Source organism: Sphaerodactylus townsendi, linkage group LG01 (assembly GCF_021028975.2).
Source record: "Sphaerodactylus townsendi isolate TG3544 linkage group LG01, MPM_Stown_v2.3, whole genome shotgun sequence".
Classification (NCBI taxonomy): domain Eukaryota; kingdom Metazoa; phylum Chordata; class Lepidosauria; order Squamata; family Sphaerodactylidae; genus Sphaerodactylus; species Sphaerodactylus townsendi.
The window spans coordinates 175722536-176010893 of NC_059425.1; the positions used below are offsets into that span (position 1 = coordinate 175722536).

Sequence of the window (288358 nt, forward strand, 5' to 3'; positions counted from 1 at the left end):
TTAATTGCTGATGCATCTATAAACGCTTGGGATTGGAGCCAGTGTAACTCCGCCATTTATTTCCTCCATTATGAAAGTTAACTGGTGTTTTGTAGCACCTTAATGGCAAATCTAAGTTTATACTGAAATGCGCTGCATGCGGCTTGAAGGGTCAGCCACTCAGTCTGGCACAGCTGCCACTCTGGACTTCTTTACTGTGATTCCAAATTCTTGTTCAATGGTAAACTCTCAGGTTGCATTTCAAATATAACAGAACTTGTAGGGGAAGCCATTCCCTGAGAATGCTTCTCAAATATCAGTTTGGATAAGAATAATGTTCAGCTGTATATTTCACTGGCTTTTATTCTGGAATGATTTCATAATATTTAGTTATGCTTGGGTTTGGGTAAACTAAAAACACTAGAAAGATGAAATAAAAATCCTGGCTTTTAAATACTCCTGAACTGTGTTCAAGTGTAGAGGTTTAAGAAAAGCTATAGTGGAAATAATAAAGTAAGCATGCAATCCACAGAATAGTTGTTCCAGATCTTTACAGCTAAATTGAATCAGTCTTCTTTGGAGGAAGAAAGTGTGACTTGTAGACAAAAGTGAGTTAAATAATGGCAGGCATTTATCGTTCTTCTGACTGAATTACAAAATCACAACCTAAACAGTAAAGCCTGGGACATTTCACATCTCATTTGGGCAAAGTCTGCAGAAGATTCCCACTAAGTTGATCTTTCCCGCTTCCCATTTTAGAATTGTTTTTACAAGTCATATTTATTATTATTATTATTTATTAGTTTTGTATACCGCCCTCCCCCAAAGGGCTCTGGGTGGTTAACATCACATAAGTAGAGCACAATTTAAAACATCAATAATTTAATTTAAAACATCAATAATTTAATTTAAAGCATCAATAATTTACAGTACAAACTTATGGCTCTATTAGTATTAAAATAACTAAAAACCCCTATAAAACACAGCGTTCCAAAATACAGTTCCTAGCGTCCAGTCACTAAACCCTCCCCCCAGAGGGGGGCGGTAGGTCCCTCAGATGTTATGGGGACTACGGAAGGGCGCCACATCAGCGGTTGGTCCCACCAAAGGCCCGGTGGAACAACTCAGTCTTACAGGCCCTGCGGAACTCACCGGGATGCCGGGGAGGGCAGGAGCCAGCTGGCAGGGAGGGGGGCAGGGCTCGGCAGCTCAGATTTACAAATGAGAAGCCAATGGAATTAAAATATATATTAAAAGTATACTTTGAAAGCATCTCATAATTCTCTGCAACAAATATGAAAACAAAATCACATGGAATATGATCCTGCAGGAAAGAGGGATATAAATCCAAACTCCTCCTCCTCCTCCCTCCTCCTCCTCCTCCTCCTCCTCCTTCTTCTTCTTCTTCTTCTTCCAAGGCCGAAATTATCTTTATTTCATTTCATTTTCATTTTAACCTTTAATGGCATACAAAATTATCTTTATTAAGTAAAACTGTGGAAACTGGAAGGATATGTTGATCTGCATTTTGATCTGCATCTACTTGTTTTTTTAATATACCCCAGATATTTCTTCCTTTATATGCAAATGAGATACGAAGGCTGAACCATCCCATAACATGTTTGTAATTTGCATGTGTGTACTTTCTCTGTCATGGCAGGTATCTTTGCATTTCTCAAAAATCACCTTATCACAGATTTTTGTATTTTAATGCTTAACTTTGTATTTTAATCATTACCATCGCACAATACGAATTAAATATTCATGTGAGTAACAGCAGTTTGTGCAAAAAGGAGTCAAAACAAAAACCAAAGAGTCACTGAGCCCAGAATGGAAGTGCTCCTTTAAAGAAGCAATGACCCAATGACGGGGATGTGACATATGGAGCGAGCATGAAGCGGGAGTGAAACAAAGATGGTGGTGGACTGGGACTGAGACGTAAGGCAAGCTCTGCCTCAGAGGCGTATCTAGGGAAAATGGAGCCTGGGACAAAATCTGTTTTTCTCACTGATTTTGTCCCTAGATCAGGGGTCTGCAACCTGTGGCTCCAGAGCTTGGGTTCTCTCAGCTTCCTTCAGAGAGTCGCCCTAAGGATTAATGGGAAAGAGTCCCCATACTAGAGAGGCACAGACCAAGACGGCTATCCCAAGTCACTTCCGGCTTCCCTGTCCCAGCTGCCAGGCTGGCTGATGCCGGTGATGACAGCACAGGGCAGGGGCAGAGCACTGCTGGTGGATCCTCTTGAACAGGTGAGTGGCGAAGGGCAGGAAATGGGAGGGAGTTGCAGGAGCGCAGATTTTCAGCACAATCCTTACCTCAGTCTGCTGCCTTGAATGGGGGTCAGGGGTCGACCCCCCATTTAGGTGGCCTCATTTCCCCCTCCCCCGGATCCTTCTTGGTGGGTGGGACCACATGGGGGACCCCAGCAGCATCACCTTGGGTTGCAGACTCCCCAGCAGCCCTGCTGAGCTCCAGGGGCTTTCCTGGCGGATGGCAGCCTGGCTGAGTCCAGGTGAGAAAGACAATGCCAGGTTTTAAAGGAGTTATTACCTGCAGCCCTGCAAGGTTGCACTCATCAGGGCTGTTTGATGGGGAGGAGGGGTGGGTGGGAATTGTTTGCTTCTGCATTGCCAAGGAGGGCAGGCGTGCATGGGGAAAGCCTTGCCCATGGATCTTGGAAGGTTTACTTCAGAGTAAACCAGTGGAGGGTAAGCTTGTAGATTGTGGAAGGGAGGAAGGCTGGGATCATCCTCAGCCATGGTTGTCGCGGGTTGCCTACTCCCGGTGGGCAAATCCCAGGACATTTGGAGGTAGATTCTCAGAAGCTGTGGCTTTTGGGATCAGGGCGGGGGCCATGCTCAGTGAGGAATATGGCTGTCGAGTCCAACCTCCATGGCAGACATGGAGGTCTGTTATTATTTTTTAAGAGTTCAAAATGTTCAAAATGTGTTTTTTACATAAATAAATATATTTTTTCTGTAGCACTTCATGGATTTCACAAGCAACACACTATAATTGTTTATACAAAGCATAAAGGTAAAAAAAACAATATATACAGGGTTATCTTCATTTTAAATGTCAAAAAGTATTTGCAGCTCCAAGTGTATTCTTTTCCGTGGAAAACGGGTCCAAATGGCTCTTTGGGTGTTAAATGTTGCTGACCCCTGCCCTAGATACTCCCCAGGCCCCTCCCTGCCCGGCTCCCCATGCCCCCCAGGCTCCCTGCACTCCCCCACACCCCACTTACCTCAGTCAGCAGGGATGCCGGGGAGGGCAGGAGCCAACTGGCAGGGAAGGGGGCAGGGCTTGGCAGCTTGGATGGGCACCACAGCAGCAGGCCAGCTCCGAACCACCCGCAGAGAAGTCCTGACCCCAGCCTCCCTGTTGGCTTACTCCTGTTGGCTTGCCCAGGGGCTGGGGGGGGGGGGCAGAAGCTGGCCTGCAGGGAGGCGGGGGGTGGGGCTCAGCCACGAGCGGTTCAGGCGGGCACCATAGAGGGCAACTCCTGCCTTCCCTGGGGAAGGAGGACCAGTTTGGGGGACAATTTTCTGCATCCACATGACCCAAATGGCCTCTGCCCAAGACATGTGGCCACACCTGTCCTTGTGGGCCCTACACCTCTACTCTGCCCCCTTACTCTTCCTTTTCCTCCTTATCGTCTTCTTGATGCACTCGCTTTTGGGCATAGGAGGGATGGGCGACGGCGGGCCAGACCAAATTATTTCACGGGCCTTATGCAGCCCGCGGGCTGGACGTTCCTCACCCCTGCTATATACCAGGCTGTCTTCCCTTCCATGAATCCTATAGTTGAAGGGAATTTTCTCTCCTTTATGTTTAAGATTCCTCTTCAAGTTTGAATAGTATCACTGTTTTTCTGAAATGTAACTTTAAAAACTTAGACTCCTAACTTAGACAGCAAGAATCAATTTGTTTAACCAGGCAACTTTCCCTATTGCTCCCGTTTTACAGACAGAAAATAAAGAACAATCAGTGACTTGCCTGAAGGCCTCCAAGTAAGTCCATTGCAGGGCCAGGATTTGTGTCCTGTGTCTTTCTTCAGTCACATGTGCCACGTTACTTGCTTGCTTGTCTCCTCCACAGAAGATACAAACGCACACAACAGGCTATGAGCAGTCCAAGAGAGAAAGAGCTACGTACCACGCTGGCAGCTGAATTAACTTTCCCCTGATACTAGTCCATGTGAGGCAGACAGTGACCATGTTCCGTTCATTCTCCACACAGAAAAAGCATAACTGAGCCTCTCATGAGCTCCGTAACTGGAGCCGGTTATCTTTGTGTCCGTCTCACCACTCTCCAGTACCTGGTAAAGGAAGTCTATGTACCTGGAAGCCAGTCGGAGAGTCTGGATTTTACTGAGTTTGTCAGAAGGCAGAGTTGGGATTATCTTCCTCAAGGCTGTGAAAGCCTCATTAAGAGACTGAGTCCTTTGCCTCTCTCGGATATTAGCAAGCATCCTTTGGTTTTGGAGTTCTTCGTGGGACGGGGCACTTGGGCTGGACTTTTTCCCCCTTTTTTCTGGACTTGGGCTTCCATTTTCACAGGACTTTTCCCTCTCTCTTCTCTTCCTTCTGGATCTTTTTGCCTGCCTCTCCTGTTTGTCTTCATTGGTCCCCAAGCTATTCACAGGAGAAACAGTCGAAAGAGAACTTTCTTCCATTCCTTCTGTAAACTGGGGAGGGAAATGGGCCTCCTTCTAACGGGGTGTGTGTGTCTCTTTGTGTTTTAAAATTCCTGAGCATGAGTCTTTGGAAAAACAGGAGGGTTTTGCTGAGTGAACGTTTTCTAGGTCTCTTGAAAGGATCTTATTTCAAGGACGGGGCTGTGTGAAAATTGAGGTCTTGGAAAGAGGAAGTTATTCTAACTTTTTTGGGGGAAACTTTAGCCGAGTTCAATTGCTAAATAGTCAGAAATGAGAAAGATGCAGGGGGGCTTTCTGATTGGACAAGCAGGCCAAGGGGAGGAAACAGTTTTTCTCAGCTAAACTTTTAATGGTTTTATGTTACACTTAACTAGAAAGCTTGGATATGCTCCTTCAGTGAAATATAACAGCAATGTTTTTCCCCCAAGTCCCCTGTGCAGTTCATAAATGTGAACAACAACTAAAGAGCCCCAAATTGAATACACCAGAAGGGGGATTGCTTGGTTTTGCTGATGGCAAAAGAAGGCAGGACTCCAGGCAGTAGAAGACTGGAGCACAAGGCTTAGTTTACTCGGATTAGAAAGGAACCCAGGGACCGGGGACTGCCCTCTTCTCCTTCTTATTGTCAAGATAGTTGACATTTCACTCTGTGCTCTTATTTTACAGGCATCAACATGGACGCAGTTGTCTGTTGGCCTGTGGGGAACATACCTGACCAGGGTTTCCAACCTCCAGGTGGGGCCTGGTCATCTCCCATTGTTACAATTGAGCTCCAGGCAACAGAAATCCATCCCAGAAATGTTGATCTCCAGGCAACAGAAACCAGGAGAAAATGGCTGTTTTGAGGGGTGGACTCTCTAGCATGGTGTCCTGCTGAAGTCCCTCCCTTCCCGCAAACTCCACTTTCCCAAGACTCCACTCCACCCCCTTCACTCCACTCCACCTGCAGCCCTTTCTCCTTTCCGCTGTTGGTATGTGTGGTATGAAAGGCAACTTTAACATGGGGCAGAGAGATCAGACAAGCTGCACTGAAAATGTAAAGAAGTTTAATAAGAAAATACAATCACCCATATAAAGTGGAAACTAGCCAGGATCAAAAGAAAAGGTGACCCTTTAAAAGGGGCTTGGATAGATTTATGGAGGAAAAGTCGATCTCTGGCTACCAATCTTGATCCTCCTTGATCTGAGATTGCAAATGCCTTAGCAGACCAGGTGCTCAGGAGCAGCAGCAGCAGAAGGCCATTACTTTCACACCCTGCATGTGAGCTCCCAAAGGCACTTGGCGGGCCACTGCGAGTAGCAGAGTGCTGGACTAGATGGACTCTGGTCTGATCCAACAGGCTAGTTCTTATGTTCTTATGACCCCATACAATCTTCTAAATATCTCTAACAATGGTAAGTAAGGGGAGGCTGTGAATTCTTGGATTGCAATCATCCTAAAATCATCCATTACCTTGATTTCAATAGTTGCGGTCTCCCCAAGTGGTTTCAGAATATGTGCTCAAGATGGATTCTGGGTACAATAAGGCTTGCAGTAAAATGGAGTCTTCTTAGTCCTTCATGGTTAATGGCTAAATGACCCTTTCTTCCTGATACTGAGGGGATTTAAGCCCCCCCTTTACCTCCTCTCACAAACCCTCTTTCTCTTTCTGTCTCAAATAGAATGTCTGTTTTTCCTTTTGGTCTCTTAAAGCTCTACAGATAAGTGATGTGAATCTTAGTGTGATAATTATATCACACTTCTTATACATGCAGAGTTTGCACAATAAAGAGGCAGAGGCAGTTACTCTAAATAAAGTTTACTAACTATAAAATAGGGTTAACTTGGATACAAAAACAAGTAAATATCTTTCTAATTGGCTAGATCCATTAGCTAGCTTCTGCTTGGCTATCACATGGCTAATAAACTGAGAGAGAGAGAGAGAGAGAGCGCATGTGCAGAAAGTGAACAAAGGATATATACCTACTGCCTACTTGCAGACCCACATGTAGATCTGCTGGACCAATAGGGGTCAATTACCTGGTCACTGACTTCTGACCTCACTAACTAATTAGCATGCACAACATTAACTCCTTCATTACTGGATTGTGTGACTGGCACTTGCCAAATACCAACAATAAGGAGCGACCAAGTCTTGGGTAAGACCTGGCAACTTACTGTCCTTCTCCTTTGGAAGTGAGGCATACCCACCTTCTTTCTCTTTTCTCCCTGCCAGCCAGCAGCAGAAGAAGAAGAGGAGGAGGAGGAGGAGGAGGAGGAGGAGAAGAGTTTGGATTTATATCCCCCCTTTCTCTCCTGCAGGAGACTCAAAGGGGCTTACAATCTCCTTGCCCTTCCTCCCTCACAACAAACACCCTGTGAGGTAGGTGGGGCTGAGAGAGCTACGAGAAGCTGTGACTAGCCCAAGGTCACCCAGCTGGCGTGTGTGGGAGTGCCCAGGCTAATCTGAATTTCCCAGATAAGCCTCCACAGCTCAGGCGGCAGAGCTGGGAATAAAACCCGGTTCCTCCAGATTAAATTACCGAGCTCTTAACCTCCTACGCCACTGCTGCTCCTTATAAAAGACGCTTTATAAACTCTGAGTGTGTACAGAGTATACATTACCACAGTCTGGGATTGTGAACTTTGGCATTACTCTTGGACTGTAAAGAATTTAACCAGTCTCCTCTACCTTGGCCATTCCAATACACTGCTCTTGTTGGGGGGACACAGCATATCCATTTTGCCAATACTTACCCATCCATTGTGGGGAGCAGCATTGGTAATAATTCTCAACTGTAAACACTCAAATATATTTCCCACCATTTAATTATGTGTCTTTTAATAATTGGTGGTGATAATGGCAACAAACACCCTGTGAGTATACAGAACTTATCATTACAACTGTTCAGATGGATAACCTTAGGATGGTGCAGTATTCCTACTAATTCCCAGTTTATGGTATTTAATGGGAAATTGCCCTATAATCATGTTAGAGATCATACTAGTTATTAAACTTTTAAAATTTCTGTTTATACAATGTTAGCTGCATAACAAGGAAACTGACAACTACCACAAAGAACAGATTTTTAAAATGTAATCAAAGACCAAGTACAGCATGCAGGTGTTATAAAAATGCTATGAAAATGGAAAGCAAAGGGAAGAAATAGCAGCAAGATGGTTTTATATAAGCATCCTAACTGTGTGCATAATTGCTTCCTAAAGTTTTATGCCGGCAATGGGGACAACTTAATAGCTGAGGATAGGCAGGTAGATCCTTTGAAGAATCCAGTCGTCTTTCTTGTTTGATGGATCTCTTAATCCCATTTTATCCAGGACAAGCGGGCTGTCAAATCTGCAGAGGGTTGAAAGTAAAAGGAAGAATGATCATAAGGATTAAGATGCACTCCGTAAGACATTAAGAAGTCAACCCCTCATCTCACCAAATCAATTTAAGCATTCACACTGTCCTTGAGCAAGACTATTAATGAGCTAAAACCTTTACAAACACATGCTTTTGAAGAAACTTAATGTAGTAAAATGGAAGACTTAAATTGTTCTCACAGTTATTTTGCCCCATCTGTTACCCTGTGTTGGAAGAAGCTATTGAGAAACATTTTGAAAAGGATTAGCTAACATAGAATGTTTTATCTTAGTGCTTAATTTGTCTCATTCTATTAGCAGCTTCTCAGTCAGGGTGCCATTTTATATATCAGTTCCTGGGATTTTCTAGTCTGTTTGTTTTCAGTGGGCTATTGGATGGGGATAATACAAATTATCTACATTATAAAGGTTTTTGTAAGGGTTGCTGAGATTAAAAATGCGAATCATTTTAAATGTAGTGCAAATATAAATATTTTAATAATGAACATAAGCTGTTTGGATATTAAAATTGGGCATATTTTACCGTGTTTCCCCGAATTTAAGACAGTGTCTTATATTAATTTTTGCTCCCAAAGATGTGCTATGTCTTATTTTCAGGGGATGTCTTATTTTTCTGTGTTCTGTTCGTTGGGCATGCTTCCAAACAAAAACTTTGCTACATCTTACTTTTGGGGGATGCCTTATATTTCGCACTTCAGCAAAACCTCTACTACGTCTTATTTTCCGGGGATGTCTTATATTCGGGGAAACAGGGTACTAACCCAAAGTTTAAACGTAGGTTCAGCAGTCCTACGAGGTGCTTCATTTCAGGTTTAAGCAGCCTAACCTGCAAAATAGCAGCTTTTGTTTTATTATTGAAATGCACAGTTAGTGTTAGCACTTTGCAAAGTCCCTTCTGAAACATTAGCATTATCGTGTCCCCCATGTTACTGAATATGACTTTAGTATCAACTTTTCCCTATTACTGTGCTGAGTACTACCTTGTACAATAGTTTAGTAGCACAGACAGGGCTGACCTGACCTGGATAGCACCTGATCTCATAAAATCTCAGAAGCTAAGCAGGGAGACTAAGCCCTGGGTAGTATTTGGATGAGAGACTTCCACAGAATAGCAGAGTCACGATACAGAGGCAGGCAGTGGCAAAGCACCTCTGAATGTCTGCTGCCTATAAAACCAGGTGAGACTTGACGGCAATACATCAATCAATAATAGACAGGACAGCAGTGGTGTGTAGTTGGAGGAAAGCTCCTTGGGCCAGAGGCAAAATTCAAACTTAGTTGAGCAGGGTGGCAAGCAACAGGCCGCTATTAATAAGCATCAATTAATAACACTGAGCATTTGGATTTCAAGGCTCTTAACATAATTTTTCTTGTAATCTTAATAGTAGCCAAGCAAGGTAGCTGAATTGTTATTCCCATAACATAGGGGAGGAGATGAAGCTGGAAGAATAGTTAGCTTAAGTCAGTGGCAGGATGTAAAATAGAGACTTCCTGTTTCAATAAAACATAAAATAACATGGAAAAAGGGGAAGTAGTACATGAAACATGGAATAGTAGAAGCAAGGGTGTAGGGATGCAAAACACTGTCCCAGGACTGAAGACAGGCTGAAGAAACCAGTACTAATTATTTTAAAACTACCCTATTGCTATGGTTTCCTCTTATGTGGGTTGTGTTATTCTTTTTTGGTAGTCTTCAGTGGCTATAAAACAGTGGTTCTCAACCTTCCTTTTTAAAAATAATTTTTATTGTATCATTTGAATATTACATTTTATATTAATGCTTTTCTTCATTCGTTTTCAAACAATACATTTTCCCCCTTTTCCCCTCCCCTCTATATTTTTTTCATAGTTTTATCAAACAAACAGGTTGTCTGCATGTTCATTCATCTATGGGCCCACTCTTTTTCTCCCCTTCTGGGAGAGTTTAACAGGGATTGTTGCGGGCATTGCTGTTATTAGTCGTTCTTAATTGCTGCATTTTAACTTAAATTATTTACAGTCTATTATGTAACTGTTATTTTATGTTGTTCACCGCCCAGAGCCCTTCGGGGGTTGGGCGGTCTATAAGACTGAGAAATAAATAAATAAAATAAATAAGTTCATTCTTTGTAATCTCTTCTCCCATTTCTCCTCATTGACTCCAGCTTCTTTCAGTTCTCAACCTTCCTAATGCCACAACCCTTTAATGCAGTTCCTCATGTTGTGGTGACCCCCCAACCCTAACATTTATCCATTTTACAGATGGAGAACGCTGATGCAGAGAGTCTTAGGCGACCCCTGTGAAAGGGACATTCGACTCCCAAAGGGGCCCCGACCCCCAGGTTGAGAACCACTGCTATAAAACAAAGAAAAGATTCAGTGTATTAATGACTAGTGGAAAACAAGATAATCTTTTGGTTAAGGAGGTTCTTCATCAGTTTAAAGCAGTGAAATATTGTATCTGGAGCAATTACAAAAAGCAAGATTTCCCAAGTCTAGTTGACAAAACTCTGATAGTTACAAAACAGTACTTTTCTAGGAAATGTCTACATGGGGATACACCAAGCAACACTGCATTTTTAAAGGGACCTCCTCAAAAACAGCCTCAAAACTATCTACCATTGTTTTGATTTCTTATTGACATTTTTAAATGTACCACCACATTAATGATCTTTCCAGGTAAATGAAAATGAGCCGTTGCTGTAGGAGGGAAAAGATTCTGCTATGTCCAGGGCGTTGATGTTGTTTATGTGACGGGTTTCATTCCCTTGTAAATCAAAGCCCACTCCGAGATAGGACTTTTTTTTTTTCAAATTAATTTTTGCCAACTTACCACTTGTGTTCCAGGGTGCATCCTGATGGCCTTTGTATCCATTTTTCAAACATTTCTGCACATAAGATTTGGGGTCCGATCCCGTAGCGAGAATATCACTGAGCAGTGCGATGTAAGCTGTGGCCAATCGGAGAGTGTCGACTTTGGAGAGACGCTTCTCATACGGGAAAGTCGGGACCCGGCCTCTAAGCGCATCGAAAGCAGAGTTGATACTGAGCATTCTCTTTCTTTCCCTCACGTTGGCCGCATATCTTTGTGTGCTGTGAGGGTGAGCAGCGACAAAGGCAAAGTCCTGATGGTCGTGCGCCAGAGTGTTATCATCAGATTGAACCAACAGGGAGCTGTCCAGTTCAGCACCCTCCTCCAGCTGTTGACTCTGCTCACCTAGGTCAGGAAGTGTTATCTCAGCATCAGGAAGGAAGGTCTGCCAAGTGATAGGTAGCCAAGAACAGTGCTTCCCTGCCAGAGGAGCATCACCAAGTTGAAAATCATCTTGCTGGCCAGTTGAATCCTTATCGACCCAAAATAGATACTCTGACATTGATTCATCTTCAAAATTTAAATACGAGGGTTCCATCATTTGTTCTGGAACAGTGTTTTGAATCCGTTGAATAAAACCAATTTGATGCACTCCTTGAAATTAGAGAAACGTTTTGGTCATCTCCCTGTAATTTTAAAGTCTTCTGAAACCCAATAGCCTTAATTTGGTATCGATCTTTAAAATTTTACTTCGAGTTGCAAAACTGGGTGACTCTTTGCCTTTAAATAGTTTCAGCCTTTATGAGTGTTTTCTTTTGTTCTATTATCTTTTGGTTACTAGAGATAATAAAAGCTGATTTTCTATTGACTTTCAGATTGAAAACCGATTGATGTCTTTACCAAGTTGGTCTGCAAGTTCATTCATTTCCCACACTGCCTTCTATTGATACTTCACACTCAACATAGGCTCGAGTAAAGAAAGAAGATTAAAGTGCCCCTTTTATCCTTTTGAAGACATTAATATAATGTTTTGCAGCTGACTTGAACAACAGAATTCACCCGGTTCTATGACGATGTCAGAAACACATGATCTTGCCTTTTCACGCAGAGGCCCACTTTGAGTCCCTGTATTTTTGTAAAATGACAACTGAAGAGGAGAAAGATGAATGCCAATCTGTTGTGTTAAAATGAAATACTAACATCTGAGGATGCTACTCTCTCATACTTATTGAAACCAATTTTGATTTATTTTGGTAGAACACAAAGAGGCTTGTGGCACCACAGGTTTACTGTGGCATGAGTTTACCAGCTGATGACAACCTTGCAAAGTCCTGCAGATGGCTGGATACATGCCACTTTTTTTTGTGGAATCAGTGTTCAGATGGCTATGTAAGCTGAGAAGTGTAAAATTTCTGATGGTGTTGAAACCATGGTGGTAGATTTTTTTCATTTAAAAGTCTCCAGAAATTCAGAAAGAAATTAAAATATATACAATAGTTTATCTGCCCTAGATTTATTTTACTGATTTATTGCCATAAAGCAGTATATGAGCCAGTGTGGTGTAGTGGTTAAGAGTAGGTGCACTCTAATCTGGAGAACTGGGTTTGACTCCCCGCTCTGCCACTTGAGCTGTGGAAGCTTATCTGGTGAACTAGATTAGCTTGCGCCTTCCAACACATGCCAGCTGGGTGACCTTGGGGTAGTCATAGAGCTCTCTCAGCCCCACCCACCTCACAGGGTGTTTGTTGTGGAGGGAAGGAACTGCTCTAGAGCCACCAACACAATCATATGAGGCTCTGGGACTCTGGTCCAATACCTGGAGAGTTTGAGGATAATTTGTGTTCTCTCAGCAGGTGGGTTTCATAGGCGGTCTGGTCCTAGCAGCTGTTCAATCAATCCCAACCAGGGTTCCGTGGTACCCTGGGGTACCGTGAGCATGACAATGCTACTGCACCCCCTCCTGCTGGAATCAAGTGGATTTGAGGGAGGGGGTTTGGGAGCCTCATGGGCTCCCTTTAAACGTTGAAAAGCAGCATTGTTTTATTTGCCTAAATTTGGCGTGGACTGGGGGAGATTTAAAGGGAGCTCTCCCTTTATCCCCCAATCCACACCAAATTTAGGCAAACAATGCGGCTGTCAATGCTGCTTTCCCTCCCCTTCCCCTGCTTGTCACTACCCCCACCTTCTTCTCCTGGTGTCCCTAATTGCCATCCCAAAATCACCATCACACCACAGCCTGAGCCCATAGCTACATGTCTGAACACAACAATCATGCATCCCACACTCTGTGGTGCCGCAGTGGTGCAAAAAAGGCAGTGGGAGGTGTGGAATGGGGTGATGCTTGCTGTTTTGCCCAGCTGGCTCTGTGGTAGAGATTTCAGTGGGAGGGGCTGTACTGGGGGTCTTGCTCAGGGTAGGGGCACCAAATTTTCTGCAGGACTGCTGGTGAGTCTCTTGAAAGGAACCAGCAAACTTTTTTGGGAGGGAAAAATGCTGAGGGCACCCAATTGAAGCGAGTGCCCAGCCATCCACAGAGCGAGTGCCCAGCCATCCAAACTTCAGCAAAGTTGACTGGTTCTTTTTAGGAGACTCGTCAGCATCCCTGTGGGAAATTTGGTGCCCCTACCCAGAACAAAAACCCCACCAGAGCCCCCAATATAATCTCCATCACAGAGCCAGCTGGGCATAACAGCAAGCCGCATTGAGGTCTATGGTGGGGAAAAAAACAATTATTTTTCCCACCATAGAACTTGCTGAAAGAGCCTGGCAGATTCTCTGCATTGAAGTGGCTCCATTTCAGCCAATGGGGAATTTCTGGGGTGCACGTTTTTCAATGTAGAGCCACCAAACTTTCAGGGTATCTTCAGGAGACTCTTGATGATACCACACTTTGGGGGGTCCATAATGTGGACCCCCTACACCAAACCTGGGGTGGCACCATCAGGAGAGTCTCCTGAAGATACCCTGAAATTGTGGTGCCGCTATCTTAATAATGCGCCCCCTACAGACTAAAAACAGAAAAAACCCTTTAAAATGCCCCCAAAATCAAACGAACCTCAAGGGTACCCTGAGATATGAAGAGCGAGGTCAAGGGTACCGCAATGTCGAAAAGGTTGGGAAATACTGCTCAGGTATCTGAACTCCAGTGGCCAGAAGCTCTAAGTCACAGGAAAGTCCTGGCAGACGGCTCGGCCCCTCCACTTCCTCCACCCCTACCTGCGTCTGAAGGGGCAAACCTACCTGTGGTCAGTTCAGGTGAGTTGAGTTTGTAACGAGTGGGCGGAATTCAGTTCTGGGGAAAGATGCCTGCTGGTCTTCACGGCAGGTGCATCCCTGAGCTTGGTGCCCTTTTGCATGTTTTTCCCCCCCATTTCCAGTATTGAGTTTGGGCGCATTGACTGGGGGAGATGGCAGAGATGGCCAAGCAAACTTCGTTTTTCAAAGAAAATAACTAGTTTGGGGGCAACTGGAAAGTCTTGATAGAGCATTTGGATAAAATAGAAGAAACCAAAAGGCCGATTAGTGGTTTTGAAGGTACTTAAGGATTGCTAAAATAAGAGTCAATAGTGAGACTATTATTAATAGCAGCTTAAAAGCATTGATGTATGTCTAATTTCCCTGGTTGAGGGCCATCCTCTGGCAACTTGAGTTGGAGCATCTGGTGTTAGGACACATCTGGCCAGTTAACCTGCAGAGAAATTTCCTGGTGGGGCACTGTCTTAGAGCACCACTTGCTTCATGGTCATTTCCATGCTCCTGCCTGGTTTCATTGTTTATTTTGTTTCTATCCTCACCTTTCTGCCAACAGGTACTCAAAGGTACTCACACAACAACCCAGTACGTGCATATTTTAAAATATATTTGAAGCAGGACATCAATCCAAGGGAGGGAAGTGAGGACAGTGGCGGAGAAAACATTGGGAGAGAGACATTTTTCTCTCTTTCTCACAACACTAGAACCAGGGGGCATCCATTGAAAATGCTGGGGGAAAGAATTAGGACTAATAAAAGGAAACATTTCTTCACGCGTGATGGGTGTTTGGAAGATGCTGCCACAGGAGGTGGTGATGGCCGCTAACCTGGATAGGGGCTTGGACAGATTTATGGAGGATAAATCAATCTACGGCTACCAATCTTGATCCTCCTTGATCTGAGATTGCAAATGCCTTAGCAGACCAGGTGCTCAGGAGCAGCAGCAGCAGAAGGCCATTGCTTTCACCTCCTGCACGTGAGCTCCCAAAGGCACCTGGTGGGCCACTGCGAGTAGCAGAGTGCTGGATGAGATGGATTCTGGTCTGATCCAGCAGGCTCTTTCTTACATTCTTATGTCTTACAATCCGACACTTTGAATACTTACAGAAAACTGCAACATGAAAAAACTGCAACATGAAAACAATTGTCCGGAGAAACTCAAGATGCAAATCAGGGCATGCTGAGGGCATGGCCTCCTTGACAGTGTGAAGGGTTTGGAGCAGGCAGGCAGCCTTGGGATAGAACAACATAAAATATATGTTCTGCTACAGCCAAAGAAGCCCTCCTTGGCATAGATGCCACTCAAGCTTGTGATCTCAGGCACAGAGGGAGGGAGGTCTCTTTGGAATGTCCACGTGGCAGGGAAATTCCCCCAAAGTCATACATGACCTTAAAGATTAACATCAGCACTTTGAAGTTGCCCTAGAACAGGGGTGGCCAACTGTAGAGAGAGTGGCTATGTTAGCTTAACCATCGCCATTTTGTATGCAGTTATTAATGTAACCGTTACTAGTGAACTTTGTAACAGTTCAACATATTACCACAGCCTTGTTGGCCCCTTTGTTGTGAGTCCAAGAAGTGGTTCTTGAAAATAATTGCCTATCTTTGGCTTCCCACCAGCTTTCCCATCCTGGTACCGAGTAACGGTCAATTGAAGGTCTTGGCCCAGCTGCACAAAGTTTTGCTAACGGTTGGAACTTCAATAAACTTTCAGCCACAACACCTGATAAGAATGAAGATTTACATCACCTGCTTTAGTTAATTGGCACCAAGTTATGATTGGCTCACTAAGATCACCTGATGCGCAATTCCCCTATATCTGCTTTTCCATATTGTAAGAGAGGCACCCCTTTTCCCTTGCTTTCCCCCTCCCTTTTCACTCCCAATATACGCAATGCTACCTCATGCTGGCTAGAGGCTGTCTATTGAAGTATGAGAACTGTTTGATCCTTTTCTTTTTGCCTGCTAAGCAATGGAGAAGTTTTACATTTTGATTTTAGTAGGTTCAGTTATTTTGTCTCTGTTTGCTCTTATTCAGCTAATTGTATGCATTATATGCCATCTGACTATCGTTTGTTGAACGATGCCGAGTTCAATAAACTTGAAGAACTTGTTTTAAAGAAACTGCCTTTTTTCTGAGTCGTGTGAAAGTTCAAAATCCAAACCCACGTTTAAGGAGAGTAGGTAACTCATCCTCTACACCAACCTATGGCGCTCCAGATGCTCATGGACTACAATTCCCATTGGCCCCTGCCAGCATTACACCTAAGTCCCTCCACCTCTATCTGTACCCACAAAGACCTATGAAGTACACAGGCCTCAGCTGGCAGTACGACACAACACACTTCGTCTTTATTAGGGCTGCTTAGTATAAAATGACACAACATGTCACAGTTCATCTTTATTAGGGCTACTTAGTAACAAGAGTCCTTTTGGACAAAGGGGTTGAGGCAAAAACAGAGTTCTACAGTACGTTAAACACTTGCATCAAAGCTTATTAAAAGCATACAGATCAATCTTGGCGAACACACTTTCTTACTGGAATGCAGCCAAACTGGTAGTTACAGTGAGGTCATCTATCTATCCATCTATCCATCTATCCATCTATCCATCTATCCATCTATCCCTCCCTCCCTCCCTCCCTCCCTCCCTCCATCCATCCATCCATCTATCTATCTATCTATCTATCTATCTATCTATCTATCTATCTATCTATCTATCTATCTATCTATCTATCTATCTATCTATCTATCTATCTATCTATCTATCTATCTATCTATCTATCTATCTATCTATCTATCTATCTATCTATCTATCTATCTATCTATCTATCTATCTATCTATCTATCTATCTAAAGAACTGCTCTACTGCTCCAAACATGAGGGGTACAGGAGCAGGCTCTTTGCTTTGTTCCCTGCAAAGTTTAATGAATGTACAGCAGCTGGGAAGGTTATATTCTTGTTAAACAACTCTTCTGCTTTGATTGTAACCTCTGTAGCCAAGTTTCTATCAGATATTCTAGAATAATTTATTCTGTACTAGCTCTCCATGCCTAGAATAATCTGACCTGCCAATGCTTGCTTTTTTATCTTTTGTGCTCAATGCCTAATAAAGGTTTTCTCTCTCTCTCTCTCTCACTCTCTCTCTCTCTCTCTCTCATTGGGCTCACTTACCGGAGTTTGATATCAGGACAGAGGCGAGAAAGAAACAACACAGAACAGCTCAACGTTATTATGGCTGTTCAGTCACAATAGCCCTTTTGGCCAAAGGTGCTGAGGCAAAAACAAACCTGTATAGCAAGTGCTTAGAGTTTTCCCCGACGCCTCCTCCAGCGAGCGGACTTCAGCCTCAAGCAGGCAGTCGGACCTTCCCCCCATGCACAAGCATTGTGTTGCAGACTGATGAGGAGTCTGTATATCACAAACCTGAGAAAACCTCTCCCTCCATCATGACTCCTCTCCGTTCCTCCCCTGGCAAAGGGGGAGGCTGCTGTGTCAGGCCTCAGACACCGACTCACGTCTGCCAGTTATGCCCCATGGACCGGACGCTCTGCAGACCCCGGGGCCTGTGATAGAAAGACACCAGTTTCAATTACCATATTATAACACCGCCAGGTAACTGCGTGCAAACACACAATTCATGTAGACAAGAACGTGCACCTCTCTCAGATGCGATTCGAAGGGGCTGGCTTTCACATCTGACCTCTTGCAAGGCCACTCCCCTGAATACATCTCTAATTGGGAACCATAAGCGAGTGGCTCACCCCCCGGAGTCACTTGGGCTCCCACAGATGTGTTGGGTGCTGTGTTTGCGACCTCATTTTACTCTATGGGGTAATCCAGCTGGCAAGCTCCGGGCCCTTTCAGGATTATGACGATCATCGTTATTCACTGACTTGACTTGCTATCCATTCCCATCAAGATGTGCTCAGGGAGAAAGAGACGTACAAAGAGCGGGAGAGAGACAGACAGACAGACATATACAGCAACATTAATATATTTGAGAGTTGCAACAGGCATTTCTCTCTCACAGCTGATGAGTCCCTGTTTCTGGGAATGCATTTCAGTCATGAAACACTTCTTCACGCAATGTGTGATTGGCGTTTGGAATATGCTGCCACAGGAGGTGGTGATGGCCACTAACCTGGATAGCTTTAAAAAGGGCTTGGACAGATTTATGGAGGAGAAGTCGATCTATGGCTACCAATCTGGATCCTCCTTGATCTGAGATTGCAAATGTCTTAGCAGACCAGGTGCTCAGGAGCAGCAGCAGCAGCAGCAGGCCATTGCTTTCACCTCCTGCATGTGAGCTCCCAAAGGCACCTGGTGGGCCATTGCGAGTAGCAGAATGCTGGACTAGATGGACTCTGGTCTGATCCAGCTGGCTTGTTCTTATGTTCTTAAGTTCTGCTGCCTTACGCTTTAGTGGCCTCTACACAACACTCAAAAGAAAAGATGGCTCTTTCACATTACCAATATTTAATGACCTTTCAGTTGGGAGCAATTACTTATAACCTATATAAAAGATAAAAAAGCAAGCATTGGCAGCCCCTCAGAATAAAGCCCACATTTTCTGGTTTAAAAAAATGGCTTATATTTGTTTTCAGCCAAAATAGCATTATTTTTGTCAGCTACAAGATACGTCCAGAAACCTCCTGGTCCTCTCAACCTTTGAGTTCCTAGCGGAGAACCCCCGTGCGACGCATCAAAAATACAGGAACACCATCACTTACCCCATTCTGTGCAGACGGGACACGGACAAAGCCAGATCTTCTTCTGTTTGCTGGGAATCTCTCTGGAATGGGTCTCAGCTGCAGAAGCCTCCTTTCCTTTTCCTCCTAAAAACACAAGGCCAAGGTGAAGGTGGCTACAGATACTCTGGAAACCTCCCCCGCCCCCCCACCACCAGCATGTCCTTCTCTGGTTCCTCTAGCACAGGGATCTGCAACCTGCGGCTCTCTCTCCAGATGTTCATGGACTATGATTCCCATCAGCCCCTGCCAGCATGGCCAATTGGTGCCACTGAACCCCCGCTCCCTCCGGCCCTGGAGAACAGGGCTGCTGCTTGGGGGGCTGGACTTGGGGACGGCACGTGCTTTTCTCCCCCAAAGGCCCCCCCACCTGTCCTGGCTCCCCTGGGACCCCCGCCCCCCCACGTCCCTCCACCAAACCAGGCCACCCTGAAGGCCGCCTTCGCACGAGACCGCAGGTGGATGTGATGGGGTGATTCCGCTAACTTCCCAAGCCTCGTTGAGCTGGCAGCCCGTTTTGACAATGGAGCCAAGAGCCCAGGGCGGGCTTCCCCAGGCACCACCTTCGCACGAGGCCACGCGTGTCGTCGGAGTCTCTTTGGCTGCTGCCCTCCGGTGGCCAAAGTCATGAGTGACAAGCACCGACCTCCCCCTCCCCTGCATTTCTCAGGTGATAATTCTCATGGTTCTAACCATTGTTATAAGGTTCTCAGACAGCTGATACTGTGCTGACACTGGCAGCAGCCGCCCCTTCCCCGGTCCCCCCAACACCACCCCCACGGCCCCTTGAGCCTGCCATGGTTAGAAGGGCTGTTGCCAGCGTTATAGCGATCGCTATATCGATCGGTATAACGATCGCTATATCGATCGGTATAACGATCGGTATAACGATTGCTATATCAGTAGCAACGGCCCTTCTAACCACGGCAGCCTCAGGGGGCCGTGGTCCGGGGGAGGGGCGCCGGGAAAGGGGTCGGGTGCTGGGCGCCCATTGGCCCACGCGCGGGGCGTGGCGCAGGAAGCCGGCCGCTGGTTGGCTGTGGCGCGCGGCGCCCTGCTCGGGGCCAGGGGGGCCGGCTGCTGGAGCTCAGAAGAGCGCGAGGTGAGCGGGGCTCCGGGCGCCCCTGCAGCGGGGCCGAGGGCAGAGGGGCTCGCGCGTGCGCGTTCGGTGGGGGAGGTGCGCGTGCCCGTGGGCTCCCGGGCAGAGCGGGAGGGAGGGAGGCCCGCGGCCGCGACGGCGCTGCGTCCTGGCCGAGCTAAACTTGAACTCTGGACCCGCCAGGGCAAGATCGCCGCCGCCGCCGCTAGGCTCGGGCTGGCGGGATCCCAGCGGCGCTGCAGCCTGGCAGGGGGAGAGCCCCCAGGAAGGCTTGCAGAACGCGAGGGAGGGGGGGCCGTGAATGGGGGCCAAGGTTGGCAGACGGGTGGTCACCGGGCAAGAGGGAGGGGTCGCCCGGCTTGCAGGAGGCGTGGGGTGAACTGGCCCCAGAGGGGGGCGGGAATGGGCCAAGGGGATGGAGGAGAACCCCTGCCAGCTGTGTGCAAGGGGGCAGCCAGACATCTGGCTTGGTGCAGCGGCTACTAGAGCGTCTGGCTAGCAAGGATCTGAGTTCAGATGCCCCACCCCACGTGGGGCTTGCAAGGGTGAGTCTGGGTCAGGCCTCCTCTCTCAGTCTAACCAGCCCCTCAGAATGAAACAGGAGTCCAGTGGCGCCCGAAAGGCTGACTGCATTTATTCCAGCATTAGCTGCTGCTGGCTTCCTGAGATGCACTGAATTAAAAAAAAAAAAGGGGGGGGGGTTAACTCTTTGGGGCCAGCCCAAAACAAGAGCTGATTGGGTCAGTCCTTAGATGTGAGACCCTCTCCGCTATCTACCGAGGTGTGCGTACAGATGAGCTGGGTGGACTTCCCCTCCGGTGCCTCTGCTGAACTGAAACTTCCTGATGGTTAGTCTCTAACAACTTTGTTTTGTTCTGCTGCTTGTCTCCAGCTGAGCCGCCTCGTAGGTTTGTTGTGAGGCTAAAAGGGGGGACGGAGCACCAGGTGTGCCTCTCCGAGCTCCTTGCAGCGAGGGTGCGCTACTCAAGGGGTGCCTGTTTGGCCCAAACAGCCAGGCTGGCATCCGGGCAATGGGGCGGAGACAGAAGACACTGGAGGCAGCCAGGACACCGAGGTCGATCAGGCTGGAAGCGCCGGTAGGGCAGGTGATGAGCAGGTGCCTGGTTCCCCTTTTCCACCGAGAGATGTCCACTTCAAGAGGACATGGGGACAACTGGGCCACTCCGGGGGCACGTGGTGGGCCCAGATGAAGCTGTTCTGGGGGGATGTGGGACAGGGAGGCCGTGCGGCCCTGCACACAGCACACCTTCCTTGGCAGACAAGTTCTCTGCCTTTCTCTTGGAGATACATCCACATCGGAATCAACATTGCAGAAGCTACACGCGTTTGTTAGCTTTTCGACTGCCTTCATCAGTGCTCCATTCCTAGTCTTCTTTCCTGAATCGCTTCTCTCCGGAGTCTCTCCTCTGCTGCGTTTGTTCTCTTTCTTATTTACAACACACGTCACCGGGGTCCCCAGTTTAAGCAACATTGAAAGTGATGCTATTTTGGGGTGGATTCTTCCCCACCCTGAAACAGCATCTCTTTCAATGTTAAAACTGGGGACCTCAGATTCTCCCTTTAAATCCATGCCGAAGGGGGTTGATTTAATAATAATAATAATAACAACAACAACAATAATAATAACAACCACCACCACCACTACCTTTATTAGGCATAGAGAGAATAAAAGAAAGAAAGAAAACAAGCATTGGCAGTGAGGGAGTGGATTTAAAAAGAGAATCTGGGGAAATTTAGGGGGTGCCTGTGGTCAGGGTGCAATGATTAAGATAGCAGCACCAAAATTTCAGAGTATCTTCAGGAGACTCTCCTGAAGAAGGAGGGTCCCTCACAGGCTCCCAACAAACATGTTAATATGCCTCCTCAATGTCAAAGAGTCACCTTTTGTCCTGGCACAGTGGTGAAGAGCAGGTGCTCTCTAACCTGGAGAACCGGGTTTGATTCCCTGCTCTGCCACCTGAGGTGTGGAGGCTTCTCTGGTGAACTAGATTAGCTTCTGTACTCCAACACATTACAGTTGGGTGACTTGGCCTTCTCACAGTTCTTTGAGGCTCTCTCAGCTCCACCCACCTCACAGTGTATGTGCTAGGCAGGTGGGAAGGGAAAGGAGATTGTCAGCCTCTTTGAGTCTCCTTACAGGAGAGAAAGGGGGGATGTAAATCCAACTCTTCTTCTAAGCTACTCCGACATCTATTCTCTTAAAAAGTGACCTATCCCTTTCAAGTCTAAACACTTCCCCTTCGCTTCTTTCCATCTCTTCCCTCTTACCCGTGGATTCAGAATGACTAACCCAGTTTGGGGGATTTGCAACATTCCTCCCTCTGACAGCTGGATTTATTTTGCAAACCTACAACTTCCTCTTTTTTTCCATTTTTGGGTGGACACGACAACACGCACTGGGATCTAACTTCAATGCAAGAGAAAGCATTGATACAATAAGAAATAAGTAATGTTCAAGACATTACTTAACATTAATATATGTTAGAGATGGAACAGGCATTTGGTGCACACAGTGGCATAGCTAGGGGAAATGGAGCCTGGGACAAAATCTGAGTTTTGCACCCCCCCCATGGGCAGCGTCCCTCCCCCACCACGACCAAACAACATTTTTTTGCACCAGGTCATCTCAAAGTCACCATCACATTACAGAACATGCCCTAACACACAAATCTGAACACACCCAGGGCTCCCTAGTTTAAACAACATTGAAAGTGATGCTATTTTTTGAAGGGGGGGAATCCACCCTGAAACAGCATCACTTTTAATATTGTTTAAACTAGAGAGCCCAGATTCTCCTTTTAAATCCACCTTAAAGAGAGACTCTGGGCTCTCTAGTTTAAACAACATTGAAAGTGAGGCTGTTTCAGGGTAGATTTCCCACCCATCTACCCCAAACATCATCATTGCCAATGTTGGTTGTTGTGGGTTTTCTGGGCTGCGTGGTTGTGGTCTGGTAGATCTTGTTCCTAATGTTTCACCTACATCTGTGGCTGGTATCTTCAGAGGTGTATCACAGAGAGAAGTCTGTTCTACACTGTGTCCAGACTTCTCTTATAACAGACTTCTCTCTGTGATACACCTCTGAAGATGCCAGCCACAGATGCAGGTGAAACGTTAGAAACAAGATCTACCAGACCACGGCCACACAGCCTGTAAAACCCACAACAACCAGTTGAATCTGGTTGTGAAAGCCTTCAACAATACTTTCAATGTTTTTTTTAATCTAGGGAGCCCAGATTCTCCCTTTAAATCCACTCCAAAGGGGGTGGATTTAAAGAGAGAACCCGGGGAAAATTTGAGGGTGCCTGTCAGGAGAGCAGTGTTTAAGCTAACATTACCAAAAATTTAGGCTATCTTTAGGAGACTATCCTGATTATAGCACCCAGGTTTAGTGAAGTTTGGTTCAGGGGGTCCAAACCTATGGACCTTCAAAAGGGTAGCCCCATCTACTATTAGCTCCCATTGGAAACAATGGGGGATGGAGCACGCCTTTTGGGGGTCCATAACTTTTAAAGTTTATACTGCGTGGTCAATCCGTTACTGGAGAGATGAGTGACGGGGTTGACAGTTACAGGAAGTGATGTGATTTTTAAGTCCTGCCTCCTAAGAACAGAGGAAAGGAAATGTTAAAGTCCTTGAAATGTTAAAGTCCTTTGGGGCTATGCTATCATCTCGCTGCTTCAAATTCCCTACAAACATCACCCACAAAACGGAAACAAGCTAGGAACTGACAGGTATTCAAAAAGGAAACTCGTTCTCAAAAACCAAAAAAAGCACATACACTTTATTTCACAGTGTCAAAGAATTACAATTGAAATGAGGTCACCTCACACTCCAATGGAAAACAAGTCCTATTGTAACTCAAATGCCGTTTTTACTTGAATATATCCACTTCCATCCACTATTAGACAGTTCAACAGTCAGAGTTGGTTTCACATATTCAATAAGACAAGTAACCGAGCACATTTCAACCCCAAAGGCCTCTTCTTCATCAGTAACTATAACACGCAGCAATCAAGCTCTTTCACATGAAGTACAATTTCTTCTGCAGCCCAGGAGGCTCACGTCTGCATCCTGCAATTCACAAAAATAGCCACAGTCAGCATTTAAGATACATCTAACCCATTCAGAAAATCTCGCCTTTATATACAAATAGGTTCATGTTCAGCGTCCAGTAGCCCAGCTCCACATTGACTGTTCCCCTTGCCCACACCTGGGAAAAGGGCACGCCTCCGCTCACCTGCTCCGCTCACCTGCTCAGGTGTCTCCGGCGGCTTGGCTACTGAGGCCGCCCAGAGGACCATGCAGGGGTCTCCCGGAGAGCAGCAACAGCAGCAACAGCGAGCCTTCCGCCGGTCCTCCTCCTCCTCCTCCTCCTGTGGAGTGAACCAAGGGGCGGACAAGATCAGCCCCATGCATGCCTCCCTATCCGGGGCCAGAACTCCCCGTCCTCCACCTCCCCCCCAGACCTCCCAGCCGAGCGCTGCTCCACTGCCAGCCCCTCGCCGCCCACCAGGGCTAGCGAGGGAGGGGGGAGGGAGGGCGGCCAGAGTCCCCCCCCCCACCGCGACGACGACAGACGAACCTCCAGCGGCAGCGGCAGCAGCACCTGCCGAAGGACCCCCCTCCTCCTTCTCCCCGCCGGCCGGCCCGTGGGATGCCCTCCCCCTCCGCCGTTTCCAAAACGGCACCGCCAGCAGCAGCCCCCTCAGCCCCACCCCCGAAGAACAGGGACGACACCCCCCACACACACACACAGATCTTCCTCTCAAGCACGCTGCTTTTCACCCCCAAACTGCCCTGGCAGGGGACCTCCCTCACGTCCTGAGCTGACCCCTTACCCGCACCCCCCCACCGCACCCTGATCCTCCATTGCCGTTACAACGATCGTTATACCGATCATTATATCAATCGTTATACCGATCGGTATAACGATCGCTATATCAATCGTTATAACGGCAATGGTGGCAGGCTCAGGGTGGCGTGGGGGTGGGTGGTGGGAAAGGGGTCTTAGCTGGGGCGAGAACGACAGACGAACCTCCAGCGGTAGCGGCAGCAGCACCTGCCGAAATGCCCCCCCTCCTCCTCCCCGCAGGCTGCTTCCGCCTCTAGGGCCCCACCAGCCAATCAAGCGTGAGGCAGAGAAGGAGGAAGGGCGCCGGCCCAATCGGCGCGCTGTGTTGGGCGAAAGGCGCGGCCATTGGGCAGGAGGCTCCGGGCAGGGTCTCCCCTCATTGGCTTGAGGGGGAGGCCAAACCCCGCCCCGTGGGATGCCCTCCCCCTCCCCTCCGCCGTTTCCAAAACGGCACCGGCGGCAGCAGGCCCTTTCCCGCTCCCCCCCTCCGACCACGCCCCCCTGACCCCTTGCCGTTATAACAACGTGAGCGTGTCATTATAACGACGTGGGGGTGTCTTTATAACGACAGGGTATGTCGTTTTAATGACACGGGGTGTCGTTATAATGGGGGGCGGGGCGGGAAAGGGTCTGCTGCCAGTGTCAGCACATCATCAGCTCTCTGAGAACGTTATGAATTAGAAGCTTGTAGTTCGCGCCTTTGGCCACCGGAGGCTTGATCAGCCATAGGGGAGGGTCAATGAATGTTAAACTCCAAACAGGTGATGTCTCCAGGAAAGGTTGAACGACAAACTTTGGGCTGAATAACATCGTTGCTACGCTGGAATACACCAGAAGAGGTGGAGCTTCAGGTATGCAGCAGGTCCTACTCGGCCATGATGGCTTTAAAGGTAAGAACTGACACCTTGAGCTGAACCCAGGAAGTGATCAGCAGCCAACAGAGCTATCTTAAGATAGCCGAAATACATCAGTAATGACTCACTCCTGACAACAAGCAAGCTGCCACTTTTCGACTAGCTGCAGTTTCTGGGTTCAGCTCAAGTCATATTCAAGGGCAGCCCCATGAAGAGGCTGTTCTAGTAGTCTAGTCTCAAGTTTACCATGGCATGGATCTATGTGGCCAAGTTTTCCAAATCCAAGAAGGGAGCTGGTTTTTGAAATGGGAAAAGCTGGAAACCCCCCCCCCTTTTCCAAGAGCAGAGAGAGACCCCCACCCCCAACTGCTCCTCCGCCTGGTCCCCTTTGCTGCTCCCCCAGCTGCTTTGTATAGTTGGTGGGGTCGGGGCAGTGCCCAGTCAGCCCCCAACAGCAGGACTTCCTTCCCAGTCTGGTCAGGTAAAGTGGCTCTGCCTGGAGTGTCCCTCTGTGATTACGTAACCTTCTCCCGTTCCTGTAAACTGATGGCCGTCTTCTCCAAGAAATATATCTGCCTGGCTGACCTGACAGGGCAGGCTACCATGGCTGCATTATTGCACTATTTTAATAAACACATGCTGACTGTTTATTGTGTTTGTGAAGATGTATTCCAGTTGTTGGTTTTCATGTGTGATTCTGCCCTCTGCTGGTGCTACTCAGTAAAGACTCCTCCTGGCACAGGTGAGCAAATGACAAAAATCGCATTAACCACACCCCTTCACCACCCCGAAAGATATTGTAGTTCACAGGCAAACTGGAATGTTCCGGGTTTGTTTAAACTGTTGCCCAGGCACAGTTTCTCTGGGTGGCCAGTAACACGTTTCTAAAAAGAGAATTGCTGGAAGACCGTCTGCACAAGCCTTGGCCAGGAAACTCTGCTTTATTGCCTTTGTTTTGGGAAATGAATTGGTAGAGGCAGAGGTAGGAACAGAGATACCCAGTCCGATCGCATTACCACTGGGGGCCCAATTTGCCAAACTAGAGAAGCACTCTCTGCAACACCACAAGCTTAGAGAGAGACTCTTGGATCAAAACAGCTAAGAGAGAAACACACCCCATAACACATGAGAATATTCTAGATCTTTGTTAAGGTTATTTTGGCTCTGTTTTAGCACCAACACCCGGTTGTCCTGCCTCATTCCCAGCCACAGAGAATCTGGTTGATCAGCCACTGAACCGTCATGCTGCTGCTTTTATTTGTCCTCTTCATTTTCATTTAATTCCTGGCAAGAAACACACCCACCCACCATGACAATACTCCACCTAACAGAGTCCCATACCCTGAAATGCTCCAAGGCATCAAACTGTCCCCATATCCACTCATGCCAGTACTATTATAGGCTCTATTAACATCGGTTGTGCCATTTTGGACTCATCCATATGATTCCGACCATCAGGTCATCAAGCCCAGTCTTGACTATTTGGACTGGCCGTGGCCCTCCAACATCCCAGATGGAAGCTGTCCCTTTCCACCTGGTCCTTTTTCTGAGCTGGAACTTCCAGGGCCTGGGCCTGTGACCTCAGATGCTCTGCCACTGAGCCACTGTCCCTTCCCACCAACTTGACGTGTGCCAACAATACTCTTCCGTCTCCACGCAGGGCAAGTCCTTCAGTCCCCTATATTTATGAAAATCCAGTCTGACAATATGATTGCAATTTTCAGAAGCCAGCTGGAGACCAATCTTTAGCGACACCCAGTGGGTTGTTGATATCACCATTCTCTAAGAAAACAATGTCCAAGGGTGGTTCCAATGTAAAACATCTGAATCGGAATTCATTAAAACAAAAAAAAAAGACCGAATTTCCAGAAGCCCGTCATACCCCTGGACAGTTCGACAATGAGACTTCGTGTTGAAAAGATTTCCTTTCTTGAAAACAGAAGCATTTAGACTCCCACTGACAGAACTAGAGTTTTCACGCCGAAGGAGCTTCCGTTATAAGAACACAAGAAAGAGACTGCTGGATCAGACCAGAGTCCATCTCGTCCATCTCTCTGCTACTTGCAGTGGCCCACTAGGTGCCTTTGGGAGCTCACGTGCAGGAGGTGAAAGCAGTGGCCTTTTGCTGCTGCTGCTCCTGAGCACCTGATCAAGGAGGATCGAGATTGGTTGCCATAGACTGACTTCTCCATAAATCTATCCAAGCCCCTTTTTAAAGCTATCCAGGTTAGTGGCCATCCCCATATCCTCGCCCCTGTTGCGCCGCCCTTTCCTCAACAACCAAGCCATCGGTGCCCGTTCCCAAGTGGGGAGCATCGTTCCCAAGGGAAGGCAGAAATATGACCTTCACTGAATCAAAGCGATCCATACTCCGCAGCACTTGGAAGCGCGAAGCAAGCAACCACATATCAAACTAATCAGCCCCGGCAGGAAAGCGCAAGTCACAAGCCGGTAAATGGAAGCATCCCCAATTTTAGGTTCCCACATCCCGGTAAGAAGAAATTACAGGATTGGGCCGGAACAAGGCCAGGTCGCGACAGAGTCTTAACAGGGACCCAAAGATTCCTTGGCCATTTCAGGTATTAATCAAGTTATTTTTATTGCCAGTTACTGCTGTCGTGAATCATCTCTACTTTAACCTGAATTTGACGTATTTGTATTATGACCTGTACTTCCTGCGTTCCATGGTTCTTTGGCCCTGCTTTTGACATCTTTTCCTTCATGGCTTCATTTGTATCTTCACTCTAGTACAGTGATTCCCAACCCACCCCTGATGCCAGCTATATGTTTAAGAAAGGGAGAGCAGCAGTGGCATAGTGGTTAAGAGCAGGTGCACTCTAATCTGGAGGAACCCGGTTTGATTCCCTGCTCTGCCACTTGAGTTGTGGAGGCTTATCAGATTAGCCCCTGTGCACTCCAACACACACCAGCTGGGTAACGGTGCTAGTCAAAGTTCTTCTGAGCTCTCTCAGCCCCACCTACCTCACAGGGTGTTTGTTGTGGGAGAGGGGAAGGGAAAGGAGATTCTCAGCCCCTTTGAGTCTCCTTACAGGAGAGAAAGGGGGGATATAAATCGTCTTTATTATTATTGTAGATTTCACAGTGGCCAGTTATTTAGCTGGTTGTTGGCCTTTCATTATAATTCGAGCCACACCCAGAGGCCTAGGAAGTGGTAATGTAACGGCATAGTATTCGTGCGGATCCCAGCAGGGCTGTATTATTATTATTATGGTAGATTTCACAGCTGCCAGATCTTTAGCTGGTTGTTGGCCTTCATTACAATTCGAGCCTCACCCAGAGGCCTAGGAAGTTGTAATGTATCGGCGTAGTATTCGTGCGGATCCCAGCAGGGCTGCCTTCTGAATTTGATAGATGTTAATTTTGTCAATTCGAAGATGTTTCAATTGCTGCCCTAGTGTTTTTGGGATGGCGCCCAGCGTGCCGATTACCACTGGGACGACCTCAGCTGGTTTGTGCCATAGACGCTGAAGCTTGATTTTCAAATCATGGTATCTAGTGACGTTCTCATGTTCTTTTTCAATGACCCTGCTGTCACCGGGGACTGCTATGTCGATGATGATGATGATGATTGGTATCGAGAAGATAAACCATGAAGATGAGTTTTCTTCAGTAAGGATATGCCATTGCTTCCATCTGCTAAGCCCAATGACAAAACAGAGGACATTCTATGATTGTTTGGCCGTTTCTGCATCTGAGAGATTATCATTGTGAATATCTGGATGGCAGGAGGCCAAACTCAACAGCATCCAAAAAAATCAGCACAAAATAGGTTGAAGTTTTAAATTACAGGTAGGTTAAACTGCAATGCAAGAGGGAAGGTGGTATGGAAAAGACCAATCCCAAGAGGTTTCAAAAGCTAAGCAGGGTCGATCCTCGGATGGAAGACCACCAAGAAAGGTTCTGGAGAGAGAGGCAACGGCAAACCATCTTGGCTTTCCTCTTGCCTTGAAAGGCCCTTACTGCGCTCACTGAAAGTCAGTTGCAACTTGATAGCACATACATAAATTACAATGAGTCCAATCTAGAACTGCAGCACTTCAAGATGCTGCCTTATGAGAAGTCCGGCAATATTGCTAGTTTCTTCTAGACTTTGGCTGATTACATTCAGCTGCTCATCAGGTTAAAACATGAAGGATGCTAACATCTGTTAATGCTCCATTTCAATTTTGTTTGGAATATAACCTTTAACAAAGTTGCAAGTTCAGAGGGCTCATGGTAGCACCTGACATGAATTGCTACCCCAAAAAAGAAATGTAAAATGATAGATTCTCTACTTTCTCTACAGGCTCTCTCAATAGTTTTCTTCCTAACTGGAAGAACATTGGTTTCAGGATTGACTTTGCCCTTTGTCCTATTCAGAAGCTTATAGGAAATTAAAAGGTCAACTATTGGATAGAGAGTTCTCTACCCTAATCACTGCAGCCAAGAAAACGTGCTCCCCCCTGTATTTTTCTCTCCCATTTGAACGGGGTCACTTGGCACACTACCTGTATTGCTTAATAAACCCTGTTCAAAGGAGAGCCATAATGCTCGCCAGGTTTAATGTTATGTCTTCTGCCTTGTTACATGGCAGATTTAATAAGCAAGAAAAGGCTAAAAGATTGTGCCCATGTAACGACGGCTCAGTTGAATCTCTGGCCCACCAATTACTTCATTGTCTCAGATTCTCGGAAATCAGATCCAAGTATGTGAATCTTACTCCTTTACATTTACCCGATCTCCCCGATTTAATTAGATTACACTACTTGTTGGACAACCCTGATCCTTCTCTCTGTATGATAGTGGCAGGCTTTCTCCTGGAAATTATTAAACGCCAGTAGATTTCCTTTGGCCTAACATGTATTTCCTGTATTCTATATGCTTTTTAATCCATTTTTTAATTATTGTTGTACTGCTGTCTATGTCAATAAAGGCTGGCTTCAAAGAATGACTTCTTTAATTTTCTTTTTGAAAAAATCTACAATAACCACAACAATTAGGGAAACTGACAGGCTGACAAGGTTGAAGAACAAAGCAAAAGTGGACCACTATCTGCTGCAGCAGAATACTGCCAGATGATGTTTCTGAATTTAACCAAAATTTGTTGAACTTGAAATGTTTTTTTTCAGGGTTACTTTTGGAACGGTCAAGACTTTTCAAAAGCAATGGACTCCTAATTTACTTCATCCTTGCTTAATTTCTTCTGTTATTTTCCATTTACTTCATTTATCTCTTGACACGTTTATGTAGGATTCACAGAACTGCTTAAATGGTAAGGGCAAGTCGTAAACAAGGTGTGAAGGTTTTGTGAAAATATGGCCTATTATGCATGGAGTGCTTACCCCGAGGCTCCTCGGTCCACAGTGGGGTTGCAGTGGGGTCTTCTCACATCTCTCCATTTGCATGCAAGGGGTACCTTTCGTTGCCTAAAAGGCTTGCCTAAAAGTCCTCCTGCCCCCATATGGTTGGAGACCTCCTCAACAAGGCGCACACAAATATGCACATACACACACAGGGAACAAACCTGGCCGGAGAAAGTGGAGAGGCATTTGCTTGTGATCAACGTTTCTCTTTGGTGTTCTCTTTCCCCCCTCACCCTTTCTAAAAACAAAAACTGGATGTGGCTTGGCCATAAAGCAACCCCGTCCAGGTTTGCACATTCCAGTGGGATTCCCATCCCCCTCCTTCAAAAAAAAACTTGCCTGAAGTAGGCGAAGAGAAATCAGGCAGAGGCTGGGTGAGTGTGGCCAAGGAGGGTGGGAAAGGCAAGTGGTTGGAACGTGTGAACCAAGAAGAAAGGAAGAAAGTGTGTGTGTATGTGGGGGGGAGGAGGTGAGATGAAAGTCTCAGATGACCCAAGTAAGAGCTGGCCAGATCTGACGGGGACCCCGTCTTCCTGGCTCAACCCTCTTCTCTCCAAAGCCTGCCAAGTTGGGAGGCAGAGGGCGACCCGATCGGCCACTCCAAGGCTCAGCTTCCCATATCTGATTCTGGCCACCACGATGGAGGGAGTTCCCTTGATCAAGCTCCTTCCACAGCCAACCCCCCAAATGTAACTCACAAGGTTGCTGCTGTTGTTTTTGTAAACCCTTTAATTTTAATATTGATATTCTTCCATAGCAGTATTGTGAGGGCTCATTATTTTTAATTTTTTTAAGCTGACTGTCTTTTCCAATGTCTGCAAGAAGTGGCGGGTGGATACTAGAAGGAGAACCCCCCCCCCCAAAAAAAAACACACACAACAACTTTGGGGTTTCCCTGCTCTCAGGAACAGTGGGGCTTCTGGAACCTACCATGCTGCAGGCCTGAAGATGTCTGCAATCAAAATGCTGGCCCAAAGGAGACATACTGTAAGGTTGTGGTGTGTGCGTATAGTCCGACCTTGGAAAGGTTCCCGCCGGAGGCTTTTGGCTTAACGCCCGGGAAGGGGAATTTCGCTGTTATGGTTATCTTTCACTTGCTTGCTTGGTGTGAAACTCTGTGTGAAATCCTGCCTTGTTTATACTCTTTTGGCGGGAGCCTGTCCGTTGCCCTGTATAAGCGTTTGATCGAGATCTGGGTTTCAGTTCTTGCATTGCCTATCTCTGACTAAGAATACCAGTTCAATAAAGAACTTAACACGGTTGCTTTTGTCTGGACTTTACTGGTTTGTTACACATACCCTCAGTGGGGGGAAGAGCAACAGTGTATAACTAGTCTATATCTGTTAGCTATTAATTTTTTTAAAAATTTTCCAGGCATTTAAAATGTAACTAGAGGCTTATAAATATTTTGGCTTGTAGAGTCTAACACACAGAATTTCAATTGGTGAGGCTGGATGACTTGGACAAGTTGCTTGGATTATTGTTGTTTATGTTTTTTTATTGTTTTATTTTATGCTATCAGTCAGCTCACATAAAATAATTTCATTCATCTGGAATTAATTACCACACTTTGCTTTTTCTCTCCCCACGTCCCTTATGAGCCTTTGTGAGTCCAAATGACTTTCCGTTGTGCAATACAGTAACTTGCGCTGCTAAGGAACTGCAAACTAGACGTTTAAAAATAAACAAAAATGAATAAATACAAGTCTACCCTAAATGACACAGCCACCTTTCTCCTGAAGTGATCAAGTTGTATCAGATTTGGCAGGACATAACGTTGCTGAGATCCACTGGGCAAACTGGAAGGATTAAGTAGCGAAGGTAACATGTGAATTAAATACTGTATACCAGGGGTCTTCAAACTCTGGCCCTCCAGATGTTCATGGACTACAATTCCCATCAGCCCCTGCCAACATGGCCTAGTGGCAGGGCTGATGGGAACTGTAGTCCATGAGCATCTGGAGGGCCACAGTTTGAAGATCCCTGCTGTATACTGTTGAACAGCACGAGAAAGCTTCCCAATTTCAGCAGATCACTTAACACATACAAATACAAAGGCAAAGAAAGGAAACAGTCCTCCCAAATGGAAATCTAGATCTCACTGTTGCTCATGAAGTAAAAATCTCTTAATAGGATCTGGAACAGGAAGAGCAGATATTAGATGCAGTCGGCATTTGCCAAGGTGTCTCCGCACCGCCACACGGCACATAGCCATCAATCTCCTGGGGCAACCTGAAATGAAACAAGCACCAGATAAATGTGACTATAAAAGAAAGAATTTAGCAGGACAGAAATCAAGTCTGCCCTATTCATACCATAGTGTTCTACACCTAGTAAACAACAGGCTAATCTGGATAAACAGGTTTGATTCCCCACTCTGCCACTTGAGCTGTGGAGGCTAACCTGGGGAACAAGATTAGCCTGTGCACTCCAACACACAGCAGTTGGGTGACCTTGGGCTAGTCACAGCTTTTCGGAGCTCTCACAAGGTATTTCTTTGGGGGTGGGGGAAGGGAAAGTAGATTGTAGGCCCCTTTGAGTCTCCTTACAGGAGAGAAGGGGGGTGTATAAATCCAAACTCTCTTCTTTATTCTGCTCAAATGTTAGCACAGACTTCCCTGGAGAATGTTTCCCTGATCCTAAGAGCTACTAGGGCAGTGATGGCGAACCTTTTCGAGGCCGAGTGCCCAAACTGCAACCCAAAACCCGCTTATTTATCGCAAAGTGCCAACATGCCCACCCACTCTTAAAAAGACCATCATTAGATCCTGGAGATCTGGCCAATTACCGCCCGTTGGCTAGAATCTTTACCGCATTTCTGGGGTAAGGTAGTGAGAGAAGTGGTGGCTTTGCTTTGGAGCAGCTTCAAGGTTTCGCTGGATGACACATCGTGCCGACCCCTTCCAGTCCGACGCTTCCCGTGCTGGAGCATGGACCGAGCAGACTGTTCTCGTCGCCCGTCTAGACACGCTCCGATATGCAGGCTTGACTCCCAGGTGCGGATCGGCGGTGTTGAGTATTGTTGGAATCAATTACCGCTTGGCAGTTTGATGTGAATGTACCTACGACCTTTGGCCCACCGCCTGGCTGCCTCTGGAGTGCGAGGGCACTGTCCTTCAATGGATTGCACTCGATTTCTCCGGGGCAGAACTCAGCTTAAGTGCAGCGTGCCAGGGGATGAAGCCTCCAGGAGAGTGCCAGCTTCATTGCGGTGTTATTGCCCCAGGGGGGCATTACTATCCCCGCTGTTATTGCTTAACATCTACATCGCGACCCCTTGCTCAGCTGGTGCGGAGTTTACCACCACTGGGCTGTCCTGTCATCCAGTACAGCTGATGACACTCCAGCCTCATTCTGTTGATGGAGGGAACAGCCGCTGCGCTTCTTGGCTCCTACAGCATTGTTTGGAGGCGGTTGCTGGTTGGTTGCGACAGAGCAGGTTAAAACTGAATCCATCGAAGACGGAGATCCTCTGGCTGGGCCGTGAGGGGGAGAGGGGGACGTTTCAGCCGCCGGTGTGGGAGGGGGTCTCATTGACCCGGGTTATATGGGCCACCTGGGTCTCCATTGATAGAGACGAATCCAGGTGGACCCCCAGGTTGCGTACGGAGGGGGTCGGAGCCAATGAGACATTGAATCCCCTCACCTCCCCAGGTAGACCCTGCCCTCCTGTCTCTACCCACAGCTCTCCAGGTAGTTCTCAACCCAAAGCTGGCAACCCTTTCATCCCATTCCCAGAACATACACTTTAACTGTTAAACGGCATAAAAGAGAGAGATTCTAATTTCGTGAGTTTGTACCTGTTAATTTGTTTGCTTAGCGGGTTTTTTTACTTACAAGTAAGCACCGAAGTGGAAACACAATAAATCAAAATTCAGTTCAGTAAATTTTATTTGGAATTTAACTAAATTCTAATTAAAGTGTGCACTGGATGGTATTCCATACTAACATTTCTCATTCCCCCAAGATTCATTAATGTTTAAAATATACTTGTTACATTCAGCCAATACATACTCTTGAGGCTGTTTAACAAACCTCAAGGCATCATATACTGTAAAATAAAATAATTATAACAGAGAACTAAAAACAATAACACTGTTTTTGGATAAGCAGAAACTTTTTTTAAAAAAGTACAGACTCAACCTAGTGTCTGGATAAATAAGTACCCATCCCTGAAAGTTTATACCAGGAAAATTTATGAAGGGATCATTAAAAGCCGTGGGGTTATATCAGATCCATCATTATTATTGAAGAAGCACGTTAATGCAGTTGCAAAAAAGTTTTCTTCCAGCTCTGTCTACCCTGTAAGATGACTCGCACCTTGATATAGCTGACCTGGCCACCTGGAGCCATGCCAAAATAACACTGGGACTAGACTACTGTAATGAATTGGTGTCCCCTCAAAATCACCTCAGAAACTCAAGCTGGTACAAAATGTTTTTCCACACAAGCATTTAAGACCAGTGGTGGGATCCAAAAATTTTAGTAACAGGTTCCCATGGTGGTGGGATTCAAACAGTGGCATAGCGCCAATGGGGCGGGGCTGGGCACGACGGGGGCGTGGCCAGGCATTCCGGGGGGGGGCATTAATAATTTATCTGTTACTGTAAAAAACTCTTACTGTAAAAAAAAAAGTTCCTAATTTCCAGCTGGTATCTTTCTGTCCATAATTTAAACTCATTATAGCAAGTCCTATCATCTTCTGCCAACAGAAACAACTACTTTTCCTCTAATTGACTGCCTGTCAAATACTTAATACTTTCAAATACTTAATTTTGTTTCTAGAAATCAAAAGAAGGATACTTTCCTTAAACAAGGAACTTTACCATATTTCTAAAACATGTTTTTAAAACAGCCCAACAGGGAGAATTATCCCGTTTTCTACCTTCGCTAACCAGCCACATAGGAAACAACAGGACTTTATGATTTTTGGACCTAATGGGATTTCTAATGGAAAAGCAGACCCAATTCGTAACCCCCTCTCGGCACACACAAATAATTAGTAACCCCCTCTCGGGAACTGGTGAGAACCTGCTGGATCCCACCTCTGCTCAGAAGCAAATGTCCCCAATGGTCCTTCCACTTACTTCTGGCTTCTTTGAACATCTGCATGCCTTCGGAGTTTACTCTGATTCTTCCTGGAGCTCCTTCTTCAAGGGTCTCCCATTTCACCAGATTCAGATTGGCCCCAAAATCAATCAAGAGGCTGACAAAGGCCTTGTCACAGCCGTGTCGTAAGACGGCATCCATGATGCACACTGCAGAGTCTCTGGAGAATTTCTTGATGTTCACTGGACCACAGCAGTTAAAATCTGGGTTGGCTCCTGCTTCCAGCAGCACCTTGAAGCACGGAAGGTTGTGATAGGCTGCACTAATATACAAAGGGCAAACCACCAGGGATGTCACTGGTCTGAATGAAGGGCTAGCGGACGCTGAGGTCACGTGGGGATTCGCATCCACATTGGCACCGAACCTGAGGAGGAAGGGAAAGCGATGTTCACTGGGAAACAGCTCTGGCGGCTCCCATGGAGTCCAGACAACTGCTGAGCTCTCTCCATCAGAGAAAGCAATCACACAATGCAATCTATAAGCCTCTCTATTTATTAAAAATATATGTAGTCTGCCTTTCCTTGTGGATCAATAACAATAACACTTAAAATTAATTTCTAGTTAGAACCAGAATAAAAGAACATCAAATCTCTCCTCTCTTTGTTTGTTTATTCGACTTTTATACCGCCCACCCCCGGAGGGCTCTGGGCAGTGTACAACAACTCATGTAATCTCAAAGAACAAGAAGAGCATATTCAATAAATACATACAATATAATAAAATTAGGGCTCTAAATTTCACACTAAAACCGTTTAAAACAGCACACAAAACGGAGGGGCCCCCCCGGATTTATAAGTATTTATAACCTGCCTCATACTAGTGTCTTAAAAGATGCCTGTCATTCAAATCTCCTCATCTCTTCAGGGAGCCCAATCCAGTGGTGGGATCCAAAAATTTTAGTAACAGGTTCCCATGGTGGTGGGATTCAAACTGTGGCGTAGCGCCAGTATATTAGGGCGTAGGCCGAGGGCGCGGCGAGGGCGGGCATTCGAGGGGTGGGGCATTCCTGGGCCGGGGCTGTGGCAAGGGCGTTATCCAGCTGCATGTCCCGGTCCTTGGGTAGGGGAAAGCAGAATGCTTTCGTAGGCACAGGCTGCCACGCGCCGCGCCGGTGCACCGGTTACCTCACTGCTGGGCAACTGCTTCAAGTTCTGCGCGCTACTGCTGAGAGGAGGGGCGTAACTAAGGCAAAAATCACGTGGCAAAATCACCAATTAGTAACCCCCTCTCGGCACACACAAATAATTAGTAACCTACTCTCGGGAACCTGTGAGAACCTGCTGGATCCCACCTCTGGCCCAATCCACAGAGCAGGAAGCCATGATGGAAAAGGGCTGGGCTCTGGTGGATGCTAGATGGGCCACGCAAAGTGGTGAGATAGCCAACAGATGGCTGCTTAAAGACTGTAGTTGACGCACAAGAACATCTGGAAAGAGACGGTCCTTCAAATATGATCAATTATACATCGGTTAATCTATCGGCTGTAACATGCAATCCCTCTTAAATCTAAATCTTATACTACAGCTAAGCTGGGAATTGAATCTGGGACCTTCTGTATAGAAAGCAGAAGCTCTTCCACTGAGCCACATTCCTCTACCTGCTTGGCCTCTTTTATCCCTCCACGCAGAGGTGGGATCCAGCAGGTTCTCACCAGTTCCCGAGAGTGGGTTACTGATTATTTGTGTGTGTCGAGAGGGGGTTACTAATTGGGTCCGCTTTTCCGTCTCCACGCCCTCGCCTCCCCGAGAGGCATACTGCCTTTGAACGTGAAGGTTCCATATAGCAATTGCGACTAATAATGTAACTCCCTGAACTGGGTGAATCCCTTTCAGGTACTGCAATTCATTGATTCTCAGCCTTTCGTACCTTTTATCTCACCAGTCTCTATCAAAGAACCTGTGTGTTTCACCATTGCTGTGTTCAGATTTGTGAGTTGGGGCATTTTCTATAATGTGATGATGATTTAGAAATGACCTGGTGCAAAAAAATTTTTTGGGGTCGTGGTGGGGTGGCTGCCCATGGGGGAGGGCATCCAACTCAGGTTTTGCCCAGGGCTCAGTTTGGCCTAGGTACGCCTCTGCCCCCTTTGCTGAGGGGGGGGCTGGCGAGGGAACCTGTTACTAAAATTTTTGGATCCCACCACTGCCTCCACGTCTTCATTTCTGCTCTGCCTGCCAATTGACAACTGTAGGTACCTGACAGATTCTTTCTGCCAAAAATGTACAACATCCTCTTGATAGGCTACTGGCTCCAGAACCAGCAAGTGACACCAATTTCGACTTTACCTGATTAGTTCTCTCAATATGTCATCTCTTCCCACACGGGCTGCATGGTAGACAGGTGTGCTACGGTGGTGATGGCTCCCATTAGGGTCAGCTCCCGCTTCCAGAAGGATGTGCACGCATTCGAGGTGGCCATGCACGACAGCGACATAGAGAGCAGTTTGTCCCTTCACATCTACAAGATCTATTTCGGCCCCTTTCTGAATGAGGAAGTTCACACAGTCTCCATGCCCTGCTGTAGCAGCAATCCGCAGGGGTGTACAAGGCAACCAGCCGCAAGACCACACAGATTTCTCATTGATGCGGCTGAAGAAGGCACAAAGGGAACACGGCAAAATCATTCATCAGTGTACCGAGATCCTGCTTTAAGTTTCAGTTGGTGAAGTTTAGGTCTGGATGGCATACACCCCATGGGCTCTGAAGGGACCCAAATATGAAATTGTTGAACTACTAGTAGAGAGTCAGTGTAGTATAGTGGTTAAGAGCAGGTGGGTTCTGATCTGGAGAACCAGGTTTTATTCTCCACTCCTCCACCTGAGTGACAGAGGCTTATCTGGTGAACCACTCCGCACTCCTACATTCATGCTGGGTGACCTTGGGCAAGTCACAGTTCTTCGGGTCTCTCTCAGCCCCACCTACCCCACAAGGTGTCTGTTATGGGGAGAGGAAGGGAAAGGAGCTTGTAAGCCACCTGAAGTGTCCTTACAGAAGAGAAAGGTGGGGTATAAATCCAAACTCTTCTATATGTAAGTTGTCACCAAGTCAATATTTATATTGGAGGGCTGGAAAGTAACAATTTTTAAAATAAAAGCAGTCCAGCCAGGATCCGGGGAATTTCTGGCCAGTTAGCCTAACCTCTGTTCCAGGTAAACTAATAAAAACTATTATTAAGCACACAGAAGAACAAAGACTAGTGCAGTGGTTCTCAACCTTCCTAATGCCGCAACCCTTTAATACAGTTCCTCATGTTGTGGTGACCCCCAACCCTAACATATATCCATTTTACAGATGGAGAACACTGATGCAGAGAGTCTTAGGCGACCCCTGTGAAAGGGTCGTTCGACCCCCAAAGGGGTCGCGACCCACAGGTTGAGAACCACTGGACTAGTGAGAGAAAATCAGCATGCCTTCTGCAAAGGGAGGTCCTGCCTCACCAACTGTTTACAGTTCTTCAATAAGGGGAATGTAGATAATGGTGAACTAGTGGGCATTATATACTTGATCTTCCAAATGTTTTTTGACATGGTACCTCACCAAAGACTCCTGAGGAAGCTTAGCAGTCAGGGGATAAGAAGACAGGTTTAAAAACTGGTTACATGACAGGAAACAAAGAGCAGGAATAAATGGCCAGTTCTCACAATGAAGGAAGGTGAGCTCAAGCCTTTTAAAGTGCACATTTCCTCTTGAATTAATGGTGTAACCTTGAGGCGAAGTTATACTCAATTAGGAAGCAGTGAAATTGACAAGAGAAGTTGCTTTTGCAGAAGGAAATTGACAAGGGACTGCTGCAGCGATCATGGTGTGTTACTGCAGGTCTAATTTGACCGAAAAATGTGGCTCTTTTTGTATGTGTGTGGGTAGGCTACAGGTTTCTATTCCTTCAGGTGATGGTGCCTGCTCTAGTAGGGTTTGAGGGAGGGTTTGCTTCCATTTTGTGGAAACACCAAACCCTTATCTACATCCCGTATACCGTGTTTCCCCGAATATAAGACAGTGTCTTATATTAATTTTTGCTCCCAAAGATGCGCTATGTCTTATTTTCAGGGGATGTCTTATTTTTCTGTGTTCTGTTCGTCAGGCATACTTCCAAACAAAAACTTTGCTATGTCTTACTTTCGGGGGATGCCTTGTATTTTGCACTTCAGCAAAACCTCTACTATGTCTTATTTTTTGGGGATGTCTTATATTCGGGGAAACAGGGTAGTCGCCCAACCACCCCTTCAGCCATTTTCTCCTTCTCCTTCTCCTCCATTTTCAAAAGGAATTAAAAACTAATGTAACTGAAGAGCTATTGAAAAGAATATTAGGAGTAATCACTGCATGTAATCAGGGCTACTGCAGTAAGGATTGTGCACTACTGTAGATCAAATCTGATAAAAAAAACATGGTTCTTTGTTAGAGGTCGGGGATAGGCTATGTGTTTCTGTCCCTTCGGGTAATGGCTTCTGTCCAGGAGTTGTTTTGACTTCCATTTGGGGCTTGTAGTTCTCAATAGTCGGAAAGGAGGCTGAGATATTTTTGAATTGCTGATGCAAATTGTAACTGCAAAGTAACACTGCAGCACCCGCACAAAAGAATACAAAAGGGGGAGGGGTGTTCTTCTGCTTTGGGAATGACATCCCCATACCATCAGGAATAGTATGTTTTCAGCAATAGCATGTGGAATAAATGCAACTGAAGGGATGAGGGGGAAAAGGATAGGGGGAATGGAGGTATGTGGAGCCATTTCACAGGAAACGTTTCCAAAACAGAAGGTTTGACCCCTGGGAAAATCTGTGGTAAACTGTGCATGTGGAAAAGGCCAGAAGGTACAGAACCATGAGTTATTGCACCGTTCTCAAGCCATGTCTTTAAATTATCTGCCAGTGGGGAAAGAGTGACAGTGAGACAGCCAGCACCTGCTAATCCCTGTTTAGGGATGAGAGTCAAGAAAATCAGGATTTACCTTTGAAAACTGTCTTCCTGCAGCAGCTTTTGGATGGTTGGCAGGTCCCCCACGTAGGCAGCGTCGTGCAACCGGGTGTCCTGACAAAGTTCGATTGGATTATCACAGAACTGTTCCTGCAGCCACTCCTTCAGATTACGACCTGTGCTAGAGAGAGCATTGCTGCCTTTAGTCCACAAGGGTCAGCTTTGGCCTCACCAGAGGCAAAAGTACGGCCCAGCAGGAGAAACGGGCCAAGTCCGACATTAACTAATAGCCAATCAGAAGCCCTACTGGGCAGCAACCCCACCTGGCTCAGGCACTTTCTAAAAATACCTGGTGGGCACCAGGAAAGATAAGGCTTGGCACCATGGCACCCATGTGCACTAGGGTATTTTCATTAATTATTTTTAAATTATTTAATTATCAGTTAATTATTATTTTCTAAGAAAGAAGCAATTCTGCAGCTTGAAAGAGACAATCGCATTTCCACCATAAGCTGGCAACTATTCACTGATCTGTTTAAGACAGGGGTAGGGAACCTGCGGCTCTCCAGATGTTCAGGAACTACAATTCCCATCAGCCTCTGTCAGCATGGCCAATTGGCCATGCTGGTAGAAACTTGATGATAGGAATTGTAGATTCCTGAAAACATCTGGATTCAGTTTATAGAACAACAGCGGTTCTTGTTCCTGACTTGAGTTTCCCAAGAGCACCTTCTCTTACTCCTTTAGAAATAAACACTTCCCACTCACTCCCATGGGTAACAGTGTGGCAGGACAAGTGAAGATCTATGCTTTCAGCGGACACTGAATTCCCTTGCAGCCCAGAGGGTGCGCAGTCAGAGCTTGCAATGCTCTCCCTGTATCTTTCCATTGCTTTCCAGAAATATCATTTTTGTTTGTAGATATTAAAGCACTTTCCCAAACAGCTAAAAATCACTGTCCCTATTTTCCAGAAACAAACAGCAAGGCAGAGAAGCATTTTCCCCAGATTCATCTGGCTCCGGCACATGACTCCGAGCATGCACCTGACCACACAACGGAGCTAAACATGGTGAGTGCTGACTCAGGCCTGGGTTTTAGCATCAGGTTCCTACCTGCCCCCTTATTAAACAGAGAACAGATCGGCAATATTGTGAAAAACCATATCAGCAGGGAAGGGATGCTCTCCAGACAACCTGAGTAACTGCGGCAGCTCACGAGTCTCAACAAACTATTGAATTGCCAAAAAAAAGAGACGATCAACAAGTTGCCAGTAACAAAGTGTAATTACATTGGTTATGTTGGTTAAGATTTATACATTGAACGACTTGCATCTCCCGGGAATCCTGGCCAGTCTTCTCATAGGATTTCGGTTTAAAGGTTTCTCAGTTTATTCTGTTTGCTGCCACCACTCTGGCCAAAAATGCAATTTAAAGCACTCCGACTTGATCCATAGCAGTTTTGATCTCTTCTGGAGAACGCTGCCTGCTGCACCCCCAGAGGAAAACATGGGGGCTTTCCTTTTCCAAACCAGTTTTCTCACCTTCCACGGGAACTTCGTAGATTTTTGCATAAGATCCCTTCGGGGATTGGGCGGTATATAAATTACATACATACATACATACATACATACATACATACATACATACATACATACAAAGGCCCCACCCACATCAAACCCACCAGCAACACAGAAATTAAAGGCTTGTTGCTTTTAAGAAGTTGTTCCCAGCCATGTTGATCCAAAAACCCATCGCCAAGAACCCAGCCAAGGTAACACCTTTTATTAAATCTTTTCTTGGGATCCATCCAGGGACACTGATTTCAAGGTCTCCAGATGTTGCAATTTGCAAAAACGTTTTTTAAAAACCCACAGGTTTTCCAGATCACTTTTCTTAAGACCTGACCTTGCCCACGTTTGGCACAGAGGAAGCCAACGGTTGGCTCCATTCTTAGTTTTCTTCCCCTGCCTCTTACATTACCTGCGTTTCCACTTGTGGGGCTGAGACTCTCGCCGGGTCCTGGAGCGCCCGGGGGCTCAGGCACGTCTGAACTGTTTGCATCCGCCATCTGCCAGGAGAAACACCGCAGGCATGCAAAACTACCCCTGGCGCAATAGCAGCCCCGGCGCTGACCCGGCCTTTTTGCGCCCTGATTGGTGGAAACGCCGCCCTGATTGGCCGGGGCGCTTCCTGCTTCCCAGTTAAGGTGGTTTGTCCAAGTCTGTATTGGCAGCCCAGCTGGAAGCTGAGAGCGCTTTCCCTAACAATTGTTATTGACTTTTTTTTTTTTAATCTCCTGCCATTCCGCCCTTGGAGGAATGGCTAAAACTCCTCACTTGCTGGGTGAGCTTGGACCAACCTGACCTACCTCACTAGGTTGTTGTGAGAGTGAAACAGAAGAGGAGAATGTTGTAAGTTGCTTTGGGTTCTCTCTGGGGGAGGGGAAAGGCAGGATAAAAATAAAGGAAATTGGTTTTTTTAACTGGTTCTGGTGGGTTTTCCGGGCTGTGTGGCCGTGGTCTGGTGGGTTTTGTTCCTAACGTTTTGCCTGCATCTGTGCCTGGCATCTTCAGAGGTGTATCACAGAGAAAAGTCTGTTTCACACTGTGTCTAGGTGAGAAGGGAAAGTTTAGTGTGGTCCCCATGCTGACAGGGGTTGATGGGAATTGTAGTTCATGAACATCTGGAGAGCCGCAGGTTGCAGACCCCTGCACTAGACACAGCGTGTAACAGACTTCCCTCTGTGATACACCTCTGAAGATGTCATCCACAGATGCAGGCGAAACGTTAGGAACAAGATCCATCAGACCACGGCCACACAGCCTGGAAAACCCACCGGAACCAGTTGAATCCGGCCGTGAAAGCCTTCGACAATACGATTTTTTTTTTACGTTTAAGGGCGAACGTGGCAGAAAGAGGTTTCTAACATTGGGCCATGGTCCTCCTTCCATAGTTATTATTTATTTATTGTATGGCATTCTTTTGTGTTTCGGAGCAATTCAGTCAATCAGTCCAGGTAAAAACCTCAGTGACTTACAACACGAATACCATTTTAAAATGCCGTATTAATACATAGTTTTTAATCATAAATCAGTTTCAAGCTTGTCCAAATATTGCAGTACTATTCCTGTTTTTTAAAAAAGCAAAATCTGACACTGGTGTTAAGGGCTTATATAAATCAAGGTCCGAGTCTGGTAGCCTTGTCTCCTCCAAACTACATGAGCTCTGCAGCCTTCTGCTGCTTTGAGTCTCCACCCCCTTCTGGGTCAACCCATTCTAAGCATGGGGGTTACATATGCACCTCTGTGGCTGGGGAGCAGTACTGCCTCCCTGCGCTGTTATTTGTGGCATCCAGGAAGTAGCTGGCTGACCACTGTTGGAAACAGGATCCTGGACTACATGAACCTTTTGACTAATCCAGCCCCATTTAAAGTATCTCTTTTTCTCTTCCTTTGGATTGCATTGACATACATCCTCTAAGTAGCCACATTTGACTGCTTCTCAGTATATGGAGAATTCTGACAAGGGGAAAGAAGTGCTTTTACAAGAATCCGCCGGCAAAAACTGATCTGTGCATACATAGAGAGACTTTCCTTTCTGATGGCCATAGTTCCTAGGGTGTGCTACGGAATGCATTGTCTCATAGTTTTAACCTGGGGTGGCAGTGGACATGGACAGCATTTGCTTTCTTACTGCTTTTCTAACCTCTGTGCCAGCAACCTGTGCCAGCAACCTGTGCCAGCAACACTGGAAAGTTTCAGAAGGTCAACTGAACTGATGATCCTGTACCAGTGGCTGATAGACCAATACATGTGCACACAGCCTTGTCAAGAGCATCTTGCAAACTGATGCCAGTCACATTCAGGTTGCCAACTCTGTGTTGGAAAACACCTGGAAATTTTGGAGATGAAGTCTGGGGAGGGCAGCGTTTGGAGAAGGGAGGGACCTCAGCAGGGTAGAATGCCGTAGAATCCAGCCTCCATGGTGGCCAGAGGGGCACTGATCTCTATTGTCTGGAGATCAGCTATCTCCAGGCTCTACCTGGAGGCTGGCAACCCTACCTGACCCTCTGAATAATTATGTGATTTATTTCATGCTTCAGAGAGTCTAAAGTTTTTCCCATTCAAAGTCATAATTGTTACAATGATCATGTTAATTGGGTCCGGGTTTGGGGAATGAAATTGGGAAGGTTAGGAGTGAGTCAAGCTAAGAACGTCCATATTTGTAACCAGAGACATCCAAAGAGAACTAGGGAATCCCAGTGGCATACATCACCCCGGGGGAGACAGGCAGGGTGCTTTTTCCTGGGGGAGGGAGCAAGCAGGGCTGTGCTAAGCAAGCATCTTGTGTGTATTCTTCCGGGGGTGGGCAAGTGTGGGAGAGAGGGAACCTTTGTCTGGGGTGCCACATGTGGCTCCCAGACGCACTGTTGAAATCTCAGTTTTTTAGTCCCCACTTTTGGCGCCAAATGTCTTGAGTGATGGAGATCCACGTGGAAACATGCTGTGGGCACACATGAGCATTAATAACACAAAGGTTGCCAGCCTCCAGGGGGTAGCTGGAGATTTTCTGGGTGGACTTCATGATATTTTTGTCAGAGCATTGATGTAACATGTGTCTGATCATGAAAATCTAACTGACAGGTAACACCTGACAGCCTCATTCTGGGATTGATTGGCAATGGACTGTGATAGGCCAGTAAACCAGATATAAGGCTGCAGTGTACTGAGGACTACGAGACACTTGTCTTTGCTTTGTCCTGCGAAGCACTTTGCTTGAGTGAGCTATACTTGTGAACTAATAAAAGTAGGACCGCTTCTGTGAAGCTGAGCTGCTGTGTGCGTCTGACTTCCTACTGTGTTCCAGTATATTGTGCTACTCTGCTATAGGGGTTTTACCCCATACCTTCACAATTTTACCCTATTGAGGTTTCTCCCCACCACAAACCCTCCTCTGGCTTCATCCCCCAATCTCCAGGTATTGGACAACTCAGAGCTGACATCTCTATTCATCACTCACTCAAATGCACAACCTTGAGGTTTGTGCTCTCGGAAGTATACGCACTAAGGGGGAAACTGATTTAGCTGGAATTACTCTGGTGTGTCAACAGTTGTATTTGTTGGATAAATTCACATTTCAAATAAAAGGCCAACCAGTAGAATTATATCTAGAAAAATGGCAATTATGGATAGATTATTTAAGTAAGGAAACTGGTGCGAAGTCTTACCCAGTCATGTATTAATTAGTTTTTTTTCTTCTTCTTCCTAACAATAGAAAATCATTTTATAATGTGTTACAACTATAGATAAGGAGGTAAATAGATATTTAAATGCAAGCAGAATCAGAATGTAACAACTTCAAAGTTAGCTATCTTATCAGAATGTAAACTATTTCTTTCTGTCAAAATTTTTGACTGATTATAGGTGAAGAAGTCTACTTTAGGATTTTGGAAAGAGAATGTAGAAGGGTGGCTTTACACCCACTATAGAGACTAATAGTTAGGTCAACGAGACCGCTATTGGTCTTATATGTTGGTGCATATGTTTTGTCTGATTTGTCCTGGTTTGTCTTCTAGTTTGTCTTTTGTATGTTTTTACTAATGTAAACCATACAGTTTGTTTATTGTAAATATACTATCCGAAACTTCAATAAAAATTTATTATACAAGGAATTACTCTGGTGTGGTTATGTTCCAATTTCAGCAGAGCAGTGATAGCAGATAGAGATCTCAGAACAGGATCAAAGCACTCGAAGTTGTTTTTGTGAAATTGCTGTAAAAAGAAAAGGTATAAAAACTCTGCCTAAAATAAGATGGGGCATTTCTCGAGACAGGGCATTTTCAGTGGTAGCACCTCAGCTGTGGAATTTCCTCCCTGACAAAGCTGGCCTGGTACCTATTTTACTGCATTTTAGGAGGTGGGGGTGGTGGGGTGGTGGTGGGGAAAGAGCTCTCTATTCTGGCTTTTAATTAAAATGTACCATTCTGTTAATGGCTTTATGATCCGCTTCTGTATTATGCATACTTGTAAAGTTGCTGAAAGTTTGTTCACCTGATAGGCAAATTGGTTTGCTTCATGTCTTGTTCAGTTTCATTTTTTACTTTGTCACCAGCAGGTCTCCGATATATTTTCTAAACTAATTACAAGCTTGTTTTCTGCTGCTCCAGAGACTAGGACCAGGAGTCGTGGGTTCAAGGTGAAGGAAGAGAGATTCCACTTAAACATCAGGAAAAACTTCCTGACATTAAAAGGCTGTTTGACAGTGGAATGCACTACCTTGGAGCGTGATGCAGTCTCCTTCTTTGGAGCTTTTTAAAGAGAGGCTGGATGGACATCTGTGGAGAAATTGCCTATGTTACTTTAATTACCTTTGTTAAGCATTGCACCTGGTGGCAACAATGTCTTTCCATTATGCTGATTTAGTAAATTTGTGTGAGAGTTTGATTGGTTCGTTTATGCCAATTAATCAGTAGTTTAGTATAATTACCCTCTAACGTTCTCACTCGGGACTGTTCTTACTTTACTTTAAATCCTTGTTACTCTGTACTGTATGAGCATATCTGTGTTTCCTGCCTGTTATTTTGGTTGTTTTGAAGTTTAAACTCTGCCGGCTGGTTTGGATTGTAATACTTTCATTTTTGCTCTTTGCTTGTTTTGCTCTATAGGCTATGCTACCATTGTTTTATTATGTTTTTTTAACCTTGATTATTCCCTCCCATTATTTGATTTATTGAGAAGGTGCGGCTCTCAATAAACCCCCCAAAATGTTTTTATTTAAAAGCCTTGCCTCTGAGTTGTTTGTTGTGTATTTTAAAATCCTAACCCATGTTTTGAGAAGTGGTAGGTCACCACTTTCTTTACACCATCTATCAGGAGTGCTTTGACTGAGTATTCCTGCATTTATTTATTTGGCTTATTTTATTTATTTATTATTTGTTAGATTTAATATACCGCCCTATCCCCGAAGGGGCTGGACTTGATGGGCCTTCGGGTCTCTTCCAACTCTATGATTCTATTATTCAACTCAATCATTTTGACACACCTTTTAAAATAACAGAAGTCAGCCCCCCACCCTCTGAATTCACTCTCCACAAGACCCTACCTGGAACCCAGAGACCTGCTGCCTGTCCAGGTAGTATGAAAGCGCTTTGTATGTTCCAATGAGTACTTCCATGATTATGGCTCCCTGTATTGTTGTCTATGTCAAATTTTTGTTCCACTTCTCCAGAGTTTGCTTCATCCCAGCAATTCACCGCCACACCTGCTATCAACCTAGGTCAGTGGTGGCGAACCTTTTCGAGACCGAGTGCCCAAATTGCAACCCAAACCCCACTTATTTATCGCAAAGTGCCAACCCGGCAATTTAACCTGAATGCTGAGGTTTTAGTTTAGAAAAAATCGGTTGGCTCCCTCTTCCTCCGGGCTCTCACTCTCGCTCGAGGCAGGGGCCAGCCTGCCTTCTAGCCTCCAGCAAGTCCACATCGCACTGCTCTTGTGCCTCTAGCATCTTCTTGCCTCCTCTGTGCCCCCCCCCTCGGGCAGACAGCCACCTAGAGCACAGGCACCAGGCTCCACTTCAGCCAGAATCTTCCCTGCTGCCACCATGGTGCTGACGTTGTGCTTCAGTGGCCCAGGGCAGCTCTTAGATGTGTATGTGTGTGTGTGTGTGGGGGTGGTGGTGTGATTTTCCGCCCCCCACATGACAAACTGTTTGCACGTGCCCACAGAGAGGGCTCCAAGTGCCATCTCTGGCACCCGTGCCATAGGTTCGCCATCACTGACCTAGGTCCTCAACTAGACCTTCATCTTAAAAGGATCCTCTTACTGTTCCAGTGCTATACTTTATTCTCATGTTTCAGTTTCTGCACTACACGGCAGCAATTCTCTGTATGGAATTGCTTACATCTTTGGCCAATTGCCAGGTTGGTCTGCAAAGAGATAGAGCGACCGGGTTAGGAGGCTCCACACAAGCTAAGAATTCAGTTTCTCATTTTAATGACCTTCTAAAACAACTGTACAATCCAAACACTGCTAAACTTTAGAAAATAAATAGATCATTTATTATTTTATATAAAAAGAATATATATTACAAATTACATTTTATGATGTACATTTTTGAAGAGGTGTATGTTTCTTTCTTCTAACGCAACCAGTCTCACCACGTACACAGATCGCTTCAGAAACATGACAAGCTATTTTAGACACTGAGTTAAGTCGCAGATGTCCGATTGTCCAAGCGCAGAAGCCACTGTATGAACCATGCATTTTGAAAAGAGCTTGCAGCATAGCCTAACATCTATGCTGATACCTCATGGCAGTTCCCCCCCAATTACCTTCTCGTACTCTTTTCTAGAATTGAAAATTGCTGTTTAGTCAGAAGGGGCTGATCAGAGCTTTGCCACAAGGCAAGGACAAACTTCTGAAAAGTGCTTCTTGGGGCAGGAGCTTAAGGTGGCATCCTCAGAGTCAGTGGGACCCTGTCAGTCAAAGGCAAGAACCAAGACTCCACCAGTCAGCACATACAGAAGCAAACACCATGTGCAGCTATCCCTAGACATTCTTCTGCCCTTCACGGTATATGCCAAGCAAATATGTTTATGTGGCTACCTGCAATAATGCAACACATTTCTCCACCTTCCAAAAGCTGTCCAAAATGTAGAAACATCAGGCTACGTTCTTCCTGCATAGTATCTAGTAAGTTATCAGGAAAGTCACTTTGGAAAAGAGAAATGGTCAATCGGGAAGTAGAAAGTCAGTGATGTCTGTAAAATCTCATTTGCTGAAAAAACGTTCAAAATGTAAGACATATTGACTGAGATACAGTGCAATCCTATGTAGAGATATTCCAGACTAAGCCAATTGAAATGAATGAGCTTTAGACCACTGTTACTCTGGAAATGGTGTAACTTCAGAAGTAGTAACATATACTTCCAAATTACACTCGGTGTGCAATGTCTGCACCCATAGCAGAGTATTATGTACTAGTAAGTATAACATGGATACTTCAAGTGTGTTGAGGGACATATGTGGGAAAGACAAATATATACAAAGATCTCCACCTGCCAGCAAACTGATTAATAATTCTCTCATAATCATTTAATGTAGAAACATACATGACTAAATTTAAGCAGGGAAAGGATGTTCAAATTAGTCCTTTTTCCAAGAAAATGAAGGCCATGCACATGGAACTCATGTTGATAAACTCATATGTTGATCTTCTGTGGTGATGTTTCACACAGCTTGTACTGAAATCTATGATGGTTAACAGTGAATGCAGGAAGCATCATTAAAGAGAATGTTGTTTCTTGATCAGCAAGGATTTCTTTGCAAGTTCACTCAACGGGTTTGCCAGCACAAGGAAACGTTTCCGGCCACTTCAACTGCAATCTTTCCGAAGTCAAATAAATAAAGTAGCAGAATAGTTTTTATTTGCTTAAAATGTCTCCAGTCCACCATAAATAAAAGGCCTACGCTTGATCAGCAGGTATGCAGGAAAGCGACTGCCGCAGATTCGAGAAAAAAACTACCTCACTAAGGCTAAAATGGATGTTTTTCACTTAAATTAAATGAAAGGCAAATTTCATCTACACAGTATCACTAACATAAATATATGAATCTGAAACTGTATAGATATTGTATGATACAGTTTTATTTGCACACAAGGCTATTTTGTTTGTTTCCCACTTATATTCTGCTTGTGGGGTGGGGAGGGGAAGGGTTCCAGCTCTTTATCCTAATCGCATTCACTTTCTCGAATTGATATTAAGAATCATCTTTCGAATTTTTTCATCGTTCCTCAAAACAGCAGCCCTTTTGGCACAAATCTTATCTTGTTCATCTCTGATCAACTGGTCCAGCTCTGCCAGTTTTGCTTTTAGTGGCTCCACCGCACTATCTGTGATACTGAAAAGGGACAGAAGCAGCAAATTACTCTTTGTAGAACTATTGAGAATCACATTTGAAGCCCTCGCGAATCACTCTATTTAATGTCCTGTTCAGAAGCGTTCAATACACTTAAAGACTGGCTTTTAGATCTGCACATTTATATCTAGCAGCCAAACGAACCTGCTCCCCTACACAATTCTTAATTCCATTCAAGCAGAACCGCACGGCTTATTACCTTTATGTTCTAACGAACCCCCCTGCAAGGAGAGCTCTTACCATTGCATGATTCAACGTTATGCCCTCTGCCCTATTAAAGGGTAGGTTTACTAACCTTCCAGAAAAAAAAATCTGTGGCTCAGTGCAGCTGCAAATCCAATGTGTGGTTGGAAACCCTGGCTCCACCAACTTTTGCACTGCACTTGTAGATTTGAAGTTAAAACTCAGATTCTAAATATGGCAATCAATTTATATTCTCTTTTCCAATTTGGGCTGCCAGATCTGATTAGGTTATCCCTATTGCTGAATAACTCGGACCCTAGTCTTTGTGAAGAGGTCGCCAATTTTATTATGGAGATCGCTGAGAGTACCCAATAGTATGTATCTGTTATGGCCCTTTTGGGGCCTTTTGTTTTTATTATCATTGTATTCATTGTGCTTTCCGATTATGCCAATAACATTTGAAGCAGAGACAAAGGAAGATGCTCCAAGACATAAGTACTCAAATAATTATCCTGAAGTTCTGTCTCTAGCATGAAGTCTGGAGAGAAACCTATTTTGAATTATGGGTGTACACTTTCAAAAATAACATTTTCATTTTGTTCTGTTTAAGGGTATAGTTTTCATTTATGGGGGTTGGCTGATATTATTTCAGGATTCTGTTTTGGGTAATTTTGGGCTGACAAGATAAAATTTGGTGGTAGTGGAGTTTTACAGATACTATGGACTGCCAGAAAGACAAGTAAGTGGGTTCTAGATCAAATCAAACCTGAATTTTCCCCAAGAAGCTAAAATGAACAATGATTCTTAGGGTCACCGTAAGTCAGCAGAAACTCAACAGCACTTAACACACAAATGCACAGTTTTTGGGTTTGGAAACATTGGCAATTCATATGCTGTGCTTTTGAATAGCAAAACTGTAAAAACAAAACAGAAAATAAGAATATTGGGGTGTTGGGTGGTTTCCAAGCTGTATGGCCGTTGTGTTCTAGTAGCATTTTCTCTGAAGTTGCCAGCCACAGATGCAGGTGAAACGTCAGGAGAAAATATTACTGGAACATGGCCATACAGCCCGGAGACCCCACAACACCCCAGTGATTCCGGCCGTGGAAGCCTTCGACAATACTCCTAATATTTATTCACATGATAAGGCTCCTGTAACAGAAACAGCACAGGAGGATCAGCAAAGCCAAGAGACCTCTTAAGAACTGACGCCAGTCTCGTTAAAACTCAACAGCAAAGTCTGCAAACCTTGAACGAAGTTTATATGGGTGATCACACTGTAATATCATCAGTTTGAAGCAGAAACATAAAACCACCTGTGGTGTTGGGAAGGGCTATCAAGTCACAGCTGACTGATGAAGACCCCGTAGGATTTTCAAGGCAAGAGATGTTCAGAGGTGGTTTGTCATAGCCTGCCTCTGCGTGGGCTGAGAGAGTTCTGAGAGAACTGTGACTGGCCCAAGGTCACCCAGCAGGCTTCATGAGGAAGAATTGGGAATCGAACCCAGATTTCCAAATTAGAGTCTGCAGCTCTTAACCACTACACAAGGTATCCATGGTTCCCCCATAAACTCTGAATTTTTTTAAAAAAACCCTGTTTTTTTAAAGCAGCAGCGGCGTAGGAGGTTAAGAGCTTGTGTATCTAATCTGGAGGAACTGGGTTTGATTCTCTGCTCTGCTACCTGAGCTGTGGAGGCTTATCTGGGGAATTCAGATTAGCCTGTACACTCCCACACACGCCAGCTGGGTGACCTTGGGCTAGTCACAGCTTCTTGAAGCTCTCTCAGCCCCACCTACCTCACAGGGTGTTTGTTGTGGGGGGAGGGCGGGAAGGGCAAGGAGATTGTAAGCCCCTTTGAGTCTCCTACAGGAGAGAAAGGGGGGATATAAATCCAAACTCTTCTTCTTCTTAATTCAAACTTGTCTTGTAAGATTGTAGATTCCTTTGGAATAACCAACGCTTCACATGGCATTTCTCAATATACTCACCTTTGTTCCTTCTGCAGGGCTTCTGCAAGTTGCTTGTTCTCATTCTTCCACATCTGGTACTCATTCTTAACGGCATCCATATCTTCCTGAATATAATCCATGAGTTTTCCAAGAGGCAGAGCACTGCGACAAAGAGCCTGAATGGATCCCCGGAATTTATCTACTTCTCTTGCTACAAGATCTTTCTCTTTTCGCCTGGCTGATTCATACAAAAGGGGCTTCTCCTAATTATTTTAAAAATGAAAAGGAAGGAACTCAACCTGAGGAATATTTTGGAAACAACATAATACAATTGAAATGGACACGTTCACAAAATGCCAGTGGAAGAGGGACCAAATGCCAAAATTTGAAAGATAAAAACTGTACAAAGACAAAGAAGTTTAATAGTAATTGATTGTTATTTCATTGGAAAACTGTGCAGTGCTCATCAATGAAACAGAAAGAACGCAATCCTAAGGGAAATCCTCTCAGACTCTGTCTTCTAAATGCATTTGCCGAATCTTTGAAATTGAAAATGGTTCTGAATGAACATGTCTGAGCTTCCATGTTTGATTCTCATTAGATTCAATTACCAGTTCATGAATTTTTTCTGGCAATCTGGTGCAACAGAAGACATAAGGGAGAAGAGAAACATGACAGGTGGAGGGAAGAACTCACAGGTGTGAGGAAGTCTGGTTGCCCTACTTCTCTATGACTCCTCCTCCACACCTTCTGCCTCCATTTCCTTGTTTACCCTCCCTTCCCCAAGTTGTTTCCTTCTCTTCTCCTCCCACTCTTGGCTTCCTGTAGCTTCCCCCTTTTCCACCTCAGACAGCCAGTGTGGTGTAGTGGTTAAGAGCGGTGGACTCTACTCTGGTGAAGTGGATTTGATTCCCCACTCCTCCATATGAGCAGTGGGCTCCAAACTGGTGAAATGGGTTTGTTCTCCACTTCTCCGCATGAAGTCTGCTGGGTGACCTTGGTCTAGTCACAGTTCTCTCAGAACTCTTAGTTTCACTTACCTTAGGAGGTGTCTGTTGGGGGTGGGGGAGAAGAAGAAGAGTTGGATTTATATCCCCCTTTCTCTGCTGTAAGGAGACTCAAAGGGGCTTACAATCTCCTTTCCCTTCCCCACTCACAACAAACACCCTGTGAGGTAGGTGGGGCTGAGAGAGCTGTGACGAGCCCAATGTCACTCAGCTGGCATGTGTTGGAGTGCACAAGCTAACCTAGTTCACCAGATAAGCCTCTGCGGCTCAAGTGATAGTGCAGTTCTCCAGATCAGAGCGCACCTGCTCTTGACTACTACACCACGATGGAAGAGTGGGCTCCCTTCTGCAAGGCAGGAAAAGTCTTTTGGAGGAATGGGGCACACGCCCCAACTGAAGGAGCTGCAGAACTTTCTGCAGCAAGCCTGGCTGTGTACAATTCCTGTGTGTGCAATGATCAAACACAGTCCTCTCCTTTATTTTACCATCAGGTAGAAGGCTGAATGAGAATGACTAGTCACGGGTCACCTAGTAGTCTCCATGGCTGAGGGGTTGTTCGAACCATCCTAGGCTGGGACTACACTACTCTTGTTTCTTTGGCCCTTTCTGCACGGGGCCAAAAACAGAGGCCCAGAGACGGAAAAACACTGGTCCCTGGGGAGCTGTTCACAAAGGCAGCGCTGTTGCAACGCAGCAGCGCTGTCCTGTGCGGCCCCGAGCGGCGTGAAGGTGCCACTTTCCATCTCCCTTCCCGAGGGAGGTTTTTGGAAAGTGCTGCCTTCCTATCAGCATGGTGCTGCTTTCCCGTCCCCCCCTCACTCACTTCGTCCTCCAGCGTCAGTCTGGAGGGGTGCTGAGACCCACCCATGCTGCCCTCTGACCCCTGGAGGTTGGAGGGCAGCATGGGCGGGTCCCTGCAGCCCTCCAGACCAACGCTGGAGGACAAAGTGAATGGGGGGGGACGCAGAAGAGGCGGCTCTGTGCAGAGCCGCCTCTTCTGTGCTGGCCACTGCAGGGGCCGCTCGCACGCTCCCGTGTGAACGGCCCCTTCCCCTCACCAGCATAATTTCTGTCGGTGGAGAGGCACCCTGTTCTCCAAGCAGAGCCTTGATCAGAACTCTATCATTCACAAAGGTTAGAAAACAAAACTTTGGAATGGATTTATCATGTATTTGTTTCATCCTCCCAAAAGCAGGGGGCCCCTTTTTACCCTGTAACAACTCTGGTTAGGTAAGTTAGGCCATTCATTCTCTCCTCAGCATAAGGTGACCCAGACAGCTTCATGGAAGGGGGAAGAGATGGAAGCTCAAGTCTCCCTAGTCTAAGTCTTACCACTAGCGGCTTCAGAAAGAGCTCTGGGAGTGCAGCAATTGACAATATTTTATGTATTTAATACATAAAACGAAAAGGACCTTTTTTGAATATAAAGAAAGAGATTGTGGGCTAAAGGATATGATGAAGGCAGGGCAAGAGGAAGACGCCAGCACCTATTTACAGAGGCACCTTGTGGCCGGCACTTTGAACTTATTTGTTAATTAAATTTTTAGACCACTCTTCCTGTCACAAGTGGTTTACAACAACTGAATTCCATAGATGTTAGAACCATAAAAGAGTAAAGGAAAGAGGGGGAAAAAAGGGGAAAGGGGGGAAGGGAGTAGAGATGAACAAACAACGTTGCTGCCCAACCTCTTAGGCCTGACGGAACCGCTTCATCTTACAGACCCTGTGGAACTGAGGTAAATTCTGCAGAAGTAAATTTAGCTGGGGCCAAAGCCGAAAATGCTCTAGCCTTGGTTGAGGAAAGCTGAACCATTTTCGGGCCAGGGACTATCAGTAAGTTGTTGTTTGCAGAACGTAATGCTTATTGGGGAGTATATTGGAAGTGGCGGTCCCACAGATGCAAAGATATCTGATAACAGGCTACTAAAAACATTGGCAAAACTGTGAACAAACAAGATTAGCTTTACTTTGCAGGATTTGTAACTATGCAACAACGGGAAAACAGCACTGAAAGGAAATTATGCTAAGTACAATCCTCCAAATTAGTGTATTACCTTCTCAGCAGATTTTGGAGCCTGTGACAGTTCATAATCTTTCTTTGTTTCCAATATTCTTTTGACAAGCCCACCTGTTGAAGATCGGAATTTAGATTACTGAAAAAAAGATCCAAAATCCTTAAACTAACATATTGGAACCATTTGGGAAATGAACAATTTTCCTCTGAATACCAAATGGAAGCAAAATATCCTTTCTGAAGCCAAGGGAAAAAACTCTTTCTGAAGTATTTATGATAGCGTTGTGGTTGCTAAAGAATAATAAAGGGAGGCAGAAAGAACCATTTGGATGACAGGGGACTGTAAAAAGGTAAAGGTGGTCTCCCCTGTGCAAGCAATGGGTTATTCCTGACCCACGGGGTGATGTCACATCACAATGTTTCCTAGGGAGACTAAGTTTACAGGGTGGTTTGCTACACTTTACACCCAACTGAGTACTCATTTTACCCACCTCGGAAGGATGGGAGGCTGAGTCAACGCTGACCAGACTACCTGAAACCGACTTCCCTCAGGATCAAACTCAGGCTGTGAGCTGAGCTTCAACTATAGCACTGGATCTTATCCCTCTGCACCACAGGACACTTATCTTAAACCTTTTATTATACTTTCACATTTATCAACCAAGTCTGTAATTCTGACAATTTCTGCGATACCTCATGTTTTAACAAGGCCAAATAATAACTGAGATGACTCCTATATTTTGCTACCAAACTTTAAGCAGTCTCCAATACATTCTATCTAGATTAACTGGTGCTGTTGCTTTCGGCCACCTCCAGGCAACAGAGCACATTATAACATGGAATTGGCTATGATGTATATTTAAGCCTGCCATCAGTTCAGCAGCAACACAATTTTCTCTACAAGGACAACCCCATCAAATGTGTATTAAATCTGCTTTCAGATGAGAGCATCTCCAGCTTCTAACATCCAAAACCTGATAAATTTTACTCGGCTGGCAAGGTATCAAAAGCTTAATACTTTATAAACAATTTCTTTTGTTTAGAAGAATAAAAGAAGAATAAAAAACCCCACAATGTTTCAGTTAGGGTTATTTATGAGCACTTTCCTCACTTTAAACATGCTTCCCAAATAATCATCACGAGAGAGGGAGGGAGGGAGAGGGAGAGAGATTGAAGTCTACAAAATTATGCATGGGGTAGAAAATGTTGACAGAGAGAATTTTTTCTCTCTTTCTCACAATACTAGAACCAGGGGGCATACATTGAAAATGCTGGGGGGAAGAATTAGGACTAATAAAAGGAAACACTTCTTCATGCAACGTGTGATTGGTGTTTGGAATATGCTACCACAGGAGGTGGTGATGGCCACTAACCTGGATAGCTTTAAAAGGGGCTTGGACAGATTTATGGAGGAGAAGTCGATTTAAGGCTACCAATCTTGATCCTCCTTGATCTGAGATTGCAAAGGCCTTAACAGACCAGGTGATCGGGAGCAACAGCCGCAGAAGGCCATTGCGTTCACATCCTACATGTGAGCTCCCAAAGGCACCTGGTGGGCCACTGCGAGTAGCAGAGAGCTAGAGTAGATGGATTTTGGTCTGATCCAGCTGGCTTGTTCTTATGTTCTTAGGGAGGGAGGGAGAGAGAGAGAAATTTTAGCCAAGACTCCCTTCCAAGTAAACAGGCTCCTTTCCATTATTTTACCTACGCAGAGTGTGCCAACTTTAATTAAGAACATAAAGCAAGCAGGAAAATAAAGAAATGTGCACATGCCAGGATTTTGATCAGGGCACAAGCAGGAAAAGGAAGCCAAAAAACCCCCAGGATCCACACTCAACAGAATGCTGCGAATGAGTCAGTGGATGGAACCAAATTAGAATGCAGACAACGACCCGGTTGAGGGTCATCTTGGAGGAAAAGGCAGGCAGGGAAGAAGAAAACACGAAGAGACGGCTGTGAATATTTCCTTCTGGAATTAGTCTGTATACTGACAATTGGCCAAAACCGGCCCCCTCAAAAAATCCTCACTTACCATGTTTCTCATCTCCTTCCAACTCTACCGCTGCCTCCTGTGTATCAACAAAGAAGATATAAAGAAGCTTTAAATTACTGTGACTAAAAAGTTTGCATGCTCCTAAGGCAGGAAATTCTCAATTAATGTGCTTGAACTAATGGAGCTGCCCCTTTCAAATATAAGCTGCCCCTTCCAACTCTACCGCTGCCTCCTGTGTATCAACAAAGAAGATATAAAGAAGCTTTAAATTACTGTGACTAAAAAGTTTGCATGTTCCTAAGGCAGGAAATTCTCAATTAACGTGCTTTAACTAATGGAGCTGCCTCTTTCAAATATAAGGTACGGGTGAACAACCCATCTGCAGTCATTCTCAGGAATGCTAGGCTACGTATTATGGCATGATTGGAAGGGGTGAGCTGTGAATTTGAAAGCAGAAGATTTTAGGCGGCCTTCAATCCTTCTCTAGCCTCACCTTTTCTATGGCAGTATATGCATCTTAGTTCCCCAAGTAAACAGAGGAAAGCTTCTATCTCCAGATGGCTGCCACCATTCACAGGCCTGCCTCCAATTAAACAATGTACTAGAATGCTCTTCGGAAGAAAAAGCAAAACAATGGATGCCATAAAGTTAACTTTCAGTCCTCATTTAAACAACGATGTTCCGCAACTAACCGTTGCTATTTCTGTCAGCTCAGGCACCTCTGATGATGCTTCCACAACAAACTGGTCGTCTTCTTCCTCTTCCTCCTCTTTATCTATAATGACATTTGAGACTATTCTGGCACTGCCATTTCTGAGGGAAAAAAGCCAAGACAGAGATATTTCAGGCAGAATGTTAAGACTCACCACCATCCAAGGCAGAAGCAAAGTCAAGCAACAAGGATCAAACTGAAATTCTTCCAAATCCCCCCACCCCCAAAACTGAAGTCTCAGGAAGCCATTTTTTCTTTTCAGATTCTGCTTCTTACTTGTGCTTCAAGCAGCCAAACTTTCCTTCTATTATGCAGGAACCTTCTCCTCTGTTCTGTCACTGAGAGAACCTTTTGGCTCTTTTGCAATAAAAGTAACAGTAAAGGCTATCACCGGCTCCAGTGTTTGCTTTGAAACCATTAAAAAAAATTTGGTGGTAAACTATGTAATAAACAATAATACATTGATTTCAACCCACTACATTCAATAATGCTTCACAAAAACATTTTAAAAAGTCAAATAAAAGGAGAAATAGCAATGAAAACAGATTAAAAATTTAGAAATGCTAAGAGCAGCACCACAATAAACCTTTCAATAGCCCTGAAAACATAAAAGCAGGTTTGTAATCATGAAACAGCTAAAAAACTCCACTATTATGGGAGGGATGCTGTTTCTAAAATGCTTGGGGGGGAAACCAGCAGGGCTGCAGCTGTTGCATCAGGGATTGTAAAAACAAAAGCTTATTAAATACATGACAGCAGTTCTGAAATTTTAGCAACCAGGGAAAACCCCACTTTGAACAGAGGAGTCACAGAAGAACTTTGAACAGAGGAGGCACAGAATAACTTTTCCTCACAGAAACAGTCACCAAAAAAGTCTGTAGCAGAATTTCAAGATTTAATTTTGACACATTTTGCATGACCTTAAGTACTTATAAGAATTATGATAATCCAGTTACTTTATTATGATACAATTCTCACTCTACTACCAAGTGTACAGAACTTATATAAAGTGCTGATTTTAACCTCTGAGTTGCAAACATTTGCAAATACCATACAGAGCGTAAGATGATTTTGATAACCCTTTTACTAGATTAACTTTTAAACAATATTTGAAATCAGAGAATAAATATCACCGATATTAGGAATAATTCTCATTCTGTTCATACCTCTCTGGCTGTAAAATCTCTGCACTTTCTTGACGTCTTATCCGGGGCGGAGCAGGCCTGGCACTGCTGGGTCGTGGCAATCTTCTAAAAGCAGGAAAATGCTTTCAGTTATCAACGAGAAGCAGCTCAAACCCAAGATCAGATAAAATATTTCTTTTTTCCCCCCTGAACTAAAACCAGGCCGGAATGTCTCTGCTGAACCTGCATTGCAACAGGACTGAATGTACCACAATCAGAATATTGGCTTAGAAGAGTGTTCTGACCAACAACATCTGACGGCCAGAATGATGTGGTGGTTAAGAACGGCAGACTCCAATCTGGAGAACTGGGTTTGTTTCCCCACTCCTCCACTTGAAGCCTGTTGGGTGACCTTGGGCCACAGTTCTCTGAGAACTCTCTCAGTCCCACCTACCTCAAGGGAGAGGAAGTAAATGTGATTGTAAAGCCACTTTGAGACTCCTTAAGGTGGAGTAATGAGAAGCATAAAAAATTACTTTTTCTACTCTTCTATATATTACAATTTATAGAATATGTTATATGGCTGTACTAGGATCAGAACAAAGCAGAAATAAAACCAGAAATGGTGGTTTGCCTCCCCTAGACACCTGTACCCAGTCCTCTTTAAATACTGGTTCTAGGCAGGGACTAACCTGGGTCGATTCCGCACTTGAGTTATCGACCTAAGTTCAAGTTGCGTTTGACCTAAGTGCTCCGCACAACCACTGGGATCGATGTGGTTTTGTACCAGCTTTGCCCTGTGTAACGGTCAAATTTCCGACTCCAGTTGGGAACTACTAGTTCGAACTCAGCTCGATTCCAGTAAAGTGCAGAATCTCTGGTGCCAGGAGTCCCCCATTCAGCCAATCACAGCTGAGTGTTTCGGGCATGCGTACAGCTGGCCAATCAAAAAACGCCACCTTCGTCCCTCCATTCCTGTGGCAGTTTTTTAATAACTTGTGTGGGGATAGACGGAACATGGCCGTAGAACAGTAGCCAATCGGAACGGAGCGGCGAAGAGGCACAGGATGATTCCGCCCTCTGAGCTGGGATCAAGCTGGTTGCTGTGGGGAACAACAATGGCTTCGACCTAGGTCAGTACCCTTCTCAGGGAACTGGGTCGAACCTATTTTACTCATGTGCAGAATCGCCCCTGGAGAACTTAATTTCTCTTTAAGGCAAAATCTACTGGAGGAAGACTGGGAAGAGAACGTTTCTGCTGTGCTGCTGAGCTGCTGAGCCAGCCTCCAATGTCACTCCAGGAATCTTTTTTTCTCCACCCTCTGACCTTTCGTTTCCCCTATTAACTTTGCATCTGTGCTAAGCTGGCCTTCAGGGCCTCAGGCAGAACCAAAGGTAGCAGCCTGACAGATTAATGTTAAGGCCCCAAGAATCAGTGAGGTAAGTGAGTGGGATCGCCTATCTGAAGCAAGGGAGAGTATGGTTTGAGGGGAAAAGATTTGTTGAAGAGCATGTTCCGCCTGAACTGACTTCAGGACTTCCTGCTCATTGCAAAAGCACATAAGGTGAACAAGGAGCAAAGAAAAAAGTTTAGTCTTTCCATTTACACAATGGAAGTATATGGGAAACGAAAAAAGAGGATGCTGTAATCCCAAACTGGTCATTGAACGATTGGAAAAATGACACACTGATGAAGGGCACCGAAAATGCAAACTAAACGCGTGTTGCTTCTGTGTTTACTGATATATTCCCTGAATATGTTCCTTTAATTGGTGGGGCTGATATTCTGCCGGGAAAGAACGTCAAACAGGTGGAGCCAATTTGTGGGTTGTGCGTCGTCCGGAAGCTTTCCGCTAACTGTTTATGCAGCATTAGAGATTCTGAGTTACTCTCGAACAATGGAACTGTTGGAAAGCTGACGATATGGTCTCGGACTAGCGATACGAATGGTTATAGCACAATGACTGCATTTCATTCTGTATTGGATATTTGAGACTGACCTCTAAGAAAATTGGGAAAGCATTGACACTATGGATTAATATGCTAGTTCCTTAAAGAATTGAACATCGGTTTTACTGCACTATATTGGTACTTATAAGTATAAGAATATTAATGCACATACACTTTGGTGGAGGAGATATTGAATTGTGTTATGTTTATTATTAAAGTTAGGATAAGTTCAAAATATATTTATGCCAATTTTGCAGCTTGAGTGTGCAACGTAATTTCTTCCAGTCGCCATAATCTGCTGTTCCATTGGCACACCGATTTCTTTGTCATTGAGTATCAAAGACACAACAGCATCAAAAATACGAGCTTTGCATCAGGGGCCACGACTGCACACCAGTTCAAGACCTGATGGTTACTCTGAAAACTATAAAACTGACCATTAAAACACAGCAATCTGAACAGTATGCTTAATGAGGTTACTGTCAGAAGACAGTCGATCAGTCAAAGTCGAAGGTTTGACAAATCATTTGAATTTGAACAGACTGCCATTATGCCAAAGGCCAATCAAAATGTATATATTCTCATGCTGATTCCACACAGTTCCATGACTCTCTACCACAGACACCTCTTAGGCTGGAGACGCCAGACAGATTTTTCCAGAGGACTTCAGAATGAATGTTGAAGGTTCCATGTCTGGGCTGGCTTAGGATTTCATGGCCTTCATGAGTCTAATCCAGGCAACAATGGGTTAAAAAAAAGACATACCAAATGTTTTACACAGAGCCTTTGGTGGTCTTGTTGGGCAGGTGGAAGCTCAATTTATGTTATGATCCAACCAGTACGTCCATAAGACATAGAGTCAGGGGTCTGCAACCTGCAGTTCTCCAGATGTTGATGACCTACAATTCCCAGCAGCCCCTGCCACCATGGCCCATCAGTGGTAAGCACTTTTATATTACAGTGATTTTGACAGATGAATTCAGCACACATGTAGATGTCTTCCATGAGAGAGCTCGAAAGGACTGAAGAGACTAACATAAGCTTAATCATATTCCAAACAGTCAGCTTAGCGTAATTAATATGCATCTAAAGGAAAGAAGGAATGAAGGATATATAAACAGACCTTAGATTGACTTGAGGAGGTGGTTCGCCATTTAATTCACCATTCTCAACTGTCACCATTGTCTCAGGAGCAGCGGTGCTCGGAGTGTCTCCTTCTGTTAAATGAAACAATCCTGTTTTGGAAGCTTCGCTTAGCATTTCACTTTTAACTCTACTGAAAGGCTCATTCCGCACATGCAGAATAATGCACTTTCAGACTGCTTTCAGTGCTCTTTGAAGCTGTGCGGAATGGCAAAATCCACTTGCAAACAGTTGTGAAAGTGGTTTGAAAACGCATTATTTTGCGTGTGCAGAAGGGGCCAAAGAGATGATCCTCCTCCCTTTTCCCCCAGTGATCCACCCATCACACTCTAAAAACTGTATGTGTTTGAATTCAGTAGGAAACCGAGGGCAACCAGAAAAAAAACTTCTCTCTTTTCTTTCTCATGGCCTTTACCATATTTTAATGTTAAGAGATATTAGCATTACATTCACACTGAACAACCAAGCTTAATACAAAACAACTTATTCCCAAGTCCGGCATTACCCTCGAAGACCCGCTGGTCAACTGTTCATGTTAAAATGAAATATTAATTTTACCTGCATCACTGGCTGATTCACCTGCAAAAGTAAACACACATTGATTACTCTTCAGATCTAGAAGAAATGCATAAATGGATTAGCTATCTCTGTATTTAAATGCTAGGTAGGGGCAGGAATATCTTGATTACTGATGGTGTCACAGCACTGCTAAAGGATAGACACACACCTTTATTGGGGGGGGGTCCCCACAATAAACACAGTGGGGAGTGGGAAAATGCAAGTGGTCACCCACACTGTAGCAGCATTGGGGGGGGGGCACCCATAGATTACTCCCAGAAGGGATTAAAATGGAGGAGGGGGAATGTAAGGATAAACTTCATGCTTCTGAACTGAGAACTGTCAGTTGAAAAGAAAAAGGTTACTAAAAAGTACAAACAGCATATGAATGAAAACTACCAAAGTGCCTGTTTCCCATTTCTACAATTTTCGGCCTGCCTTCCTAGGCAAATCAGTTGCCAATTTTTCATCCACAAATCAAGCTGCACTGCTTCTGGCTTCCATTATTCCTAATTTAAACAGCTCATATAGTAGGAAGCCACCAGTAGCGGTAGCAGGCTAGGTCTTGTGCCTTAGTGTGGTATCCGGGAAGCTGAAAAAAGATGGGAATGAGGAAGTCAGTCCCTTTTAAAGGGCTAGTAGAAGTGAGAGGAAGATTGTTCTTCAGGGCAAGGCCGTGATTGGGTAGTAGAGCATCAGTTTTTTATGCACAAGGTCCCATATTCAATTCCCATCATCTCTGGCTAACAGAATCAGGTATTAAGTGATGTGAAAGGCTGAGAGTCAGAGTAGACAATATAGACATCAAAAGACTAGTGGTCTGACTCAGAGGGAGGTTCATGAAATAATAAAAAGCTATCTTGTACACAGCAATTACATGTTGTACAAGCACCTTCCGCCCCTTGAAGATGAGACATGCTCAAACACATGTCTCAAAGATTCAGGGAATTAAAGAACCACAATGAAAATACCTGGTGGCAGGCTTACAGAGCTACCCTAAATATAGTCAATTAGCCCACTGACTTGGAAAAGTGTAATGTTGCTTATAATCCTACATGTTCTCTCCCTCCCTTATTAGAGATGGGAGCATAAATTCAGGAACAGAGCCAGAAACTTCCCAGCAAATCCATGGGCATCATGGTTCTCCAACACCAGACAGGAGAGAAGAACCCTTTCATTTTGGGAATCCTCATGGTTTGGCCCTGACAAGGCAGATGACTCCTGTGCCAGTAAAGATTATAATCATTTAATGTTTTTTAAGGGGCTCTGTGACTACCCTGAAAAGCATGGCATCACACTCAACGCGGATGGGGGCCTAAGGCAAAGAGGAGCTAACTTATCCGAGGGAGTTCATAATCCGGATGAGACTTAAACTCAGTACTTTCAATTGGTAGCTCAGCCGCTAACTACACCATACCAAAGGTGCACACCAAATTACAGAGGCATAGCTGAGCCAGAGTGCGCCCAGTGCACACTTTGTAAATTCCGCCCCTCCCCTCCCTTCGATAAACAGTGCAGGCTGGAGAAGCAGCCAGTTCCCTTCAGACTGAAAACGGCCTGATGGGAACTATACTTCCCATGAGACCTTGTGAGCCCCAAGGTCTCATGGGAAATGTAGTTCGCACCAGGCCATTTTCAGTCTGAAGGGAACAGGCTGCTTCTCCAGCCTGCACTGTTTATTGAAGGTAAGCGTATGGGGGCAGGGTGCTGCGGGGGATTCTCCGCCCCCCAGGTGCGCGCCCGGTGCAATGCGCACCCTCACCCCTGTAGCTACGCCTCTGCCAAATTATTGACTTCAGTGGGCTTAGAAAGGTGTAACTCCTTAGGATTGCATTCCAATCTTCCTGATTCTCAGATAAGAAGAGAACCCTTTGATTACTTTGATACTGAAAGGGCCTGAATATAAAACTGAAGTAGCAACAAAGCAGAGGGACTGTAGTGTATTTTTAAAAAATTGTTCCATTGGTTTCTTCATCATGTCTTGTAAACTACATTAAACTAAAATTGGAAAGACGGGATATATTCTTTTAAAAACAGTGGTTATATTGCTGATTATAAACAGGGTTGAAAATCTAAGGAAGAGGGCCCTGCTGTTTCTTACCTGGCTCTTGTACTCCAATAACTGGCTCAACTTCCTCTTTTAATATGCTAGGTGTCCTGTCAAATGCACCACTAGATACACTTTTACTAGCTTCCTTTCGTCCTGACATGAAAGAATTTACAGTCAGATGAGTCCTCCATGCTGCTTTAAGTCATTGAAACAGATTTACCCTTATAAATACTCAGGGAAAAACAAACAGAAAATCTCTTGGGTTACCTTCACTGCCGGTTTTGCCTCGCTGTCGTGCTCCTTTTGTTGAATGTTGCCTGGACAGTCTTGCTAAGCTTTCACTCTTGTAAAGACAAAGAAAAAGCAAGGGATAATGAAAAACAAAACCACACTGTCCTGGACTTCCCTGGATGATCATGGTAAGACTCAAGGGGCACGGGGCTGGATATGCTAAAAAAAGCAAATGCTGTCTTGGGCTGCATCACTGGAAACAGCATGCAGATCACGGGAAGCAATATCACAGAATCACAGAGTTGGAAGAGACCACAAGGGCCATGAAGTCCAACCCCCTGCCATGCAGCAATGCACAATCAAAGCACTCCCAACAGATGGCCATCCAGCCTCTGTATAAAAATCTGCAAAGATGGAGACTCTGCCACACTCAGAGGCAGTGTAATAGTTACACTCTGTTCTGCACCAACGAGGCCTCATCTGGAGTACTGTTGTTTAATTCTGGGAACCTTGTTCAAAGAAAGATGTTGACAAATTAGAGCATGTCCAGAAGAGGGTGACTAGGAGGCTGAGGGGCTACCAACTAAGTCCTGTGAAGAAAGAGTTAACCAAAACCCGATGTCATTCTAACCCTGGCAGAGAAGACGGTTCGGCAACCGTTCTGTTCCGTCTTCAAATATCTGGAGGGCTGCCACATAGAAAACTGAGCAGACTTATTCGGGAAACTGTTCTTAGGACCTTTGTTATCCCAGCAAGGTGGGCAGGAAGGAGATTTTGACTTAATATTAGGAGATGCTTCCTAATGTTAAGAGCTGTTCAAAACTTGGAAGAGGCTGTCTTAAGAGGCGGTGGCCTCTTCTTCACAGCCTGGATGGCCGTCTGTTGCAAATTCGACATTTGCAACAGAACTACACCATTTTTATGCATTCAACCTGTCAGGCAGTACCAAATCACGGCTTTAGGACTTCTCCGTCATGCCATTCTACGCTCCAGTTACATCAGTTTCAAAGGTAATTTCCTTAACTCTTTGAGGAGACAATCTTATTTTCCTGACCCTCATTACGGGGTTTGACTGTCTTGTGCAATAGTAATTGTGAATCATTCTTTACCACCCTAATTAGAATCCAGACCCTTTATGTTCACAGAGATGTAATATTTTAGGGACACAAACTTACTGATTCATGTTAACTGTCACTTCTTTGGCAAGTCTAACACCAAGAGATTCCCATTACAGCACTTGCAAAAAAGTATTTTCCTGTTACTTACTTCTTCATCTGGCTCAGCCTTTTCTTTTATCAATCTTTCTTCAGTTTTTCTCATTATATTGTCTTCAAGCCCTGTGGACTACAGAGAAGAAGAAAAACACTGCTTTATACTGGGACACTGAATTTTATGGTTCGTATTCAACATTTTCTAGGGAATCAACAATCCCTAGCCAACGCTATCTAATGCAGCTTATGCTGACCTTAAACCTGATGCAACGCCCACAATTTATCTCCTTCATTGCTAAAGGATAATGAGATAATTTCCACAGCTGTATCTAAATTAAGGTTCTTTGTATCTTTGGCCCCAGGGTTTGTTCCAACAGTCCTCCATCAAACATTGTGGCATCTTAGTTGATAGTTCCATGGGAATGTCAACTCAATGCATGGCAGCTGTGAAAAAGGCAAACTCTAATGTTCACCGCAAGATAATTAGGAAAGTGTTGAGCTCGATCAATAAAACTGCAAAGATTGTCATGCCCTTATATAAAGTCGTTACGTGACCGCACTTGGAGTACTGTGTTCAGTTCTGGTCGCCACATCTCAAAAAGGATATCGAAGAGATAGAAAAAGTGCAGAGAAGGGCAACGAGGATGATTGAGGGATCGGAGCACCTCCTTATGAGAAGAGGCTGCAGCATTTGGGACTTTTTAGTTTGGAGAGGAGACGTTTGAGAGGGGATATGATTGAATTCTATACAATTATGCATGGGATAGAAAGTGTTGACAGAGAGAAATTTTTCCCTCTTTCTTACAATGCTAAAACCAGGGGGCATACATTGAAAATGCTGGGGGGAAGAATTGGGACTAATAAAAGGAAACATTTATTCACACAACACGTGATTGGTGTTTGGAGTATGCTGCCACAGGCGGTGGTGATGGCCACTAAGCTGGATAGCTTTAAAAAGGGCTTGGACAGATTTATGGAGAAGTCGATGTATGACTACCAATCTTGACCCTCCTTGATCTGAGATTGCAAATGCCTTAGCAGACCAGGTGCTTGGGAGCAGCAGCAGCAGGCAACTGGTGGGCCAATGTGAGTAGCAGAGTGCTGGACTAGATGGACTCTGGTCTGATCCAGCAGGCTCTTTCTTATGTTCTTATTTATTTATTTATTTATTTTATTGAACTTATAGGCCGCCTTCTCCCCGAAGGGCTCAAGGCGGCTCACAATATGGCTGTTGAATCAAACAGCAAATCGACAGCATGTTCAAACACTAAAATCATTAAAACCTAAGCAGCAGTTTACAATGATAAAAACTATAAATTAAACAACCTGATTTATAAAACAAAGCTGTTTAAAACAGGCGCCCAGTCGCCTTATGGCATTCTCAGCAGCAGAGCATGAGGCCTTCATACAGTTCTCCCCATTTCCTCAATTCATAGCAAAACTCATGGTTTCATAATCTGCTGGGCAGTGGGTATTTGTATTATTAAGTCATTTCCATTCAAAGAATGCAAAAAGGGGATGGGCTTTTTTGTTGTTTTTGTCTGGAAAATATCTCAACAGTGCCTGGCACAATTTCAGATGGCAGAAGGTGCTAAGGAGCAGCCACAGCAGGTGAATTCAGTGCACTACCTCGCTTCACGGATGCAGAATACATTAGGAAAAATAACCCAGAAGAGGCAAATGCGGCTAACTCAATTTATTCAGGCAGATAATTTTGCATCGCAAAGCAGAATTCTCTCCTGGCAGAATACGCAGCTCCATTTCAGCTTTTACGTTACACTGCAATTTCAAATCACAACGATCGTAAAACAAAACTGCAGAAAACAGTTTGTCTAGCTGCTAAGTTTTTCCAGCTGCTAACTCCTGCAATCCTGTTTACCGTTGAGACAAATTGGTCAACTACAGTTGCCATTAACCCCCAGTTCAGAATGTTCCAAAACAAACCCTTTACCTTTTTTTCTCCTTTGTCCTTCCCGTGTTCTCGAGCCTGCTCTGCGTCTTTGCCTCTCTCCCTCCGTCTTTCTCTTTCCCTGTCTTTCCCCCTTTCTCTGTCCTTCTCATGTTCTTTCTCCCTGTTTTTGCCTCTCTCTTTGTCTTTTTCTTTGGATCTGTCTTTCTCTCTTCCTCCATCATGTCTCCTTTCTCTGTCTCGTCCTTTAGCGCGTTCTGGGTCTTTTTCTTGCTCTCCTTCCCCTTTTTCTTTGTCTCTGTTTTTTTCTGCCTCTCTTCCCGGTTTCGACATTCTGTTCTTGGTTCTCTCCTTTTCATGTCTTTCACCTTCTTTATGAGGGTCTTTATGGAGAGTTTTCTGCTTGTTCTCATTTTCTTTGGGCTTGTCACTTTCTTTTTCTTTGCTTTCTGCCTCTTTCACCTCTTCTTTGGCTATCTGGTCTTGATCTGTGTTTTTATCTTTTAGTTCAGAGAGACCTCTTCCCTAAAGAAGGGGGGGGGGGAGAGATAAAAGTATTAAATTTTCTGAAGCTTTCTCTCCTACTTGCTCCCTGGAAAACTGTACATTTCAAACTCTGTATGGCCCGGAGTCGACATATTTTAAGGACTGCCTTCTCCCATACAAAGCTGCCCATTCACTCAAGTAATCTTTTGAGACCCTGCTTTTTGGTTGCCTTGGTGAGCCTAGATGGGAGACAACACGAGAAAGGGCCTTCTGTAGTGGCGTAGGAAGTTAAGAGCTCATATATCTAATCTGGAGGAACCAGGTTTGATTCCCAGCTCTGCCGCCTGAGCTGTGGAGGCTTATCTGGGGAATACAGATTACCCTGTGCACTCCCACACACGCCAGCTGGGTGACCTTGGGCTAGTCACAACTTCTCGGAGCTCTCTCAGCCCCACCTATCTCACAGGGTGTTTGTTGTGAGGGGGGAAGGGCAAGGAGATTTTAAGCCCCTTTGAGTCTCCTGCAGAAGAGAAAGGGGGGATATAAATCCAAACTCTTCTTCTTCTTCTTCCTCTCTATTGGCATCTTCCGCCAGTGAATGAAGATCTTCTTGTCTCAGTGAGCACACCCACAGTAATAATTATTGGCCCTCTTCTCTAGTTCTGGTATTGCCTGTTTGTGTTTTTATTGAAATATTGTATACTTTTAAATGTTGTTTTTAATTGTTCAAATGATCAGGTGGAAAGGCAGCATACAAATATTTACGTAAACAAACAAAAAAAGAAGACATTTTATAGTCACATTTTCATAGAGGCAGTTCACAGCACCTCTTTGGGAGATCTCTGTTCTTCTCCCTTAGACTCCTTGATTTCTTTGTTTTGGGATTTAGAAGAAGATGGGGTTTTTCTTTTGACATCCGCTTTCTCCCCAGCAAGAACTTTTTGAACAGCATCATCACTGGATAGCTACGGAGAGGAAAAAATAAAGTCAAACTGACTTTTAAAATTTTAGTTGGGAACAGTAATTTCTATTTATTTAAAAGCAGAAACCTGTAAATAACTACACATTCCTTTCAGGTCTGCATAAACCGAAATGACACAAGGGGAAAGTCCTTTATTTCTGTTAAAATGTAAAGGATTTAGGTTGCTCATTTGTCAGATATATTTTCTTATCATTCTGGTGGTTTTGTTCTGTTGAAATATGCAATTTAAGGCACTAATACCAGTTTTCACTCATTAATATGCAGCTGCATATTAGGAAGAAAGGGAGAATCCAAGAGATCTTTCACATAAGGAACAGTCTAAAGTGCAGAAGCAAAAAGCAACAGAATAGAACAAAGATAAGAAAGGAAGAAAGGATAAAGATCATTTGTTTTACAACTTGATGAATCATTATTGCTGTCCAGAAGGAGCAGTGGCATAGTGGTTAAGAGCAGGTGTACTCTAATCTGGAGGAACTGGGATTGATTCCCCGCTCTGCCGCCTGAGCTGTGGAGGCTTATCTGGGGAATTCAGATTAGCCTGTACACTCCAACACATGCCAGCTGGGTGACCTTGGGCTAGTCACAGTTCTTCTGAGCTCTCTCAGCCCCACCTACCTCACAGGGTGTTTGTTGTGAGGGGGGAAGGGAAAGGAGTTTGTAAGCCCCTTTGAGTCTCCTATAGGAGAGAAAGGGGGGATATAAATCCAACTCTTCTTCTTCTTCTTATGAAAGTATATAGGTTGAATTACATCTTTCCACAGATGCTAAATTTGCAAGTTGAACACAGGTGTAAATGGGTTTCAAACAATACTGTAAGCATCAGTGCTTGCTTGATTTTCTGCTGATCTAATGAGGCAATGTTTCTAATAAAGTTATTTTCAAAGATGTTCCCATCACACGTGGATTGCAATTTTTGTTGTAGATTTCCACTGCAGAGATACAATGGACCATGCTGCTAGTGAAAGAACTGTTATTAAAGGTTTGTGTGCCAAATTGTCGAATTTCCTCTGTAAATCAATACATATCTAATTCTCAAAAAGAGAAAAGCTCCAAGTTCACAGAAAAACCAGAAATCTAAATGTATTTATTTGTGTGATTTTTATACTTCCCTTTAAGTCTCTGGGCGGTTTCCAACTTCTGATAAAACAATATAATACAGCAAAAATAGATTCAAACTTACAATTTAAAATATAAAGTTAAAACAACATTAGAAATCCAAGGGCAATTTACCACATCTGTATATAGGTCCCTTTAATATTTAATACATATCTCACAGAGGAAATTTCCAGACACAATAAGGAAGGTGGGAGGGGAAGAAATGAACAAACAGACAAGGAAAGGAGGGGAAGGGAGAGGAGAGGGAAAATGAAGGGGAGGGGAGAAAAATGGAGAAGAAAAGAAAAGGGAAAAGGGTGGGGAATGGGAGGGGCTAATTTTTTTTCTGTGAGTCTACTTACTCTCAAAAACCCAAGTAAGCTACGTGGCAAAAGCCTAGGCTGCTTCTTTGACACCAGGGATCACCAACAGATTTTCGTTTGCTGAACATATCAACTTTCAAGGGACACACTGCAAGAGGCAGTCCCTTAGATATGCAGTCCTCAGACCATTTAGGGCTCTAAAGGTTAGCATCAGAACCTTGAATCTGGCCCAGTACTCCACATGGAGCCAGTGCAGCAGGAGGAACACTGGTTGGGTATGTGCTCGTCATGTAAGGACCCGCGCTGCTGCATTTTGCCCCAGCTGGAGATCCTGGATCAGACCCAAGGGAAGCCCTGAATAGAATGAATTGTTGTAATCTAACCAATAGGTGACCGTTGCATAGATCACTGTGGCTAGATTGGTCTGGGACAGGTAAGGTGCCAGCTGCTTCACATGGTGTAGGTGATCAAAAGCCATGCGAGTGACATGTTACACCTGAGCCTCCATTGATAGGGAGGCATCAGGATACATACCCAGGCTGTTCATTATTTGCTCTGCATCAAATCTAGCAGGTGGGTCCTGGCAAAGTGATAGGAACTTATCCGCAAAAAAAGCTTGCAGATGCCTCATATCTAAGGAACAAATTACTACTGTTTTGAGACACCTGTGATAAGTCTGTCAAGTGAAGGCCAGGTCTACCACTGCTTCTAAATGGGTGCTCGACCATTACTGGTTTAGCAACTGGGCAACTGAGGGAGGGCCTGGGGGTAGATCACAGAGGGAGTGGAGCTGGGGTGGAATAGGCAGGGGACGAAGCCTGCCCAGGGCCCCGCTCGCCCCCTCCTGTCCAGAGCCCATTTTATTTGTACATATTTATTTTCAGACTTCTAGTCTGAAAATAAAGTAAACTTTAATCTTTGCTAACTTTTTTTTTAGTAAGTGTTAAAACAAATTAGATCTAGAATCAAATAAAAAGACCAGGAAAACTTAGTAAGCACCCTGAGGCATCTTTTAAGGTGGGGGGAAGGGAGAGAACTAGTACAAAAATTGCCAGACCCCATAATTACAGCACCTGTGAGCAACTTCAAAAGGTTCACTTGCATTCGAAGTGTCCAATGAAGGGGCAGGTGAGAGGAAGGGACGCCTCACTCTGCAGCTCCTGATACTTTTCCCTCACCTCCTCATAGGATTCCAGGCCACTGTAATAGAAACTTGGAAAAAAACAGAGCCGAAAGGCATCGCATACCTTACTGAGACAGCACTTGGCAATTGCTTGTAGAAACTCATTGGTTCTTTCAGGTTCGTGCCCAGCAACGATACGTCCCGGCTTGACTGCCAAGGATTCCCCTGTCACCATCATAACAACATCTATGGCTTTTTGAAGGAAGGCAATTTTTGAATCTTTGTCCTGCAACAACATGTTGTTAAAGTTCTCCAGATTTCAATGTGAATCATAGCGGTCTTACTGACACATCGTTCCTTCCCACAGGAAAGATGATGGTCCTGTGGCAGGCAGCAGGAAAACAAAGTGGAACCGCTGACAAGCATCTGGGTTCTCCCCACCCGATATAATTTGGGATGTTCTCCAGGTTTGCAGGAAAATACCAGTTTGAGGAAAGAAATGCCGAACAAATGGCCTGATATGAGAATGCTCGTTGCCCTCCACAAGCCATCAGAGACTCCTGAATAAGGACTCCCCCATAGCCGCTACCCCCTCCCTCACGCAAACCGAATGTTAGGAAAAATTTAGTTTGGGTACTGCTGCCATTTGAACTCTCACAGTTCTGTGTACAGCACATTGTTCCAGTAGCCCTCTATTAGACCAAATCTTCCCCCTTTCTGTTGTTTTCAAGCCTAAAAATAGCTTTTTAAAATTTTATTTCTGTGTTTCTTCAGCATTCCCTGTAATCAGAGCAAAATGTGTCATCCAAAGTGTGTGCCTCTGTCTTTTCTACTGAAGATTAGAGGTGTTCAAGCCCCTCACCTAGCCAATCACATTCAGCCTTGAACTGACCGAGAAGTGAAACGATTTGTTCCTCTTTCACAAGTGGAGACCCACTGAGGAAAATTTCGACCCCCTGTCCCAATATGAATGCATATTGTACAGATGCATTCCCGTTCATTGGCAATTATGAAGATTTCTTAGGATAATGATTAAATGATGACATTCCAAACGTACCTTAACGTTATCAGATTTCATCTCTGCTTCGTTGTACAGTCCTTTCATGAAACCGGTTGATCTAATTACCTTTGAAAATATTTTAAAATGTGTTTGTTCAGAATATGGAAGGCAACTTGGCTTTAAATACACTTTAAAAGTGAGATTTCTCAAGAAATCATTCTGTCGAAAAAAGTTTTTGATAATGCATATCTGCTTGAATGTAGAATCATACAATGCTACAGATGACAATGTCCTGAGAAATTCCGCTCCTGGTACTATTGTCAGGCTACATTTATAAAGATGTTGATTGTCTATCAAAACACCATTCTCTTTCAATTCATTAATGACTCCTCATGCACCATTTTACGATAACCATGCTGGCATTACAAATTAGCTGGCATTTTTAACTAACGCATCTGCCAGGCTGATACTAGCAATCCTACACATGAAGTGGGTAAGGCTAGCACCTTCAACAGATGCAAAGAAGGGGACTTTTGGCAGATGAAACTTTTCTGTGCCTTGTGCTCCGGATATGGGGAAACTGCACGTATCAACATTCCTCCCTAAATATATATATACTGTTGCAGTTGGGCCTTCTTCTACAAAAAAACTGTAGCATGGATATAAGGAAGCACTCAGAAATCTTGCACTTGTTTTCTTGAGCAACTAATAGTGAAAACTGCAACCCTAGATTTTACAGCTTGACACAAGGGTAAGAATTTTGATAAAGATCTAGGAGAGCTGGGTTCGAATCACCACTCTGCCATGGTAGCTCACTGAGTGATCCTGCATCTTACTCTTTCAGACAAGCCTATCTTACAGGATTGTTGTTGTTAGAATAAGATGGACAAAAATGTTGTTGTTAGCTATTTTTTTTGGTCTCCATTGGGGAGAAACACCAGATATAAATTGGCAAAAAAAAGAGAGAAATGTCAACATTTGGTACTGAATGGGAAAAAGATATGAACCATCAATTCAAAAACAGGGATGTCTTTTGCTAGACATCACAGGAACAAATGCAAGCACAGCTAAATCTTATTTTCCACACGAGAGTATTAGGCATATACTTAAATTTCTCTCAGTGAAATCAAGGGAAAGGGGCTTGGCCATGATTTGACTGATCCGTTTCTTACAACTGCACTTTTTCGAAAGGTCCTCCCAGAATTATAACTGATCTCCAGACAACAAAGATCAATTCCTCCAAAAGGAAAATGACAGCTTCAGAGGGGAGATGCTATGGTAAACCATAGATTCTAGATGAAACCCCTCCCCAAATCCCCCCTGTATTGTTTCCAAATTGTCAGGAATTTCCCAGGCCAGAGCTGACAACCCTACTTGCCCGTCTGAGGAACCAAAGCCCTAGAATAGTAGGGGTGATTCTCCTCCCTTGTGGTGTCCCCAGAGGTTTCAGCAGGAGGTCTCTCTAGAATGCCACTCATGAGCCTGATATGGGCCTCACTGAGTAAGCTTGCAGACTCCAAGTTGGGAAATACCTGGAGAATTGGGGGGTGCAGCCTGGGAAGAATGGGGTTTAGAGATGGACCTCGTTGACATAAGCCAGTGGTTCCCAAATCTGGGTACGCGGCACAGGGTTGGGAGGTACGTGAAAAAAAAATTCCATAATGGGTTTGCTAATGTGGGAAAAGTTAGGGAAATGGGCTGCACCAATCCCCCACTCTCCTTCAAATCATTAATGGCTCCCCACAAACCACTTGAGAATAGCCATGCTGGCGACGCGCATGAAAAAAAGGTCGGGAACCGCGGGCATGAGCCATTTCCTTCAGGGGAACGGGTCTTTGCAGTCTGGAGAGCCATGGGGATACAGGGAGGTCTCACGGCGCCACCGGGAAGTTGGCACGGTTATCCTCCCCCTCCCGCCCCCTCCTCCTCCTCCTCCCGCCGGTTCCGTCCAGGCTGACCTCTCCGATCACGTCGTGCAGGTAGCGGAAGGGGGGCTTGCTGAGGAGCCGCTCCGTCAGCGGCGGCTTCCGGATCACTCGGCCCAGCAACTCCTGCGTGCGCCGCACCATGGAGCCCTCCATGGCGGCCGCTCCACGGACGCGCGCCCGCGTTGCCACCCAACTGTGCGGCCCTAGCAACCGGCAGAAGAGGCCGCGGCCCGCCCTGTCTCCCTATTGGGCGGCGACGGTTGATGACGTTAAAGCTGCGCCGGTCTTCTCCAGCTCATTAAAAACGTAGGGAGGGGACGGGGCGTATCAATTTAAAGGGCTGTTATGAGGGTATGGTGGTGCGGGATTGCGCGGCCCGCCCCGTCTTTTTATTGGGCGGTGACGGTTGATGACCTATGAAGCCGCGCCAGCCTCCTCCCGCTCAATGAAAACGGAAAAAGGGGGGGTTATGGGTGGGGGCTTAACAACATACAGGGTCGTTATGAGGTGTCGAATTAAGCGCCTCGGGCAAGATTGTGGCTGCTATGATCCCAGTTCAACCCCAGTGTAATTGTGCTGTGCAAAAACGGCCTGGGTTACATTTCAGATCTTGTCACCCAAAGTCCTTAAAAATAGCCTTCCATATAGTCAGTTGATTCACCTGAAAAGAAATTCCTCCCAGGAGACTAACTTCAGAAGGGGAGCTGAGGGAATTTGTTGCAGAGGAGGCTACCCTAACTACATATTAAAGTCTGCTTTTAGAAAAGTAGAATCTATCACTAGGCAGGATCTTCTGCAGGAGAGAGCTCCATCTAAGAAAGAGAAGAGATTAGTGTATGCCCTGGATTATACACCAGGATCTCATACCATTCATGGAATCATTGATCAGCATTGGCAGATGGTTAGATCGCTTCCAGGTTGTAGACTGCCCCCCCCCCCCCAACTTGAAACAGAATCTGGTCAGAACTGATATTGAGCCTTCTAAGATGCAAATCCACTATGCTTGTGGCAATTGCAGAGCATGTGATTTAGTCATCTCTTCAAGAATTTGTCCATCCGTTTATTAAATTCAGTTTCTTTTTCAATCATTTTTTCCAACTGTAACACTAAGGATTGTGTATATTTAATCTCATGTGCCTGTCAAGAATTTTATGTTAGTTATACTTGCTGGCCAGTTAAAGAATTTTGGAACATCTTCTAACATCAGATTAAAGAAGGTTAATTAACCTATAGTTTAACATTATATGCATAAAAATCATACTGACAGAGACTTGAGGTTTTTGGTTTTGTATAAACATCATTCCAAACACATTCTGGAAAACGTGCCCCAAATTCTGCTTAGCGAAGAGGCTAAGTGGATATTTAAACGTAGAACTTTTCAAACAAGTTGGGGCTTGAATAAGAATTTGGATCTGAGATGTTATTTGTGATTTATTTCACTTTGTACTTATGTCCCTTTTACTCTCAAATCTTGGTATGTCTCTTTAAGTTCTGTCCATCTTGGGCTGTAACAACGGCAAACAGTATGAGATAGCTGGCATGTGGTCTGTCACGCTTGTGAAGTTATATTTTTGGGCTAGATGCCTTGGTAATTAGTGTATTTGATACAGTACTTTTTAATTATTTCTATTAAAGGTATAGTTTTAATGCTTTTCTTTGAGCCAGTCAGAGGTATTTTGACTGCTAGTAGCCCCCCGGCTCTAATTATGGCCTCCACAGCAAAATCTGGGAGTTTAGTGGCCCGTAAGGGAACCACTAAAGGTTCATTCTCATATGTTGATAATAATGTGCATCCTGGAAAAGCACCAGAATCCATGATCGATGGAACTAGACACTTCTGAAAGGGCTGATAGTGACCCAAGTTGGGGTGGTGGTGGTGCTGATGTCCCCTGCATGGAAGATCTCTCCTAACCAAAATTTACTGAAAAAATTATTACATTTACTGAAAAAATTCAGGTTAGTCCCAAATCTGGATGTAACCAATTTTTTTTTGCACACCCCTAGATTGAACAGTTTTCATGCCACCCACCAGCTACGTCTGCACAATGCAACAGTGTCCTCGAAACTTGGCAGAGTTGTTACTAATGATAGTTAATTCTTGGGTTTCCAAAATACCTTTTTCCTCTGTCCCAACGGAGGAAGGCACCAGTTAGTGGAAAGGAGTTATGGGATGCATTTGAAATCATGTTTTCTCATTCTAGTTTGTCATACCAATTGGAAACCGCACTTCCATAACCATGGTTTGGTATTTTGCCTGAATTAAGTCTAAGACTATCTTTTCTCTCAGCATATATTGTAGCACTTAGTAAATTCTAAAAATAACTTGATCCACTTTACTATTTGATTATTGTGTCCCAAGTTAGCTTCCTCTCTGGAGATCCAGCATGGTGCAGTGGTTAAGAGAAGGAGGACTCTAATCTGGAGCACTGGGTTTGATTCCCCACTCCTCCACATGAGCAGCAGACTCTTCTATAGTGAACTGGATTTGTTTCCCTGCTCCTACACATAAAGCCAGCTGACTGACCTTGGGCTAATCACAGTTCTCTCTGAACTCTCTCAGCCTCACCTACCTCACAAGGTGTCTGTTGTGGGGAGAGGAAGGGAAAGGAGTTTGTAAACCACTTTGAGTCTCCTTGCAGGAGAGAAAGATGGGGTATAATCCAAACCCCTCCTCTCCTCTCTGTTTGCTGAACAACTCTAGTTAGGGCCTGTAGTTGGTTCACCAATTCATTCTCATACTGTCTAACCACAAGTCATTCTTCTTTCAGTGCTTGCTGTTTCAGCTGACGCAACCTTTACAGGGCAAATATTCTCACAGAACTATTTTGTCATACAGTGCCCACAGATTGGGATAAGCTAATAATTAACAGGTTCTGGGTACATAGAAGCCTGAAGTTTATATTTCTTTCTCAACCCTGAACTTCCAAACCGGGTAAAAGGTTCCTTTCTCTGAAAACTTTTTCAAAGCAGAGAGATGACTTTTCTCGTTCTCCAGCCTAACAGCTTGGCTAGCTGTCTTTTGTGTTTACTAACAGCCTTCAACTTAATTGAAAGTGAGAAGCTGCTAGTGATACCTCAAGATGGAAGCCACTGGCTCAGCATGCGTAGCGTGGCAGAGAAACTTCACGAAAGAAGACATGAAATAGTGGTGGTGGCACCAGAAACAAATCTGCTGTTGAGAGAATCAGAGTATTACGAGAGGAAAACATACCCAGTGCCATATTCAGAAGAGGTACTCAAGAAGGGATTTCAAAAATTTTCTGAAAACTTGTTCCGTAAGGTTCCTTTTCCTTATTCGATTCTTCAAGAATACCGGAACAACATGTATGTAATAAACCTGTTTTTCTACAACTGCGATAGTCTTCTGAAGAACAGAGAAGTCATACGATACCTGGAACAGAGTCATTTCGATGCATTGTTGACAGATCCAGCTCTGCCATGCGGAGTCATCCTAGCCGAGCATCTCTCTATCCCGTCTGTGTACTTCTTCCGTGGGTTCCCATGCAGTCTAGAGCATGCCATTTGTAAATCTTCGAACCCAGTTTCCTACATCCCAAGATGCTATACCAGGTACACAGACCGAATGACTTTCCCCCAACGTGTGGTTAATCTATTGGTCAATTCTTTAGAGACAACACTTTTTAAGACTCTTTATACCAAGTATCAAGATATTGCCTCAGAATTTCTTCAGAGACGTTCACTTGCCAACACTTTACAGAAACAGTTCCATCTGGCTTTTGCGCTATGACTTTGTGTTTGAGTTTCCCCGGCCTCTTATGCCTAACATGGCCTTCATAGGTGGTATCAACTGTGAGGAAAGAAAACTCCTGCCACAGGTATGTCACCTTCTTGTGATCCAATTCTGTACAGAATGCCTGTTCTGTATTCAAGCAGGAAAGGATGTATGAGTGTCACGTTATGTGGAAGATTACAAACAAGAATTAATGCTGACATAGTGCATATGAATCAGGAGTGTGCTTTACCAGCGTAACAAACATTGTGTGTAGCTTAAATACCTTATATTTGTTTTGCCAGAATCTCTGCTTCTTTTTGTGCACCCCATTTGGACAAGGCTTCCAGCTGTTAAAGGAAGCCTTTTTGCCTTTTCTGAATTGCTTGGCTTGAGTTATTTAGCAGGCAGGCATCCTTTCAGATGTTGGTAGAACCCTGACTGAAGGCATCCATTACACCTGGGTCCCAATTAGTACAGATTCAGTCATTTCTAAACATCCCGGAGAGATTTTACTCTTTTCTTTCTCCCTTTCCTTCAGACGACTCTCTCTCTCTCTCTTCTTTTTTGCAAAGTTCCCTCTTTTGAAGTCATCTGTGACAGTTTTGGACTCTGGGGACAGATTTCCAGAGCCTGATTAGTGGCCAGCCCATAGCTCTTCCAGGCATCCTTTGAATTGCCACAGCTGCTGCCAAATCTATCCAGTAGGTCAGTTGCAACTTGGCGGCACTGTCTATCCAAGAGTCAGAAATTAGCTCCTGCACTGCAGAAGATGAGATTCACTAACCCTTTGGAATCTTTTGTTTGCTTTTTTGCAACTGAAAAGGGAGAGATCTTGGATCTCTAGATTGGACCCAAAGGAAGATGTCCCAAGCATACTGCACATTATGTTATTTTTATCCTAGGCACCCATGCCTGAAGAAGAACTTGTGAGAGGCAAAGGCAGTCAAATTTTACCTTCAGATCAAATATTCAATGGGGGCGGGGGGAGCAGGAGTTTCATGTCATTGTAACTTAATCAGCAACCTCCTCTTTAAAATATAATCATTAACACAGGCAGGGGACGGGAGGCAGAGGGAGCATTTAAGAAGAGAGGAGGGTGTGCTTTTCACTCCGATTTGAGGAAGCTTCACGTTGATGTGTCGTGTCCGTAGAGATGGATTCTACCTTTCCTCGTCTCAATGCCTGTGCCGTCTATTTTCTCTTTGCGCTTGCGACCGTCGGAGAAGGGGGAAAGTTGTTAGTGATCCCTCAAGATGGAAGCCACTGGCTCAGCATGCGTTCGGTAGTGGAGAAACTCAGTGAAAGGGGTCACGAAATAGTGGTAGTGGTTCCAGACGTCAACTTGCTTTTTAAAGAATCCAAGTATTACACCCTGATAACCCACGCAGTGCCCTACACGCGAGATGAACTTGCTCATCGTTTCCGCTTGTTTGGCAACCAGCCTTTCGATGAAGTATCTTTGCCTTCCATGGTTGTAGGAGCGTATAAGGTCATGATGTTTCTTGTTGAGTTGTTTTTCATGAATTGTGAGAGCCTTTTGAGGAACAGAGAAATTATGCAGTCCTTAAAAGAGAATGCATTTGACGTACTTTTGACAGATCCAGCTATGCCATGCGGGGTGATCCTTGCTGAATATCTCTCCATCCCATCTGTGTACTTCTTCCGTGGATTCCCAAAGTTAGAGTATGCTATCACTAAGTGTCCAGACCCAGTTTCGTACGTCCCCAGATGTTACAGCACCTTCACAGATCACATGACTTTTACCCAAAGACTGTTCAACTTTTTAATTAGCTTCTCAGAGACAGCACTTTTCAAGATTCTGTGGTATCACGCAGATACCAAAGAGAGATTGTTTTTCCTGTGAGCTTCTCAAGAGAGAAGTGCATTTACCAGCCCTTTACAGAAATGGCTCAGTGTGGCTGTTGCGATACGACTTTGTGTTTGAATATCCTAGACCAGTTATGCCCAATATGGTCCTCATTGGAGGGATAAATTGTGAAGAAGGAAAACTCCTGTCAAGGGTAAGTGGTATATGTCTATGTTTTAAGGTCAGCTTTTCAGTGAGGATGTGTTGCTTGCTATCAACAAAGTCTTACCTGTGAGATAAAGGGTTTGTAGAAGAAGTTTTTTGTCTCCCCAGTGAAAGGCAAGAGGTATGGAGAAGTTGTGCCCCACAGCTGGGCACTACCTGATTAAAGACATACGAATGCACTTTTCCTCTGTAATTTGTGGAGCTTAATGAAGTCAATTTATTCATCTGCAGATCTGGCAGTATTTGAGTTCTGGAGCTGTATGAATTTGTAGCTGTTTTCTGTTGCTTTTGTTTAATTGTTACTGTTTTTCTTTGTATTTGCTCACAGTAAAAAAAAAGTAGACCTATTTCATGTGGAGATAGTAGAGCAGTGATGGCGAACCTCATAGCGCGAGATTGCCAGAGGTGTTACCTGGCGAGAATAACCCTCTCTCTGTGGAGCACGCAGCCCACAGGATTCGCGATGCATGTAGAAGTGAGAAAATCCCCCCTCTCACACACACACATCTAGGCTGGCCCTGGGCCACTGAGCACCCATTACGTCTGCACCATGGTGAGCAGGAGGGACTCAGCTGGTGAACTCTGGGTGGTGGTGCCTGGGAGGCAGAGGAGGCAGAGATGCTAGAGAGGCACAGAGTGATGCGGACTTACTTTGGGCTAAGGCTAGCAGGCTGGCCCTTCTTTTCGAGCCAGGTGCCAGAAGCGGAGGAAGAGGGAGCCAACTGTTTTTTTTGTAAACTAAATCCTCAGCATTCAGGTTAAATTCCCGGGTTGGCACTTTGTGATAATTAAGTGGGGTTTGGGTTGCAATTTGGGCACTCGGTCTCAAAAAGGTTCGCCATCACTGTAGTAGAGCAATAGGATGAACTGACTCACCCTTACAATGTAATGTGCTAGTTAGTGTTGCTAGGTCCCCCTGGCCAGTGGTAGGGGTTCGGGATTAGGGTTACTATTTCCAGATTGGGAAACAGCTCCTGGGGATTTGGCCAAGATCCCTGTAGAGGCTATCAGTAGGTACCATGCCATAGAGTCCACCCCCAAAAGCATCTAGTTTCTCCAGGGGAAGTGATCTCTGTATTCTGGAGATGAGGCATAATCCTGGGAGATCCCCAGATTTCTTCAGGAGGCTGGCATCTCTAGTGAGATCTACCAGGATAGATGTGAAGCCAAGATGAAGGAAAGAGGTCAGGCGGGGAGAGGAAAAGATGCTCCTGGCTCTGGTGGGAGTACTAGCCCGCTGGTTGGAACAATCTCAAAGTGGACTTTCCCCTTCTTTGGAGACTAATTAAATTCAAAAGGTGCTTTTCTTGTTTAAGAAGATCTTAGTTGTTTGTCCTGGGACGAAGATACCGTGGCCACTTTCCTTCTGAGAGTGTAAACATCAGTGGTTGCTTGACAGAAATTCCCCTAATTCCTCATTACCAAATTTCTCCTTGAAACCCAACGATCTGTTTGTTTCCTTTGTTTTATAGGATTTTGAAGTCAGTTTCTAATCAATTCAATTTTGATCGAAGAGAAGCGTAGGAAGGGAGGTTCTGCAAAATTTCAGAATTGTACTCTGTAAATGCTCAGTGCACTCAGGAAGACTGAACCGAAAAAATTGCTTGTGCTTTAACAACTGCGATAAGAGTTTCACTGATCAGGCTCTTTCTCTCATAACCAAAACTGAATGGTGGTCCTTTGTTGAGGTGAAAATTCATGAACTAGGTCTATCATTGGACGCACTGGCCCTACCAAATACCAATGAGTTAAAGCTGACCATCAAAAAGAGACTATTTGATCTCGAGTATAGCTACCTGATGCAGCAGGCAAATAAACGTTGCTCTCCCTTGCACTTGGGCATACCATTAAAACCGCATACCATGGCCAGATATTTCCATTTGGTTTTAAAACCCAAACTGCGACGAGCTCTAACTCTTGCCAGGTGCAATATTCTCTCTTCAGCTACCACTCAGGGTAGAATACAGAAAGTGCCCTGTAACGAAAGACTTTGTCCCTGTAACTCAGCCTATGAAGATTCGATCCAACACGTGATATTATATTGCCCGTTACATAGCTTAGCTAGAAATAAATATCTAGACCTGTGGCTAAGAACCCACATTGATTATACTGATTTGTCAGTTGTGGTAACCATGTTGGATTGTGGATCTGCAAGAGTATTAGAAGCGTTGGCTAAATTTTTGTGCTCTGTTATTAGCAAACGGTCATAATTGTATTGGACATCGTATTTATCATACTGGTGTTGCCATTGTTGCTGTTATCTTACTGTTGTTTTAATTATGCCATTAAAGGTTTGTTTATATATATATATATATATACACACACACACATACAGAGAGAGAGAGAGAGAATATATATATATATATATATATATAGATAGATAGATAGATAGATAGATAGATAGATAGATAGATAGATAGATAGATATGTGTGTGTGTATAACTGTGTATATATATGTGTGTGTGTGTATATGTATGTATTTATGTGTGTGTGTGTGTGTGTGTATGTATAAGTATATGTATATAAGGTTTATACACACACACACACACCCCTCTATTAGGAAGGGTTTGCATGGAAGAAAATAAAGAACAGCTTTCTATTCTAAAACTCACTTGGTTACATAGCTTAGTAACATGTGATCCCACAAGGTGCCTACCTAGCAAGGCAAAGGTTCTGCCTTGCGTGGTGACCTGGTTGTGGATCACCTCATGAGTGTCACACAAAGAAACATACTTTACTTTATAACTTCTGTCTATGTGACTAGTCTCACATAGGAAATGCTGGGGTTAGCTGACCAATAGCTTAATCAATGGACTGACCATAAAACTCTGACCTCAGTAGCTAATTAGAATGCAGAAAGTTAACCCCTTCATGTCTGAATTGTGACAGACACTTGCAAATACCAACAACTTTCCCTCCTCTCCATGCTGCCCAAAGCCACTGTCCCTGTCACCATCCCCAGCCGCCGCCTCTCACCTCCTCTCCCCAAATCTGGACTGCGCTGTAAGATGTTTGAATAAATACTTTTCCTTTTGATGTTTTTATGATCGATCCCTCAAATCAGCTTTTTTGTGTCTTATGTTTGTTCTGCCAGAATCTGTACTCCTTTCTGCCCACCTCATTTGGACAAGGCTTTTAAAGGAAGCCCTTTTGTTTTTTTCTGAATTCCTTGGCTTGAGTTATTTAGCAGGCAGGCATCATTTCAGACTGAAGACATCCATTACACCTGGGTCCCAATTAGGGTAGCTTTCAACAGTATCTTGAGAGATTTTTACTCTCTTATTTCTCCCTTCAGACCAGTTCTCTCAATTTTTTCTTTTTGCAAAGCTCCCTCTTTTAAAGTCATCCGTGACAGCTTTGGTCTTGGGGATAGATTTCCAAAGCATGATCTGCGACCACCCTTAGCTCTCCCAGGCATCCTTTGAACTGCCAAAATTGCTGCAAAATCTATCCTGTAGGAGTTGGAAGATTTGGAAGACCTGAACGGGCCAGGCCAGCCCAGGTCACAGAATGTACTGATGAAGCAGGTGAATGTACCGATGGGAGACCACTAAGGTTTTTCAGGGTTGCTAAACAGAAGAGGCCAATGGCAAACTACTTCTGAACATCTCTTGCCTTGAAAACCCTACAGGGTTACCCTAAGTCGGTTGCAACTAGGTGGCACTTTCCATCCAAGAGTCAGAAATTAGCTTCTGCACTGCAGAAGATGAGATTCATTAATCCATTGGAATCTGTTGTTTGCTTTTTTGCAACTGAAAACTCTTGCAACTCTTGATTGGACCCAACATATGCTGCCCAAAGCATACTGCACATTATATTATCTTTGGCTGTTTTTGCATGGGACAATTACACTGGAGTTGAGCTGGAATCATATATACCTGGGCTATTGTATCCCGGTTTCTGCATACACGCAGTTCCCCGCTTCTGCCCAGGAGCAGAGTTAGTAATGCTCCAGTTTGCTCTGCACGACCCGGATTTCTATATTTGTTTCGGAAGCATTTCTGAGCATGCCCGGTGTCCCGCATTCTGATTGGCTGTTGCTTTTGAATGGCAGCTTGAATGGATGTCCGGCAGGGAGATCAGCTGGCTGGGGAGGCACAATACACTTGGTCTGCCCCCAAATGGTATTTTTGTGTATGGGAATGGAAGAAATTGATCTTTGTTTTTAATGGTTTGAAATAAGATTTTGCTGTCAGAGGGAGAAAACTAGTGAATAGGTCTGCTAATTGATTTAAAATAAAGCTTGTAGTGAGGAAAACAGACCAAGTGGTTGTTCTGATTGGCTGTTGCTTTTAAGTGGCAGCTGCAAGAACTTTTGAGCTTGCCTAGTATCCTAGTATTCTGATAGGCTGCAGTTTTTGAACGGCAGCTTGAATGAACATTAGGCAGGGAGATCAGGTGGCTGGGCAGGAAAAATAAACTGGTCCTGCTCCTGATTGGCTTTTGCATGGCACAGACACAAGCAGTGTCACACAGAGATATTAAAAAAAAACCCCTCCAAACTAGCGATTTTTGAAAATCCAGGGCTAAGGTAAATAATGCAGGAGGACACTGGGGCAGCGGGAGCAATGCGGAATTTTCAGCTGCACAGAGATATTTTTCAAACTCACCCTGGGATATTTTAGCCATTTAAAAATGGCCTTTGTCCTAGGCACCCATGCCTGAAGAAGAATCTGTGAGTTGCAAAGGCAGTCAAGTTTTACCTTCAGGTCAAATATTCCATTGGGGGGAGAGGGGAAACAGGAGTTTCAGGTCACTGTTACTTCATCAACAACCTCGTCTTTAAAATATAATCATTAACGCAGGCAGGGGATGGGAGGCAGAGGGAGCTTTTAAGAAGAGAGGAGGGTGTGCTTTTCACTCCGACTTGAGGAAGCTTCACGTTGATGTGTCGTGTCCTTAGAGATGGAGTCTACCTTTCCTCGCCTCGATGCCTGTGCCGTCTGTTTTCTCTTTGCACTTGCGACCGTTGGAGAAGGGGGAAAGTTGCTAGTGATACCTCTAGATGGAAGTCACTGGCTCATCATGCGTTCGGTAGTGGAGAAACTCAGTGAAAGGGGTCACGAAATAGTGGTAGTGGTTCCAGACGTCAACTTGCTTTTTAAAGAATCCAAGTATTACACCCTGATAACCCACGCAGTGCCCTACACGCGAGATGATTTTGTTCATCGTTTCCGCTTGTTTGGCAACCAGCCCTTCGATGAAGTATCTTTGCCTTCCATGGTTGTAGGAGCGTATAAGGTCACAATGTTTCTTGTTGAGATGTTTTTCATGAGCTGTGAGAGCCTTTTAAGGAACAGAGAAATTATGCAGTCCTTAGAAGAGAGTGCATTTGACACACTTTTGACAGATCCAGTTTCGCCGTGCGGGGTGATCCTTGCTGAATATCTCTCCATCCCATCTGTGTACTTCTTCCGTGGATTCCCATGCAACTTAGAGTATGCTATCACTAAGTGCCCAGACCCAGTTTCGTACGTCCCCAGATGTTATACCACCTTCACAGATCACATGACTTTTACCCAAAGATTGCTGAACTTATTCATTAGCTTCTTAGAGACACCACTTTTCAAGATTCTGTATACGAGATACCAAGAGATTGCTTCAGAGCTTCTCAAGAGAGAAGTGCATTTGCCAACACTTTACAGAAATGGCTCAGTGTGGCTGTTACGATACGACTTTGTGTTTGAATATCCTAGACCAGTTATGCCCAATATGGTCTTCATTGGAGGGATAAATTGTGAAGAAGGAAAACTCCTGTCAAGGGTAAGTGGTATATGTCAGTGTTTTAAGGTCAGCTTTTCAGTGAAGATGTGTGCCTTGCTACCAAGAAAGTCGTACCTGTGAGATAAAGGGTTTGTAGAAGAAGTTTTTTTGTCTCCCCAGTGAAAAAGCAAGAGGTGTGGAGAAGTTGTGCTCCACAGCTGGGCATTACCTGAGCAAAGACAAATGAATGCACTTTTTCTGTGTAATTTGTGGAACTTAATGAAGTCAATTTATTCATCTGCGAATCTGGCAGTATTTGAGTTCTGGAGCTGTATGAATTTGTGGCTGATGTTTTCTGTTGCTTTTGTTTAATTGTTACTGTTTTTCTTTGTATTTGCTCACAGTAAAAAAAAAAGTAGACCTATTTCATGTGGAGATAGTAGAGCAATACCCTTATTAGGATGAACCGACTCATTAGGATGAACCATTGCAATGTAATGTGCTATTTAGTGTTGCTAGTTTCCCCTGGCCAGTGGCAGGGGATGCGGAGTAGGGTTACCATTTCCAGATTGGGAAACATCTCCTGGGGATTTGGGTATGGTAGAAAGAATGTAGTGAGCTAACCAGCAATTTATCCAAATTTATATAAAGTTCCAAGCAACTATAAAAATCAAGCTTGCAGGGTTGTTGTTACTACAGTGTTGTAATATCCGGTATATAAGAAGTATATTATAAATCAGGGTGTGTTCATTCAAAATGACATAAATAACATCAGATTGTTAGAACATTATCCATACAAAGTATTTTCCAATGTCAAAACGCTGCAACATTTAAAGAAACAAATTCATCCGTGAATGTACATCTGTTTCAGGTATGTTCCTTTTAAGTGCCCCAGTTGTAGCTCCAAATGGTAAAGGAATAAATATATCTGAAGCACATGACACGGGGCCCCATGCCGTACTCACAGTTTTAAATAATGAATATCAAATCCTAAGCACAAGATGAGAATCAGTGTTTCAATGGAGAGATGATTGCTTAGAGCAGCAGAAAGCGTATTGTCTGGCAACTAGCCAAGCTGTGTCATGAAGAAATTGAATGGAATCCACATTCTTCGTAATGCAAATTGGATCATCTCCATCTGCTTTTTCCAGGTTGTGCTTGTTCTATATTGTTTGTGGTTTTTGTTTGATTTGGGTATGGTGCCTGAAGAGGATATCAGTGGGTACCATGCCATAGAGCATAGGTGTCAAATTCGCGGTCCTCCAGATGTTAAGGACTACAATTCCCTTCATCCCCTGTAGTCCATAACATCTGGAGGGCCACGAGTTTGACACCTGTGCCATAGAGTCTTCCCTCCAAAGTATCCAGTTTCTCCAGAGGAAGTGATCTCTGTATTCTGGGGATGAGGCGTAATCCTGGGAGATCCCCAGATTTATTCGGGAGGCTGGCATCTCTAGCACGATCTCCCAGGGTAGATGTGAAGCCAAGACAAAGGAAAGAGGTCAGGCGGGGAGAGGAAAAGATGCTCCTGGCTCTGGTGGGAGTAATAGCCCGCTGGTTGGAATAGTCTCAAAGTGGACTTTCCCCTGCTTTGGAGACTAATTAAATTCAAAAGGTGCTTTTCTTGTTTAAGAAGATCTTAGCCGTTTATACTGGAACGAAGATGCTGTGGCCGCTCTCCTCCTGAGAGCGTAAACATCAGTGGCTGCTTGACAGAAATTCCCTTAATTCCTCATTACCAAATTTCTCCTTGAAATCCAACTCTCTGATTGTTTCCCTTGTTTTATAGGATTTTGAAGTCAATTTCTAATCAATTCAATTTTGATTAAAGAGAAAGCCAGGAAGGGAGGTTGTGCAAAATTTCAGAATTTTATTCTGCAGACCGTCAGTGCATTCAGGATGGCTGAACCGAAAAAAATTGCGGAAAAATGCTGCACCGGTGACTTTTGCTTTAACAAATGGCAGTTTAAGCTGGAACGGGCAGTCTGAATTTTGACAAAGCTGAAAAAAAATCAACTTTTTTGTGATGATTTCAAAATTATGACATGCTACAGCAGTACAAATGGAAGAGAACACTTTTTAAAAATGCTTCAGTGCATTTGCAGTGGGTTCCTTAAAGGTTTAAAGTCTCCCCCCCACACACACACACATATACTTTGGCTCCATTATAATCATTGGAGAATCTCTGGCCCCTTCCGCACACGCAAAATAATGCGTTTTCAAACCACTTTCACAACTGTTTGCAAGTGGATTTTGCCATTCCGCACAGCTTCAAAGAGCATTGAAAGCAGTTTGAAAGTGCATTATTCTGCATGTGCGGAATGAGCCTCTCTGAGCTCTGACCGGGGCTTTTTTTAAATGGTGGAGGATTCAAATTTTCAACATAGCTGATGGTGACACTCCTTAAAATAACCTGCATGTTTAGTAATGATTGAGTTGGAGGTAAATTTTATGGGCCCCCAAAGCACGAACCCCCATCCATCCTCCATTTTTCATCCAGTGAAGGAAACAAACAGCCTTTTTTTCCTCCTGGGCAAAAGAAAAGAGTCATGCTCGTGATCAAGCACAGGTCAGTGCCTCTCACCCCAAGAACCAACGCAAAACCAATGATGTGTCTAGGAATTTACACCAGTTACATTCTCCTGAGCCCTGGCCCAATTAGGACTCAAGAGGCGAGAGGCAAGGTGAAATAAAAGAATTGTTTCTTGTGGCTGCAGCCCCAATTTTCATTGAGACAGAAGCTCTGAATACAAAAGGCGTCCAGGTTTTATGCTGTTTACGGAGTCATAAAGTCAGCATTAATACAGCATCAATGGTGTGGTCAAATAGACCTTCCCTTCACCTGCCAGCACATGTGAAGCTCTCTTTTTACAACCCGTGATCTAAAAAGATGCACCTTTGTACCTCCCGTGGGTGGAGATTTTACATTAAAATGTGGCAACAAGATAACTCAGGTGCCAGCTTGTCCCCATGTTTATTGTTTATTCTGGAATCCAGGAGATGTTTCGACAAAAGAATATCTGGTTCTCATCCTTTAAGTGCTGATCAAAGCAACACTGGCATTATTATACCACAGGAAAAATGCACTGAGCAACAAAATGTCTCTGTAGTTTACTTAGGAGGGCTTGAGTGTGAATTCTAACATCCATTTTTTAGATATCGCTAACAACAGCTTTTTTATTGATAGGATTTGGCAAGTGCCAGTCACACAATCCAGTAATGAAGGAGTTAATGTTGTGCATGCTAATTAGTTAGTGAGGTCAGAAATCAGTGACCAGATAATTGACCCCTTTTAGTCAATTGTACTCGGCATGAGTCTGCAAGTAGGATAGGTATATATCAGTGGTGTTCCTGCCTAGGGACAGGGGGTACCCTATGTCCCCGGGCGCCCCCATTTGGTCACGTGGGGGGCGCCAACATTTCAGGGTCGTTTGTGCGTTTAAAAATTTTTAAAGAGTTTTTTCACGTTTTGGCCTGCAGGGGGTTTTTAAGGCTAGCAGCACCAAAATTTCAGGGTACCATCCAGAGACTGTCCTGATGATACCACCCAAATTTGGTGATGTTTGGTTTAGAGTCAGCAAAGTTATGGACCCCCAAAGGGGGTGCCCCATCCCCATTTTTTTCAATGGGAGCTAACCTGAGATGGGGGCTACCCATTTGAGGGACCATAACTTTGGTCCCCCTGAACGTAACTTCACCAAAATTGGGTGGCATCATAAGAATAGTTAACAGATGATACCCGGAAAACTTGGTGTCACTAGCTTTAAAAATACACCCCTTCCAGGCACCCCAAGAAATTTGCCCAAGATTCTTTGTTTTGCAGTGACTTTGCTCCATTGTAACCAATGGGGAATTTCTGAGTGTGTAGGCAGGCTGCACATTTTTGAAGATCGAGGCACCAGACTTTCAGGGTAGCTCCAGGAGGGCCTCCTGGTAATAGGATCCAGGTTTGGAGACCTTTGCTTCTGGGGGTTCAATTTTATGGGCCCCCAAAAGGCTTATTTTGTTTCCCCGCTCCTGCACATGAAAGCTTGTGGGCTGAGTTCTCTCAGAACTCTCTCAACTCCCCCCCCCATTCCAGAAGCAAAGCTCACCAAGCTTGGATGCTATTACTCAAGGCCTCTTGGAGCCACCTTGAAAGTCTGGCGCCTCTATCTTCAAAAATGTGCAGCCTACCTCAGAAATTAAAAATACATCCCTTCCAGGCACCCAAAAAAATTTGCCCAAGGCCGTTTCCGCACGGCCTCCCTGTCGCCTCCACACCGGCAAGAATTCCACTGGTGTGGAGGCGAAGGCCGTTCGCATGCACGCATGCGGGCGGCCTCAGCAGAGGCCGGCAAATGGCAGGCGGCTCCGCACGGAGCCGCCTCTTCCCCCTGCCCCGCTGTCCTGCCTCCAGGGGTCGGAGGACAGCGTGGGCGGGGCTTCGACGGCCAGCAGGCGACGACGGGGACAAGGTGAGTGGGACGGGGCAGGGAGACAGCGTGTTCCCGGCGGCGCGGTTCGCCTGACGCCGCCCTGGGGGAGGGGGAGGGCAGTCAGGTCGGCGCTGCTGCGTTGCAGCAGCGCGCCCGCCCTGTTATAAGCAAACGGCAGCCTGGGAGGCGGGCGTTTTTTTACAGCTCCCCAGGCCGTCGTTTTTGGCCCATGCGGAAAGGGCCCAAGATTCTTTGTTTTGCAGTGACTTTGCTCCATTGTAGCTAATGAGGAATTTCTGAGGCAGGCTGCACATTTTTGAAGATAGAGGTGCCAGACTTTCAAGGTGGCTCCAAGAGGTCTGGGGCCTCTATCTTCAAAAATGTGCAGCCTGCCTACACACTCAGAAATTCCCCATTGGCTACAATGGAGCAAAGTCACTGCAGAAACTACAAAGAATCTTGGGCAAATTTCTAATGAGGGTGCCTGGAAGGGGTGCATTTTTAAAGCTAGTGACACCAAGTTTTCCGGGTATCATCTGTTAACTATTCTTATGATGCCACCCAATTTTGGTGAAGTTACGTTCAGGGGGACCAAAGTTATGGTCCCTCAAATGGGTAGCCCCCATCTCAGGTTAGTTCCCATTGAAAACAATGGGGATGGGGGCATTCCTTTTGGGGGTCCATAACTTTGCTGCCCCTGAACCAAACATCACCAAACTCAGAAGGTATCATCAGGGCAGTCTCTGGATGATGCCCTGAAATCATGGTGCCACTAGCTTTAAAAATGTGCTCCCTGCAGGCCGAGAAAACACAAAAAATGCCCCCCAAAAACCTTGAATTCGCATTTGTTCATTTTTGGGCAGGACATAATCGGACAATTTTTGTCCGAATGTGCCCAAATTTGCCCAGATTCCAGCCAAATCTGCTGTTTGTTTCATCTGAATCTTTAACCCTCAAAAGTGATGCTGTTTCAGGGTGGGGGAGAATCCACCCCCAAACAGCATCACTTTCAATTTTGTTTTAACCCGGGACCCCAGATTCTCCCTTTAAGGTAGATTTAAAAAAGAAGAATACTGAGCTCCCTAGTTTAAACACCCATTGAAAGTGATGCTGTTTGGGGAGGGTGGATTCCACTGGAGGTAAGCTTTTGTGAGAGATGTGATGCTGCTGACATTTGTTTGGATAAATGTTTTGCTTGGGGGTGATTTGTGAGATTTACATGCTTAATACCACCCCCCCCCCACTCTGCACTTGGCTTGGGAGTTGTTGTTCTCAGGCTAACAACCTACCTCATAGGGTTGTTGTGATTAGGAAATTAGGAAAAGAGTTGGTGGGGTATGTATGTTTTGATGGGAGTGGGAGGTGTTTTGTGAGCTGGTACAAAAAAATCATTGTTTGGTCATGGTGGGGGAGGGTGGCTGCCCATATGGCAGTGGGTAGCTTCAAACTCCAGGTTTTGGTCCCAGGGCACCATGCTCTGCCTAGGTACGCCCCTGGTATATATTGTTTGTTTTCTCTCTTCACATGCTCTCTAGAAGATTATTAGCCATGTGATAGCCAAAGCAGAGGCTGGTTAATGGAGCTAGCCAGTTAGAAATATACTTTCTTGTTTTGTATCCAAGTTTATCCTACCCTTCTTTTGTAGCTAGTAAACTTTACTTTCAGCAAGCAGCTGTCTCTGCCCCTTTATTGCACAAACTCTGCATGTATAAGAAGTGTGATATATCAGGATCACAACTAAGATTCACAACAGTTATGTTAACCAGACTTTCTTTGAACATCTTTGCAGTAATGGCCCAAGGTACCGCTAGCTGGATGAAAACCAGTGCACCTACATGACAAGAGAAACTTTGAACTATGCATCATCTTTTTATTTCCTAACATGTACTCCAGACAAAACTATAGTGTACATTTTTTCTTTTCTTTTTTCACATTTTATGAATGGCTGGAATTTTTAGCTGTAAACAATGCACTTATGGCTAGTAGCTAGCATTTCAACAAAACAGAAAAAAAACATTTTACATTTTGCACACATAGCAGAATACTAAAATGTTTGCAAAAGAGGGGCTATTGTTTATTCCGAGAAAAGCTGAAATCCATATTCTTAAAAGAAAAAAACAACAGTGCACCTGTAGTTATCATTTTCTTCTCAAAAGATGACACCACACCAACAGAACCAAACCAGAAATTGGGAATCCAGCAGAACCACAAGCCAATATGGCAAAGCCTAACTAAGCCAACCACAAACCAGAGAATCACATTGCAGAAAACTGCGCTTTTGGTAGCCCGGATGGGCCAAATGCAACATGCAGATGCCCATCGGAGCCCAGACCCACTCGGGCAGCACCAGTCCAGCAGAATCACTGTCATATCACAGAATGCCAGCATTTAAAACTTTTTTCCTTTCATTTCCTTTTCTTCATACTCAAGGGCAAGAAGCCCTGCACAGCAATCTACAACATAGCAGAGCAGGGGGAGGGGGGAGGGAGCAATTTGCTATCTCAGCAGCACCAACCCATTGCAGTGCGCAGAAGCCCTTCAGATGTCAGGCAGACGGAGGCAATGCAAGACCAGCAGCAGGATTATGTCAAAGTGGAGATTCTCTCCAGAACAAACTTCCCTCCTTCCCAGCCCTTCTCCCAAACCTCCTGGAATGTCCCAAGCCAGAGATGGCAGCCCAACATTTCGGCTACCTTTTTGAGGGTCCATAACTTTGGACCCTCTGAACCAAACTTCACCAAACCTGGCTGGTATCATCAGGAGAGTCTCTTTAGACTGAGGCAATACAAGACCAGCAGCAAAATTCAGCAAAATTGTGTCAAAGTGGAGATTCCCTCCAGAACAAACTTCCCTCCTTCCCAGCCCTTCTCCCAAACTTCCAGGAATGTCCCAAGCCAGAGATGGCAGCCCAACATTTCGGCTCTTCCTTCCTGAAGTCATAACATGGCAGAGGAGAACTCCTCCTTGTATGTCCGAGGGCCAGAACTATTGTTAGCCAAAGTACAATGTAAGCCTGTTTGTCCTATGGGGCGATTCGGGTGGCTGGAGGGGTTTAAACTTTCCCTCCTCTCCATGCTGCCCAAAGCCACTGTCCCTGTCACCATCCCCAGCCGCCTCCTCTCACCTCCTCTCCCCAAATCTGGACTGCACTGTAAGATGTTTGAATAAATACTTTTCCTTTTGATGTTTTAATGCCCGATTCCTCAAGCCAGTTTTTTGCGTGTCTTAAATTTGTTCTGCCAGAATCTGAACTCCTGAAGGCAATCAAGTTTTACCTTCAGATCACATATTCCATTTGGGTGGGGCGTGGGAAGCAGGAGTTTCAGGTTGTTGTAACTTTATCAGCAACCTCATCTTTAAAATATAATAATCAACACAGGCAGGGGACGGGAGGGAGCATTTAAGAGGGAGCATTTAAGAAGAGCGGAGGGCATGCTTTTCACTTGGGGTTTGAGGAAGCTTCATGTTTATGTATGAACTTGGTCCTTGTTTCCGCTTGTTTGGCAACCTGCCCCTTGATGAAGTTTCTTTCCTTTCCATGGTTGTAGGAGCATATAAGGCAATGATGCTTCTTGTTGAGATGTTTTTCATGAATTTTCAAAGCCTTTTGAGGAACAGAGAAATTATGCAATCCTTAGAAGAAAGTGCATTTGACGCACTTTTGACAGATCCAGCTTCGCCGTGCAGGGTGATCCTTGCTGAATATCTCTCCATCCCATCTGTGTACTTCTTCCGTGGATTCCCATGCAACTTAGAGTATGCTATCACTAAGTGCCCAGACCCAGTTTCGTACGTCCCCAGATGTTATAGCACCTTCACAGATCACATGACTTTTACCCAAAGATTGCTGAACTTTTTCATTAGCTTCCTAGAGACACCAATTTTAAATATTACCAACGCTCTGCAGAAATGGCTCTGTGTGGCTTTTACGATACGACTTTGTGTTTGAATATCCTAGACCAGTTAGGGTTTGTAGAAGAAGTTTTTTTTGTCTCCCCAGTGAAAAAGCAAGAGGTATGGAGAAATTGTGCTCCACAGCTCGGCACTACCTGATCAAAGCAAATGAATGCACTTGTTTTCTGTAATTTGTGGAGCTTAATGAAGTCAATTTATTCATCTGCGGATCTGGCAGTGTTTGATTTCTGGAGCTGTATGAATTTGTGGCTGATGCTTTCTGTTGCTTTTGTTTCATTGTTATTGTTTTTCTTTGTATTTGCTCACAGTAGAAAAAGTAGAAATATATTTATACCCTTATTAGGATGAACCGACTCATTAGGATGAACCATTACAATGTAATGTGCTAGTTAGTGTTGCTGGGTCCCCCTGGCCAGTGGCAGGGGATGGGGAGTAGGGTTACCATTTCCAGATTGGGAAACAGCTCCTGGGGATTTGGGCATGGTGCCTGAAGAGAATATCAGTGGGTACCATGACATAGAGTCTCCCCTCCAAAGCATCCGGGTTCTCCAGGCGAAGTGATCTTTGTATTCTGGAGATGAGGTGTAATTCTGGGAGATCCCCAGATTACTTCGGGAGGCTGGCATCTTTAGTGGGATCTACCAGGGGAGATGTGAAACCAAGAATATGAAAAGAGGTTAGGCAGGGAGAGGAAGAGATGCTCCTGGTTCTGGTGGGAGTACCAGCCTGCTGGTTGGGACAGTCTCAAAGTGGACTTTCAGGGATGCTTCTGAGACTAATTTAGTTCAAAAGGTGTTTTTCTTGTTTAAGAAGATCTTAGTCGTTTGAATAAATACTTTTCTTTTTGATGTTTTTACGCCCGATTCCTCAAATCAGTTTTTTGCGTGTCTTATATTTGTTCCGCCAGAATCTGAACTCCTGAAGGCAGTCACATTTTACCTTCAGATCACATGGGCGGGGGAAGCAGGAGTTTCAGGTCGTTGCAACTTCATCAGCAACTTCACTTTTACAATATAATCATAAATACAGGCAAGGGACGGGAGGCAGAGGGAGCATTTAAGAAGAGCAGAGGGTGTGCTTTTCACTTTGAAGCTTCACGTTGATGTCCGTAGAGATGGATTCTACCTTTCCTCGCCTCGATGCCTGTGCCGTCTGTTTTCTCTTTGTACTTGCGACCGTTGGAGAAGGGGGAATGTTGTTAGTGATCCCTCTAGATGGAAGTCACTGGCTCAGCATGCGTTCGGTAGTTGAGAAACTAAGTGAAAGGGGTCATGAAATAGTGGTAGTGGCTCCAGACGTCAACTTGCGTTTAAAAGAATCCAAGTATTACACCCTGATAACCTACACAGTGCCCTACACGCCAGATGATTTTGCTCATCGTTTCCGCTTGCTTGGTAACCAGCCCTTCGATGAAGTATCTTTGCCTTCCATGGTTGTAGGAGCGTATAAGGTCACGATGCTTCTTGTTGAGATGTTTTTCATGAGCTGTGAGAGCCTTTTAAGGAACAGAGAAATTATGCAGTCCTTAGAAGAGAGTGCATTTGACACACTTTTGACAGATCCAGTTTGTACACAGTATGGGTCGTGATCCTTGCTGAATATCTCTCCATCCCATCTGTGTACTTCTTCCGTGGATTCCTACGCAACTTAGAGTATGCTATCACTAGAGTGCCCAGACCCAGTTTCCTTCAGAGACGTCCCCAGATGTTATACCACCTTCACAGATCACATGACTTTTACCCAAAGATTGCTGAACTTATTCATTAGCTTCTTAGAGACACCACTTTTCAAGATTCTGTATACGAGATACCAAGAGATTGCTTCAGAGCTTCTCAAGAGAGAAGTGCATTTGCCAACGCTTTACAGAAATGGCTCCATGTGGCTTTTACAATACGACTTTGTGTTTGAATATCCTAGACCAGTTATGCCCAATATGGTCCTCATTGGAGGGATAAATTGTGAAGAAGGAAAACTCCTGTCACGGGTTGGTGGTAAATGTCAATGTTTTAAGCTCAGCTTTTCAGTGAGGATGTGTTGCTTGCTACCAACAAAGTCGTACCTGTGAGATAAAGGGTTTGTAGAAGTTTTTTTGTCGCCCCAGTGAAAAAGCAAGAGGTATGGAGAAGTTGTGCTCCACAGCTGGGCATTACCTGATCAAGACAAATGAATGCACTTTTTCTCTGTAATTTGTGGAGCTTAATGAAGTCAATTTATTCATCTGCGAATCTGGCAGTATTTGAGTTCTGGAGCTGTATGAATTTGTGGCTGATGTTTTCTGTTGCTTTTGTTTAATTGTTACTGTTTTTCTTTGTATTTGCTCACAGAAAAAAAAAGTAGACCTATTTCACGTGGAGATAGTAGAGCAATAAACTGATTCATTAGGATGAACCATTACAATGTAATGTGCTAGTTAGTGTTGCTGGGTCCCCCTGCCACAGGCCAGGGAGTAGGGTTACCATTTCCAGATTGGGAAACAGCTCCTGGGGATTTGGGTATGGTAGAAAGAATGTAGTGAGCTAACTAGCAATTTATCCAAATTTATATAAAGTTCCAAGCAACTATAAAAATCAACCTTGCAGGGTTGTTGTTACTATAGTATTGTAATGTCCAGTATATAACAAGTTTATTAGGGTGTGTTCATTCAAAATGACATAAATAGCATCAGATTGTTAGAAAATTATGCATACGAAGTATTTTCCAATATCAAAATGCTGCAACATCTAAAGAAACAAATTCATCCGTGAATGTACATCCGTTTCAGGTAAGTTCCTTTTAAGTGCACCAGTTGTAGGTCAAAATGGTAAAGGAATAAATATATCTGAAGCACATGACACGGGGCCTCATGCCGTACTCACAGTTTTAAATAATGAATATCAAATCCTAAGCACAAGATTAGAATCAGTGTTTCAATGGAGAGATGATTGCTTAGAGCAGCAGAAAGTGTATTGTCTGGCAACTAGCCAAGCTGTGTCATTTTTTATTTATTTATTTATTTATTTCAATTTATTATACCGCCCCATCCCCGTAGGGCTCTGGGCGGTGTACAATACAATGCACATATACAGATAAGGATGCACGTATACGAATAAATAACTAAAACCATTAAAAGCAGCAGTAAATTAAAACTAATATTAAGAATATCATGAAGAAATTGAATGGAATCTGCATTCTTCGTAATGCAAATTGGATCATCTCCATCTGCTTTTTCCAGGTTGTGCTTGTTGTCTATTGTTTGCAGTTTTTGTTTGATTTGGGTATGGTGCCTGAAGAGGATATCAGTGGGTACCATGCCATAGAGTCTCCCCTCCAAAGCATCCAGTTTCTCCAGGGGAAGTTATCTCTGTATTCTGGAGATGGTGTAATCCTGGGAGATCCTCAGATTTATTCGGGAGGCTGGCATCTCCAGCGCGATCTCCCAGGGTAGATGTGAAGCCAAGACGAAGAAAAGAGGTCAGGCGGGGAGAGGAAAAGATGCTCCTGTCTCTGGTGGGAGCACTAGCCCGCTGGTTGGACTAGTCTCAAAGTGGACTAACTAAATTCAAAAGGTGCTTTTCTTGTTTAAGAAGATCTTAGCCGTTTATACTGGAACGAAGATGCTGTGGCCGCTCTCCTTCTGAGAGCGTAAACATCAGTGGTTGTGTTACCGCGCTGCCTGGGTAACTTTTATTCTCCCAGATCAACCAGCTCTCAGCAGCGCAGAGGAACAGAAACAGGACCCAACACAGTGAGAATTATTGAAAATAAAGAATGAGTTTATTGAGATGCTGACCTACGTGTCAGCACCTCCACACCACGGCAACTGCAGCTGCCTAGCAGCTTTACAATAACTTTTATACACAGTGTCCTGCCCGGGAATCTGGGAGGGTACAGGACAACCTACAATAATTCATACACAAATATATAGGAACCAATTAGAGTCCAGAGGGCAGTCCCTTCTTGAATTTCGCGTCCAAAGCTGGGCGAGGCGATGACGTAGGCACAGGCGGGAAAAACACAAAAGAGTCCTTTGGGTGCTTGGGGTCAGGAAACGAAACGTAACGACGAAGGCACCCTTATCTGCCTGCTGGTGGGATTAGGCAGATGGAGGATCTTCTTCCAGGGTCTCTTTTGTCAGGCATTCATTCATGATTTTAGCACATGAAAAGGGATGTGCCCAGGTGGAGCAGGGGTGGACTCCTGCCTTGAGCCAGGGAGGTTCCACACAGATACAAACGCAAAACACAACTACAACTCCTACTTTCTATCTAGTACAACTTATTCCTATCTAACTTATAAAGAAAACACAACATAATTTCACCTCTATTAGCAATGTCAGATCAGAAATGGAATGATTCATTTCTGACTCCGCTATCAGTTGCTTGACAGAAATTCCCTTAATTCCCCATTACCAAATTCCTCCTTGAAATCCAACTCTCTGTTGGTTTCCCTTGTTTTATAGGATTTTGAAGTCAATTTCTAATCAATTCAATTTGGATCAAAGAGAAGGGCAGGAAGGGAGGTTGTGCAAAATTTCAGAATTTTATTCTGCAGATGGTCAGTGCATTCAGGAAGACTGAACCGAAAAAAATTGCGGAAAAATGATGCACCGGTGTCTTTTCGCTTTAACAAATGGCAGTTTCAACTGTAACGGGCAGTCTGAATTTTGACAAAGCTGAAAAAAAATCAGCTTTTTTGGGATGATTTCAAAATTATGACACGCTACAGCAGTCCAAATGGAAGAGAACGCTTTTAAAAAATGCTTCAGCGCATTTGCAGTGGGTTCCTTAGAGGTTTAAAGTCTCTCTCTCTCTCGCAATAAACAAATAATTGTTTATTGCGGCTGCAGCACCAATTGTCATTGAGACAGAAGCCCTGGATAGAAAAGGCATCCAGGTTTTATGCTGTTTACGGAGTCATAAAGTCAGCATTAATGCAGCATCGATGGTGTGGCCGAATAGACCTTCCCTTCACCTGCCAGCACATGTGAAGCCCTCTTTATACAACCCATGATCTAAAAAGACGCACCTTGGTACCTCCCTTGGGTGGAGACTTTACATTAAAATGAGGCGACAAGATCATTCTGGTGCCAGCTTGACCCCATGTGATACCTTGTTTATTCTGGAATCCAGGAGATGTTTTGACAAAAGAATATCTGGTTCTCATCCTTTAAGTGCTGATCAAAGCAACATTGGCATTATTATACCATGGGAGGAATGCACTGAGCAACAAAATGTCTCTGTAGTTCACTTAGGAGGGCTTGAGTGTGAATTCTAACACCCATTTGCCTGATATCTCTAACAATAGCTTTATGTTACCCAGACTTTTCTTTCAACATCTTTATAGTAATGGCCCAAGGTACCGCTAGCTGGATGAAAACCAGTGCACCTACATGACAAGAGAAACTTTGAACTATGCATCATCTTTTTATTTCCTAACTTGTACACCAGACAAAACTATAAGTGTACGTTTTTTCTTGTCTTTTTCACATTTTATGACTGGCTGGCATTTTTAGCTGTAAACAATGCACTTATAGCTAGTAGCTAGCATTTCAACAAAACAGAAAAAACATTTTACATTTTGCACACATAGCAGAATACCAAAATGTTTACAAAAGAGGGGCTATTGTTTATTCCGAGAAAAGCTGAAATCTATATTCTTAAAAGGAAAAAAAACAGTGCACTGGTATATTTTTTTCTCAAAAGATGACACCGCATCAACAGAACCAAACCAGAAACTTGGAATTCGGCAGAACCAGAAGCCAATATGGCAAAGCCTAACTAACCAACCACAAAGCAGAGAATCACATTGCAAAAAAACTGAGCTTTACCAGCCTAAATGGGTCAAATGCAGCCTGCAGAGGCAAGGATGTAGGTGGGGGGGGTTATCGGGTTCAACCCCCCCCCATAGGATGTCCGAAGCTCAGCCCCCCATTTGTAGGGTTTTTGTATTTTAAAAGCGTTTTTTCGTTTTTGGCCTGCAGGGGGCGCACTTTTTAGACTAGTGGCACCAAAATTTCAGGGTACCCTCAGAAGATTCTCCTGATGATACCAGCCAGGTTTGGTAAAGTTTGGTTCAGGGAGTCCAAAGTTATGGACCCCCAAAAGGGGTGCCCCTATCCCCCATTGTTTCCAATGGGAGCTAATAGTAGATGGGGCTACGCTTTTGAGGGTCCATATCTTTGGACCCCCTGCATAAAAATTCACTAAACCTACGTGGTATCATCAGGATAGTCTCCTGCTGACACCACCCAGGTTTGGTGAAGGTTGGTTCAGAGGGTCCAAAGTTATTGACCCCCCAAAGGGGTGCCCCCATTGTTACCCTATCTACTATAGATAGAGCGAATCTGGCAGTACTTGATTTCTGGAGCTGTATGAATTTGTGGCTGATGTTTTCTGTTGCTTTTGTTTCATTCATACTGTTTTCATTTGCACTTTAACAAGTAGATCTGCCGGTATATATTTTCATGTAGAGATAGTAAAGCAGTACCCCTAATGAACAATTCACCATTACAATGCAATGTGCTCACTCAGGTTGCTAGGTTCCCCAGGCCAGCGGCAGGGGATGAGGAGTAGGGTTACCATATTCAGATTGGGAAATAGCTCCTGGGTATTTGGGCATGGTGCCTGAAGAGGACGTCTGTGGGGTACTGTGCCGTAGAATCCACTCTCCAAAGCATCCATTTTCTCCAGGGAAACTGATCTCTGTATTCTGGAGATGAAGTGTAATCCTGGGAGATCCTCAGATTTATTTGGGAGGCTGGCATCTCTAGTGAGATCTACCAGGGTAGATGTGAAACCAAGAATACGAAAAGAGATCAGGCGGGGAGAGGAAAAGATACTCCTGTCCCTGGTGGGAGTACCAGCCCGCTGGTTGGAATAGTCTCAAAGCGGACAGTCAGGGATGCTTTGGAGACTTATTACATTCAAATGGTGCTTTTCTTGTTTAAGAAGATTTTAGTCATACTGGAACAAATATGCCGTGGCTACTTTCCTTCTGAGAGCATAAACATCAGTGATTGCTGACAGAAATTCCCTTAATTCTTCATTACCAAATTTCTCCTTGAAATCCAACTATCTGTTTTCTTCCTTGTTCTATAGGATTTTGAAGTCAATTTCTAATCAATTCAATTTTGATCGAAGAGAAGTGAAAGGGGAAGATGGGTAGGAAGGGAGGTTGTGCAAAATTTCAGAATTTTACTCCGTAGATGCTCAGTGCATTCAGGAAAACTGAACCAAAAACAACAACAACAACACATAACAACACAGCACAAGTGTCTGGAATTCATCTCTGAATATCGAGTCCTTCCCAAGGACCTAGGATATTAGAGGTATTTGCGTAGAATATGTGCACTTCCTAGAAGTGCTGCTTTCTGCAGCATGTGGACTGATGTTCTGTCCAAGTTTAGGCTTTCCAGATGTTTTTCAAGATTTCTTGGGATTCCTCCTAGAGCACCGACTACTAGTGGGATTACTGTTGTTCTTTTTTGCCACAATCGTTCAACTTCAATTTGTAGGTCCTTGTATTTTGTGATCTTTTCCAGCTCTTTGTCCCTCTACTCTCTGCTGTCAACTGGCACAGCAACATCGATGATCCAAACATGTTTTCTTCCTCTTATCACTGTTATGTCTGGGGTGTTGTGTGCCAGGGTGTCTGTCTGTCTGTATTCTAAAGTCCCAGAGTATATTTTGCTTCTCTCATTTTCTGTGTGGACTTCCTCTGGCTTGTGCTCGCAGCTCAGGTCTCTGCTACAGGGCAGGCCGTGCCACTTTTGCAAAGGTCTCCCAGTGCAACATTGCTGCTAGCCTATTGTGACGCCTCGAGGAATAGTCAGTTTGGGCCTAAATTTTCTTACAGCAGCAGATGAATAGTGCTCCACCCGGGGTTTCATCACACCTTTGCAGAGACTCTGCACTTCTAAGGGTCATTGTAGGATCCTTTTGGGTCATTTGCGGTTCTTTATTGCATTTGTCCGTAATGCTTTGCTCCTGGGCAGCAAAAAATTCAGGCCCCTTTCAGTTTCCTGCTTTAGAGTTCCCTCTGAGCCACTCTCCATGTTTGCTTGCTGTATCCAACCCTTCCACTTCAATGTTCTTAAGAGATACTGGCTCCATGGGGTGGCCTCTTGTTTAGCCACTTGCTCCTTTCGGTGTTTTAAAAAATGTTGGACTCCTATACTCTTCTTTTTGATTCTACATGACTTTCAGCATCTCTAAGCCTTGTGGACTCTCTTTTCAATGCTGGCTCTTGGACTTTCTTTGGATGTATTCTTTCAGAGGCCCCTCTTTCTCTTCCCTCTACTGGATTGCTTTGGACCTGGAGCAGTCCCTCTTCCCTCCCTTCTGACCCTACATTTGCCAGGTAGAGTCTTTGTCTACATCACTTCTTGGATGCAGTGCCCTGGATTGATGGTCTATCATAATTTTCCATATTGTTTTTCTGTCCAGGATGTCCAATCTAAGGCTTGTGTACAGCGTTAATTAATGCCAGCCAGTGTAGCGTCACTACAGGCACCATGCCACCAAGTATTAATTACCTTCTATTGTATTTCCTCCATTTAACTCTTGATTCTCCAAAATTTTTCTTGGACCCTTCTAAGATATTCCCTTCCTAATCTCATGCCTTTGACTTCTGCATGCTTTGATGTTCCTCTCTGCTCTTGCAGTATCCCCAAGTATTTGTAGCTTCTCTATTCACTTGGTAAGCTCTTTATTCTCTATGGCATTTGGTATATTCACACCTTACCGTGACAGTTTTTGCAAGTTTTATTATTACATATTATTATTATTATTCTTATTATTGTTATTATTATTATTCGTGTTATTATTATTATTATTATTATGGCTTATGTGTACTATTATTATATTATTATTATTATTATTATTATTATTATTATTATGTTTGAGGTTGATAGACCGCCCAACCCCCGAAGGGCTCTGGGCGGTGTACAATGAGACATAAAACAAATACAATATAAGATCTCATAAATACAATAGCGATAAAGCGTTACAATTCATTAAAATACATTATAGCAGCAATTCCAAAAATTACAGATAAAAATACATGCACAGATGCATGCACAGATGATGCCCAACCCAAAGGCCAGGAGGGCTAGCATTGCCCCAAAATAGATGGAATCAGCAATCAGCAATCAGGCAATGCTGAGGATAGCAAAACTTACTGGTATAGTTTGGCTTTTAAAAATGGCAGCATAATTGTAGCTGGCAGAATTAGTTCTGGAAAAAAACTGCTTTTTTGCGATTATTTCAAGATTATGAGCTGCAGCAGTAGAAAGGGATGAGAACCTTTTAAAAACAAAAATGCTTCTACACATTTGCAGTGGGTTCCAAATCCAAATCCAAATCCAAAAACCTTTATTAGGCATAAAACCAGTGCCAAGCAGTGGGTTCCTTAGAGCTTTAAAATTCCCTTTGGCTCCATTATAACCGTTGGGGAATCTTTCTGCGGCTGTGAGGCCGGCTGCTTTTCATGGTGGAGGCTCCAAATTTTTAGAATAGCTTATGGTGGCACTTTAAAAAATAACCTGCATGTTTGGTAATGAAAGTGGATGGTTACTTTTGCACCCACTGTACACACAGACATGACAAGGCTTGATATGCCTCTGAAGAAGAAAGACTGATGCTTGAACAAATGATAGCTTTATTGTTGTAACCAAGGTCGTTTTCCCACTTACCATCTGCTGCGCGCTACTGTCGCCAAGTAGCGCGGGGTCCTCTGGCACTCCCCACTACAGGGGCGGCGACAACGCAGCCGCCCCGACGCTGCCGCTCTCGCACCCCCTCAGCGCGCATCATTCCTGGTGCTCCTCAAAACGGCGCCTTTTGATGACCCCGCGCAGAGCAGAGCGCGGGGGTCGTGGGGAAGCAGAGGTTGTGGGGAAGCCCGGGAGCGCGCCAGAAATGACGTGCGCTGAGAGTAGTGTGCAGCAAAGGGTGGTCATGGTAAGTGGGGAAACGACCCAAGAAAGAGAGTAGCAAAAATACAGGAAAAAATAGTTTTCAATGAAAACTCAGTCCTAAGTAGCAAATACTGATAGGAGTTCTACAGTAAGTAAAATGTAATAACAATTGATTTACGGCAACTCAGCAGTAACATGTTCACTTGCAGGATATTCTAAGAAAAAACATCTAGGAACAGGTATGGGGTTGTTGCAATGTGAAAATGCAGCAGGCAGGTGGGGAAATGCTAATGAGATTTTTCTAGGTTTGTAACAGAGGGAAGGTAGCCAGAGCTCAAAGATAAGCAGGGTCAATATTTGGAAAGGAGACCACCAAGGAAGACTCTGCAGAGGAAGGCAACTGCCTCTGCTTCTCACTTGCCTAGAAAGCCCCTTGCTGGGGTTGCCATAAAGTGGTTCCAACTTGAAAGCACCAGAGGCGTATCTAGGCAAACTGGAGCCCGGGGACAAAACCTGAGCTTGGCGCCCCCCCCCCCCCCTCAAAAGCATAGGTGGCCACCTCTCCCTTCACCACTCTAATCAACAGTGATTTTTTTTTGCACTGAAGTCTCACAAAACACCCCCCACCCCCAACAAAACATACATGGTTCTCTCCCCACTACTTTTCTAATTGTGTCCTCACACCAACCCTGTGAGGTAGGCTGCTAGCCTGAGAAACAGCTCCAAACCAGTGCAAGGGGAATTAACTTTTAAGCATGTAAATCTCTCACAAGTCACCCCCCACCAGAAGGTTTTCTACTCAAACAAACGCCAGCATCATCTTCAGTTCTTCCTGCTGCTGCTGTTGGCTCCCCTGCCTCAGCTTGCCTCCACTCCCAGGCACCTCCGCTGGCTCGGGCTGCCGGGGAGAAGGCTTCTGAGTAATGCCACACTTAATTTAAGGCAAATAAGGCACGCTGGGTCAGAGGGATGGGAGGTGGAGCTCCCCAGTCCTGCTCCTGGGAGCCCAGTGGGATTTCTCCCTGCCCCCTGGACACTCCAGGCCACCGTACAGAGTGGGCGGGGCTACGACAGGCACTGGGAGCAGTCCTCTGGTTCAGTGCCTGCTTGCTAGGGCTTGCTCAATCACTCGCTGTGTAGGAGGATGTTTTGGTGCCTCCCACGTGACCTCAATCGATGCGCCCGGGGACAAAGGATACCCCATGTCCCTAGGCAAGTACGTCAGTGGAAAGCACTTATATGTGTACGTAGGTTCGTAACAAACCACGTCGAGCTGTTACATTCAGATTTGCAAACAATGGAATTCCAAGACGGGATAAACCACCACCAGGAATCCTTGTTTGTGCAGTAAGTGCAAGTTGTGGTTTGCTAGTGAGCTTGTGTGTGTGTGTGTGTGGGGGGGGATTGTGTAGTTGGAGGCTCCTGCAATACACATTCATGTAGCACCCACCATGGTTTGGGGGGCTCTGAAGCAAGTCAATGAAAAGCCCCTTGGCCTGCTGCTACCCAGGATGGGACTGTTACACATGCCACTGCTGCTGAGACACTGGCGGCAATTAACCACATTTCACACTTTTTACAGAATGAGAACCTCTGTTTAGCATAAGAACTTCTCCTGGTTTGAAAAAAGCCAGTGTGGTGTAGAGGTTAAGATTGGTGGCCTAGTATTTGGGAGACCCAAGTCCAAATCACCACTCATGATAATGGGTCAGTCACACTGTCTCAGCCCACCTACTTCACAGGGCTGTTGTGAGGATAAAATGGGGGGGGGGAGGTGAATGATAGAAGCTGCTTTGGCTCCCCATTGCGGAGAAAGGAGGAGTATAAATAAATAAATAAATAAAAAGCTTCTCCCCAGCTGCCCTGTCCAAGATGTTCTAGGAGCCCCTTTAGCTATTATTGCCCTGGCCTTGAGGGGGCAAAGGGTTACATAACAGAATTATTTATGAGGAAACCACTCCTTGTGGGTTCAAAAAAGCCTGGCCATGTTTCGGACACTCACAATGACTAGGCATTAAATCCCAGAAAGACATTGCGACATTCAGTAAGAACTCAGTCACATGAATTGAACTTTTACATCGAAATGCTGCCAATTTCTTGCACCGTATGATATAAAGTTTGAACTCCTGATTGAACTTTTAATGCACAGTTTGAACTCCCTGGGCTGATCGTGCTAAACGTGAACAGGGATGGCCGAAGTCACGCCAGGGAGGTGTTCAGAGTTAACAAAGGAAATCTGGCAGATATGACGGGTGGTTTTCTGTGTGGCAGAAAACATAAGCTGAGACGATTCCTCTATCCTTCCAGTACTGCTGCTTTTCTGTTCTTCGCAAGAATGTGTGTGTCAAGTGCCGTCAAGTCTCAGCTGGTTTACGTGACCCAGTAGGGTTTTCAAGGCAAGAGATTAGCAGAGGTGATTTGCCGTTGCCTCCCTCACCATAGCATCTCTGGTATTCTTAGGCGGTCTCCCATCCGAGTACTAGCCAGGACCAATCCTGCTTAGCTTCTGAGATCTGACGATATCAGGCTAGCCTGGCCATCCATGTCTGGGCTCTTCTCAGAATGTTCATAGATTATTTGAACTCAATAACTTTTATTCTACACTTCAAGAATATCTTTTTAAAAATCATTTAAGAAGGGCATTTAAGAAGGGCAGCGAGGATGATTGAAGGATTGGAGCACCTTTCTTATGAGGAGAGGCTGCAGCGTTTGGGACTCTTTAATTTGAAGAGGAGACGTCTGAGGGGGGATATGATTGAAGTCTATAAAATTATGCATGGGGTAGAAAATGTTGACAGAGAGAAATTTTTCTCTCTTTCTCACAATACTAGAACCAGGGGGCATTCATTGAAAATGCTGGGGGGAAGAATTAGGACTAATAAAAGGAAACACTTCTTCACACAACGTGTGATTGGTGTTTGGAATATGCTGCCACAGGAGGGGGTTATAGCCACTAAGCTGGATAGCTTTAAAAAGGGCTTGGACAGATTTATGGAGGAGAAGTCGATCTACGGCTACCAATCTTGATCCTCCTTGATCTGAGATTGCAAATGCCTTAGCAGACAGGTGCTCAAGAGCAGCAGCAGCAGCTGAAGGCCATTGCTTTCACATCCTGCATGTGAGCTCCCAAAGGCACCTGGCGGGCCACTGCGAGTAGCAGAGTGCTGGACTAGATGGACTCTGGTCTGATCCAGCTGGCTTGTTCTTATGTTCTTATGTTCTTATTTTAGTCTTTTAAAAAACAAACAAATTCCAGCTCTGTCTGAGTAATTCGATCAAAGATATTTTTAGCTGGGGGGAAAAACTGGAAACTTTACCACTGACTCTCCCAAGCTCTTGATGATGAAATGTGGCTATAACTAAGTCCAGATAAGATGGCAGTACCAACCACCAACATCATGTTGCCAATCAACAGCCGAAGATTTGTCGTGTTTGGGATGAAGTTGCCCTTCCCACAGCTTGGAGCTGACAGCAGCCTCCTGATGAAACACTTAAACTTAAATCTTAACAGCAGAAGAATTCTGATCAGCAGCAGGTTGTTCAAAGTGTGTGTTGGAAGTTAAAAGCTCTGTGCTGTCTCCTGCCTCAATGACAGAGGGTGTCATGCCCCCATAGAGGCTTTTGTTATTTTTCCATCAAGCTTTAGTTTCCCCATAGTTAGCATGGTTTTAGTTCATTGTTAAGTCTTCTACGGGAGGTATTTTAGTTAGCCCCTGCCCCTTTAAGACATTTCCAGTAGGCAGTTTCCTTTCTTTACCCAGCAATCTCTTGTTTTAGTTCTGGCCAGTCAGTCAGAGTGAGGTGCCAAGGGTAGTTGGAGACTGGAATATTTGTTGAGTACAGCAAGGCAGCATTCAAGGAGATGAGAGGGTTCGACTCCTTTCTCTTGCATATTCTGTTTTTTTAATTAAAAATAGATCTTCTTGTTTTCCTGCTTAAGAATCCTGGACAAGAAGGGCAAAGTCACACTTGAAGTATTTAGGGGTTGTTTGGCATCTGGCTGGGGGAAAGCCCACTATGCGTATGTAGCTGATGCTGGACAGAAATCTGCCTATAACATAATTAATTGTTTATGTACCAAGGGGTGTATGTGTTGGGGTGTCTTTTCATGCAGGCAAGAGAAATTGAGAGGGATTGATGTTCAGAAGGCAACAGTGTGAGTAGGTCTGGACCCAGATGAAGAATTCTACTACATGTGCCGTATGTCACCACTACATCATTGTGGCCCTGCACAAAAAATAGGAGAAGGGGAATGAATTTTATATAGAAACTAGCAGGGCCCGGCCACGCGTTGCTATGGCAATTGTCCTTCTCATCACAGTCTGCAACCCACACAGATGTCCATGCAGGTCCAATGATCCGCAGCATAGCCTTTTGGGGTGGTCAAATGGAATCCCTCTTTCCCTTTTCAATTCACATTGTTATATGGTGGTGTCTTGTTTTTTTAGTATAAGGTAACCCTTTCCATTCCACAACGGAACTGTCCAGAGTGTGAATACCGCTGCCAATGAGGCTGGTTGACACTCACAGTCCTGGCTTGGGTAAGGCAGAACTGGGGCAAGGAGGCTGTCCCAGTCAGGCAGCAGAGGCAGGGTGGTGAGGCGCTCAGATCGAGGCCAGCTCCCTGGGTTCTTAAAGGGCCATGTGCAAAAGAAGCGGAGCCAGTAGTGTTGGTTCACCCCCACGCCGTGGATTTTCTTAGAAGAAAAAAGGCAAACTCCAGCTCGCTTTTAGTAAAAGAGAGCTGTGGCGAATATGGGTGAGGAAGTGGGTACGTGGTGGTTGGGTGTGAGGGAGGGCAGAGTGAGGTGTGTGAGGATGAGCTGGATGTGTATGAGAGTATGTGTGTTATGTGGTAGCAGTGGGCAAGGCACAAAGAGTGAAAGTTACCTGCGTGGGGGGGAACCCACCTGGTGTCTCACATGGCAAAATGTGTATGTGTTTCACTTCCAGTCATATTACCTAACAGTGTTACCTATTTACTGTTTTCAATGCTCATCTCTGCCCATCTGCGCGAACATTCTAAGCCTTCATTCCAAGCCCTCAGGCCACAGACAGACAGGCTGCAGGAACATTCTAAGGGTGACAGTTAAACACAGGCAGCTTCATGGCCTGGTGCGCCAGGAAAAAGACGTTTTACCTGGCGCAGGTGTGGACTTTTGGCGATTTGAAGGTCCGATTACCTGCCCGCAACAGGGAGGAACGTCATGTGAAAATTTGGGGCAATCTGTCCAGCCGTTTCGGCGTCAGGGAGTGACTAACAAAGTCACTGTTAGCTTTTTATATATATAGATAAGGAGAGAAACTGCAAGGACTTGCGGGGTACTTTATTTCATCCTATATCGCACGTCCTATATTGTACACGATTTCCCTTTTATAGAAGCCCTCATATCCCTCCTTCCCTTCCTTTTCTCCTTTCCATCCACAGCCAGCATCCCTCATCCTTCTGATTTACATATTATTTATTTACTTTATTTCTACTCCACCTTTCTCCCCAGTGGGGGCCCCAAAGGGTTTACATTCTCCTCTATTTTAGCCTCACAACAACACTTGCTGGCCCAAGGACACCCAGCAAGCTTCCACGATAGAGTGGGAATTTGAACTTTTTTCTCCTAGATCCTAGTAGTCTGACACTCTAACCATGACATCACACCATCTCTCAGCTCCATTGGCGGCCTCTTTCTGGGAAAAGTTTTATGAAGTTACAAAAGTCACTAACCTGTTGTTCAGTTGAGTTGTGTGGGGGCCACCATCTGGTCTAGCCAAGTTGTGCAGTGGCTACTGCTTGGCCCAGTTGAGTTGTGTAATGTAGACCAAACATGTGTACATTACACAAATTGCCTGGTAGTGAGTGGCCTGGTGGTTGCTGTTGGGTCTTGCTTCCTTCCAGGAAGGGCGGGGAGGGGAGGAATGGGAGAAGGAGTACACTGGGTAGCCAAACTAGACCTGAAAAGAGCACTGCCCCCTGTACCTGCCTTTTACTAACAGAAAGAAAAGCTGGTAGGCTGGTGACATAGTTGTGGTTACTTAGCAACCACAAACAATATTGAGATTGCAGAGGGAATTCACTCCTTAAAGCTACAAACCCTAGTTATATTAGCGAGAGTGTGTATTTCTATGGCTATAAATAACAGAGTTGGAAAGGCTGCCTGCTAGGAAATACAGTCAGCAAGGATACAAAACAGGCAGAAAAATGGAGGGGAACTGGAATGGACTTTGTCTGGCTGATATAGCCATTGGGCCTGCCTGTTTCAGTTATACAATAAACCTACATTGGATCTCCATTTGTCCTCAGTTGCTTAATACATCACCGTAAAGATTTCAAGCTGATTTTTACTAGATCAAACCACTGATTCATCCACCCCAATTAACCTCAGGTTAAGACCTGAAATCTTTGAACTGCAGTTGCCAGAGACCAACTCGAAAAAGGTCACCATGCAACCCTTCTTAAAAGTTAATGTTCAACTCGCATACAATGACGTATGATATCCAAGGCTGCTCTAAAGCAAGCAGTTGTTAGTGGACTCTGAATTGTTGCAGAGAGACCGGGTGAGAGACATGCTTCCCACGTTCTGCTCTCAGAAGGGGTATGTTGCGGCACTGCTGCATTTCCTGCTTTTGGATGTTACCTTTGGTGGGAAGCTCCTCGTGGCACCTATGGATGGAAGTCACTGGCTGAGTATGCAGTCTGTCCTGAATAAGCTCAAACAGAATGGTCATGAGATAGTTGTTGTTGCACCTGAAGTAAATATACACATAAAACCATCAAATGATCTTTACACCTTGACAACGTATCCAGTGCCTTTCACGCAAGAAGAATTGGACGAACAGTTTCGAGGCAATGCAAATGGCATTTTTGATGACCTCTCTTTTATAGTTAGGTTTGTTACAACCTACAACAGGATGAAAACAGTGTCTGCTATGTTGTTTTCCACTTGCAAAAGCTTATTATACAATCAAGAACTGATGGAGTACCTTGAGCAGAGCAAATTTGATGCAGTTTTCACCGATCCCATGATGCCATGTGGCCAAATAGTTGCTGAGCACCTTGGTGTCCCTTCAGTATTTTTCTTGCGAGGGATTCCCTGTGGTTTAGACTCTGAGGCTCTTCTGTGCCCCAGTCCTCCTTCATATGTTCCAAGATTATTTACAACAAATACGGACCGTATGACATTTGCCCAACGTGTGAAGAACCTGCTGTTCCTCATATCGGAATCTTTCCTATGCGGTTTTGCTTACTCTCCTTATTCAAATCTTGCTGCAGAGTTTCTTCAAAAAGACATGACTCTCACAGAACTTTTGAGTCATGGATCAGTTTGGCTGATGAGAATGGACTTTTTATTTGATTATCCCAAACCGATCATGCCTAATATGATTGCAATTGGAGGGATCAACTGTGCTGGGAATAAATCCTTAACCCAGGTTGGTAACTCTTTCTATTTTCTTTAAAAAAAAAAAAACCTTAGAAAGGACTGTGAATTTTGTAGATATTTTTTCTGATACCATATGCCTGTATTAGATAAGATGATTTGAAGTGTTTCCAGCAATAGCCCTAGTCCAGCTCCAGGTTACTTGCATTTGAAGCCTACTGAGATCCACAGGTTTAATCCTATCTGACTCTACAATACATTGAAGAAATTATGTGTAAATGATTCAGCTTTACAGAACTTTACAGAACTAATACGTCAACATAAAGATTTTAAGCTGATTTTTACTGGATCAATCCACTGATTCATCTGCACCAGGGGTCTGCAACCTGCGGCTCCGGAGCCGCATGCGGCTCTTTTATCCTTGCACTGCGGCTCCCTGTGGCTTGGGTTCTCTTAGCCTCCTTCAGAGAGTCACCCTAAGGGTTAATGGGAAAGAGTCCCCGTTCCTAGAGAGGCATAGCCCAAGCTACTTCATGCTTCCCTGTCCCAGCTGCCTGGTTGGATGATGCTGGTGATGACGGCGCGGGGTGGGGGCGTGGGCGGAGCACCGTTGGTGGATCCTCTTGAATAGGTGAGTGGCGAAGGGTGGGAAACGGGAGGGAGCGCAGATTTTCAACGCAATCCTAATCTAAGTCTGCCCCTTGAATGGGGAGTCAGGGATAGACCCTGCTTTGAGTGGTCTCATTTCCCCTCCCCCGGGTCCCTCTTGGGGGGCGGGACCACATAGGGGACCCCAGCAGCCCCACCTTGGGTTGCAGACCCCCCAGCAGCCCCACTGAGCTTCAGAGGCTTTCCTGGCAGATGGCAGCCTGGCTGAGTCCAGGTGAGAAATACAATGTCAGGTTTTAAAGGAGTTATTTACTTGCAGCCCTGCAAGGTTGCACTCATTGGGGCTGTTTGATAAGGAGGGGCGGGTGGGTGGGAATTGTTTGCTTCTGCATTGCCCAGGAGGGTAGGAGCGCATGGGGAAAGCCTTGCACATGGACCTTGGAAGGTTTACCTCAGAGTAAGCCAGTGGAGGGTAAGCTTGTAGATCATGGAAGGGAGGAAGGCCGGGATCATTCTCAGCCATGGTTGTTGCGGGTTGCCAACTCCTAGCGGGCAAATCCCTGGACATTTGGAGGTAGATTCTCAGAAGCTGTGGCTTTTGGGACCAGGGCGGGGGCCATGCTCAGTGAGGAATATGGCTGTCGAGTCCACCCTCCATGGCAGACATTTTCTTGGGGGGGGGGGAGAAGTTCAGTCCCCCTCCCTGGAAGTTGACAACGCCATTAAAGGCACCAATTTTGATCCACCATCCAAGTGGAATTTGAGGGGGTTCTTTGGGGGGGGGCATAAAAGAGAAATGTGTGAAACAGGGGTTCTATTGATAAGGAGGGGCGGGTGGGTGGGTCATTTGAATCGTTTACAAAACAGGCTTCCCCCCTTTTTTTGCTTTGATGGGTAACATGGGGCCCAAAGAAGGGAACTTCTCCCTGCATGAGAATATATACAGTGTTATCTTCATTTTAGATGTCAAAAAGTATTTGCAGCTCCAAGCATTTTCTTTTCCGTGGAAAACGGGTCCGAATGGCTCTTTGGGTGTTAAAGGTTGCCGATCACTGATCTGCACCAATTAACCTCAGGTGAGGGCCTGAAATCTTTGAACTGCAATTGCCAGAGACCAATTCGAGAAAGTTCACTATACAGTCCTTGAAAGTTAATGTTCAACTAGCATACAATGACGTATGATGTACAAGGCTGCTCTAAAGCAAGTGGATGTTAGTAGACACTTAATTGTTGCAGAGAGATTGAGTTAGATGAGAGACATGCTTCCCACGTTCTGCTCTCAGAAGGGGTATGTTGCGGCACTGCTGCAGTTCCTGCTTTTGGATGTTACCTTTGGTGGGAAGCTCCTTGTGGCACCTATGGATGGAAGTCACTGGCTGAGTATGCAGTCTGTCCTGAATAAGCTCAAACAGAATGGTCATGAGATAGTTGTTGTTGCACCTGAAGTAAATATACACATAAAACCATCAAATGATCTTTACACCATGACAACGTATCCAGTGCCTTTCACAAAAGAAGAATTGGACCAACAGTTTCAAGGCGATGCAAATGGTTTGTTTGATGATTTCTCTTTTATAGTTAGGTTTGTTACAAACTTCAACAGGGTGAAAAAGACATTTGCTATGATGTTTTCCACTTGCCCAAGCTTATTATACAATCAAGAACTGATGGAGTACCTTGAGCAGAGCAAATTTGATGCAGTTTTCACTGATCCTATGATGCCATGTGGCCAAATAGTTGCTGAGCATCTTGCTGTCCCTTCTATATTTTTCTTGCGAGCGATTCCCTGTGGCTTAGACTCTGAGGCTCTTCTATGCCCCAGTCCTCCTTCATACGTACCAAGAATATTTACAAAAAATACGGACCGTATGACGTTTGCCCAGCGTATGAAGAACCTGCTGTTCCTCCTATCAGAATCCTTCCTATGTGGTTTTCTTTACATTCCTTATTCAAATCTTGCTGCAGAGTTTCTTCAAAAAGACATGACTCTCACTGAACTTTTGAGTCATGGATCAGTTTGGCTGATGAGAATGGACTTTGTATTTGATTACCCCAAACCGATCATGCCTAATATGATTGCAATTGGAGGGATCAACTGTGCTGGGAATAAATCCTTAACCCAGGTTTGTAACTTTTTCTATTTTCTAAAAAAAAATTAGAAAGGACTCTGAATTTTGTACATATTTTTCCGATACTGGCAATACTATTATGCCTGTATTCGACAGGATAATTTGAAGAGTTTCCAGCAATGGCCATAGTCCATCTTTTGGTTACTTGCATTTGAAGCCTCTGAGATACACAGGTTTAATCCTATCTACAATAGATTGATGACATTATGTATTCAGCTTTACAGTACTTTTGTTTGTGATCATTCAATGCTAGAAATACAGTTATGACTGGAATGTGTTCCTGGCATTTCATCATAGGGGATAATACACCAAAGTAGGCTGATTTTATTCAGACAGACATTCAATTTGGAAATTCTGTAATATATTCACGCCTCAGCCAGAACTAATATAGATGTAACCAAAGCACAAGAGAAACAACCAGGACGATGTGTCTTCACTAACCTGGCTATACTTAAAACCTTGATCTTTTCCCAATATGCCGAAGTCTCTTCTGAGCCAGAGCAACTGCCATCAACTGCCAACAGTCTTAACTGACACCAGCCGCCAACTGATTGGTGGAGAGCTGTACGTGGGAGGATTCCCCAAACTGTACCCGCCTCACTTTCAACCCCCAAAACCTCCAGGTATTTTTCAATCCAGACCTGGAAATTGTAACTTCATCCCTACTCCAAGTGCAGTACTTCAAGTGCAGTACAAAGAAGGCACTGTCATGAAACCCATTTTGGTTCTATCCAATGAAGCAAATCACACTCCTTCTCAGTGGTTCTTCAAATGAAGGGTTCGAGAGCTCTCTTCGCATTGAATTCACACCTAAAACAAAGTACTTGGCTATATGCTAAATCTCCAGAAATGAGAGGTTATGCTGATAAATTTAGAATTAACTGAAATCAATGAGAGCTGCTAGCTAACCTAGGTTAAACTTAGTATACAATCAGTTAAATACCTTGGTATCAACATAACCAAGAATATGGATCAGGTCTGTCTTTTGCACTTTATTTCTAAGAAGGTTTAAAGACATAATAGCAACCCGGGAATATTTGCGTGTCTTGTTTTTTTTGACAAAATTAATGCTCTTAAGATAGTGTTATTACCAAAATAAATATTTATTGTCCCTCTGCAGGGGTAAGTGTCCCAGGAAGGACATTTCCATCGGCAGAAGCAGCCCCCCCCCCTCCAGATGGGCCTCTAAGTGTTTAATAACAACAATTCATCCCCAAGAGATAGAAAGAAAAACAATATATTTCAAGTGGATTGTTACATTCATTAGTAAACCTTCTTTCCCCCATCTGTATGACCTGTTATGCATTTCTGTGTGTTTAAGAAAAAATGGCACAAGGGATTAGAATTTGAAGTGGATAATAAAATATGGACTTTTATGGTTCTCACATTTTCTTGGTAAGCCGATGTTTGAGGGGAAAATACCATTCAAGTGCTGAGTCCATGGCATTTTGTCCACTTGGATTAGCAAAAAATATGTCTGGGAGTCAATATTTGAGGCTGGCATTGCCATAAACCTCATGTACAGTTCATACCTATGTCATGAAAATGCCAAAGTGCAGTGAAATATTGCTATAATGATTTGCAGAGGAAATAGGTATAATATTAAAATGACAGTGAAATTATGGGACACACACATATATCTGGCTATAAATAACAGAGTGGGAAAGACTGTCCGCTGGGATTTGTAGTCAGCAAGGAACTGAAGGAGAAAGAAAGATGGAGGAGATTTGAAATACAACACACCTAGTTTGGATCTTAAATTGTCCTTAGTTGCTTGATATATAAACATAAAGATTTTAAACTGCTTTTTACTGGATCAAACCACTGATTCATCTACCCCAGGAAACCTCTGGATAAAGACTGAAGTCCTTTAACTGCAGATGCCTGGGTCCAACAATGGAAAGTTCAGTATACAACGCATGGTTTTTGCCCCAATGTACAACCCTTCTTGAAAATTAATGTTCAACTAGCACTGCAGCATACTCTGACCTATGATATAACAGGCTGCACGCAGATGGTAGTAGACGCCTAATTGTTGCAGAGAGAACCACCAAGAGAGACAAAAGAAATGCTTTATAGGTTCTGCTCCCAGATGGGGTACGTTGTGTCCCTGTTGCTTTTCCTGTGTTTGAATTTTACCTCTGGAGGGAAGCTACTGGTGGTTCCCATGGATGGAAGCCACTGGCTGAGTATGCAGTCTGTCCTGAATAAGCTCAAGCAGAATGGCCATGAGATAGTCGTTGTTGCCCCTGAAATAAATATGCACATAAAACCATTGGATGATGTTTATACAATGAAAACCTATCCTGTGCCTTTCACAAAAGAAGAGCTGGAGGAAGCGTTTCGGAGCGCTGTCATTGGCATGTTTGAAGAGCTCCCTTTTCTAGTTAGGTTTGTTAAGACCTACCGCAGGGTGAAAAATACATCTGCGTTGTTGTTTTCCACTTGCACAAGCTTATTATACAATCAAGAACTGATGGAGTACCTCAAGCAGAGCAAATTTGATGCTGTTTTTACTGATCCTATGATGCCATGTGGCCAAATAGTTGCGGAATATATTGGCAAAATCCCTTCTGTATTTTTCTTGCGAACGATTCCATGTGGTTTAGACTCTAAGGCTCTTCTGTGTCCCAGTCCTCCTTCTTATGTTCCAAGGCCACTGACAACAAATACAGACCGTATGACGTTTGCCCAACGAGTGAAAAACCTGCTGTTCCTCATGTCAGAATCCTTCCTTTGTGGCATTGTTTACTCTCCTTATTCATACCTTGCTGCAGAGTTTCTCCAAAAAGACATGACTCTCACAAAACTTGTGGGTCATGGATCAGTTTGGCTGATGAGAATGGACTTCGTATTTGATTATCCTAAACCGATCATGCCTAATATGATTGCAATTGGAGGGATCAACTGTGCTGGGAATAAATCCTTAATTCAGGTTGGTAACGCTTCCTATTTTCTTTAGAAGCATCAGACTAGGACTGTAGATTTTGTACATAATTTTTTCCCAATACTGGCAGTACCATTATACCTATATTAGAGAAGGTGATTTGAAGAGATTCCAGCAATGGCTGCCTTCCAGCTTCTTGTTTCTTGCATTCAGAGCCTACTGAGACTCACAGGGTTTAATGATACCTAATTCTCAATAGATTGATGACATTATGTATAAATGATTCGGCTTTACAGTGCTTTCGTTTGTGATAATTTAATACTGGGAATGCAATTATGACTGGGATGTGTTCTTGACATTTCGTCATGGAGATAATACATAGGCTTGCTTTGCTAATCATACAAAGGTTTGCTCGTAAAAAAAAAGTAGCACAGTAAGAATTCTGGCAGGTATAATAACTAGTTCATGTAATTTACATTATTTTATTTATTTCTGTTTATGTGTAGTTTGCTTTTCTCACTGAGACTCAAGGCGCATTACACAGTGTAGGACAAATAGAATCTGCAGGATGGGATGTGCATTTAAGAAAGCAATAAGGTTTGGATTGCAAAAATCTGAAAACAAGCAGTAACCTGAAAACGGAGCAAAAACAAAGCATGAACATTTGCATGTGAAACAATGCAAAATCATCTAGTAGAATCATATTTACGTAAATAGCAAGAATATGCTAGGCTGTTTCCGCATGGGCGGAATACAGCGACCCGGGGACGCTAAAAACAGGGTCCCTGGGGAGGGGTTCACACAGCTGCTGCCATTGCAGCGGCGGCGGCCTCGCAACCCCCGAGCGGTGCGAAGCCACTGTTTCCGAACTTTGCTTCCTGAGCGAGGTATTTCGGAAACAGCGGCTTCCAAACGCTGCAGTGTGAACAGCAGTGGCTGGAAGGTGCCATTTCCCCCCCCTTTCCCGAACGCCTACCTTGTCTCCTGGCTTCTGGCTTGTCACAGAGGCCAGGGGACATGCCCCCCTGGCCTGCGACTCCAGAGCCATCGCTCCAGGCTGCGGGGGCGTGTCCCCTGGTTTCTGCGATGAGCTGGAAGCCAGGAGACAAGGTAGGTGTTCGGCGATGGCGCAGCCTGTGCGAAGGCTGCGCTGCCGCCTGCCACCCTCCCGGGACCGTCCATGAGAACGGTCCCAGGGGGGGTGCGTCGGCATTGTTTATGCCGACACCCCCCGCACTGTTGCATTGTGGAAAGGCTAGACACAATGCGTACTCTAAAGTATATAGTATGTACTCGCTGTTGATGTAAGTATGGTGTTATACGGTTGTGTATGGTGATTTATAGTAGTGCATTGTACCAAAGCATTTTTCTGAAAAAAATTCATTACAGTATAATCTCATTTAAATAAAAGTAAAAACAGTCCCCTATGCAATCACTAGGTCATTACCAAGCCATGGAGTGATGTCGCAACCTCTTGTTTACAAGGCAGACTATGGCTGATTATGCATGTTTGGTCTCCTTTGCGTCCAGTGTAAATTCCCTTCAGGTTGGATTCTTGGCTATGCACGTTTTCCCCTCTTTAGAACTCACCACACTATCTGATCAGACTCCCCCCATAAAGTGCATAAAGTGGATGAAGTGCAACTTTTCACGGAAAAGCGAAGGAAAAGCAAGGGGAAGCAACATTTATTTCGCTTCCTTTTGGTTTCCTTGCTACTCCTAGCTTTCCGCGCCCATGCAACAGTAGTGGCTCTCGATTGGACAGAAAAAGGAAATGGGAGTTCAAGGGCCAAATGGTAGATTGCCTCAACTGCAGACACTTCACAGGGAGATAATCCTGTTCAAACAAACAATAAAATCCACTGCAAAGCACAGAACTGTGAGGTTAGCCCTTCATGCATCAAAGCACTAAGTTTATGGGGTGCTTTTGCCATTGCAAAACTCCTACTCAGTTAGAAGTTACTGAAATGGATGAGAGCTGCTGGCTAACAGAAACAAAACCTAGGTCGAATCCCCACTTGAAATTTGCATGCAGATCCAAACCTGTTTGTTGTGAAACCGTGTCCTCTTCATTGGAGTTTCTCCCTCCCCACTGCAGCGAGCAAACAGCAGACACACCAGGTTGCAGAACTCTTAGCAATCCCCACTACCAGGCAAGCTCGCTTCGCTGGTCTCCCCTGATTGGCTGGCGTGCCTTGATGGGGCGGGACCTTTTCCCACTGCGGAAACGTACATTGTAGGGGCGTGATAAAAAAACCCAGCATATAAAAGTTTAATGTTTGACTGTTTAACTGTGCAAACAGTTAATTGTTACCTGTGTAAACGATTAACGATTCAAAGTTACACGTTTGACTGTTTAACGTTTGCGTCCCCTTCTGCTGGCTGATCGCAAAAGCGGAAACGAAACCAAGGAAAGGCTGCGCGCGCATCGCAGTGCTGATTGGTTGCCCGAATTCCACGTCACACTCCAAGGCGAGAAACGAGTCAAGGTTTCAACCCTCATCCCTCCCCTAGGTTCAGCTCTGAACCGTGTTAATGGGGTCTATGCCACTTGCAACCAGGTTCTGCCAGAACGCGGATTAACGGAGAGAACGAGCACCAGAAACAGAATCTGCCATGCAAGCAATGGGGAGGTCGTCCCTCAAACCTGGTTAGTTTGTGTTCTGAAACCTGGCAAAGACGGTAGTGTGGATTCAACTCTTGTTCACGTTTGGTTAAATATCTTAGTATTTGTGCAATTGAGAATAAGGTTCAGGGATTTTCTTTGCACTTCACTATACTTCTCAGAAGGTTTAAAGACATCTGGGAACTCTGGTATATCTCCCCGCCCCCAAATATTAATTTTTAAAAATATTTAAAACACTTACAAAAAGTAAAGATAAAAAAGATTTTAAAAACAATTAAAGATACACAAAACATAAAAACTCCCAATTTCATCCAAGTTGCGTGTGAACAGTAAAAATTAATACTGCTTGCTCTTTAACCGCATACCTGTAATTTTAACTTAATAACTACTAATAAAAATTAAAATACTTTTCTCCGTTCAGTCTTACAACAACAATCCACCAATCTTCAAAACCACTAATCGTATTTTTTCTTTTTTTCTGTTTTACCCGAGTAATCCATCAACGGTTTCCAATTGTCCAAAAATTGCACTAAACTCCTTTCTTTAAATATCTCCCACTTTTTAAATGGAATTAACACTCTTATGGTAGGGTTAATATCGACATTAATATTCTTATTCCAGAATATACTGCTCTCAATATCAGAAGGAAAATTAAAAGAATGGTAAAACATTTGTAAGATGTTTATTTGGCAAAACAAGAGCCTGAGGTTAGCCTGGAAAATTGCCAAAAAAATGGAATCAAGATGGCATAGCTATTCCAAATATTACTTTATATTATTATGCAACTCGATTAAACTAGTTACTTATGTAATCTGATAGTATAAACAGAATGTGCTTGAGCAATCATTTGTAGGTATATCTTTGAGGACATAGTCTAACTTTAAAACCTCCCTGAGAGGTTCATCTACTATGAACAAAATAAAACTCTGTTGCTGATTCGTGGTCTAAGTACAACAATAAGTTATCCCCAGGTTTTCTGTAATGTCATCTGGGCCGTTTCCGCACGGCCACGATAAGGGTTGGGTACATAACGCCGACCCAACCCCAGTCCCGGTTGCAACGGGGAGGATGGCGCAGCATCCGCACAGGCTGCGCCGTCCCCCAAACACATCACCGTGTCCTCCGGCCTCCGGCGCATTGCACAGGCCAGGGGACACGCCCCCCCCGCCCTGCGTGACAGCTCGGAAGTCGCAGGGCAGGGGGGGGCGTGTCCCCTGGCCTGTGCAACGCGCTGGAGGCCGGAGGACACGGTGAGGCGTTTGGGAAAGGGGAGGGGGAATGGCGCCTTCCAGCCGCAGTTTCCCAAAAATCTCGCTGGGGAAGCGAGGTCAGGAAACAGCGGCTTTGCGCTGCTGGGGAGGCACGAGGGTGGCGTGGCTGCGACGCAGCTGCGCCCCCCATGCGAACAGCTCCCTGGGGACGGCGATTTTGCCGTCCCCAGGGTGCTGTTTATGGCCCATGCGGAAAGGGCCCTGGAGTAAGAGAGGTAGCGTCAAAGGCTGGCTGAAATACTAGAGGGGTTGCTAGATGGGAAACTGTATCAATTGATAGTTATTGTGACCCAGTAAAAGATAGGAGTATGATTGACTACCGTATCAATGAAAGAAGTAGTAGAGAAATTCCAGTTGTTCAGCATCTGCAGGTTAACTTCAAGAATTCATGAATGAGAGGTAGGAAGAAAAATGATACTTTTCAAGGGGATTGATCCATACTGTGTTTCTCCAAAAACAAGACAGTATCTTATATTAATTTTTGCTCCCAAAGATGCGCTATGTCTTATTTTCAGGGGGTGTCTTATTTTTCCGCTCCACAGTGCATGCTCTGGTGTTCTGTTCGATGGGCATGCTTCCAAACAAAAACTTTGCTACGTCTTACTTTCAGGGGATATTTTAAGTTTAGCACTTCAGCAAAACCTCTACTACGTCTTATTCTCAGGTGATGTCTTATTTTCGGAGAAACAGGATATTTTTCTAAACCCTCCCTCCCTAATTTATATAAGCTACTAGTGGGCCCAGCCACGCGTTGCTGTGGCAATTGTCCTTCTCATCACAGTCCGCAACCCATACAGATGTCCATGCAGCTCCAATGACCCCCAGCATAGCCGTTTGGGGTGATCAAATGGAATCCCTCTTTCCCTTTTCAATGCACATCGTTATATGGTGCTGTCTTGTTTTTTTAGTATAAGGTAACCTTTCCCATTCCACAACGGAACTGTCCAGGGTGCAAATCCCACTGTCCATGAGGCTGGTTGACCCGCACAGTCCTGGCTTGGGTAAGGCAGAACTGGGGCAAGCAGGCTGTCCCAGTCAGGCAGCAGAGGCAGGGTGGTGAGGCGCTCAGATAGAGGCCAGCTCCCTGGGTTCATAAAGGGCCATGTGCAAAAGAAGCGGAGCAGGTAGTGATGGTTCGTCCCCACCCTGCGGATTTTCTTAGAAGAAAAAGGCAAACTCCAGCTCGCTTTTAGTAAAAGAGAGCTGTGGTGAATAAGGGTGAGGAAGTGGGTAAGTGGTGGTTGGATGTGAGGGAGGGCAGAGTGAGGTGTGTGAGGATGAGCTGGATGTGTGTTGTGTGGTAGCAGTGGGTGAGGCACAGAGAGTGAAAGTTACCTGCGTGTAAGGGGGGGGACCCCACCTTACGTCTCACACGGCAAAGTGTGTATGTGTTTCACTTCCACTCGTATTACCTAACAGTATTACCTATTTACTGTTTCCACTGCTCATCTCTGCCCATCTGCACGAACATTGTAAGCCCTCTGGCCACAGACAGACAGGCTGCACGAACATTCTAAGGGTGACAGTTAAACAGAGGCAGCTTCATGGCCTGGTGCGCCAGGAAAAAGACGTTTTACCTGGCTCAGGTATGGACTTTCGGCGGTTTGAAGGTCTGAGTACCTGCCAGCAACAGAGAAGGACGTCATGTGAAAATTTGGGGGCGATCCGTCCAGCAGCTTCTGAGGGAGACCATCAGGGACAAACACAGTTAGATTTTTATATATATAGATTACGCATTTCCACATGGGGTTGACAAGAGTTAAAGAAAAAAGCGCAGGTCATTAGAATATGAGGTAAATAAATGGATGTGGACTTTTTTCTATTGCCCACAGACATTCTCCAAAAGCCTAAGTTTGAGGGAAAATTCCCTCAACATGCTGTGTCCTTGACATCTATCCCCAGCTGGACTGGCAAGCATATATACTGGAATCAGTATTTGAGGTTGGTACTGCCATAAACCTCATGCAGAGTTCCTGCCTATGTGGTGGAAATGCATTAGTGCAGGGAAACATTGGGACATGGGTACTGTAATGTTTTGTAGAGGAATTATGTGTAATATTGAAATTACAGTGGAATTATGGGACACATATATGTCTCTTGCTGTAAAAGAGTTGGAAAGCCATTGTACCTGCTTTAGTTATATAATAAACCTAGTTTGGACCTTAAATAGTCCTTAGTTGTTTGATATATGAACAGAAATATTTTAAACAGCTTTTTACTGGATCAAACCGTTGATTCATTTACCTCAGGAAACCTCTGGATAAAGACTGAAGTCCTTTAACTGCAGATGCCAGGGTCCAACACTGGAAAGTTCAGTACACAAAGCATGTTTTTTATCCTGATCTATGACCCTTCTTGAAAATTAATTATCAACCAGCAAATACTGACGTATGATATAACAGGCTGCGCACAGATGGTAGCAGATGCTTAATTGTTGCCCAGAGAGAGAGAGAGAGACCAAGTGAGACAGAAGAAATGCTTCATAGGTTCTGCTCCCAGAAGGGGTATGTTGTGGCCCTGTTGCTTTTCCTGTGTTTGAATTTTACCTCTGGAGGGAAGCTACTGGTGGTTCCCACAGATGGAAGCCACTGGCTGAGTATGCAGTCTGTCCTGAATAAGCTCAAGCAGAATGGCCATGAGATAGTCGTTGTTGCCCCTGAAATAAATGTGCACATAAAACCATTGGATGATGTTTATACAATGAAAACCTATCCTGTGCCTTTCACGAAAGAAGAGCTGGAGGAAGAGTTTCGAAGCTCTGTCATCGGCATGTTTGAAGAGCTGCCTTTTGTAGTTAGGTTTGTTAGAATGTTTAGCAGGGTGAAAAATGCATCTGCGTTGTTGTTTTCCACTTGCACAAGCTTAGTATACAATCAAGAACTGATGGAGTACCTTGAGCAGAGCAAATTTGATGCTGTTTTTACCAGTCCTATCCTGCCATGTGGCCAAATAGTTGCTGAATATCTTGATGTCCCTTCAGTATTTTTCTTGCGAGGGATTCCATGTGGTTTAGACTCTGGGGCACTCCAGTGTCCCAAACCTCTTTCTTATGTTCCAAGACCTTTTACAGCGTATACAGACCATATGACATTTGCTCAACGTGTGAAGAACCTGCTGTTTGTCATATTAGATTCCTTCCTTTGTAGTGTTGTTTATTCTCCTTATTCAAAGCTTGCTGCAGAGTTTCTCCAAAAAGACATAACTGTCACAGAACTTTTGAGTCATGGATCAGTTTGGCTAATGAAAGAAGACTTTGTATCTGATTATCCCAAACCGATCATGCCTAATATGATTGCAATTGGAGGGAGTAACTGTGATGGGAAAAAATCTTTAACCCAGGTTGGTAACTCTTTCTTTAGAAATATCAGACCAGGATTGTGAATTTTGTAGATAATTTTTATTGTATACAGGGAATAAAATTTTACCTGTATTAGTCAAGATGATTTGAAGAGTTTCCAGCAATGGCTGCCATCCAGCTTTTGATTTCTTGCATTCAGAGCCTACTGAGATTCACAGGGTTTAATCATACCTAATTCTCAATAGATTGATGACATTATGTATAAATGATTCGGCTGTACAGTGCTTTTGTTTGTAATAATTTAATGCAAGAAATACAATTATGACTGGAACTTGTTCCTGACCTTTCATCATGGAGATAATATACCGTATATACTCGTGTATAAGTTGACTTTTTCAGCACATTTTTTATGCTGAAAAAGCCTCCCTCGACTTATATGCGGGTCTTATACTCGAGTATATACTGTATTTGCTGTATGTGCTATTAGGGGGAGCTAAACAGCTCAGATTTTCCTCAGAAGGAAGTAAAGGCTCTATTTCCTTTGTTAAGAGGCCTGTATTTCAGGTATGAGAATGTTTGTATTAATTGTTGAGAAAGGGATATTGTGTTTATATTGATTGACTATTTTTCCTTAACCAGAACATCAAAAGATCTTCTGACTAATGGGTGCTGCCTGTAGCTGGAGCCAGTCAATTTCATAGAGTTCAGTTAAGAGGCCTGGAGTCTGTATACAGCTAGAGAGAATTGTAAAGGACTGACACCCTTCTAGTCTGTTTTGCATAGCAGGCCAGAACTATTATATGTTGATTATTTTTTCTGTATTGGTTTGCTATATTTAATGGTTTTACTGCACACTATTGTTTATGAAACAGAAAACAGATTTAAAGCTTCTTTTGTTGTAAGTCTGGTGAATGTTAAGGGTCACAAGGTGGGATCACACTGGCAAAGACTTGAACTCCTTTTCCATTTCTGATAATATCCCTCTTGAAATCTGAGTTAGGTTACATTTGGACATACAGATGATGATGAGGAATCCAGTTTTGAAGGATTTTACCCTTGTGTTTTAGCTTGGTTGCTGGTTGAGCTAAGGTTTTTGTAAAGTTATTGTTGAGACCATATTGTTTTTGTTGACCCTTTTTTCCACTTACAGAGCTAGTTTACTGTTTTTCTTTGAAATAAATATTCAAAAACATTTAACCTACTGATGCCTCAATTAATGTAATTTTATTGGTATCTATTTTTATTTTTGAAATTTACCAGTAGCTGCTATACTTCCCACCCTAGATTTATACATGAGTCAATAAGTTTCCCCAGTTTTTTGTGGTAAAATTAGGTGCCTCGACATACATGTGGGTTGACTTATACATAAGTATATACGGTATACGCTTGCTTTGCTAATCATACAAAGGTTTGCTCATTGGAAAGAAAATAAATGCTGCACTAAGAATTCTGGTAGGTCTAAGAACTAGTTCACATCATTATTAATTATTAATTAATTAATTAAACTTGATAGACCGCTCAACCCCCGAAGGGCTCTATACATTATTTTATTTCATTATTCATTATTTTATTTACATTATTTTATTTATTTCTGTTATGTATAGTTTGCTTTTCTCACTGAGACTCAAGGCAGATTACACAGTGTAGGACAAATAGAACCTATAGGATGTGATGTACATTTAAGAAAGCAATAAGGTTTGGATTGCAAAAATCTGAAAGCAAACAGTAACCTGAAAACAGAGCAGAAACAAAGCATGAGCTTTGACATGTGAAACAATGCAGAAACCACCTAGTGAGATCATACTTACATAAATAGTGAGTACATACTAGACACACTGTGTCCTGTGCAGTATATAGTTGGGACTGGCTGTTGATGTAGGTATGGTGCTACACAGTAGTGTGTAGTGATTTACAGTAGCGTATTGTACCAAAGTATCTTTCTGGAAAAAAATTCATTACAGTATAGTGCCATTTACGTATAGGTAAAAACAGTCCCCTAAGCAATCACTAGGGCATTACCGACCCATTGAGTGATGTTGCATCCTGTTGTTTACTAGGCAGACTATGGCTGGTTACGCATGTTTAGTCTCCTTTGTGTTCAGTATAAATTCCCTTCAGGTTCGATTCTTGGCTATGCACGTTTTCTTGTCTTCAGAACTCACCACACTATCTGGTCAGACTCCCCCCACTGTTTCCAACAACATGGGGAAGCAACATCTGTTTCATTTCCTTTTGGCTTCCTTACTTCTCCTGGTTTCAGCGCCCATGCAACAGCAGTTGCTCTCAACTGGGCCGTTTTTGCACGGCCAAAATGTCTTGGTGTGAGCATGAAAAATATCCCTGTGCAGTCAAAAATTCTGCATGGTCCCCGGAGTTGCAGCAGGTCTGCCCAGGCTCTGCCCCACGGTCCCCCCGCAATATTCCCTTTGCTGTTTGACTTTCAAAAATTGCAAACTTGGAGGTTCTTTTCAAATATCCCTATGTGACGCTGCGCCATGCAAACTCAGTGGGAGCAGTACAGGAACGTTTTCCCTGCCTTGCCGCTCTGACCTGTCCCACCAATCAACAAGCATTGGGAGCAACAAATGTTTGCATTGCCTTACGAAGTGCATGCGGTTGCTTGACAGAATCGCTGCCTTCCTGCTCTTTGGATGTGGACTTTTTTCTCTTGCCCACAGACTTTTTCCGTAAGCCTGTGTTTGAGGCATCTATCTCCAGCTGGACTGGCAAGCATATATACTGGAATCAGTATTTGAGGTTGGTACTGCCATAAACCTCATGCAAAGTTCCTGCCTATGCAGAGGCGTTCCTCCCATTGGGCAAAGTGGGCAGTTGCCCTGGGCGCCGCCTTGTGGGGGGGGCGCAAAAACTGCAGGTTCATTTCGGGGATTGTTTATATTTCTAGTGTTTTTCTGTTTTTGGCCTGCAGAGGGCGCAGCTTTTAGGCTAGCAGCACCAAAATTTCAGGGATCTTTTGGGAGACTGTCCTGATGATATCACCCAGGTTTGGTGAGGTTTGGTTGAGAGAGTCCAAAGTTATGGACTCCCAAAGGGAGTGCCCCATCCCCCATTGTTTCCAATGGGAGCTAATAGGAGATGGGGGCTGCACCTTTGAGGGTCCATAACTTTGGACCCCCTAAACCAAACTTCACCAAACCTGGGTGGTATCATCAGTAGTGTCTCACGAAAATTCTCTGAAATTTTGGTGCTGCTATCTTAATAATTGCACCCCTGACAGCAGGCACCCCCTGACAGCAGGCATTTCCCCAGATTTTTCTTTTAAATCCACCCCCTTCCTGCCAATGCTTGTTTTCTTTCTTTCTTTTATTCTCTCAATGCCTAATAAAGGTTGTTGTTGTTGTTGTTGTTGTTGTTGTTGTTTTTATTAAATCCACTCCCTTCGGCATGGATTTAAAGGGAGAATCTGAGGTCCCCAGTTTAAACATTGAAAGTGATGCTGTTTCAGGGTGGGAGATAATGTACCCCAAAACAGCATCACTTTCAATGTTGTTTAAACTGGGGACCCCAGATTCTCCCTTTAAGATGGATTTAAAAGGAGAATCTGGGCTCCCTAGTTTAAACACCATTGAAAATAATGCTGTTTGGGGGTGGATTCCAGCATCACTTGTTTAAACTAGGGAGCCCAGATTCTTCTTTTAAATCCACCTTAAAGGGAGAATCTGGGGTCCCCAGTTTAAATAACATTGAAAGTGATGCTGCCCCCCCTCCCAACTGGGGGACTGGATACAACACCATAAAATATTTTCATAGCAGTAATAAAACATTTTGAAAGCATTTTGAAAATGTTTTCAAAAAATATTTCTGCTGTGTTCAGATTTGTGAGTTGGGGGATGTTCTATAATATGATGGTGACTTTGAAACGACCTGGTGGAAAATCTTTGTTTGGTCACGGTGGGGGAGGGTGGCTGCCCATGGGGGGGCATCAAACTCAGGTTTTGCCCAGGGCTCCGGTTTGCCTAGGTTCGCCACTGTGCCTATGAGGTGGAAATGCATTAGGGCAGGAAACATTGGGATGTAGTTGCTATAATGTTCTGTAGAGGAATTATGTATAATATTGAAATGAAGTAGAATTATGGGACACAAATATGTCTCTTGCTGTAAAAGAGTTGGAAAGCCATTGTACCTGCTTCAGTTATATAATAAACCTAGTTTGGACCTTAAAATGTCCTTAGTTGCTTGATATAAAGATTTTAAACAGCTTTTTACTGGATCAAACCACTGATTCATCTACTCCAGCAAATCTCAGGATAAAAGTCTGAAGTCCTTTAACTGCAGATGCCAGGGTCCAACACGGGGAAGTTCAGTACTGTATGCAAGAGTTGCATTATAGTTTTAAACAACAACACTAGTTGAGACACTGCCTGTAAGAAACAATTATTTTCTCAGAATGAAAACACCTGAGGGTTGATTAATGGCAATGGTTGGTGCGACAGTGGTCACCTTGGGGTTAATTAAAGAAGTCAAGGGGTGGGTGGGTTGTTTTAACTTACTCCAGCCTGGGAGGTAGAGGATGAAATTGCCCCTGTTCTTTTTTTGGTATACTGACAAACTTGGTCTGTTAAGAATTGTTCACTCACTCTCAATTGTCGTAAAGGATATTATTTGTTTCCTGTTTTAACTGTGAATAAAAAGGCCATTGGATTTTCTCGCCGTCTTGCAGGCGAGAGAGTTTTCTTTTGTCTTAGTTTCACTTTTGCCTGAAGGAGGAAACTTCGAGGGAGGAGACTGTTTTGTTAAGGAAGTTTGGGGGGAGCTTGCTGAAGGAGTCTGTAGACTGCTTGTTATCCGGCCTGCTAAGCCACGGAAAGGCAAGAATGAGGGCACAAGCTCATGGAAGTATACAACATATGTTTTTTTTACTCCGAATTACAACCCTTCTTGAAAATTAATGTTCAACTAGCATACTCTGACCTATGATATAACAGGCTGCATACGGAACCGTTGAGGTGTGGGTGGGGAAAGGCGAGGAGCAGCAAGACAACTGAAAGAAAGGCTAATGCATATTGATCCCCTTCACTTTCACAGGGAAAGTGAAGTGTATGACGCTTAATTCTTGCAGAGAGAGAGAGACCAAGCGAGACAGAAGAAATGCTTCATAGGTTCTGCTCCCAGAAGGGGCATGTTGTGTCCCTGTTGCTTTTCCTATGTTTGAATTTTACCTCTGGAGGGAAGCTCCTCGTGGCATGTATGGATGGAAGTCCCTGGCTGAGTGCGCAGCCCATCCTGAATAAGCTCAAGCAAAATGGCCATGAGATAGTCGTTGTTGCCCCTGAAGCAAATATGCACATGAAACCATCAAATGATGTTTACACCATGACAACTTATCCAGTGCCTTTCACAAAAGAAGAATTCGACCAACACTTTCGAGGCAATGCAAATGAGATGTTGGATGAGCTCCCTTTTATAGTTAGGTTTGTTACAACCTACAACGGGATGAAAAAAGTAAATGCTATGATGTTTTCCACTTGCATGAGCTTATTATACAATCAAGAACTGATGGAGCACCTTGAGCAGAGCAAATTTGATGCAGTTCTTACCGATCCTTTGCTTCCATGTGGCCCAATAGTTGCTGAGCATCTTGGTGTCCCTTCGGTATTTTTCTTGCGAGGGATTCTCTGTGGTTTAGACTCTGAGGCTCTTCTGTGCCCTAGTCCTCTTTCATACGTTCCAAGAGCATTTACAACAAATATGGACCATATGACGTTTGTCCAACGTGTGAAGAACCTGCTGTTCCTCCTATCAGAATCCTTCCTATGTGGTTTTCTTTACTCTCCTTATTCAAATCTTGCTGCAGAGTTTCTTCAAAAAGACATGACTCTCACTGAACTTTTGAGTCATGGATCAGTTTGGCTAATGAGAATGGACTTCGTATTTGAATATCCCAGACCGATCATGCCTAATATGATTTTTGTTGGAGGGATCAACTGTGCTGGGAATAAATCCTTAACCCAGGTTGGTAACTCTATTTTTAAAAAAACAACAACCTTAGAAAGGACTGTGAATTTTGTAGATATTTTTTCTAATACTGGCTATACCATTATGCCTGTACTAGACAATATGATTTGAAGTGTTTCCAGCAATAGCCATAGTCCACTTCCTGGTTTTTTTTAATTTTGAGCCTACTGAGATTGACAGGTTTAATTCTACCCAACTCTACAATAGATTGATGACATTCTGTATAAATTATTCAGCTTTCCAGTACTTTTGTTTGTGATAACTGAATGCTAGAAATACAATAATGACTGGAATGTGTTCCTGACATTTCATCATGGGGATAATATATAGGCTTGCTAATCATACAAATGTTTGCTTATTGCAAAAAAAAATAATAATAATAGCACACTAATAATTCTGGTAGGTCTGCTGCTAAGAGGTTGGTTACATTATTTACATTATTTTACTTATTTCCATTGTTTATATTTGCTTTTCTCATCGAGACTCAGGGTGGATTACACAGTGTAGGACAAACAGAATCAACAGGATGGGACGTGCATTTAAAAAACAATTTAAAATAAGATTTGGATTGCAGAAATCTGAAAACAGAACTTAAAAATGATAATCATTTAACAAGCTGTTATGAGCATGAAACAGTGCAGAAGTTACTTAGTAGGATCGTACTTACATGAACAGCCAGTAATACCGTGTTTCTCCGAAAATAAGACAGTGTCTTATATTAATTTTTGCTCCCAAAGATGTGCTATGTCTTATTTTCAGTGGATGTCTTATTTTTCTGTGTTCTATTCATCAGGCATGCTTCCAAACAAAAAATTTGCCACGTCTTACTTTCGGGGGATGCCTTATATTTCTCACTTCAGCAAAACCTCTACTACGTCTTATTTTTTTGGGATGTCTTATATTCGGGGAAACAGGGTACTGTGCATAGTATGTACTGTGTACATACTGGTTGTTGATGTAACTAAGGTGATATTCAATAGTGTATGGTGATGTACAGTAGTGTATTGTACCAAAGCATTTTTCTGAAATGTTTCATTACTGTATAGTCCTAATTATGTAAAGGTAAAAATGAACAATCGCCAGCATAATTACCATCCCATGGGGTGACATCACATCCCAGTGTTTACTAGGCAGACTGTCTTTACGGGGCAGAGTCGTAAAGTATAGGTAGCAACTAGCTCACAGCAGGTGGAAGCGACTTGCCCTCGCAATAGCCCTGTTTCCCCTCAAAAACAGCTAAACTGTCCTAGCCAGAACACCCTTGATGCCTTTAATACAGCCGGCTGCTTCCAGCAGGGCCCTATTTTTTACCCAGAAGTGGCCGTGTATGCTTCTGGATAAGCAAGAGGGGGTGGCTGTCTTATGGCTGAGTTCACCCCTCCCACTAAGTAAATAAGATTTCCACTCTCCTTTTTATATCCACAAGTCCAAGATTGTGGATGCCTTGAGAAAGTGACTGCTTTCCCCACTAATGTTATTTTTTTTTTAAAGGGAACCGAAGTAGGCTGGTTTTATTCAGACAGACATTCAATTTGGAAATTCTGTAATATAGTCACTCCTCAGCCAGAACTAATATAAATAATAACCAAAGCACAAGAGAAACAACCAGGACGATGCATTCTTCACTAACCTGGCTGTACTTAAAACCCTGACCTTTCCCCAATATGCCGGAGTCTCTTCTCAGCCGGAGCAACTGCCGTCAACCGCCAATGGTCTTAACTGACACCAGCCGCCACCTGATTGGTGGAGAGCTGTAAGTGGGAGGATCCCCCAAAATCTACCCCCTCAACCCCCAAAACCTCCAGGTATTTTCCAATCAGAGTTGGAAATTGTATCTTTCTGGCAGTCTTGCAGGCAGGAGGGTTTTCTTTTGTCTTAGGCCCCTTCCGCACATGCAAAATAATGCGTTTTCAAACCACTTTCACAACTGTTTGCAAGTGGATTTTGCCATTCCGCACAGCTTTAAAGAGCACTGAAAGCAGTTTGAAAGTGCATTATTCTGCATGTGCGGAATGAGCTTTAGTTTCACTTTTGCCTGAAGGAGGAAACTTTGAGGGAGGAGATTGTTTTGTGTAGACAGTTTGGGGGGAGCTTGCTGGAGGAGTCTGTAAACTGCTTGTCATCCTGCCTGCGAAGCCACGGAGAGGCCAGAACGAGGGCACAAGCTCATGGAAGTATACAAAGCATGTTTTTTTTTACCCCGATGTACAACCCTTCTTGAAAATTAATGTTCAACTAGCTGCATACTCTGACCTGTGATATAACAGGCTGCGCACAGATGGTAGTAGACGCTTAATTGTCGCAGAGAGAACCACCAAGCGAGACAGAAGAAATGCTTCATAGGTTCTGCTCCCAGATGGGGTACGTTGTGTCCCTGTTGCTTTTCCTGTGTTTGAATTTTACCTCTGGAGGGAAGCTACTGGTGGTCCCCATGGATGGAAGCCACTGGCTGAGTATGCAGTCTGTCCTGAATCAGCTCAAGCAGAATGGCCATGAGATAGTCGTTGTTGCACCTGAAATAAGTATGCACATAAAACCATCGGATGATGTTTATACAATGAAAACCTATCCTGTGCCTTTCACGGAAGAAGAGCTGGAGGAAGAGTTTCGAAGCTCTGTCATCGGCATGTTTGAAGAGCTGCCTTTTGTAGTTAGGTTTGTTAAGACCTACAACAAGTTGAAAAGTACATCTGCTATGTTCTTTTCCACTTGCACAAGCTTATTATACAATCAAGAACTGATGGAGTACCTTGAGCAGAGCAAATTTGATGCTGTTTTTACCGATCCTTTGATTCCATGTGGCCAAATAGTTGCTGAGTATCTTGACGTCCCTTCGGTATTTTTCTTGAGAACGATGCCGTGTGGTTTAGACTCCGAAGCTCTTCACTGTCCCAGTCCTCCTTCCTACGTTCCAAGACCTCTTACAGCAAATACCGACCGCATGACATTTGCTCAACGTGTGAAGAACATGCTGGTCCTCCTATCAGAATCCTTCCTTTGTGGTGTTGTTTATTCTCCTTATTCAAAGCTTGCTGCAGAGTTTCTTCAGAAAGACATAACCCTCACAGAACTTTTGGGTCATGGATCAGTTTGGCTAATGAAAATAGACTTTGTATCTGATTATCCCAAACCGATCATGCCTAATATGATTGCAATTGGAGGGAGTAACTGTGATGGGAGAAAATCCTTAACCCAGGTTGGTAACTCTTCTTACTTTCTTAAAACAATACCAAATTAGGACTGTGAACTTTGTCGATAATTTTTATTGGATACCAGGAATACAATTATACCTATATTAGTCAAGATGATTCAAAGAGCTTCCAGCAATGGCTGCCATCCAGCTTCTGTTTTCTTGCATTCAGAGCCTACTGAGGTTGGCCCCTTCCGCACACGCAAAATAATGCGTTTTCAAACCACTTTCACAACTGTTTCAAAGTGGATTTTGCCATTCCGCACAGCTTCAAAGAGCGCTGAAAGCAGTTTGAAAGTGCATTATTCTGCATGTGCGGAATGAGCCATTCACAGGGTTTGATCATACCTAATTTTACAATAGATTGATGACATTATGTGCAGTACTTTTGTTTGTGATAATTTAATGCTAGAAATACAATTATGACTGGAATGTGTTCCTGACATTTTATCATGGGGGTAGTATATAGACTTGCTAATCATACAAATGTTTGCTTATTGGGGGGGGGGAGTAGCACACTAGTAATTCTGGTAGATCTGTTGCTAAGAGCTAGTTTACATTATTTACCTCATTTCATTTATTGCCATTATTTTTATTTGCTTTCCTCACCGAGACTTAAGATGGATTACACAGTGTAGGTCAAACAGAATCAACAGAATTAGAAGTGCATTAAAAAGAGCAATAAGGTTTGGATTGCAAAAATCTGAACCTCGAGCAGAAACAAAGGATAAGCATTTAACATGGCATATGAAACCATGCAGAAATCATGTAGCAGCATCACATTACATCAGCAGCCAGTGCACACTATATGCAGTAAACACTTTACCATATTGTTTACAGTATGTACTGTGTATAGCACGTGCTAGCTGTTGATGTAAGTGTGGTGCTATACAGTACCATATAATACTGAAGCATCTTTCCAAAACATTTCATTACCATATGTGTAAAAACATATGTGAGAGGTAGTGGTGAAATGCTTGTACTTTCACTACTTATCCCTTGGCTGTTTCCTTAACAGTGGGGGGTTTCCCATGGTTTTTTTGTTTGCACAGGATTTCCCTACACTTTTCTTTTTGTTTACCATCTTTGATCTAGTGCAGTGGTGGCAAACCTCTGGTACGGGTGCCAGAGGTGGTACTCAGAGCCCTCTCTGTGGGCACGTGCAAACAGAGTCGCACCCCCCACACACACACATCTAGGCTGGGCTGGGCCGCTGGGCTCGATTATTAGCATTAAACCTAAGACCTAGTTTGTGGGAAACCGTGTAGGTAACCCTGTTAAGCGCTGTTAAACCCTACTGATTTTCATGAGAAGAACTAAAGTGCGATCCTTTACCTGGGAGTAAGCTCAGTTGCTGGCAATGGGGCTTGCTTCTGAGTAAACCCTCCTAGGGTCGTGATTCACCCATTGGAAGAGTTGCACGGTTGCTTTAAAGCAAAGCCACCAACTACCACCAAGCTTACTCCCGAGTAACGCATGCCTCGGAGCCAACTGTTTTTTCTAAACTAAAATGTCAGTATGCAGGTTAAATTGCCGTGTTGGCACTTTGGAATAAATAAGTGGGTTTTGGGTTGCAATTTGAGCACTCGGTCTCGAAAAGGTTCGCCATCACTGATCTAGTGTCATTTCACTAGATCTGGTAAATTTCATGTCTATTTCACTGAGTTTATCAGTGCAGCCAATAGCATGAGCATAAAAAAAGCCCTTCTGATTGTTCTGAAATGGTGGCCCAAGGAGTGGGTGGAACTGTTGTGGTGTGAGTGGGGAAAGGAGAGGAGCAGCAAGACAACTGAAAGAAAGGCTAATGCATATGGATCTCCTTCACTTTCCCTGTGAAAGTCACACCTTAAGAGCTCTTGAAAACCATGGAGATTTTCTGATCTGATAGCATGGTGAGTTAGACATAGACAAGCCTTTATTGGCATTCCAAAATACAATAAAACAATTGTCCATAAAAGACAGATAGATACAGCAGCCATTCAGAGTCTTATCAATAGTTTAGTCCAAATGGACTCATCAAAAGTGCCATTCCTATACACCTCTCCACAAACCAGACTGAAAACCCACCAACAGAGCCCAGGCATCACAACAGCATACAGTATCAACACTCCACTATAAAACACAGAGTTTGTTAGAGTGGCACCTAACACAGAACAAGGGATAAGGGCAAGGAAATGGGCAAACAATTGATTTGACTTCCATAGGTTGCCACAGCCTTCAGTTGTCACTCCATCTGTCAATCAATAACAAAACTACGACATCTCTCAATGAATCACCCACAGGTTATTTGACTTTGGGTGACCGTGAACCCAAAGGTTGCTGGCAGAGGTAGGCACTATATACCAGTAGCAAATAGTTAATGTAAGCAACATTGTTGTTGTTATGATGATAGGCATGGTGAGTTCTGAAAAGGGGAAAAGTGCGTAACTAATAATCCAACCCAAAGAAAATATATGCTCAATGCAAAAGAGACCACAAGTGTGTAAAGGGCCTTTGTAACTATATTCCTAAACAGTATAATTTGTCTTATACTCTATTATAGCTGCTAGACAGACATTGGCTAAAATATGGAAACTGAAGAAACTTTCAACAAGGATTTTTTTCTTATATAAAATCAAGGTAGAGTTTGTACTGGTCAGATTTAGAATTTTACAAAAAAAAAGGAAGATGTACAGGAGTTAGATTCAGCATGGCATGAAGTTTTGTTTCAAACAGAACAGATTATATAATTTTTCTTTTAAACTAAAGTTTTGCTGAAGAAAAACAAAACAAACAAACAAAGGACTAGCTCCTTCACTGCTTAGAGATTTATATTGTCATATGTGCTTCATTGGTGCAGTTCCCACCCCAAAATATGTTTGTCTGGCTGTTTTGTTGGTTCTGGATTAACTAATTCATCTAGTTTCATGGTACAATTTCATTCATTTTATTTTGCAATCCGATTGCTCAAGCCAGCATAGTGTGTGGTTAAAAGCAGTGGATTCTAACCTGGAGAACTGGGCTTGATTTCCCACTCCTCCACATGAAGAGTGGATATTTGGTGAATTGGGTTTGTTTTCTCACTCCTCCACATAAAGCCTGCTGGGTGATCTTGGGCTAGTCACAGTTGTCTCAGAACTCTCTCAGCCTCACTTACCTCACAAGTTGTTGTTATGGATTGGGGAAGGGAGGGTGACTGTAAGCCACTTTGAGACTCTTTAGAGGTAAAGAAAAGCAGGGTATAAAAAGCAACTGTTCTTCTTCAGGGTGATAGATAGTAATAAAACAACAAACATCACATTTTAGCTTACACTTTTGCAAAGTCCTTTTGCAATATGTAAATACCAAGCATTTGTCACTCTCTATTTCTGTTGGAGTTGCTGTTCTACGACAGCAACTCCAACAGCATGAATCAACACATTTAAAATCCAGCAGCAATCATATACAATTTAAACAATAACAGTAAACCAATAAAACGGTAAAAACGGGCGCCCGATCCCAGGGCTAAAAGGGATTAATCTATTTGGCTTATGAGAGATGACTTGGTGTTCGGTTAACCGTTAACCCCAACAAGTAATGCCCAAGATGGTCTTTATTGGAGGATCAATTGTGGACAGAACAAAAGCGTATCATGGGTAATGTTGGATGAAATTTTTGTATTCATTGAACTAAGTTAATTAGGCTCAGAAATAGCTAACAACTTAACAGCACTGTCCTAAGTGGAATTAAGCTCTTCTAACTCAATTTAAATAAGTGAACTTCAAAGGGTGCAACTGTTCAGGATGGGACTATTAGGATCTCATCCCCTAGTTAGTATCTCTTTGTTGGATTAATTTGATGCAAACAGTCTAATCAAGAAAAACTGATGAAGACAGCCTTTGAGCCTTGGGATGTTAAACATTAACATTAACAGAATAAAGGGTAAAAAGACCAGGTCAAAGAACTACTCACATTTCAAGTGGCGTTCACAATGAAGTTTTAATACCCGTTTAACTTTGATGTAAAAAAGAGCACAACTACTATGAAGACTTCCCTAGGCCAAAGCATCTGCAAGATACCCATGTGGCTTTTACTTCCTCTCCTTTTCTGGAGCTCCTCAGATGCGGGGAAGGTTTTGGTAATCCCCTTCGACGGCAGCCATTGGCTCAGTATGCATCAGGTTGTGGAACGCCTTCACCAGAGAGGACATGAAATCGTAGTCATTGCTCCTGATGTAAGCTTGAGGATTAAGCCATCTGTACATTACACACTGAAAACATATCCTGCCCTCTATGGAGAAGAATTCCTGAAAGAAGAAATCCGAAAATTTGGCCATAAGGCTTTTTCACAGCAGGCTTCCCCGACTGAGACAATTGGAACAGTGAGGAATATTAGCACACTTTTCCTGGATGCCTGCAAGCAACTTTTGTACAACAAAGAGATCATTGCTTACCTTGAAGAAAACCAATTTGATGTTGTATTTATGGTTCCGGCATCACCTTGTGGACAGATAGTAGCTGAGCATTTATCCCTCCCTTCTGTTTACTATTCAGGGTGGACCCCATGTAGTTTAGAGGCAACCCGGTGTCCAAGCCCACCGTCTTATGTCCCAAAATACTTAACAGCCTACGCAGATCATATGGGCTTTAATCAGCGAGTGAAGAACTTTCTCATCAGCTCTTTGGAATTCTTGACTTGTTCTCTTATTTATTCACCATTCAACAATCTCATCACGGAGTTCCTGCAGCGAGAAGTGACAGTGTATGAGTTATACAGTCAGGCATCCGTTTGGCTTCTGCGCTATGACTTTGCATTTGAGTATCCCCGGCCTCTCATGCCAAACATGGTCCTCATTGGAGGTTTACACTGTGAAAAGAAGACTCCGCTGACTCAGGTTGGGTTTGCTCTAAAAGTTACACATATGGACTGTTAAGTTTGCAAAATGTGAGATTATCAGTGTAAATCTGAAAACGCTTTTTTGGGAGTACACCTGAGTAAGATAATAGCAGGGAGGAAACTGAGTAAGGTAATAGCAGGGAGGAAATTGTTTCCCACCCCGGTAGATTAGACTTCCCTATATCCTAAAATGTCTGCAGTAGGTTTAAACCACATCTTTTCAGGATGCCGCAAGTAGAGAAGCTATTGAGTTTGAACTCTCAAAGGCCGTTTCCGCACGGCCAAAAGCAGCGACGCTGGCTGACGCCGCGAAATTCATGGTAATGCGATCCCAAAAAAAAAGCGTGCCTACACGGTTGCATGAGCTGCGGGCGCCCGCATTCTCAAGCAGAAATGTGGACGGTTCGCACGGAAGCGCTGCGGAAGCGGCGTCTCGCGACGTTGCGCCTGCGCACTTGCGAAGCCGTGCAGGCCCGACGCCATTTTTGACGACAGCTCATGGCGGCTGTTCGCATCGAAAGCGGCGCCGGCGCGCTTCGCCATGGGGAAAAAGAGTGGTTTTAAGCCGCTTTCTGAATACACCGGGCTCGCTGTTTAGCTGCTACGCGACGGCGTCACCGCGCACCTCCGCCAGCTGCGCCGCGTTAACGCTTCCGGCCTGACGCTTCTTTTTCCGTTGCGACGACGTCATATTTTGCCCGTGCGGAAACGGCCAAAGTCACCCATTTCATTGTGGAAAAAATAGGTGAGAAATCCAGGGATAAAGTTTTCTGCTGATCAAGGCATTAAATAATTTTTCTTTTAAAAAGTGGAATTTCCATTATTATACGTTTAATAGGGATACAATCTAGGGTTTATCCTATTAGATCATGCTCAGATGTCAGATCAGTTCTCAGACAGGAGTATTGATGGAAAGTTGCTATATCTCAACTTCAGCTTTTCCCAACTTCCAAACAGGATTAGGGTTTCCAATCTCTAAGTGGAGCTGGGAGATCTTCTAGAATTACAATTGATCCCCAGATTCAGAGATCAGTTCTCAAACTGCTGATTTGGACTCTATGGTATTCTAACTCATTCAGTTTCCTCCCAACTCCAAACGCTGCTTTCCCCAGGCTCCGCCCCCAAATTGTCAGGAAATTCCCAACCCCACCATAACTGAGGATGACAGTTCTCTCAGGATAATTCAGGCGGAAATTTCAATAAGCAGCTTTACCTACCCCAAGTCTTGGTTACCAATATATCTGTAAATATAAAATGGCTGACACAACAAAACAATTAGCCCCTGGTGTCAGGGGTGTAGCCAGTTTAAAGTTAGGGAGAGCCAGCACATAAAAAAGGCACCATGATACACAACAAACTCGCTGTAAAGCACAAGGAAGATACAATTTTAAAGGAAGTACGTCTAATCCAATCCAAAAACCTTTATTAGGCATAAACCAGAAGTACCATACATTCCAAATACAAAAACAGGATCATTGTTATATATCATGTAGAGGAAGTATGTAATTGGCAATATTCCGGAGATGAGTTTGATCAGTTCACCAGTTTGGCACAACCCTCCCCAAGTCTCTCCGCCCCAGAGGTGGGATCCAGCAGGTTCTCACCAGTTCCTGAGAGTGGGTTACTAATTATTTGTGTGTGCCGAGAGGGGGTTACTAATTGGGTCCGCTTTTCCATCTCCACGCCCTCGCCTCCCCGAGAGGCATACTGCCTTTGAACGTGAAGGTTCCATATAGCAATTGCGACTAATAATGTAACTCCCTGAACTGGGTTAATCCCTTTCAGGTACTGCAATTCATGGATTCTCAGCCTTTCGTACCTTTTATCTCACCAGTCTCTATCAAAGAACCTGTGTGTTTCACCATTGCTGTGTTCAGATTTGTGAGTTGGGGCATTTTCTATAATGTGATGATGATTTAGAAATGACCTGGTGCAAAAAAAAATGTGGTGGGGTGGCATCCAACTCAGGTTTTGCCCAGGGCTCAGGTTTGCCTAGGTACGCCTCTGCCCCCTTTGCTGAAGGGGGGCTGGCGAGGGAACTTGTTACTAAAATTTTTGGATCGCACCACTGCTCCGCCCCCTCGCAAAGTTCAGGATGCAGCTCAAGGGGAAAGGGGGTTGTAAACCCACAGGGGAATGCTAGATTGCCTTAAAGTCCTTAAAATCCTGGGCCATCTGTGATGCTACATAATTGATGGCAGATTAGGTTAGATTTACCATATATTATGTGGTTTTAAACAATGATTGAATGATTTCATGAGATAGTGTGGTCATCTGGAAGTTCCGGGCATATTTTCAGAGTAAACCTTTTCATTGTGTGCAAGTGGATAGCATGTAAAATTAATGGTGGTTCTAATCTATGCTACTGTCTGCAATACCACTATCAGTTTAATGAATCCAAAGAACAATATATTATTATAATTGTATGTATCTTCTGTAAACATGTGCCAGAAAAGGTTATTTGTCCTGAGTTTTGCATGGAGCTGCCTTTGAGGACTTACAGCCGCAAGAGGGCTGCCAGTCTCCATTGGGAACTTGTGTAAAAAAACCGTGCATTGTTTGGCCCCAAGAACATCACTGAGCAGCTCATGAACAAGAATAATTAAGGGAGCTTTTTTAAATAAGTCATGTAACCAGAGGCATATTGAGGGGGAAATGGCGCCCAGAGACAACTCCTTCTCCGGGCACCCCCTGTGCCCCCCATGCCCCCCTCTTGTGCTAGGGGGTGTGGGCTTAGGGGCATGGCCTCACCCCTGAGCCCTGCCTCCCAGCCTCCATGTATGCCAGCTTTTGCTCAAAATCTGTGCACAGAGGCGGGGGGGGGGGTCTTGGTGGCATGCGGCTGGGGCACATGCCATTTTGTCACGTGGGGGGATCACCCAGCGCCCCCTCACGTGACCAGAAGGCATGCACCTGGGTGACCCCATGTCCCTATAGGCTGTACGTCTCTGCATGTAACCCATTCAACTTCATGCAGGAGGTTATTTACACACACTGTTTTTTTGTTGTTGATAGTTAAGTACATCTATGGCACTGAAATTGCCCTGTCAAAGTTGATTCATTTCCTCTTAGTTTAGGAAGGCCCTTTGAGAATGGAAAGAGTTCAGACCCGGTTATAGAAACTCTGACACGAATCCACTTTACAGAAGGCTCAGTGAGGCTGACAGACTAAACCCATGGCTGAAGTCAAATTTGAACCTTTATCTCCTAGATCAAAGTACAAGTCCTCCTTGTAATCTAAGTCCTCCTTGCTAACTATCGGGGTTCTTGCAAATCTTTATTGTCACTGCGTTGCCTTGTCACTTGCATGCACTCAGGTTTCATTCAATCTTCTGAGTCTCAAAGAGCGTTTTAGCAGCGTAGGCTGGGTAGAAGGTTAAAAGTTACTGTGTACAGGCTTGTTTGCACTTCTTATACAACACACACTTGCACAAGTTATGCAATCTTTGCATTGCATGTGAAGACTGGAGAAATGTGCTTTGTTAGCTCTTCCAGAGAAGATATAAGCAGTAGATCAATATATTGATATAAAAAGGACAAATATTACAGAAAAGTCTGGAATACGGCATCTGCACACTTTGCACAAACACTGATTGTCTTTTATGGTGGGAACAGCGGGGAGGGGGAGTAATGGCAATGTGCAAACTGCAAAATTGCAGAAGGACGACATGAAGCGCCGTTTGCTAAGCTCCCCACGTTCGTCTGTCTCCCAGTGTGCTGTAAACCCAAGCGTCCAGACCAACAGACTTTTCCCGGTGTAGTCTGGAATCACTGATTTCTTGTGTACAAAACTATGAGTCTGGAGACATCCCAGTTCAATCCAGGGGCAAACTGGTTGTTTGGACTGATTGACTAGTCTTATTATTTTTACTTTTTTTAGCATTAATATTGATTTACTGGTTATTTTTTTTAAAAAAATCTAGAGATCTAAAGATATGCAGGAGCAGGGAGGCCACAGGCAATAGAAATGATATAGCAGCACAAAAAGCAGGAAGTAGTTGGCAACAGGGAAGAGGGTGAGAGGGACACGTGCAAAGCAACACGAGGGAGTGGAGGAATAAAACTAGGTGGGCTGTGGGCAGAGGGAGGAGGTCTGGGACAAAGCTGTGCCCACTGGCAAATCTGTCCCACTCTGGCAGCGAAGCAAAATTAAAATCATGCTAGAAGTGGATTTGCTTACCACGGAGAGAGTAGCAAGTAAAAGTGGAGCTAGCAGAAATATGTCTGTACAAGAGATCTTGCTGAGGTGGACATTCGCCTCCACCTTGTGTGTAATTGGCTATTAACTGGCATTTAATGTCTCAGGAAGAGACATATTCTTCCCAGTCCCTGGTTATCAAAACATTAATCATGAATTCTGGGTGATAAATCAGTGTGCCTTTTAGTCACTACATTAACCCCTGCCAAAAAGAGAAATTGTCTCATATTACTATTCTCTGAGGAATATCTTGCAGTAATTGCCATTATGATATGAAAGACAATTTCAGTTTTTCTCCACATACCAGAGATGCTATGAATTATGCAGCAAACATATTTGACAGGATGGCATTGCCATTCTGAGTTGTGAAGATTAGGTGTGTGCTGATCACTGGAGTGTTTCAGTTTGGTACAGAACAACTTGAACGACTGTGGAAACTGTTTACATCCCCACCCCCCAAGAAAACCCCAAACTGTAGTGGTGGTGGAAAGTAATGTCAAGTTGCAACCAATCTAGGCTATCCCATATAGTATAGGGGCATACACCACAAGAATTTAGTTCATAGGATTTTAATTGATGGGAATGAATGACAACAGTGGATTAATTGCTATTATAGTATGCTATTATTGCTGGAATATGTAGCATATTACCTGTGTGATGTCATAAATCCAAGATGGCTGCCCCTATGGACATTCACTCCCCCTTCTTGGCTATAACTCCTTTCAAAATGACACACTGAAAATTTTACTACGGACTTTTTCCTTTAATCATAAAAAGGAACCAAAAAAGGTTAATAACATTTCCATATTGTTAACCATTCAGGATATACAGGTTGTTATGCTGTTAATTCCATTACAGTCCTCTTTTTAAAAGGTTTATATGAAATTATTTGTAATTCTCACATTGGAATATATGTTATTGAAACAATATTATTTATTTACACTGAAAACTGGTTTTACAAGTCATTTCCAGAGTTACAGAGACCATTTCCCTCCACCTCATCTTGGCAATGAAGGTACTTAGAGAAGGTACTAAACATAACCCTCTCCTGAGCTAACCCAAACCTTTAATGCCTAATATTTTGACAGGGTTCGAAGTGCTCCTTTTCCAGTATATAAAGTTAAGACTTTCTAAAACATCAAGGTGTTATCATGGCCTAAGACAGAAAAGTGGTTTGGGGGAACTATGCAACTCAGCAGTCCTATCCAACTGAGAGTTGAAGGAAATCCCAGCGGTCTGGGAAAATTTGATCATGGGTTTATATTAAAACTGAAGTTACTGTTGAATTATTATCGAATAATGAAGTTACTGTTGAATTATTATGGAATATATTATCGTCCCCCTGACCAAAGTGCACAAGAGGATTCTGAGATGGAAAAAGAAATTAGAGGCGCCAACAAAAACAAAAATGTAGTGGTAATGGGTGATTTTAACTATCCCCATATAAACTGGAAAAATGCATGTTCAGGTCATAGTAAGGAGAGAGCATTCCTGGATATGCTAAATGACTGTGGCTTAGAGCAGATGGTTGTGGAACCAACCAGGGGAGAGGTGATCCTAGATCTAATTCTATGTGGGACCCAGGACCTGGTGCAGGAAGTCAGTGTTGTTGGAGTCGAGTAGGGAACAGCCACCACAATGCTGTCAGATTCAGTATCCTTCAGCATGCTTAACAAGTGGCAACTACTAATGGAAGTTACATCTGGCCAGAAAGGAAATTTCTCAAAGATGAGGGGAGAAAATGCGCAGGAAGCTCGGAAAAGGAAAATCAAGAGAGTCAAAACTGTCTAGGATGCTTGAGGTTATTTAAAACACAGTAATAAAAGCCTCACCTGGAATGTGTCTCCACAGGTTAGAAAAGTGCACTTCACCCAGTCCAGTGCCAAGAAAGCCACCATGGTTAACAATAAGAGAGGGTTGATAAAATTATCAGAAAAAAAGAAAAATGTCTTTTTAGGAAAAATGGAAGTCCAGTTTGGCTGGATGTAAAGAATATGGTAGAGGAGAACACAAATGGTGGCAAACGAGCACCAAGTTAGCTCTAAGGTAGGCAAAACAGGATTATAGGAGGAACGCATGGTCATGCAAGTAACATCAAGACCAAAGCAACAAAATTAAAGTTCTTCAAGTACATCAAAAGCAGGAAGCCAGCAAGGGAAGCGGTAGGTAGCCCTGTTAGGATGACAAAGGAACAAAGGGTGTGCTAAAAAAAGATGGCAGGGAGATTGCAGAGGAAGCTGAATGTGAATTATTTGCATCTGTCTTCACCCAAGAGGAGGTGGAGAGGAACATTCCTGCACCTGAACCAAGCTTCTTAGGAGGCTTAATCCGGAGGAACTAGCTTAAGATAGTGGTAGACAAGGAAGAAGTTGCCCTGGCAGCCATGGCTGATAAACTAAATGTTACCACAAATCCACTGGCCCAGGATTGTGATATCTACTCCAAGAGTTCTTAAAGAGCTCAAGCATGAAATTGCTGATCTTCTCTCTTTTAATATGCAACTTATCCCCTGAAACTCAGGCTCCATCCCGAAGAAGACTGGAAGATGGCCAATGTCACACCAATCTTTAAGAAAGGATCTAGGGGGGACCCGGGAAATTACAGGCCAGTCAGTTTGGATACATCTGTTCCTGGTAAATTAGTGCAGAATCTATCATTAAAGATAAAATTATAAAACATGTAGAAAGCAAGACCTGCTTGAGAAAGAGTCAGCATGGCTTTTGCAGAGGCAAATCCTGTCTTACAAACTTACTTATTTCGAGGTGTGTAAACAGGCATGTGGGACAGGGGTGAACTCGGGTGGACATTGGTTCTACTTGGATTTCCAAAAGGTTTTGATTAAAAGTTCCCTCACCAGAGACTGTTGAGAAAACTCAGCAATGAAGGAATAAGAGGGGAAGTCCTCCTATGGATTAAAAACTGGTTTGAAAAAAAAAAAAAAAAAACAGGAAACAAAGAGTGGGTGTAAAATGGGAAGTTCTCTACAATGGAGAGATGTCGCGCAGTGGTGTCCCCTAAGGCTATCCGCTTTGGGACCAGTGCTCTTTAACCTATTCATAAAATGACCTGGAAGTAGGTGGGTAGCTGGTGGCCAAGTTTTGCAGGATGATACCAAATTATCTAGGGTGGTGAGAACCACAAAGGACTGCTTAAGAGCTCCAAGCTGACCTTGATAAATTCAGGGTGAGTGGGCTCAGAAATGGCAAATGCAGTTCAATGGGAAGCAAAATGTAAAGCGTGATGCACATAGGGCAAAAAATCCAAACTTCACATTACACGCTTACAGGGGTCAGTGCTATCAGTCACAGACCAGGAAAGGGAATTAGGGCTGTCTTAGTTGATAGGTTCCATGGAATGTCAACTCAATGCATGGGCGGCAGCTGCTGTAAAAAAGGCAAACTCTATGCTGGGGATCATTAGGAAAGGAATTGATGAATAAAACTGCAAAGATTGTCATGCCCTTGTTATATAAAGCAGTGGTGCTGACCGCGATCTGGAGTACTTGTGTCCAGTTCCCTATCGGCCGCGATTCAAAAAGGATATTGAGGAGATAGAAAAGTGCAGAGAAGGGGCAACAAGGATGATTGAGGGACTGGAGCACCTTCCCTATGAGGAGAGGCTGCAGCGCTTGGGGACCTCTTTTTTAGTTTGGAGGAGGCGGCTGAGGTGGGGATATGATTGAAGTCTAGCAAAATTCATGCATGGGGTAGAAAATGTTGACAGAGAGAAATTTTTCTCTCTTTCTCACAATACTAGAACCAGGGCGCATTCATTGAAAATGCTGGGGGGAAGAATTAGGACTAATAAAAGGAAACACTTCTTCACGTAACGTGTGATTGGTGTTTGGAATATGCTGCCACAGGAGGTGGTGATGGCCACTAACCTGGATAGCTTTAAAAGGGGCTTGGACAGATTTATGGAGGAGAAGTCGATTTATGGCTACCAATCTTGATCCTCTTTGATCTGAGATTGCAAATGCCTTAACAGACCAGGTGCTCGGGAGCAACAGCCGCAGAAGGCCATTGCGTTCACATCCTACGTGTGAGCTCCCCAAGGCACCTGGTGGGCCACTGCGAGTAGCAGAGAGCTGGACTAGATGGACTTTGGTCTGATCCAGCTGGCTTGTTCTTATGTTCTTATGTTCTTAATTGAAATTGAAACAGGTGAGGTCATGAAATTAGAAAATGACGGAACATATACCTGAAGCATAACAGTTGATAAAATATGGCAAATTTCAATTCTTTCATTGATCTGGAACAGTGGTTCTCAATCTTCCTAATGCTGTGACCCTTTATATAGTTTCTCATGTTGTGGTGACCCCCAACCACAAAATTATTTGTATCTCGGTTCCTAAGACCATTGAAAATATGTGTTTTCCGATGGTCTTAGGTGACCCCTGTAAAAAGGTCGTTCGACCCCCAAAGGAGTTGCGACCTACCAGTTGAGAACTGCTGATCTAGAAAATGAATGATACCATCACTAAAGGTCGGATTACATAGTTCACCTTTTATCAATGAACTTAAAACATTATCATGTTTTGAAACAGGCATAATACTGTTGGCTCCCGTGTTCTGATTTATATTCAAATTACTGCTGTGATAATCTTGTTATTCAATCATTTTTTGGTGATAGAAAGCTTTTCCTGAACAGTTTAACTACTAAATATTACCTTCTTTGCAGCCATCTGCCAAGATGAGGCGTGTTTTTTTCAAATGAAAATGTTGCCTAGGTTATGTGATAGGAATTTTGATTGGAAATGTATTTATTTTTGTAGGAATTTGAAGACATAGTCAATGCATCTGGTGAACATGGCATTGTGGTGTTTTCTCTGGGCTCCATGGTCTCTGAGATTCCAGTGAAAAAAGCCATGGAAATTGCGGAGGCATTGGGAACGATACCCCAGACGGTAAGAGGCAAGAGTGGAAATTATCGAATGCGTTCACTTGGAGGCACAAGGAAAAGGTGCCAGTGGTTGACTGCAATGTTTATCGAATAGATGGAAACAACAGGAAAAGGTGCCAGTTATTGGCAGCAATGTTAATTGAATAGACATCCCAAACAGCAGCGCACCTTCTCCTCATAGACACTCTGCATCACTTCTCTGGAAGCTACGGCTGCCTTCAGCATTACAGACTGGCAGAACGATACTCAGTTCACTTCTGCATTCTCCTCCAGGTGTCCCTGTTCGGTCTCCACTGCACTGACGGAGATTTGGGCCTAGTGTTAACTGAAGCCTTCCTAATTTCCAGAGATTTCATTCATAGATTTAGCTTGTGAAGCTATAGCCTTCCCAATAGGATTGGGATCTAAATGCCTCCATAGACTCCCTCGTCCAATTTCCATGGAAGTCCTTGTATGTTATTGGGGCTTCAGCCAATTTCGCCTCAGGGCTGGGCTACTGAATTTATTGAATAGATGGAAACAACAGCAAATCAGATAAGGGAATATAGGGAAGTGAGAGGAGTAAAATGTGGTATGGAATAAATTAAAATTATGTTATTTGCAAATTGTTTAACCTGCAGTGAGAGCAGGTGGAGTGATAAAAAAGGAAGGTGAAAGAAGCATATAAAACTGAGGAGGAAAAGAGGCAACTTTCAGAATATTGGCGCAGAACATTCAATATCATGGTTCTTATATCCCTATATCTATCTTTATATTTAACCATCAGGGATGGCCTGGCTGCAAATTGAGGGGGGGGGGGGGATTGCACTGCTAGGCCAGCTAAACATAGGTGGCAGGTTTCTACACACTCAGTAGAATTCCCAGGTTTAAAATCTTAAATTTTAAAAAGAAAGAAGAAGAAAATCTTCAATAGTGATGTTTCTATGGGTACAGGCAATGCAAAAAAAAAAACCTCTCTGGAGGTCTTCGACAACTAAGATTTCTCAAGAAAGCAGTGCAATAACTAGTCAATACTGGTTGCTAAGGCTTCATTGTTGCACTATGGGCTGCCAATTTATGGCTTATTTATTTAAAATATTTGTTAGGCGATTTTCTTCCTGCAGAATTTACACCCCTACATAAATCAGTCCTCAGCTGTCTCCTAAAGATCAAACGTGAGGGGGCCAGGCATACCTCCCTTGGGAGGTTGCTCCATAATTAAGGGGCTGCCACAGAAAAGGCCCTGTCACGTACCCATCAAACAAGCATCTTTGATTGATGGGACTATCAAGAGAGCCTCTCTATTTGACCTTAATTCCTGGGAGAAAAGGCTTCCTCATATACCCTGGTCCTGTGCACACCATGTATGAATTTAAAGATTAAACGAACCTCTTGAACTGGGATCAGGAGTGGTTCAGTAGCCAATAGCCAGTTCAGTAGCCAGTAGCCAATGTGGCTGTAATATTGAAGCTATGTGTTCCCAATAGCTGGCCCTAAACAGCAATCTAGCTGCAGCGTTTTGCACTACCTACAGCTTCCAAACACTCTTCAAAGGCAGCTCAAAGTAGAGCATATTGCAGTAGTCCAGTCGAGATGTCACCAAGGCATGGATCATTGTGGCTAATCTGACTGACCCAGGAACAGCCACAGCTGATACACCAGCCCAAGCTGGGCAAAAGCACTCCAGATCACCACAGCCACCTGATTTTCTAAGGTGACTGTGACCCAAGCTGTGTACCTGGCGTTTCAAGGGAAGTATAACCCCATCCACGACAGGAGAGATCTGAAGTCCTAGATCGTCTTTTTACTGATCCAGAGAACCTCTGTCTGATTATGATTCAGATGGTTCAATCTCATCCAGCCCATGACTGACTCCAAGCACCGGTTCAGAACATCAACAGCATCCTTGGAATTAGGTGGGAAAGAAAGGTAGAGCTGCCTATGAACCATATACTAATGACACCACAACCCAGTGGGGTGGACAGTACACCCGGCCCTGTCTTGGCCACCCCCTTTCAGGAGCACACACTCAACATTGGCAGACTGTGGAGGAGGCAATGAATCAATGGAATAATGATAGACCACCACAGCCCCACCTCCCCATCCCGCTGGCCTAGCCTGTTGCTGTACAGAGAAACCCGGTTGGCATCTCGGTCAGATTTACTCCCTTAGCCTCCTCCAACCAGGCCTCCTGTCAGATCAGTGTGGCATCTTGGTTAAGAGCAGGTGGACTCTTATCTGGAGAACCAGGTTTGTTTCACCACTCCTACATGCCTCCTGGGTGACCTTGGGCTAGTCACAGTTCTCTCCAAACTCTCTCAGCCCCACCTACCTAACAAGATGACTGTTATGGAGAGGGGAAGGGAAAAGGAGTTTGTAAGCTGCCTTGAGACTCCTTACAGGAGAGAGAGGCAGGGTATAAATCCAAACTCTTCTTCTTCCTTCTCCTGGAACAGCCAGTCTGCAACCTTCCATCTCACCTCTGTCTGCCAAAGACCAGGGAAATAGCTACCCCCCCCCCCTCTCACACACACACAGTAAGGAGGTGACTGAAGACCAGCCGTCCCAGTCTCCAAACCATCGAACAAGCCTTCTGGTGCTCCCACCCCCAATTTTGACTGACAGGGAAACAGGCCCTCGTGTCCCTCCAAAAAAGTTCCTCCAAAGTGGCAACTCCCTCTGTTGTGGTGTCCCTGCTGGTGGCGGTCCCACCCTGGCAGGTGTCCAGAACTTATCCCAGAAGCCCAGAGACAGGTAATAAGCAATCCTGGGCAAGAACTGTTGACTCAGAGGCTTGCTCCTGCAAAGGGGCACAGACATCAAGCAGGAGTCCCTGCTTGATGTGAAGGCTGGGTTTTTCAGGCATCTTGTCCCCACTTTTTTGCTGTCAAGTTGCAGCTGAGTTATGGCACCCTGCAGGGCTTTCAAGGTAAGAGACTTCAGTGGTAGTTTGCCATAGCCTACTTCTGTGCTGCCACACTAGACTACCTTGCGGTCTCCAGTCCAAGTATTGACCAGAGGCAACCCTATGTAGCTTCTGAGATCTGACAAGTTGGGGCTAGCCTGGAGAATGAAACTGTATTTTAAAAGTTCAACTTCTGAGCAAACTTTTATTTTGGTGGGTTTTTCTACTGCAGCCAGCAGGGGGCAGTGCAGAAGGAGCTAGTGTAGATAGCTGCTCAGAGCCCACCAAATTTACAGCGTCTACCCTGGCATCTGCCCTCCAGTTCTCAAAACTTTCTGGAGCTGCAGCAGCTGTTCAGCCCAGCATTAACTGCAAGTTGGCCACCTGATCACTGCCCATATATTTTCTCCCTTTCCTTAGTTCTCTCTAATCCTCACCTTTCCCGTTTCTGCTTGGTACTCTGATTGCTTTCATCTTCTGTCCCTTCCATGTCCCCTTCTGTGTTTCCCAGCACTATGGTTAATTAATCTTATTTTTTCTGGAATTAAAATTACCTAGAAGTCAAAAGTAACGATGTATGCTAATGAATGAAAACAGAACTAGTAACTTCCGGGAGGTGGGGGGAGGGATATTCTTTGGGGAGAAAGGGTAAGGTTCTGAGATAAGCCAACTTCAAATATTATCTTAATTGATGTCTTTGGAAATGTTTGGCTATATTCTACATGTAAGCAAAGCAAGATGTGCATCTTTTTGACCAAGCAAAAAATTAATCCAGAGAAGTAATGTACAATGTACTTTATTTTCTTGGAAACCACTTTTGGGAGGAATATATTAGTTATATATTATAACATGTGCATGTTTGTTTGGAACACAGGCCAAATTGTAGATCCATGGTCTCTTTGGTCCCCTCTCCCCGGCGTGGGTAGGCCCTGACTAGATACCAGTCCCCTCCCTTCCCCATCCTAATCCCCTCCCTTTCCCTCCCCCCATGTTGGGTGGGCCCTGACCAGATGCCAGGCCCCCTCCCCGCCCTAACACTTACCCCCTTCTTTCCCCAAGGGTGGGTGGACTACGACCAGATGACAGGCCCCCTTCCCCAAGGGTGGGTGTGCGGGCCATGACCAGAAGAAAGGCAAATTTTGAATGAGGCTGTGATCCACAGAGTGGGTACCAGTGGATTAAATTTGGGGAAAGGGGTTCTTCTCCAATCACTCCTTTGAAAGGAAAAAAAAATCAAAACTAACTGGAATTTCATTCCACTCTATTTTATATTTCCTAATCCATGAAGGTGCTGTGGAGGTACACTGGAGAAGTGCCTCCCAACCTTGCGAAGAACACCAAACTCGTCAAGTGGTTGCCGCAGAACGATCTACTTGGTATGTCTGGACCAAAAATTATTTTGATGCGGTCCCCCCTTCCCATCATGAGCAACATAACCAATTCTCAACATGGCCCTAGCAGTGGACACTTAAATCTGTAGACTGCACAAATGATGGTTTTCAGATGAATATCAGATGAATATTAAGAGTTCAAGTGTTTTTGAGGCTAGTCTTTTTCTGTTCCTTATAAGCCACTTTGAAGATTCTTCCTCGTGCTTTTCCATTCCTGTTCGTCTAGCCTGGAGTTAGAAATTATGACCCCAAAAGAAAACATCCTGCTGTTTCCATCCAATAGCTGTTTCCAGTCGAGGGGTGGGGTTGATCATTGTTTTGGGCAAGGTACTTTGAGCTGTGGCCGAACAGAATCAGCTGCCTCCTGAAATTTGACTGTGCACGGACTATGCAAATATTTACATAAACTTGTTTTTACCTGATGGTCAGGTCTTAAGACTGAAGTAAATAAGTGGACTCTCGATGCTTGATCAGAAGTCTGTATTGAATGCAGCTAGTGCCTGGCTTTTGCAAAGCCAGTTCTGCCGGGTTATGAAAACATTTCTCCCCTCTCAGAGTTCCTGCCATAAATCCCCCCCTCTCTGATTTCCATGGAATGTGAGAATAGCACAACAAGAAGAAGGATGTTTGGGAGTTGAACACCTCAAGGCCAGCGCAATGATAGCACACAGCCACCTGCCGTAGTCTCCTGTTGAGAAGGCGCCAGTGTTGCTTCTATTTAGCTACAGTTACTAGCATCAAAGGAAAACTAAAGAAGTGAAGACAAGTTAGAAAGTGAAGACAAGTTCCCTGCTCCCACAACCAGGTGTGAATCCTGGCACCTAAGTCCCGGTGTTTTATGGCAGGAGGGCACAAGCTGACAGTGATGTGGTTCTCACTGCAGGACATTCGAAGATGGAGGAGGCTTTAGGGTTGTCAGCTACCTGGTGGGAAAAAAAGGTCCTGCCACTTTAATAGGGGCTTAATACCTAGCAATGAACAGGGGAAGCTTTCTATTTACATGATGGAAGTTAATAACGCCATGGGGTAACTAACATCCCATTAAGTGTCTGTTAAAGAGACAGGATGTTCCCCCCACCCACACACAGGGAGTCTTCCATGGACTATATGGTGTCAGTGCAGGAGGGGCCACTGCAGGAGAGCAGGATTCAGGGACTGCAAAAAAATAATCAGGCTGAGGGGTCCCTATATTGCTGAACAAACCGGAGACAAATCAGCAGTTGCAGGTCCAGTCCAGTCCAGTTTAGAATCAAAGGCCCCTTCCGCACATGCAAAATAATGCGTTTTCAAACCACTTTCACAACTGTTTGCAAGTGGATTTTGCCATTCTGCACAGCTTCAAAGAGCATTGAAAGCAGTTTGAAAGTGCATTATTCTGCATGTGCGGATTGAGCCAAAGAGTTGTAAGGGGCCATTCAGGCCACCTAGTCCACACACACACACCCCGCTCAATGCAGGGTCAACCTAAAGCATCCCTGAGAAATGTTCGTCAACATGCTGCTTGAAGACTGCCAGTGAGAAGTAACTCACCACCTCCCCAGGCAGCTGATTCCACTGCTGAACTATTATTTAAAAAACAACAACACTAATATCCAGTTGGTACCTTTCTCCCCATAATATAAACCCATTATTGCCAGTCCTATCATTTGCTGTTCATGGGAACAGCTCCCTGTTTCCCTCTAAGGGACAGACTTTCAGAGAAATCAAGTCCCCCCTCAACTTTCTCATTTCCAGACTACACGTTCCCAAGTCACTCGGCCTTTTCTCACTAGGCTTGGCCTCCAGGCCTCCGAGCATCCTCTTGCTCTCCTTCACACCCATTATTTCTCTTACAGTCAGCACTTGTGATGGTAAGACGTCCCCTACACCAGCAGCAGTGGTGTAGTGGTTAAGAGCAGGTGCATTCTAATCTGAAGAACCGGGTTTGATTCCCCACTCTGCCACTTGAGCTGTGGAGGCTTATCGGGGGAGCTAGATTCGTCTGTGCACTCCAACACACACTAGCTGGGTGACCTTGGGCTAGTCACGGTTCTTCTGAGCTCTCTCAATCCCACCCACCTCACAGGGTGTTTGTTGTGGGTGGGAAAGGAAAGGAGATTGTAAGCCCCTTTAAGATTGTAAGCCCCTTTGAGTCTCCTTACAGGAGAAAAGGGGGGAACCGGGTTTGATTCCCAGCTCTGCCGTCTGAGCTGTGGAGGCTTATCTGGGGAATTCAGATTAGCCTGTACATTCCCACACATGCCAGCTGGGTGACCTTGGGCTAGTCACAGCTTCTCAGAGCTCTCTCAGCCCCACCTACCTCACAGGGTGTTTGTTGTGAGGGGCGAAGGGCAAGGAGATTGTAAGTCTCCTGCAGGAGAGAAAGGGGGGAATATAAATCCAAACTCCTCCTCCACCACCACCTCCTCCTCCTCCTCCTCCTCCTCCTCCTCCTCTTCTTCTTCTTCTTCTTCTTCTTCTTCTTCTTCTTCTTCTTCTTCTTCTTCTTCTTCTTCTTCTTCTTCTCTGTCATCCTGATGCACCTAGCCTCTGAACAACATACACAAAAGCTGAGCTCCATCACTGAGGTTTTTACCATTGGCTGCATCTTTAATAAAGCCTGCCACTTACATTAGAGGAGATGTGTTGTGACTATCAGTCTATTCAACTCAGTTTCATTTGTCCAATTATCCTTCTTGCTCCTGCAGCTCATCCGAAAGCCAAAGCGTTTATCACCCATGCAGGCTCCCATGGGATTTATGAAGGAATCTGCAACGCAGTTCCAATGGTGCTGATGCCCCTTTTTGGAGATCAGATGGACAATGCCAAGCGGATGGAATCTCGGGGAGCAGGAGTGACCCTCAACGTACTTGAGATGACTTCCAAGGACCTCTCGGATGCACTGAAGGCTGTTATTTATGATAAAACGTGAGTAGTGAAAGGCATCATGGCACCAAACTCATTTGTGGGTGAATCTTAAGCACCTTTACTTAAATACAATTATAATTAAATACCGAGCAGTTGTTTTACTTTGTCAAATTGTACCCGGATTATACCATCACACAGTTTTTATCTGTATTTATCTCCTGATGCCTAATAAAGGTGCTGGGGTTTTGGATTCAGCCACTTGCTCATCCTCCAGTGTATATCTCAGAAAAAGATGTTAGTACGATCAGTTGAGATGCAGCAGTTGGGGAGTGTTGTACGCTTCCACTTTAGAATATAGTCCTGAACGAATATCCATTGATTTTTATGCACTGCCTTTGTCAAAACCATTGTTAAACATGGTACTTTGATACAAGAGCAAATATAGCTCATTGTATTTTCAATTTCAAACTTCCAAGCAAATGGAGGGGAAGCATTAGGACTCAGGCAAAGCATTCTACAATGAAGAAGATCCGGTGTGTTTTGTTCTTTGGCCAAGAAGAAGAAGAAGAAGAGTTTGGATTTATATCCCCCCTTTCTCTCCTGTAGGAGACTCAAAGGGGCTTACAATCTCCTTGTCCTTCCCCCCTCACAACAAACACCCTGTGAGGTAGGTGGGGCTGAGAGAGCTTGGAAAGGCTGTGACTAGCCCAAGGTCACCCAGCTGGTGTGTGTGGGAGTGTACAGGCTAATCTGAATTCCCCAGATAAGCCTCCACAACTCAAGTGACAGAGCTGGGAATCAAACCCGGTTCCTCCAGATCAGAGTGCGCCTGCTCTTAGCCACTGCTCTTAGCCACTATGCCACTGCTGCATAGGAATATACAACACTACGAACATCTTTTTCGTAGACAGGCTATAATAAGTTACATCCTTTTATCTTTAATTTGTATTTGATCGAATTACTAAGGCTGAGAATCATGGCAGGATTTAATCATCATTTGGCCCACCTTCTATTCTCTACCCAGGACAAGGAGTTCAGTTCCTGCCCAAAAGAACAAATGGACACAAATCTGCCATTAGAAATAGAAACCTTAAGTCACTATTCTCCTACAAAAGAATTTCAAAGGAGGATGCGAAGGGTAATCGCTGAGTTCACATTCCTCAAGGAATTTAACACTGATTCTCAGCCACATCTTAAAAGAGCCCTGTAATTTCTCACCCACCAAAAGGTGATACCGAATTGCTTGCACATCCCATCACTTACAAAGGTTAATGACAGCAGGGGTTCCTCTGAAACTTCCTTTTCTATCTGCTTGTCACATTTCATCCGGAAGTAGGTTTTACATTTTGCCTGCCTCAAGACAGTTGGGTGTTTCTCACACCCAAGAGTGAAATGATCGCTCATGAACTTTTTTGAAACAACCTCTCTTTTTAACATGCCCCCTCCCCTACCTTTGTTCTGTGTACACATTGAGCCTGATCGTTTTACACTCCGGTGCATCTGATGAAGTGCGCTCTGACTAGGGTTGCCAAACTCCAGCTGGTAGCTGGAGATCTCCTGCTATTACATCTGCTCTTAGGATTGCAAATTCCAGGTGTGGAATTACCTGGTGGTTTGAGGAATTTCTTAGGAGTTTTGAGGGTGGAGCTTGGAAAACTGGAGTTCAGGGAGGGGAGAGACCTAAGTAGGGAATATTGCCATATGGCCTACCTTCTAAAGCAGCCATTCTCTCCAGAAGAAGTGGAATAAATGTTTAAAATAATAAACAAACAAGCTATATAGTTTGAACGTCATTCCAGGTCATCACCAGCACTCATCTGAAGGATGGTAACCCTGTCTGATCTCCAGGCAACAGAGATCAATTCACCTGGAGAAAATTGTGGGGTTTTACCGCACAGAGAAGCAGCTAACACGCTGATTAAGAAGAGTGAAAAGTAAATGTTATTAGGAACTACATTTAGGATAGGAAAGAAGAAGAAGAAGAAGAAGAAGAAGAAGAAGAAGAAGAAGAAGAAGAAGAAGAAGAAGAAGAAGAAGAAGAAGAAGAAGAAGAAGAAGAAGAAGAAGAAGAGTAGTAGTTTGGATTTATATCCCCCCTTTGTCTCCTGCAGGAGACTCAAAGGGGCTCACAATCCCCTTGCCCTTCCCCCCTCACAACAAACACCCTGTGAGGTGGGTGGGGCTGAGGGAAAGCTACCATGCTGCTATCTTGCTGCTAGGAAGAGTCTCTGCAACTAACTTCTGAGAAGAAGCAGGGTATTAGACCTGAGAGTATCAGTCTTAAGGACAGACAAGAGGTGACACTAAAGGATTCAAGGGATGTTTTTAACCTATGCAGTGGTGGCGAACCTTTGGCACTCCAGATGTTATAGACTACAATTCCCATCAGCCCCTGCCAGCATGGGAATTGTAGTCCGTAACATCTGAAGTGCCAAAGGTTCGCCACCATGGACCTATAGCAACGAATATCTCCTAATTTAGTTCAGGGGGGTAGGGGTATAGTGAAAGGGGCTATAGATATTAAGTAATCATGCTATTGATTTTTAACAAGTTTATATTTGTACTATATGACCCTTCACAATTGGTGGGGGATATATGGTTTGCTACCTAAATGCATTATTTGAGATATTTTATGTAATTCTCTTGAAAATCTTAATAAATATATATGGGGAAAAAAAGGATGGAAGGGTCATTAACCTTTCAGTCCTATCTAGAACTGACCACTTGCTCGCCCCCTGGTGGCTCTTCTTCTCAGTTCCTTTGCACATTAGACATTGCTACATAGCAACAAAAATGACCACTTTGGAAGATGGACTCTATGTCATTATGTAACATTGAAGTCCCTCCCCTTATGTAAACTCCACCCTCCTCAGGCTCCGCCTCCGAAATTATGAAGTGGGGCTCCAAGCACCTCTCTGTTCTCTTGGACAGCTGATGTGGAAGCAGGTGTGGGCAGAAGGGTTGCCTCACTTCTCTCAGTTCCTACTGTTCCTACTGGGGCAACTTTTACTTAGAAGGCTGTCGGTAACTGGAAGACAGCAGAGCCAAGCCCCTGCAAATCTGTCAATGCCTCAATGGCCACTCTCCTCATCAGCAATAACAATGAGTGCCAGCTCACAAAATAGTTCCTCCTGTATAACTGTGAGTTTGGGGCTGAATGAATGAATGAATGAATGAATGAATGAATGTTCACTGCTGGCCAGCTGGGCTGTGTGGGATGGCTTGTAGCTCCTCAGAGGCTGCTCAGCTCAGCTTTCTCACTCCACAGTCTACTCCAAGCGGCCCCTGCTGGAAGAGTGTGGTCGTGGTGGTGGTGGAGATTTGGGGTTTACTATTTTGTTTTTGGTTCTAACTGAAAATGTTTTAATTATTATTGCAAGCTGACTTGACCCCCGAGGAAAGGCAGGATATAAACAAGGAAACAAGTAAAACTCTCCCTCCCTTCCATTGCTTGCAGGTTTGAAATCCCACCCCCCCAGTACAAAAAATTACTACAAATGTAATTTCCATTTCATTCAAACTAAAAGAGGGTCTGTGAAAGAGATCCCTTTTCAGTTAAATGACTGAAGGAGTTCAAGTGTGATCCCACCTTGTGATACCTATCTTAATGAGAAAAAACTAAGCAAACTTCAAATCTCTTCATTCTTTTATCAAAGTACATACTATATCAGTGGTGGGGAACCTATGGCACAGGTGCCAGAGGTGGCACTCAGAGTCCTCTCTGTGGGCACGCGCAAACAGAGTCGCACCCCCCCACACACACATCTAGGCTGGCCTGGGCCGCTGGGCTCAATTATTAGCATTAAACCTAAGACCTAGTTTGGGGGAAGCAGTGTAGGTAACCCTGTTAAGCGCTGTTAAACCCCACTGATTTTCATGCAAAGAACTAAAGCGCGATCCTTTACCTGGGAGTAAGCTCAGTTGCTGGCAATGGGGCTTGCTTCTGAGTAAACCCTCCTAGGGTCGTGATTCACCCATTGGAAGAGTTGCACGGTTGCTTCAAAGCAAAGCCACCAACTACCACCAAGCTTACTCCCGAGCAACGCATGCCTTGGAGCCAACTGTTTTTTCTAAACTAAAATGTCATATTCAGGTTAAATTGCTGGATTGGCACTTTGCAATAAATAAGTGGGTTTTGGGTTGCAATTTGAGCACTCGGTCTCGAAAAGGTTCGCCATCACTGCACTATATGGACCAATAACTAAATATGTATAATAACAATTAACACACAATAATTCAGACCTGTTGTGCCCAAGCAAGACCAGTGTCTCACAGTCTGGCCAGTCCCTTGAAGATGAATAGATTTGCAGCTCTGCTCTGTCTTGGTATGTTGTCCTTTCTTTTTAGAAGTTTCTTGTAGCCCTAAAATGTTAGAAGAAGAAGAAGATTTTGGATTTATATCCCCCCTTTCTCTCCTGCAGGAGACTCAAAGGGGCTTACAATCTCCTTGCCCTTCCCCCCTCACAACAAACACCCTGGGGGGGGGGGGGGCTGAGAGAGCTCCGAGAAACTGTGACTAGCCCAAGGTCACCCAGCTGGCGTGTGTGGGAGTGCGCAGGCTAATCTGAATTAATGTATCATTTTATAGGAAAGCTGAGGAAACTACCTCTGCTTCTTCAGGCCCTCTGCCTGCTCTGCATAGAGGCTCCCTCATGTGGAATAGCCAAACACTTTAGCCCCTTAGTGGACTCAGAGTTACACTAACCGGTAACATTTTACTCTGGTCCGTGTTTTTAAAACTCACTCCACTTCAATATTCCTTTCTCCTCACTGTGCCCAATCTAAAGCACCAGCCAATTTATCCTCTAATCCTTCCCCAGTGCTGTGAAGAAGTTCCAGAAAACTGCATGGAATTGAGTCACCTGTGAGAGTGCCTGCTGGGCGGCACCTTATCTGCACAGCACCAATATGGTGGCCCTGCGGCCATGCACGTATTCAGTTTACAAGGAATGTTGACACTAGCTAATCCATATCTCTGTGCAAAAGAAAGCTTTAAGATTAAAAGTTAGGAAATGTACAAAGATTCCATTAAGGGGTGAAAGTCATGAAAGCACCCAAAAGGAAGCTATAAGTTTATCCTAGATCCTTTATCCTAGAACCATTTGATATGTCAAAAATCACGTGAATAAGCATGAGACATTAAAAACTATGCTTCTCCAGGGATAAGGCCTATTTATTTAATAGTATTTACTCCCCGGTAAGTGTTTTTTCTAATTTGGATACCTTATGCACAATTTCTTCAATGTTACAGGACTCCTAAGCTTGTTCTTGCACAGAACATTTTGTGTAAATGTTTCAAAAAGAAGCATTTTGGCTTTTTTTGTCCACACAGTGCGGAGAAATATAGTGTTTCAGGCAACAACAGTTCTTTCTTTTTTAAAAAAGATGCCGTCTCTTCAAAGCTACGGAGACTAGAAATCTGTGCAGCCTTGCCGATTTTCGTATCGTGTCTACATAGCTTTGAAGACATCTCATAGAAAACACATGCACAAAATGACACGTTCATCGTGACTTCAGTCAGGGCAATACTCGGCCCCTTTTCCCACTTACCTCTTTCATGCCCTTTTAAGCCCTCAAGGCCACTTCTGGAGGAGGAGTAGCGCGGGGTCCCTCGGCACTCCCCACTGAGAGGGGCGGCGACAGTGCAGCTGCCCCGACGCTGCTGCTGTCGCGCCCCTCAGCGCGAGGCATTCCTGGCATTCCTGGCGCCCTCTCAAAGGGCGCCTCTTGATGACCCCGCGCAGAGCCAGGGATGCCGCGCGCTGGGAATTGCCCTCGGAAAAGGGTAAGTGGGGAAAGGGCCACTGACTATTAGTGCACAGCAATGATGGAGATGGTGGGCAGTCACAATGCTAGATATAACAAAACGTCCAAAAGACACTTTAGGAAATGGCGGGCAGCGTGGAGAAGCAGCAGAAAATGGTGGGCAGCAAGTAGTGGAGAAACAAACATTTCAAAATTGTGCAGGAGAAACAAAACATTTTATTTAGAGAACATTTCCTGATCTCCAGCAACCAGAGAACGTTTCAGGAAAAAAGACTGCTAGATTAACGTTTCCAAATAAAACCATTTGGGGCTGAAATAGAGCATTTTGAAAGCATTTCGGTGGGAAGGTTGTGCATAACTCCTTCCCAAAAACGCTTCTATTTCTGTCCTCAAGATGTTTTATTTGTGTTGTGCGGAAACAGCCCTGTTTATTTCAGAGATGTTCAGAAATCAGTACAGATGATCATGGTACACAAAGAGGTTCCGAGTAACATGTTATCTTTTATCATGCTTTTAGGTACAAGGAGAATATCATGCGCCTTTCAGCCCTCCACCTGGACAGACCCATCCACCCTCTTGACCTTGCCGTGCACTGGGTGGAATTTGTGATGAAGCATAAGGGTGCTCCCCATTTGCGACCAGCGGCCCATGACCTCAACTGGATCCAGTACCATTCCATTGATGTTGTTGCCTTCCTCTTGGCTGTCGTCCTCGTCGTCCTCTTCATCTCACTAAAGTGCTGTCTTTTCTGTGTTAGGAAGTGTTTCTGCAAAAAAGGAAGATTGAGCAAGAAAACCAAATCAAAATCCCAGTAAATCCCAGTTAGGAAGAGAGGAAGGGAATAGGTGTTGTTCTTGTTGATTCTAAGGCACTGCGCATCAATCTCAGAATTCCTGGGGAATTCAGTATTAAAAAAACACACCAGGTGAATTACATGGGTCATTCCCTCCACTTACATACGCATGCAAGCATTTTTGACCAATGAATTAACGAATATAACCAACTTAAATCCCCAAAGCATCTGTAAATTTCAAGGCAGACTCCAGAGTCTTGCAGTTCATAGCTATAAAAGGGAAATCAGTGGTCTACATGACTTATTAAACGTATTTCAGTGCAACTTCAACATATAAATGCTTCAAAGATGCATCTCCCCATTGAAATGGTGGTTTAGCATGTGTGGTTCTTCTAAACATTAATTTTATAAATTGTGTGAAACTGAAAAGACTGTGAAAGATAATTAATATAATTTAATGTTGTGGTTATGGTTTACAGGTCACAAATATTAATGGAGTTAGAACAGGTCTTTGGCCCCTTCCGCACACGCAAAATAATGCGTTTTCAAACCACTTTCACAACTGTTTGCAAGTGGATTTTGCCATTCCGCACAGCTTCAAGGAGCACTGAAAGCAGTTTGAAAGTGCATTATTCTGCATGTGCGGAATGAGCCTTTGTTTCCCCATTGGCATGGCTGTGATGGATTTGTATTCTCTCCTGCAATGAGAAGAGTACTGTGATTTTTTTAAAACCAGGCTGTCGTTTGTTCTGTAATAGGACTCTCATTTCTACATGCCTGTTTATCAAAAGCAGTCTGTGATGATGGCATGAAAACTGATCATACTATTTAAGCATTGCTTTCATTTGTTCAGAGCTCTTGACATCTTGTTCGCCTTGCAGACTGACCTCTAAGGCTGACCTCTAAATTCACGTCAGAGATAAGATTTGAACCAGGGACTTCTATGTCTCAGTTGCTCAGCTTCTGTGCCCCTTCATCTGCCTTGCAGATAGATATTAGTGGTATGCAGAGGCGTTATCTAAGGAAAATGTAGCCCAGTGCAAAATATGAGCCCCCCACCCCCCCTGCCCGGTATGGGCAGCCACCCTCCCCCACAATGACCAAACAACTTTTTGTTTCTGGCAGTGAGGGGTGTGGGGGCAATTTTCCACCCCCATGTTACTAAATGGCCACAACACAGGGACATTTGACCCCATATGTTCCCCTGGGCAGTACATCCCTGGTGGTATGAACACCACAATCGGGTAAGCCACAACTTCTGACTATTTTGGCAGCATCTTGGCTACCCACAATAATTCCTCAAACTGTATTTGCCATGCTATCAATCCAAAAAAAAAATTGTAGTGCAAAAATTGTGTCAATAGCACTGTTCAACTTCTGTATAACCCCGAATGGACCCATGCAGTAAACTCCACTAGTTTTTGCAACAGATTGTCAGCAAATGAATCTCATATGATAAAAAGTTGTCCTTATTTCCTTAAATGGAAGAAGATGGGCCAGATGATTTGTATCCGTTGCTGGAATCGTGGGCTGGAAACACCTTTGGCCTATGATCAACAAAAATAATTCATCACACATGAAACATCTCTTAAGAATGTATAGCCATACTATGAATGTTCGTATAATTAATAAATGCATACCAAACCTCCTGAAGAGATTTTCCAGAATTATCATTAGTCCTCGGCTGTGTTGCAAGTCATATCTAACCATTCTGAATTAGAGGGGATGGTGAACAGGGTCTCTCTTGCAATACTCCACTAAGGGTACTTCCGCATATGCAGAATAATGCACTTTCAATCCACTTTCAATGCACTTTGCAGCTGGATTTTACTGCGCAAACAATTTTTATTTTACTGTGCAAACAATTTTTATTTATTTTTGAATTTTTACCCTGTCCGTCCCCAAGGGCATTGAAAGTGCATTATTCTGCATGTGCACTTACACAGGGACAGGATCTTGCAGAAGTAGTTGTACAGCTTGTTATCCCACACAGCCCAGCTGGCCTGCAGGCATTACCAGAGGAGTCACTGGCCAATTACCCATGGGGCAGCTGCCCCGCACTGGTAGCTGCATTGGGGCAAAAAATTTGGTCCCGACATGCCCCGCCTGTGCTTCTCACTTTCCCTGCAGAAAGCGAGAGCACTTCTGACACAACTTTTGTGCCAAAGATGGGCAAGGGCGGGGCAGAGTTGGCCATAGGTAGTTGGCTATTGGAAGCCTTAGTTCGTATCATGCTACCAGTGGCACTTTACTAGGGAGGAGCAGGGAAAACACAACAAGGTAGGCGCTCAGATCCAACAGGAACATTCTACAACAAAGAAGGTCCAGGAAGTGGTGGCAGATGAATTCACAATTGTACTTAGATCTTTCAGTGGAAAAGAGTACATTTTTGTGAGATGTGTCAACATGGAAATCCTGGCTCATCCAGGCATGATTCCTAGCAGTGCCTTCGCCATTATGAAGAAGAGTTGGTTTTTATGCCCTCCTTTTCTCTATGACAAGGAGTCTCAAAATAACTTACAATCAATCGTCTCTTCTCCTTCCCCCAACAGGCATGTTGTGAGGCAGGTGGGGCCGAGGGAGTCCTGAGAGAACTGTGACTTCATGGGGAAAAGCAGGGAAACAAACCTGGTTCTCCAGTCTGCCATGTGAACAGCCCCACCCATGAGCCAGGTGCCTGGCTACGGTGTCACAACTGTGCCTGGCCGCCATCCCCCAAAAGATTTTCCAGCAGCATGGGGAACCTCCCTGTTGCTGAGAAGTCCCACTGGGCCACTCTGTACTTACTCCAGTCAAAAGGCTGGCTTTAGTGCAGACTGTGGCCCACCAGCATACCTCTGGCAAAGGCTGGGAGGGAGCTGACTATTGTCTGCCCCCCGTCCCCACCTCGCTGTGTTCCACTGCCAGGGGGCACAGCTGCTAGCACATGGTGGCGGGATCGCCCACCTGCCAGGGTAAGTGCCCTGGGGAGGACGAATCTGTTGGCGCAGCCAGTGTGCTGCTCTCTGCAGAGGATTTGCTCCCCCCTTTGGGTGCGGCTCTTAACCACAACACCACTCTGTCTCTCTAACACAGGCTGGATACCAGCTGGGTCTCTGCAGATAATAAGAACATAAGAACTAGCCTGCTGGATCAGACCAGAGTCCATCTAGTCCAGCATTCTGCTACTTGCAGTGGCCCACCAGGTGCCTTTGGGAGCTCACATGCAGGATGTGAAAGCAATGGCCTTCTGCTGCTGCTGCTCCTGAACACCTGGTCTGCTAAGGCATTTGCAATCTGAGATCAAGGAGGATCAAGATTGGTAGCCATAGATCGACTTCTCCTCCATAAATCTGTCCAAGCCCTTTTTAAAGCTATCCAGGTTAGTGGCCATCACCACCTCCTGTGGCAGCATATTCCAAACACCAATCACACGTTGTGTGAAGAAGTGTTTCCTTTTATTAGTCCTAATTCTCCCCCCCAGCATTTCTTTTCTAATGAATGCCCCTGGTTCTAGCATTATTGGTGGAGAAAGAGGGGAAAAAATCTCTCTCTGTCAACATTTTCTACCCCATGCATAATTTTATAGATTTCAATCATATCCCCCTTCAGACGCCTTCCTCTCCAAACTAAAAGAGTCCCAAACGCTGCAGCCTCTCCTCATAAGGAAGGTGCTCCAATCCTTCAATCATCCTCAAGCAGCCCTTCTCTGCAGACTTCTTTTTTCTATCTCTTCGACATCCTTTTTGAGATGTGGGCAAACCAGAACTGAACACAGTACTCGAAGTGCGGTCGCACCATGGCTTTATATAAGGGCATGACAATCCTTGTAGTTTTATTATCAACTCCTTTCCTAATTATCCCCAGCATAGAGTTTGCCTTTTTCACAGCTGCCATGCATTGAGTTGACATTCCCATGGAACTATCAACTAAGATGCCCAAATCCCTTTCCTGGTCTGTGACTGATAGCACTGACCCCTGTGTGGATTTTTTGCCCCTATGTGCATCACTTTACATTTTGCTACATTGAACTGCATTTGCCATTTCTTAGCCCACTCACCTAATTTATCAAGGTCCGCTTGGAGCTCTTCGCAATCCTTTGTGGTTCTCACCACCCTACATAATTTGGTAATAATAATATGGGGAAAGATGGAAGCAATGGAACAGGCTCTTGTCAAAACAAACCAGGCTTGGAATGACTGTCAGTCAAATCCAGTTGTCAAACATAACAAAAATAAAGGATGGTTTCCAATTACAGTTTGAAATGAGCCAGAGAGAAGGATGACGACACTAATGGGAGGAAGGGACGGAGAGAGTGAAACACATTAGAATTAAAATTGTTTTTCTCATTTTGCTAATGGAAAATTAGGCTGAGATGTGATGATGAATGGAACATGCTTTACCCAATCAACTTCTGAGCTGCAATATAGCTTGAGATCCCCAGGAAAAAAAACTTGCATGGCCACCACAGTCGTCTTTGGAGTCCTGAAGGAAATGCATGCTATTTCCTCTCTACTGAAATGATATCTATATAGAGAATTAATGGTGAATACCACAGTCCATTTTTCTTGTGAATGCATGAGTCATCGAGTGGTAAGGATTCTCTTACTTCCTAAGTCCAGTAAACAATTGCTACAGTCGGGTGAAAACAACACATCACAGAGTGCTGAGAATTGAAAAGGACCTTGGAGGTAATCTATTTCAGCCTTCAGTGCATTTGTAAACAGGGCCATTACCTCATCCCTGGTTGGCCGTTTCGAGTGCTGTCTTTCGATTGCCTTATTGAGACTTCTCGCATCCAAAGGCATGTATGCTGCTCTACAAACACTAAAGAGCTTAACCAGTGTGTTTAATTTTTTTAAAAAAATTGCAAACAAGTCATCAATCTCTTTAAGCTCAGATTTCAGTTTGTCCCAGAGCTCAAAATGGCCCTTTCCTGCACAGATGTTTAACAAGGAGGCAATTCCTTCTTCAACAGAATTGAACACTGAACTGGCAACAACCCAGCCCTGTAAACAAATCCTGGTATGCTTGCATGAGTGCCTGGTTCCCTTTGTCAGAACTGTATTGAATCCACACTTGTAACCTGATTTAGTTTTTCATAAGCTACTAGGCCTAGTATAGGTGCCACATTCTTAGGTATAGAGCAGTGATTCCCAACCAGGTTTCCGTGGTACCCTGGGGTTCCCTGAGCATGTCCCAGGGGTACCATGAGAATGCTACCGCCTGCCCCACCCCCACCTGAATCAAATGGATTTTGAAGGGGGGGGGGGGGTTGGAAGCCTCATAGGCTCCCTTTAAACAACATTAAAAACAGCATTGTTTTATTGCCTAAATTCGGTGTGGATTGGGGGGGGGGTAGATTTAAAGGGAGCTCTCCCTTTAAATCCCCCCAATCCATGCCGAATTTAGGCAAACAAACAACGTGGCTGTCAACACTGCTTTCCCTCCCCTCCCCTCCCCCTTTTGCCACTCCCCTCACCTACTGGCCCAAAACAGAAAAAACCCTTAAAAATACAAAAAAAATAATCAAATGAACCTCAAGGGTACCCTGAGATATGAAGAGCAAGGTCAAGGGTACCGCGATGTTGAAAAGGTTGGGAAACACTGGTATAGAGCAATCAGGAAGAACTTACGCGCAGCATTTTTTAAAATTTGGAACTAGCTTGCAGGTTCCCAGTACCAGAATAACTGTTCCAGAGTAACCTGCACCTTGTATTTTTGCTGATCCCAGTTCAGGCCACAGGAGGTGGTGATGGCCACTAACCTGGATGGCTTTAAAAGGGGCTTGGACAGATTTATGGAGGAGAAGTCGATCTGTGGCTACCAATCTTGATCCTCCTTGATCTGAGGTTGCAAATGCCTTAGCAGACCAGGTGCTTGGGAGCAACAGCCGCAGAAGGCCATTGCTTTCAAATCCTGCATGTGAGATCCCAAAGGCACCTGGTGGGCCACTGCGAGTAGCAGAGAGCTGGACTAGATGGACTCTGGTCTGATCCAGCAGGCTCTTTCTTATGTTCTTACAAACCTTTATAATCCTGTTTGATATAGCAAGATACATGGATTGCATCTCACTCTAAATTTCCTAACCACTTCTAATTGTTTCATGTAGGTCAGTGATGGCGAACCTATGGCTCGGGTGCCAGAGGTAGCACTCGGAGTCCTCTCTGTAGGCACACGCAAACAGAGTGCCCCCCCCCCCCCACACTGAGCACAATGTGTGCACACCGCGGTGAGAAGGGAGGACTCGGCTGGCGTGCCTGGTGCCTGTGCTCCAGGTGGCTGCTGCCCGAGGGTGGGGGGGGGGGGGCGCAGAGGAGGCAGAGATGCTAGAGAAGCACAGAGTGGTGCGCGTGGGACTTACTGGGGGCTAGAGCAGGCTGGCCCCTGCTCGAGCGGGTGGGGCGGAGGAAGAGGGAGCCAACCGGTTTTTTCTAAACGAAAACCTCAGCATTCAGGTTAAATTGCCAGGTCGGCACTTAGAGATAAATAAGTGGTGTTTGGGTTGCAATTTGGGCACTCGGTCTCAAAAAGGTTCGCCATCACTGATGTAGGTGTTAAAAGCATAGGAATCAAATAGATTCTGTGGCACTCTCAAGTTAGAGGCATCGCAATAGTCTCCTAGCACCACCATCTGTGTGAGACCAACGGACGGAAACAGATTATAATTTCCCTAATGTCCTTCTCCTCAGATAATGTGGAAAGGTATGCTGACCAATGGTACCGAAAGCCACTGAGGGACAAGGGAGAATCAACAGGGAGACATTTCCTCTGTGTGTGTATGGGTGTGTGTTGGAAGTCTGACATTAGTACTCAAGTCTGGAGGCCAAAGTCTGGAGGCCCAAACAGCCATGGAAAAGTTCTCCCCATCATTCTGTCATGTCCTCTGATGAAAGACTACTCTTTGGGAACAGGTCTGGCGAAACTCACTACCCACAGAACTGGGCCTGGCCTATTGGCAGTCACTGTGTAATTGGGCCCGAACTTTTCCTGGGAAGAAGCTGCTAGGCGGAGAGAAGGAGAGAAAGTTAAAGACAAGCGAGCAGGTGACGGTAGGTTGGCTGATGGGTGGGGGACAAAAGAAAGCAAAGAAAGGGGCGCCCAGAAAACTGAAAGAGGAAATAGGGGGAGAGGCGATATAGAGAAAAACGAGATTTCTCATGCATGTCCTTGTGAGTCCCACACTTGTAGCAGCTATTTCACAAAAAAAGGGAAACATACGGTAACTTTATTTAAGGATATAGCCCAGTCCTTTTCTGGGCTATATCTTTTAACTTATGAATTGACAACCTCCCAGTATGGCAAGAAGGAAAACCCTATTCTGCAACCTTTTGACTACCTACTAAGGTAATTCTAATTTAACCTCTGAGCATTCACAGAATACAGATTTAGCATTAAGATTGCAGTGTTGTAGATTTCTAAACAGGTGTCTGGGATGAAATGTTATTTCACTACAGTGCCCTTATCAGAAAAGGGGGTGTCTGTCCTACCCCAGCAGAGTACAACCAAGGGCACAGATTCAATTCTAAGTGGACAATATTTATTGCAACTAATACTGCCAATGGATATCAGGATAGCTAGAATAACATCATTTTGGGCTGAGATTCGTTTTTTTAAAACAGCTTGTTCACTTTTTCAGGTCTGAGCTTATTCTGGGTTCCAATGTCCTTAAAAACTACTTGATGCAATTTCTTTGTTCAGACATTCTTATCCCGTAGTCAGCAATCTGTTTCCGGGCAACAGCTGAGACACATGATAAACATCTGCCATGCATAAGCTGCTATTACTGAGGCAACAAAGACACTCTTATCGGGTCTTAAAAAGAACATGAAAGGGAGAGGGAATCAGAGCCGTCCATATATGGAGATTAACAAATCTAATCCAAAGGGGTTCCAGCAGCCCAGAGTGATTGTACAACCAGCATCTAGCTGCAAAAACATAATGTGCGCAGGATATTGTGTCTCAGATATCAGTTGAAGAAACGTGTTCTGGTTCCCCTAGTTAAAAGAAACATCCCATCTCATGTAAAAGTTAATGTCTAGGCTCCAGGTATTGAAATAGACTCCATGAAACATACTGGCTTTTGCCACTAAACCCAGATATTGTTTGCGGAACATTTGACTATCCTAAGATATATTGGAAATTAGCTAGGGATAATGAATTGTCATTTCTTAAGGGTGATAGACCTGGCATTTGCCTCTGAGCCCAGAATTGCCAGTCAGGTGACAGCACGCCCCTGCCTGGGGAACTAGGCCACAGCTCATGTTTTACTGAAATCTATAGAAGCTTGATTTTGTTCTGTACTGAGGTGTTCTGGAATTTCAAGGCCAGATCGACTTCATAGGAAATGATGGTCATTTATGATTTGAAGGGCCCATATGCCCCAATCAGCTGGAGGCCATTCCTTACTCTACCTCCACCCTTCCCCCCATTTTAACTTTGAATGGGAGAGTCAAGAAGAGCATGCTTATCCTTATAATTAAATATAGGGAGTATTATTTTGATATTTATGTAATAATTGTCTGATACAGCACTAATGGACACATTCAGCGGGTTGGACACCTGGCCACCATGCCACGACTGCACTGGCTCGCAGCTCCCAAGGAAGCTAGGCCTGTGGTAGCCAGAAACACAGGATATTGACTCATAAGAACATAAGAACAAGCCAGCTGGATCAGACCAGAGTCCATCTAGTCCAGCTCTCTGCCACTCGCAGTGGCCCACCAGGTGCCTTTGGGAGCTCACATGCAGGAGGTGAAAGCAATGGCCTTAAGAACATAAGAAGAACATAAGAACAAGCCAGCTGGATCAGACCAGAGTCCATCTAGTCCAGCTCTCTGCCACTCGCAGTGGCCCACCAGGTGCCTTTGGGAGCTCACATGCAGGAGGTGAAAGCAATGGCCTTAAGAACATAAGAAGAACATAAGAACAAGCCAGCTGGATCAGACCAGAGTCCATCTAGTCCAGCTCTCTGCCACTCGCAGTGGCCCACCAGGTGCCTTTGGGAGCTCACATGCAGGAGGTGAAAGCAATGGCCTTAAGAACATAAGAAGAACATAAGAACAAGCCAGCTGGATCAGACCAGAGTCCATCTAGTCCAGCTCTCTGCTACTCGCAGTGGCCCACCAGGTGCCTTTGGGAGCTCACATGCAGGAGGTGAAAGCAATGGCCTTAAGAACATAAGAAGAACATAAGAACAAGCCAGCTGGATCAGACCAGAGTCCATCTAGTCCAGCTCTCTGCCACTCGCAGTGGCCCACCAGGTGCCTTTGGGAGCTCACATGCAGGAGGTGAAAGCAATGGCCTTAAGAACATAAGAAGAACATAGCAACAAGCTTCAGCTTGGATCAGACCAGAGTCCATCTAGTCCAGCTTCTCTGCTACCTCGCAGTGGCCCACCAGGTGCCTTTGGGAGCTCACATGCAGGAGGCAGGTGCCAATGGCCTTAAGAACATAAGAAGAACATAAGAACAAGCCAGCTGGATCAGGACCAGAGTCCATCTAGTCCAGCTCTCTGCTACTCGCAGTGGCCCACCAGGTGCCTTTGGGAGCTCACATGCAGGAGGTGAAAGCAATGGCCTTAAGAACATAAGAAGAACATAAGAACAAGCCAGCTGGATCAGACCAGAGTCCATCTAGTCCAGCTCTCTGCCACTCGCAGTGGCCCACCAGGTGCCTTTGGGAGCTCACATGCAGGAGGTGAAAGCAATGGCTCATGTTTGTGCCACATACAGAATTAGCTGATTTCCTAATAGAAGTATTCTGTGCTCGCTTAGCTAATGCCTGCATGCGGAAAGCCCCTGATGTATCAAGGGGATATGTGTTAAAAGCTGATTGGTCAGATTGTGAACCTCGTGTCCACTTGAGGGGCGGGCAAGAGGGCAGAGCAGGGGCCTTAAAAATGAGCTGTGCTGCGCCACAGATGTTAGAGAGCCGCACCCACCAAGGTGCCCTCTCTCCACGTCTGCAGTCGTGACTACAATAAACTGCTTACTGCTGACTGCCTTGTTCGTGAGTATTTTTGGGCAAAAAATATTCCATAACATCCTGGCAGCATGGGGAGGCTTGAAATGCAAATAAAGCCCCTCTTCAGAGCCAAGCAGCAATTTTTGAGGTCCCTGACTGGCTGGTGTAAGGGAACCTCTTTTGACTCCTCCCCATTTGTTGTTGTGGAATTGGGTTACATAAATAACTCTGATCCTGGCAGGTTGTTGAGGTCCAAACTAGGATTGACAGGTGAAGTGCTTGATCTGTTAATTAAACTGGCAAGATAATTTCAGAGAAGATTTTTGTACTTATATTGAAGAAAAGATTATATGCACCTACTGCAACACGGATTCCATTTGCCCTCTCGGTATTCCTCGGGCAATAGGAACATTCCGTACTTTTTTTGAAAGAGAGGATGTAATACTTCTTGCAAAAAAAAGATACTGGGGGTGGGGTGGGGTCTGTAATTGCACACAACATGAAGTTCTGGGGGAAAAAATAAGAACTATGTCTGGTCACGGAAAACACAAAAAAATGGGCATCCCTCGTCATGGCCATCACACCTCTCTGATCAAAACTCTACACTTTCCTCGTAAAGTCAGAGTGAAATGATTGACCAGAGGGGCTAATACTTTTTAAAAATTTTATTTAAAACATTTTACGTTTTCAATCTTTTTTTAAGTGACCTCCCCTCTGCTCTCTCAGCAGTGAACAGCCATGCCCCAAAACTGGGTACATCCCATGTATCAATTCTGCTCTATGCAGATGACGCTGTCCTTCTCTCTCGATCCAGAGTTGGCCTCAGACGCTTAATGAAGCGCTGTGTGGATTACTGTGAATCCAACAGACTGACAATTAATTATGAAAAAACCAAGGTTTGGGTCTTCTCTAGGCGCTTTAAGAAGCTCACATGGGCAATGAATAGCACCCAAATTGAACAGGTTAAGTGCTATAATTTTTCAATGCCAAAGTCGCCTCGAGATTGCTTTACGGAGTCCCAATTTGGATTCAAGCTATTAACCACTCCTTGAATTCCCTTCAATCCAAATTTTTTCACAAGATAACTGGACTCCCAAATTGCGTGCCCTATGCAGCCCTTTGTCTGGAGTTAGGTCAAACTCCTTGGAATCAGCTGCTTGGCTGAGGGCTTTTAGATTCTGGCTGCGAATCCATTTTCTCTCGGACTGTAATTCCCTGGTCCACCGTCTGCTCTCTGACACCCATTCCAAACCCCTGGTTTTCCATAATCGACGAAAAAATGGCTTCTATTGGACTGTCAGTAGATTCACTTTGCGCTTTGTCCTATTCTGAAGCTTATAGAAAATTAAAAGGTCAACTACTGGATAGAGAGTTCTCTACCCTAATCACTGCAGCCAAGAAAACGTGCTCCCCCTGTATTTTTCTCTCCCATTTGAACAGGGCCACTTGGCACACTACCTGTATTGCTTAATAAACCCTGCTCAAAGGAGAGCCATAATGCTCGCCAGGTTTAATGTTATGCCTTCTGCCTTGTTACATGGCAGATTTAACAAGCAAGAAAAGGCTAAAAGATTGTGCCCATGTAATGATGGCTCAGTTGAATCTCTGGCCCACCAATTACTACACTGTTTCAGATTCAAGGAAATCAGATCCAAGTATGTGAATCTTACTCCTTTACATTTACCCGATCTCCCCAATTTATTTAGATTACACTACTTGCTGAACAATCCTGATCCTTCTCTCTGTACGATAGTGGCAGACTTTCTCCTGGAAATTACTAAATGCCAGTAGATTTCCCTCCACTTAACATTTATTTCCTGTACTGTATATGTTTTTTAATCAGTTTTTTTACTATTGTTGTACTGTTGTCTATGCCAATAAAGGCTTGCTTGCTTGTAAAACATTTTATACCACTGTTCCCCCTGATCAGAATCCCTAATATACATCACTAAAATATTTGAAAAATTAAAAATATTATTTAAAATGTTAAAAATAGATCAAGAAAAACATGTAAACATACAGCATGAGTAAGACAATAATGGTTATTGAGAGTATACCAAATGATACCAAAAAAATCTTCTCCGTTGACCAAAGACACTGATAGAGGGAGACAGGCAAATAAGAACCGTGCTGGGGTGGTATTGGTTTGATAGGTACCTCTATCTATTGTATTAAAGATTCACCAAATCACAGCTCCCCTCCCCCACCTCATGTATATAATTGTGTCCCATTGATATTCCCCATTCCATTTCTGCAAGCTCCAACATATCTAAGCCATCATTGTCTCTGTACTTGTCTCTTGTAGTGGTGTACCTGGGGGGAGAGAGGGGGCCGATGCCCCAGGCACTACTTGAGAGTGTCATATGGGGGTGCATTCATCTGCCCCTTCTCCCCCCATGACAGTTGCTTTGCACTGCCTGCTACCACCGCCTCCTTCTCCTTCTTTTCCCTCACCCACCCGCCTCCCCCTTTCCGAGAGGTAGGCAAGAGGTTAAGGGCACCCTTTCCCTCCGTCCCTCCCCAGGAGTGTAATTGGGGGGGGGGGAGAGTGCAATTGGGGGGGGGGTGCAATTTCAGTACTTGCCCCAGTTGCCATTTTCTGCAGGTGCGCCACTGGTCTCTTGAGCCCGATCAACATCCTCACTAAGCTCCTATGTTTAGCTTCTTCTTTTAGTCCCTGTGATTGTGCATTCCAGAAGCTGCTGCCTGATTTCTCAGAGTCATTATCTCTGATTAACTCTGCTTCCAACTAGGACCTGTATCACACGGGCTGGAAGGCATCCTTCAGCTGACTCATTTCAGTCCGCGGAAGCCCCACGCTTCAGAAATCCAGATAAACCCTAAATAACTGAAGAACCACACAGCCCCAAGCAAGGAGACAAAAAGCCCTAAGTACCATGAACATTTACTGTTCTGTTGGCCGGCTGCTCTGAGTAATTGTGACCAAACTGCTATTTTATGAGATTGCTCAGAAAATTGAAGGCAGGTCTTATATTTTACGGCCCCCACCTTATGGAATGGCTGGCCTAATCTTACTGCATTGTTTATTAGTTGCGTCATCTGATTATTTGCATTGACTTACACTGCATAATCCATTTTGAGTTTCAGTGAAAAGTGGTTGGGGGATATCAATCAAGTAAAGAAATAAAATGTATAGAATCAGGCTGTACGAAGGGTTTTAACTTTTTTAAGTGAACCCACAGCAGTGGTGTAGGAGGTTAAGAGCAGGTGCATTCTAATCTGGAGGAACCGGGTTTGATTCCCCGCTCTGCCGCTTGAGCTGTGGAGGCTTATCTGGGGAATTCAGATTAGCCTGTACACTCCCACACATGCCAGTTGGGTGACCTTGGGCTAGTCACAGCTTCTCGGAGCTCTCTCAGCCCCACCTACCTCACAGGGTGTTTGTTGTGAGGAGGGAAGGGCAAGGAGATTGTAAGCCCCTTTGCAGGAGAGAAAGGGGGGATATAAATCCAAACTCCTCCTCCTCCTCCTCCTCCTCCTCCTACATAGGGTCAAACAACGGAGGCAGATTCCCACATTCAGAGCAAATACCACAACCCTCCCCTGTGAATAAGATTCCTGTGGTGTGGCATACATTGGCAAAAGAACTTGTGTTAACTTACCTCTGGGCCTAAATCCCTTATTATTTTAGTCCTGTCCTGTCCAAAACAATTTCCCCATCAATAAAAGTCCTACCAGACTATTGTGAAATACCGTCCTGTTCTCTCTATCTTTTTTTGGCTTTGTTCTGTGTCTGCTGCAACACGATTTTTACCCCACCATTCCTTAACCCCCCACAAGCTTTGCAAATCAAGACTCTTCGGCCCTACTATTATACCTTTTCTCACAGAAAGATAAAAGTGCGGTCACAAGTTGTACAGTGGAAGTAGCTTGCTTCTGTGCACATGTAACCCCCATGCCCAGAATGGGTTGAACCAATAAGGGGGTGGAGACTCAGAGCAGCAGAAAGGCTGCAGAGCTCTTTGGAGAAGACAAGGCTACCAGACTCGGACCTTGGTTGTATAAGCCCTTGACACCTTGTTAAGGTAAACTGCAATATTGTTGGGCTCTTCTGGCAACGTAGTTTACTTTTGCTATGTTGTAAATGTGTTGGAGCTATTAATTTCAGGCTTCTTTTGTGGTTGTAATGGGTGAGAGTTCTCCTGGAAACCTTCATCATGTTGCATCCTGTTCATCAAGCCCTTGGAGTCTTCAGGAGCCAACCCACTTGCAAAGAAAAATTGGACTTGGCAGTATCTGTAACTAGAAGGACTTGAAATGCAACCTGAACAGGACCTTGAATTGTAATGTTAAATGTTGATGTTTAATGTTATTTGTAAAGAGAAGTAAACTGTTTTGTTTAAATTTGGTTCTTTGCAACTCCTTCCAAGTACTGCCCCACAGAACCCACAAGCTGAGGTTACACACACACACAGATTTCCCTTGTGGGAGCGAAGGGGCGAGCGGGTTGGAAATGGTTTGGGAAAGCTAGTGACTTTCTGCTTTCCTTGCCTTTGTTAGCGCAGCTGGCTGGCTGGCTGGCGGCACCCCCCGGAGAAGCCTGCAGCAGCCAGCAAACAACTTATTTTCAAATATTTTGGTTCTTTTGCACTCTCTTTCCACAGCAGCCGAAGAATAATCAGTCCAACCTCCCTATGCAGCTCTCCACCCTACTCTTGGTGCCAGCCACAGCCAGGACTTTAGTCCTCCATGATAAACATTATTCATTTCTCCTCCTTTTACTTTTTCTTGCTTGTGTATGATGGGGGTCTGAGCAGTGGTGGGATCCAGCAATTTTAGTAACAGTTCCCATGGTGGCGGATTCAATCTGTAGCTGTGAGCCAATGGGCTGGGCGGCATGACAGGGGTGTGGGCCGGGCATTCCGCAGGGCGACTCTGGGCAGGGCTGTGGCAGGACACAGTCGCTAGTACCGTCCCATGGAAACGTAATGCACACAGGCTTAGGGCTGCCACGACGCCGGGTGCACCTCCTGCTAGACTGCTTCAAGTTCTGCCATCATGGAGAGGAGGGGCGAACAAAGGCAAAATCATGTGGCAAAATCACCACTAGTAACCCCGCAATAATACAAATAATTAGTAACCTACTCTCGGGAACCTGTGAGAACCTGCTGGATCCCACCTCTGGGTCTGAGGCATTTGCCGTGCGTCCTTGCCAATCACCCCCTCCCCAGCAGGTTCTTTTAATACAAAATTTAAAAAAACCTGTGTAGGTCGAGGGAATACTCCCCTCCACTCAGCTTGCAAAAAGAGTTTGCGATCCTTAATTTGAAGGGGGGTATAATTTGTGACTGTCTTTCCCCCTCTTTTCTGAAACAGACCCTGCACCCTAGTTAAACCAAGGACTTAGTTCAGGGAGGACGAAGCTAGCATGTGCCAACAATAAAGTAAGATGAGTAACAGCCACAAATACTATCATTTTAGCTCTACCAGTTACACAGGCATCTTAATAGAGTGAATGACAAGTCCAATGAATTATGCAAAATCAGGTAACTGCCTGAAGTCACAGTTTTTTACTTTGCTTGCAGTGCCACTTTTAGTCACTAGATGGTGGCAGTATCTTCATCAATATACTTCATTCTCAATGCAGCCTCATCTGTAAATACTTAAATCTGGGGACTGGGGCCATGGACAGACAAAATAAAATAAAATAAAAACCCTTTCTATAACCCTGAAAAAGCTCCAGGTCTGGAGAAAAATCTAAATAATAATAATAACATTTATTTATTTAATTTACACAAACGAGCAGATGTGGTCCCAGTGATTATGGGCACACTGGGTGCCATACCAAAATATCTTGGATGGCACTTAAATCATCTACGTCATAGGTGTCAAACTCGCGGCCCTCCATATGTTATGGACTACAGTTCCCATCATCCCCTCCCAGCACGATGCTGGCAGGGGCTGATGGGAACTGTAGTCCATAACATCTGGAGGGCCGCGAGTTTGACACCTGTGATCTACGTACTGATAAAATCCCTATCTCTCAATAACAAAAGGCCACACTGCTTGGATCTGCACATATGCTATGCTGTTCCATGACAATTTCCTGGGTTTTTGGGAAGACCAACACCAGCTAAAGATCTGACAGCTGTGATTTCATAAAATAATAATTTTTAAAATGGGGGGGGGGGGCGCTAATGCTCCAAATGAATAAAAGGATTCCCTGTAGCTTTAAGAAACAGATGCCCTCTGGTAGCCCACCACAACAGCATTCAAACCTTGGTTTCTGTCAGAAAAAGGCAGAAGAATGGAAAGGGGCATTTCTGGGGCTGTTTTGGCATTTGAGGATGGGCATATTCTACACAGAACTATCAGCAGCCAGTGTATTGTTTACATTACTTGCATGCTAAACCACAGCCCAGCTGCTCTTGCTTCTGTTCAATAGTCATTATCCCATGAAAGCCAGTGTAGTGGTTAGAGTTTTAGACTACAATCTGGGAGAAACAGGTCCAAACCCCCCACTCTGCTGTGCAAACTCACAGGATGGCTTTGGGTCAGTCACAAGTTTTCAGTCTAACTTTCCATTACAGTCATTGTGAGGAGTAAGATGAGTACAGCGGCACAGCGGCACAGCAGCAGAGGGAAAACAAACACAGCAAATGGCTCAAAGCATACCTGACACTGAGCCCCTGACACCAAACCTGCCAGGGAACCTATGGCAGTGGTAGGAGAGCACATCAGTTGGGGCTACTCAAGAGTAATCAGCAAAATAACTGTGCTGGGGGAAGTACTCACATACTCACTCCAAATCCTCTGGTTCCATCCCTTCTGGGCACATTTCAAAACAGGGACTCCTCCCATCACATAAACAAAGCGACTGTGATCCCACCCTGACTGCGCCCAACAGGAAGCAAGCAAGCCACAGAAAACAAGCAGGGGGGAGAAATGCTAAAGGAGTCAAGCGTCCTTGCCATTTCTGCCTCCCTTTCCCTGGGCCTTGACTCATAAGGGCCCTCGCAGGGATGCCTCCTTCCTTCAGCCACTGTGGTTGGGAAAAGTTTGAAGAGATACTCTGTGTTTCCCATCCTCCCCTGCTGGGACCATCAGTCATTATTACCCTTTATAAAACCTGTATACAGTCCTGTCAAAAATGAAGCGGACTGTGAAACAGAACAATCACAAAAACAACTCAAAAAGAGGAACATCCCCTCCCCCAAGAATTACAGTTCAAATGAAAACAAACCACACTAGAGTCTACAGGATTTTGTTGCAGGCCTCCAGTTGTGTGTCTCTATGTGTGTGTATTTCCACCACCAAATGTTTTACACACAAATTTTCATGCACCTGAAGTCAAAAGTATAACTGCTTCTTAGTCGGAAATGTAGCTCCTGGAGGTGAGGAGGAGGGCTAAAATTCCCTTCCCTAAATAGCTATTTTGAATGCAGCCGTTGATTTTGGCACACTCAAAATGTCCCCCAGAGGCATAATGGTGAAATCTAGCAAGGATTTAAACATCAGCACTTCCTCAAGAAAATAGGGATCAGTGGAGAACATTTTCCATTCAACCCACTACATAAAATTGCAAGACCACATTACTACTCCAAGGAGAATTCTATAATAATGTTACAATTTGGGTCCCAACAGAACATGAAACAGCCTGACAGGCCAATATTGACCTTGAGGGACCAATGGTATAAAAGAGGTTCATGCATCCAGAGTCACACACTGGAACACTACCTGGTGTTGTCATTTGGCGCTTATTTATCAATGATAGTGTAACTATAAAATTGTTACCAGAATGGTTACGACTTCATTTCCCTGTGCATAAACATTTTACGATTGCTATGAACCCATCTTTTTTGGTAAATTATGACTCAGGAACGACGACGACAACACAATATTGTTAGTAATTACTGTTGTTAATCTGGTATTGGGTAACCACATCTGTTCTATTTTGAACCACTCTACTGTTTTAAAACCATAATAAATAAAATGTTGGGAAACTGAGACCAGAGAGTTTACTAGAGCAAGATGACATTTTAATCTGTACTGTTTTGAGACTCACTTTCCCTTCCTGTCTCAGAGTTGTGGTGCCTGAAAGAGGCTCACAACTCACGAGTAGCATCTCACTGGCCTTGTCTAGGAGTTATGAAAACCTCAAATACTCAAGGCAGCTCCAGACCCCTTGAGGAAACTGTGACAGGAAAAAATGCCTTCCTTACCTTTGGCAAAGTTAATTATTTGTTTTGTTTCTGAAGAGTCTTAAGCACAAGTCTTTAGAGAGCAACGGGCTTGACACAGTTTCATTTTTCTATCCAGTTTATGTTCAGTTTATTCAGTTGTTAATTTTAAGTTATGGATTAATGGCCTGCACTGCAGCACAGCACAAAAGGAAGTTAATGAGTCCTTTCTATGACCCAACATGCAACTCTTGACTTTCATAAGTCAGCAGAGGACCATGAAGAGGAAGTAAGATTCTCCAAAGACCATAGTAGGATTGGACATAGAATCAGAGGTGGGATCCAGCAGGTTCTCACAGGTTCCCAAGAGTAGGTTACTAATTATTTGTGTGTGCCGAGAGGGAGTTACTAATTGGTGATTTTGCCACGTGATTTTTGCCTTAGTTACGCCCCTCCTCTCAGCAGTAGTGCGCAGAACTTGAAGCAGTCTAGCAGGAGGTGCACAGGCATGCGTGGCAGCCTGCGCCTGCATGCATTCCTTTCCCACCCAAGGACCGGCGCAGTGGCTGCGTCCTTGCCACAGCCTCGCCCAGGAATGCCCCACCCCCGGAATGCCCGACCACACCCCCGTCGTGCCCCGCCCAGCCCCATTGGCGCTACACCACAGTTTGAATCCTACCACCGTGGGAACCTTTTACTAAAATTTTTGGATCCCACCACTGGATAGAATATTATCATGCCTCTACCCTACACTACCGGTCTTTCTGCTAACAAATCAGAACCAACAACCCACACATCAGCAACAACACCACCATCATCAGAACAACCCTTTCCCACAAAAATGTGGTGGATGCAACTTCATGACTTGGAACTCGCACACATCAAGCAGTATTATCTTTCTATGAAGCCGTGTGGTTACTCCAGTATCCACAGCAGTTATGCCTTGGTGTTCTCTCTTGTTAGATTTGTTTCTGGGCACTCATGAACTTTTACTACAACAGAATCAGTCCCTTGGATCAATCTCCCTGAACTCTTAGTTTTGAAGAAATTATGTGAGGCAGAGCTATTCCGTAGAAATGAGGCGGGGTCTTCAAACTATGGCCCTCCAGATGTTCATAGACTACAATTCCCATGAGCCCTACCACTTGGCCATGCTGGCAGGGGCTGATGGGAATTGTAGTCCATGAACATCTGGAGGGCCATAGTTTGACGACCCCTGGAGAGGGAAAGCTTGTTGATTTTGTGATAAATGAGGAGTGTGTTTTCTACAAGAACAAAAGTTCAAACAATATTTAAACCAGAATTCCACTTGTTAGGCATGAGAAATAAAGCTTTAAATGAGTCACAAAATATATTATTTCAGTATTTAGCAACTGTTGCAAAACTGGTATGGGCAAAAAAAAAAAAGGAAAATAAGTTGTACCCCATTTGTTCAGGATTGGCAAAATATAAGCCATGGAGTTAATGTCTTCAGCCAAAATTTCTGATTTGTTGGAATATAAAATGGATGAAGAATTTATACAAAGATGGAAACGTTGGTCTAATTATATGGGTAGAATTTATGATATATGGTCTAATTATATGGGTAAAATTTATGATATAACATTAGTTTAACTTATTAAATTAGTAGAGATAATTGGATAAATTGTATGGTAAAACATAGATACTATAATAATTTATGTTTAACTTGTCTTTTTTCTTTCTTTTTATTGTTATGAGATCTATCTGTGGATATATTTGCGAATTACCATGAATGTATGAAGTTGATATATTTGTGTTATTTGTGCATTCTGCCGGTCCCCTCCCAAGGGGGAGTATGGAGTAGGATGTTTGTGATTTGGACGCCTCTTTTAAATATGGGTTAATTAAGTATGATGTTGCTACTGTTTTAATGGATTTTAATGCACTTTTGTCTTTGCACACTATGTAATTGTTTGTTATTGGTTATCCTGTACACCGCCCTGAGCCCTTCAGGGATAGGGCGGTCTACTAAATACAATAAATAATAATAATTACTAGCGGGCTCGGCCACGCGTTGCTGTGGTTCAATCTGGTGAAGTGGAAAAGAAAGAAAAGGGGAAGCGAACGGTTCACATTCCCCTTCCTCTGCTAGGGTGGGTGGGCCATGTCCAGGTGGCTGAGCCTGTCCCTTTCACTCCCTTGCAGGTGAATTACGTAGCTGAAAACACGCTGGGAGGCATGAGCTACGTTGTGTTCAAATTTCAGAGCGTTTGGTCCAGCAAACCCCCGGACCCTCCCTCACCTTCCCCTTCCTCCGCTAGGGTGGGTGGGCCATGTCCAGATGGCAGGCCCCATCTGTTTCACTCCAGATGGCAGCGGTTTTCAAGGAAGGCATGGTTGTTTCCCTTGTATCAGAGGGTGTTGCTTTGACGGCCAGCAGATGGCGCTGTTGCAGAAGAGAACTGTGGTTCCAACTGTCACAGGTGTGACATGTACACAATAACGGGGACAGTTGTGACATGTACACAACAGGAGGTGTGGAAACAGTATGGAAACCTGGCCGCACGCAAATGCGACGTTGTGTGAAAATTTCAAAGCAATTGGTCCAGTAGTTTGGGAGATTACCTGTCAGCAGAAAAACGCACTGATAGATTTTTATATATATAGATTATTATGTATTAGGAAGTTAATTAAAAAAGAAAAATGGCAGGGAGGATCCCTTGTATGAGGTGCAGTTTTCAGGAACTGTATGACTTTGTGAACCAGTTAAAGATGCATTCCACACCTAGAGTTGAGTGGGTTGGAAGGAGCCACCAGCATTGAAGACCACAGGAAGCAGCAGTTTTCCTCAACAGTGTAAGCAGTAGGTAAGTTGCTACTATGAGAAGGTCCCTGGGTGTGCCACGGCCACAGCTGCTTTTAATGATGGATTTTTTTAACCACGTCCTCTCATGACAGAGTTCCGACTGGCACATGAGTTACCCCAGTCCATCTTGTTTAAGTTGAAGATTGTTACTGGCCACAAAGTGATCCTGGCAGCTGTACTGGAATTTGAATCCGGTGCCTTACCTAAATACTGGACATAGTCTCTTAGACTCAAGAATACCATAGGACCATGGTGGCGAACCTTTGGCACTCCAGATGTTATGGACTACAATTCCCATCAGCCCCTGTCACTGATGGGAATTGTAGTCCATAACATCTGGAGTGCCAAAGGTTCGCCACCACTGCCATAGGATGATTAGAGATGTGGAAAAATTCTACTAAAACAGGCAGTCAAAAATGAAACAAAGCCTGCAGAATTTTAACTTTTAAAAAATTATCAGCTATGGCTGACATACTTTGAAGTACTGAGTTTATCATCTATAGCAGTGGTTCTCAACCTTCCTAGTGCCGCGACCCTTTAATACAGATCCTCATGTTGTGGTGACCCCCAACCCTAACATTTATCTATTTTACAGATGGAGAACACTGATGCAGAGAGTCTTAGGCGACCCCTGTGAAAGGGTCGTTCGACCCACCCCCAGGTTGACAACCACTGATCTATAGAATATTACCAGGAAGACCATTTGATAAAAGTTTGGGTATAAACAGTGACAACATTAGAGTATCAGAGATTTAATAAAAGAAGGTTGTTCAGTTGATTTACCTCATCTGCCACAAGAAACCTTGGAAGGAAATTCTTGATGGGAGCTGAAACACCCTGGGGTACTTTGACCAAGGCAATCTGGTCACATTCAGTCTTGATGTCCCCCTAGGAAGGATATGGTTCCACATCAATAGTTGAAAACCAAAACCAAGGAGATGCATTTGGAACAGATATCTCATCTGTTCACCTCAGAAGGGTAACAAATCCAAATGAAACTATTCCCCGTTTCAGATGTGAGTTGACTATGCTAGCTGGGGGAATCTTTCTGGAAGCCTCAGCACCTGAAATGACACTCTTTTTTCATTGTCCATTAAATTGCCATGTCTTGAGCAGTGGAGAGTGGCCAATGGAAAAGGTGACTGTTTCAGAGGCCGATAGGCTTGCTGGTGTGTCAGAGCCATTATATTCCATGTACACATCGCAGGGTTGTACGGTACCGGACTGTGCGGAAACGCAGGGAACCCTTACTTGGTCATTAGCTTGAGTGGAGCTGTCCTTGCATACCAGCAGGATGATGCTTCATGCCTCACAAAGAAGAAAAGTTTGGATTTATACTCCCTCCCCCTTCCCTCCTGTAAGGAGATTCAAAGGGACTTACAAACTCCTTCCCTTCCTCTCCCCACAACAGACACCTTGTGCATTAGCTGGGCTGAGAAAGTTCCAATGAACTGTGACGAGACCAAGGCCACCCACCCAGTTTCATGTGGAGTTGGGAAACATATCTGGGCGCTGCTCATTGGAGGAGTGGGGAATAAAACCAGGTCCTCCAGATTGGAGTCCACCTGCTCTTAACTACTGCACCACGCTGGCTCTCAATCCTTGTCAAACGGGCAAGGTTGAGACAGTTGATCACATACTATTACATATGTTCCCAATATATCACACCAATGTTAATAAATTCCCCAGGAAGATCAGAGCAAATCTACTCTTCCCTTCCTCCTCTAAAGAAATCACTCAAGATGTAACAAGATTTTAAATAAGGTGTGATAAAAATCCGATGGTTTAATCTTTAAATAAATTTAGCCTCATCTGTTATGAACTGTGCACAGGAATTCTGAAATGTTGGATTTTAATGGCACATATAAGTCTTGTTATTGGGCTTGGTATTTATACATGGCAGTTTTTATTAATACTTTTCGAGCTGATCATCTGAAGTAAACTGAATGTTTTCTTGTACCTGCTGTTCCAATTATTTTAACTTCAGAAAGCTGTAGGGACAAAAAATGTTTCCTAGTTTGGAATAAAAAATACAAGAGGAAATATCCAATGTGATATTATATACAGGGTGCAGTCAAAAAGACCTTAAAGGCTTTTTTTCTCTTAACCTCTGTTTTTTTTAGCATTCAGCCTGATTTGGAGAACTTGAAATCTTGCACAAGGTGTTTTACTGTTTTGGCTGGTCCTAACCGAAGTTACTGCATGGTTTTTGATTTTGCAATGGACCAACATGACTTTCTCTTCTTTTTTTTGTCCAGGTGAAAACAGATGTCTTTCCAAAACCAAAGCTATCTGAATTCAACTATGAAATGCAACACATGCCATTATATTATTTTTTCAGGGTTGTTGCTGAACAAAAATTGAACCGTGATAAAAGATCTTCACACATCACTAGGATCCTTTCAATTCCTCTGAAGATATGACTCAATGTGAACCTGAAGGGGAAATTCAGTAGCCACAGGCAAGTGATCCTTTGCTCCAAATACCAACATAATCAGCCTCATAAAACAGATCATACTGACAAGGGATATTCAAACATCTGCTTTAATTGTATTGTCCGACAACATTTTTTAAAAATTGCACAATAAACCAACTACTGTACAGTGTATTCATGTAAAATTCAAAGCAGGCTTGTAAAGGCATACTTTGAGTCAAAGGCATTTGGCAGGAGATCCACACGGCTCCAACTGTGTCCTAGGAGCCGGCTTTTGAGTTCAAACGAAACAGATCACGCAGCAATTGCACCAGCTAATCTAGGAAAAGCTGCTTATGTGATTCAACTGGTCACAGAAGGGAAGAAATCATCTAAGGGAGCCTCTAGGCTTGGCCAAAGCAGGAATAGGTGTGCAACCCTTGAGGTAGTTAGGAAAAAAATGGCAGAAACAAGGCTAGCTAATCCATCCCCTCCATAATTTTCAGCCAGGACCTGGAACCTCCAAAAGGTTAAACTGCATTTCTAATTGAGTGATCCAGCTCTTCCACTCATCAATATTTTGATGAGGTGATTGAATCCAGACCAGGCCTAGTTACTTGTGTCAACCTCTCCAGCAGAAACTAATAGGAGGAAGTCCTGCCATTACAGATCCATGAGCAGAATGAGGCTGGCTTGGTATAATGGGATGGCCCACACACAAATAGCCTGCAAGGATGTTCACCCGCAAACATGCTCTGAACTCTCTGGTCAATTCATGGATCTGCACATGAGCTATATGTAAGAGATCATCTCAGGTTGTGGCCTGCCTGCCAATGTGGACTGCCCACTCATGGATCATGTTCAGTTCTGCAAAATATTGTAATGAAAGAGAAACACCGAAAGCCAAAATGTAAATTTTTTAAAAAAATGCAAAGCTGCTGTAACAGTCCTGGCTCTTTAGCCAACATTATATAGTTTCAGAATGCACACAATTTCTTCTCTCCCGATTTCTTATCGTATGGGATGTGTAGATTCAGATTTGGCTTGGAAGGAGGAAAACAAAGGATTCAGAAATGTTGTTCCAATGGTATGTGATACAAATACAGCTGACTGAATAAAGAAAAAATTATGCAAGGAATTCACTCAATCTCTTCTGCAAAATTCAAAACCTTAAGATGTTTTTTATCAGACAGTGCCCAGCTTGAGAGCTGAAAAGTCTTTTTTTGGGGAAAACAGCTAGCTAATAAAGGCAAGGATTCTGGGCACTCCTCAGCAATTGAAAGATGTGGAAACAACTATAGTGCCTTTCTAACAAGCCATATTCTGATTTCATAAAATTCTGGAACTGCAGACAGCCAGTCACACTGCATCAAGAAAACTGCTTTGAAAGGTCAGCCTTGTCCAAAAGTCAAATCTAAATTCCATGTGCAGCCATTGCTATGACTGAGAAAGGAGGTCAAATTGCCCTTAACCAATATGATTTTAGAAGGATGTTAAATATTTGCTGATATTGTTATGAATCATTCAGTAAGCAATCTCAGGATCCAGGAAGTATGCCGCCAGCCAGGATAGCTTATTTCATCCCAGGACACTTTCACTGTACTTCTGAATGCTTGCATGCTTGAATAGTCAACTGAAATGCAGGTGCAAACAGAACAACTCAGTCACCGACTCAAAATACAACTGGGCACAAGTTAGCTGGCAAGCCCCGCTGATCACATTACACCAAAGAGATACTTGGTGAAGTCAAGTAACTGTGGCCACAGAAGCAAGTCTTATACACCTTCCCATGAGCCTTGACTGAAATAGAAAACTTTTCACACACAGTATTCTAATAGCACCCTCATGGTTCAGGAGATTTAATAAATGTGCCTTAGTCTGGAGACTTTTGACATGGAAGGTTGGATGCAGGACTAGTGTCTACTTTAAACAGTGCATGAAGGCAGAAGGGTGGCGCTATATTAATTCCAGGCTAGCCCAGGACTGCATTATGCATCACACTGAACACAGCAACTGTCCAAGATGTAGAACTACTTAAGCACGAGGGAGGTGTCCTCAGAGCATGATCACAGACTGCTCGCGAAGCAAGCGTTTTTACTGATCAAATGGGCTCCTCATCAGATGTCCAGGCTACACAATTTCAGACTGCAGGGGAGTGTTCACCGGATGGAAAGTTTCCCCTCAGAAAAAAAACCCCTTCCCTCCATGCAGAACACTGTAAGAGGGTGAGTGGGGTTCTAGTCGTATTCTCCCTGACAGTTCCACACACACAGAAAATGAGAGAGTGTTATATTCTGTGAAGTAATATCTTATCAGAAGTCTAACGTACTATGACTCAGACAAAGGTTTAGAATCTTAGCGACAACTAAGCCTAAACCCTTGCCTTTGCACAATTCAGAATAAACCATGGAACATCCATTTGCCCGATTTCTAAAAACAAAAGATATCCAGAAAATGTAAATTTCTGAAGAAGGACATTTTGAGCGACGGCTAGCTAAGATACTCCAGTTTTAAAACAAAGTGAAGTGAAAATGTTGGTTCTGAACTTTCAGTGATATCCATTCAAGTTCATTTCTGTTAAAAGGGAAGGGAGACAGGGCAAGTCCCATAACCTGAAGTAATTTCTGCTTCTTTATCATGATCTGAAGCAGAGAGAAGTGGGACGCACCTTGCGCTGGGACATTAAGATGCAGTGCTAACTTGCTACAAACATCAGTTAACCGGAAAAAACTGTGCATTTTATGCTTTACAAAAAAAGATATTAATAAAAGCAAATTTTAGGAAATTGCTACAATGCTTGTAAGTTGACAGGAACTGGTAGGATTAAGCACATGGATTTTATAAACAACTGTCAGAGCCACACCTTAGAATTTCAAATGTTTGCAGAGGCCTCTGGCTGTGTGCTTTGGATCGATATGATTCACCATCTTCAAAGTGATAATTTTAAAAGGGGATGAAAGCACTCTTCATGTCACGTAAGAATGCGAACTCCTCCCTAAAGCAACTTTCCGCTGCTCTTAAGAAGTTGGAGATTTGCAAATATTTTTTTTAAAGTTCCATTTTTTAAAAGTTGACAAATTAATAGGGGGTTTTCAGCCACAGAGCATAAAAAACAATGTTATCTTGGGTGTCTTTGTGCCAAGGGGAGATAAAACGTAGACGTTTGCACTCCAAGCCCTGAAAACCACTGCTCCCAAACTTTGGCTTTTGTGGAACTGTTTCAGGATCTTGCACACTGTGAGTTAAACAGCATCCGGTCGGGATGATATCTCAAGCCACCCATCAGATAGCACAGTCCTCGTTTTCTTGACGACTAAAGGCGGCTGCCCGTAGTATATCCAAGGTATTGACCAAGATTAGGGTCCCTGTGAGATGCTTCCAGCGCTTGGTGATTGGATTCTTCATTTTATCCAGACCCGTGTGAAGCTCTTGAGTAACGTCACGGTAGCTGTCTCCCATCTGATTGCTCCACGTTAGCATGAAGTCATAGGCTGGTTTCCACATTGCCTGCCAGAGACAAAACACTCATGTTACAACAAACAAGAGCAGTTTGCCATTAGAACTGTTGATCCCTGTGTTTACTCCTTGCAAGTCAGCCAACAATTGCCTGTGTAGATTCTGACATCCTGCTTGATACTTCCTGGTATACAATTTGACTGGGAGGGAAGGCAGCATCGTACAGCCCAGGGGCCTGCAACCTGCGGCTCTCCAGATGTTCATGGACTACAATTCCCATCAGCCCCTGCGAGCACGGCCAATTGTAGTCCATGAACATCTGGAGAGCCGCAGGTTGCAGACCCCTGGTATAGCCCAATCTCATCAGATCTCAGAAGCTAAGTAGGGTCATTACTTGGAAGGGAAATCACCAAGGAAAACTCTCCAGAAGAAAGCAATGACAAACCACCTTTGCTTCTCGGTTTGCATGAATTCCCCTTGCTGGAGTCACCATAAGTCAGCTGTGCCTCGATGCCACTCTACACAAAAACACACAATTTCATTGGGCAGGAACCAGCAGCAAACCAATTCTCAGTGATTCAATATGAATGTAAAACAAGGTATCATCTCTTTTCCTATGGGATGACAGTACACACGATGACAGGGGCAAAAACCTCGTGTGAGTGATTTCTCCGCTCCAGTTTGCCTCGTCCTAGCACATGGACGCATGTGAGCCCTTGAACCTTCAATGCAATTATTTGAAGGACAAAACGCCAGTTGAAAAGCAGCCAGGTGTACCGGGTAGTTTTGCTTCATTATTATGCTTATCTACAGGAAGAAACTTTTATTTTTGTTTGGTTGTACAAAAGAAGCAGAACATACTGAACTTATAAGGAATACCACAACAGGCTCAGCTACCTATGATTTTTACTGTAATTTGCCAGAAAATCTCTACTGCAGAACACCAAGCAAATAAGAAAAAGGTACCAAACACGATACACTTCATAATGTTCGCACCATTAGTACTGCCCAGATAGATTCAGCATTAATTCTAAAACATTTGGCTGCTGCATGGGTATTGAAGTGCTGAGGATCTTTCAACAAAGGCCACTCAGTTACTTCAGCATGACACCATCACCATATGCCCTGGGTCCCAATCCACTCCCAGGTCCAATTGGAGGTGTTGACATTGATGTACAAAGCCCTAGACGGCTTGAGCCCCGTCTACCTGAAGGAGAGCCTGTGCCCTTATGTACTTGTCCGGGCACTGAGGTCTCAGGGGAGGCAATCCCGTGGTACCTCCTCCTGCCATGGTGCAGTGGGTGGGAGCACATGGAAGGGCTTTCTCTGTGATTGCCCCCAGGTTTAGGAATAGCCTCCCCTTGGAGATTTGCCATGCACCTACCCTTTATGGGTCTAGGTGCATGGTAAAGTCTGTCTTCTTCACCCAGGCATTTGGCTAGCCTCCCTAGAAACCGTCTCTATAGCTGCTGGTCTGGAGGATAGGAGTTGGGGTTATTTTAATGGTATTTTTATTGTTGTTTTAATTATTAAATTCTATTTATTATATTTTATTGTAGTTTTATTGTTTTTAACGTGTAAGCCACCTAGAGATGTTGGTATGAGATTGGGTATAAATATTTATAAATAAAAATCTCATGAACAGAAAAATTGGTGCCCAGCAGCACCCTACTGATCACAAAAGCACCCAAATTAGGTCATTGGCAGATAAGGAAAGGGGCCTCTTCCCCAACGCTTTCCTAGTTCTGAAAGTACTCCTGAGGATCACCAATTACAGAAAGGAGTATCACAATGTTCTGAAACAAGTCTCAAAACAAAAATAAGTTTCGTTCACCTTAATTTTTTTAAAAAAGCACAAAACAGTAATTGTTTGGATCCCAAAAACCCATTCCATTGTATGAATGGACACCAACCTCCAGGAACAGAAACTGGGGGGAGGGAGGCAGCTAAAAGAAGGAAGGGAGCCTAGAAAGCTCTGTTCCTCAGTTATAACAGGCATGTGCAATTTCAAGCACAATTCTATCCAAACATAATTGTTCCTAAACAGATTAAATGTGGCCATTGTTTTGAGCTGAGGAGATTGGGCTGTACCACATTGCGTTCTACAGATCACTAAGCAGGGTCACTCTAAGGAAGACTGCAGAGGAAGGCAATGGCAAACCAACTCTGCTTAAATCACTTGCCTTACAAGTTAGCTGAGACTTGATAGTAGTTCATATATACACCTTTTTTAGGACAAAGTTTTGTGGTAACAGTGACTGTGTTTCACAACTCCATGATGGTTTGGGGAAATGTTTTGCACCCTTGTGGGACTGTTGAGCCCCCCCCAGCCAGTTCCTCACCACAGAGTATTCCACATTCCATTGTCATCATAAACTATGTGGTTTACATATACAGTTTTTATGTGTCATCGTGTGGTTTGGGTATACAGTTTTCACAGAAAAACTCTAAGCTTAACAGTCAGAAGTTGGCCAGGTGGCTTACCTGCCAACCACCACATACACTTGCCTCAGTCAAGGTCCCAGATCAGCTCCCAGTGGACCCTGCTGAAGGCCATTTCAGGGCCTACTTTTGCCACTACATCCTTACTCCAGGGTGAAGCCACAATGCCCCAGTGTCCCTGGTGTCCAGCCTGCCACATTCCCAGCTAGGATGCCCGCTATCCTGGGGAAAGTGAGGTCAGATCCCCTCAAACTGTAGAAACCATATGCCCTACATTTTTCACAATGAAAACCGATGAAAGGAATTCATTCAATTTGCCTGCCATCTCCCTGTCTTCCTTAAACAATAATTTAATTCCTTTTCTTTGAACAGCTGAGTAGCCTCCCTGGCCAGTTTCCTGCTCCTGATATAGTTGTCTACATGATTTTAGTAACCTGCTCCACTCTTTTGTTTGCCTACTTTTACATGAAGTATCTCCAAAACCAGTGGTGGCGAACCTATGGCAAGGGTGCCAGAGGTGGCACTCAGAGCCCTCTCTGTGGGCACGCACAGAGTTAATCATGTGGGGAGGAAATAGCCCCCCCCACACACACACACATATCTAGGCTGGCCTGGGCCACTGGGCTTGATTATTAACATTAAACCTAAGACCTAGTTTTGGGGAAGCAGTGTAGGTAACCCTGTTAAGCGCTGTTAAACCCCACTGACTTTCATGTGAAGAACTAAAGCGCGATCCTTTACCTGGGAATAAGCTCGGTTGCTGGTAATGGGGCTTGCTTCTGAGTAAACCCTCCTAGGGTCGTGATTCACCCATTGGAAGAGTTGCACGGTTGCTTCAAAGCAAAGCCACCGACTACCACCAAGCTTACTCGTGAGTAATGCGCGCCTCGGAGCCAACCGTTTTTTCTAAACTAAAACCTCAGTATTCAGGTTAAATTGTCGTATTGGCACTTTGCGATAAATAAGTGGGTTTTGGGTTGCAATTTGGGCACTCAGTCTCGAAAAGGTTCGCCATCACTGTCCAAAACCATGGAAGAAGAGGCCTATTAAGGCTGGATGGATTTCTATTTGGCTGAGTTTCTGGGCACAGAATCCACATAATAAAAAGTGTAAACTTTGCTATGATTTGCAATCCAAACAGCAACTGAATACAATAGCGAATGGTTTTTCCAGCTTATTGTGCAGAGTCAGTCACCCAGCAAGCCTAGAACACACCTCATTACCCCTCCCATACCTCATTATCCACAGCACCATTCTTGTCTCGATGGGGGGCTTCGTAAGCATCCATCTGTTGCTTGGAAACCTTGGCCAATTTCTCAGCAAGCTCTCTCCAGCGTTGGGCCACTTCTACAGCCGTAGTTAGAAGAACAAAATCCTGAATTAATCGGACCACCAAGCCCTGGCAGTCCATTTTCAGCAAGGCCTGGGAGAAAACAAAAGAAGTTAAAGACCAAGTTTCTGTCCTGTCTTGGAACCCCACACATTTGAAGTTGACAATCATTTCAACAGTGAGCATATACCTCTGGTTCTTTTACTTAATTCTTCACATAAAGAAAACTTCCTTAAAGTCAGACCTGGAGGTGGCAAGTAGGACAATCAAGCGGGCTAGAAAGACTGACCAAGAAGTGACTAGTCTGTTAAAGTTCTCTAAATCAGGTGTCACCAACTTATGGATTTGAAGCGAGATCTGGCTCAGTATGAACCCAAAAATGGGGCATCCGGTTCCTCCCATGACCATAATCAGCACCAATGCAGGGGATAATTTCACTGTGCCATAGGAGCTCTGGATGGCAAGTAGCAACCCCCAGAAGCGATGACACCCTTTTTGGTATGGAATATTGCCAAACTGTGACCTCACCAAAGCTGGCCACTCCTAAGATGGCGTTCACCTTCCAGCAACCCAAATGACAGGTCTTTAAGCTTCATGAGCTAGGAAAGGGTGGAGATTTGCCTGCACATGCACGGGTACAAACATACACAGACGAAACTGCCTTATACTTAAGTTGGCTGATTAAGGTCAGTCTTTACTAAGGCTCTCCAGGGTCTTGGGCAGGGGTCTTTCACATCACCTCCTATGTGATCCTTAACTGGGGATGGCAGGAGATGCTCTATCACTGAGCCATGGGCCCTCACCATTTCAGACTGCAAACTGCCCCATCTTATGCCACCACAGCTCACTTATCATAATTTTTTTTCTATCACAGAGGTAAGCAAATAAACAAAGATTGAAGGTATTGTCGAAGGCTTTCACGGCCGGATTCAACTGGTTGTGGTGGGTTTTCCGGGCTGTGCGGCCATGGTCTGGTAGATCTTGTTCCTAATGTTTTGCCTGCATCTGTGGCTGGCATCTTCAAAGGTGTATCACAGAGAGAAATGTGTTACATACTGTGTCCAGTAAGAAGGGAATGTTTTTAATGGGGTATATATTGTCCATGTCCCAGGATGGGGAACCAATCAGTAAGTGTTTGGGTGGAAGTTTTGTTGGATTGGTTCCCCACCCTGGGACATGGACAATATATACCCCATTAAAACATTCCCTTCTTACTGGACACAGTAACACATTTCTCTCTGTGATACACCTCTGAAGATGCCAGCCACAGATGAAGGCGAAACGTTAGGAACAAGATCTACCAGACTACAGCCACACAGCCCAGAAAACCCACACCAAAGATTGAAGGCATAAAACAAATTCTGCAGTGTACCAAAATGTATCATTTGAACAGAAACACTCATACAATCACAATAGGTATGACTGAATATTACACCCTGAATATTACACAAAACCTTATAACACTGGAACTTGACTTCTTTAATAACATGTTATCATTAAACCCATAACAACATATTAATTGCTGCCAAAATTTTACATTTAAAGAAAAAAAATCTTTAAAATGTTGTATATAGATAGTCTACCATTAAAAATGTCATACTACTCATTTTGAGAAAGCCCTGTCCTTCTTTTCAGTGTTTTTTTTTGGGGGGGGGGGAATGGGAGGATCTCAATAATTTTTTTCCAGTGTTCCCCCAAATGTTCCCATTTTTCCATTGGAAAAACTGAAAAAAATCCTGGGAAAACATTCAGGGTCTTCACTTCTCTACTTTGGAGTATCTTTAACCCATCTGGCAACCAAGTAGGAGGATTCTCCAATATGCCCTGAATCATTCCTTTTTTATACTCAATATTTAGTGTCCAGTAGGTTAAGAAGGTTAACCTGAATAAATGCATAATAGCTTTAGACAGACTCAGCCCTTAACTCCCATTTAAATCCTTAGCCTCTGTTCGGTCAGACTCGGAAGCTGAGTCACATCCTCTTCTGTAAATTGGAGCAGCTAAGACCCATTAGTCTAACTGGCTATAGCTACATATTTAAACATAGATTGTGGGAGTGTCCAGCTCCATGAGAACCCCAGAAGAAAAGGTACCTGAATAAGGTGAGGGGAAAGGTGAGCAGAACTCACTAATTTGAATTTCAGCTGTGGGAAGAGAAAGCAAGGGTGCTGGATCACTTCCCCTCAATATGAGATTGTGCGCTGTGCCATATATTGTTTTGCCGTCAAGTCACAGCTGACCTATAGTAACCCTGTAGTGTTTTCAAGACAAGAGACATTCAGAGATGGTTTGCCACTTCGTGCCTCCGTATCACAACCCTGGTATTCCTTGGAGTTCCACCATACAAATACTAGCCTGCTTAGCTTCTAAGACCTGATGAGATCAGGGTTATCCAGGTCAGTGCACATTGTGTCTCATGCCCCACACATTACAACCAAAGTGTACTATTATCAGGATTGTGCTCAATACAGGCTCAGAGGCTCCAAAGGACTCCTTGCCAGCTGGCAAAGGAAAGACACAGGGAGATGAGTCACTTCTCAAGTACCGATTACTTCACTGTCATGGAAATGCAAATGACGATGGCATGAGGACAACAACATACCTAGGTTTCACAGCATGAGAGGTCAGAGTAGCTTCCTTGAAAACAAGGGGAGACAAAGTGTCTGCTATGGTAAGATACAGGGCCACAGGTTACACAAGGAAGCAATGTCTACTTTTGATGAGGTCTCTGTTGTGGCTCTTGGCACAGGACACCAGTCATGATGATCAGGTACTAAAGCAACAAGGGGGAATCCCAAACAGAGGAAACCCAAATACTGGATGAATTAAGAATGGTTACAACTCTAAGGCCGTTTCTGCACGGCCGCGATGGGGGTCGGGTCGGCATACATAACGCCGACCCAACCCCCCCGGGACCGTTCGTACGAACGGTCCTGGTTGCGACGGGGAGGACGGCGCAGCATCCACACAGGATGCGCAGTTCCCCAAACGCCATACCGTGTCCTCCTGCCTCCGGCGCGTCGCACAGGCCAAAGGACACGCTCCCCTGGCCTGCGCGACACCCCGGAAGTTGCAGGGCGGGGGGGGGCGTGTCCCCTGGCCTGTGCGACGCGCCAGAGGCCGGAGGACACGGTACGGCGTTTGGGAAAGGGGAGGGGGAATGGCGCCTTCCAGCGGCTGGAAGCCACTGTTTCCCAAAAACCTCGCTGGGGAAGCGAGGTCGGGAAACAGCGGCTTTGCGCCGCTGGGGAGGCGCGAGGGTGGCGTGGCTGCGCAGCAGCTGCGCCCCCTATGCGAACAGCTCCCTGGGGACGGCGTTTTTGCCGTCTCCAGGGAGCTGTTTATGGCCCGTGTGGAAAGGGCCTAAGAATCAGTAGCCTATCCTAATTTCAGAAGGCAGCTCTATTGGTCTGCAGTAGAAGAGCTAGATTCGTGTCCAGTAGCGCCTTAAAGAAGAACAAGATTTTCAGGGTGTAAACATTTAACAGTCAAAGGTCACTGACAAAGGGAAGGTGTCTGACAAAAGGAGCGTTGACTCTTCAAAGCACATGCTCTGAAAATCTTGCAGGTCTCTAAAGTGCTATTAGACTTCAATCTAGCAAGCCTATCCTAGGCCATTTGCATACCTGTGATCGGGTTTTGTTTTTCATTGTGCACTTATTTTAGCACCCGAAGTCATATTTTTTTCACAAAAATGCGGTGGAATGTGGCGGATGACATTCCCCCCAAAAACAGGTGGCAGCCCAGAAAGGGGACTGGAGAAGGTGGGCAACCAAAATGGTGGGTCGGATCTGCGTGACAGGGGGAACTTTTCTGCTGTGACTTCCCTTTGCACAAAGGAAGCTGCAGGAAAACTCCAACACGAGGCACACAGCCGCACTGCAGGAGGTGAGTGCACAAAGGGCCCTAGTTTATTATCATCTAGGGTACTAAATGGAAGAAGAATTGTGTTTTGTTCCCAATTTCTTTTACTGTTGCTCCATTTGTGGCTCTTGCAAAAGATCTGTGTGGCTTTCATTCTCTTACTGAACTTCTTTTTGTTTTGAATGTGCTCTGATCGGTGTCTGTGGACGATAAAGCCCTGATCGATCACATTTAGCAGAAGAGAGAAGGGGGAAGGGCAGAGGGATCCTTATTCCTATTTGCAAGTGAGAGCACCTAATCTCCACAGCAGCTAAGACAAGGAAGGCAGGAGACAAAGCTTCTAATGGCAATGGCAGAGGGAACACTGAAGACAGACCACACAGTTGGGAACTTCCCTGAACTCAGTCCCTGGTAGTAGTGAAGTCTCTCGCGCTTCCATGGGGCTGTAAGGTGGAGTTGCTTTTCCAGGCTTACAGCTGATGGCAGCAATGGTTATGTTCCATCTCTGTTTAAACTGGGACTGGATGGCTACCAGTGCTTTCACCTCAGATACTGCCTCTTTTGCCTTCCTCCCCATTTTTCTCTCAAAGATGATTGGAGACTACCAAACTGTAAGGTTCCTGGGTTTACTGAGTTTTAAATGGGATTTTATTGTATTTATTTACAGTGTTTTTGAATTGTTCATAAACACAGAATGTTTATGTGTGTGTGTGTGTGTGTGTGTGTGTGTGTGTGTGTGTGTGTGTGTGTGTGTGTTTGTGTGTGTGTGTGTGTTTATTGTAAACTGATAGGTATTTTATTTTACTGAGACCTGGCGTGGTGTAGCGGCTAAGAGCAAGTGGACTCTCATCTGGGGAACCAGGTTTCATTCCTCACTCCTCAACATGAGTGGCAGACTCTTACCTGGTGAACCAGATTCCCCCTTCCCCACTCCTACATTCCTGCTGGGAGACCTTGGGCTAGTCACAGCTAGTTTAGAACTCTCTCAGCCCCACCTACCTCACAAGGTATCTGTTGTGGGGAGAGGAAGGGAAAGGAGTTTGTAAGCCACCTTGAGTCACTTTACAGGTGAGAGAGGCAGATTATAAAGCCAAACTCTTCATCTCTTCTTAATTGTTGTTAGCTGTTCTGTGCCCCACTTTGTGGTGGGAAGGCAGGATACAAACTGAAATAAGTAAATAAATTATCCAGAGATTGAAGGAACCCAAGAGCAGAAGAAGTGGAGTCTGGTTAGCCCAGAGATTCCAGGAGATGCAACAGCTTTCTCATTTCCACAGAAGAAGAAAAAGGGCATTTTATAATGATTTCATAATTGAATAAGAAGCTTCACATTTCTAAAAAACTTATGTCACATGGATGATTATTTACCCTGGGGTGGGGTAAGGGAGTTGTGGGTCTATACTTTAGCACAATAATTTACAGATCCAAAGCTAAATACCTAACATCTTTGTCATCCACTAAACAATGCCGAGCATTCATGCTAGCACGATTCAACAGCTTTCCATCAGCCGTCACCTCTGGGAGATACCTTCGAATTCCCAAACAACAAAGACTATGTCGACGTGGGTACGGATTACCAGACACCATAACCCATGTCCTTTTGGAGCGCCATCTTCATAGCAATCTGCGTGTGTCTCTGATTCATCCTCTGCTGAACTCAAAGATCACCCACTCTAGTTTTCAGGCTACTCGTTTTTTGTTAAGTGATAGTAGCTCGCTAATTACTTTGGCAGTGGCCAAGTATTTGGAAAATATTTGAAATATTTAAGTTTTAGAGATTTCAAATGACTTCACATGCATATATTTTGTGATAATCTCTCTTATGCCAATAAAGGTCAAATGAATGAAATGAATGAATAAAATGGAACCAAACTGCTAGAATCTAATAAGGTTAAACAGAAGCTTTGAAACTAACTCCTGAAGAAAAGCCATTTGGATTTAAGGAGCTGGTCTAGGATGGCTCACCTATCCAGAAGAATAGAGTTTATATCCCAAGTAATCTAAATGGAACCCTGACCTGGACACCCCAAGCAAGCCTGATCTCACCAGGTCTCAGAAGCTAAACAAAGTTAGCCCTGGTTGGGAGCCCACCAAGGAAGACCACGGCTGTTACGCAGAGGGAGGCAATGCAAATCCACCTCATTCATCTTTTGCCTTGAAAACCCCATGGGGTTGCTCACCATAAACCAGCTGCAACTTGACAGCACTTCCCACCCCCACCAATCTAAATAGGACAGGCTAGAACTTGTCAGTAAAATTGGCAGCAGACCAAAGCATCACAGAAGAAAACTGGCACACAAAGGATTTGCGGAGAGCGCAACAAAAACAGATGTTTATATGCAAATACTAGAAGCCTGCAAGTCAGACCGAAGAAGCTGCAATGCTTTGTGCTAAATGAGAGATAGCATGGGCAACGTACAGAAGCATACTGGTATGAGAAAATAGTCAACAGTATGTGGTCACGTCATTACAAATTGTAGAGAAAGGTTGCAGAGGGGTACAAGGGCGATGGTGTTGCTCTCTGCTTGCTAAAAAGGGAATACAGTCACATAAGCTAGGGAACATAATAGGAATCAACTCCCCCACAGAATGTTTATGGGTATTATAACGAAATGCCCTTCATTTTATGTTCTTATGTTCTTATGTTCTTATTTTAATATAAATTTTCCCTCACTAACTACCACACAGGTGGGCAACCTGTGGCTCGCGAGCCACAAATGGCTCTTTCCTGCTTGTGGTGTGGCTCCCGGCGTGGCCACTCCTTCCTGGGGAGCATGTGGAATCCCCCTCCCCTGAGGGGAGGGGAGAAAAAAGTGGCACCCGGCTCAGGCCGGGCTGCAGCTCCCCATTCGTGCGGGAGTGTGGGTGTCTGGGGGAGCCCAGAGGTAGCTCCCCGGACTTGACGGTGCACCGGTGGACGCCGGCCCAGCCACCCAGCCATGCCCCAGAAGTGGCGGCAGGCCCCGGTCTGCCTGCACAGCCCCGAGCCCCAGCGGCGGCGGTGGTGATGGGCCTGGCCCTGAGTTTGGATTTATATTCCCCCCTTTCTCTCATGTAAGGAGACTCAAAGGGGCTTACAATCTCCTTTCCCTATTCCCCCACAACAAACACTCTGTGAGGTGAGTGGGGCTGAGAGAGCTGTGACTAGTCCAAGGTCACCCAGCTGGCATGTGTTGGAATGCACAAGCTAATCTGGTTCGCCAGATAAGCCTCCAGAGCTCAAGTAGCAGAGCGGGGAAACAAACCCGGTTCTCCAGCACCTGCTCTTAACCACTACTGTTCTCAACCACTACACCATGCTGGGTCACCACGCTGGCTCACAAGTAGATACCTCACCACACAATAACTCCATATTGTGCCACTGAGAGAACATACCAGCCACAGATGCGAGTGAAACACTGGAGCAAAAACTACCAAACCATGGCCACACAGCCCAGAAAACCGACAACAGCCTGTCATGCAATGAATTTGGCTAGTAACAGAAAAACAAGGACATTCTGGTGGTTATATACAAGAGATACTTTGTAATTCAAGATATAACTATGGTAGCTCACATACAAGCATTGATACGTTTATAATGTACTCATACAGATTTCTCTTGATATTCACGGCTTTGTGTCATACACATAAGCTTCTTCAAACTACAGCTTTAAATATGAGGAGTTACGAATGAATAACCAATTTACCAGCTTATTTCTTTAAACCTGCCTAAGATACTTTTTTTAAAGAGTGATTTAATCTCTTCAAGATCACTCTCTCTAGAGATATTTCCCTTTATAACTAATTATTGATCCTGCTTGAACTTAAACTAATGTGTGTTCCAAAGGAGAATCCTCTCCAAACAAGTTGCATCCCACTCTACTATCTTCCACACCAAGGGTATCCAACTCTGGCGCCACGCCGGCAGGGACTGATGGGAATCCTAGTCCACTAACATCTGGGGTGCCAGAGTTGGACACCCCTGTTCCACACTGTCAGTTAGCAGCTCTCTTTCAACCGTTAACTCTCAACTGTCAATTTTCAACTGTTGTCCTTAGAATTCTGTTCAAACTGCCTGTCAATCAAGGGGTTCTATGACCAGAACTCCAGTATGGTGAGTGTGTGGTGTAATGGTTAGAGTGCTGAGACGAAGATTTGGGAGACCCAGATTTGAATTATTTGTTTAACTTTTTAAAAATTGTTTATTTAAGAAAAAAAAATCCCTAATTTGTCATGGAAGTTTGCTTGGGCCAGTCACACACGCTCTCTACCTAGCTTACCTTTTTGTGAGAATAAAATGCAAGAGAGAGGAGGAGGAGGAGGAGGAGGGGAAGGAGAAGGAGAAGAAGAAGAAGAAGGGGAGTAGTAGTAGTAGTAGTTTGGATTTATATCCCCCCCTTTCTCTCCTGCAGGAGACTCAAAGGGGCTTACAATCTCCTTGCCCTTCCCCCCCACAACAAACACCCTGTGAGGTAGGTGGGGCTGAGAGAGCTCCAAGAAGCTGTGACTAGCCCAAGGTCACCCAGCTGGCGTGTGTGGGAGTGCACAAGCTAATCTGAATTCCCCAGATAAGCCTCCACAGCTCAGGCAGCAGAGCTGGGAATCAAACCCGGTTCCTCCAGATTGGATACATGAGCTCTTAACCTCCTACGCCACTGCTGCTGAATAAAATTCAAGAGAACGTGGATGTCCTTGGGACCCCATTAGGGAGAAAGATAGGGTGCAATGTAAAGAAAATGAAATACATAAAATAAATATATTTTTGAGTTGTGACAAAGATCCAGACGTTCTTGATACTGTTAGAACTGAGTTCTGATAAATAATAAAAAGCTCAAAAAAGGCTTCAGTCAAAATGAAATAAAGTTTTAAAAGACTTTATTTAGCCAACTCGGGCAGCTGGCAAGATCAGGGGAGCAACCCCAAAATGGCAGTGCGTTCTTACTTTTATAGTATTAATGACAAGTTACATTAAAATGGCGACAAAGAATACACCCCCAGTGCCTTCATCATCAATCAATCATACAAAAAGGTGGAGATTTTCCCAGTTCCCACAGCCTTTTGGGCTTGTCCAACATCCTTATTGGAAGATGTCAGCATTACACTCCTTGATGTTACATGAATCAAAGACCCTTGTTCTCCTTATCCTGTATGTTTCAAGTTGCCCTGTTTCTCACACTGCTGCTGCTGAATAAAATTCAAGAGAACGTGGATGTCCTTGGGACCCCATTAGGGAGAAAGATAGGGTGCAATGTAAAGAAAATGAAATACATAAAATAAATATATTTTTGAGTTGTGACAAAGATCCAGACGTTCTTGATACCATAATGCCTGTTTCTTGATGCAATCAGTCATGGAACTGACTTAACCAGAGGTGACTTATGTATGGTTCTAGGTGATGTTTTGGACCTGAAGTGAGAACTGCTGACCCAACACAGAACAGTAGTTATTCAGCTACTAAGTCCAGCATGTAATCAAATGGAAAACTGCCAAAGGAGTCCAGCTGAGTCAGATTTCAAAAGAACAAACTTCTCAAAACTACAGGGATTCATCAAAAAGCTGCTGGAGAGGAAAGTAAGGAGAGTCAGTCTTCTTCAGGATTCTTGGCAGCTATTTAGAATTACAATGTTTCTCTGCTTCAGGCTGAATAAGACATTACAAATAACTATGATTAACACAAAATTCTCACAGGGACTTGCAGGACAAACAGTCGGCTTAACCATCCCGAAAAATCTGCAGTTGCGGAACATGTGTTAAACAAAACTGGACATAATATTTTATTTGAGAACGCTGAAATTCTGGACAATTCAGAAGCCTACTATGTCAGACTGCACAGGGAGGCCATTGAAAGTCACAAACACCAAGACAACTTCAACAGGAAAGAAGAGACGTTAAAAATTAGCAAAGCCTGGCTCCCAGTACTTAAAAAATGGACTGATAACCCCACCCGTAATACAATGCACTCAACCACACCTTTGCATAGCAAGTTCCACCCAAACACTTAATGATTGGTTCCCCACCCTGGGACAATATACCCCACTAAACTTTCTCTTCTCACTTAGACACAGTGTGAAACAGACTTTTCTCTGTGATACACCTCTGAAGATGCCAGCCACAGATGCAGGCGAAGCGTTAGGAACAAGATCCACCAGACCACGGCCACACAGCCCGGAAAATGCACCACAACCAGTATTACTTGAGCCCATTCTGAACCTGTTGAGGAAGGAACTTACTCCAACAGGACAAGACTCAAGTCTAATACTGCCTTAAGAGACCAACAAAATTTTGGGGGTACAAGCTTTCAAGCGTCAAAGCTCCCTTTGTCAGATACCGGCCTGAAAGAGCAGGAATTGATCTGACGAAGAAAAGTGTGTCGTTTGAACATGTTTCAAGACCTGCAGAGAAGGAACAAATTTCCAACTCTGTCAGTGATGCATTTTTCTCTCTAATCTTTTTGAGCCCATGGGTACAATTTGAATTCTGATGTGGCATGGTGGGCTCAGCAACTAAATGGTTGCCACATGAGGTGGAATCAGCAACAAAGCGATTGCCACAGCTTAGTTTCAGTAATACAGGTAGATCTTTGTGCTGCTAAAGTAATATTTTTTAAAATCTGAACGGGCAACAAATCTCCAGCAGTCACTCAGAAGTCCTGCTGGGCAAAAGCCATACCCAGTCCCACTTACTTCCTAAAAAATCTTGGCAGACACTCAAAAGTTTGCTGATTAAAGAATCTGGACAAAAAGAAGAAAAAGTCTCAATATCTGTCCTTCATAGCGTAAGACTGTCCTTCATGGCTCAAGACTTTTCCAGATTCATCAGGTATTTCTTGTCCCATTCACTCAAATTATTTATATTGTTCATTGTATCATGTTTATGTCACTGGTGGTACTTGCAAGTCTGAAAGATGATGCAGTTTGTTTTATATTTATGGCTTCCCATGCGCAGCGATGATGCCACGTAGCTTCATGTCCTTGACAAGGTTTCATACTATTGTTATTTGCCGTGCAAAACAATTAACAGAGTTTCACCATCGATCTTTGAGAATCAGCTGATGTTTATTTCAAAACAAAATTCTGTCCTCTTCAGGAGTCCCCACAAAACCACATAAAATTAAGCACTGAGAGTGTTTGTAAGAGTGCATTAATTCTCAACAAAGAAATAGAAAATGAACTGAACGAGTCCCATTCATTTTTAAAAGAGAAAAAAACGGTAAACTAGTAAAAACATCTCATTTGTTTCATTTTGCATTTTTTTCTTCCATTGTTTTATGTGGATAATGCAAAGCAATGCAGTGTGGAATCGTTCTGCATTGGATACACTGGCTGGAACATAATGCAGAGATCACAGAAAGATTACAGTGGTGATAGAGAAAAAGAGATAGAAGAATTGATACATTTGACAGCTCTGCAAAACAACAAGAATACTGCCTGGGTCTCTAACTAAACTCTAATGTGGGAATCTTTAATGATACACCACATTAATTAATTTACCTTCTTAATTAATTGCACCTACAGTGGACATCCTTTGTGCTACATCTGTGAAATTTGCCAGGTTGAGATGCTTTCAAGGAATAAAATATTTTGGAAAAATTTGCATCGTTTGAATGTAAAATACTGAATCTACAAGAAAGTAGAACACTGTATGGTCTCCCAATGACATCATCAGAAAACAAACCTGAATCAATAACTACTGAAGTACTGTTGGACTAACGATGGCATTCATTATTACAATATTCCTGGGTTTTGTGGTATCGCAAAACAATACAAAATTCAATTTTCTTAACATTCTAGCTTTAGTTTTTTTATTAATCCCCTACTACTACTACAGCAGCAGCTATCAACCAATTAAGTGCTCCTCAACTTTAATGTCTAGGATACTTTTGCCAATGCCAGGTGTCTAGAATTAGCTTCCCCTTGTTCACCATGGCCCTTGGCCTGTACCAATCTGCTCTTCCAGACAGCATCTCAATAGACGACTAGCTGCTACAAAAGGGGAGAAAACGGCCTCATGGTAACTAAAATAGCTTTCACAAGACTTTATTTTTGCTTTCTGCTATTACAAATCTCCTTTTTCCCGCTGGCCAGTTGCTGTGGGAAACTGATCTCTGATTTCATCTGGAGGCCCCCAATCAGCTGACTGGCGGTAGAGATGACGACTTTCAGCTAAAAGTGTATTGAAGGATCTTTTGTGTTCCAAGTTCAGCCCGTTATCATCTGGTCAGTACGTACGTCTGTGTGGTGGGGGGGAGCGGGCTGCGGTTTGAAGCAGGAAGTGCACAGGGTAAGCTGTCGCTGCTAAGTCCCTGAGTAGGTAGCCAGGAGTGATGGAGGAGGGAGACTTGAAAAGCCCATCCAATGTATTTTCTCCTCCAAGGTCCCTTCCACACATGCAGAATAATGCACTTTCAGTCCACTTTTACAATTGTTTGCAAGTGGATTTTGCTATTCCGCACAGCTGCAAAGTGCATTGAAAGTGGATTGAAAGTGCATTATTCTGCATGCGCGGAAGGGGCCCAAGTCTCACCAACTAGCTGACTGAAGAGAGAGGATTTAGAAAGAATTTGAGGTGCGCATGCTGGTCCCTGCTTTCTCTCCATGCAGCTGCCCCCTCCCCTCCCCATACAGATTATCCTGTCACCATCACCACCTCCCATCTTACTACTGCTGACTCTTCCCCATGCCTTCTGCTGGTACTAGTTCCTCTTCCACTCTGTCACAGAATCTCAGTAAGGATTAATTTATAATCTGGAGTTTTTAAAAAAATAACGTTTTGGATTTTCCTGCAAAGTTGAAGATTCTCCTAGTTGTAGAAACATGCCCCAATCTCCTCCTGGCCCAACTGCAAGGATTGTTTGATCCACATTCAGGGACAAGTTTAGAATTGGATGTACGGATCATGCACAAGGATTAGTTTCTGAACCTCAAGTTGGATAAGCATTTCAGCCTGAATCATTTTTGCCAGAGATGGTCTCACTGAACCCTAAAACCCAACAGAACAATATCAAACAACACATCACAAATTAAAGAATGCAATATTTAATCAGAATACTTACTGACATGAGTTCCTTCTGGAAAGATTTCCTATCCTTATTGTCTGAATTATTACAGTCTTCTTTTAGTTTTTCCAGCACCGAAGCCACACACTCTGGTTCACTGTCCAGTTCCGCCCGGCAGAAAAAAGTCAGTGGCAAGTTGCCGTACCCGAGGGCATCTGCAAACGATCGCCAGTTGCTAATGTTTTCCATCAACAAAGTCCTTACTGAAGCATAAATGTAGGTGAGAAACTTACAAGGCCTCAAAATCTGATCAAGCAACACACTAGTGGTCAGCTCGGGTCCACAGAAATTGTTCGGCTTTGTTTTTCCAACAACTAAAACGTTTTTGGTATGGACAAGGCCAATTTTACCCTGATAGTAACCTATATACCATTCTTTTGTCCAGAGCTGACCCTTCAGCTTGATTTTCTCTTCACTAAGCAAACCTATGGCATCCCCTTTCTTATATTCCAAGAGGTAATGGTTCTTGCTTTGCCGCACCACTGTTTTTAGCAGTTTCCCATATTTTAAGCTTGACACTGGTCTGTCCTGGAAGACTGGATATTTGCTGGTGGTTGCCAGAGGAGACAATATTATTTTCCCCACCTCATTCTTCTTCAGGAATCTTCTTTGTCCAGTGGACCGGACTGTACTTTTTGGAGGGGGCTGCGGCGTTTGGACACAGAACTGGGTCAGGAGGTTATCCTTGTCGTCCTTGACTTGTATTCTCAAGGTGAAATCTGACAACTCATTCGGGTCATGTGACATGATGGGAAAGATGAGGCGGCTGACTTTCCCTAACTTCATTTGGAAGCCTCTCACCATTTTGGCCTGCTCGCTGGCTCTCACCTCATAATTAGTCATGTTTGAAAACATACAAATCTTTAGATCTTGTGGCCTTGCGAGGGTGAATTGGTGCTTGCCCCACAACTGCAGCGCCACAGGTCCCGTGGAGTGTACGTGCCGTGTAACTTCAGTCACTAAGAGTGTCTTTGGGGCACAATCGTGTCCAAAGATGGCAACCACTGTTTTGAAAGAAGGGTGAATATGCTTTGGACCGTAGACTCCGACTGTGATTTTTTTACCGATGTAATCCCAAACAGTATAAGGGTACAAAATATTTTGCCCTTGGGCTACGACTGCTATATACATACAAGGCTCCAGGTTCTCCAGTTGAACTTGTATTGTGTCTCCATAGCAGTAGCTTAGTGGTACTGGTGTGTAGGGGCCATCCTTCACGTCACTCCGCAAGCACTGCACTCCTACTAAACTCTTGCTCACTAGATCATTCTTAACATCTGCTGACACCTTCATTTCCAGGACAACCGAGGTTCTAACTTCCATGTTGCTCAGCTTAATCTCTAGTACAGGACTTATGGTACTGCATTTGTCACTGTTGAGTTCCAGAGGTGGATCCAATAGAGCTTTCATGGAGATCTGTTGAGTATCCCCAACAGCTACATGTCCCTCCGGAACTTGAATATTGATATTAGTGTCTGGAAGCTGAACGGCTCCCCCAGAGCTATCGAGCTTGCAAACGATGTTTGTCTCTACAGGTTGGGTCTGACCCCAACCAAGATTCTGGCCTAGGAGGTCCAAGTTGTGGCAAGATCTTGCCAGCTTCCGGTGATTTAACCATGCAGTTCTAAAATCTTCCCTGCTTTGGAACTGCTCAGGAGTGGGAGACTTCAACCCAGTGAAAAAGTCTGATGATGCTGAATGTTCCGATTTTGCTTGTAGTACTGAGAGTTCTGACAAACTGTAGGACCGCTTGCTTCTGAAAAAAGGGTTGTCCCGCCGGCTTGGCTGTTCAAATTCAAACCCGTTCATTGAAGGAACCTCATCAAGATGATTGCCTACACTGCTATTAGTGGCAGAACTTGACTCTGTAAACGTAGGCAGCCCTGTCTCAAACAGCAACACCATAGCTTGGGGAGGATGCTCCTTGGTCCTGTCAGGAGCTATCTGTAAATTCCCATTCATAAAAGGGTTAGTCTGGACATTATTCAAGAAAGGGTTGTTTTTTGCTAAGCTCCACTTGATGTCTGTCCAGTCTCCAAGGAGATCAAGTTCTCTGGCTCCCTCATCAGAGATTTCAAGGAGATTGTCTATCATTCCACTATCTGTCAATGAAGAGTTCCGGTTGTTTACAGGCTGAACATAGGAGGATGGGATGTAGCCCATCTCTGTGGTATTGTGGGCATACCACCATTCACCTCCTGAGGTATCTAAGACATAGAGGTGATCACCCTTGGAGAACTTCAAGGTTGTGAAGTTATTTGGGCAGTAGTCTTTAATTGCTACAACTTCTTTTGCATTTCCAAACGATGTAGGATTGTCTCCAATCAAGGCACTAGGAGTAGGCACTGCAGAGCAAAAAAAAAAAAAAGAGCGCGTCATGAACAACAGCAAACAATAGAAAGATCTGGCGACAGGACATAAAGTTAAAAGTCTATTTTCTTCATTGTCAGAATCCTCTCCCTTTAACAACATCTGTCTTTTAGCTGCGACTCATCTGCATCTCAGATATTCTTCAAATGGAAACATTTCAGTAGCAACTGCATTATGAAAACACGCTGCCTGAAATATTTTAACTTTTCAGGATTCCATAGCTTTGGGAACTACCTTACATATGAATGTAAGTAGAAAGGTAGGGCATACATGCGCCAAATTACATGCATAACACTTTTTGACCTTTCAAAAGGGCCAAGATATTAATTCTGCTGGCAACTCTATTGTGGGTAACAAAGGAAGCAATCTTAAACTCTTCCTCTGAATCGTTTAGGACTAAGCCTTATGCCAGCATAAAGTGGAGGATATTGCCAACTCAGCACGTCAAAAGAAGACGGCACATTGGTTTCTGAGCTTAAAGAAATCTCAACAGTGTCCAGTCCAACCCTCCACTTTAAGGCAGGAATCTCAGCAGAGTAGTATTCGCTATACATCATGGGCACCTCAGTACAGAACTGTGTAGCTGGACAACAGAAAGACTTAAGAACTCTTTTGGAGGGCTGATGTGAGTCTAATATCAGGTAGCAGATCAACAAAAGGGCAGAGCTAGGTGGAGATACACAGCCTGAACAAGAGATCTGGAAACTGGTTATTTTGCCTACTCTATAATTAAGCCTCAGGGGAGAGAATGCAAGCCGCACTCATTTATTTTATGTTCTTTGCTCAGCTGTTCTTATTCAACAATTGTTCTGTTACATTGTTTACTTTTTTTTGTAGGCCATGGCTGCTTATAAAGGTAATGCTAAAAGTTTCTTTTTCTGAATTTGGGGTTATGGTGGCCAGTTTCCTCCCCAAAGCTCACCCGTCCAAGGTTCCATCCCTAAATCTCCAGGAATTTCCCAAACTAGAGCTGGAAACTTAAGCGGATCTGATCTCTGTAGTGGAGAGTTCAAGTTCAAGTTCAAAGACCTTTATTAGGCATTAAAACATAGCAGAGCTAAGTAGTAGTGGAGAGATCTGCTGAGATCACAGGAGAGCAGCTGCTGTCAGGGGCAGGGGAAGGAAGAAGCAGGTGGGAGACCAGGAGGATGATGGGGGCAGAAAGAGAGAGTGATGGGGTGGAGACAGAAAGAGAAAGTGGCAAGTATGGAGGAGAGAGAGTAAGAAAAGTGGCAATGGGGGGAGAAAGAGTGAGATGCTGGGAGAAACTGCAAGAGAGAAGGAGGAGGAGGAGGATGATTTATATACCCCCTTTCTTTCCTGTAAGAAGACTCAAAGGGGCTTACAAACTCCTTTCCCTTCCCCCCACAACAAACACCTTGTGAGGTAGGTGGGGCTGAGTGTGTTCGGAAGAACTCTGACTAGCCCAAGGTCACTCAGCTGGCATGTGCTGCAGTGCACAAGCTAATCCAGTTCACCAGATAAGCCTCCACAGCTCAAGTGACAGAGCGGAGAATCCAACCCAGTTCTCCAGATTAGAGTGCACCTGCTCTTAACCACTACACCAGGCTGGAGGAAGCAAGTATGGAGGCAATGGTACAGTCATTCCCACATGTTTCTTGCAGGTCCCCACTTGTGCAACACTGATTGCCACTGGTTGTTAGCCAAGAGAATTCAGCCCTAATCAAAAATCACAACATGACTTCAGCTCCCCAGAAGGAACCATTATGACACCTAACTGTCCCACAGGAAGTAACTGGGCGGTGCTTCAAAAAGGCGGCAAGGTGCTTTATTAGGAGTCAGACACCCAAGAGACACAGGCCCAAGTCAAAATGATTCAACAGAGATGGGGTTTTGGATAACAACAGTTCATTAATTCAAACAGTCCAACTGCAATCGTTTCTGACATTTTGCCTGCTGGCCTGATGCCTCGCTGTCTAGTTTTTACATGCAGCTGCAAAGGCTGCAAGGGGAAAGAGTGACAGCAGATAAGTGCCTTAAACAGATATCCTCCAACAAGAGCAGTTTGTCAGAGTTCCTTCCGAACAGGATTGACGTGGTTGGCGTTTGTGGGCACAGGACTTTTAAAAGGCTGCTGATCACCATATCATCTCAGTAGCTTCAGGAAAGCGATTTCATCAGGCAGGGCAAAGTTCTGGATGTGCCGGCAGGCTGTGCAGACTAGCGGGAGACACAAGGAAGCCACGATCTCTTAGCTTTAATTTCGCATTGCTTAATATGAGCAATCTGCCAGCGTAGTTAAGATAACAATGAAGAGCATCAGAACAGATGAAGAGCCCTGCTTGTTCACAGCATTCATGTCAGTGGGAAGTTGCCCTCAAAGTCTGAAACACTTCTAATTTCACAATGCGGATGTGAACTGGGTCTACCAGATCTTAGTCCAACCCTCTAACCACTACACCACAGCGGCTCTTGCTGGATTTTTAATTTAGAACCACACCTAGAATGAAGGAGGAGGAGGAGGAGGAGGAGGAGGAGGAGGAGGAGGAGGAGGAGGTGGAGGAGGAGGAGGAGGAGGAGTTGTCTGGATTTATACTTCCCCTTTCTCTCCTGTAAGGAGACTCAAAGGGGTTTACAATCTCCTCCCCCACCCCCCCAAACAAACACACTGTGAGGTAGGTGGGGCCGAGAGAGCTCCGAAAAGCTGTGACTAGCCCAAGGTCACCCAGCTGGCATGTGTTGGAGTGCACAGGCTATTCTAGTTCCCCAGGTAAGTGGCAAAGCAGGGAATCAAACCCGGTTCTCCAGATTAGAGTGCACCTGCTCTTAACCACTGCACCCCTGCTGTTCCACCTTGGGGGGTAAAAAACAAGCACAGCCCTAAATGGCTGGGCATGCTCTTGGAAGTTGTGGCCAAGACCTCTGATGGGTTTCCTGAAAAAGAAAGTCCCTAGAGAGGTGAGCCAGTCACCTGAATACTACAGAGTAAGCTTACTTTATCTTTTACCTTCTTCAACGTGCAACAGCAGGCCCGCTATTCAAATTCATGTTTTATATTTCTTTAAAAATCATTTTTAATCATCCAAAGGTAACAGCAGTTAAAAATTAGAAAAAGAGGTAAAATCTACAAATTCCACTACATTAATACTGTACACAAGAACAAAAAGGCAATATTCAGAGTGATATTAATACTGAATATTTTCCAACAGTTTATTCCTTTGTGACAAATAGTTGCCAATGCCACAAAACTGATCAATGACTGGAAATGCCAACACAACATTTTTAATGCCAATATGTTTGTACACAGTCTACTAATTAATCAGCACTTTATTCTACATTCTTTGCAATTGCTCATCCATTCCTACCCCTTGTTTCTACTACCTGCGTACCAAAATTGGGGTAGCAATTAACATTTTTTAAATTTAAAGTACCTTTACACATTGCTGGAAAATACACTCTAGATACACTATAGCAGCGGTTCTCAACCTGTGGGTTGCAACCCCTTTGGGGGTCGAACGACCCTTTCACAGGGGTCGCCTAAGACTCTCTGCATCAGTGTTCTCCATCTGTAAAATGGATAAATGTTAGGGGGTCACCACAACATGAGGAACTGTATTAAAGGGTCGCAGCATTAGGAAGGTTGAGAACCACTGTGCTATAGCAATCATGTGCAACTGTATTTTCCTTTGTGCAGCAGGAAAACCCAGTTCTGAATTATTCCTATAGTACATCAGGAGGGCATTATCCAATGTCTGTGAAAACAGCCTTCGTCAGCCCCCTGCCAAAGAAAAAGTATAGGGCTTTAATCAACTGAGTAACTCAGTAATTCCAGAGTTTTACTTATATCTCTCTAGAATGCACTTTCGCACCACATATGGAGAATATTCCAATTTTTATTTCTTTTGTATTTCCAGCAAGGAGGGCATATCCACCTGTGAACATTTCAGCAAGTCTAACAAGCGTGACGCCCCGTCAATACAAATAATTTTAGCATTTGTTCTCTAGAGCTGAGATCTAGTCAAGTTTAGCCTCAGGTTTCAGTGACACAAACCACCAAATTTTGTCCCAGGACATTTCTGACATATACTTTGGAGTCAAGGTCTTGTTGCCTGAGAGCATTACATAGCAACTGATCAGATTTTGTCAGTTTCGTGTAATTACTGTCTGCATCGGAAATCCTATTAATGTAATCTCTAATTTGAGGATGCTGATAACAAAAGTCTTATTGAGAAGACTTCTTAGTGCAAACTGCTCTGATAACACCATCCAAGTCATTAATTCTAGTTATCTTTAATCCTTGTCAGGTCAAGGAAATTTGCTGCTTGTTCATTTAAATTTGCAAGAATTCAGAACACCAGTTTCCTTAAACACAAGTCAACATGGGGTCTTTTTGATAGGTGATTAATGTGAAATGAACCTGATATTTCTACACAGGGCTGAATGCTACATTATTTTGATTTAACCTCAAAAATCTCAAGAGGAAAAATGTTCTGTTTTACATGATTTACATGAATAGTTGATTTAACTAGTAAAGGCTGGAGCACTCACACTTCATGCCACAAGCTCCTTTGTGTACACTGAACCTCGCTTGTAAAAGATGTGTGGTTATACCGGGGCATGATGTTTGCAAGCTGAGCTTTGCCAGAAGTCTCACGAAACTCACTCCTTCAGAACACAGTTTGTCATTTGAAAAATGACATAACAACCACAGTTAAGTGATTCTGAGCTCTTTTTAGGCCCTTTCCACACATGCAGAATAATGTACTTTCAGTGCACTTTGCAGCTGGATTTTACTGTGCGGAATAGCAAAATCCACTTTCAAACAATTGTGAAAGTGGATTGAATGTGCATTAGCCTATATGTGTGGAAGGGGCCTTTGAGCTGTGCGTTGATGAAATTCTAAAATAAATAACATCTTAGGGCCCCTTCCGCACATGCAGAATAATGCACTTTCAATCCACTTTCACAATTATTTGTGAGTGGATTTTGCTATTCCACACAGTAAAATTCAGCTGCAAAGTACACTGAAAGCGGATTGAAAGTGCATTATTCTGCATGTTTGGAAGGGGCCTCGTAATGACACAACGGTCACTTCACTGTCTGACATTTCCTGTTTTACTTCAGGTCATTTTGAAAATGGCTGATTCCCTCAGATGTGTCTCTGATTTCCAAGACCATCAACCTTTACTCATAAAAATGACACACTGATTCAGTCAAACATAGAAAATAGATTATGGTTATACTTGGGACTCAGCTAAGCCATTAGATCACGTTACCGTTAGCTTTATTTAACTAAAACTTGGCGCAATGTCTACAATCAGAAATCACCATTTGCAGATCACGGTTTGTGCCAGCTATGATGGTTTGATGAACTGAGAAACCACAGTTGGAGCTCCAGCTCTTAAGGCCACGGCCCATTCAGTTGGGAGTAACCAGTATAAACTGGCAATCAGTCTAAACTATGGATTGCCCACTGCACCTCTGCAAGTTATAAACACGCTCTAACTGCGGTTAGTGCACCCTAGCTTAGTGTGGTATCTGTAGTGAGCCTATGAGCTTCATCGTCTCATTTAACCCAACAATCCAATATGGGCAGACCCCACTCCTGTAGGTAAACTAATTTTCGTTCAATATTGTGAACTGCTTCCGGGGGAGGGAAACCCTCACCTTTGACAGAACTGAAGCTGGTTTCAGAAAATTCTTCACTCAGATCAATCAGCGTCCCCTCAGACTTGCATCGTGGGAGGCCACTGGAATTAGCAGAACGGATCCTCTGCGCTGCCATTTTGAGATCTACCAGATCATCTTCTCTAGAGGAGTTGTGGAAAATGCTGTGTCATCAACATCTGGAACCCAGCCACCAGCACTAAAAGAGAAAAATGTATATATATAAAAAGTTCTTTCAGAGGTACTTTCAGTTCTACACACAACTCCATTTCTTTTTCCATTAAAAATATTTCCCTCTAGGAACAAACTGACCAAAGAATATTATTTTAGTCACAAATAAAATTTGCTTTAAAACCCCCCAAATGGAAACTTTCCCAAAACAACAACAACAAAAAAACTAGAGACATTAGAAGAAAACTGAATTTTGCCCAGATATATGCAAACGCAGTTGCAAAAAAGATTGCAAATGAACTCCACTCAGATGCATGCTAATATGCCCCCCCCCCCCCCCAGGTGGACAAAACATATAACCCATCACACAATCACTCCACACTGCCACGGAAAAACACATCTGTCACCATGACTTGCAAAAGTATAGTGCATCAGAACAGCAAAACTTAAAAGGAAAACCCAAACCACTATGTAATAGGTACAACCAACTGAAAAACATGTGTGTGCTAACACACAAATATATAATGCATACAACCGATGAACATACATACAAACATTGCAGGTCTGAATCTGTTTACTGGTTAGACCTACAGGATTCAGGACTGCAATCTTCACACATGTATTCATTCAAGCATGTTCATGTATATACATTAAATACTTGTGCATTAGCATGCACCTTATTTTTCAGTTCATTATAGCCACTGTATAACGGCTTGGGGTTTTCCCGTGAAGTTTTGCCTCTGAAGATAGATGCAAATGAAATGTTAGGAGCAGAAGCTATCAGACCACAGCCACACAGTCCAGAAAACTCACAACAGCCGGTTGATTCTGGCCATGAAAGTCTTTAACCATACGAAATTTGCTAGCCTTGAGTAACAAGGAGTCTCAGTTTCAGAAGGCAGCTGTGTGGTTTGCCACAGAACAGCTAGATTTGAGTCCAGGAGTACCTTAGAGTCCAACAAGATTTTCAGGCTATAGGTTTCTGAGAGTCAAAGTTCTCTTTGTCAGATACCTTTGTACTCTGAGGGCGACTCAGGTGACCTTTTTTTCCTACAGTGATGAGAACTCTCAACTAATTGATGGCTTGTTCTTAAGAGAGGATGGAAAAACTGAGTCACAAAACACAAAGACAGCATCCAAGGGCTGGGTTATGCCATAACAAATGCTACTGTGCCACCATGTAGATTTTTTAATCGCGAATCTTGGGATCAGATTCTTTCTTGACTATGAATGTCACTGGGTGGCTGATTTGACCTCATATCTATCATACACAGCAGTTGTGAAGACAACGTGGTATAATACTACGAATGAGAATAAGCTTTTTGGAAGAGGAGCTGCATACAAAACAGGGGAAAAATAGTCCCAGCAACTTGATTGTATGAATTCACTCTAAAACACTGGATTGCATCAGTGGTGGGATCCAAAAATTTTAGTAGCAGGTTCCCATGGTGGTGGGATTCAAACAGTGGCGTAGTGCCAATGGGGCTGGGTGGGGCACGACGGGGGCGTGGCTGGGCATTCCGGGGACAGGGCATTAATAATTTATCTGTTATTGTAAAAAAAAAAAGTTCCTAATTTCCAGCTGGTATCTTTCTGTCCATAATTTAAACTCATTATAGCAAGTCCTATTGTCTACTGCCAACAGAAACAACTACTTCTCCTCTAATTGACTGCCTGTCAAATATTTAATACTTTCAAATACTTAATTTTGTTTCTAGAAATCAAAAGAAGGATACTTTCCTTTAAACAAGGAACTTTACCATATTTCTAAAACATGTTTTTAAAACAGCCCAACAGGGAGAATTATCCCGTTTTCTACCTTCACTAACCGGCCACATAGGAAACAACAGGACTTTATGATTTTTGGACCTAATGGAATTTCTAACAGAAAAGCAGACCCAATTAGTAACCCCCTCTCGGCACACACAAATAATTAGTAAGCCACTCTCGGGAACTGGTAAGAACCTGCTGGATCCCACCTCTAGATTGCACGGCTTCAGTTTTTTCTCATACAGTAAGGGGGACAATTCTAGGATTGAGTTATTTGACTATCAAATAAACACATCAGTTCTTCATGAGATTCCTGCTACCAAAAGCACGTAGCAGCTAGGACTGCTATGGGTCTAGATTCAGTCTAGACCGCTACGAGGTTAGAGGGAAAATATATAGTGCCAGCGGAGGGGCCATGACCGATGTTCCCGCTAAGCTGTGCAGTCGGGCAACCATGCAGGCACTGTACTGGTGCCGTGCAGTTTGGGCAGCTGCTCAGCAGGGGGACCTCTCACTGCAGCGCAGTTCCGCACAGCCCTACGGAAGCCTTGGAGCAGGGGTCTGCAACCTGCGGCTCCGGAGCCGCATGTGGCTCTTTCAGCCTTATACTGTGGCTCCGCGTGGCCTGGAGGTCGGAGGATAGTGTGGGCGTGTCCCTCCAGAGCAGCCGCCATCCCCCCTTCTGCCACACATCGCCATTTCCCCTTCTGCCACACATCGGGCAGAGGGGGTTTCCCTGCCCGGCGCTGCTGCCTCCCGCAGCACGAGAGGCGGCGGCACCGGACAGGCTGCAGCCGCCATCCCTCCTCTGCCCCATGGAGCAGGCATTGGGCAGAGGGGGTTTCCCTGCCCAGTGCCTCTGCCTCCCAGCGCTGGAAGGAAAGGTGAGTGGAGGGGCCGAACCGAAGGAGGCTCCATGTGGAGCTACCTCTCCAGATTGATAGCTCTTCGGGGCCGTGGAAAACGGGTCCAAATGGCTCTTTGGGTGGTAAAGGTTGCCAACCCCTGCCTTAGAGGGACCATTTGCCATGACTCAGTCGTATAGAATTTGCTCAGCATTCTGAAAGTTTCAGGTTCAATACCCAGCATCTCCAGCTGAAAGGAGTAACAAGTGATGTGAAAGATCTCTGCCTGAGACCCCTCAAAGACACTGCCAGTCTTAGTACAGACCATGATTAAATATAAGAAGAGAAGAATAGTTTGGACGTATACCCTACCTTTCTCTCCTGTAAGGAGACTCAAGGTGGCCTTCAGATCCTTTCCCTTCCTCTCCCCACAACAGACACCTTGTGAGGTAGGTGGGGCTGAGAGAGTCCTGAAGAACTGTGACTAGCCCAAGGTCACCCAGCAGGAATGTAGGAGTGCGGAAACACACCTGGTTCACCAGATAAGCCTCGGCCACTCTGGTGGAGGAGTGAGGAATCAAATCTCCAGATTAGAATCCACCTGCTCTTAACCACTACACCGCACTGGCTCTCAATAAGACAGCTTCTTGTGCCATCTGAACATTAAAATGGAGAATAAAATGTAAGCTAATACCTACAGAGCAGTATGCTTGGTTCATGGAGTATACCCATGGTCAAGTTAACAGGCAGGTTGTTGTCAATATTGGACTGATTAACCAGAATATCAAGCCTTTATCCTTGTGATCTGCCTTTGGCAGAGTATGGTCAGCTCTAAATGTGAAGTGTTTTCTTTGGGGGTAAGCAGATTATGTCAGACGACAAAGATACTTACGAATGCTTACATTGTACAACAAGGAAACAAACTTCCCCTCAGTTTCAGATTGCAAACTCCCAAGGGGCAAATTCAGAGCAGCGAGTGAAATATAGGATACATCCATCTTCTGGCTGCTTGCCTCCAAACCCAGCCGATTAATGAGTAGCCGACGGGCTGCTTAACTATATGGACAGGCACTACTGTGTATGCAGCAAATTATTCTAGAAAAACTGGTATCATGCTAGCTACTTTTAAGTTGACATGTTTTGGCTGTTCTGCTCAAATGTTTCCCTTCTGTACTATTTCACTGCATCTCGAGCACCTGCCGGCGATAAATGTTGACTAGCTCAAGCTTCTAACAAGAGTTATGCAGTCCCATTAATAATGCAAGTCATGTACACCAAAGTAGGAGCCCTGGAGTAGAAAGCTGTCAGCACGCCACACCTATTTAAATGAACAAAATGGACACAACAGACACGCTAAAAGGACACTAATGGCTGGAGGTAATGGCGTGGATTCTAATCCTCGTTTCCACTCACACCCCTCTTCTTCTCTTCTGGAGGAGTTCCCTGACCTCGAGCCTGTTGTTGAAGTGAAGCGCTCCAAAGGGAAGGATTGCCCCTGCAATGCACGATCCGTTTGAGTTTCAGTAAGAAGGGCACATTACAAATGACATAAATAAATAGACGGAGAGTGCTGTGCGAATGGAAGCAAGGATTCGAACAGTGATGCAAACCTATGACGTGTGGCAAGGGTGACAAGCTGTGATGCTTTGAAGAAGAGAAGAAGAGTTTGGATTTATATCCCCCCTTTCTCTCCTGTAGGAGACTCAAAGGGGCTTACAATCTCCTTGCCCTTCCCTCCTCACAACAAACACCCTGTGAGGTAGGTGGGGCTGAGAGAGCTCCGAGAAGCTGTGACTAGCCCAAGGTCACCCAGCTGGCGTGTGTGGGAGTGTACAGGCTAATCTGAATTGAATGACGCACCAGCTTTCACCAACACCCGACAACCACGATTCTCACTGTTAGAATTGGGTTACTTTTGTAATGATTTTTCTTTATATAATACATACCCTGTTTCCCCGAAAATAAGACAGTGTCTTATATTAATTTTTGCTCCCAAAGATGCACTATGTCTTATTTTCAGGGGATGTCTTATTTTTCCGCTCCACAGCTGCATGCTCTGGTTGATGGGCATGCTTCCAAACAAAAACTTTGCTACATCTTACTTTTGGGGAATGCTTTATATTTAGCACTTCACCAAAACCTCTACTGTGTCTTATTTTCAGAGGATGTCTTATTTTTGGGGAAACAGGGTAGTACCACACAAAATTGGACTGTATTTTTAAAATAAATGAATGGGGAAATAACTGCTTTACCAATACCGATGCTGCTAACAGGGAAGGCAAATGCAACTACAAATGTAAATGGACTGATAACCCCATCCGCAATACAATGCACTCAACCACACCTTTGAATAGCAAATTCCCCCCAAACACTTACTGATTGGTTCCCCACCCTGGGACATGGACAATATATACCCCACTAAACATTCTCTTCTCACTAGACACAGTGTGTAACAGACTCCCCGCTGTGCTACACCTCTGAAGATGCCAGTCACAGATGCAAGCGAAACGTTAGGAGCAAGATCTACCAGACCACGGCCACACAGCCCGGAATATCCACCAGAACCAGGGGAAATGATTTTTCACTTTTGCTCAAGGGAGGTGACAAACCAGCAGAATCAAGCTAGGCGTTTTCCTAATTTTTGACATGCCAAGCCCAAAACATTTGCCATCGTTGGATTAGGATCTAAACCAGTGCATTGACTTGATCCAAGGAAGTGTGAAAAACGCACACATTTTCTAATATTATTCTGCTAACACCTGAAAAAGAAGTCACACAGGGCTGAACAGGACAATTCCATAGCAACGGTGACAATGTCTCTTGTGGCCCAGTCAGGTAAACAGCTCGGATTAGTTTAGATTTTCTTTCATCTTCAGAACGCTCCAGCATGAGGTGTCGACCAGTCTTGCTACAAGACACCTTCAACATGTGGAAGTACACCTTTGGATCACACATTGTTCTAATTTTGGCTCTATCATCAGGTTTTCCTGTTAACAGAGCAATAGCTCTGTGCCACAGAGTTAGGTCAAAAGTACTAGAAAAGCTTGCTTCCTTTAAGAAAAGTTTCCATAATGTCAGTTAGTAATTACGGTTCCATTACAGGAATAAACAAAGAAACAGAAATATGCTGATTCAAAAGATAACAGGGGTAAAACAAACAACAAGAACACAAAAGAACAAAGTATTGGAAGAAGACTACCGTAATTAAGGTCTGTCAAAATACAAAGCTGCATCAAATTGATAAACTTGTTTAAATATATTTTTCTCTATGAAGGAACAAAAGCAGCTTGCAATAACAGGGGGAAAATGCAGTTCAAATGAAAACAACCTGCTACAACTTTGGCTGGTGCTGGATCCAATGGGTCAGTTTATCCAAGGCTATGTGGTTTTAGCTACAGACTGTTCAGTATTTATTACGGTCACAGACTAATACCATTGAATAAAACAAACCAAGGCCGTTTCTGCACGGCCAGGCTGCAGGGGTGCGTTGGCATAAACAACGCCGACGCACCCCCCCCCCCCGGAACTGTTCGCATGGATGGTCCCGGTAGGGGCGGGGAAGATGGTGCAGCCTGCGCAGAGGCTGCACCATCCCCCGAACACCTCACCATCCCTCCGACCTTCCGGCGTGTCGCCGAGGCCACGGGACACGCCCCCCCCGCCCTGCACGACAGCTCTGGAGTTGCAGGGCAGGGGGGGGGCATGTCCCCTGGCTTGGGCGACGTGCCAGAAGGTCGGAGGGATAGTAAGGAGTTCGGGGAATGGCGCCTTCCAGCTGCTGCCTTTCGCACGGCAGCGGTTGGAAGCCGCTATTTCCGAAAAACCTCGCTCAGGGAGCAAGGTTTGGAAACAGCGGCCGTGTGAACCCCTCCCCAGGGACGCTGTTTTTAGCGTCCCTGGGGCGCTGTATTCCACCCGTGTGGAAACAGCCCAAGTTCCATCATAATAAAAGGAGAACAATAAAAACAATAAAATTATAAACTTGCTATAAAAACTTTTATTTAAAAAATTACAGAAATGAAAGGAAAATACAGTTAATCAATAAAACTACTTAAATCCAAAAAGGATTTCTTAAAAGAATATTAGTTTTAAAAAAACAATGTGACCCAGCTATCCATGAGTTTTAAACACACCGACCACAGAAATTTGCCACAAGATTTAGGCTAAGAATGAAAGGCCCAGAGCCCTTTGACTTGTGACTCTGGCTATGCTAAAACTTTCCATCTGGATATAGGAAAGGAAAACCAAAAAACAGCTCTTCTGACATGACAGCTGGCAAGGACGTTCCTGCCCACCTTCCCTCCCAGCTTGTTGGATGGCTAGCAGCAGAAATGACTCGATTCTCCCAGGAAAAAGGAAACATAGCGATGGATTGATAAAATTCTACAGGGCACTTTGGGTTTCAGAAGAACTGTAACATCATGATGCTCTCTGAGCCACACTGCCATTTCAGACTTGAATAATGAACTAACCGCATTCCTATTAGGCAAACCACACATGAGATAAGAGCAAGGAGAGCCAGTCAAATGTCTCCTAGGCTGAAGGTGTTCCCATGCAAAAAGCTAGAACCTCTCACAGATGCTTAAACCAGTCTAACAAATAGTTCTAACAACATTACAGACTGGAAGGCTCAGAAACGCAAACAATTCTGTTTTATTCTAAAAATACTTTCAATTTTTTTTTTGTGAGTGGAAAAGCTGGAAATTTTAGGAAGCACTCCCCGCACCCCCAATGAAACATTTTCTCTTTTGTAATGAGTAAAATACATGTTAAGGCAAGGCCTTACTCATTCAAAACATGAAGACATTAGATCGTTTATGTGCATATGATAGCCATATGCAACTTATTTGCAAAGATATGGTAGCTGTTTTAACTGCGACTAATTTTGCCCACAATTAATATGCTATAAAGTGTATAATGATAACTTATGAGCTATACAAACAATTATAGACTGTTCTGGTCACAATTTCCCCCATGCCAAAGTCACATTTTGTAGTTTTAATTCCAAAGAAGCCTGTTTTCACTTAGAACAACTTCAAGACCTGAGCAAAATTTCAGAGAGATAATATGTCCCCCTCCCCCTGCAATATCTTTATTCTGAAATCCAAATTGTTGGTGGGTTACTCATGATCACTGAGGATTGGTCCGCACAGTAACTCTGTGAAGAGTTCTCTCAGCCTCAGTCCTGATTCAAAATGCAGGATTAAATGAAACAATGAACTCACTTTTCACCAAGTCACCAAGGCAGTGATTTCCAGTACCAGATAAATCAGATGCGGGAGGGGAGACAGAGTATCTACAGGATGGGGAAAGCCATGTGATCCCAAAGCCGGGTCCTAATTTGTTCACTGAGATTCGGAGGAACTCCGCATCAGCCCTAAGTTGATACTAGACCAAAGTAATACAACTTTGTAACAGAAGTCCTGTCTACAAACAAAATCAAATCAGTAAGTCACACAGCTGGCTATGTGCGATATGAGATAATATCTCATAAGAAGACAGGAACTGTTTCCTCAGAGAACAGCAAATTGGATGCATGTGTTAGACAGGAGTTGAGAGGGTGACTTGGCAAGAAAAAATCCCGCATAATATTTGGATTTGAAGCCACTGAGGATTCTGCACCAGCAGTGCAGAACCTTCCCGCAACCTTCCTCAGCAAAACACATGAAGCTGCCTTATACTGAGTCAGATCCTTGGCCAATCAAAGTTTGCATTGCCTACTCTGACTGGCAGCAACTCCCTTAGAATCTCTGGTGGAGGTCTCTCAAATTACCTCGCACCTGATCCCTTCAACTGGAAATACCAGAGATTGAACTTGGGATCTTCTGCAATGCCAAGCAGGTGCTCTCCCATGACCTCATCCCAGCCTCCTCTTCCTCTCCTCTTCCTACAACTGTGCAGCTACTCAGCCTACCCGGGATTCCAAAGGCAGCACTGGGCTTATTCCTCGCAGATGCAAGATAGTCATTAGAGGCTTCTAAAGTCCAGAGCAGGTGTCTGCAACCTGCGGCTCTCCAGATGTTTATGGACTACAATTAGATCGTTGGCCATGCTGGCAGGGGCTGATGGGATTTGTAGTCCATGAACATCTGGAGAGCCACAGGTTGCAGACCCCTGCTCCAGAGCAATTGAAGAGCAAAGAAAACTGATTTTTTAAAAAGGAACAAACTGAGGAGTGGGGTGATCCACAAAGAGACTGGTTCCCACTCCTTGCTTGATATTGAGATCTCGGAGGCCTTCACTGTGTAGGTTGCACTGGGAGGGGCCTTCTGTTGTGTTGGATACGTATGCTCTGGGAAAGGGGGGAGGGAATGACTGCACACACCCCTAAAACACCGCTGAATCTGATAAAGTTAGGCATCTTCTGCAGAAGCAGTTTGGAGTGAAAGAATGTTGGCATGGATGGATCGGAGGGGTGGGGATAAAGAGTCCAGGAGTGAAACAGTACATGCAAGAATGCTGGCCAAAATGTGTGGGGAAACACAGTGGCATGAGCAGCCCATTCTAAGGGACTGTGTTTGGTGGGGCAAAATCGCAGTTGTGCCCGAGACTCCTTTCTGGGCTTCCTAGCCACACGGGGGGCTTATTACTCAATGCTTCTCTCTACTGTTCTTCCTGCTCTGGCATATATCAACACCAGGTCAATTGGGGAGAGGTAAATATCATATCAACAAGCATCAAACTCAAAAATGTTAGCAGGAAAAATATTTACTCTCTGGAACTGTTGACCTGAAATGGCAAGTATGTCATCACAACATAAGGAGATGAGTCATATTCTTATTTTTGGATTTTATCAACAGAAGTCAAGACAAGTGCTCAAAAACAGAAACATGTTTAGTCTCTGAATAAAACCAGCACAGATTCATTTTTATGCCACGACTAGAATGATCGATCCCTCCATATGAAGCCAGTTTTGTGGCCTTTCACTTTCTATGCTTATTTACAGATGTGAAGGTCCGGGGGGGAAAGGAAAAATTGAGGGAGTAGGAATTCCCCCCCCCCCCCCCAAGGACCTTTTTCCATTCTTACATTTTGGGGAGCACTGAATAAAAGTTATTATATAGTAGGCATATGCAGCATTTTCAAGAACCCTTGTTGTTTAAAATTAACATTTTTTGCCAACAATTAATATGCTATAATGTGTCTAATGATAATACATTATTTAAAAGTTCAGTGCTTCCAGTGTTATAGCTTAATATCGTATGCCGACAGTCCTACCTACTGTGACTATGAGAGAATTTTCATTCAAATAATACTTTCTTTTATTTACTACAGAATTTGTTTTCTACCTTCAATGACTATTCTCCCCTCCCTATCACCTGGCAAAAATTATGGCGTATGTGCTACGGTATCACACGGTACTGCAGTTTGTAACTTATCAGGTAAAACTGCAATTTTCCTTGTAGCAAAAAAGATGAAGATATTTGTAAATTCCACAAACATGCCAAATAGTACTAACAAAGTCATAAATGATTCGTTTTATGTTAAATCGGTAAAGCAAGCTTTGGTTCGAGAGGAAAGTAAGTATTGCTTATATTTCAATTTCCCCAAAGTTTATTTTGCTCTTTTAAAGCAATAGAAGAAACTACTCACAAGTAAACAGTGATTAAATATCAGTAAACTGACATTCAGCTTACAGCTTTAGGATGAGGAAGACCATAACATTGAGGGATGGTGAAAACAGAAAGCAATCTATACCGCTGTGACTGAGGAGGCGGCCAATAAAATTGTGTCCATCATATACTGGTCGACTGGGTTGAAAGTGCACTTAAGCTCTGAAGGGAGTTGGGCTGACATGTGTTTAACTACCATCACAACCCTGTTAATGGCAATTCTCTGGAAAAGAAACGATTTGCTTCAGCCGAAAGCTGAGAAGTTCTGTCGTCACAGTAACATTCAAACAGCAGCTGTTAAGGAATGCCAAGGAACACGCTAAGGGAGGAAGTAAATAAACAAATCCGTTTGTAATCCTGCCTTGGGCATGTTGACAAAACATTTCAGCATTCCACACAATAAGGAACTAAACATTAATGCAGTCATCAAAATAAAGTCTGGGTCACGCAAATCTGAACTCCACTGAGTGGGATTTCTGTCACAAATAACCCCAAATTTAAAAGGACACTACATATTGGTTTGGATGGTGCCAATTACTCCTGCAGGAAGAAGAGTAGAAACCATTGAAAAGGTCTTCACGTAAGAGTCTGACCAGAAGGAAGACTTCAATGCAAAGGGGCGGGAGGAGGAAATTTCTAAGAATGCTATCCTAATGTAGAAAAATGGCTGATGGGCCTTTAATTAGGAGAGAAAACCAGCACCAGGGACTGTCATCTCCCTTTGTTAAGGAAATCAATACGAAGGCTATTTGGATTACAAATGTTAAGTTAAATAACTATTTTACCCATGCAGTTTTAATAATGAGTTCCCTCATTAACATTTTTATATATGGGCTCTTGTCAGTGTTTGTCTGTTTCACACCTAATGAATACTAAGCGATTAGGGAATAAAACAGGTTTACTTTGAAGAGTAAACAGCAACAGTAGAATACGAGGGACAAACAATTGAGAAGCTGGACATAAAAAACTGATAAGTCTTGGATGACTCATTTCTGAGCAATCTGGATGTGGGCAATAGGATTTCTTTAAAAAGCCATTCCGCTGTGTTTGGCAATGTACAGCTGTGTTTTTTCTAATAACTCACCCCCGGTCTCGCACAAGGGAGGTAAGTGGCAATGGTACAGCCTGAATTCACATGATTTCAGAAGCTGCACAGAGTCAATACTGGCCTTGAAAGCCGCTTGCTGAGTCAGCTGTGGCTTGACAGCTCGTTTGCCTTGAATCTTTTAAAAAAAAGTTAAGACAACCAACATAAATCATGTGGCCAAAGCACACCACTTTTCAATTTTAAGCTGAACTGAAGTTCTATACGTTTCTGGAAATAAGGAAAAAACAAGATCCTTATCCTTAGAAAAAGCTCTCACCTGACAACTGATGACTGTACCAGTCCACTGGATTGCAACACACACCATTTGGGATAGGATATAATTGTGCCAATGGCAAAACTGGCCACAAGAGACAAACTATTTTGCAGTGAACTGCTAATTCAACTGACAACAGTTTCGCACCTTACCAGATACAAATTGACAAAGTTACAGGTGAACAAGGTTACAAAGGGGTTTCCAGCACCTTGTCATTTATACATCTGATAAGTGGATGCATTTACTACCCCTGTTTAGAAGAACAGAGTTTGGAATTAGGCCCCACTTTTCCCAAGTGTAAGGAGTTGAAAGCAGCTTACTTTCCCTTCCTGTCCACGCAACACATACCTTGTGCAATAGGTGAGACTGAAAGAGTTCTAAGAGAACTGTGACTAGCCAAGCAAGCTTCATGTGCAGGAACAGTTCACAAATCCAGTTCACCTAGAGGAGTGGGCAATCAGTTCTCCACATTCGAGTCCACTGCTCTTAATCACTACACCACACTGGCTCCAGCATTGATAGGACTCTAACTGCCAGAAACATACCAGGGGTAAATGGCGCCCGGAGACAAATTGTCTCCAGGATGCCCCCTAGGCCCTGCCCCCCCACCCTAGCTCCGCCCCCTGATGCCCCAGGCTCCACCCCCACTGCCCTTGACCCTGCCCATGTCACCATGGACATGGGCAAGGTCTAGGGTACCCACCTCCTCCCCACAGACTCCCCCTGCTGGCTGGGCTCTCAGTCCGCAGCCTGCAGTCTCTTCTGACCTCCCCTCTGGGCAGGCCAGAAGAGACTGCAGTCCCGGCCAAGCAGACCTTCTTTTATAAGCACTGAGGCCAGAGGGTGAGGCTTGGGGACCAGGAAGGGGTGGGACTTCCTGCTCCCCAAGCCCCACCCCCAGCGCTTATAAAATAAGGTCTGCTCGGCCGGGACTGCAGTCTCTTCTGGCCTGCCCGGAGGGAAGGTCAGAAGAGACTGCAGGCTGCCGGCTGGGAGTCCAGCTGGCGGGGGGGGGGGAAGGAGTCCAGGGGGGAGTCCAGGGTGGGGTTGAGGGCGCTTCGTTGCTGCCTCGTCGTTTTTTGCGTGCCTCGGGCGGATTTTGCACCCCCCACATGACCAGAAGAGTGGCGCCCGGGGACAAGGGGTACCCCTTGTCCCTAGGCAGATACGCCACTGCTAACTGCAAAACACTATGTCACAAAATTATCCAAGGGCAGGAGTGCACAACGGGACAAGAGTTGACAATCGTGTACCAAGGCCACCATATTAAAACTGCCCAAGTGCAGCTGTGGTTTCAAATCTGCATGCGATACCAGTCACGTACCAAGGAAGAATTTAAATGTAATGTAACATATGCTAGTCTCAATACTTCACAAGTAGCCAAAACCTTTCCTATAGAGACTGGCACGATTTAGACATGAAGCCCGTTTTTTTGTCAAGAAGAACATTTTTTCCCCATTCCACTGCACCATTCTGAACGTATTCATCTGTCACTCGCCTGTTCTTCAGGAGAGCTGAAGTAAATGTAAAGCGAAGTCTCATTTGACACACTATTAACTGACTGCTCTTTCAAATGCGGTATCGAACCCTGCAATAAGGCTGGTTACACAGCCTCCGTCTATTTTTCAATAGTACAGTCGGTTCTGTGTGCTAAGTGTTTTCACAAAGCTTCAAAGCTCACCGCCGCTTGCTGAATAAGAGCCACGTGCAAGGCAAACTTTCCGCACCAGCATCTTGACCAGCAAGACAAACGATCGGGTCAGATACCAAACAAAGAACTGGCTAAGAGACCAAAGAACAAGGAAAAAAATGTTGCAAAGTCACTAAACAGAACAAGGCACCAACTGTGTTACAGATTATTTAGTATTTTCCCAGAGGTCCAATTGCCGAGAAAATGACATTTTCATACACAGAAACAAAGCTATCAGTTCTGAGATCCTAAGGTTATAGATCTCAGTCCACAAATGCAAACAACAACATTATTATTCATTATTTCCTAGTCACGTAAGCCTTTTCACTAGGTTGATGATAGTGTATTCCCAGGAAAACCTGGTTAATTTTGCTCCTCCAACCCCATAACTGGCAAAAATCTAACTGCAAAAAGTGAAATTCCCACTGGACAGAGGGTCAGGTCTCCCTTAACTGTAGTTGGTAATAAAAGCAAAGAACCTACACAGATGTACTTTCTCTCTTTACATAACTGTTCAGTCTAATCAGAAAAAACTACCGCTCATAGACTTTCTAAAATCTGTGGACCCTGCCGTTCCCCCTCCCTCTTCTTTCTCCCCCCCCTCTTTTCTTAGGGGACTACGAGTAGGACGCCATCGGTAATTTTGATTGATGCTGCATTTTAATGGGGGTCGATTTTAACATATAGAGCCATATTTAATAACTATTTAAAAAGTTGATTTTATTTGTGCTCTATCTATTTGTTTGTTCGCCACCCTGAGCCCTTCGGGGGAGGGCGGTTTATAAATATAAATAATAATAATAATAATAATAATAATAATAATAATAATAATAATAATAATAATAATAATAATAATAATAATAATAATAATAATAATAACAACAACAACTTCGACAGAACATCAGTCCACATGCTGCAGAAAGCAGCACTTCTAGGAACTGCACATATTCTACGCAAATATCTCTAATATCCTAGGTCCTTGGGAAGGACTCGATATTCAGAGATGAATTCCAGACACTTGTGCTGTGCTGTAATGTGTATAATAATAATAATAATAATAATAATAATAATAATAATAATAATAATAATAATAATAATAATAATAATAATAATAATAATAATAATAATAATAATGTACTTTTGGAAATGTGAATGCCCTGGAAAAGAAAAAGAAAATTTAGTGAGGCAATGTGGTTTATTTCCTGGGTTTTTTCCCCCCTGTTTATTTTGAAAAAAACTGGGAATTTTGGGGACGGCTAAAAAAAACCAACCCTCATATGAAACACCTTTTTTAGAATGAGGAACATGCTTCTTAAAATAATCTTTTCTCATACAAAATATATACAATGAATAAATCTGAGGAGTTTCCAACTTTTCCAGTTAGGAAATTTTTCAGTGAAAAACCCTACTATTAAATATTTACTCTCATTGAGTGAAGAAAAATCTCCCTTAAGAGCATTTCTCTCATGACACTTATCGAGTCTGTGACAACTTTCGAGTATGAGACAGACCAAGATGGATTTATTCAGCCCTTCTTACAGTGCACTAGGAAGCCATGCTCCTCAAGATAATGGGTGATGGCCTTGAGATCCTCTAATACACAGGTGTCAAACTCGAGGCCCTCCAGATGTTATGAAGAAGAAGAGTTTGGATTTATACCCCTCTTTCTCTCCTGCAGGAGACTCAAAGGGGCTTACAATCTCCTTGCCCTTCCCCCCTCACAACAAACACCCTGTGAGGAGGGTGGGGCTGAGAGAGCTTCAAAGAACTGTGACTAGCCCAAGGTCACCCAGCTGGCGTGTGTGGGAGTGTAAAGGCTAATCTGAATTCCCCAGATAAGCCTCCACAACTCAGGCGGCAGAGCTGGGAATCAAACCTGGTTCCTCCAGATTAGATACATGAGCTCTAAACCTCCTACGCCACTGCTGCTCCCAGGGGATGATGGGAACTGTAGTCCATAACATCTGGAGGGCTGTGAGTTTGACACCTATGCTCTAACAGCTATCTCCTGGACAACAACAGCATATAAGTTCCTACAGGTAGTATGTTCCTTTTCCTAGCTGGCTATTGTGTGGCTGTGGTCTGATAAGCTTTACTACTAATATTTTGCCTGCATCTATAGCGGTCATCTTCAGAGGTGAAATATTAGAAATGGGTAAATCGTCAGGAACAGAAACTAACAGATCACAGCCACACAGAAAACCCACAACAGCCCACTGATCCTGGCCATGAAAGCCTTCGACAATACAATCCTTTATCTAAGTTGGCTATCAGTAAGACATTTGGTGAAGACTCCTGAGTCAGATGTTAAGCTAAAGAGACTGAGAGTCAACGTGGTGTCGTGGTTAAGAGCAGGTGGATTCTAATCTAGAGAACCGGGTTTGATTCTTCACTCCGCCACCTATGGCAGAGGCTTATCTGGTGAACCAGATGTGTTTCCACACTCCTACATTCTTTCTGGGTGACCTTGGGCTAGTCACAGTTCTTTGGAACTCCCTCAGCCCCAACTGCCTCACAAGGTGCCGGTTATGGGGAGAGGAAGGGAAAGGAGCTTGTAAGCCACCTTGAGTCTCCTTACAGGAGAGAAAGGTGGGGTATAAATCCAAACTATTCTTCTTCTTCTAAATAATACGGCCTTGAACCAACAGTGTTGATTTTCATGAACTTCAGGAAACGTCTATGGCCTGACAAGATGGAAACAAGAAGATACACTTCTGTAGAGTCTATTGAGGTCATTAAGATCATCTGTCTGAACAGCTTTAGCAATGGATCTGGGAGTCTGTTTTGTAATTCCTACAAGCCATAAATTTGTTCAGGAACTTGAGATCCACAATAACACTCCAACCTCTGGTCTTTTGTGCCTACACCAGCTCTGGAAGGTGCCAGCTAAACACTGCTTGACAGATACAGATCTCATTAAAGTGTAAAAGAGCTCCCAGGTAGAGGCACCACAAAGAGACATTTCTAATGAGTGTGGCTATACACATCCACCCTTTTGCCACGACCACCCATCTGGTCAGGTAATTCTACTCCGAGTCAGTGCAAGTTCTCCGAACCTTTCAACAAGCACGGAACTGAAACAGGGTCTAAAGGCAGATTTGAAGCCATCCAAATCCTACGGAAATACATTCTTGGCCAGACGCAATTACCTTTCACTTTATTTATAGTCTGCCTTTCTCACCGAGACTGAAGACAGATTGCACTGGGTGAGTCATACAATCAATAGGAAGTGACATCTAATAAGGAATGTAATTGGACTAGGATTACAGAAATTAAAAACAAAGCAAAAAGCATTAGACTCAATATGTTAATGGTATTATATAGGTCAGTGATGGCAAACCCTTTTGAGACCAAGTGCCCAAATTGCAACCCAAAACCCACTTATTTATCGCAAAGTGCCAACATGGCAATTTAAACTGAATACTGAGGTTTTAGTGAAACACGTTACTCGGGAGTAAGCTTGGTGAAGCAACTGTGCAATGCTTCGAATGGGTGAAACACAACCCTACCAGGGTTTACTCAGAAGCAAGCCCCATTGCCAGCAACTGAGCTTACTCCCAGGTAAACAACTGCACCCAGGCCAGCCTAGATGTGTGTGTGGGGTATGTATGATTTTCCGCCCTCCACATGACGGACTCTGTGCACGTGTGCCCACAGAAAGTGCTCTGAGTGCTACCTCTGGCACCCGTGCCATAGGTTCGCCACCACTAATATAGGTAGAAAAATGCAAGGAAGCGGGATAGCGCACACTATACACAACAGTACAGTCCACAGTCCTGTTGCCATTACTAAAGCACCCTGCTGAACTATTCCGTTTAATGTAGCCCTATTACCTGCACAAAAATACCATCTTGACCAATTCTGTTTTACAGTTGGCAGAAATGACAAAAGAATGTGGACCCTCCAGACTTCCTCGGCCAAATTATTCCACATGGTGGAGGCCACAACAGAGAATTACTTCCATATGCTCTCCTTCTCCATGCTAAAAAAAAACCTCCCTTACTTTAAAAATCAATAAACTAACCAACAGGCCGGCTCACAACATCTTGTAACAGTCTTTGATCTCACAGGATATCACTGTGTACGAATACTTTTCCCCTTCCATGATTAAGGAACGGCACTGGGAAGAATGTTATGTAACAGAAAACACAGAAAAGTTCTCCGGAGACCGGTGACAAAACATGAAAAGAATGAGCTGGGCTTTTGCCAAACCAGTTTTCCTTTGCATTTCTATGCAAAGAGGGCTTTTAAAAACAAGCAGTTCTATTGCCTGCTCAATCTCCATCCACAGCTCTTAGGCAGAAAGAAGCATATTTGCTCTGCCGAATACTTGCCGAATACTTGCCGCCACTAAATATACCTTTTGACTGATGGTGGCACCCGTGGGTCACCACTGAACCTCCATTCCACTCATGCATAATCCTCACAATAAACTACTTTGCTGACGGTCAGTAAGAATACAGCGTCATGTCACGCTGATGCCACCCCGCAGAGCACAGCTCCAAGCTTCCTGACTTGGGAAGGCTTAGATCAAGTCTGAATGGAGGCCTCGGGATGAAGTGAACCTTATTTCCTCCCCACAAACCAAGGCTATGAATAATTCAAAGTCACCGTGTGCGAGTAAAGTGCCGCCAAGCAGTGGCGTATCGACAGACAATGGAGTCGGGGCAAGAACTGAATTTTCTCTCCCTCCCCCGGCCTCCCTGCCAGGCATGGGAGCCATCCTTGGGGAGCCATCTTCTCCTCAAGATCTGTTTTCATGCACTTTGTACTTTTTTCCCCCTTTACTTACTTTTTACTGGTGCAGCCCACATTTGGGACATGCCTGCCTGGACCCAGTCTTCCGTAGCTTCTGCCACCATTGCACAATTCTCCTTGTCCCCAGACATGCAGGTAACATCGCTGCCCTCCATTGTCAAATTAGCAACAGCTCTGGAGAGGGCATAACAGCCAAACGCTGAGCCTTCCCTTGCATCAGGCAGAGCTCCATGCGAGGAGGAGGCAAGGCAGGCAGCAAGAAGAGAGGGAAGTAGGGATAGCTGACGGACAAGAGGCTAGCGAAGAGGACACAAATAAAAAAGAGAAAACACACAAGATTCCGACACGGGGGAAAGGAGGAGGGGTGTGGGGAGTGATCCCCCCACGACTAAATGGGCACCGCCCAGGGACATTTTCCCCCACATGTCCCCATGGGTGGTACGCCACTGCCATCAAGTCACAGCTAACTGATAACAACCAAGCAGGTTTTTCAAGGCAAGAGACCAACAGAGGGGGTTTGCCACTGCCTTCCTCTGTTTAGTGCTCCTGGTATTCCTTGGTGGTCTTCTATCTGAGTACTAGCGAAGATCGACCTCACTTAGCTTCTGAGATCTCATGGAATCAGGCCATCCTGGGCCATCCAGGTCAGCTCTGAGGTCACTATTTTCCCCTATTAATGCTACCATGGCAAGGTATCCAGACACCTGCACGTTTGAAGGAGCCATATGGCAAATCAGACTATTTGTCCATCTGTCTCAGCACTGCCTGTTCAGGCCGAACAAGCGCTTCCCAGCATCAGCTAAGCAAGTTCCTTTGCTGTGCTGAATTTAGTACATTTTGCAGAGATACCTGGTGTTCCAACAAGCATACAATTTTCTTTTAAAGACTGACCCCTCAATCTCTCTTTCAACCAATGTTCTAAACTTACTTGTTTTCAAAATATCCGTTTCCCCACTAAATTTTATTTACAAAGCCGGGGAAACCTTCTGCAAACGTTTCCTATTACTTGTAGGAAAAGAGTTCAAATTGCTCTAGGGGACACCTTGCTGACTGGATTACACAGGATTGAGCTGCAAATCTGAAGCATAATCCCAAATGCACAGATTTCGCCTGCCAAATTGCTTCAAGGTCCAAAACGCTTCAAAAGCATTCCCAGGTAGCAGCGAACTTCATTCCCTGCATTAAAAAGCCTCGGGTGATAACGGACTCCCAGTACAGCCCATCAGTATTAAATATCATGAATTAAATTGATTCTTCCATTACCCCAGTGGAATACTACCACATTTCTCAAATTGCCTGCACTAGAACAACTAAGCCAATGCGAAGAACATTTTTTCTAACTGCCATCGTTTTTTGAATTTGGAGAGGGTCAATCAAGAAGAAGAAGAAGAAGAAGAAGAAGAAGAAGAGGAGGAGGAGGAGGAGGAGGAGGAGGAGGAGGAGTTTGGATTTATATCCCCCCCCCTTTCTCTCCTGCAGGAGACTCAAAGGGGCTTACAATCTCCTTGCCCTTCCCCCCTCACAACAAACACCCTGTGAGGTAGGTGGGGCTGAGAGAGCTCCGAGAAGCTGTGACTAGCCCAAGGTCACCCAGCTGGCGTGTGTGGGAGTGTACAGGCTAATCTGAATTCCCCAGATAAGCCTCCACAGCTCAGGCGGCAGAGCGGGGAATCAAACGCGGTTCCTCCAGATTAGATACACGAACTCTTAACCTCCTACGCCACTGCTGCTCAGTTTCTGGTGCTCTTTCTTTCTTTCTTTCTTTCTTTCTTTCTTTCTTTCTTTCTTTCTTTCTTTCTTTCCCTCCCTCCCTCCCTCCCTCCCTCCCTCCCTCCCTCATCTTAACTGGTGAGGGGACTGAGATCTGAGGTACAGAAATCATAATTCCTAATTTTTCATCTGTTGCTAGTCAAAACATGGTTAACGTCTTCAGCATGGCAGGAGTCATCTTATCTTGAGCAGAAGCAGAAATAGCCTCTTTGAATGCATAGTGTGTGTTCAACACACAGCGTTGAATGTATGGTGAGTACCTTCTAACATCAGGCCTAACTAACTGACCAGTTGATCCCCTCCAAATGTGACCCAAAATGTGAAAGAGAGAGAGAGAGAGAGAGAACCACCTGCTCTTCAGAAGTTGCCTTTCAAATGACATTGGGACATGACTAAACTCAATTTCTGATTGCTGATTTGTAGTCGGCTAGCTGAGGAAAAAGGCAGTTAACATGCAAGCGTGAGAGCAGGGATATTTTGATGAGGTAAAGTTCCGTGTAGGAGTGTTTGCTTCTGGTTAGACACCGTTTAGGAACATAAACACAGCAAGTACAATTTTGCACACATATTGGTAGCGCCAAATATGCTGCCTACGTTGTCAGAATATACCGGCACGACCCTATATATCTAATTCTGAAGGTGGTCTCTATGCAGATCAGAAAATAAAACAAAAAAATGAGGCCAGAGATAGGTGTGTGTGTGTGGGGGGGGGGGTCCCTTCTAAAGACCTGGGGTTGCAGGAAAAGACAGTTGCAGAAAGATTTTTAAAAAGAGAAAAACAGTTAAAATAACTTATAAGCGAAATGAGATCTTATGATGCTACATCGTTTTCAGGAAGGAGTGGGGGGCGGGGGGGCGGAGGAGTAGGAGTTGCATAAGCCAGGCAGATGGCAGTGGTAGGACTGCAGGTGGGTAGGTGGGAGGGAGAGGAGCCCCCACTTCCCCCCACACCTGTGTGAGTCAGGCCGAGGGAACTGAGGAGTGGCCCCTCTCCACACGAGCCACACCGGCAGAGGCAGCAATGCTGCAAGTTTGTGAGCAGCAGAGCGGGATCTTCCATTGCTGAGTTGAGGTGGGCCTGCACCTACCTCCCAAGAGTCTCATAGTTCCTTGCTTGCCTTTTTCTAATGCCTTACACAGCTCTTAAAGTTAGGTACAGCTCCTGAGTAAAACCTTGACTTTCATTTCTTCCAAACAAACAAACCAATTTCAGAGTAGTCTGCTCCCCCTCCCCTTTCATCGCTCCACAAGATTTCTCTATTTTTTTCACTTAAAAATGGGGGGGGGGGAGGAGAGTCCATGGGGGAAAAACATTTGAAATAACCATTTCCCCACCCACCCAAATTTTTCATCTTCCTCCAACACAAACATTGACATCTCTTTTTCATCTCTCTCCAATACAAACATTGAGCAGCAGTGCCGTAGTGGTTAAGAGCAGGTGTGCGCCAATCTGGAGGAACCGGGTTTGATTCCCTGCTCTGCCGCCTGAGCTGTGGAGGCTTATCTGGGGAATTCAGATTAGCCTGTACACTCCCTCACACGCCAGCTGGGTGACCTTTGGCTAGTCACAGTTCTCTCTGAACTCTCTCAGCCCCACACACCTCACAGGGTGTTTGTTGTGAGGGGGGAAGGGAAAGGAGTTTGTAAGCCCCTTTGAGTCTACTGAAAGGAGAGAAAGGGGGGATATAAATCCAACTCTTCTTCCTCTTCCTCTTCCTCTCCTCCTCCTCCTCCTTCTACCACCATGTGCATCTCATACAGTGGCCAACCAAGGAAGCTGAAAGAGTTGGTGAGTTAACCTTCCCTCACCTCAAACCCTGGAAAATGAACTCTTTTTGCTGTTTCAGTCCACCCCAACCTTGCCCAAACACACCTAAATACCCCTGACTTAAGTCTTCTTTCTCTATGATATCCATGATGCTGGGCAGTAGATATTACTTAACCACGCAACTGCCTCAGATGGTGGTTGACTCCCTGCAAATGTTACCTTCAAATCATACACCTTGAGTGTTCACACGGAATCCCAAACCCCAAAAACGCCTTAGAAAATCCCCCATGCTCCACTCCAGTTCCCATGTACAGAATAGGTGAATAGCATTAAAGTCCCTTTACTGGACAGAGAAAGCAAGACCCAGGAGCTGGCTGTAAGGCAAAAGACTTATATGATCTGAAGAGAAACCAGCGCATGAACCGGTTATAAAAAGTACAGAGAAACACTGCCACGAAAAACACTAGAGGAGAAACCTTGTCTTCTCATTATCCAGCTCCCTCTCCAATCCATTGTTATAAATTTGAATATGTATAAACCATTTTGTGAACAGAGCACAGAAAAATAATACAACCAAGGATTTGTTTTCCCCTAAGAATGCTGGCAAGAGTGTACCATACAGCTGTGCCTTTAAGAGGGCAGAGGTGGGGGGGAATTGCAGAGAGGAGTCTGGGATCAGACAGATTCATCCGTGGATTGGAACACCAGAGGGAAACAAGCCAGGATTAAGCTAGGGTATTGTACTCGCACAATATGTAAAACCGTTAAGACTAAGGCCCCTTCCGCACATGCGGAATAATGCATGTGTGTCTATGATTGTAGCAGTAGGACTGGCAGTGTTTCCATATTTATAATTTGCTCTCTAGTACACCAGTCCTAATCATAGTAGTCACCATGCTGGGGAACCCTGCCCTAAAGTCTGTGTGATGGTGCAGATCCAGACGATCAATTCATTAAGGTTAGGTCAATTCAAATGAGTGCCACCGTGGTGCACTGCTTAACATGTCACACTAGGACCTGCAAAACCCAGGTTTGAATCCCTACATGTGTCATGGAAGCATGCTGAACGACCTTGGGCCAGTCACACACCCTCAGCCCTGACCTTGGTTAGTATTTGCATGGGAGTCCTCCAAGGAATACCAGGGCCATGACGTGGAGACAGGCAATGGCAAACTATGTCTCAGAGAAAGATGTTAGTATGGTCAGTTGAGGTGAAGAAGTTGAGAAATTCCACATTAGAATATAGTCCAAACATGAGAATTATCATTCATTTTTATGCATTGCCTTTATCATAACCATTATTTTGTGCATTATTTAATATTATTATTATTTATTAAATTTAATAGACCGCCCTACCCCCGAAGGGGGTACTCTGACACCGGAGCATTTACAGCAGAGGTGGGATCCAGCAGGTTCTCACAGGTTCCCGAGAGTAGGTTACTAATTATTTGTGTGTGCCGAGAGGGGGTTACCAATTGGTGATTTTGCCACATGATTTTTGCCGTAGTTACACCCCTCCTCTCAGCAGTAGCGCGCAGAACTTGAAGCAGTCTAGCAGGAGGTGCACCGGCGTGCGTGGCAGCCTGCGCGCATTTGGTTCCCGCCCAAGGACCGGCGCAGCGGCTACGGCCTTGCCACAGCCCCGCCCATGAATGCCCCGCCCCTGCCGTGCCCCGCCCAGCCCCACTGGCGCTACGCCACAGTTTGAATCCCACCACCATGGGAACCTGTTACTAAAATTTTTGGATCCCACCACTGATTTATAGTTCATTGAACGGCTATCATCAAACTTTCAAAAGGATGGGGGAAGCACTAGGAAGGCACTAGGACCCAGATGGAGCATTCTACAACAAAGAAGGTCCGGCATGCTGAGTTCCTCAGCAGGGGAATATACAATCTACTAGCCTCTTTTTGTGAGACAAAATGTCTCTTGCCTTGGAAGTTCCCACCTGGAGTCACCATAAGTCAGAGGTGACTTGATATCAAAAGACAAAAAGTTCAATTAAAGCATGGTCTTGTGTTGAATCTGAACTGACCAGCTGAGAAATTATAAATAGGTCATGGCTTCCATTCTTTAGCTGCTAGGAATCTACAGCCAGGATGGGCAGCACACTTGGGAATGGCATGCACACTGGGCCAGTTTAAAAGAGACACGGGACACATGCCAAGTCTGACTGGTAAATTCTTCTCCCTCACCAGCATGGCATTTAAATGAGGCCTTCGTTTAGGCATGAATGCACTTACTGATAGCTGGTTAATTTGGAACAAGAATGAAAACATGTTTCTAAATGAGTTCAGCAACAAGGTCTAGCAATCACACGTGGCCCATAGGTTCATTTTTAAACTTTACTCTGTACGTAAGCAAACCCACTTCCAAGTCATCAATACTACCACCACGAAATACATTATATAATTTTAATTTAACTTTACTTAGTTCATTTATACCCTGCCTTTCTCCCCTGGGAGGATCAAGGGTCAATTCCCCACGGGGAAATTCTATCTAGATCAAACCAAGTTTGTAAAGAAACCGCACCTTTTAATTGGGGTTTGAACCTCCCTACCGCAGCATGTATGCAGCGAAGACATGTAGGCCTATCTCGGATTCCAGAAATGTAGCAATCCCCACCACCACACGATCTCCTTTGCGGGTCTCTCCTGATTGGCTGGCGTGCCATGTTGGGGTGGGACCTTTTTGGGGTGGGAACCTGAGGTTTGTTTGTTTGCAAGGATAAACGTTTAAGCGTTTAGGCGCTTAAGCGGGTTTTCGCTCATATGGAAGGGTGAACGGTTAATCATTTAAGCAGTTTTTCGTTATGCTAACGTCTCTCGCCGAAATGAAACCCAGAAGTGGCTGCACGCGCATCGCTCAGCACCCGCCAAGAGCTGATTGGTTGCTAGACTTGCGTCATGCTCCACGGCGGGAATTTTAAACACGGATTGGACCCCCGTTCCTCCCCTCGAAACTGGATCGAAAGTGTGCTAAGGAGAAAAGTTGTACTTGCAGGTTCTGCCGGGATGGAGAATAAGGGGGAGAACGAGCGCCAGAAACGGGATGAATCCCTGTTCGTCACTCAAGCAGTGGGGATTTCTTGCTGAAACCTTGATATTTCGCGTGAGTATCACGTGATTAATTGACCTTGGGGAATTGACCAAAATCGTTCCTGTCATTCTCCTTTCATTCACATGAAGCATTTTGCTGCAGAGTCTGTTTGTTACTACTAGCCATATTTTCTCTGCCCTGACCTGGCCAGCCTGTTCTTGTCAGATCTTGGAAGCTAAGAAGGGTCAGCCCTGGTTAATATTTTGATGGGAGACCACCAAGGAAATCCAGGTTTGCTATGCAGAGGCAGGTGATGGCAAACCACTTCAGGTTGTGACTCGATGGGGAAAAAGTCTGCCAGTGCAATATTAATAGCCGTATTCCATACAGTTATCCACACAGCAACGAACACACTGAATTTCACTGGTACAAAAATGTAAGCTTCCAGCGCTGGGAAAATGTAACAGCATGCAAAGCCAAGACTGCGAACCAGCAAACAGGAAAGGCGGCAACTCATTTGCACGCTCCACTTCCAATTGGCTTTTCAAGAAATGTCAAAGTGACATACAACAATGGGCACAGTGTAAAATTAAGGAGATGATAAGAGCAGAAACATCACAGACAGCACGGCAGTGGCCGTAAGAGGGTTAGATTTTATGTAAAGGCTATCCTGAAAGGAAGAGTGTTCAAACTCCTCTCCATCATCATCATCAAAAAAAAAATCATAAAGGTGTCACACAGCAAATTTCCCCTAGGGAGGGCATTCCAGAATTCTCAGATTATCTGGCCTTGTTATATGTCAGTGGTGGCGAACCTTTGGCACTCCAGATGTTATGAACTACAATTCCCATGAGCCCCTGCCAGCATGGCCAATTGGCCATGCTGGCAGGGGCTGATGGGAATTGTAATCCATAACATCTGGAGTGCCAAAGGTTCGCCACCAAGGTTATATGTCAATACTCCCTGACCTGGATGGCCATGGGGAGTCCAGTCATGTCAGATTTTGGATGCTAAGCAGAGTCAACCCTGGTTCATGTTTGGATGGGGGACCACCAAGGATACTCAGTATTTGCTCCACAGAGCCAGGCAACGGCAAACCATCTCTAATCTCTTGCCTTCAGCAAGGCATCTCTTCAACACTGCAGCAAATCAAAAGGCCTTTGCTGTGGCTGGACAGCGTTGGAAGTCTCGTTTAGTGTTATGTACTTGGGCAAGTCCATCAAGTCACAACCAACTTTTGATGACCCCAGCAAGAGGCTTTTGGGGCAAGGCAGAGGCGCCTTCCTCTGCAGAACCTTCCCTGGTGGTCTCCCATCCAAGTATGGACCCTGCTTAGCTTCTGATACCTGGTAAGATCAGGATGTACCACACCACCTGCTCCTCCCCAATAAATATATACGTGAGCCCCATCAAGCTGCAACCAATTTATGGTGACCTCAGTAGGTGGCTTCCAAAGCAAGTGGGAAGCAGAGGTGGTTTGCCACTGCCTTCCTCTGCAAAGCCTTCCTTGGTGGTCTTCCATAAAGGTACCAATACTCCTTCGCTTTTGAGATCTGCCGCCTTTCCTCTCACTTAGTGACACCACAGGCATTTACACTGATTTTATTGCATAGGAGCGGGGTTTTTTTTGTTAGCACATGTAGTTTTTTTAAACAAACTTCTTTGTTGTAAGTTTTCTTGAGATACCCAAAAAGGTAGCAATTTTTTTCCCCTTTAAACGTACAACTGAAAGAAGAAAGAGCTGAGAATCCCCCCAGAAAGTGACTCCTGGCTGTGCTTTGTTTGTGCAGCTGCCATTCCCCTCTCAGGAGCAAAGGCAAAGCAGGCATGCACATCCCAGACAATGCAAGCTAAAATAGGAAAACGAGACGCTCAAAGTATTGGAAAAGAATGCCGAGTATGTTAACTGGCTCCTGGTTATGTCCGGGATGCTGGGCCACCAGTCCCAGGCCTGATCCCACCAGTGGAGAACTGGGGCTGGCAGGGGGTAGCCGGAACACAGTCAACAGTATACTAACTATGTCATGGAAGAATTATAGACTAAGCATCATCATCATTATCATCATGGGAGAGAGAGAGAGAGAGAGAGAGAGAGAGAGAGAGAGAGAACGAACGAACGAACGAACGAACGCACGCATACATCTGCTTCTATTTAGGTCAATCTTGTCCATTCATAGGTGCATAAAATTTGCCTCCCATTGATGATGACTCTAGAATTTCATTGTTTTTGGACTACAGTTTACTCAAGCGGGGAAGAAAACTAAATTGACAGGATTTGGGAAAGGGAGGGAGACGAGGGGAGGGAGTGTAGGGTGGCATGTAAGGAAAGGGAGGGGGCCGGCATCTGGCCCTGGCCCACCCACCCTAGCAGAGGGAGGGGTGGGGGAAGGTAAGGGGGGGGGGAAAGAAAACTGCATTGGCCTACCTATCAAAAAAATACCCGGCTCTTTCATTGCTGAAAATTGTGCGAGCATTTCACCTACACTTGCCTGCATTTGAGACTATTGTGCAAAACTCTATAAAGCAAAAAAAGTCTGGCCTTTTAAATAAGCATGCAATAAGTCAGACTTATGCACAATTACAGCCAAATGACAAATCTGAAAAGTTAAATGCTAGAAAGCCAGTATGGGGCAGCGGTTAGAGGGTCGGGCTAGGATCTTGGTTAAAATCCCCGCTCTGCCACGGGAGTTCACAGAGTGACCTTGGGCCAAAGTCACCTTCTCTCAGCTCAGGGGTTTGTTGTGGGAAAACAGAAAGGTAAGCAACGTTCTAACCTACTTTGGGTAGCCACTGGGGAGGGCGATGGGACTTTAAATTTAAATAGATAAAGCCAGACAACCCTCTTTGCTTTGTACCACTCAGAGGTTTTCAGATAGAGGCTAATCCCCAAAGACAACAATATGGGAGAGAGCTTTGTGTCCAGAGAAAGCCATTTTTAATCAAGAAGCTGTGGAGTCACTTAACCCCTTCCTTGCTTCCCATTTCTCAATTCCTGATCTTCTACCACCCAGACTCTCTCCCCCTCTCTCACATACACACACTTGCCCTAGCTATGGCAAGTATGTTTGCCAATCTACGGGCCAAATATTCTCTATTCTCTGCAACTGATAACTCACAAACTTCCGTGAAGCCAAGAATGCCACAGAATAGGCAGTAGGTTATGGCACCGTTCATCAACAAGGACTGAATGTCCCACAGGCATTCAAGGTTCCTTAGCAGAACTTCCACAAATGGCCACTGATTTTAACTGCAGGCATCTCCAGGACGAATTAGCTGTGTTTCCTATGTGGCACAATCATCTCTGAGAACCAGCTTCTGTTTTAACTTTTTATAATTTTGACATGGTTGCCAGATAAAAACCAAGATGAAGAACAGCCGCATTTCTAGAAACCTTGTCAAACTTTGCTCCAAATTCTTATAGTTCATTATAATTAGCACAAATATCAAACCAATTCATTGTTGAAGGCTTTCATGGCCAGATTCAACTGGTTGTTGTGGGTTTTCCAGGCTGCGTGGCCGTGGTCTGGTAGATCTTGTTCCTAACGTTTCGCCTCCATCTGTAGCTGGCATCTTCTCTCTGTGATACACCTCTGAAGATGCCAGCCACAGATGCAGGCGAAACATTTGGAACAAGATCTACCAGACCATGGCCACGCAGCCCGGAAAACCCACAACCACCAATCAAACCAATTGATAATGGGAACTAATTAACCTTTAACGGACTACATTTTGTAATCAATCACACCCCTAGCCCTTTTTTCCAGAGTAATAATTCTCTCATTGCTGAATTATTTATCCCACATCAACAAATCATTAGCTGAATTATTTATCCCACATCAACAAACCCTAACCCATTCATAAAATAACAGAAGGTTTTTTAAGTTTTGCAACTCTATATTTTTTTTAACCATGTATTCAAAATTATGTCACCGTAACAGGAATAATACCAAGGAATTAAAAAGACAATCTTAAATAGAAATGTTAGCTCAACGAAAGAAGACTATTACAAAATACTAGCTGTTGTGGGCTGTGTTGCCGTGGTCTGGTAGTTTTAGCTTCTAACGTTTTGCCTGCATCTATGGCTGGCATCTTCAGAGGCAGACACAACAAGACCACAGCCACTCGGTCCAGAATACCCACAACAGCCAGCTGATTCAGGCCGTGAAAGCCTTCAACAATAGTACTAAAGACTTCAAAATTATACACTCTCATATCTAACTGATTATCACAGCAACCCCTTTATTTGCGGTCCTGTGCAGGTTTCTTTGGAATTGTTTCTGTTCCACAGTTCAAGGTCTCCATTTCATAATTCCACACAAGGTTTTGTTTGAGGGAACAGATGAGGGCAGTTACCCGAGGGTCAGATTCTACACAGCTGTTAAAAGGCAAAGTGAGCCTCATCCCAGACCCAAAGCAAAGAACTGTGGTAGAACCTCGTCTAGATCCCTTTACCGCAGGGTCCTGCGATTGTCTAGTAGGGAAAGCAACCACCAGCAAGTCCCTGTTGGCCCAGGATTGCAGGCCCTGTTGCAACCACACATGATTAATCCACCAAAATAAACTGAGGGCAATTCTAGGGGTTTCAGCCTCCAGGTGGAGCCTGGAAATTGCAATTGCTCTGCAGAGGTCAGTTCTCCTGGAGAAAATAACTGCGGTGAAGGGAGGATTCTCTGACACAGAGGTCACTTCCCTCCCCAAATTCTCCAGGCTCTACCACCTGGAATTTTGCAACCTGGAGGAAGCAAACCTAGGGAACTCTTGAGATTGCTTAATGCGGATTAGCTACCCCTTCAAGTGCAATTAGTTATCCCTAGTTACACATGCCATACTATGGGGGAGTGTCTATCTCCCACAAAGGTGTGAGTAGATAGGCTTGAAGGTATGAAATGCACAGTTCCTTCTAGAGTTCAAGCCATAATTTCTATGACCGTGGCTGGCTCAACTAGGCAACCGTGCCTTATCATTGCCCGGGGGGGTGGGGGGGGCACACAAGCTTACTAGCCCTGGCAAACACACCATCAGACCCTGGTGGAGCTTATATCAAGGGACGCACCTCTGGGTTTTATGCACAGCAACCGGTAAGACAGGCAGACATCATAGAATCATAGAGTTGGGAGAGGCCACAAGGGCCATCAAGTCCAACCCATGACCTGGCCTGCTCTAAAATAAGTTGCTCCCCCCCAAGAGAATGGCAAGGGAGCACTCTCTAAACCAAAGCCCCAGGGAAGGAACGGGCGGTGTGGAATGTCAGGCTGGAAACACAAGCAGAAGAGAGCAAAAGGAATAGACTCAACCTCTGCTTGGATTTCTCACCAGGTGTCCCAGCCAAGATGCCTTTAGCTCTGTGTCTTCAGCAAAAACGTGGCCTGCTCATTCCTGATCTTTGGAAATCGCTGTACATGTCGGAGTTTTCACCTTGCAGGTATCATAACTTAATTCTTCAACTAACCTGAACTTGGTTCCTTTGCTTTATAAACACATCTCAAATACTGGAACATCTCACTGTGTGTAAAAAAAAAAGTGCCCCACAACAAAAGTTTATAGGGCTCCCGGATATATGAAATGGGAACACTGATACCATCTAATTTGGGCTTCTAATGTTTGACTTAGTCTCTGAAACTAAATCCAATTATATCGCCCTATAGAATAGAAAAGTTCGCTGTATACCACCTCGGGCCTTCACAATACAAGAACGGAACAATCAAACGTTAGTTACGCACAGATTAAAACGGTATACATCACAAGTCTAAAACACCAAATCATATAGATGTTGATGGCTTTCTTTAAAAGCCCTTTAGCTTGGATTCTCCTGGCTGCCAAATATCGTCCTAGAAGAGAATGTGTCTGTTGTGTTGGAGCATTTTATGTCCTGCTTTCCCCCTATATTTTTGCTAGGATTGGAAAGCTTTTTCTCCACTCCCAGTAGTTTACCATAAATATTTCAACCTGGATTAGAGAGTGTCCTGTACGGGGAAAAAAAACCCCAAACACCTAACATTTCCAGCTGATTTAAATTACAACATCCCGGAGACAACTTGGAGCTTCGAGGCGGATCGGGACCATTTCCCCAGCCAGCAAACGCATCCCGAAACTCAGATTTCCTTCAGCTGCCACAACCCCCCCCCCCCCCCCGGCTGCCCGGAACGACCTCCCAACAACCACCTCCCTTCACTTTTAGCCTCAACCCCAAAGCGGGGGCGGCGTGGCTGCGCTTGAGCAAGCCCGAGTCTTTTAGCCTTCCTTTCCCAGGTTGGGAACACGTTTCCTCGCCAGGCGCTCCGAATCGGCTTCCTCGAGAGGAAGGGCGCACAGGGCAGCAGCCCCTCTCCAAGAACTGGGCGCAGGAGCGCGCGTCCCGTCCCCACCCGAGAGTCTGGCCGCGGCGGCGGGGGAGGCAGTGGACGCCCAGCCCGGAGGAAAAAAGCGGGCCAGACCGTGGCCAAGGCGGCGCCCGCGGGCACCGGTGCCCAGCGCCAAGGGAAGCCCCCCGCCGGGCTCGCCAACGTGGCTTTCCCGGCCCCGCTTACCCGCTGCGCCCCGGCGTCGCCCTGGCTGCCGTGTCGGCGAGACGGTGCTGCTGCTGCTGCTGCTGCTGCTGGCGCGGCGCCCCTCCGTCGGCCCGGGGAAAAGCAGGCGAGGGACTCGCAGGGACCTCCTCGCTGATGTCATGGGAGGGGGCGGGACTCGGCTCCCTCCCCCCCCCCTTTTCCCCTCTCCTTCTCCTCCCCACCGGCCGCGGGGGGGGAAGCGCCATCAGGTGGCTGGCCCTTCCCCTCCCAGCCCGGGGGGGAGGGAGCGCGCTTGGCCCAGTCTTTGGGGAGCCAGCGAGGTCCGCGGGCAAGCCAAGGGGCGCGCATGGAGGGCGCGCACGGAGCCCCCCCCCCCCCGCGCGCACGGAGGTTGGCACCCCGCCACATGGCATCGGTGTGCCGCGACGGCAACGGCTGGCTTGCTTCATGGACCTTGCTGGCCATCCCTCCCTTTGGTTAGCGCATGGCTGTTTTGGGTTGGGAGTGGGGGGACGGGGAGGCCTTCTCTGTCCCCCCCCCCCGCGTTTATTTCTCCCCATATAAGTCATTCTCCCCATATAAGTCATCAGTGGGACAATTTGGAGTAATTTGGGGTTGAGTCTGATCCTGCAACTTTCTCCTACCAGTGGTCCCAGGGATTGGGGGCATGGAGGATTAAGCCTGTTCCTGGGATTCAGGGACTCGTTCTCTGCTTTTTGATCCTGTAGAAACAGAGTCTTGCAGGTGAAGAGCGGATTCAGGATTCTGCCCCTTCTGCCTGGAGGCCTCTGCATGCCCCTTCTGACCTGGTTAGGATGTGACTGTGAGATCTGGTTGCAGAAAATAGAGGATATGGTTCATTAGGAATATAGTTTTTGGAAATGGACTAAGTCTTAAGTGTATGTGTCATGCTAACTGAAAAGTCTAGCTGCCAGGGACGTTTTCCAACCAAAAGAATTGGCAGATGTTCCCAACCAAGAAGATCGTCCCGGCAAGTTGTTTGGCTTCGGCCAGTCGTTGCCTAGTTTTCTTGACTTGGAGGGCTTTCTTAATTCTTCATGGGCAGGAATTGTAGTTCTTGTTGGTTTTCTGTTCTATTTCTGGGGTCGTGCCCACCTGCCCAGGGCAACTCAGGCTCATATCAATGTGACACACATCGCTATGGATCATAGTAGAGAACCTATCTTTGGCCCTTTCCGCGCAAATTACCTAAAACATTTGTAAATCGTTTTCAATCTCCCTCCCCTTTACAATATTTGTTCACGCTCACCTCCTTGAAACAATTCATGGCTGCTGTTAGATTTTTATTCCTTTTTAAAAAGGTGGGAAATAAAAGTTTTCAAGATGTACGGGGGGGGGGAGGGGAAACAATGTGGAACTCCATGGAGGAAATATTTTATTTCCTGTCTCAAACATTTTGAAAAGTTTGTAAAGGAAGGGCCCATATTTGAGGGGTGTACACATAGGCCTCTGCGCAGATCCACCCATCAGTTCAATCCTGTTTCAAATGCCTGCCCAAAACTTAGAGCTGGAATTCCCTGATAATTTGAACCTGAGAGCACCTTTGGAATTCTAACCCAGGATTGATGGGTGTAACCCCAAAAGGGCTGCTTCAGGAGGCACAGCCAACCACAGATTGTCCAGGAGGAAGGTTATGCATAACTCTAATAGTAATTTTTCAATATTTTAGGCAGAAGCTCTGCTTCAGGATGCCTTTTAAAATTAGCATATTGTTTAATGTAATTTCTTGCATACACACAACTTACCTTCAGCCATGCAGTGAAGATCCTTATGCTGTGTTGGCACCTGCCAAAGCTATTTTTTTTAATCTGCAGCCAATCAGATCTCCAGTGACTAATCAAACACCCGAATGGGCAGCAGCCCCACCTGGCCCCACCCCTTTCCTTAAAGGACTTGGTGTGCAGACACCATGACATTCCGAAGTACCATGCTGGGGTCCTCTGTCTTATAGCATGATAAAATGTTGACAACTGACTATCATAAATGAGAGATGTCTGCTATGAAGATGAGGGGACTCATGACAGCAGGGCCTATGTATTTAAAAGTCCCTTTAGAGTTGGTGGTCTTCAACATTGTCACAGACTTTCTCAGCTGCAAACGTTTTGATGGGAAGTCATGTGATATCACAGTCATACTCCAAGAGGGAGAAACAGAGTTATGATTTGACTGGTTTGATTGTGGACAGCAGCCTAAGAGAGGTGAGGACAGGAAGCCAGCGAAACACGAGGAAGTGCACCATAGAGAAAAATAAGCTACAAGTCAGAACCATGGAGGAACTCTGTCTACAATCAAATGCCCTTGTGTGCTGTACAACAGGTGTTATTGGTGTGCATGCCAAGCAGGGTGCCTTTGCACTTCCATTCATTCACACTAGCAGCAGGCCCTTCCAAAGACAGCCCCCTCCAAATCGCTGCTATGTAGGGTCTTGTGGCCCCCTTAGAAATGCTGACAAGTGGGTTGAAGACCACCATTCTAGTTTGCCCAACATACGACCCAAGTTACAAACAGTTCAGGTATATATTTATTTCTTTGTAATATGCTTCTACTAGTCGTGAAGAAAGGCAAGGAGAAACATGGAACACTGATTGCTATAAATCCTACTGATTACTATAAATCCTGCATTTGGGATTTTATAAGTCCTCATAATCTTATTTTTGCAGTGGAAAACCATAAAACAGGAGAATTTTTCAGGATGCAAAATTTCTTTTCCAGTCCCCGGTTTCAGAGTATTTCAATGCTTGTACAAAATATACAAACCCTTCAACACAGTGTGTCTGTTGAATAGGCTTTTCACTTTATAATATCTGATGAGTCACAGTTGCAATCCAGTTTAACACATTTGTCATCAATTGCTGCTTAAATTATTGCTTTCCTGTTATGAAGCCATTCCTGGAACTTAGACCAATGATTTACAATGTACTGTAAAATGGTAGATGTCATTAAACCTAATACTTTTCTCTGTAACGTATTAATTGCATAATTTGTATTCTAAAGCCACTTTTTGAGATTTCTTGCTGGGAGAAGACGTTCAGATGTTGATATAGTCAGTCAAGGAACAGGTCAGTGATCACAGTAAGGGGCAGAGAATTTCTTTTTTCAGTGGGTCAGCTGTACTTTACAAGACGAAACTTTGGCAAGTGACGACTCTTATTCTTGTCTGCTGCTGTTTTCTTTACAAACGTGACAAGTTCTGGTTCTTAATATCCATTTCCTTGCATGCTGTGTTTACAGTAGAATTAACATTTGAATACAATCAGATATGGTCTCACAATGGTCATGTGTTATTCGCGGTTTGAAAGAAGCAAACTTTGTAGCCCGACAGGTATGGAAAAGAACCCCAGACTGCCCAGAATAGTCAATTAACCAAATCCAGTCTGTGAGTGATGTGTTGGCTAGGAGCAGGAATTAACCAAAGGCTGACTGACAGGCCTTCATATTAATTCCCCTTCTTGCTCTCCTGGGTCTTCATGTTCTGAACCATTTAGATGAATTTGAAAGCTCCCCAGGTTTTCCATCCTTCGGAAGTATAGTGTCCAAGCCATTCAAAGTGATGGTATCACATTACTCTACTGTGGTTAGACCTCACTTGGAGTATTGTGTTCAGTTATGGGCAGAGGCGTATTGGGGGGGGAGGGATGGCGGCCAGAGACAACACCTTTTCTAGGCCTGCTTGCAGGCTCCGAAGAAGAAGAAGAAGAAGAGGAGGAAGAGGAGGAGGAGTTTGGATTTATATCTCCCCTTTCTCTCCTGCAGGAGACTCAAAGGGGCTGACAATCTCCTTGCCCTTCCCCCCTCACAACAAACACCCTGTGAGGTAGGTGGGGCTGAGAGAGCTCCGAGAAGCTGTGACTAGCCCAAGGTCACCCAGCTGGTGTGGGTGGGAGTGCACAGGCTAATCCGAATTCCCCAGATAAGCCTCCACAGCTCAGGCGGCAGAGCTGGGAATCAAACGCGGTTCCTCCAGATTAGATACACGAGCTCTTAACCTCCTACGCCACTGCTGCTCCTAGAGAGGAGTGGCAGCAGCTAGGCCCGGCCTCGGGCACCGGCACAATCCCCTGGCAGGGGAGAGGCCTCCCAGCTGTGCAGCTGGGCGCCCCGGCACAGTGGGAGACACCTGGTGCGCCCCCCCAGAGGCGTAGCTAGGCCATACTGCGCCCAATGCGCACTCTGCATTTTCTGGCCCGCCCTGCCACACACACTTACCTTAGTTCAGCTTGAAAGTGCAGGCTGGAAAAAGCGGCCTGTTCGCTTGAGGCTGAAAATGGCCTGGTGGGAACTATACTTCCCAGGAGACCTTGGGGTTCTTCCATTCTCCTCCGTAATACATGCCCCCCATCACTTGGCAGGAGAAAGTCTGACTTAGAGCAATGTTGCTCTCATCAGGTGTAAACAGACACATGCAAATTCAGCAGTAGAAGTGCGTGCATTGTCTTTGGCTGAAACATAAAATCTCTTCCAGACTGAACTCTGGGGAGCCGTTCATCTTGTTTGCATCTGCAGCCAGCTGGGAAGGGAATGGGTTGCTAACTCACTTAAAAAATAACCAGTTTTGTGCAACAAGAGAGCTAATGGGTCACATGAGGTGCTATTTTGCAGCAGGAAATGTCATGAATTAAAAGAATGGTGTATGCTTGCATATATTAATTCCACATTTCAAGTCCTGTTCAGCCTGTCACAGTTTTTTTCATAACAGCATAATTATGGAAGTTTGCACTGTGTTTTGGCTTTGATTTACAATAGCATTTTCAAATCTTGCTGGTGACTGTGACTATTAGTTTAGGCTGCACACCATAACATTACTGTCCCCATGACCTAGGTCATTCTGCAAGAAGAAAGCTATTATTCAACCCTAAAAATGGGAAGAAAGAACCGTTGACTTTTAAATAGGAAAATGATATCCTGCACTTTTTAAGGATGAAATCCATGGCGCCTAAAACTGCTTCTCTTTTGGAGGATCGTGTCCAGTATCCAGTGAAGCAGGAATAAGCAGCTAAGATCTAGGAAGGAGTCCAGAATCTCAAAGAAAAACCTGGAGATACAGCATGTGGCTCTTAATAGACTGTTTCTCCCTTCCAGAACGTTCTGTGGTCTATTGGAAGGAACACAACTGCCTCAAGAGAACCCTTTCATTGTCACAGACGCATACAACAGACTATTCTGTACTGTGGGCGCGTTGTTGAAATAGTGTGCTATTCTGCTGCTTTGGGTGTGAGGGGGATTGTTTTCAAAACAATCCCAGAAGGGCAGCATTCACTGGTGTCAATGGCTGGCCGGCTTCATGCGCTTCTGTGGGCTTTTGTCTTTCAACTTCGTGTGTGAGAAGTACATACAGTCTGTGCCAACACCGTAAAAACCGTCACAGTTTCAGCTTCTCTGAGAACAGAACAGCTGATAGCACAAACCTAGACAGAGTCGTTCCCTCCTGAGTCCACTGAAGTGAATGGGCTTAGGAAGGTGCAGCTGTGTTTAGGGTTGCGCAGAGTGATACAGCAGGTTCCAGACACTGGCTGTCTATTGTCCATGGGTTGTGCATCCTCAAATGGCTCTTGCGCTATTGGACAATTGTGTTAACAGGAGATACATGTTCAGTTACACAGAAAAGGTTTTGATAAGAACACATGCTTTGATCCCCAAGTGTTTTGTTTTTATCATCTTCCTGAAGCTACAACATTGGAAATGCTAGGGAAGAGGGGATAACCCGGGGAGTAGACTTCATGCTACTCATACCTGTTCATCTTTCTGATTCAGTTTCCTTTTTTAGAGTTCTAGTTATTAACCACAGCCAGGTCTTTTCATTGTCCACCTTGTCCTTGATCATCTCCAGAAATCGGCTGGGCAGTGTGCCAGCTTTCGGTCCTCGTTTTAATCACATTTTTTCCTCTACTCCTGTTTGGTTCTCTGGAATTTCAGTCAATGCCTGTTCTTGACTTTCATTCTTATAATTGGCCAGCGTATGTCTATTGTCCATGGGTTGTGCATCCTCAAATGGCTCTTGCACTATTGGACAATGTAACAGGAGCAGCAGTGGCGTAGGAGGTTAGGAGCTTGTGTATCTAATCTGGAGGAACCGCGTTTGATTCTCCGCTCTGCCGCCTGAGCTGTGGAGGCTTATCTGGGGAATTCAGATTAGCCTGTGCACTCCCACACATGCCAGCTGGGTGACCTTGGGCTAGTCACAGCTTCTCAGAGCTCTCTCAGCCCCACCTACCTCACAGGGTGTTTGTTGTGAGGGGGGAGGGGCAAGGAGATTGTCAGCCCCTTTGAGTCTCCTACAGGAGAGAAAGGGGGGATATAAATCCAAACTCTTCTTCTTCTTCTTCTTCCTCCGCTGTTTGCTTTTCCTTCAGTGACCCTCTGCCACCAGATCTCCGGGGAAAGTATAGTCTATCGGTATCACTATGTAAGGCTCAGTGTATTGTCATAAGCGTCCGAGTTTTTCTAACCAATGCATCCCAATCAGCTTGTGTCCAGTTTGTGATTCCAGCGGTGTACCTGATGATTGGTATTGGCTTGATGGTATTCAATTTAATTTAATTTGGATTTCAATTTTTATCTGACCCTCTGGGTGTATTCTGTGCCGACCCCAGTCTTCACTTGCCTGTGCTTGATGTTATCTAGTTGCAAAATGACCAGGAATTTATAGGCTTCCTTTTGGTTACACTTGATTAGTTGTCATCAGGAATTTCTATGCCGTCACTCTTCACAGGTGTCAAACTCGCAGCCCTCCAGATGTTCATGAACGACAATTCCCATCAGCCCTTGCCAGTATAGCCAGCGCTCATGTTGGGAGGGACTGATGGGAATTGTAGTTCATGAACATCTGGAGGGCCGTGAGTTTGATACCCCTGCTTGGTCCTCTTTATCGCTACAGTGGCACACTTTTCCAGGCCAAACTCCATCGAAATGCCTGTACTGAATATTTGGACTGTATTCACTACTGATTGGATTTTTGTGTCTGATTTCCCACAAAGCTTCAAATCATCCACGTACAGCAGATGCGAGACCTTTTCTGAGTCTGACCATTTGATATCCCAACTTTGTTTTCTCTAAAATCACTGTTAGTGGGATCATGGCGATGATAAACAGTAAGGGTGATAGTGAATCACCTTGGAAAATTCCTCGCTTGATGTTGACTGTTCCATAGTTTTCATTTCTGACTGTCAATTAAGTTCTCCATCGTCTCATTGCTTTTTCAGTGAATACTTGTATGTTTTTGCTGACTATTATTATTATTACTTAATTTTGTTTAATATCACAGCTGCCGGTTCTTTAGCTGGTTGTTGCCCTTTTTAATTACAATTTCAGCCTCACCCAGAGGCCTAGGACGTTTTACTGTATCGGCATAATATTCATTCAGATCCCAACAGGGCTGCCTTCTGGCTCTGACTGAAGTTGATTTTGTCGATTTGATGATGTTTCAAGTGCCACCCTAGTGTTTTTGGAATGGTGCCCAGAGTGCTGACTCCCACTGGGACAAACTCAGCTGGTTTGTGCCATAGTTGCTGTATCTCAGTTTTCAAATCATGGTATTTAATGACTTTTTCACATTCTTTTTCAATGACCCCGCTGTCACCAAGTACTGCTATGGTCACTTTCTTGTCCTCGATTACTGTGAACCCTCCGGAGGAGGCCGGTAGAGAGACAGAGACAGAGACAGAGACAGAGACAGAGACAGAGAGAGAGAGAGAGAGAGAGAGAGAGAGAGAGAGAGAGAGAGAGAGAGAGAGAGATAGTCTGGTGTATTCAGTGGTGGGATCCAAAAATTTTAGTAGGTTCCCATGGTGGTGGGATTCAAACTGTGGCATAGCGCCAATGGGGCTGGGCAGGGCACGACGGGGGCGTGGCCGGGCATTCCAGGGGTGGGGCATTCCTGGGCGGGGCTGTGGCAAGGACGCAGCCATTGCACCGGTCCTTGGGCGGGAAACGAATGCACGCAGGCGCAGGCTTCCACGCATGCCAGTGCAGCTACTGCTAGACTGCTTCAAGTTCTGCGCGCTACTGCTGAGAGGAGGGGCAAAAATCAAGTGGCAAAATCACCAATTAGTAACCCCCTCTCGGCACACACAAATAATTAGTAACCTACTCTCGGGAACCTGTGAGAACCTGCTGGATCCCACCTCTGGATGTTTGGTGTATTATTTGGCAGCACTTTGTCCATTTGGATTCGAAAGTCCCACAAGATCTTGACCTTTTCATTTTCCGTGTCTTTCTCTGGACAATGTTCCCACCAGTTTTTAACTGACCTAATGTTGTTGTTACTGTTATATACATTTGGGGGAAGAGTGTGCATCCTTTCCTAAGGAAAACAGCCATGTAGGGATTCTGTGACAAAACTGAAATTCCTCAGTTATTCCCAGAACTTCAAGAAGAATTGTAGAGGTCAGCTGGGGGATTTGAGGGTCAGCTTGTCTAATAATGGACTTGCAAAAAGTCTTTCTCACTTCATTCAGTTTGCAGTTTGAAAAGCATTTCCAAGGGCAACTGGGGGGCGGGGGCGGGAACAGTCATCTGCTTAAAAGAGCAGCTGCGATATGCAGCCAAATTATGTTTGTTATTTTAGGCATGTTCACACCCACCATAATCAAGTTCATGATTTATATCTTGTGCAACTGAGTCACTGTCTGTCTCTACACACTGCTGCCGCCGTCCCCCCCCCCCCCAATAGGTGGAATCCTCACTTTTTCATCAGACTGTCATGCCATGTGACAGTTTTGTGTACTGTTCACTATAAAAGATTATCCATGCACCTGCCAAATGCTTATCTCTTACTAGCTGGATCCCAACTTCCAAACCACCATCTCTTTACAGCTGAGATGGAACGACCCAAACCTGCTGGTGGTGTTCAGCAAAAGGCTTCATTTTGGCCCATTTGGTGGGGGAGGGGGGACATGAGCATAATCGTTGCCCCTCCAGGAAGCTTTTATATAGAAGCCCAAACTTCTTTGCCTCTACTAAGCAGTCAGTTTCCCTATTGTTATGGGGGAGGTACAGCCCATGAAGCAAGAACAGCTCTTTATCTGCTGCCCCAAAGTAGCCTAGCAGCCCTTCCCGCCTTATGGAGAATATAAGGCCAAGACACTGGGAACGTGGCAGGCTGTCTACAAAGGTGATAGTAGTCAATCAGCCATCCCTAGCCCACTGCCATTGGCAACAAGTAGTGCTACTAGCCTTAATTTCAGCTCTAGTCTCTGGAATGGCTCTAGTAGGCGGAGGCTGCTGACACACAGGGATTTCTACCACCTCCCACAGGATGGCTAGATGCCTCTCTCCCATTTTGGGGAGCACCTGTTTGATGTCATATTCCTTTTGATCATTACCTGTGGGCTTTCTATGGCTTTGTCAAAGGAGCAGGGGGGCTGCGGGTGGAACACCCACAGCCAATAGAGGGAAGGGAAGTGGAGCGGAGTTTCACCTTCAAATGGCAACTAAGCTCTGCAGTCTTCTGCTTCTATGTAGGCCTTTAATTGCCTTTTAAAATTTCGCATCTGAGGCAGGCGGTGGGATGCTTGGATAGCATCACACTGATGCTACTGCACCAATGCAACAGAATGAAAGCAGGAGGGGGAGGGGCAATATCAGGAGCACCGTGGTGTGGCCATAAGGTGTGCCGATCATATTGCTGCCTGGCAATTAAGCTGCTAATGAGCACCTAGGTTAACGGCTGGCTGGAAGGAGGTGGCCAGACCCCAGGGGGTAGCAGGGTTTTTCTCATTGACCAAGGGGGCCGTGAGCCAAGCTATCAAATTCACACATGCGTGCAAGTCTCAGACCTAAGCTGCTTTGGTCTGACTGGAGGCATTCATTTCGATCTGAGTATTTCTCCTCAATTGCTCTTTGATTTTATTGTGACTGGGAGTGTATATCATTTTTTCTTGCATCTTGGGGGGTGGGGTGGGTGGGGAGGTGGAAATAGACCCTAGTGTAAAAACGAAACACAGTAGAAGTTTCTTTTCACCTTCTGTGAATTACCAAGCTGGAACGAGTGAGGAAATAACCAAAAGACAGGAATCAACAACACCGGCATCAGTGACCGTTCTTGATCCATCCAGCGCCCACAAGCAATCCAGCAATGCCCAGCCGTTCGCACCTAAACCAGAGCTTTGTTGATAACAAAAACCACCTTGGCACTTCTGTTTATTAACCTTGTTGGATTGCCTCTTTGACCCTTAAAAATATGTGGAGTCATGTCTGCTCTGAAAACACTGTTCAGTGGTATAAACTAACAGCAAAGAACGAAATGTGGATATTGCGTCTGATAGGAACATAATGAAAATCCTGACTTACATAGGGCTTTAAGGCATAGGGCTTTAAGGCAAGAGAGGTTCAGAGATGGTTTGTCATGATTCTTCGCATCATGAAAATTTAATATTTTAAAAAAGGTAGGTAGGTAGGTAGGTAGGTAGGTAGGTAGGTAGGTAGGTAGGTAGGTAGGTAGGTAGGTAGGTAGGTAGGTAGGTAGGTCCTCCCTCCTTCCAAACTTCTCTCCGCCTTCCTGGAGGCAGGTAAACAGCCCATTTTACCCCTGGAGGAGGGGGGCGGTTCCTTGAGCTTACATGACGCACTGTGGTGGTGGGGGGGCGCGACCTACTTTTTGTACCGCCTTCTCTTCACAGTGCAATCATCCAGCAGGGGCATGATTCCAAAGCAGCTTTCCCCTGATTCCATGAGACATGAAGTTGTATCCGTTATCGCATGGGGGAAGGAAGCCTGGTGGCTCTCTCTTACTATCTGCCACCAAACTTGGGGCGCCTCAGCTCCGGGGACTGTTTTTCACAGTTTCTTGGGAATTCAGGAGGGAGAACTTGCAGGGGATAAAGGCAGTGGCAAAAGCCAGATTTCCCCAGAACTGGTTTTGCCAAGCTTTGGTGCTCTGACACTTCTCAATAAACACTACTGATCAACTCTACAGAGCCTATTTATTGGCTTAAAGTTTGAGATCTCACACCAAGATGACCTTAGATGTTTCTATTCAAGCAGGGATAGAAAATCCTTGTTGTGCGGAAGGATCCAAACTACATCCCAGCTAGACTCGTAAACAATTAACCACTCAATAAAAAAGCATCAAATATTTTTTAAAGTCCTTCCTTCACCTTAAAAGGCTATAAAGTTACAGCAATTTTTTTAAAATGGAAGAAACTTGTTCAGAGGCAATAACTTCTCAGAATTATTTCAGCTTTCAACACTATAGCAACTTTCTTTTCCAGACCAACACTCCCTTTCTCTCTCAATGAATTACAAAAGGAATTTCAGAGTGGCACAATATAATTACTCAGGCTGGACTTCTGCCATGAACTGAGGGCTCCCATTCCTCTCTTTTGGAAGACGTTTCCATGGAAATGCTGGGCCTGACCAGGGTTCTGCCAAATCACAGTGGCAGCCACGGATCTTCACATGGAGCATGTCTATTTTGCTCAGGGTGTTTGAAGCTGCATCCAACTTGCCCAGGTCAAAAAGCTACATGCAGTAACTTCACAGAAGAAAGTGTACAAAAGCTGTGTAACCTCAGCTTGTGGGTTCTGTGGGGCAGAACGTGGAATGAGTTTGCAACAACAAATTTTTAAAAACAAAATGGTTTACTTAACATATAACATCAACATTTAACATCACATTTCAAGGTCCTGTTCAGGTTGCATTTTCAAGTCCTTATATTTACAGTCTACTGATACAGCCAAGTCCAATTCTTCTTTGCAAGTGGGTTGGCTCCTGAAGACTCCAAGGGCTTGATGAACAGGATTCAACATGATGAAGGTTTCCAGGAGAACTCTCACCCATTACAACCACAAAAAGAAACCCTGAAACAATAAACTCCAACATTTACAACATAGCAAATATAAACAACTACCTTCCTAGTAGTTCCCAACAATATTGCAGTTACCTTAACAAGGTGTTAAGGGCTTATAGAAATCAAGGTCCGAGTCTGGTAGCCTTGTCTCCTCCAAACTACATGAGGTCTGCTGCCTCGTGCTGCTCTGAGTCTCCACCCCTTACTGGGTCAACCCATTCTGAGCATGGGGGTTACAGCTGCACTTTGTATATAAAAACAGAATTAAATATGAATAAAAGCGCACAGCCGAATTTAGTGTATATTTACTCAGAACGGTGTCCCAAGGTCACTGGGTGCAAGATCACAGCATTTATCTCTCTCTCTCTCTCCTGCAGTTAAAGATTATTATTCTGCTCTGGCCACATTTGCAATTCTCTAGTATTCGTAGCGCTTTAAATCCGTGTAAAATCCCCCCCCCTTTTTTACTGCCAAGTCACATCTGACTTTTGATGGCCCCCCTAGTGGGGTTTTTCAAGGCAAGAGGTATTCAGAAGTGGTTTGCCATTGCCTGCCTCCACATCACGACCTCCCATGAATGCGTTTAGGAAATCTGCGTCTGTGCATAACGGCTGCAGTCCTATGCACTCTTGCCTAGGACTACAGTGTAAGTTACTTCCGAGGATTGTTCTACATCAAAGCAATCTTTTTTTCATTGAAGTCCTGATGATATCAATGGACAGTGGCGTAGCGTCAAGGGGACAGGGTGTGCGCAAAGCACTAGGTGCGCACCAGTGGGGGGCATGGCGAGGGCATTCCAGGGGTGTTCCAGGGCAGGGGAGGGCAGGTGGGGGCGTGGCAGGGGCACAGGACGCACATGTGCCCCGGGCGCAGTTTCCCCTTGCTCTGGCCCTGTCAATGGACCAAGATTTTTGACCCAAACCACTACTGGCACATGCCTCATCGCAGAGGGCAGGCAAAAATATTCGCTATCCAATGGACCTATTGTATATAAAAACAGAATTAAATATGAATAAAAGTCCCTAAAACTGCTTGTTTGTGTTCCTGATAGATCTGGAATATGGAATACTAGAGACTTGGAAACCAAAGTGGGCCTGAATACAAACGTTTCGGCAGATGTGGAAGCTCATGCATCGAGTTCTATAGTCTCCCCTTGATCTATAAGGGTAGGGGGGATGTTTGGCTGTTCTCTTGGTAATCAACCAGATAACTCCATCTTACCTCATGACTAATCAGAGTATACAAAATTACATGCATTCAAGTCCCTTAGATTTCAAGTTGAATTTTTTTTTGTTTCGGTACCCAAAGGACTAAGGTTAAGGCTCAGTTTTAGTATTGTGGTTAGAGGGTTGGACTATCATCGGGGAGGCCTGGGCTCCAATCCCCACTCTGTCATAGACACTTGTTGGGTGACTGTGGGCCAGTGACCTTCTCTCTGCCTAGCCTACCTCACAGGGTTATTGTGAGGATAAAATGGAAGACAGAAGAATGATGTGAGTCGCTTTGGGTCCCCCTTTGAGAAAAAGGCTGAAAGAAAGAAATACAGAGTCTTGGGAAACCCAACATGATCATATATTGAAGAGTTGGATTTATATCCCCCCCCCTTTCTCTCCTGTAGGGAGACTCAAAGTGGCTTACAAACTCCTTTCCCCCCTCACAAAAAACACCTTGTGATGTAGGTGGGTCTGAGAGAGCTCCGAAGAACTATGACTAGCCCAAGGTCACCCAGCTGGCATGTGTTGGAGTGCACAAGCTAATCTGCTTCCCCAGATAAGCCTCCACAGCTCAAGTGGCAGAGCAGGGAATCAAACCCAGTTCTCCAGATTAGAGTGCCCCTGCTCTTAACCACTACACCCCGCTGGCTCTGTAGTTTGGAACACCAAACAAGTTATCTGCACTTTTAAATTAAAAATAAACAGCATTCTTGTGGAACTTTAAAAACTAGCAACGTTTTATTCTACTTTAAGATTCTGTGGACCGCAGCCTGCCTCTTCAGTAATAAAAGGATTTGAGTGAATCCTGACTTTGCATTCTTTTTGCTTAGGAAGTTGGAGGGGGAGAAATAGTAGGGTCAACGGCTCATAAAGTCCAGGACTGTATTACAGAATTTCGTTTAATTAGTGAATGGTCTCTTTATTTTTCCTTACTTTATTTTTCCTTTTGCATCATTGCATTTCACTTGGCATTCCTTGCATTTTGTGACATGTTGACCCTCCTTAAAAAAAAAAACCCAAAAACTTCCTAGATAAAATAAATGCAAAGTGCAGACTCCCTCAGTGTCTGAAGAAGCAAGCTCTAGTCCATAAATGCTTAGGCTGGAATAAAATGTTGTGGCATGTTACAAGACTCCTTTAATTTTGGATACAACAATCTAACCCTGCTAGCTTTAGGACGGCCCCCTGCTTTGAAGGAAAATGTCCTGGCTCTTTAATAGTTGCTTAATGTGTAAAAATGGGCTGCTGAAGCTTTGCATGGTGTGAAAGTTTAAGTTTCTAATAAAAGGAAAGGACATTTCCACCCCCCTCCAGGAAACTGGGAACCCTAGCTAGCCCCCCTCCCTCAGACTTACTGTCTTTTTTTAGAAGAGCATCTTGTATCAAGCTGGAAGGGAGACCCCAAGAGCCATCTGTCAGGAGTGCTTTGATTGTTGGTTCCTGTGTTGCAGGGGGTTGGACTTGATGGCCCTTGGGGTCTCTTCCAACTCTGTGATTCTATGATTTTATGTTTCCAAGCTTTCTCAATCTGCTATATGGTTTCCAGTCTCCAGGGTCAGCTCTATGGTGTTATACACTACTGTGACGTGCCCCGCCCCCTCCCCCAAGTTCCATCACTAAATCTCCAATCTGGATCAGGCAACCTTACCCCGCATTCCCCAGCTGGTGACCAGAGGGGACATTTGCATACATGACTGTATGTTAATAGTTTCCATTTGATGTTTTGTAAAGTGTTTCCCTGTGAAGAAAAATGGATTACTCTAGGTCACATTGATCAATCAATGTGAAAGGACTAAAGGCTAACAAAATGACACAGGGAATTTTTTGAAGAAAAGTAGTCTGGGAAGGGAGAATTTGCAGCAGAAAAACAACAGAGGGGGGTTCTTTACTCCACATTCTTTTCCTGAAGCTTCTTTTCTTTTTACACAGTGAAATGAAAACCAACCACATGGTGCTCTCATATGTGCTTGCCTGTAATTTAGAGATACTCCTTCACGGTTTGAGAATGGTAAATTACTCATAGAATGTACATGGACCTAGTAAGTAACTGTCATACTTTATGCAGGGATGCTACTTAAAAATAACACCATGGCAGGATCTCTCTGTCTCTGCTCTAGCAGAGTCCCGTTTCTCCACACTTGCCCTTCCATAATTCTTACCCAAACAACATTCTAAACAAAGGGTATCTTGTCAAGGCCTTCCCTCAGATGCCTTTCAACCTCTGGAGATAAGCTTTTGGCAGTTTCGCGCATGGCTCTCTCATTGCAAGTTGAAACATGTTGCCTTTGTTTGTGAATGGGTCTGTTTTCATTGGTCCAAGGTCGCAGCAAAGGGAAGCATTCAACAGACCGCACTGGGCTGAATGAAGCCTGCAAGAATCTCTCCGTGGAAGCTAACGGTTGGGCCAAGTTTACTCAGAGGTACAGAACTGTGAAGGTTGAAAACTACACCTTGAGAAGTCGTCGATTCTGCTCTGCCGTGAAGACAGGCATTCATTTTTCAAGAACTGTAGGGGAATATGGTTACCAGCCTCCCGTTGGGATCTGGAGATCTAGAATGACAGTGGATCTCCAGGCTACATACATTGCTTGTCTATTATTTATCTATTTTATTTTTTAAATTATTCCTCTTTTCCTGGAGAAAATGATTGTGTTGGAAGGTGGACTGAATGGCTTTATACTCTCCTGAGGTCACCCCCTTCTTTTCCAAGCTCTGATAGACAAACTGTCTTTTTCTGTGGGGTCCCAGGTTTCCACGGAACACTGCTTGTCCTAAAGTTGAAGGGAGAAATATGAAATGTCCCATCTTGCCTCTCAACATGCACAATTCTCAGTGTGCCAAAGAAGCCCAAGATACTCTTCCTCCTGGACTGTTTGTGCCATTCGTGTGGGACCCACTGATGTGTGTAGCACAGTGTGCCCCCTGAGAAAGGACATTGCAACTACTTTTCAACCAAGCTGTGAAATTCACTTCATCCTAACTTTTCTCCATGCTACTGGAACACAAAAAAGCTATCAGCAAGAGGTGAATGTTCATCAAAATGTTGTTAGCACTAAAGAATCACCTAGGACAAAACTCGAGAGACTAATCTAGCTTCTTTGGATCTTTGGGGTATTACACAGTTTGCTGAAGACTTGGACTTCCTCATTACATAATGTCACTGTAAACAAATAGGTTAGTTATAATGGCTTCCCACTGGCTGTGGTAATTAAGGTTAATGATTCCTCTCACAGATTACTAAGTGCTTTGGAGTATGACATTTTAAAGGGCAGGGGAGCACTCCGCAATGAGACCCCCTCTGCTTAGCAACTGACTTCATCTTGTCTGGTTTTGCGCTGCTATGCTGGGGAGAGAGATCATTGTTATTTCAGAGAATTGAAGGTGAGACGCCACTGTGCATGAAATGTATATCAACTGTAATCTCTCGGGCTTTTGGAGAGTTTGAAAAACAAACAACAAAACCACATACAAACAACCATGCCTATTTGATCAGCAGTGACAGTGGGCCAAAAACAACAGCTCAGTCTCTTGATGTAGTGGTGTCTTTGTTAACAACCTGGATATCCTGGTAAAAAGAACTTTCCAAAAGGAATGGCTATTGAAGGTCTTTGAAATAACAAAAGTATTTAAAATCGCTTCAGAAGAACTATGCCTACATTATAAAATGTGACAACAGTAATTCAATAAATGGTAAAGTTTCCCCTTCAGTCGTGTTCGAACCTGGGGTACCACTGCAAGCAGTGATTTCATAGGCAAGCCATTTTTGTGAGGTAGCTTGCCATTGCTTTCCCCGGCTATTCTTTACCCCCTAACTGTGTGCTAGGTACTCATTTACCGACCAAGAATGGATGGCTGAGTTGACCATGAGCCAGCTGCCAGGATATCTGACCCACAGGGGGCTCGAACTCCTGACCGTGTGAGTGGCAGTGCAACCACTTAACCACTACACCACACGGCTCCTAATTCAATAAATAGAGAATAGTAAACTTGTGGTGGCCTTCGCGTTCAGTAAACATTCCCTTCGGGTTGGATTCTTGGTTACAAATTTGTTTCCCTGTCTTCAGAAGTCACCATGCTCTCCTATCACACACTCTGCATGATTTCTGAATCCTGTTAAAGTGTGACTTTTTGTCTCTCTTCTCAGGGAAAGTGAAGGTTTACTCGGGTTTCTCCAGGTTTTCTCATTCTTCCCTGCCTTTCCATACCCACACATCAGCAATTCCACCCACTCTTCCAGCTACTATTCCAGGAGGAGAAGGAGCATCTTTCTTTTTTTATTTGTACACTATAGGACTTTCACAGGAGTGATAGACCATTGAAACACACACCCCCCTCAAAAGGCAGCTGGCAAACTCCCCAATTGGACGTTGCAGAAACAACAGGGAAGTGTGAGGGGAAAGGCAAAATGGCGGTTTGGCTCAGCAGGAATCAGTGGGACAAAGGGACACTTCTTCTTCTTCTTCTTCTTCTTCTTCTTCTTCTTCTTCTTCTTCTTCTTCTTCTTCTTCTTCTTCTTCTTCTTCTTCTTCTTCTTCTTCTTCTTCTTCTTCTTCTTCTTTTTCTTTTTCTTTTTCTTTTTCTTTTTCTTCTTCTTCTTCTTCTTCTTCTTCTTCTTCCTCTTCTTCCTCTTCTTCTTCTTCCTCTTCCTCTTCTTCCTCCACAAACAGAAAGTACCACTTAATTCTACTCTCTCCACTTGAATCTGCAGCATATGATGATTATGAGCCCTGTTTTAAGCAGAATAAGCCCACATGCCTCTCCATGAGTATTTCTGTTCTGTTGTTCCTTCACATACTTTACATAGCTGCATTCAGTTTCATTTCCTTCTGCTCTTTTTATTGGAGTCTACAGGCATTTTCAGCCTGACATGGATGGGCCAGGGTAGCCCAATCTTGGAAGCTAAGCAGGGTAAGATGAAGATCTACAAGGAACACCAGGGTTGTAGCACAGAGGGAGGCAATGGCAAACCACCTCTGAACGAACAACTCTTGCCTCTAAACATTTCATCCGGGTTGCCGTAAGACAGCTGTAATTTGATGGCACTGTCCAAAGGCATTCAAAAGTTTACGGCAAAACCAGATTTTCCAACCGACAATTGTAAATGAAATCCTCAAATGAAAATTAAGATTTTTCCTCCTCCTCCTCTTCTCTATCTGTGCTATTTTCAGACTCATTTGCTACACAGCCTGCCAGCTAACTGGAAGTCAGCTTCAGCAAAGCCTCTTCTATTTATACACAGTTATGTGGAACTTCCACTTGGTATGGCGCCTGTCAGTTTTCATTTTGCTACTTGGAATGTCCCCTATTAAAAGGGGAGAATGCAATTTGTTCTGAATGGCAGCCATGGAGATACAGCAAAAAGAGAGTGAGGCAGGTTGTCTTATTTGTGCATGTCTTATCATGACAAGGCTGAAAATTGCGGATGGCATGAATCAAGTCTGGCAGATTTGACCCTCTAAAGTTAAATGTGATCATTGCGGGGGCAAACCTAAAATAACCTGTTCCTGTTATGGTGCAGAAAGGATGCTCTTTTAATAGAGTTCTTAATTTACACTCTGACATTGGCTTCTAGTAAATAGAAGAAGAAGAAGAAGAAGAAGAAGAGGAGGAGGAGGAGGAGGAGGAGGAGGAGTTTGGATTATATCCCCCTTTCTATCCTGTAGGAGACTCAAAGGGGCTTACAATCTCCTTGCCCTTCCCCCCTCACAACAAACACCCTGTGAGGTAGGTGGGGCTGAGAGAGCTCCAAGAAGCTGTGACTAGCCCAAGGTCACCCAGCTGGCGTGTGTGGGAGTGCACAGGCTAATCTGAATTCCCCAGATAAGCCTCCACAGCTCAGGCGGCAGAGCGGAGAATCAAACCCGGTTCCTCCAGATTAGATACACGAGCTCTTAACCTCCTAATGGCACTCTGCAAAATCTATAGTGGCAGGAAAAAATTTACCAATGAAGCCTTATGCATAAGATGCTGGATTTGCTTGAAAATTTGATTGATTTGCATTCTGTGCTGAGAAACAGGGTTTGTTTACAGCTAGCTTCTAGTGCAGTAGCACCTTAGAGACCAACAAGAATTGGGGGTGGGGGTTTCCTAAGCTTTTGAAAGTCAAAGCCCCCGTCCTTTAGATCACAGCATTGAGAGAGAATTGCAGCTCACAAGGACAAAAGCCAAACAGAATGCCAGACGAAAAGAATGATGCGTGATTGCTAAGAAAAATAAGATAAGAAAGAATGCAAGCAAGGGCAGGCTGATTTTAATGGAAGCCACAACACAGACCAATAGTATTAAGCCAACTCGTTTTTTGCAGCAGTGATGGCACGTTAGATAGAAGGCTGGGGTTTAAAAAAGGTTGTCACGCCCTTTCTCCCTATCTCTTCCTGTCGTAATCCTAGCCTGCATTTAATATAATTTGAAAGAATCGTTCAGTATTGCAAAGGTCACTGCTTAAGAATCTCCAGCACAGAAGGATTAATGTAAATGAACGGATCACAGCCTTGGTTATTGCTCTTGTATTTGAGAGGGTTTTGACATTTGAAATCTCCTGAGGTCTCCTGAGCTCACCTTACCTTCAGGAAGAGATTTCCTGCTTCTTCACCACTTGCAATTTCTTGCTTCATATCCCAGGCTTTGCTAGGGCCAAGCTGTAATGTAATATTAATCTTTTCTTGAGCCACATGAAGTCAAGATTTCTGCATTAGCAATTCAAGATAAAGTATATCAGTCGGTGGAGAGAGAGAGAGCAAGTAGGGAACCCGGAAAGGTGATTCTTTTCTACTGCTTGTACAATGAAGAATGCATCATCTTGGGTTTCCTTATTTTAAAATACATTTTGACAATGTAAGGAGCAAAAAGAACAAGATTTGAATATTTGCACTGCTTAATATCTTTTGAAGTATAGTTCATTTCTGGTAAAAGAGCTGACATGATAGTATTGTGGAAAATAGACTTTAACAAGCAGAGAACCACAAGGATATTCAGGGGTCTTTTAATTTCCCTTATATCTAGTACAGGTACCCGGGGGGGGGGGCTTGAGGGGGCTTGTGCCCTAGACGGCACTTCCTCGGGGCGCATTTCAGGCCACCACAACCCTGCAACTGCACTCCGTTCAGGAATTCCATGTGGAGTTTGGGACAGGGCCACAGTTGAACGCCAGCAAGCAGGGCTGGACCTGCCCCTAATGTTCACAGGGGGATTGAGAACGGGGCCAGTTGGGTTTGCCCTGCCCCCATCTCCACGTGGAGGCAGAAGTGGCAAGGGCCCATTTGAGCCTAGCCTCAGCCACGCTTGGATCCAGCTTTAAAGCACAGGTTTCCAGCCTGAACCTTAGAGCTGGATGCAAGCCAGCTGGGCTCAGACTGACCTCAGAGCCTGTCCCCCTCTAGCTTCATGCTGTTGGCTCCGCCCCCAAGCTCCACCCCCAATACTACACAATATGGAGCTTGGGGCGGAGCCAACAGCATGAAGCTACAGGGGGGCAGCCTCTGAGGTCAGTCTGAGCCCAGTCTGCAGGTGGGAAGTTTGCAGTTTAAAGCTGTACCCAAGTCTGGCTCAGGGCAGGTGTAACCTCCATGCTCAGAATGGGTTGACCCAGTAAGGGGTGGAGACTCAGAGCAGCACGAGGCTGCAGACCTCATGTAGTTTGGAGGAGACAAGGCTAGCAGACTTGGACCTTGGTTGTATAAGCCCTTAACATCTTGTTAAGGTAACTGCAATGTTGTTGGGAACTACTGGGAAGGTAGTTGTTTATATTTGCTATGTTGTAAATGTTGGAGTTTATTGTTTCAGGGCTTCTTTTTGTGGTTGTAATGGGTGAGAGTTCTCCTGGAAACCTTCATCATGTTGAATCCTGTTCATCAAGCCCTTGGAGTCTTCAGGAGCCAACCCACTTGCAAAGAAGAAGTGGACTTGGCAGTGTCAGTAGACTGTAACTAGAAGGACTTCAAAATGCAACCTGAACAGGACCTTGAAGTGTGATGTTAAATGTTGATGTTATATGTTAAGAAAGTAAACCATTTTGTTTTTAAAATTTGTTGTTGCAGACTCATTCCAAGTTCTGCCCCACAGAACCCACAGATAGAGGTTACATAGACTCTAACAGGCCCTTGCTGCTACAATCTCCACGTGGAGATGGGAGCGGGGCGAGGCCGGCCGGCCCCGGTTTCAATCTCCATTTGGAGATCAGGGCAGGGGCAGCTCCACTCGCCAGCGTTCAACTGTATCCCTGTCCCAACAAGATGGGGGGGGGGAGTGCTGCACCCACAGTGAGCCCCAGACGCTGTTTCAGATTGATATGCCCCTGCCCGTATCCCCTTCCCCACATTGTATCTTCTTTCTCTCCTGCTGGGAGCCCCTCTTGTTCCCTGCAAATGCCTTAACAGTCCAGGTGCTCGGGAGCAACAGCCGCAGCAGAAGGCCATTGCTTTCGCATCCTGCACGTGAGCTCCCAAAGGCACCTGGTGGGCCACTGCGAGTAGCAGAGAGCTGGACTAGATGGACTCTGGTCGGATCCAGCTGACTTGTTCTTATGTTCTTATGCTTCCTTCTCTCCTTCCCTTTCACCAAGCTTTCTTTTATCTGCTCCTTTCGCTCTTTAGTCTTATTAATTATTCACTTCATTTATACCCCACGTGTCTCCCTAGTGGAAACCCGAGGCAGCTTAAATCCTTCTTATCTTGCACTTTTTTTTTTTTTTAACCCGTGTTAGGTCGATTAAGCTGACAAAGCGACTGGCCCCGTTTCCCCCAAGCTCGTTTCCATGACCCAGCAGTGATTTGAACCTTGGTTACCCAGATCTTAGTTTCACATTTTTAACCTCCGCACAACACTGGCTCTCAGCTTTTCCTCCTTCCATCCACAGAGAGCCTCTCCCTGGGAAAAGTCTTGCACAATTGCAGAAATTGTGTGGTAGAAGGTTACTCGGGCAAGGTGTGTGGTGGCTGCTGCTGGGCCTGCCCAATTTGGGCAAGCTATTTGGAGGCTGCCCCGGGGCCCAGGTGAGTTGTGTGGCAGCAAGTCACAGTCACAGCTGGACCTGGGTGAGTTGCACATGTCCCATAGTAGCAAATTGGGGTGCTGTGTGGTTTCCGGGCTGTATGGCCGTGTTCTAGCAGCATTCTCTCCTGATGTTTCTCCTGCATCTGAGGCTGGCATCTTCAGAGGATCTAGTACAGGTACTAGTAGCAAATTGCTTGGTGGTTGTGGCTGGGTTTGGCCCCATGAGTCCTCCTTCCAGGGTAGGAGGGATAGGAGCGTGGGTGTTTTGGGAAGCCAAAATACCTGTGGAAAGGAGCTTACCCAGTGGTGGGATCCAAAAATTTTAATGACAGGTTCCGATGGTGGTGGGATTCAAACAGTGGCGCCGCCGCACACACGCACCTCCAGTCCCTATTGGGCAGGGAGGTTGCTTTAGTAACCCCTTCTCGGCACTCAGAAAAAAATTAGTAACCACTTCTAGAGAAGTGGTGAGAACTGGTTAGATCCCACCTCTGGGCTTACCCCTTCTTCCTATCCCCTGCCTTTTACTGACAAAAACCAAGGTTAGAAAGCTGGCAATATTTGAGGGATTGTCTAGCAGCCCATACAGTCACCCAAGATATCAGTGGGTATTTGTTTCTTAAAGGTACAGGCACTGCTTCTATCATTGGGCTGGGGGGAGGTGTTAACCCTTTTTTTTTAGAATTTCAGATTTTCCTGAAAACCTGTTGCTTTCCTTGGGTTTGTAGGAATATCAGTCTTGTCTGTTCATGGCTCCAATCTATGGATTTAAGTATCCACAGATCTGACCATGTTCAGAATTAGCTGAAACCCATCTCTTATACTGAGACAAGTTGATTAAGTTTCTGCCTTACTTAGCATTTGAGCTGCCAAAGTGCCCAAAACTCAGCCTTAAGAGTGCAAATGGACTCAATCATAAAAGCCCTGCACTGGTTCTCTAGCCAAGATCCCTATTCAAATGGATTGGCTGTGTTCAATGCCAATAAACACAGAACAAACAAAGAGAACAGCTTTCCCTTTTGGAAACGGAGCAGAAAGGTCTGTGGGATTTAATAGAAGAGACCCAAAGTACACATGATGGCAGAAAACCTGAGTCTTTAAATGGAAGTCTGCCCAGAGTGCATTTGCTTTAGCCGGTGAAGGTGCATTTTCAGAGTATCAGAGAGCAGGGAGTTCCGAAGTCACCACTACTTACTGCCGTTCATTCTGCAATCCCCCCATCTTTGGTTCTTTCCTCCAAGCTGGCTGGATGTCTGATGTGACAGCCCAAATTGCAACTCAAAACCCACTTATTTATCGCAAAGTGCCAACATGGCAATGTAACCCAAATACTGAGGTTTTAGTTTAGAAAAACGGTTGGCTCCGAGGCATGCGTTGCTCAGGAGTAAGCTTGGTGGTAGTCGGTGGCTTTGCTTTGAAGCAGCCATGCAACTCTTCCAATGGGTGAATCATGACCCTATGAGGGTTTACTCAGAAGCAAGCCCCATTGTCAGCAACCGAGCTTACTCCCAGGTAAAGGATTGCACTTCAGTTCTTTGCATGAAAATCAGTGGGGTTTAACAGCGCTTAACAGGGTTACCTACAGTGTTTCACCAAAACTAGGTCTTAGGTTTAATGCTAATATTCGAGTCAGCCAAGGGGTGTGTGTGTGTGTGGGGGGGGACTCTATTTGCGCGTGCCCACAGAGAGGGCTCTGAGTGCCACCTCTGGCACCCGTGCAATAGGTTCGCCACCACTGCTATAGATAAACATTAGATGCTCTTCCACTTTATAAGGTTGGGCTCATTTCTTTATTACCTTAGAGATCCTTTATCCCTGATCAGATGCTCTCCATCAAGGTACTCATTGGTGAACTTGATAAACCAGCACAAGCCCAGACTTTTCCCGGGTCACAACCCAACTTTCCATCTGAACGGGACTTAAGTCTGCACCAAGAACCTGTAGAAGAAGAATGGAGGAACACAGCCACCACCTCACCATTTTCCAGACTGAGATATATGACGCATCACATACCCAGCTGAGGTTAATTGAGGCAAGATGATGTCATCAGACTCAACCTGCTGGGTTTGTGTTGTTGTGTCTTGAGTTGGAAGGAACGCTATCCTCTGCTCCGTGTAGGAATTCCAAACCCAAACCATCCCAAGTAGAAGGATATCCAACATCTGCTTGTTTGGGTTGTGATCAACTAACTGTGCCATGCTTTGCAGACTTTCTTCAGTCTGTCCATTGAAGCGGATGGACTTAGACAGGAGCATCTCTGCATATGATTGCACTGTAAGATACCTAGATCCTCTTCACATGCACTTTTGACACACCTATGTGTAGAGACGCTGCCTTATATAAGACAGCCTTCCATATGAATCTATCCATATACTGTGGTCATCTTCATAGGCCTCGCTTTGGTTGCCCCCTAGACAGGTTGCAACTTGAGAGTGGAGAGCTTGCTCAGACACGATGCCGAATCTTTGGAACTGCCCACCCCCATCCTTCCCCGTCGGGAAATTCACCTGCCTTCCTAATGTCATTTTCTTCCACCAGCAGGTGAAGACTTTTCTGTTTCATTTGGCATACTCTTATTGGCCCTCCTTCCTAGTTGTGTTTATATGTCTGATATGTTTTATTGCACGGTTAAATATTTCACATATACATTTTAAATGCTGTTTTAAGGTTTAAAATGTTTTACCATTCACCTCCTTGGGGACCTGTTTGGGTAGGAAAGCAGCAGAGGCATGTTTTAAACAAATAAATGTTTTATATTGTTGGGAACTGGGAACTGGCGGTCTTTCCTTAAAAATCACATAACCTCAGTTCTAGACCAAGACTTAGAGACTCCTCTAAAAAACTGTTCATATTATAGTTATTTTAAGTCAGTCCTCCTTCGGGCACTTTTTTGTCAGTGGGCAGAGAAATATTACAATGTACTTGTCCCTTTCCTTGTATTTCCCTAGCAATTTTTTTTAGCAAGACCTTCTTCTTCTAAGATACTCATTGAAGCGCTCCCTTCTTACTTAGTCACACAACAACTATGTGAGGCTGGCTAGACTGAAAAAGAGTGGTCCAAAGCCACCCATTGAGCTTCATAGTGGTGTGTCTTAATTTTGGTCTCCCAGACCCTAATCTAACCACTAGACCACACTCGCCCTTAGTTATACATTTAGAATTAGGCATTCTGATTCTTGCACCAGAAAAACTGTATTATGCTGTAATGTTTTTATTTATATATTATTTATATATTTTTATATATTATTTATTTATATTTTATATATTTATATATATAATATATAATATATTATTTATTTATATTTTATATATTTATATATTTATATATTATTTATTTATATTTTATATATTTATATATATTTTATATATTATTTATTTATATATTTATATATATAAGATTTTAAACCGCCCATCCCCGAAGGGCTCTGGGCGGTGTACAGCAGGTCGAGTAGCAGCAGAAGAGACTTGGCCAGGAAGAGCAGAGTGACCTGCTGGTGTTCATTTTGGAGGGCTTTTCTCAAAGCCACAGCTTTTAAAACAGTGTATTTTAACAGGGGTTATCTCTTTTTCTCCTTGTAAGGCTCCTGTGAGCTAAGGCTGCTGAATCTGGAAGGTGGGGCTTAACAGGGGTTAAAAGAGTTCATCTCTTGTTCCTCTTTGTCCTGAGAGGTGGGGCTTTTGTCCTGAGGAGGTTTGGGAGCTTTAGATTCCAGTCCTCTGGGAGACTAGCTGCAGTCCTTTTCACGGCCGCACTGTCCTAATTTAATTTTTTAATTTTTTGTTTTTTAAATTAATAAGGACATCTTTGACAGAAGTAGATAATGCGTGCAGAATAGCTCCAGGTGGGGAAGTGACTATTAAAGCTTAATATTTAAATATCTAAACAAATCAGATATGAGAGGCAGAAAGCCAGCAGGGGGATGTGGGGGGCTTTCCAGTGTTTTGCACTGTCACATGTATGGACTATCTGCCACTAGGACAGAAGTTGTGGGTGTGCCCCTCGGCTGTAACTGTGCTCCTGGCACTCAAGGAACGTGTGCGTTCTCTTGAAGCCAAGGTGGCAGACCTGGAGAAGCTGAAAGAGGCAGAGAGGGTGACAGACGAGGACCTAACAGCCGGGTCCCATCTCCCAAAGGTGACATCTCTTCAGAATGTCATGGAGAATAAAGAAAGGTCTTGGGGACGGAGGGTGCCAGTCTAGAGGTGGTGGAAAGATGCTCCATAGATACAGGATCCCCTTCCTTAACTGGTGATCAGCTATCCTCACATGACTGAGGATACCCCTCGGGGAGAGTGGGGGCCTCCTTGTAGTGGGTGATTCGATCAGTAGGGAATGTAGAGTTGGGTTTGGTGAGAGGCGTGATGACCGCGATGGTGACTCTGCTACCTGCCTGGTGCGAAGGTTGCCGCGGATGTCACGCCGTCTAAGATAGGCTTTCTAGAACCAGTGCTGGGGTGGAGTCAGCAGTTGTGGTCCACATTGGCACCAACGACATTGGGAAATGTAGCCGGGAAGTTCTGGAAGCTAAATTTAGGCTGCTAGGTAACAGGTTGAAGTCCAGGACCTCCAAGATGGCATTCTCCGAAATGCTACCCGTTCCACAGCCACTTAGGCCCAGGGCTTAGAAGCAAGCGGAGATACAGGGTCTCAATGCGTGGATGAGAGAAAGGTGGGTGTAAGGCAAGAGGGAAATTTCCAGATTTGTCAGGAACTGGGGAACCTTTGGGACAAAGAGCAGGCCTGTACAAACGGGACGGAGCTTCATCTTAACCAAAGCAGGAACCAGGCTGCTGGCTCAAGCATTAAAAAAGGTGGCAGAACAGCTTTTAAACTGATCACTGGGGGAAAGCAGAGCAGGAGCTTCGAGGTGACTTCGGGTTCAGAACACAGTATCTATAGGGGATGCAGACAGAGAGGGGAAGGTTTTTCTAAATCAACCACATACAAGCGAGGGAACATAGCAATGTGCATGTGACAAGGGATAGTGTCTACAAAAGACTTGAGTGTGGTAAAGCACATAAATCCCAGGTTAAGGACAGAGACAGAGTATACAGGGTGTCTCTATGCTAATAGTAGAAGCATCTCGGACCTAAAATGAGGGAGCTAGAGTACAGAGCTTTGAAGCTGAGGACTTTGATATAAAGTGGAGGCATTACAGAGACATGGTGGAATGAGGAGAACCTTGTGGGATGCTGTTATACCAGGCTACAGGCTCTATAGGAAGGATAGGACAGGGCTTATTGGGGGTGGAGTTGCTCCTTTACATCAAAGAGAGAGCATAGTATCACATAAAATAGACAATGCAAGGGGAGCTGAGTTCCCCCTACAGAATCACTGTGGATATCAATACCAGGTGTGAAGGACAGTTTAATATTAGGAATATATTATCGTCCCCCTGACCAAAAAGTGCACAAGAGGATTCTGAGATGGAAAAAAGAAATTAGAGAGGCCAACAAAAGAAAACAAAAAATGTAGTGGTAATGGGTGATTTTAACTATCCCCCATATAAACTGGAAAAAATGCAATGTTCAGGTGGGTCATAGCAAGGGAGAGAGCATTCCTGGATATGCTAAATGACTGTGGCTTGCAGAGCAGATGGTTGTGGAACCAACCAGGGGAGAGAGGTGATCCTAGATCTAATTCTATGTGGACCCAGGACCTGGTGCAGGAAGTCAGTGTTGTTGAGCCGAGTAAGGGAACAGTGACCACTGAAATGCTGTCAGATTCAGTATCTCAGCATGCGAACAGGCAGTGGCAACTACTAAATGTAGTTACATTCGCCTTCTAAGAAAGGAAATTTCTCAAAGATGAGGGATAGTGCAGAAGGAAGCTGAAAGGGAAAATCAAGAGAGGGAATCAAAAATGTCCAGGATGCTTGGAGGTTATTTAAAAAACACAGTAATAAAAGCTCCCAGCTGGAATGTGTTCCGCAAGGTTAGAAAAGAGCAGCACCCAGTCCAAAAGAAAGCCACCATGGTTAACAAAGAGAGGTTGAGGAAATTATCAGAAAAAAAAGAAAATGTCTTTTTTAGAAAAATGGAAGTCCAGTTTGGCTGATATGAAGATATATGAGAGGGAACACAAATGGTGTGGCAAAAGAGAAGCAAAGTTAGCTGTAAGGGAGGCAAAAAAAGGATTATGAGGAACGCATGGCTGGCGAGGAACATCAAGACCAGCAACAAACAGTTCTTCAAGTACATCAAAAGCAAGGAAGCCAGCAAGGGAAGCCGGTAGGCCCGTTAAGGATGACAAAGGAACAAAAGGGTGTGCTAAGAAGATAGCAGGGAGATTGCAGAGAGAGCTAGAACGAATTCTTTGCATCTGTCTTCACCCAAGAGGGGAGGTGAGGAACATTCCTGCACCTAGAACCGAAGCTTCTTAGGAGGCGAATCCGAGGAACTAGCGTAAGATAGTGGTGAACTGGAAGAAGTTCTGGCAGCCATTGATAAACTAAATGTTACACCAAATCCCACTGGCCCAGATTGCATTTCCACCCAAGAGTTCTTAAAGAGCTCAAGCATGAAATTGCCTTTTGATCTTCTCACCTTTAATATGCAGCTTATCCCTGAAATCCAGGCTCCATCGCTGAAGACTGGAAGTGATGGCCAAATGTCACACCAATATTTAAGAAAGGGATCTAGGGGACCCGGGAAATTACAGGCCAGTCAGTTTGACATCTGTTCCTGGTAAATTAGTAGAATCTATCATTAAAGATAAAATTATAAAACATGTAGAAAAGCAAGACCTGCTGAGAAAGAGTCAGCATGGCTTTTGCAGAGGCAAATCCTGTCTTACAAACTTACTAGAGTTTGTGGATAAGGGGGAACCAGTGGACATTGTCTACTTGGATTTCCAAAAGCCTTTTTGACAAAGTTCCCTCTACCAGAGACCGTTGAGAAAAACTCAGCAAATGAAGGAATAAGAGGGGAAGTCCTCCTATGGGATTAAAAAAAACTGGATTTGAGAAACAGGAAACAAAGAGTGAAGGTGTAAATGGGAAGTTCTCACAATGGAGAGATGTCGGGAGTGGTGTCCCCCAGGGGATCCTCAGTTTTGGGACCAGTGTGCTCTTTAACCTATTCATAAAATGACCTTGGAAGTAGGGGGGGTGGGTAGCGTGCAGTGGCCAGAAGTTTGCAGACTGACCTACCAAATTATGTAGGGTGGTGAGAACACACAAAAGTTGGTTGCTTGACGAGCTCCAAGCGGACCTTGATATTAAATTAGGTGAGTGGGCCCAGAAATGGCAAATGCAAGTTCAAATGTAGCAAAATGTAAAGTGATGTACATGAGGGGCAAAAAAGTCCAAACTTCACATACACACTACAGGGGTCCCAAGTGCTATCAGTCACAAGACCTGGAAAGAGGATTTAGGCTGTCTTAGTTGATAGTTCCATGGGAATGTCAACTCAATGCATGGCAGCTGTAAAAGCTGCAAACTCTATGCTGAGGATCATTAGAAAAGGAATTGGATAACAAAACTGCAAAGATTGTTGTGCCCTTATATAAAGCAGTAGTGCGACCCCACTTGGAGTACTGTGTCCAGTTCTAGTCAGCCGCGATCTCAAAAAAGGATATTGAGGAGATAGAAAAAAGTGCAGAGAGAGGGCAACAAGGATGATTGAGGGACTAGGAGCACCTTCCCTATGAGGAGAGGCTGCAGCGTTTGGGACCTCTTTTTTAGTTCTGGGAGAGGAGAAGCGGCTGAGGGGGGGATATGATTGAAGTCTACAAAATTATGCATGGGGTAGAAAATGTTGACAGAGAGAAATTTCTCTCTCTTTCTCACAACACTAGAACCAGGGGGCATTCATTGAAAATGCTGGGGGGGGAAGAATTAGGACTAATAAAAGGAAACACTTCTTCACGCAACGGGTGATTGGTGTTTTGGAATATGCTGCCACAGGAGGTGGTGATGGCCACTAACCTGGATAGCTTTAAAAGGGGCTTGGACAGATTTATGGAGGAGAAGTCGATTTATGGCTACCAATCTTGATCCTCCTTGATCTGAGATTGCAAATGCCTTAACAGACCAGGTGATCGGGAGCAACAGCCACAGAAGGCCATTGCATTCCCATCCTACATGTGATCTCCCAAAGGCACCTGGTGGGCCTCTGCGAGTAGTAGAGAGCTGGACTAGATGGACTTTGGTCTGATCCAGCTGGCTTGTTCTTATGTTCTTATGTTCTTAACAACAATAAGATAATAACATTAAACACAGCAGGCCAAAAACAACACTTTGCACAATAATAACTAAGTTAATTTAAACAATTTACAAATCTATAAAACCATAAAAACACAAACAAAGCAGCAGCAATATTATATTATATTACATTACATTACATTACATGGCGCCCGATCCCAAGGCCGGGAGGGGACAGTAGTGCTAACTAGATGTTATATTGGGCGTGCCAGTGATGGTGTGGCACGCAACACAGGGGCATCCTGGAGGGATTTTATGTGCATTTCAAGGAGATTATGCCACTACCTCAGCAAGTATAGAAATTTAATTAAAAAAACAAATAGTTTGGACTGAGACAGAGTCCCCACTGAGATGGTCAGTCTGTGCCTGGACATCAGACTACTAGCAGGGTTCACATGAAGGAATGTTCCTCAATGCAGAGAGAAGTAATCTCAACACGCTTGGAGAAAAAGGAAACCAACAGGCAGGGATTTTTAAATAGAGACTGTCAGTCATGTGAGCCTTTGCAGACACAGATTCACGACCTCTAGCCTTAGCCATGGGTTCACACTGTGTTAACTGCTAATTTCTTGATGATTTGTTATCTTTCCACAGTTTCCAAGGGAGCTCTACAAAGATTGGGTGGAGGGGCAGCTTTTGCCTAGATAATAGATTGGTATGTCAAGAATGCAGCCTGCCAAAGGTTGTGTCTTGTGAGTGTATAGTGATGCATCTGAAAGGAATTGCTTAGCTTAGGAATGTGGTCTTTATCTATTGAAGAGCGCAAGGCAATGAGCTCACACAAATTCCTTGTCTCCAGGTGCTTTGGCAGTGGTACAGAGCAAACCCAGGCAGAGTTATTCTAGTCCAAACCGTGGAGGCCAGGTGCTTTCTCAGCTCCACACCCAGCCCGTCACACCTTTTCAGTAGCAATGACGGAGTTGATTTCAGTCATGGCGTAGGTTGTGACTGGTCAGTAAGGTAATCTTAACGAATAACTCTGCCGCTATTACAGAGGAAGCATGAGGAGATAAACTAGGAATCCGAGGTTCTTTCTACTACTAACCCCCTCCACCAGTGATTCACACCAACATCTTTATCATCTTTTCCTCAGAAGGGCTCAACGCTTGATGGTGGATAAGGGAGGAATGTAACAAATTAGGGTTCCTTACAGCAATGGGCAGTGGAAATATAATTTGAACAGTTATACTTTCACACCCCCAGCTTTTCTGAACTGACAGGGTATTTCTGTCAGTGAGAGAGGAAGAATTATCTTATTTAAAGCCAAGGATCTCAGCCTGTTGAAATAGGGTCAGATTGTCTTTTGGGATATTTCACTCAGTTCCCTCACAAGGCCCTAAGGTAAGACAGGATACCTATTCTTTATTGGCCCCCTGAGCCCTATGTATTTCTACTAAAGATCTGAGGTCTTTTTCTTCACTGGGTGTAGCCTAACTACTTGACTATTCTCCTGGTAGTTTTCCCTCTTTCTCTGCTGCTTCCACAAACCCTATCTGAGGAAATGTCAGACTTTCCCTCCACTTTATCCTACTCCCGTGGTGGCGAACCTTTGGCACTCCAGATGTTATGGACTACAATTCCCATCAGCCCAATTGGCCATGCTGAACAGGGGTTGATGGGAATTGTAGTCCATAACATCTGGAGTGCCAAAGGTTCGCCACCACCGTACCTACTCCCTCTTCCCCAGAGGTTCCACAGCCTCTCATTGACTGACTGATGCATTTTAGTATATGCCTACTCCCCCTGTAGGCAGTGATTTGCTGGAATGTCTGAAGAGTAGAACTAGAGGCTATCAGTCACAGAAGGGCTGATTATGCATAAGGTGTCTGCAGCAGTGCAGGGGCAAATGCCCGTCATGTCAAAATTTCTTGTACGGATTTATTTTCTCAAGCCCCACTTTCACTTCCATTCTCTCTGTAGCAAGCAACACTGCTTCTAGCATGACTTTAATTTGCTTCGCTGCCACATCAAGGGAGATTTGCCAGTGAGCACAGCTTTGCCCCAGATATCTTCCCTCCGCCCACAGGCAGCCTACCTAGCCTCACCTCTTCAACACCTTTGTGCGGCTTTGCATGCCTTCCCCTTGCCCCCTCCCTGTTGCTGACTTCTTCCCACTTCTTGCCGACTGGATTGTTTTTATTGCCTGTTACCCCCTCTTTTCCAGGGATGGTGTGAATCCCCCACACTTCAGGGCTTTTAAAAACTTTATTTCAACTTCAAGCATTTGTATCATATTTGATCTAGCAAAATAATGATAGATCTTATACAGGAATGTCAAAATAACAAGCCTCTCTCCTGTGGCAGCAGCAGAGGCAGAAAGTGTGTGTGTGTGTGTGTGAGTGGGGAGGGGAGGGGAGGGGAGGGGAAATGAATATCAGCTTTAGGACATGGTCCCCTTCTTCAGCAGCATGGGGTCCAGAAAACAGCTTTGCCACTTTCATTTGTGGGGGATTATTTTTGGAAAGGGTTACAATAGCGATATAACTGCAATAACAATAATATCACTATAACACTAATTTCAAGGCTTTTACAAACCCTGCAAAATTGAAACTTCCTGGTGTGATGAGATCTGTGCTTTTAAGAGAGAGTTGATGGGTGTAGTTAAGAGAACCAGGAAAAACAGGCCTGGAATAGTTCAGTTGACTTTTGGCAGACAAGGGGTACAGCAAGGAGTCAGTGCCTCATCACATGTAAATATAGAGATGCGAGGAGACCCCACTGCAAGCCCATTGTGCAGTAAAGAGTCCCAAGGTAAGCATTCCATGCATAAAGGGCCAATAAATGGGGTAGAGTGAAAAAAACTCTGCATATTCCTGCATTGTAAGAACCTTGGGGCAAACGGTTTTGCTGAAAGACTTGAGAAAACACCATCGCAGCTGATTCAAGCAAGCTCTGACCGGACTTGTTTTTGCAAACAGAAATTGTTGCCTTCAGCTTTACCAGCTCCAAAGATGCAAGTCATCAGCAGCACAATTGAAGCACACAAAAGCAGAGAAGGAGCCTTTAATTATGCAGTAGTTGCCATGGCAACCCTGGGGCTGTAATAGGGTGGCTTCCTACCCCCCATCCCTTCCTAACTGCTTTCACTTTACCGTTTACCGTGCAACTCCTGATCAAGCACTAAGGACAACGCAATGATAGCTTTGTATCTCAAAGGTCAAATTCTGCACAGAAGAAAAAGAAAGGCAGTTGTGCCTGGTTGCATAATTCTAAACTACGGATTCCAGTATTAAGAATATTGGTGACATGTAGAAAATACTGAGAGTGGGGAGTTGAACATGATGAATTCTGGGATGCTGGTACAGGCAATTGGTTATAACCAAAGTGTTATAACCACTGCCAAGCATGTTCTGAGCACACCCCTGTCACACACATAGCTCCTCTATTCATAAAGAACACACATGGAAACACTCACCCAGTGTTCAATAGCCCAAAGTGCTGTCCATCCAGATCGATGAGTTTTTCTGGATGCATATTGACATTTGATAAGCAATTAGGAAGCCTGCCCTAATGTAAAATTTCATGGGCTGAGTGAAAAGGAAATCAGCAAAAAGACAACGGTGCTTGAAAGCTCAGGGAAACATAGCTGCATCTTAGGGCGTAGCTGCATAATGCACCCCCATGTGTCCGGTAAGGGGTGCACAACTTGACCACAGTCAGGCATATGTTGGGAGAACTCACTTTAAATAGTATTCATTTGCTTAACTCTGTGATAGAGGAGGAGCTTTGAGTTCTCCTCCCACACCATTTTCACCAGTGCAAAGGAGATCCCTTTCACTACCTCCCACACCATTTTCACCAGTGCAAAGGAGATCCCTTTCACTACCTCCCACACCATTTTCACCAGTGCAAAGGAGATCCCTTTCACCAGTGCAAAGGAGATCCCTTTCACCAGTGCAAAGGAGATCCCTTTCACTACTACCCTAGGAGATGTGGAGCCAAAGCGCAATCCCCAACACCCATCATTGAGTGAAAGCGGGGGTGGGAGAAAATTAAAGCATCCTTCTCCCCCCCCCCCCCGTTACCACTTGCTCTCCCAAGTGAACAAGCACTTTTTAAAGTGAATTCCCCTCATGCATGTTTCCCAGTTGTGCATCTGTGGCCCAACACATGTAGGTTGTATCATGCAGTGTGGCCCTTAGATGCTTCCTCAGGTCTCCAGAGCAGACTCTTTGTCAGAGGTGTAGCAAGGGGGAAAAGTGCCCAGTGCACCGGTACATCCTCCGCCTCCATCCCTCTCCGGAATGCCCCTGTCATGCCCCCCCCCCCACAGGCTTCCTCCTCGGCCCATCAAGGCAAAAGTGCCCCCCCTCCCATCCCCTTGGAGCTACGCCTCTGCTCTTTGCTTCTCCCCTGTCCTTGGCCAAAGTGCAGCTAATTCAGCCTCAAGGTCATTGTTCTCAGGAGGGTAACTCTGTGATGATCTACTGTGCAGGCACCATTTATGACTGTAAAGATTAATTGAAAAAGCAATCAAGTGAGGTTTTAATTACAAACTTACAAAACTGTGCTTTATGTCCCTCCATTTTCTTGAACTAGATCACACTTCTCTGTACCTGTTAAAGCTTGAGGGGCATTCATTAAGCATCTCATAATCAACACCCGCAACACACTGCAAGGAACTTTAGTGCAATTCACCTTGGAATTTCAAGTACCAGGCAATTCATTGGAAATGTCCCTTTACCTTCTTCTGGAGTTTTACTCAAGGTTTAATCACAGTCGGCATGTCTGTCTGGAGTGGTCAGGACAGGCAGGCAGAAGTTATTGCAAAGAGGAATTGCTTCAGGAGGAATTACAAACTGCTTTCCTGCCCCTTCCATACTATTAACATTTCCAGTCTGGAAGACCTTTATATAATTCTGAAAAGAAGAGTGGTCTACAGTCCACTGGACACACAATACCATATTCTTGATCTTTACTTCGGCCCTTTCCGCACAGATACTTTAAAATGTTTTAGGTTAGGAAATAAAGAATTTCCTCCAAGGAGTTCTGCATTGTTTTTTCCTCAAAACATCTGCTGTTTTAAATGGGGTTTTAATGCAATTGTTTGTTATTGTGTTGTTCACCACCCAGAGCCCTTCGGGGGAGGGACGGTATAAAAAACTGATTATAATTAATTAATTAATTAAAATTTCCATCTAGAATCTCTGATGAATGCAAAAATAGGAATTGGCTGAGGGCGGGGTCCTGGCTCCATATGTACTTTGAATAAATCCCACAATTCAGTTTGCTTTATGCCTCCCTGGATTGTTTTATGCCTCTTTGGCTTGTGAATCGATCCCACTGACATGTTGCCCATCATAGTGGGCTACTTCTTGCCCCCATGCCCTCTTGCCCCCGTGTTCTGACCTCCCAGTGCCACTCAACAGTGGGAGCAAAAATTAAGGGGGAACTGGGGTCACGCAATGCTGTGACATCTATTTTAGAGTTTGCCTGATTTTATACCTGTCCTACGGAAGCCTAGGGATCCCCCACAATTATAGCTCATCTCCTGAGTACATAGATTAGTCCCCCTAGAGAAAATGGATGCTTTGAAAGTGGACTTTAAGGCCTACTGAGGTCTCATCCCCAAATCTCCAGAAGTTCAATCCCCGCCCCCTCTTCAGCCAGGGGAGCTGGCAACCCTACTGTGCCCCTCACGTTGGACAATGTGTCTGTATTTTGTATTTGGGTTGACTCCGCGCTTTTGTCCGGTCAAAAAAAAAAAAAAAAAAAAAAAAAAAAAAAAATAAAAAAAAAAAACAAAAATATGATCAACAATTCAGGTGAGTTGTGAAAGAATTTGTATTCATTGATTTCAATATTCTCCAATATATTTTGATGTGCAGAACTAGGTTTTTGCGAGCTTCAGCGTATGTTCAGACCCCAACTCAGCGTACTTGGCAAACCAATATTCTGGTGATCTTCAGGACGCACCAGGCTGTACATTGAGAAAGGTTGTGAAACCAGATACGATTGGGCCACGTTAAAGCAGATTGCCGCGAGTGCCTCGGGATGCACATTTGGAGACCATTGGAGATCACAAACTGTCAGTTAACAGGAGGAATTGATTTGTGTGTGCTATAACGGGATATTCCATCACAGAATGGCCTTGTCTGAAGAGCCGCATGAAAATCTTCTCAGGGACAAAGGCAAGGCTGGAAAAAACAGTTTCAGATGAATGCCTGACAATTTCTAAGTGCCCAACTGCTATCTAAAGAAGAGTTATATTCTTCTAACCCTATTGACTTTGATAGATTTAGAAGGGTGTAGCTGAATGGTACCGTAAGTGACCTCATGCCTGGGATTTTTCCAGCCCTGACTACAATATATTTTTTGCTTGTCAATTCACTGTAGGAAGGCAGGTTTAAAGAAGAGGAGGAGGAGGAGGAGAAACAACCAGGGGGATTTAAGTTTATTTAGTCTATACATTTAATGTAGATCAGGCAGAACTGGAGTTGAGGAAAGTGCTGTTCAGTCATACCCGTCTTATGGTAACCAGTGGTGGGATCCAAAAATTTTAGTAACAGGTTCCCATGGCGGTGGGATTCAAACTGTGCCTTTAGCGCCAATGGGGCTGGGTGGGGCACGCAGCCGGGGGGGCGTGGCTCGGGTATTCCTCGGAGTGGGTTGTGGCAAGGACGCAGCCACCGCGCTCGGGTCCTTGGCAGCGAACAAACGACAAGCAGGCACAGGCTGCCACACACGCCCAGTGCACCTCCTGGAGCTAGGACTGCTTCCAAGTTCTGCACGCCACTGCTGGAGAGAGGAGGGGCATAACGAGAGCGCAAAAAAATCACGTGGCAAAAATCACTCAATTAGTAACCCCTCTTGGCACACACAAATAATTAGTAACCTACTCTCGGGAACCTGTGAGAACCTGCCGGATCCCACCTCTGATGGTAACGTTGTAGAATTTTCAAGGCAAAAGGGGTTTTGCCATTGTCTGCCTCTGCATAGTGACCCTGGACCTCTTTGGTGGTCTCCCATTGAAATACCAGGGCTGACCCTGCTTAGCTTCCGGGATAACAAAAATTGGCTTCCCTGGACCATCTAGGCCGGGGCAGGTGGTTGTGGTTGTGGTTGTGGTGGGTTTCGCAGAACTGGTGTGAGAAAGTGCTGAACTCTTTGCTTGCTCATCCTCATAGCCCTGGGAAATCTCCATCCCCAAACCCCAGGCCAGCTATTTCAATTTATTTATATTCATGGAAGTCAAGTGTAACCCCTGTGTAAGAATGGGATGACCCAGAAAGGGGTGGAGTCTGAAAAGAAGCAGAGTGCTGCAGAACTCATGAGGGTGGAAGAAGCAAGGCTACCAGGCTGGGACCTTGATTGATTTTATTGAAGCCCCCAACACCCTTGTTTGGTTGCGTAACTGCAATGTTGCTGGGAACTAGTGGGAAGGGAGTTAGTTTATTTCTTTTGCTATATTGTAAAATGTGCTAGAATTTCTATTGTTTCAGGGTTTTTGTGAATGTAAATGGGTAGAGAGTTTTCTGGGAACCTTCATCCTCTTGAATCCTGTTCACCAAGCCTCTGAAGCCTTCAAAACCAACCACCAGCAAAGAAGAATTGGACTTGGCAATATCAGTAGACTGTATATATAAGGATTCTGAAAATGCAAACTTAACAGGACTGTGCAAAAGTGTAAATGTTAAATGTTTTAAAAGTGTTATTTGTTAAGAGAAGTAAACTCTTTTGTTTAAATTTAGTTCTTTGCAACTCTTTCCAAGTACTGCCCCACAGAACCCACAGAAAGAGGTTACACAAGCACCCCTCCTTTCCTGAGTGCCTGATCTTCTAGGCCAGGGGTGTCCAACGTGAGGTCTGGATCTAGCCCCTTGACAGCGTTTTTCAGACCAGTGAGCTGGCTGAGTCAACCCCACGCTCTCGATCTGGCCCGGCAAGTCTGTTGGGGGCTTGCCAGCTGAAGAAGTTCCCCCACCCAGAGCCAACCACCTCCCCCAGTCCCGATCTGGGATAATGAACCAGCTGCCTGCTCTCCCCCACACCCTCTGGGCCGATCTCAGCTGGTGAGCCTGCCGGGAACTTTGCGGCAGTGGCAAGTACCACCCCCTGACCCGACCCAGCCAAGTCTCATTTATGTTATATTTGGCCCTCATAAGAAATGAGTTTCACACACCTGCTCTAGGACCTCTATTCTTATTCTCTCTGCAGAGTTCTGAACATATAAGAACATCCTTTCCTTTAGACCAGTGATTCCCAACCAGAGTTCCGTGGGTACCCTAAAAGTGCCGTGGAGCATGTCCTAGGGTACGCACAGCAATGCTACTGGCCCCCCTCACTTTTGTGGTGTCTCCCACCGGCATCAGCAAGGACATGGAGCTGGCCCAGGGGGCAGGGCTCATGCCGCGCGTCAGCAGCCACCGCTTCGCCCCTCAGTGCGTTTCCCTTCTCACCCTGGGAGGGGAAGGGGGATGGCAAGCAGGGGCACTGGGAGGGGAAGGTGGGGGGATGGCAGGGGTACTGTGAGATATGAAGAGTGAGGTCAAGGGTACCGTGATGTCGAACAAGGTTGGGAAACACTGCTTTAGATGTTTATCAATACAAAATATGCACACATACCCTGTTGCCCCAAAAATAACATCCCCTGAAAAAACATCCCCTGAAAATAAGACGTAGTAGAGGTTTTGCTGAAGTGCTAAATATAAAGCATCCTCCTCGAAAAGTAAGATGTAAGTAAAGGTACAGTATCTGAACGCCCGCTACTGCACGCCTGGCGCGCCAAAAAGGCGCTCTCAGGCTTCAATAAGTTATAGGCCGCCAGCTGCTGCAACGCAGCAGCGCTTAGCATCGACGCCTTCCTCCTCAGGCAAGCGCCAAGCCGCTTCTAAACAACAACCCTTTAAAGGGTTGTTGTTGAGGGATCAGCTCTTCCTGCGGCGCTGCGCTAACTCAAGGCCGCTGGAAAGATGCCGTTTCGCCACTTTGCGGTAATCGCCGCTTCGCGGGAAAGAAGTTCGCCATTAATTGTCCTCCCACTTCCAGGGTCGGAGGGCAGCGCGGGCGGGCTGCTATCAAGCAGGCTTAATGCAGGAGGACACCGTAGCATGGAGGAGCGCAGAGGCGTTCGCGCGCGAGTCAGCCCCTGCCTTCGCTCGCTCTCGTTGCCTGCTCTATACGCCAGTGGCGAAGTATTGCTCACCTACCGGCGCATTGAACTCCTGCCGGGCGTAATGAGGGGCCGTGTGCAGAAACGCCAAAGTTTTTGTTTCAAGCATGCCCGGTTTAACAGAACACCAGCGCATGCAGCTGTGGAGCGGAAAAATAAGACATCCCCTGAAAATAAGACATAGCACATCTTTGGGAGCAAAAATTAATACAAGACACTGTCTTATTTTCGGGGAAACACGGTACATGTATTTAGCAACTGAAGAGACTTATGAAGATTCAAACCAAAAGTTACAAGACTGCTTACAGAGGAAGACATTTTTAAATTAAAAAGCCACCCACAGACAGTAAGGGTTTGCATGCAAACAGATCAAAGCAGTAGTAAAACTGGGCCCAGAATGTAAACATATTGCCAACAAAAGTTTGGAAGATTTAAAATGTCTTTTTGTGGTTCCAAAAAGAAAAAAGAATGGGCAACAATCAGTCATTTTGTGGAAAGCTGTTTCACAAACGGAAGTGAAGGCTCTGTTCCAAGTGGCGATCCACCCAACCGGAGAACAAATCCTCAGAAGATGCCCTTGGAGAAGAAGCAAATTCATTTGGAAACAGCAGATGATTTGTGTCGCAAACAAAGATTCTTTTACCATTGTGGGTTTTCTGGGCTATATGGCTGTCATCTGGTAGTTTTTGCTCCTAATGTTTCACCCACATCTTATTGTTGCATCTTCTGTAGCACGCCCATGGCGAGATGTATTTCTTTCATGGTATTGTACAGGCTAATGCACACACAGCCCGGGAAACCCACAACAGCTAGATGATTCTGGCCATGACAGTCTTCAACAATACAAAGGTTCTTTTGTTCAGTTACTGCTTCCTAACATGAATTTGCCAATATGTGCAGATTTTAAGGACTAAGAACAGAGGCCTAAAATAAGATATTTCAAAAAAGCAAGGTAGAAATTCTATGTCGAGGAATAGCACAAGTCCCTGTCTAGTGATATAGCACAAGTTACTGTCTAGGAATAGCACAAGTTCCTTTTTTAAGTTGGTTTTATAACTAATTGTTCCAGGGCAAAGGCATGATATCTAGAACTTTTCCTCTGTGTTGCACACTGAACATATACTATCCCTATCCCATTCAAAGTGAGTACAGATGAAGGCAGTCTTTATTGTAACAACTTCTCATGTGATTGCTTCCCTGAATAAATGACTGATTTGACAGACATGTGAAGCTGGAATAGGATTTCAAGGCCAGACACAACAATTAACAGGAAGTTCAGGAGCAGGGACATGGGAAGCAGTGTCACAGAGTTGCATGAATTGCTACATCACTTCCAGTAAAAACCTGGAAGTGGCATGGAGTAGCTCTAGGAATCTCAGTAAAATCATGCAGGCCAAGCTTCCTCAAGACGGTTTTCAAAGCCTGCCCCTACGCCGCCAAGAGTGCGCGGCTGGGCGTAATGGTTAAGCCCGCTCAAGACGTGCAAGCATGCTAACCGGCTGCTGAGGCCGCAGATGGGCAGGCTGCCCCGCACGGAGCCGGGCTTCTGTGCCTCGCCTTCATTCTACACCGCGGAAGCGTTACAGTCTCGCCATTTCATCGCTGCCTCCGGCCCCTGGAGGTCGGAGGGGACAAGTGTATGGGCGGGCTGCGACGCCTCGCAGGCGACATTAATGCAGGGAGGACACCATGAGTGGGCGCGGAGACGGAGACAGCCAGCCCGGGCGGCGCTGTTCGGCATCAGGCCGGCAGGAAGGAAGACACTCTCCCTTCAACAACAACCTCCTTGGAAAGAAGGTTGTTAGCGCAGGGACGCCGCTTGACGTCAGCCTCTGGGGGGGGAGGGAAGAAGAGGTCAGGAAACCGCCAGCTGCCGCGCTTGCAGCAGTGGCGCTTGCAAGATGCGAACGTGGCGGCCTGGGGCGCTTTTGCCCCAGTGCCTGCTTTCATAAATGGGCCGTGCGGAAGCGGCCAGAGTTACCCTACATCACTTCAGAGTTTTTACTGGAAGTTGCATAGCAGTGCATGTGACATCAACATCAAGCAATGGGAGCTGGCCCAGGAACACCCCCGCACAGTGGGGAAATGGTAAGTCAAAGTACCACCCCTGGTAGTAATCATTCCAGAATGACCTGCCATTCATGTATTCCGGGTGGGTCTCTGTGAAAATAGCGATTCAGGATTAGAACAAGTATCTTGCAACAAAATCCACTTTCTTCATGGATAGTGAAATCTGAGCACGTGCAAAACCCAACGATTCTGCACAGGTGAATTGTTATGACACCTTGGAAAGTAGGAATTGCAGCCGCACAATGCAGGGTGACAGCCATGCAGCCCGTCACTGCCAAGAAGTCATTTTCAGGTGGAAAACAATCCTTTATTTTCATTAAAGTCTCACATGCCTGCCTTCTGTCATTTAAGAAGTCCCAGTTAACGCTATTAAATTAAGACCTGGGTCATTATGAAAATGAAGCCCTCTTCTGCAAGGCCGGGCAGCTAGACTGACATTTTTATTGACATGCTTAGGTTGTTTTTTTTCAGATTATAATGTCACACTCTGACAACCTAAGTTAATAATGAAAAATGATCTCTGAAACTTGCTGCTTGCTATTTGCTAGAAAGGGTGATTTTTGTTAATGGTTGGGTTTCTGTTCATTTCTCATAAAATGTGTAATGTGGCTAGTCTAGGGATGGTAACCAGGAATGACTTTTAGTACCAAGCTGTGATGGAATTCCATAGAAGAAAAACTGTTTAAAAAGCTGTGAAAAACCCCTGGGGACAGCTGGAAAACTGTATTTAGGGTCTATTCATTGTTCACAAGCCAAATTCCAAATGTCGCCACACCCAAGCAAATTCATGTCACCACACCAAGCAAATTCATGGCAACAGACCTGGATGTTTTTATGACAGGCACAGGTTGCACCCAGAATGCAGAGGTGGGATCCAGCAGGTTCTCACAGGTTCCCGAGAGTAGGTTACTAATTATTTGTGTGTGCCGAGAGGGGGTTACTAATTGGTGATTTTGCCAGGTGATTTTTGCCTTAGTTACGCCCCTCCTCTCAGCAGTAGCACGCAGAACTTGAAGCAGACTAGCAGGAGGTGCACCGTCGTGCGTGGCAGCCTGCGCCTGCATGCATTCGTTTCCCACCCAAGGATTGGCGCAACGGCTGCGTCCTTGCCACAGCCCCGCCCAGGAATGCCTGGCCACGCCCCCATCGTGCCCCACCCAGCCCCATTGGCGCTACGCCATAGTTTGAATCCCACCACCATAGGAACCTGTTACTAAAATTTTTGGATCCCACCATTGCCAAAATGTATATGGTGGTGGAAAGCGGTCAGGTCATGGAGATCAGGTAGGATTTTCAAGGCAAGAAACGTTCGAAGTGGTTTGCTATTGCCGTCCTCTGGGTGTACTGAGACAGTTCTTAGAGTCTTCATGTGGAGGAGCAGGGAATGGAACCCTGTTCTCCAGATTCGAGTCCATTGCTCTTAACCACTGCACCACACTGTCTCATGATGTATGAAAACCATCACGAACTGTAAAGGAAAAAAACCTACTATTCATTAGGATGGTTGGCAATTGTAGGTTATTTTCCTGTCTGTGATGAGGTATATGGTCCCCAGTGAAGGCCACTGTTGGTACTGGTCTACTGACAACCAAAACACTCTATTTCAGTGTTTTTAAAAATCTTTGTGT

General features: G+C 44.6%; 8 protein-coding genes across 11 annotated transcripts; 3 read left to right on the plus strand and 5 right to left on the minus strand.

The window, feature by feature from the left end:
• Nucleotides 1-3992: 3992 nt before the first annotated feature.
• Nucleotides 3993-4664, minus strand: TWIST2 (twist family bHLH transcription factor 2). Its single transcript, XM_048509598.1, has one exon. The coding sequence runs from the start codon at nt 4655-4657 to the stop codon at nt 4154-4156; it is 504 nt and encodes a 167-aa protein (XP_048365555.1). The 5' UTR covers nt 4658-4664; the 3' UTR covers nt 3993-4153.
• Nucleotides 4665-7458: 2794 nt separating this feature from the next.
• On the minus strand, nt 7459-24321 carry LOC125434727. The gene is made up of 5 exons (XM_048500340.1): nt 24157-24321; nt 18779-18883; nt 17472-17611; nt 10816-11448; nt 7459-7974 (listed from the first exon to the last, which is right to left on the minus strand). Exons 3-5 carry the CDS (start codon nt 17494-17496, stop codon nt 7937-7939), a joined length of 696 nt encoding a protein of 231 aa, XP_048356297.1. The 5' UTR covers nt 17497-17611; nt 18779-18883; nt 24157-24321; the 3' UTR covers nt 7459-7936.
• Nucleotides 23674-43128, minus strand: ASB1 (ankyrin repeat and SOCS box containing 1). Its single transcript, XM_048500326.1, has 6 exons — nt 42990-43128; nt 41045-41186; nt 38383-38685; nt 36076-36461; nt 33091-33220; nt 23674-23990 (listed from the first exon to the last, which is right to left on the minus strand). The coding sequence occupies exons 1-6, from the start codon at nt 43075-43077 to the stop codon at nt 23978-23980; spliced, it is 1062 nt and encodes a 353-aa protein (XP_048356283.1). The 5' UTR covers nt 43078-43128; the 3' UTR covers nt 23674-23977.
• A 5912-nt stretch (nt 43129-49040) lies between these two features.
• Nucleotides 49041-76142, minus strand: TRAF3IP1 (TRAF3 interacting protein 1). Of its 2 annotated transcripts, XM_048500352.1 has the most exons (16): nt 75932-76142; nt 74031-74099; nt 73098-73259; nt 70278-70415; nt 69007-69489; nt 67111-67188; nt 65881-65956; nt 65665-65766; nt 63564-63584; nt 62986-63079; nt 59955-60038; nt 58769-58889; nt 58116-58152; nt 56124-56197; nt 53102-53325; nt 49041-50911 (listed from the first exon to the last, which is right to left on the minus strand). In XM_048500352.1, the coding sequence occupies exons 1-16, from the start codon at nt 76052-76054 to the stop codon at nt 50752-50754; spliced, it is 2046 nt and encodes a 681-aa protein (XP_048356309.1). In that variant the 5' UTR covers nt 76055-76142; the 3' UTR covers nt 49041-50751. The 2 variants fall into 2 exon arrangements, with proteins under 2 accessions (XP_048356309.1, XP_048356318.1); XM_048500361.1 differs by lacking the exon at nt 65665-65766 and having other exon boundaries at nt 75932-76141.
• Nucleotides 76143-78847: 2705 nt separating this feature from the next.
• Nucleotides 78848-79649, plus strand: LOC125438045 (UDP-glucuronosyltransferase 1-6-like). The gene has a single exon (XM_048506197.1). The coding sequence runs from the start codon at nt 78876-78878 to the stop codon at nt 79647-79649; it is 774 nt and encodes a 257-aa protein (XP_048362154.1). The 5' UTR covers nt 78848-78875.
• Nucleotides 79650-80757: 1108 nt separating this feature from the next.
• On the plus strand, nt 80758-85220 carry LOC125438052 (UDP-glucuronosyltransferase 1-6-like). Its single transcript, XM_048506212.1, is given in 3 exon segments — nt 80758-81459; nt 81461-81655; nt 85125-85220. Coding segments are annotated over 3 exon segments (963 nt in total). The 5' UTR covers nt 80758-80787.
• Nucleotides 85221-86544: 1324 nt separating this feature from the next.
• LOC125434740 (UDP-glucuronosyltransferase 1-6-like) lies at nt 86545-164241 on the plus strand. Of its 3 annotated transcripts, none has more exons than XM_048500399.1 (5): nt 86545-87429; nt 148780-148911; nt 153080-153167; nt 155870-156089; nt 162313-164241. In XM_048500399.1, exons 1-5 carry the CDS (start codon nt 86572-86574, stop codon nt 162608-162610), a joined length of 1596 nt encoding a protein of 531 aa, XP_048356356.1. In that variant the 5' UTR covers nt 86545-86571; the 3' UTR covers nt 162611-164241. The 3 variants fall into 3 exon arrangements, with proteins under 3 accessions (XP_048356356.1, XP_048356345.1, XP_048356334.1); XM_048500388.1 differs by lacking the exon at nt 86545-87429 and adding an exon at nt 130576-131760; XM_048500377.1 differs by lacking the exon at nt 86545-87429 and adding an exon at nt 134078-134959.
• A 21790-nt stretch (nt 164242-186031) lies between these two features.
• SH3BP4 (SH3 domain binding protein 4) lies at nt 186032-245544 on the minus strand. Its single transcript, XM_048500414.1, has 5 exons — nt 245352-245544; nt 214039-214237; nt 206038-208385; nt 193047-193235; nt 186032-189421 (listed from the first exon to the last, which is right to left on the minus strand). The coding sequence occupies exons 2-5, from the start codon at nt 214154-214156 to the stop codon at nt 189197-189199; spliced, it is 2880 nt and encodes a 959-aa protein (XP_048356371.1). The 5' UTR covers nt 214157-214237; nt 245352-245544; the 3' UTR covers nt 186032-189196.
• Nucleotides 245545-288358: the final 42814 nt, after the last annotated feature.

Excerpts from the sequence above, each read along its gene's own strand:
- ASB1 (XM_048500326.1), bottom strand. The coding sequence starts at position 43,077 with ATGGCGGATGCAAACAGTTCAGACGTGCCTGAGCCCCCGGGCGCTCCA. Across the intron at positions 41,187-42,989 it reads CCCCACAAGTGGAAACGCAG|GTCGTAATCTGAAGGAGTGG; the intron begins GTAATGTAAGAG and ends TCTCTAGCACAG. Across the intron at positions 38,686-41,044 it reads CAGGAAGACAGTTTTCAAAG|CCGCATCAATGAGAAATCTG; the intron begins GTAAATCCTGAT and ends TGCCTTCTTCAG.
- TRAF3IP1 (XM_048500352.1), bottom strand. The coding sequence starts at position 76,054 with ATGGAGGGCTCCATGGTGCGGCGCACGCAGGAGTTGCTGGGCCGAGTG. Across the intron at positions 74,100-75,931 it reads TGCACGACGTGATCGGAGAG|GTAATTAGATCAACCGGTTT; the intron begins GTCAGCCTGGAC and ends ATATTTTCAAAG. Across the intron at positions 50,912-53,101 it reads GCCCTGCAGAAGGAACAAAG|TATCACAGATAGTGCGGTGG; the intron begins GTGAGTATATTG and ends GTCCCTTTTCAG.
- LOC125434727 (XM_048500340.1), bottom strand. The coding sequence starts at position 17,496 with ATGATGGAGGGAGAGGTTTTCTCAG. Across the intron at positions 11,449-17,471 it reads GGAGGGAGAGGTTTTCTCAG|GAGTGCATCAAATTGGTTTT; the intron begins GTTTGTGATATA and ends TCTAATTTCAAG. Across the intron at positions 7,975-10,815 it reads TGCACCCTGGAACACAAGTG|ATTTGACAGCCCGCTTGTCC; the intron begins GTAAGTTGGCAA and ends AACCCTCTGCAG.
- LOC125434740 (XM_048500388.1), top strand. The coding sequence starts at position 130,897 with ATGCTTCATAGGTTCTGCTCCCAGAAGGGGCATGTTGTGTCCCTGTTG. Across the intron at positions 148,912-153,079 it reads TGGGAACGATACCCCAGACG|GTGCTGTGGAGGTACACTGG; the intron begins GTAAGAGGCAAG and ends TAATCCATGAAG. Across the intron at positions 156,090-162,312 it reads GCTGTTATTTATGATAAAAC|GTACAAGGAGAATATCATGC; the intron begins GTGAGTAGTGAA and ends TCATGCTTTTAG.
- TWIST2 (XM_048509598.1), bottom strand. The coding sequence starts at position 4,657 with ATGGAAGAAAGTTCTCTTTCGACTGTTTCTCCTGTGAATAGCTTGGGG.
- SH3BP4 (XM_048500414.1), bottom strand. The coding sequence starts at position 214,156 with ATGGCAGCGCAGAGGATCCGTTCTGCTAATTCCAGTGGCCTCCCACGA. Across the intron at positions 208,386-214,038 it reads CAGCTTCAGTTCTGTCAAAG|TGCCTACTCCTAGTGCCTTG; the intron begins GTGAGGGTTTCC and ends TTTGCTCTGCAG. Across the intron at positions 193,236-206,037 it reads TCCAGAAGGAACTCATGTCA|GCCTTGCTGAAAATGGACTG; the intron begins GTAAGTATTCTG and ends GTTTTCTCCCAG.
- LOC125438045 (XM_048506197.1), top strand. The coding sequence starts at position 78,876 with ATGACTTTTCTCGTTCTCCAGCCTAACAGCTTGGCTAGCTGTCTTTTG.